The sequence below is a fragment of the Bos indicus genome, chromosome 7 (assembly GCF_029378745.1).
Source record: "Bos indicus isolate NIAB-ARS_2022 breed Sahiwal x Tharparkar chromosome 7, NIAB-ARS_B.indTharparkar_mat_pri_1.0, whole genome shotgun sequence".
Taxonomy (NCBI): Eukaryota; Metazoa; Chordata; class Mammalia; order Artiodactyla; family Bovidae; genus Bos; species Bos indicus.
In genome coordinates, this window is record NC_091766.1 from 69,384,835 (window position 1) to 69,673,192 (window position 288,358).

At 40.8% G+C, this 288,358-nt stretch overlaps 1 pseudogene; it reads right to left on the reverse strand.

Annotated features, from left to right (window-relative positions):
* Positions 1-143,438: 143,438 nt before the first annotated feature.
* On the reverse strand, positions 143,439-144,633 carry LOC109561304 (G2/mitotic-specific cyclin-B2 pseudogene; annotated as a pseudogene).
* Positions 144,634-288,358: the final 143,725 nt, after the last annotated feature.

The window sequence follows — 288,358 nt, forward strand, 5'->3', positions numbered from 1 at the left end:
AGAATATTTTCATCACCCCCCAAAAGTTCCATACTCTTTAGGAGTCATATCTCATCCCTCCCATCTTCCTCAACTCTAGACACCACTATTCCATTTACATTAAAAAAAAAAGGTTCATTTATTTTGGCTGTGCCGCATCTTTGTTGCTATGTGCAGGCTTTCTCTAGCTGTGGTGCCCGGGGACTACTCTCTAGTTGTGATGCGTGGACTTCTCATTGTGGTGGCTTCTCTTGTTGCGGAGCGTGGGCTGTGGGTGTGCCGGCTTCAGCAGTTGTGGCACAAGGTCTTAGATGCCCCACGGTATGTAGAATCTTCCCAGACCTGGGGTAGAACCTATGTCCCAAGCACTGGCAGGCGGGTTCTTAACCACTGAACCACCAGAGAAGTCCTCCATTTATATTTGAAGAACAAAAATACAGCATGATGGAAGGGCTGGATCAAAGTAATAATTTAGGAATTAGAAGTTTTAAGAAGATTTCAAATTTTGACATTGCTTCTTAGAAATTATACAGTTTCTTTGAGCCACATTTTCTTCATGTGTAAAACTGGTATAATGATACCCACATCACAGGTAGTTATTATTAATGTAGTGGTTGTGAAGATTAGCTAAGATAACATATGTGAAAGCACCAACATAAGGCATGTCACATGGTAGGTTCAGGATGTGATTTTCTTCATCTTTTCATCTCTCTTCAAAATGGGCCTCAAGTTCAACTGCTGAAGGATGACTGATCTCTCTCCTCCCTTTATGTGAAGACTGAATCCTCTGTAGGGACCTACTCAGGTTCCCTCCTGGAAATCCCCTTTTGGAAGTGTTTAAGGCCCTAAACTTTTGCTGGGGACACCTCAATTCAGTAGTTGAATTGATAATAAAAAACAGGGGGTCTGGTTTCCATCTTTTAAGAAAAGTCGCATCATCCACTTTATTTAGATATTGAGAAGTCAGTCTAAACTCTCAAAATTACCAACTAAATGGTTCTCAGATGAATACGGAGTCCAAGGAACCAAAGTGGCCAACAAGGGTGGCGGATGTGGAACAAAAGCTATGATCCTCTTAGTACCCCCCTGTGAACCTCCATGCAGTACCAGGAAAAAGAGATGAGGGTCACTGGACTCCAAAAATCTTTTCCATTGGCTTTTGACTCTGGAAAAACCCACTGAGCACAGCCAAGACTATTCTTTGAAAATCTCAGAGAGGTCTGATTCATCTTTAATTATCCATCCTTGAGTAGTAGAGAGGTGAGGGACATTTCTGTCTTAATGTGATGGATGGTGAAATTGAAGTGTTGGGTAATTTCTGTGGTCTGAGGACCTGAAGTCTTCCAAGGAGAACATTTACGATGATCTTCTCATGGTTCTAAACCCTCTGCTCCTGTTTCTGCCAGAATCAGAATGCTCCTGAGAGCTTTGGTTCTTCCTATGTGTCTATTAACTTCTGCCAACACAAGCTCCAGGTTATTAGACTAAAAATAATTTAGTAAAAAATAAGTTGATGCACATAACTATTTTGCAAAAGAAAAAACATAAAACAAATATTCTTCAGATATTATTCTTTGATAATTTTGGTCCATGATTATGGCTACTCTGCACTCTTTATTCACCTTTAAAGATTTTTGCTTATTTAAAATTTAACTTTTTAATTTCTCCCCATATATTTACTATTACTTCAAATTCATTTCAAGTCCATTATTCTTATTCTTTGATGTTTACTGAAGTGGAAAATTGAGATGATAGGATTTAGTTGAAATATTCAGAATATCCAACAATTATGTGGTGATAAAATAAACACACATGTTCAGACACTTTATATATATATATAAAATATATATATGGTATGGAACCTATATTTATACAATAACAGTAATTTATAGAAAAGAATTTGAACAACCATACATCAAGCTTTGAATACTGTTTGCCTGGGTGGAATTATTTTGCTTATTTGTGATTTTTTAATCCATTCAACAAATTTTATTAAGGCCCTACTAAATGTCAGCCATATTCTCTCCATTGGGGAGAAAGCAGTAAAAAAAAAGACAAGAGGAACTTGCACCCCTGAAGGTACATATCAGTTGGGAGAAAGGGTAGCCAAAAAAATTAAGTAAAATAGGTTCAATGGTGAAAAGTACTACAGAGAAAAATGAGTCAGGGAAGAGGCAGAGAGTGTTGGGGAGGGATCTCAATTTTAAAGAAGGCCATCAGGGAAGGTCTGACTGTGGAGGTAAATTTTGAGTAAAAACCTAAAGGAGATAAGGGTATGAGCGAGGTGGATGTCTGGGGAAAACGTATGCTAGCCAAAGGAACAGCAAGTGCAAAAGGCCTGCTGGGGAGTATGCTATGTGTGTATGGGATATGAGATAAAGAAAGTAATCATGAGTCAATCCAGGGTTTTGGCCATGGCAACTGTGAGGATGGAAGTGCATTAATTGAGATGGGGAGACCTGCAGGCCGATGGGGTTTGGGAGGCACCATCAGGAGCTTGGTTTTGGACATGTTAGATTTGATTAACATGATTAGATTAGATTAGTCATCCAAGATGTTTCTCTAATGAAAATGCATTGTTTTTGAAATGTGGAAAACAACAATAAATGACATTTTAAAAGATATTCTACTGTGGGACTAGGTTGTTTCAATGAATTCTTTATTGCTGCTGTAGATTGTTCAGTTAACTAAATTTCTGTGGCCCAATTGTTTTTCAGTCAAACCATCTGGACCTGGTGTATGCAGGAGACAACTCTGGGTAGCCACCAGCATACTTGATCCTAGGGCTACCCTGCTTAGAAGAAAGCTGAAACAGACTCAGCAATGCTTTGCTGTCTTGGCTTTCAGGGTTGTTGACTCAGCTGACTTCCTAGATGCTTGTTTTAACCCACCCTTCCCACCAGGTAAGCTCTGCCTGACTTCCTAGACATTTGACTCTTTCATCAGTTTTTCTTACTTCAGATACTTACTTGAAGTTTCAAGGGTCTGGGTCCTCAGTTCTTCCTGTCATCTGATGGCCTTTGCCTAAACACACTGATCCTGTAACCATCATGCTCTCATAAAGCAATTCACACTACATTTCATGAACACCTGTTTTATACAAAGTACTATACTAAGCATTTTGGGGATGATAAAGAACTTGAGATGTGGCTTTGATAATTAGGAGGTTTCAGTGTTGTGGGGGATGTAAATATATATAATGAGGTGATGATGACAAACATTTATGAGTGTGGAGGGAAATCTGGGGCTCTGATTTTTGTAATAATGACCTACTTAGTCCCACTAGCTCTGGACTAGCATTTTATAGATTTTTTCCTAAAGGTTCTTTTTTGTGCTATTCAATATTTAGCCTTTGTTGTTTCTTCTGATTATGAAGTAATAGATATTCATTGTAGAAAACATGGGAAAAGTAGAAAAAACATAAAGAACAAAAAAAACTACTCATAATCTTATCATCTAGAGATGGAATGTTTCTATTAATGTTTGAGTGTATTTTTTCTTATTCTTTAAAAAAAGTTTTATTGTTGGCATTTCCCCACATCATTAATATTCTTTGGAAGAATGTTTTTAAATAGCTGAATGGAATTGATGTTTCACCGTTTATATACTGGCCCTCTAATGTTGAGTCTTTTCCTATTTTAATAGCTAGATTCTTCCTTGCTTGAGCTTCACAGGCCCAGAGTTGAGACTGTTCTAAGATACCTGGGGTAGAGTAGTGTTTCATAAAAATGGAGCTGTGTCCACATGGGGTACACTTGGGTGAGAGGGGTGCAACCCCCTGAGACATAAATGACAGCATGTAATCTGTGCTCCTTCTCAGCTCGCACATGCATGAGCATAGTAGATACCACACCTAGAAAGTCAAAGAGGCGCTTGTTATATATTTGAAAAGCTGCTTACCATTACTACTAGACCAAGGAACTTTGAAATATAATTTTAATATAGTCAATTTTTTTTAATGATAATTATCACTAGTCGTATTTGTCAGGTGGAGAAGGCAATGGCACCCCACTCCAGTACTCTTGCCTGGAAAATCCCATGGACGGAATAGCCTGGTGGGCTGCAGTCCATGGGGTCGCTAAAGAGTCAGACATGACTGAGGGACTTCACTTTCACTTTTCGCCTTCGTGCATTGGAGAAGGAAATGGCAACCCACTCCAGTGTTCTTGTCTGGAGAATCCCAGGGATGGCGGAGCCTGGTGGGCTGCCGTCTATGGGGTTGCACAGAGTCAGACACGACTGAAACGACTTAGCAGCAGCAGCAGCAGCATATTTGTCAAGAGAGCTGTAAAATAGAAATGACACAGGACCCTTCTTTTAAAAAGTAGAGGATGACCAAAGCAAGATGGAAGAAAGTGGCATCATGGGTCCTCTGCTAAGATGAATATTCCTGCTTCAGTGAGATTCCTTCAGGAGAATGAGCTTAGGAACAGAGAAAAGAAAAAGAAAAGAGTGGAAAGACAATATTGCGTTGTTTTAGATTCTGAAAACTGATAATGCTTTCCAAGTCTGGTATGTGAAATTTGCCATTCTTCTTTGGCTATGCCAGCCACAGATGAGTATTTTCTTGCCAATTAGAACATTTTGAGGTGTTTTCCTTTTCTTCACGTGATATTGGTTGCAATCCCATGCTTGCCATTACTTATAAATTAATTTCTGGAATTGTAGTAAATTCTAGGAAAACCAATAAAACCACAAATGTGCAGTTAAATCCTTCTGTACTTTAGAAAAAGTACTTTATTTATTTTTGTTTATTTTTTTTTCCTGTGGAAAAGACATAAAAGTTAAAAACAAAGTTTCCATAAGTGGATGGCTAGTTTATAGAATACATTTCTAATCTCCTTTATTCTTTAGTCTTTTCATTGCTATAAACTTGTTCTCTCATTTGCTTAAGGCTATTTGATTATCTTTCTTGATAGGAATAGTAAAGAAATTAATTGTGAGGATCTAGGCTGATGGAAAGAAATTGATGGAGTATCTTTTTCTTTTGACAAGAAGTATCAAAGCTGATAATCAGTACTCCTTTAAATATAGCCAAACCAGGAAGTCAAGTAGAGAACTGGTGACATCAGTAAAATAGTGATAAATAAATGGTGTATTGAGATGATATAAAATGTCAGACAGACTCAATTGTTTTTAAAAGTGCACTTTCAGCCTTTTCTGAGGAAGACTTTCTCAAGAATTTTTGGGTAAGTAGTTGTGAATGTTGTAGAATAACATCTCTCCAGGTGAGTTCTGCTGCTGCTGCTGCTGCTAAGTCACTTCAGTTGTGTCCAACTCTGTGTGACCCCATAGACGGCAGCCCACCAGGCTTCCCCCGTCCCTGGGATTCTCCAGGCAAGAACACTGGAGCAGGTTGCCATTTCCTTCTCCAATGCATGCAAGTGAAAAGTGAAAGTGAAATCGCTCAGTTGTGCCCGACTCTTAGCGACCCCATGGACTGAAGCCTACCAGGCTCCTCTGTCCGTGGGATTTTCCAGGCAAGAGTACTGGAGTGGGGTGCCGTTGCCAGGTGAGTTCTACAGAATGTCAAAGAGTGGAATGGACCCCTGCTATGTGCACTCAATATGTCAGCAAATTTGGAAAACTCAGCAGCAGCCACAGGACTGGAAAAGGTCAGTTTTCATTCCAATCCCAAAGAAAGGCAATGCCAAAGAATGCTCAAACTACCACACAATTGCACTCATCTTACACACTAGAAAAGTGATGCTCAAAATTCTCCAAGCCAGGCTTCAGCAATACATGAACCATGAACTTCCAGATATTCAAACTGGTTTTAGAAAAGGCAGAAGAACCAGAGATCAAATTGCCAACATCCACTGGATCATCAAAAAAGCAAGAGACTTCTAGAAAAACATTTATTGACTATGCCAAAGCCTTTGACTGTGTAGATCACAATAAACTGTGGAAAATTCTGAAAGAGATGGGAATACCAGACCACCTGACCAGCCTCTTGAGAAACCTGTACGCAGGTCAGGAAGCAACAGTAAGAACTGGACATGGAACAACAGACTGGTTCCAAATAGGAAAAGGAGTTCGTCAAGGCTGTATATTGTCACCCTGCTTATTTAACATCATGAGAAACGCTGGACTGGAAGAAACACAAGCTGGAATCAAGATTGCCGGGAGAAATATCAATAACCTCAGATTGCAGATGACACCACCCTTATGGCAGAAAGTGAAGAGGAACTAAAAAGCCTCTTGATGAAAGTGAAAGAGGAGAGTGAAGAAGTTGGCTTAAAGCTCAACATTCAGAAAACGAAGATCACGGCATCTGGTCCCATCACTTCATGGGAAATAGATGGGGAAACAGTGGAAACAGTGTCAGACTTTATTTTTCTGGGCTCCAAAATCACTGCAGATGGTGATTACAGTCATGAAATTAAAAGACGCTTACTCCTTGGAAAGAAAGTTATGACCAACCTAGATAGCATATTCAAAAGCAGAGACATTACTTTGCCAACAAAGGTTCATCTAGTCAAGGCTATGGTTTTTCCTGTGGTCAGGTATGGATGTGAGAGTTGGACTGCGACTGAACTGAACTAAAAAGTATGAAGATATGCCCCAAATTTAACTTTTGATTTAGTCCATTTTCTTGAAATAAAGTGGCCTTCTCTGAGTACTTTGTGAAGCAGAGTAGTGTGATGTAGCGGAGCAATGAGATTGGGAATTAGGAAACCTAGATTTGAGCCCTTGTGGGCTTCCCTTGTGGCTCAGCTGGTAAATAATCTGCCTGCAATGTGGGAGACCTGGATTTGATCCCTGGGTTGGGAAGATCCCCTGGAGAAGGGAAAGGCTACCCACTCCAGTATTCTGGCCTGGAAGATTTCATGAACTGTATAGTCCATGGGGTTGTAAAGAGTCGGACACAACTGAGCAACTTTCACTTTCACTTTCAAAATCCTGAGAGATGTTGATCAAGTAACCTAGCTTCTTTTAGCATCAGTTTTCTCTCTCCTAAAAGGGAAAAATATGACATGCTCTATCTGCCTCCTATGTTGTAAGAATCAAATGAGATAATGCAAGTAAAATATATATTTTTTAATAATCTGTAGTACCTGATACAAATATGAGATATTATTAATACAACCTTAACAAAGGCATTAGTTTGCCCATCTGTTAAATGGAGACAGGAATTATGTCTGTCTCACTGGATTATTTTCAGGAGTAAATGGAATAATACGTGTAAAGCCTTTTAGAATAGTTTGTGGGAAATAATACATAGTCAATAAATCTTGAGATTGCAGGATAAATATACTTAAGAAATAAAAAACTCATCTTAAAGCCAAAAAAGGACTTTTGCTTGTAAATATTCATTAGTCAACATTTGCTTTTACCTTCAGTTTTAAAAATGTTATCTTTGCATGAGGTCGATCATTCACAAAATAGTCATTTCCTCTTTTTATCAGTGCTGCTCAGATGGAGGAGGCAAACTAGCCATGTGGTTCTGCCTGGATGGGGCCAGCTGGGAGTGGGAATCAATTATATTAGAGATTCTCAAAGTGTGGTCCAAGGTCTTATCTCTTCTATTATTTATGCTGTAAGATGACAGCATACATACTTAGTTTCTGGCATAAATTAATAATTTGATATTGAATTAATAATTATCTTATTGAATACAAACTAGATGTCACCTCTCTGGTTTCTCACTGAAAGCAGTGAGTATCCCTCCAGGCAATTAGAAGTTTTTCTGAGGATGAAGCGGATGGACTTGGACCATAAGTGGTAAATGCCTCGAAAAGCTGATCCCTGGATCAAAGAGTCTTTATGATCCTTGAATTAGTCTTCCTTGATTGTGGCTTTCTGTGAAGTGACCAATGAAACAGAAATGCTATGGGTCCACAGCAGGGAAAGCTTTTCAGACTCAAGGGGTGGGGTTTTCAGAGGCCTATGTATTTGCTTGTTTGTTGTTCTCAGACTTTTAAGTATCCATGGATATATATTTTTGGGGACCAGAGCAGAAAACTCCTAAGGGGAATTTTTTTTTTTCCTGGAAGGTGTATAATGTTTTTCAAATGAAAGATAATTTTTCCAGAAGAATCTATCATAACTGAGAGTACTAACTTTATCTCATAAAGGTCATACTTCTAATCTGCTAAAGAAGAAAAAAATATTTGTTGATACTTGTTAAAGGTGGTAAGGCAGACTTTGTTTTGTTTTAATTTAATTTTTATTTTATATTGGTCTACAAATGATTTACAATGTTTCATTAGTTTCAGGTATATAGCAAAGTGATTCAGTTATACATATGCATATATCTGTTCTTTTTCAGGTTATTTTCGCATATAGGTTATTACAGAATATTGAGCAGAATTCCCTGTACTATATACTAGGTCCTTGTTTATTATCTGCTTTATATTTAGTAATGTGTATATATTAATCCTAAACTCCTAATTTATCCTTCCCCTACCTTTCTCCTTTGGTAGCTGTAAATTTGTTTTTGAAGTCTATGAGTCTGTTTCCATTCTGTAAACAAGTTAATTTGTATCATCTTTTTAGATTCCACATGTAAGTGATATCATATGATATTTATCTTTCTCTATCTTACTTCACTTAGTATGATAATCTCTAGGTCCATCCATGTTGTTGTAAACGGCATTGTTTCATTCTTTTTTTATGGTTGAGTAATTTTCCACATACCACATCTTTATCCATTCCTCCGTCTGTGGACATTTAGGTTGCTTTCATGCCTTGGATATAAGTGAGTAGTGCTGCAATGAACATTGGGGTGCATCTATTAATATCTTACTTTTCAAATTATGGTTTTCTCTGGATGTATGCCCAGGAGTGGGATTGTTAAATAACATGGTAGTTCTATTTTTAGTTTTTTTAGGGAAACTCCATACTGTCGTCTAGTGGTTGTACCAATGTATATTCCCACCAACAGTGTAGGAGGGTTCCCTTTCTATGCACCCTTTCCAGCATTTATTGTTTGTAGATTTTTTGATGATGGCCTTTCTGACAGGTGTGAAGTGATACTTCAGTGTAGTTTTGATTTGCGTTTCTCTAATAACTAACAATGTTGCATATCTTTTCACATGCTTTTTGTCCATTTGGATGTCTTCTTTGCAGAAATATCTATTTAGATCATCTAAAGATAGTAAGGCAGACTTTATTCAGGACCATTGTGACAGTATAGGGACCACTGAAACAGTATTTTATAGCTGGGAAGAGACATTGGACTCAACTTTGAATACAAATTGGGCAAATGGGAATTGATAGCAAAGGAACAGGGTGGGGATCAGTGGGTGGAAAATGCTAAGAGGAAACATCAGGGATAAGAGGGGTTTTGGCTAAACTGATCTAATAGGATTCTTGCTGAAGACAGGCCAGGGTGATCAGACATCACCTGAGGGACCGTGGAGTATGAGGAACCTGATCCAATATTGAAGGTGATCAGCTATCACAGGTGAGGGTTCTGATTAAACTAACTTAGTGCTCTTGCTAAAACTAGATTTTTCAAGGAAGTGCACCCATGGGCCTTGGAGAAGGTTCAGGAACCTGAATAAAGTTGGGTCAAGCAAAGAACCTTTGTGAAGTCTCAGAAACAGAAACCCATAGGAGAAGCTGTTAGAGACAACTCAAGTCTGGTCAGATGCAGTCATCTGCAGCTGTGGGTCAGTAATAGGCCTGTATGGAGTGAGTGTAGTTATCAGACCTTTAAGTTGTAGGGTGTGGCAGATAGAGTTCACTATACTGTTACTTTGTTATCATGCACACAGCTAAACTACATTATCCAGCCTCCTCTGCAGTTTGATGGGCATGTGACTGAGTTCTGGTCAATGGCATGTGGGTTAAAGTAATGTTGTCATTTCCAAGCGAGGTCCCAAGATCTCTTTTGATTCTGTGTTCCTTCTTCTGTATGCCCCTAGCTCAGAGGTGAAGCCCAGGGAGCTTTGTCAGCTATGGATTACAGATGACAGAACCCCAGATATAAGGATCCTGGGTTTCTGAATTGTCTATTGTAGGCGTGCTGCTCAAATTTTATGTGTAACAACACATTACTATTTTAAGACTTAGGGATTTTAATGTTTCTGTTACTATGGGTTAGTCCACCTTGAATATACAGGGGAAGGTTGTCATTGTTAAGCAGAGCATCTTCTTGCTTCCTTAATGGAAATGAATGTCTAGATGCAATTCAAGAGTGCTTTCTAGAAGTGTCACAGTCCTCAGCTTGTAGCCAACATCAGGTGGGTACTGGGATCTTCTGGAACAGGACTGTTAACGTGTGAGTTGTTTCATAGAAGCATCTCAGGTAACTGTTTGGATGAACTCAGGAAATGCGCGTGAGCATATGCTCAGTCACACAGCTGCATCCGACTCTTTGTGCCCCACAAACTGTAACCCACCAGGATCCTCTGTCCATGGGGTTTCCCAGGCAAGAATACTGGAAGGGGTTGCCATTGCCTTCTTCAGGGGATCTTCCCAACACAGGGATTAAACCTGCATCTCTTGCATCTCCTGGACTGGTAGGCAGATTCTTTACCAGTTCAAGAGATGACCAGCCCTAAGTAAATTCCAGTGACTTGCCGGTATGCTTTTAGGAGTAGACCCCAACTCCCTTCTCAAGTTTCCCAGGGTACTTAAAAATCCTCATTATTAGAATCCTTAACTAGAGGGCTAGAGTATTATCTTGGAAGGTTTATGTAAAAAATGCATCTAGTTTATCTAGGAGAGGTATCAGATTAACCAATTCATACCCACTAAGAGCATCTTGCTTCCCAGATTCTTATATTAAAGGGATGACACACTGATTAAATGAATTTTTGATGAGGGCAGAGTGTGGGGAGAGTGGGGAGAATGAAGGGTGCTTATGAGGGCAAGGAAGGTCTGGTTAGGAGACTACAATTCAGGGACTGCTGAGTGCCTGGGAGGGTTGCAAAAAGAGCAAGGAGGGCTCTGTAAACAGGATGGTGGAGATTGAGAATAGGAAGGAAGTAGGCAGACAAACTTAGTCCCCATCATCAGGTTTGTCTTAGTTAAAAAAAATTAAGTTCAGAACACTATTCATACATCTTTTGGGTTTTTTTTTTACAGAGTAGAGGTGAACTACTAACTTTTCTGTTACTAATAGCAAGGAAGAGTTCTTTTTCTTTTAGATGGGATAAGTAAGGTATATATTTTCTCTATTGATCATACCCTTTACTGAAGAAATTCAAAGATATTTAAATTTCTGTTTGGGGTCAGGCCTAAGACTAACTGATGGCATTGGTTGACTAATAACTCAATCAAAAAATGCTGAATCAGAAAAAATTACCATGTAAGAAGCTTTTCCAAAATAGTCTTTATGCCATAGCCAAATATTCTTCCTCATCTTTCTCCTCATCCTCTGGTGTCTCCAACTTTGGTAGCTTTCAGTTCAGTTCAGTTTAGTCACTCAGTCGTGTCCGACTCTTTGCGACCCCATGAATCGCAGCACTCCAGGCCTCCCTGTCCATCACCAACTCCCGGAGTTCACTCAGACTCACGTCCATCGAGTCAGTGATGCCATCCAGCCATCTCATCCTCTGTCGTCCCCTTCTCCTCCTGACCCCAATCCCTCCCAGCATCAGAGTCTTTTCCAATGAGTCAACTCTTCACATGAGGGGGCCAAAGTACTGGAGTATCAGCTTTAGCATCATTCCTTCCAAAGAAATCCCAGGGCTGATCTCCTTCAGAATGGACTGGTTGGATCTCCTTGCAGTCCAAGGGACTCTCAAGAGTCTTCTCCAACACCACAGTTCAAAAGCATCAATTCTTCGGTGCTTAGCCTTCTTCACAGTCCAACTCTCATATCCATACATGACCACAGGAAAAACCATAGCCTTGACTAGATGAACCTTTGTTGGCAAAGTAATGTCTCTGCTTTTGAATATGCTATCTAGGTTGGACATAACTTTCCTTCCAAGGAGTAAGCGTCTTATAATTTCATGGCTGCAGTCACCATCTGCAGTGATTTTGGAGCCTAAAAAAATAAAGTCTGACACTGTTTCCACTGTTTCCCCATCTATTTCCCATGAAGTGATGGGACCGGATGCCATAATCTTCATTTTCTGAATGTTGAGCTTTAAGCCAACTTCTTCACTCTTCACTTTCACTTTTATCAAGAGACTTTTTAGTTCCTCTTCACTTTCTGCCATAAGGGTGGTGTCATCTGCGTGTCTGAGGTTATTGATATTTCTCCCGGCAATCTTGATTCCAGCTTGTGTTTCTTCCAGTCCAGTGTTTCTCATGATGTACTCTGCATATAAGTTAAATAAACAGGGTGACAATATACAGCCTTGACGTACTCCTTTTCCTATTTGGAACCAGTCTGTTGTTCCATGTCCAGTTCTAACTGTTGCTTCCTGACCTGCATATAAATTTCTCAAGAGGCAGATCAGGTGGTCTGGTATTCCCATCTCTTTCAGAATTTTCCACAGTTTATTGTGATCCACACAGTCAAAGGCTTTGGCATAGTCAATAAAGCAGAAATAGATGTTTTTTCTGGAACTCTCTTGCTTTTTCCATGATCCAGCGGATGTTGGCAATTTGATCTCTGGTTCCTCTGCCTTTTCTAAAACCAGCTTGAACATCAGGAAGTTCATGGTTCACATATTGCTGAAGCCTGGCTTGGAGAATTTTGAGCATTACTTTACTAGCATGTGAGATGAGTGCAATTGTGTGATAGTTTGAGAAGTTCAAAAATCAAGCTTTAGCTAGTGAAAAGCCTCTGTCTCATCTAAAGTAAAAGTAACAACCTATTCCCTTAACATAGAGCTGATGATTTCAGGCACATGTATTGATTGGGGGGCTTGCTTCCCTGGTAGCTCAGCTGGTAAAGAATCTGCCTGCAAGGCAGGAGACCCTAGTTTGATTCCTGGGTTGGGAAGATGCCTGGGGAAGGGATAGGCTACCCACTCCAGTATTCATGGGCTTCCCTGGTGGCTCAGATGGTAAAGAATCTGCCTACAATGTGGGAGACCTGGGTTTGATCCCTGGGTCAGGAAGATCCCCTAGAGGAGGACATGGCAACCCACTCCAGTATTCTTGCCTGGAGAATCCCCATGGACAGAGGAGCCTAGTGGGCTACAGTCCATGGGGCCGCAAAGAGTTGGACAATGACTGAGAGACTAAGCACACACACACATAATGGCTGGGAGCCAGTCAGTGGTATGTTTTGCAGTTTTGACTTTGGCAACTACATGCACGAATCTTTCTCACTTACCTAATGATTGAAGCTTCTATTTTTACATTAACCTCTTCGAGAAACCCACAATCACCTTTCATTAGGAATCTACAGACTGTGAGCTCCTTGAAGATAGAGGCATCTTCAGCTATTCTGTTGTCCTGACAACAGTACTTAAACATGACAGGCAGTGAGTAAATATTTATTTAGTAAAATAATCAGTTACAAAGGCTCATCTTTTATTTTTTTCTTCACCCTGAGAGAGCCAAGCAACCACCTTCACTAAATGCTTTCCCCCCCTCAAACAGATTTCCCTGAAAGCCAAATTTAGTGAATCTGAGAGTCGAGATTGATCATAACACATTATTCCTAACTCAATTTTCATAGAGTATGTGAGGTGATTTTCACTAGCTGCACTCTAATTATTTTTTTCTTTTTTTGAGGGATTTGGCATAGATAAGTGTTTATTTTTCTGGCTAACGTACACAGTCCTTTGGCATTTGCCATGGGAAAGACCCTACCTAATCTTTATGGTACAAGGAATCATTCGTTCAGATGGAACTCACTTAAATGTTCTCTGGGTTTCCTAAACCTTGCATTTAAGCTTCTGTGATGACTTTGTCCTCACTTTCTTCTCTGTGAACCTTTCCTTATCCATGTTTCTTGAGGTGGACTTGAAGAGTGTGTCAGATTGAATGTTGTCAGCTGCAAGGAAAAAGAAAACCAATGAAATGTGCTGTAAACAATTGGGCATTTTTTGTGATGTCAAATAATAAAAAGTTTGAAGACAGGAAAGTTAAAGAGTTGGTTCATTTGGAGGCTCAACCAAGTGAAATCCTCAGTCACTTCCATCTTTCTGCTTTGCCATCCTCGGCATATTTGTTTGTTGGGTTGACATCTTTTTTGTGATCCCAACAAGGTTGCAATAGTTCCCGACATCACCTTCTCACCAGCCATGCTGAGGGGGGAAAATGGACGTCTGTCATTTTGTACATTTGATTTCAGGAGCCAAAAAAAATCCTTTTCCGAAATCCCTCTATAGATCTCCCCTTAGTCTTATTGGCTTGAACTGGGTCACATGCCCATTCTTAAACTAATCATTGGAAGAGAATTGGAATTGCCACCACTAGCTTAGATTAGTTGGAGAGGAGCCTGTTTTCTTTGAAGTATAAAATTAGAGTTATGCCCTTAAGGGAGAAGGGAGAAAAGGGCTCTCACAAATAGTAAAGGGGAGATGATTCCAGTCTCTCTAGGAAAGCTTTGACTTCAAAAATGGAAGTGGTGATTATTCAGCTGGAAACCTCTCTGGGAAGCTCCCAGTGGGATCCCCAAACCTTATCCCTCCATAGTAGCTTCTCTGCCTTGGACTCAGTGATATTGTGCTGTGGTTTGGAGGATGACTTGTCTCACCAGTATATTAACTCTCACTCTGAGCCTCAGGATTTCCCAGTGGGCAATTATAAGATATTTTTTTACCAAACTTTATTAAATATTCAAAAAGAATATTTAAAATTTAAAAAAGAAACAGAAATTCAGAAGTTGGAGATGAAAGAGTCCTGCCTTTTGCCTAGATTAATATCAGTTCTAAGAGGTGCCATTGTTTGTTCTTCGAGACCTTACACTGGCAAATGAAAAAAATATACAGCTGTAACATGTTTAAAGGAAGAAGTGAACAATGTCTTTGTAATTAAAGCTACAGCCTGGGACCTTCTGAGTGATGTTTCTCTGGGTTCACTAATCCCACAGTGTGCAAGTCATCCAGGACCAGCCTATAAGCATTGGGGATGCCTATTGCTGAACCAGAGGGGATCTTTTCCTGGATGTGGCATAATGGCTATTCAACTTCAAAGCACCAGACAATGATGATTTTTTTCCAGGACATTGCACCCACTTTTTTTTTTTAAATAAAACATATTACTGTTGTTATAAATCAGTGAACATGGTTCATAATAGCAGTAATGCCCTTGAAACCTGTTAATCCTGCCATCAGAGAATGGTATGTCAGAGCATTTGCTGCCCTTGGCTTCACCTTGGGCTATTAACTAACAAATCAGTTATTAGCTGGTGGTAATGACCAATTTTCAAGAGATGATTGCTTAAATATTGCCCACCTTGAAAAGAGAATTATTACTCAACCGAGAACTGAACACTTATTTTCAACTCAGTAGAGCTAATGATCTTATCTCACCCTGTAGTGTCTCCATCTCCCAACGCGCCGCCCGCCTCACTCCCCACACTGACCCCCTAGCCTCATCTATGGCTATGAGGTGTGTAGAGATCACATGGTTACATAACTGCTTCCCTCTGGGCCTCAGTGACTTGAATCCAGGAAAAGTTCCATATTTAATATTTATTCACCAAGCAGCAGTGGATGAAGACAGATGGTAATGAAATCAGTCTTGCTGAAAGTGACCACAATGATAATAGATTCTTTATGATGTCCAGGAATTCTGGACTCTCAGTCTCTGCTTAAATGCATGTTGGCGCCAACTCTGTCGTCTTAAGCTTTAGTGTTCTTGTCATCCTCCTGACCTCTCCTTAGACCAGAGCAGGCAGGCTGTGCTAAAGGCATCAATCTGTCTTTCTCCTCATATAAATGCTTTAAACACCTATAGCCACAAATGACTCACCAGCAGAGATTTTTCCAAAGATGGGAAATGAGAAGATAAAGTAAAGGAGCCCCTTCAGAGTTGGTGCAACAGCTGCTTTTGCTAGAACTCGTGTCTGGGCTGGTTTTGCCTGTAGTGCCCTTTGCCTGAAGCTAGTTCTTCTGAACACTCAGGTAACCTAGCTGGGCTTGTTGAGGATTTCAGAATTATCGCAAACTGGGAGAGAGATTGGGGCAAGGAGGATAAAGGGGGAAAAGAAGATATGTAAAACAAAGCTATATTGGGAAAGAATCAGTGCTTCTGTCAAATGAGTAAACCCAGATTGCTGATTATACTGGAGATACCAATATCCTGGGTCAGGCAAAGCTTTTTAAAGCAATCTGGCAGCCCTTTTAGTAGTAAGAGGTAAATCATTCTGACATCCCTTGCTATTCAAAGCATTAATCATGTTGAATTCCTTTGTTATTCTGGGGTCCGGATCAAGTATACTTCCATAGGAATTCCATTGTAATCTAGTATTAATTAATCTCTGTTTTGTGGTGCCAAAAACCTTTCTCTGCATTTGTTTGCTTGTACATCAGTTATTAGCTTTTTTAGTACCTAACTCTAGCTGTGGAACCGTTACTCCCCCGACCCCTGCCCCACTCTCTCATGTTCTTTTTCATCTCAATCTTGGAAATTGTCATTTTCCTTGGGTACTGAAGTGTTTTGAGAGGTGGGAGGTGAGGAGGATGAAAGGGCTGATTGCAGTGTCTTTAAGCCAATAAAAACTGAGGCTCAAACTCTAGCCCTGACACTTACTAGCTGTATTACGCTTTTTTTTTTTTTAAAGATTTATTTATTTTAAGGCTTCACTGGCTCTTTGTTGCTGCGCATGGGCTTTCTCAATATGCTGCGAGCAGGGGCTCCTCTTCATTGTGGTGCACAGGCTTCTCATTGCAGGGGTTTCTCTAGTTGTGGAGCTGGGCTCTAGGGCTCTGACTCAGTGGTGCTCACACATGGACTTAGTTGTCCTCTGTTATGTGGGATCTCCCTGGACCAGGGATCAAATCCGTGTCCCCTGCATTGGCAGGTATGTATTCTTAACCACTAGACCACCAAGAAAGCCCAGCTGTATTGCTTCTGAGCACATTAAATAACCAGTGGACATAAAAATCCTTATTTTCCAGGATTTTTGTGAAAATTAAACAACAACCAGTTCTCTCTCCAGTGATGACAAAGGCAGCTCAGGGAGGGGACAGATTCTCTAAACCCATGATGGGATTGTCTTCAGTCAGTGACAATGCAGCAAGAGTCTTTCTTCCAGGATGTAGGATGTTGGGATAGATCATTGCTAGTGTCAGTTCCAATTTGAGAATTTGGAGTGTCTGCATAGAAACCATGTGTTACTGGCTCCAGGAAACACCTGCCTGCCTCTTGGCCCTTCCCAGAATATGCCTAAGCAACAATGGAGGGTCAGAGGCTGAGATTCTTGGCTTTCCAGTGGTAAATAATGAATGTTGCCCCAGCTGCTAGCAGACTCTGAAACCTGTTTTGAGATGCAGAAGGAGAGAAAAAAATATCCAATATGCAATTTATCTGGCCCATCATCTTTAAATAGCTCTCTTCAGATTTCAAAAGGGGTAACTCTATCCTCTTTCCTGTCTGGCTTTCTGCATCCTGCTGCAAAACAGGACTACTGGCCCTAGATTTTGACCTGGTATAAAAAGCAGTATATTTTTATGACCTGGTAACAGTCACATTTCTACACCATAAAATATTAAAGCAGGCATGACAGTGTCTTTAAGATCTTTGAGGCAGGTGCTATCAAAATGTGCCCCTTTATTATTTATTTATTTGACTCTTTCTGTATAGTGAAACTTAAATGCTTCTCAGGCCAAATAATTAAATTCCATTATGGAAAGTGGGGATTGTTGGTGAAATGAGCTCACTCTGGCTATTAGACCCTTGAGTCCCAAGGGGAACACCATGGAGGGGAGTATAAAATCTGGCTTATGCTTATATTTAAGATAGGCAGTATGACCTATATTGCGCCCATAAGAGTGATGCTACATGAGAAAATAAACAGGGAGGGAGCTGTTAGAGATCCTGCTCTTCTAGCCAGCATCCTCTTAGAGCAGGGATCTGCTGTGGCCCTTGGACCAAACGCTACCTCTTTTTGTATATTCTATGGGCTGAAAATGGTTTTTGCATTTGTAAATTGGTTGAAAAAATCAAAATAAGAATATTTTGTGGCATGGAAAATTATATGAAATTAAAATCTTATTGTCCATAAAATTTTGGGGGAGGACACAGCTATGCCCATTTGCTTCCATATCATTTCTTGCAGTTTTTGCTTTCTACATACAAATTGAGTGGTTGCAACAGACACTGTAGCTGCAAAGCTGAAAATACTCTCTGGCCATTTGAAGGAAAAGTATATAGACTCCTGTCCTGAAGGAATTTGGACTTGGACTCTGAAAAGGATAAAATTGCTGGTACAAGAGTTCAAAGTCCTTTATACTGTTAGCACATTTGGATATTGACTTTCGATGCTCATTAACATATTTTCTGAAATGGACAGATAAGCAAGTTAAGGGAAGAAGATAGGGATTTAAAAAGTAGTTTTTGGATCCCATAACAGTATTCCCTAAAAGCAGCTCCCAGGGTGACATACTAGGTGACATCCTTTCCCTCCCTTTCCAGTGCTTCCTTATGTCTTCTGCTTATCATTTCCAGTGCTGCAGCCTTATCAAAGCCATGACCATCCTCCTTGGTCTTTGACCCCTTAAATGGTCTATTTCCATACTTGTTCAATAACAGTTCACTCTCCACATAACAGCTGTAGTGATTTTTAAAAGACAAAAATCAGATTATTTAACTTCTTTCAGGTTTTTGTATGAATATTCCTTCCTTAATTCAAGTCTCTATTCCAGTGATAATCTCTGAGAAAGGCTTTCCTTATCTGTTCTTTCTAGAGTAGTCGCCATCTCACTCCACTATCATTTATTTTATTACCCCTTTTATTACTCTCTTAGCATTCGTCACTGTCTTACATTATCTGGGTTGGCTTACTGAATTATGTGTGGTTTCTCCCATCAGAATTGAAGCTTCATGAGGGTAGGTATGTTGACTATCTTATTCATTAGAGTATTTCTAATACTCATACATTTTTCACATAAGTACTCAAGAAAAGTTTCTTGTGTGAATAAATGGGTTGGTCCTTCTGGTAGATGCTCCATGCAGCATTGGTATCACACCCTGCCTGTTTGCTTCTCCAGGGGCATGACGATTTTCTTAATTTCATCTTCATCTCTTGCCTATCAGTATATCAGGAAGCAACATATTGACTAGAGAATTGCACCGAGGGTCAATTTATGAGTTTTCCTGTGGTTTGTACCTTAGATCACCTGAACAATCTGATTTCTTTCTGGATCCTTTTCATCATCAGGGACATTATGAAGGTGGTTGGAATGTCCAGATGTTGATATTAGCTTTATTATTAAGAGCTTGGGCCATGGAGTTAGACTGACTAGGCTTAAATCCTTAATTTCTTTGTGACTTTGGACCAGTCATTCAAGCTGTCAGTGCCTCAGTGTCTTCATCTCTGAAGGAGTCTTAATAAAAGTGCTGACATTATAGTTTGTTGTAAAGTTCAAATGACTCGGTAAATATAATACAGGTGCTGAGCATGGTGCCTGCCATATGGCAAATACTTAATAAATGTCATTATTGCCATTATTATTGTCAGCTGAAGATTTCCTACTTAATTATTCTTTCATTTATTTAACAAAAAAATTTTAAGAAGAATTGTTTGCTGGACTTTGTTAGATTCTGAAGATGAAATGGTTAAAACACACATGTCCCATCCTCAAGAAGACAAAAACAAAAACTTACACAAATTTTTGTTTTTTTTTTAGTGTCCAGTTCTGGGATAGTATCTAGAGCTTGAGTGATGCAAGACACATGCATACTTTTTTCCTTTGAGTCACTGCCCTAGACTGAGTGCATGTGTCCCCCACAAATTCATATGTTGAAATCTAATCCCCAGTGTGATGGTAGTTGAAGGTGGGACTCTAGATGATTAGGTTTTAAGAGTGGAATCTTCATGAATGGTATTAATGCCCTTATAAAAGAGACCACAGAGAGCCTTGTGAGGACACAGAGAGAAGACAACTGTCTATGAACTAGGAAGTGGGCTCTTGCTGCTGCTAAGTTGCTTCAGTCATGTCCGACTCTGTGCGACCCCATAGACGGAAGCCCACCAGGCTCCCCCGTCCCTGGGATTCTCCAGGCAAGAACACTGGAGTGGGTTGCCATTTTCTTCTCCAAAGCATGAAAGTGAAAAGTGAAAGTGAAGTCTCTCAGTCATGTCTGACTCTTAGCGACCCCATGGACTGCAGCCTACCAGGCTCCTCCATCCATTGGATTTTCCAGACAAGAGTACCGGAGTGGGTTGCCATTGCCTTCTCCGAAGTGGGCTCTTGCCAGACACCAAATCTGTGGCATTTTGGTCTTGGACTTCCCAGCTTCTCTAACTGTGAAAAGCAAATATTTGTTGTTTAGGCTACCCAGTCTATGGTATTTTTGTTATAGCAGGCTGATTGAACCCAGATAGGCACTTACTGTTTGGACAGGTCAGATCAATACAGGTGGGTAGTACTGACCACAGATTATACAGGAGAGAGTGTGAACATTACAGAGGAATTAGGTTCTAAGCAGAGCCTTAAAGCTTTGGATAGGTGGAGGAAGAGCAAAGGACATTTCTAGAAGCAGTAATGATATGACAGTGGTAAGGAAGAGTCTCTTAGACCTTAGAACAAAGTAGTCTACCAGAAGGGTGAGAGAAAACAGACTCTCAGTAAAAATTGCTCTGATTTCATCTTAAAATAGCATCATTGCTTCCTCATCATGTTGACATAATTCCTCTTGTTGATTCATTGAAGCAATTTTCTCACAAGTCATACAGCTATGTATGGAATTTTATTTTTTGTCTTCAACATTAGCTTCAAATTATTTTAGAACATTTTTTATTTGGAAAACAGTTTATAATTATTTTTGTGAAAGCTTCCAAATATACACGTTGACCAGGACAGTTAGCCTCATTTTATAGATGTATCAAAGGTGAAGTGACAAAAAGACCAAGATTCTCACACGTGAAGAATGACTTGAGAAGGATGAGAAACAAAGACCCCCCCCCCCCCCCCCCCAGAGTTGGGTAATGACAAACACTGGGGCATGACATTAAGCTGCTAAGGCTTTGCACCTGGCTTTAAACTTTACTATGAGCCCAAGGCAACTTAATGAACCTGTCTGAGTCTCAGTTACATCATATGAAAAGTGAAGATAAAAATACTCATCAAGGACCCTATGGAAATCAAATCAAATGGTATTTACAAAGTGCTTGCTGCAGTGCTTGGCATCGGTTAACTGCTTGATACTTGGTAGTTGTAAATGTTATCACTGAGTTTCTTGGTTGCCTTTTGATAGCCATGAGTGTCCCTCAATGGACACATTTTTATTTCACCTAATTTCTGAGTGCAAGAATTGTTAAATTGTGAAATAATAGAATCAACACTTGAGCAAGAAGGAAACTTGATTTCCCAAACATTAGTGTTCTCACAGAAAATTCTAGATATCTGGACCAGAAGAGTCTTATGGTCAAGCAAATGACAGAGTTTAGCAGTTAAGTTTTTAAAGGCAAGGTTTTTAGTTTGTTAATGTGGACTTCCAAGAGGAAACTGCAGTGCTCTCTAAACTTTGTGTCTGCAGAACCCTTTGCCACAAACACCTATCAATAGCTCATTAAATTCTAGTGTTTCTTGCAGTAGGCTTTGGAAAGTCCTAATCTGGTCAACTGCAGATGGTGACTGCAAACATGAAATTAAAAGAAGCTTGCTCCTTGGAAGAAAAGCTATGACCAACCTATATAGTATATTCAAAAGCAGAGACATTACTTTGCCAGCAAAGGTCCATCTAGTCAAAGCTATGGTTTTCCCAGTAGTCATGTATGAATGTGAGAGGAGGGCTATAAAGAAAGCTGAGCGCCGAAGAATCGATGCTTTTGAACTGTGGTGTTGGAGAAGACTCTTGAGAGTCCCTTGGACTGCAAGAAGATCCAACCAGTCAATCCAAAAGGAAATCAGTCCTGAATATTCATTGGAAGGACTGATGCTAAAGCTGAAACTCTAATACTTTGGCTACATGATGCGAAGAACTGACTCATTGGAAAAGACCCTATTGCTGGGAAAGATCAAAGGCAGGAGAATGGGACGACAGAGGGTGAGATGGTTGGATGGCATCACCGACTCGATGGACATGAGTTTGAGTAAGCTCCGGGAGTTTGTAATGGACAGGGAAGCCTGGTGTGCTGCAGTCCATGGGGTCTCAAAAGAGTTGGACATGACTGAGTGACTGAACTGAATCTGGTCAGCCCTCATTTTACCAAAGATAAAGCTGAGATGATGGGAGGGAAAATGGCTTGTCCAGAGTCACAGTGAGGTTGCTGGGGCCGCACTAGACCCCCATTTTGATCTAGTGCCCTTCCTTCTGGTCTTTTCTCCCTCATTTGCACTGCTCAGTAGCTGTTTCCCCAGATGTACAAATGCTATCGGGATAGCACCTTGTTCTTCCACCTCCCTCCCTTATTGAGTCTTCTCCTTTGGCTCCCAGTGTTTTTGACTGCAACCCTGCCCCGTCATACAGCCCTACTTCCTTTTACCCAGTAGTATCCTGTCACTTAACTTTCTTGTCATCTGCACCCTCCCTCCCGGATCCTGTTCTCTTCTAAGGTAGCCATTTTGCCCTAAACCACTGAAGGCTGAGAAAAGCTTCATGCATGTAGCAGATGCTGTCATGCTCTGTCAGATCCCCTTAGACCCTTTTCATGTACCTTTCTCTGGTGGCTTTTTCTTTTACGACCTGTCCTTGTGATTTTGTGTCTCTGAGGGCCACTCTTGTTCTATAGGGGTGGCTTCACTCAAATTCTCAGAGTGGTAGAAGTACTTGGGGTTTATTTGCCCAGGGCTGCTTTTGGCCAATAGCTGATTTGTGTAGGAGTGTGAAAGCCCAACTTTCTTATCTCAAATTGAGACAAGTTCTGAGGTATGTGACTTACATTCCAGGATTCCCTGTGGGATGAATCTACTCTTCATTCGGATTTGCCAGAAAGTGAACCTTGGCATAGCTTCTCCCTCTCCCCACCCTGCTTTTCTCTTGTTGATCTCTGCTGGGAGCATTTCTTTAACAAATCACTTGCCTGTGAACCCTCCTCCCAAGATCTGAGTCTAAGGAATCTCACCTATCACACTATGTTTCCACATCTTAGAGAGATACATACACATTTGATATGAAGGGAGGATATAATGGAAATATCAGCCACTGTGATAAAGCCAGAGTTTAATACATTTTTGGGGTGAATAGGTAGAATGGAGGATAAGTCAGGAGGACTTTAATGAGCCCTGCAAACTGAGCCATAAGGGTGACTTACATTTTGTTGTGTTAGACTTATTCTTTGTAACGGAAGGGGAAGACAAAGCAAGGAATGTCCTTATTTGGGCAAATATATGTAAGCATATATTTGGTTTTATGGATTGAGGCAGGGGTCATGGAGGGAAAATGGATGCTTTTTATTTTGCATTTAGGAAGTTCTATTTCAGGATTGGTTCTCAGATGTGCTAAGTTCTCCTGTAGCCATCACCAACATGCCACCAATTCTTCTTTATCCTGCACATGCTGGCAGAGTATTTAAAATCACCATGCCCAAATGACATGGTTTTTATCCTCCAGCAGATGGTTCAATTAGACAAGATTCTGAAAAAGCCAATTGGAACATTTTTTTGGTCCCATCTATTCAAGTCAGCCAACTCTTCCAAGCTGGGTGGCGATTCTGAGAGCAGCAAATTTACCCAGCTCTAAGGCATTGGGGTTATTACTTTTTGATGGGCTCCTGGAAGCATGGAGTAGGTTGCCAATATGGTTTATATATTGAACAATGCCAACACCAGAAGGAAATGGAAAGGAGAGCTTTCTTTTTCTTGGACTATTTGGAATGAACATGTTAAGGAGCTGTGATGAAAGAACCCATTTCTTGTTCTTCTGCCATGAGACACTCAAAGTCAATGCAATCATGCTGATTTCAATCCTCTAGTATCTTGGTGCTGCCTGGATCCCCTTACTTGAAAGATATAGGGAATCATTATTCCATATTTCTTCTCTCAAGCTTAACATATTAATATGGCAGATTGATAATGCTAGAAGGAGGGATGCTTGAACACACAGACAGACTTCTTCTGAGTGCTCCAACTAGTAGCCTCTTTTTCAGAGTGAATCTCAGTGCATTGGCACCAAGTCACAGGATTTAAAATGTGAAAGGCATCGTCTACTTCAATCTCCTTCTTTTTCCTCGAGGAAAACTAAGTTTTAAATAGATAACAAAATCTGACTCAAGGGAAGTGTGTTGGGCCCATAAACTAGAGACTGTTTGAATGAAACAGTTTTCTATGGCAATCACTTATTTTAAGAAAGCAGCTTGATGGTGTTGGGAGAAATGAGAAGAATCTGTATTGTGTAGTCAGTAGACCTGGATTCAGATCTTGAGTTCACTACTAGATGTAACTTGGATAAAAATGCTTAAAATCCCTGAGTTTTAATTTCTTTACTCTTAAAAACAGAACAGAAATAGCTTCTTGGCAGGGGAATTAAACTGAAAAAATCTTTAGAATGTGTTTAGTCCAGAGTTGGCCTGTAGCAAGAGCTACACAAATATTCTCATGCCTTTCTTTTCCTCCCAAGACACAGAGCTGATGCTTGGCGAATATGGCTTTTCAGTTCTTCTGACTTTTGGTTTGTTATTCCTTCTACCCTACCTTCATTCATCCCTTGACTGTTACTTAGTCTGACAATTTTCTTCTTGTGACTGGGTTGGTGAATAGCTTTGTCTAATTGAACATTTTAGAAAATTAGCAATTGTAAGATGGGAAGTAAAAATAAGACTCACAGAATGGAAGGGTTTATTCTAAATACAGAGTGGCAAGCATGGCTGATAATGGAGGAAGTGATATTGATTGATTAATTCATGAACTCAGTAAATATTTATTGAGCACATGTAATGGTTTATAACTCAGAGGTGAGGGAAGCAGAATAGGTGGTCTCTGCGCTCACCAAGTCACTCAGGGCTGGGTCTTGGAGAATTCGTTCATTAAGGAGATCCTGACTGATCTTTACTCCCTTTGAGCTTGTGAAAGACACAGCAGAATATAGATTGAATAAAAGGACTCCATAGTATGCACAGCTTGTGATCAGAATGTGGAACTCACAGGAGAGAGCAAAAGCAGAAAATGTGGCTTTTAAAAATATTTTGGAAAAAACCGATGAGAGTTGAATAACTTGCTGTAAAGGGAAAGATGGACATTTTGGAGATATTCCAACCTTAGAGATTGATGCAGATAAGACAGAACAGTCTCCATACCTCATTCTTTTAGCAATAAAATACAGTTATTAATATGATAGCTTCCAGCAATGAGCACTTATTAAGCACCAGGCATTGTGCTGTGTGTTTTAAATGTGTTATCTCACATAACCTTCGTAGAATGTGCTAGCAGGTTATAATATTATTCTTGTTTTTATAGATAAGGGATTTGAGATACTAGAAAAGTTTGATGAAATGACTCAGGGTCCGATTGATGGTTCAGATTCAGGCAGTCTGCACACTTGAGCAATTACTGAATATCTCTGCAGTTCCATCTCCTTGTCTGTAAAATGTCCCTATCCCAGGGTTCTGCTGACAATTAAGTGAGATAACATTAATGCAAGTGTGTGACTCATCTGCCAAACAGATAGGTGACCAGCTTTCTTAGTTTTATTGGGATTTTCCCATTTTTAGCAGTCTCCCATTTTAGACTTCCTTGGCAGTCTCTCAGTTCCAGGCAAATCTAGACAGCCTCCATGAAAGTATCATTCTAACCTGAAGACTATTTGGACAGGACAGAGAAGCCTGATGGGCTACAGTCCATGGGGTTGCAAAAAGTTGGACATGACTTAGCTTCTGAACAGGCATGCTTACTAATAGATTGGGGGAACAGGAAGCAGCTCAAGGAGGCAAATGAATTTTCAGCTGATGTTCTAAGCCTCTGTCAACTCGTGGGCTGAAAGACTTCAGGGACAGTCTTGCTGATAAAGCCTATGAGAAAAGTGGGGGAGTTAGAGCAGGGTTTGAGAAACAGGATGCTTGTCAAGTCATGGTGCTAATGCTTCTAATCTGTTAGCCTCCCATGCACAGCCTGTCAAGTGTTTAGAGCCCAGGGGTAAGTTACTGATTACAAAGATTAGAAGGGGTGGTTATGGGGGGGAATTCAGGTGGCAAACTCTGCTACCTTTGGCATCTGTAGGTACAGACTTCTCCCTTCACCCATTCATAGAACATGGATCTTGAATTTGAATTTGATTTTGCCATTGACTAATTATGTGATATTGGACAAGCTATTTCATCTTTTTAATCTTTAATTACTGCATCCATAAAATGGAAATGGTGATTATCCTAACCTCCTGTGATATGGTTAGAATAGAATAAGACATTATGCCTGACATGAAAGAAATACTCAGTGATTGTTAGTTATTGCTATTGTTACTACTCTTCCTATTTAATCTATTATTATTAATTGTTCTATTAGGGTAGGGTTGCCAGACTTTGCATATAAAAACTTAGGATGCTCAGTTAAATCTGAATTTCAGATAGCAACAAATAATTCTCAGGACATACTTATACTAAAAAATTCATTGTCTGAAATTCAAATTTAATTGAACATTCTTAATTTTATCTGGAAACCCTGTATTAGAGTAAACAACAACCCTGGTCTTCTCAGGCCTGAGGGATTTCCCAGGACATAATAATATAACTTTCAATCTAAAATTGGGACTTAGGTTTGATTAGTCTCCCATTAAGAGAGCAATCTGGCTGCTTTTTAGAAGGTCATATTTGAAACTCAAATGGTGGTTACAACCTCTCTTCCTTTAAAACACACACACATCCACATGAATGCAATGTTTTATATATATTTTCAGGAATTTCTTGAATGTTTGAACCCTATTCCTGAATTCCTGGTTAAGAATACAGGCTCTGAAAAATCATTCAGGCTACAAAGTTCTTTCCTTATTCTTTTGGCAAAAATTGTGAAGATCTTTTGAGGAGACTCAGGAAATAGGTATTGAGGGAGCCGTGGCCCTCTAGTCACTCTGAAAATGAATTTTTGGTACACTAGAACATTGATCAATAGAGTAAAAGCTAGTACACATGTGTATATAGCAAAAAAACTGAGGTGGTCTCTCTGTTGAGGTTCATCCACTTAGTTAATCCAAGACTTTAGTCTAAATCCACGTTGAGGTCACACTGATGTATTTTGGTGGCCCATATTGATTGAGTTGATTCAGATTACTTCTTTACTGTTTCATTGTAGGGATGAAGCAGGTTATGGTCCCATCAGAATTGGGAGGTATCATACAGAAGATTTGGGATTCCCTGGTAAAGCGTCTGCCTGGAAATCAGGAGACCCTGGTTTGATCCCCGGGTCGGGAAGATTCCCTGGAGAAGGAAATGGCAACCCACTCCAGTACTCTTGCCTAGAAAATTCCATGGATGGAGGAGCCTGGTGGGCTACAGTCCATGGGGTCACAAAGAGTCAGACAAGACTGAGTGACTTCGTTTTCGCTTTCGCTTTATATAGAAGATATGAAAGAGGCATATGCTCACCTGGCTGTTGATCCTTTTTCTTCGTAGCACTTGTGAGTTTTTTACTCTTTTAGACAATATAGCGAAATATGCACATAAATGGCTGACTATAGCAAGACGGACAGTATAAAGAGTGATGATAAATAACCAACCACATACCAACCATCTAGCCTAAGAAGTAGACATCATCAATGTTTGATGACTCCTGTGTGCCCTTCATTTTCACTGTTGTACAGTGATCCAGTGGATAAATATATTTCAACCTATTTAATCCATGATACTTTTGAGGGGGCATTTGGGTTGTTTCAAGTTTTGTTTTTATTTTTGTTATAGACAATGCTGTCAACATTTTCACACGTCTTCCGAGTACACAAAGATAAGTGTTTCTCTACTGTGTACATTTAAGAATGGAACTGTTGGATTGGAGAATAGATGTATTTTCCACTTTATGCTCATTGTTTTCTCAGATGTTTATAGAAGTTGCTGTCCCACCAGCAATGTGTGGGAATTCCGCCCCTGCAATGCTTGCTATTGTCAGCCTTATTAGTTTTTGCCTAAGATGTGAAATCATATCTTATTGAAATTAATACATTGTTTTCTTATTACTTATAAGACTGAACATCTTGTATGTTTATTGCTATTCATTGTTTCCCTTTATGTGAAATGTCTGTTCATGTCTTTTGCTAATTTTCTATTTTTATTTCTTATATTTGTTGCAAATATCTCTTCCTGGTTGTTTTCTTGCCATTCTCTTTGAAGAATGGTTTGTTATCTTGTCATATGTATAATTGTTTCCCAGGTGGTTCAGTGGTAAAGAATCTGCCTATCAATGCAGGAGACGCAGGTTTGGTACCTGGGTTGGGAAGATCCCCTGGAGAAGGAAATGGCAACCCACTCCAGTATTCTTGCCTGGGAAATCCCATGGATGAGGATCCTGGCAGGCCACAGTCCATGGGGCTGCAGAGTCAGACACAACTGAGCAACTAACACGTTCATGTTCCCCCAAAAAAGACAGTTTAAGAAAACGAACCATGATGGGGGAGGATATTTGAAATTATAGGGACAGCTGGGTATTGGGTAGAAAAAGGACTAGGTAAGGGGACACTCAAAACTTTGAAAATATCCCTGTGAACTGTGAATTTTAAAGACTGGCAGAAGTTCTCTAATCTGATATAACAGGAACAGTCCCACAGTTAATTAAAAAATAGTTGAATCAGGGTATCATTAAAAAACGCATTTATACATTTTATTTTAACTTAAGACCCATAATACATTCATTGACTTATCATTTGATGTCTGGCCAAGGTCTTTGCTTTCTGGCCAAGTGGCTGCTTTTGGAGCTCCTTGCTTTTCTTGCGCCAGGCACTCCAAATGCATCATCTATGAATTCCATTTTTTAAAAATTGTATCTTATCAACTGAAAAGAAACTTGGAAAGTAATCTCAGCATGGAGTCCTTCCAGAGGTTTATTACCATCCCTGTCTTATAGTGATCTTTTTTCTCAAAAATTGAACCTGATAATAATTTCTCTATAAGAACACCTTTATCAAGCCTATACAAAACATTTAACTGTTTTTTAAAAATTTATTTTTAATTTGAGGATAATTGCTTTACAATGTTGTGTCGGCTTGTGCCATATAACAACGTGAATCAGCCATAAGTATACATATATTCCCTCCCTCTTAAGCCTCTTCCCTACCCCCACCCCATGCCACCCCTCTAGGTTGTCACAGACTATGGGTTGAGCTCCATATTTTGTACAGTAAAGGAAACTATAAACAAGATGGAAAGACAGCCTGCAGAATGAGAGAAGATAATTGCAAATGAAACAAATGACAAAGAATGAAATCTCCAAAATATATAAGGAGCTCATGCAGCTCAATACCAGAAAAAACAAACAACCCAATCAAAAAGTGGGTGGAAGACCTAAACAGATGTTTCTCCAAAGAAGACATGCAGATAGCCAAGAAAAACATGAAAAGATGCTCAACATCACTCATTATTAGAGAAACTGAAATCGAAACTACAGTGAGGTATCATCTCACACCATCAGAATGACCATCATCAAAAAATCTACAAACAATAAATGCTGGAGAGGGTGTGGAGAAAAAGGAGCCCGCCTACATTGTTGGTGGGAATGTAAACTGATATAGCCACTATGGAGAACAGTATTGGAGATTCCTTAACGTAGTTTTGATAGAAATGAAAACTGTTTTCATACTTACATTTTGTCTGTTTGTTTATATTGAATTAAATCACTCAATTACAATAGCAGCACAACTGCCACAAAAAACAACAATGTTTGGTATGAGTTATGAGTTGTAAAAAGGTCATGGGAAGCTTGGATCCATCTAATGGACAGTCAGATAGGGATCATTTAATGTGGTTTCTAATGTAGCTCACTGGAGGGTACGTGCTGTCTTTTTTTCTGAAATGTTCTGAAAAATCCTCATTGTTCATATCTAGCTCTCTATGGGTGGATCACTGGAGGTGACCCAAGGAAGGATTGAACTTCACTTTGGAGTTTCTTCAGTGGAAAACAGAGATGGTCCCCTGGACATGGGAGTCAGGGAGAAAGAATTGAGCATTGAAGAAATTACAGGTCTTTTAGCTGTAGAGCTTCCCCCACACTGCAGAATAGGGATTTTGAGGTAATCCTATTTAAGATTTCAAGGGTTTGAGAAGATCCAGATGACATGATAAAGAAATAAATACATTCCAGGAGCTCAAATGTAAATTCAAAACAAAATTCTCCAATATCTTTTCATAGATATTTGTATATTTTGAGAGTACCAGACAGAGGTGATTTTAAAAGTGTCTTTTTCTGTGGGCCATGAATTCTCTCCACAGAAAGATCTGCATATTATGCCACCTTTGCCATCCTCGAAGTCTCTATTTGCCTGGGGCTTAGCCTGGCTGAGAGATTGAGGTGGGAGGAAGGAGGAAGGAAGAAGGAGGCTTTGCCTATATAGGAAGGGGTAGCACCCTACTAGGGGCCTCCCAGGTAGTGATGTCTGTAGAAGAACCTGCCTGCCAGTTCAGGAAACGTAAGACGTGGGTTTGATCTCTCAGTCAGAAAGATCCCCTGGAGAAGGGCATGGCAACCCATTCCAGTAATCTTGTCGGGAGAATCGCCATGGATAGGGGAGCCTGGCAGGCTACAGTCCGTAGAATTGCAAAGAATCACCTTCCTGCCTTGGTTTAAGAAACAGTGCCTAGACGGTAATGCTCATCCCTTGTCTTGCTTATGGAGCACCTTAGAGTTCATAACTGAACTTTAATTCCAGTCCTGGCTGCTCCACACCATGTCTTAGTTATTCTTGGGGGTAGACTTAATGCTTGTCTTGGCATATTTAAGAACATACAAAAATGCAGATTTGATAAAAATGGTAGTGAAGGAAACCTCTATTCTTTCATAATCCTTTTGAATAAATTAGTTTTTTGGATTACTGGAAAGAGAATACTTGTTTCAAGGAAACAAGTTTTTGAGCAGAGGGTATGTTTCCTAAATATTCAGAGTACATAAGAATACTTGAGAAATTTAGCTTACTTGGAGACCCTGGGCATTAAAGGCAACACGAAACATTGGGTTCCTAATTGGAAGGATTCATTCTAATATACCAAAAAGGAGAGTAGTGGATGAACAAAACCTGGCCTTTCTTCACGGTTTTGTCTGATGTCTCTGGTCCTGATTATTTGGCTCCACTGACTAATCTTGGTTCCTTCCTGTTCTCTGGAATAGCTGACAACTGACCTTGTGAAATTCCTTTCTCATATACCTTGTGTGTATCAGCTTCCATTTTCCTTGAGCAGACGGAAGCTCTGGTTCTTCCTCTGTGCATAGTGAGGGGCTGATAAGTATTTATATTGCATTTAGCAGAGGTTGGAGTGGCCATGTGCTGGCACTGTGTCCTACACTTTCTTTAGTGCATATTCAAGAATGAAATCACTGGGCACATGTTGGTTTAGCAGGTTTCACTATCTAGGCTCTGAATTCTCAGAAAACCTGGACTGTTTTTCATCAACAGCAATAATTTTTTAAACTAATTAAAAATTGAGATATAATTGACATACACCATTATGTTAGTTTCATGTGTACAACATAATGATTTGATATTTGTATGTATTATGAGAGGATGACAATAAGTCTAGTTAACATCCATCATCATACATAATTATAGATTTTTTTCTTGTGATGGGAATTTTAAGATCTATTCTCTTCAGTGCAGTTCAGTTCAGTTCAGCCGCTCAGTCATGTCCGACTCTTTGTGACCCCATGAATTGCAGCACGCCAGGCCTCCCTGTCCATCACCAACTCCCGGAGTTCACTCAAACTCACGTCCATTGAGTCAGTGATGCCATCCAGCCATCTCATCCTCTGTCATCACTTTCTCCTCCTGCCCCCAATCTCTCCCAGCATCAGAGTCTTTTCCAATGAGTCTATTCTCTTAGCAGCTTTCAAAGAAGTTACTCTTTTTAATAGCTAATCCTTAGTTGAGTTTTTACTGTGAACAGATATTAAACTAGATACTTTTTATCCATTATCTCATTGAACTTTCCCAACAAAACTGTGGGATGAGTACTGTTGTTTTGAAGAAATTGAGGCTGCCTAAGGAAAAGCCAACCTAGATAGATATACAAAAGCAGAGACATTACCTTGCCAACAAAGGTCCATCTAGTCACGGCTATGGTTTTTCCTGTGGTCATGTATGGATGTGAGAGTTGGACTGTGAAGAAGGCTGAGCACCGAAGAATTGATGCTTTTGAACTGTGGTGTTGGAGAAGACTCTTGAGAGTCCCTTGGACTGCAAGGAGATCCAACCAGTCCATTCTGAAGGAGATCAGCCCTGGGATTTCTTTGGAAGGAATGATGCTAAAGCTGAAACTCCAGTACTTTGGCCCCCTCGTGCGAAGAGTTGACTCATTGGAAAAGACTCTGATGCTGGAAAGGGATTAGGGGCAGGAGGAGAAGGGGACGACAGAGGATGAGATGGCTGGATGGCATCACTGACTTGATGGACGTGAGTCTGAGTGAACTCTGGGAGTTGGTGATGGACAGGGAGGCCTGGCATGCTGCGATTCATGGGGTCGTGAAGAGTTGGACACACTGAGCGGCTGAACTGAACTAAAGGAAAAACAAAAAAGCTGGTGAGTGACAGAGCCATGATTTGAATTTGGTTTCTCTGACTTTAAAGCTGATGCTCTTAAAGGGAAGTGTTACTCGCTCAGTCGTGTCTGACTCTTTGCGACTCCATGGACTGTAGCCATGAGGCTCCACTGCCCACGGGACTTCCAGGTAGGAATACTGGAGTGGGCTGCCATTTTCTTCTCCAGGGATCTTCCCAACCCAGGGACTGAACCCGGGTATCCAGCATTGCAGATGGATTCTTTACCACCCGAGCCACCAGGAAACTGACCCTGTGGAATTATTGCCTCCTGTACAACCAGAGAGGGCTCCACTTTTCTTCTCAGTTTTATAGAGACCACAGGAGTGTCTTATCACCCCATTCTTCAGACTGGCCTGAGCTGAACTTTATTGTTAGGTAAAAAACTATGCATTTGGAATCTTCTAGTATGTGAGGAATCTGGAAATTGCTGCTCAATCTCAGGATCACAGTGTTCAGGTCAGAGCAACAGAAACTTCCAAACATCTTGGGGCTAATGGCATTATAAAACCCAAGTATTTGTAGGCCAAGGCTAGAGGAGCTCTAGGAAGAGGCCATCTGAGAAACCCAGCCAGATGTATGGGAAAAAAAAAAAAACAGGGCAAAACCAAGGGATGAAAGAATTTGGGTGGGTATGTTTGTAACTTTCTGGGACACTCGGAAATTGTAGCAGTTCTCAATCTCATATGCTCAAGAACTATCACACTTATCTTTCCTTGAAAACAAAAGTCCCCAACCTTTTTGGCACCAGAGACCAGTTTCATGGAAGACAATTTTTTCCATAGACTGGGGGTTGGTGGGAGGCATGGTTTTGGGTTGATTCAAGCACATTGCATTTATTGTGCCCTGAAGACTCTTGAGAGTCCCTTGGACTGCAAGGAGATCCAACCAGTCCATTCTGAAGGAGATCAGCCCTGGGATTTCTTTGGAAGGAATGGTGCTAAAGCTGAGACTCCAGTACTTTGGCCACCTCATGTGAAGAGTTGACTCATTGGAAAAGACTCTGATGCTGGGAGGGATTGAGGGCAGGAGGAGAAGGGGACGACGGAGGATGAGATGGCTGGATGGCATCACTGACTCAATGGATGTAAGTCTCAGTGAACTCCGGGAGTTGGTGATGGACAGGGAGGCCTGGCATGCTGCGATTCATGGGGTCACAAAGAGTCGGACACAACTGAGCGACTGATCTGATCTGATCTGATAAATGGCAAACCATTGCAGTATTCTTGCCTGGGAAATCCCATGGGCAGAGGAGCCTGACACAAAAAGTCAGACCCGATTGAAGTGACTTAGCACATATTTCTATTACTATTGGACTTCCCTGGTGGCTCAGATGGTAAAAGCGTCTGCCTACAATGGGGGAGACCCATGTTCAATCCCTGGATCAGGAAAATCCCCTGGAGAAAGAAATGGCAACCCACTCCAGTACTCTTGCCTGGAAAATCCCATGGACGGAGGAGCTTGGTAGGTTACAGTCCATGGGGTTGCAGAGTCAGACACGACTGAGCGACTTCACTTTCACTTTCTTTTACTTTCTATTACTATCAGCTCCACCTCAGATCATCAGGCATAGATCCTAGAGACTGGGGACCCTTATTTGAAAACAACTGAGGTTCTCTCTCCCTGGTGGGTTAGAAATTCAACCTTACTTAGTCCTGGGGACATCTCCTGGGGAGGGTCCTGGGTCATTGGCCCTCAGTGTGCCTTGGTTGCTGAGAATCATGAATCCAGCCCACGTGGTATGATTCTTGCCCTGCTGACTTTAATCCACAAATGGAACAAGATCATCTTTGTTAAAGCAGAGAACTACACAGCCATTCCATGCTGAAATCTTGCTATTTTTCCAGAACATTACTAATCAGCCCCCTCAGGTCTCTGCTGCTCATTGAGAGAATGCAGCTCTTTGTCTTCCTCTTCAACTTTTGAAAATGTCTTTAATTTTTAGAGAAATTATGTTCATCGCAGCACTGTTTATAATTATTTTTATTTTTGCTTTTATAAGCTGCTGCTGCTGCTGCTAAGTCGCTTCAGTCGTGTCTGACTCTGTGCGACCCCAGAGACGGCAGCCCACCAGGCTCCCCCGTCCCTGGGATTCTCCAGGCAAGAACGCTGGAGTGGGTTGCCATTTCCTTCTCCAATGCATGAAAGTGAAAAGTGAAAGTGAAGTCGCTCAGTCGTGTCCAACTCCTAGCGACCCCATGGACTGCAGCCTACTAGGTTACTCTGTCCATGGGGTTTTCCAGGCAAGAGTACTGGAGTGGGTTGCCATTGCCTTCAGAGGAATTCCCTTTAATCTCCAACTCTATTTTCCCATCCCTTTAGGACTATCCTGGCATGCCCTCTTTTGAGATTTAGGCCAGGAATTGCAAACTCAAGTGACTGCAGAGGCTAGATAAGAATAGAGGTGAGTGGAATAGCTTGGCAGGTCTGTCTAGAGGGGCTGCTGCCTAGTTCTGGCTTGCTGTCATCACTCATGTTGCCCTGTGTTGCTGAATCTTGTGATTTTTCAAGAAAATCTAGAAATCTAGACTTTTATGAGCAATCTCTTTCCTGTCAAGTGTTGCCTCAGGCATTTAAAATTATTCTGTGTAGGCCAAAGTAAAATGTCCATGGGCCACCTGGTTGCCATGGCCACTGCAGGCTTTTGAGAACAAAAACCAAGGAAGAAAGGTGTTTTATAGTCACAGACCTTCCCTGGGGCAGGGAAGCACAGACTTTGGTACCTGACTGGATGCAAGGAAAAGGAAGGATGAAAAGATAGAAAGGAAAAGAACATAAATGAATTTCTCAAACGATTGTCCTACTACAAAAAAATGCTGCTTTTACTCACAGTGTCTGTTTTCCTGAAAAGGAAACTTCTTTGGGTTTTAGGCTTTGTTTTTTTCAAATCAGTTATTTGGGAATTATAACTTAACTTACTTTTGGTTCAGCCTAATCTTAACTTACTTGTGGCACACACAGGTCTGGATTCTGAGTGATCTTGCTTTATGAACATAGAGTTTATACTTGTTGGATGGTAAAGCCAATATTATTTTTACATTGTTGGAGTTAAGGTTTAGTGAAATTTATTTGGTTCATTTCTAGTTTTTGAGGCATATTTTGCTCATTTTAGTTTTTCAAAACCATTTCTAACTCTGGAGAGACATTTCACAAGGCTGTGCCAATGGTTCAAAGGATGAGAAGTGTGAAAGAATTAGAGTCAGTTTCTTCTGTTCTACTACTGTTAATGAATGAATCTATATTTATGGAGCCCTCTATTAGTACAGATTAATTTGACTGAAAGTAACAAATATCCAGTTCAAACTGGCTTAAGTACAGAAGGGATTTCCATGGAAGAGTGAAAAATTATTTCTCTCAAGTGGTAATCACATGGCTCAAGGGCGCCACTGATGTCGTGAAGACTTGATTTCTCTCCATTTCTCAGCTCTTCCTCATGTCTTATTCACTTCATTCTGAGGTTCCCTGCAATGGCCATGGAAGCTCCAGACTCAGATTCTCCTTACTGCTAGCAGACCCAGAGGAAAACATGATGCCTTTTTCCCATCAGTCCCATGAAAATCCTCTCTGGCTCTAATTTGGTTACAAGTCAACCTCCACTACAACCCCCAAAGCAATTGCTTGATGGAGAAGTCAGCTTTTTGATCGACTAAGCCTGAGTTAATATCAGTCCCACCACTACCTCCCATCAATGCCAGTTGACTCCTGAAGTGGAATCAGTTCTACCCAAAGCACAAGGACTGAGAGCTGGAGAAGGGGCCTCCAGAGCAAGGTTGGGATGCTGTTACTTGAAGAAGAATCTATGGATGTTAGGAAAAATAATATATGTCTATGCTGAGTACTTGGAATAGTAAATATATGCTTTTCATCATCATATTTCCAATACATCATCTTCAGAATTCCTAACAAATATGCTAATGGTGAATAGTGTTAACTTCATGTAATAGAGATATTATTTGGGGAAGTCAAATATAAGAGGGAATGTTGAATATTGTATGTGGAGGACTCTGGTTATATTTGGAAGAATTCAGAGATGGGGTAATAACTCATCAAGTGTCTGTGTCTTTTTTAAACAATGACTCTAAAAGCTCTTTGAAGATGAGATTCACAACTTGTCCTGCTTGGTCTTTTCTCACAGGCCCTGGCTTCATACAGGTAAGCATATAAGAAATAATGGTTTGAACTATTGAGGAATTGATGACATGAAATAACAGCTACCACTTATGGAATGTTATTTTCTAGGCTGTATAAGACTTGATTTAAAATCCTGACTATGCCAGCAAGTGACTCAATTATCTCAAACATTGTCTATAAGATGGGCTTCCCTGGTGGCTCAGACGGTAAAGAATCTGCTTGCAATGTGGGAGACCTAGGTTCGATCCCTGGGTTGGGAAGATCCCCTGGAGAAGGCATGGCAATCCACTCCAGTGTTCTTGCCTGGAGAATCCCCGTGGACAGAGGTGCTTGGTGGGCTACAGTCCATGGGGTCACAAAGAGTCGGACACGACTGAATGACTAAGCATAGCATAGCACGTCTATAAAATGGGACTAATAGCAATACTTATTCTGGATTCTTTTGAGGCATAAATCTGACATAGAAAGACCTTGGCATGGTTAGCACTCACCAAGTGCTGGCTTTTATTATTTTCATGTTAGTTTTTAATGATTAACACTTGTTAATCATTAAAACATTATCATGCTTTATTCTTCCAAAAAATAGACTTATCAGGAAAATGCTATTTTTTTCTCCCATTTACCTGCAAGAAAATGGGCTCAGAAAGTTGAAGCTACTCAGTCAGGGTCATATGTAAGGAAAGGGTGAAGCTGGGATTGAATACAGGTTTGCCTGCCTCCAGATTCCATGTCCTAAATTACTATTCTATTGTGCCTTCCTATCCTTTAGTACACCAACAGAGAAGTTACTCAATCCCTGAATTCCCGTTTCCTTGTGGGTGGGCGAGGCAAACCACTGGTAATGTGGAAAGAAACCAAATAACTTTTTGCCTTAATTTTTTTTTCCACATAGAGTAGTTCTGTATAGCCCCTACACTTAGGCTTTTGTGTTTGTGACGAGTTCAAATGAATGTGCAATATAAGACCCTTCTTCAGTTAGACCAGAGCCTCTGATGAGTGCTGTGGCCTCAGACACCTACATGGTAACCCACACATGGTTCATCTCAAAGCTGTGATTGTTGCTGCAGGGATGGCATTGGCTGTGAAGCCCCCTTCCTCTTGCTCATGGACAGTCAACAGGAGATTTCGCTGAGCAGCCAAGAAGTACCTACTCAGTTTGGGGCATTGTTCTGAGCACTTAAAAACTATTATCTCATTGAATCTTCTCAAGAACCCTTTGAGGTAAACCATCACCTGTGCTTTCATTCTGAATCCAAAATACAATGCTTACTCCATGCCAGAAACTGTTCTAACTGCTTCGTATATACTGGGTGACCTTGTTTAATCCTCATGAACAACCCTATGAGGTAAGATACTATTATTATCATCCCTATCCAACTGTTAAGGAAATGAAGTCTGGGAAGATGAAACCTGCCCAAGGTCACACATTTGGTAATTGGTGGCTCTTGGGATTTGAGCCCAAGCAATCTGGCCTCAGAAAGCACATTACCTACTAACTACCCTGGGCAGTCACCTCCCATTCCCCCTATAGCTTAAAGGAGTTAACTGTTTTATTTTTTGCTCCTGAAACTTTAATCACATAAACACAGCAGCTCTGCCTAAAGTGACCATTGTTGATCCTCAACATAAACCCAGTGACTGAATTTTCTAGAATATTTAGGTAATTAGAAAAGTAGGAAACAGTGAAGGGTGTTGGCCTTATACTTAGATGTTAGTCATTTATTGGCTGCATGGCCTTGGACAAGTTACTTGCATCTTAGAGCTTCAATTTATTCATCAGTAAAATGGGGTAATAATATGTCTGTGCCATGGGGAGTAGTGAAGATTCCATGAGGAAACCATATGAAGATCTCATATAATGTCTGAAATGAGGAAAGAGTCCAGTAAGTAGTAGATATTTTTTATTGTTATAGACAAATATTTTGCCATTATAGGGACTGACTTTGTGTAGGTACTCTATTAAACCTGCCTTACGAACATCATTTAAAAAAATCTTCTTCATTTTGTAATTAATCACTTGATGGTATTGTCTAATGAATCTAATGAATGTCAGTCTCTCTTCCTGAGCTATAAACTGCACTAGACTGTAACTTTGACGTATTTCTTCATGTTGTCCTCTCTTGGTACATGGCCTTACTGGGGGCCTGGGCATGCAGAAGGAACATCTTGTGTCCAGTGACTTGAACAAGGTTTGGCCATTTGTAGAATAAAGCATTTAAGGACAGCTCTGGATATAGGGACATCAGTTTAGAAAATCCAGTCGAGGATTTATTCTTGGGTCCAGCATCATCTAATGAGCAGTTTTCTGTTCCAAGTACGGTTCAAGACTGACTTCATGCAAGTTTGGGTTTAGGCCAGTGTCCCCTGGAACATACCTTCTATGTATTTGCAGTGACCTTTCCCTTTGTTTCGGAGAAGGCAATGGCACCCCACTCCAGTACTCTCGCCTGGCAAATCCCATGGACGGAGGAGCCTGGAAGGCTGCAGTCCATGGGGTCGCTGCCACTGTTGTGCACCCTACTTAAAATATTCTCCCCCAAAGTGGCCTATCCCTTGTTTCAGTTAGTAATTATCTGTATTTGGAAGGAAAAACATTTACGTGTTGACAGTTGTTCTCTGAGGGTATGAAGTACATAGCAGAGATCTTGGCATAGTTTTTGTCAAAAAAAAAAAAAAAAAAAAAGCAAAAAGAGAAGAAACCTAAAGAAGGAGCTAGACTTTTACTTGAAACTGAAAAGATATCCTCTCCCACTCTTCCCCTCGTAAACATTATATATATATATTATAGTGACATTTTTAGTCCTTTTTGAAATGTATTGATTTGTTTCCTGTGAGTCATTGTCTGTTTCTTCTGTGTTAAAAAACATACTAAATATCAATGTGATGATATAAATATATATGTGTGGGTGGATGGGAGGGTGAAGGGAATTTTCCTTTAGATTCTACGAAGGGAAATAGCTTTCTTCTAGGTTCCCACATCATCAATCAACTCATCACATCCTCAATCTACTTCATTTTCTCCTTCAAAACAAAACCTGACAATCACATCTGGTTTTAAAGCTTGAGAAAAACATTTCAGAAAGTTCTGAGATGGTCCATTATTTGGTGGGATCATAGACATTTTTGTAGCCCAATTCTGGATTGAAGAGATGTCCAGACGCTATTTCCATTTTGGGCAGTAGAGGGCAGACGTCTCCAGTCCTGCCTTCCTTAAGATTACCCTGGCGACATTATGTTTATGCAAACAGCCTTTGACATAATAGCTTTGAAACAGCTGAAAATTGAATTGTGCCTTGAGGCCAAACATCTAGACCACCACTTTTGTTATATTCATCTGCCACAGTAAATTGGGTTCACCATTGGCTCCAGGAGCTGCTTTTTCCTGGATTCCAGTCCCACAATAACTTTGCGTAGGAGAAAGACAAATGCGACTTCCTTACACAAAATGTTGGCTGGATTTCATTTCGCAAATTCTTATCTGAGGGACTGGAGATTGCAGTGTGGATTTCTGCAGCCATCTGAAGAAAAGAAAATAAAAGGAAAACTGGAAACCTAAACCAAATCCATCTAATACTGGAATCTCTCTGTGTGTTTCCATAGTTTTTTAGCTTCCCCGCTTAATCTAATTAGGGCTTTGCCTCCCGAAATAAATACCTAATAAAGAATGAACCTATTAAAAGTCTAAATTTACTACACACCCGTTTGTGCAAATGCTCTGCATGTTTCCTTGAAGCGGTAATGCCGATGAAATTGAACGTTGTTTGACTGGATAATGGTCTCCCGCTGTAAGACGGATTATAGAAAATAAACGTCGAGGGGGGGAAAGCCAGTCACTTTATTGAATTCCATCGATGATAATGCCATCACCTGAAATAGCTGCCTGAAAAGAGTGTAAATGGGAGTGAAGCAGCAGCATCTAGAGCCAATTTGCAACTGGGGAACAGTTCATTTTCTTGGAAGTAATTTTATTTTGTTCACTGCCCTGGTTTGGGGGGAGTTGACAAAAAGATTTTAAAATGAAATCTGTTTGTGGGTATATAAAATGCTTTTCATAGGAGAGCATTTAGACATTGACTAATTGAATCATTCATTCAACAGTAAATATTTCACGAGGACCTATTGTGTGCTGGACACTATTTGGGAGCTGCTGCTGCTGCTAAGTTGCTTCAGTCGTGTCCGACTCTGTGTGACCCCAGAGACGGCAGCCCACCAGGGTCCCCCGTCCCTGGGATTCTCCAGGCAAGAACACTAGAGTGGGTTGCCATTTCCTTCTCCAGTGCATGAAAGTGAAAAGTGAAAGTGAAGTCGCTCAGTCGTGTCTGACTCCTAGCGACCCCATGGACTGCAGCCTACCAGGCTCCTCTGTCCATGGGATTTGCCAGGCAACAGTACTGGAGTGGGGTGCCATTGCTTTTTCCAATTGGGAGCTGAGGGGATGCTAATGACCAAAACAGATGTGTTATTTCTCTCATGAAACTTACAGTCTAGTGGAGGATGTAGAATCCATTAGCAAATATTTATTAAACACCTACTTTGCTGCAAGATCATGATCACAAAATAACTATAAAGTTGCAACCCAGATGAGTATTGTGAAGGCAAAGTAGTGAGGATGCTGGACCAGGATGTATGCCATTCTTTTGAAGAAAAATTTTATGGCTTATCATGTAGTATCAAAGAGACTCCCAGGTCAGTATGAAGATTGGCCTATTAGAGAGTTTATTAATATGCTTGTGAATTTGACTAATGGGTTCATAATCACTCACCAAATTTTCTGGGATTCATGTTTCCTTTTCTTGATAGAAATCTATAATAATTCCCATCTGATTTGCCTTATAGGATGGATATGTGAGTAAAATAAGAGAATATGCCCCAAAGTGCTTTGTAGTTAATGAAAATAACAGATTATTATGGGCTGATGCTTTCCTAGGGCTTACCCATATGGGTCTTGCAGAATTCTTCGGGAATCAAGAGGAATGTAGGTTGATCAACAGTGAGCATTTCAAGCAGTTTATAGATAAGTGATGAAGTATATAGCATAGATGGTAAGATATACTGGGGGAGGTCAGGGAAAAGGTAAACCTTGAAGAATAAGTGGGGTTTAGAGAGAGGAGAGCAGGAATCCCAGGCTAGTCAACGTTTTGGGTTTATGGCATGCTGGCACAGACATTGGCAATAGGAACACAGTGGGTAGGAGTGGGAGGCTGTCCTGGTAGATGCAGCTCAAGTTCTGGGTGGTGCCGCAGGATCCCCACGGACCATTTGTGAGGCTGACACCTGACATTAAGTTAGATGGTACTCCAGAGGCTTTTTGCAAGGTCCTCTTCTGCCCATCGGCATCTACCCTTCTCTTGCTCAGTGTCCTGTTCATGTCTCACCCAGCTATTCCATATTCTCAACCACCCCTCCTCCAGGCCTTCCGTGCTCTTCCAGAACCCTGCTTTCCAAAGGTGTGTCTGGTTGTTAATTGGTGCAAAGACACTGATGGGAGAGCATGGGAACATTCACATTTGATTTCACTTTCCTGAAAAGACAGTGCTGAAAACCACAGTTTCTTAAACATGTGTAATGTATGAACCCCTTTTAAAGGAGAAAAATTCTCTGAACTGTAGAGAAAACAACCCCTATTTGGGAAATTCTGACCTAGTAAACTTTCGACTGCAAATTGTCACTGCAACAGAGAAGTTTTGGTCTTGTAGTTGGTGGACACTTTTTTTTCTTTTGAAATTATCGTTGAAATGAAAATACACGATTGAAAAATGTTTTTGAAACACTTAGGCCCTTGAGAAAATAGGCCTTTCCTTGCCCATTAAATTAAGCACTCCAGGGGACTCCCCATACCACCAGGGTCTCAGTGCCTGTCACTTGTCCCCATGTTTTCATTATATGTCTCATGACAGCCAAGTGGCATTTCTTTGATGATTAATGATGCCGGGGTTTCTTACCAGTCCCCATACTACCTCCTTGCTAGGACCCAAGAAGGACCCGTTCCCTGAACTCCTGTTCAAAAGTACTGTTGCAGTCAGGGTCAGTTCCACAGGCCGGTTCCACATTTAGCTGATGGAGAACTAGCCCTCTCTAGAAGTTTCTTATAAAGTCTCAGAGATTCAGCTTAATCATCTTCCTCAGTGTTCATGTCTTCTTCAGGCCTCATGGAGAAATCTGGCCAGAGGAGACAGGCATTTGGAGAAAATATCTTAGATATTGGGGCATGGTTTTGGTAAGATCAAGAGAGCATCTTCATCTTTGAATGATTCCGATCAAGCCAAATCATTCTTGCTTGTGCCTTTGTTATGTCTACATTTGGGGCAGCAGGAAAGAAAAAAAGAGATTGGAAAAAAGGGCAAAGATAGAGCATAAGAAATAAAGGGGTGGGATTTCCTTGGTGGTTCAGTGGCTAAGACTCTGTGCTCCTAATGCAGGGGGCCTGTTCGATCCCCTGTTGGGGGAACTAGATCCCACATGCCACAACTAAGAGTTTGCATGCCCCAACTAAAGATTCTGCATGCTGCAACGAGGGCCTATCGCAGGCAAATAAATAAATAATTAATTAAAATGTTAAAATAACCAGTGGAGAATTTGAGGGGCAAAAAAAAGAGAAAATAAAGCTGTTTCCTCATAGTAACATCAAAAAGGACATTAGGCAGTGGGACTAATATATTGAATATCTTCTATACACCAGGTGATTTATGCTGCATCCTACTATATAGTGTGGAGGAATCTCCACCCACAAAATCAGATATGTGATGTGTGTGTGTGTGTGTGTGTGTCTGTGTGTGTTAGTTGCTCAGTTGTGTCTGACTCTTTGTGACTCCATGGACTGTAGCCCACTAGGCTCCTGTGTCCATGGAATTCTCCAGGCAAGAATACTGGAGTGGGTAGCCATTCCTTTCTCCTAAAGGATTTTCCTGACCTAGGAATTGAATCTGAGTCTTCTGCATTGCAGGCAGATTCTTTACCATCTGAGCTACCAGCCTTGCATCCTGATGGTTGGAGGGAAATCCAGCTTGAATCACTGTGGGAGTTCCTTTACACCTTTCCTGCTGCTCCCTGACCCCTACCTAGATGTCTATTTGCCAAGGTTCTAGGCTTTTCCTTAATGCAAGATAGGCGTGGTGCAGTAGGTGTGCCTTCAAGACCCGTTTAGAATATTATGAGAGAGTTTGGATAGCTATCTAATTTTCTCGCAGCTTTTAAAAAATATCTTGAATAGGTAGTATTTGCCCATGGTTCAGAATTCAAAAGATATACCTTGAAGAGCCACTCTCCCACCCTTATTCCCCAACCACCCAGTTTTCCCCAGAGGCAACCACTATTAGCTGTTTCTCTTGCTACCTGCTAGAAATATTCTGTGCATGTATAATCATTGTCTTTGTGGTTGTTTGGTCACTAAGTCAGGTCCAGCTCTTTTCGACCCCATGAATGATAGCCCATTAGGCTCCTCTGTCCTTGGGGTTTTCCAGGCAAGAATACCGGAGTGCTTTGCTATTTCTTTCTCTAGGGAATCTTCCTGACTCAGGGATCAAACCCGCATCTCCTGCATTAGCAGGCAGATTCTTTACCACTGAACCACTAGGGAAGCCCTATCATATATGAACACAATATGCTATTTTACACCTTGTTGCTTAGTATATATTTGATCTATTCACATAATTATATAAAGTTACCTCTTTAATTTTAGTCGCTTTATACCATATTCTACTCTATGCATTAACCATAATTCCTTTTACTAGCCCTTTTTTGATGGACATTCAGAATGTTTCCATTTTTTACTAACATAAACAATGATACTATAACAATCATGGGTATTGTGTACAAGTTCAGGTAAATTTCATGATAAATCATTAGACTTTAATTATTAAGTTGAAGGCTGTATGTATTTAAAATTTTGGTAAATATTACCAAATTGCCTTTCTCAGAGGTTAAGTCAGTTTACTTTCCCATCAATAAGGTGTTAAAAGCATCTATTTTCCTACCTTCAATATAAGTAGTGTAGTTTTTTTTATCTTTGTCAATCTGATAGGTAAAAGATGGTTTCTCAATATAGTTTTTAGTGTTCATTTCTCTTATTATGGGGAAGTTGAATATGCTTAAAATTGTTTTAGCTTATTTTCTATGAATTGTATAGTCTTTGCCTATTTTTCCTTTGGTAATTGGATTTTTCTTATTGATTTCTAAAGACTCTTTTTGTATTAATGAAAATAGCTTTTGGCCTATGATATGCATTACAATCTAGTTTTCCTCCAGTTTGCCATTTATTGTTGATTTTTCCCCTTGACATTTTGTTTCATGCAAAATTTGGTAGAGTAAAATTCATCCATACATCTTTTTGGCATCTGAATTGTACATGGAAATTAAAATCATAACATAAATTATAACATTTTCCCAGTGTTTTCTTCTATAATCATTATGGTTTCATATTTTGCACTTTAATCTTTGGTTCATCTGAAATTCATATTGGTGTGAGTTAGGAATCAAAAATCATTTATTTTCCTAGCTGATTATTTTGTTTTCCAATATAGTTGTACTCATTTTGCAGTTCTTTAACAAAACAAATTAGAATTCTTTGAAATATATGCTGTTTCTGAATTCTGCTTGCAGAATCTGAATGGGAATAGTTGGCAGATAGCTTGATACCCCAGGTACACAAGTAATGAATAACTGCCATTGAAAAGTCAGGAAATGAGGCAGGAGTTGGGGAGAAGTCTACCTTCATTCCTTAACTCCTTTCAGGGACATTTATAGCCTTGAGAAGAAAGGGTTAGCTTTAGTGTTAATACTCTTGGGGCCAAACCTTGGCAGCAAGTGAAAACCTACTTAGAATTGATAGTAAATAAGGTATAATGAGCCCATGTTAAAAATATACTTTGCTATCATGTAGGAAGGTTATTTGGTTTATAATGGCTTTTTTCCTACTATAAATTATTTCCCAATATTTCTAAGGAATTTTTTTTCACAAAAATAGAAAGGTGATTTTTATCTCTAGGGCACTGTTTCCTTTTTGTTTTTCCCCATAGAGTGATTTACTGTACTGGTTGCATTTTTTCCATAGTAAACTCTGTTATACTGAATTTCTTTGTCCTATGTCACAGTCACAAATAATTTATCTTGGTTATTTTTGGGTAAAGATACTTTCCAATAAGAGATATAGTCATTCCATCACGTATTCCTCCCCACCACCCCCAACTGTCCTTGCCTCTTTCTGGGCCAATGTCTCCATGAGATTCTTGGATCATCAGTCAATTTTTGACTGGCCAATTCATTGAAGCAAAGTATTATCCAGTACTTTTGGTTGAGTTGACAGGATATTTGGCATAGTATGGGTGCAGTAAAAGTATCTTTCAACAGATAGAACTCAAATCTTGAGAATGCATTGATCTTAACATCTTTCAATGGAAAATACATGAGACAAGGGAGCCATCTGAGGTAAATACTAATCAGGAATTCTCACTTGGGAAAAGATCATATTCTCTAGGTCAGTTCTAAAAATTAGTGGGTGTAAAAAGTACCTGGGGAGTTTGTTAACCATGAAGATTCCTGGATCCCCCTCTCCCCCAAAAGGGTTCATGACTTAAGTCTAAGATGATTCCTGGGAATTTGTTAGCAAACTCCTCAGGTGATTCTGATGTAAGCTGCCTACAGAAAACGTTTTGAAATTCTTAACCAAAATACAACCGACTCTTGAACAACATAGGGGATTATGGGTACTGACATTCCACACAGTCAAAAATCTTTGTATAACTTAAAGTTGCCCTTTGCTATACATGGTTTTCTCCAGCTGTGGTTCCTCTGCATCTGAGGTTCCACATCTGTGGTTTCAACCATCTGTGGATCATGCAGTATTTACTATTGAGAAAATTTCACTTATAAGTAGACCCAACAGATCAAACTTATGTGATTCAAGACCCAACAGATCAAACTTATATTTATTAGGTAGTGCTGGTTTCCAGCACAGTAGGTGGGAGACCAGATTTGACTTTGGACTTCCTCCTTCATGTTCTCTTCATGCTTTTCTCCTCTTGGTCTGCACTCTTCTATAATCTTCAATTCCACCTCACCCAAAGTGCTCTAGGTCACTATACTTGGCAGTATGTCTTTGCGTCTCATCTGCTTGCCAGAGGGTAAAGAATCTGCCTGCAATGCAGGAGACACAGGAGACATGGGTTTGATCCCTGGGTCAGGAAGATTCCCTGGAGAAGGAAATGGCAACTCACTCCAGTATTCTTGCCTGAAAAATCCCATTGACAGAGGAGCCTGGTGGGCTACAGTCCATGGGTTTGCATGAGTCAGACAAGACTGCGTGACTAAGCATGGCATAATGTTGTAATAAAATTTTATTTACAAAAATAGTCTCTGGTCTATAGTATATGGGCAAGCAATCAATGACATGCATTGTGATTTAATACTGAAATAGAGACTAGGGCCAGGGCTAGCAGTTGTGCTTCATCTCAGGAGTCAGCTCTGGTCAGTTGGTAGTGACTGCCTAGAGCATTCTGTTCATTCATTCGTGCACTCAACAAATATTTACTTATTTAGTGCCCTATGCCAGGTTTAGTGGAACAAACTGCTATTATTTATTAACTGTATTTTCCATGGGTAGGGGAGTTGCAGCACTGGGGCTGTGTATTTGCCATCCATGTGCTATGTCTCAAGAATACAGACATGAATAAGAACTATTCCGCATATATAAGCCCATAGATTAAATGAACTCACAGTTGCACTAATGTAGTAAAGTACTATTATACTGCTTTTACAAAGTTAAAGGGATGCTAAGAAATGTACTCAAGATCACCAAGCTAGGGAGCTATGGAAAAGCATTTTAGCCCATGTCTCCTGCTCATAAATCCAAGAACTTTTAAACTACATCCAAGCTGTTTTCAATAACAATGATTTATAGTACAGAGTTCATGGTTTGAACTGTAGTGTAAACCAGAGGTCAGTGACCTTTTAAGAAGTGGCTTGCCAAAATTCCGGTCCCTTTCCTTCTGACGTGCCTAGACAAGGTCACCACTGGAACAGTTCTTGACCACCTTGTTCTCAAGGGGTATGAGAAACAGGGTTGGTGAGCTTTTGCTATTTCTCTGTGTGTGTGTTTGTGGGTGCATGTGTAACCCTACCGAAACCAGGACCCACATAGTCCAGTCTCAGAGTTCTGTTGTAAAGAACTTAATAACAATAACAACAAAACCCCAAACAACTTAAGTTTCTTATTTAAATTGCTCAAACATTAAGAAGGGGATACATATACCACAAAAGCTCTCTTAAAGATACAGTCTTATCTACTCATCTAATTGCCTCAAACCTTTTGACCTCTCCTTTTCTATAATTTTATAAAATTCCCAGAAAAACTTTATCTCCATTTCTAGCCTCTGTGCCCTTTGTCGATCTAGCCTTCCCACTTCTATCACAGAATCTAAAGAACTAGTCTGACGACAGCAGAATGTATCTCAAAGAGCTAGGGAGTAAAAGAAACGAAGTGAGCAAAGCCAGACATTTTTGGGAGCAAAGGGGATGGAAAAGCCTGGAAATATTAGAGCATGCATGTATACCCATATCCAATACTTGTATATATTTCTATTCCTTTCTGCCATCTATCTCTCTACTGATCTCTCTCTACCTTTCTGTGTCTCTGTCTCTACTGAGGGGCTTGAGAATCAAAGGAAAATGGACCTGGAGCCCTAAAGGTGTCATACCCAAGTCCTGCATCACATCTGAATTTCCACTTATGTTAGCCAGTAAAATTTCTTATTGTTCAAGCTTGTTGGAGTTATATGTGTGTTACTTGGGGTTAAAAAGGTTCTAACTATTTTAAACTGTAATGAAATGTCAGGTGTCACATTTTACCTCCCTTCTCTACCCATATTTCTCAGTCTTTTCCCTATTTATAACTCTTCTGTGGTTGTCCCCTTTCTTCTCTCTTTGCGCTATCTTATTTTCTGGATTTGCTTTCTTCCTATTTTTAGAAAGTGCCTTCATCTGAGGGAAAAAAAATGTAATATGCGGATTCAGTGAACATTCCCATGACAGACATGAAATGTCTTTCCTCACATATTTCAGTATGGCTGGTTTACACTCATCAGGCAGGTCCACAGAAAGCCTTCCTGAGCTTCCTCAGTGTAGAGTTGTCCTTCCCCCAAGTCTTCCTATTCCATCGCTTGGTTTTCTTCATAGCCAAATTACATTTTCATCATTAACCAATAATAGCACCAATTAGTTCATTTACAAATCTGTTTTCCATCTCTCTGTCAATGCTTTCCTACACAGTAGACTGTGAGTTTAAAGAAAGCCTTCTTATTTACCCTATTGACTAGAATATAATATATGCTCAATAAATATTTGTTGGAAAAATGAATGAAAAAATGGGAGAAAAAAGGTGTTATAATTCTCAGAGCTGCTTATAGTTTTATAGGTAATAATGCCTTGTTACAAAGAAATTTCTAATCATGAGAGGTCTATGCAGAAGATATTTTTGTCATGAGACCTTCTTGGTGAGCCTTTAATCAAATAGGCAGATGGGTGGAGGATATTGCTAGTGGTATTCTGTGGATATTAATATTACGGTTTGTTGTACCTCTGCAAATCTTAGGAGGCTTTGGACCACCCTGCAGTTGTGTATTAAATACATATGTATTTCACATATGTGCTGTTCCTTGGAGGAAGTTCAGAGGTTTCAGCAGATAGTCAGTGGGATTCATGGTGTTCCATGTGTTCAAAACTGCAGCTGTCCAGAGCCTTATACTTATATCTAGAATCTTTCATTAACATTCTGCAGGATTCTCATCTTTCAGGGTTTTCAGAGGAGTCAGAAAAAGGATAGCTGAAATAGTAGGAGGATGACTCTTTTCTTTCCTCTTTGTTTTTGCAAGTTGTCCATAATGTGCTCACAGTGCTTGCATCTCATTTTTTTCAAAAAAGAAATCTTTAAAAATGTTTACAATAATGATATATATATATATATATAATTAAATAAAACCCTGCAGTGTTGCAAGTATAAATTGAAATTCTCCTAATCCCATACTTCAGAGGTTTACTCCTAGTACTTTGGTATATATCCTTTCCAACACTGACTACAAATGTTAATAAACTTGTATTATAATTTTTATAGTGAAAGATAATAAAAATGGACAAGGGAGAATTTGCCTGTTGAATGAGTGAATGGAATAATGCTTATTTTTGTGGTCACTTCTGGTTTCCAATTCCAAATGCCTTCAGCTAGGATCATGGCAACTACAACTGCAACAATATGTGTCATTGCTTACTGATATTTTACTCAGTGCTTTGCATGCCTTGTTTTAAGCCTCACAAGAATCATGTGATTCTATTATAATTTTAAAAATTTTAATTTTATTGTTAAAATTTTTTATTTTATTATTATTTTTTTTATTGAGGTGAAGTTGATGTTCTAATTTTTTATTAACATATTAGGAAACTGAGGTGCAGAAAAAAGAATGAACCTGCTTGAGTCAAGCCTCAGATTCAAGGCTTGCCAGTGGCAGCATCCACCCTCTTAGTTTTTCATCCCAACTCTTGTACACTATCAAGACGATACAGGAATAGTGTCTGAGAAGAAAAAGGCAATATTTGGCTCTCCCTGAGTTCTTTCCTGGTGTGAGGTCATGAAGTACAGTCCTCTTAACCTCTGCCCTTGTCCCTATGCCCTGTAGTTTGAGGAAGGAATGGATTGAACTTGATGCGAATGATATTAATCCAGCTTCCTCCAAACGATAGTCCAGAAAACCTCGAAGGTATAAAATTGAACTGTGCATCTCTGAAATTCTCATATCAAATTACTTTTAAAATAGCTATGTTAATGCCTTCCACAGCACAGGAACTTTCCAAGCTGAAGTGGGACCTGCAGCTAGGTCAGGGAGAAGGAAGTTAATGATGTGATATGGTAGCCAGTGGAAGCTGGGACTTCTGTTCTGGTTATTCATGATAATAATAATGATGATAAATGAAGGATATTTGTTGGATTTCAGTGAAGTCTTAATTACAGGATGAACATGAAAGAAGACAACTTCTTTCTAACAAAGCCGTTAGTATATGAATGGTGATCACTGAATACCTGTTCATTGACTACACTCTGAACAGGTATTTACTCTGGTCTGAGTAAACAGAGGGAGCTTCTCAGTTATGCTCTGTGAAGGCTGGTGAGCAGGTCAATTCCAGGGTGAGAACCTTTTGGATAAGAGGTACTGTTTAAAAATGCCACTGTTAGGCAGTTAAAGTCCTGGGTGTTCATGTATCAGGAATTTGAGAATTTCATAGCATGTAGGACCCTTTGAAAGTATCTTGTTCAAATCCTTCATTTATAGATAAGTAATCTGAGGTCAAAAGGGGAGATATTACTTGCCCAAGCTCATATAGTTACAGGGTCTATATGCCAAATATCCAGACCTCCATCATGTACCTTTTCATCTATTCTGTGCTGCCTCCCTAGGCTTTGGTCTGTAAATTGTCTTGCTTCAATGGAAAATACATTGTTTATAGTACATCCTTCCTGGCTGATTGATTCTCACCTTTCACTGCTCTGGGAATATTTTATTGCTTTGAAAATTACAGATAACAGGTAGTGAAGCAAAATAATTCATATTTTCTTGATATGCAAATAAATTCTATCCAGTGGAGGGAGAAGCCTTTCCTGTGTGCCTCACCCCATGAAAAAGTCAGTTTTGTATCCATTTCTACATTTACTTTACCATTTTTAAAATAACACAAAATTGTTCTTCTTCAAATTTTCCTTTGAACTGGTTATATCATCTACCTTGTTTGCTCACTTAAGTAATGAGTTAAATAATAAATAAAAATTAACTTGTCTTATTTTATGTGTGCTATGCTATGCTAAGTCACTTTAGTCGTGTCCGACTCTGTGCGACTCCAGAGACGGCAGCCCACCAGGCTACCCCGTCCCTGGGATTCTCCAGGCAAGAATACTGGAGTGGGTTGCCATTTCCTTCTCCAATGCATGAAAGTGAAAAGTGAAAGTGAAGTCGCTCAGTCACGTCCGACTCTTAGCAACCCCATGGACTGCAGCCTAACAGGCTCCTCCGTCCATGGGATTTTCCAAGCAAGAGTACTGGAGTAGGGTGCCATTGCCTTCTCCGATTTTATGTGTACATGGGTCATAATTTTACCTTTTTTGCTGGAAACTATCTGTAAATACAATCTTTATAGTTTGGTACATATCTAAGAAACATCTTTTACTAAATGTCTTTCTTGAAATTAATTCACTTTAAAATAATCTATTTTAGAAGGACATTGGTATTCCTGCTATAAATGGAAACCATTTGACATAAATAGGAGTTAAATATAAAAATGAATACAATGAAAGTGAAGCAATATTTGAGTTCTAATTAGAAACTGTGATTTGTGAAAGACTCTGAACCCAAACCTGTTTTATCTCTGTTATAAAGGGATATTAGTAAGAATTAAGGACACACTAACATGAAAGTGAGTCCTTTCCCTTATGCTGGCTTTGTTAGGAGAATGGAAAGAAAATGAGAATGAAATAAACTTTCTTACAGTGACAGTCAATGTTATTTAGTGCCATGTTTATGTACCATCTAAAATCATCTCCCACATCACCTAAAAGCATTTTGAGTCCACAGGAGGGCTATGTGTTTACATTTTAGGAAACACTGCTTTAGATAATTAGCTTTTTTGCTAATCTTATAGATGGAGACAAAGAATGCTTGTTTTATCCACAGTTGCATATGATAAAAAGAATTGGCTTGTAGTTAAGACCTAGAATGCACTTTATAGTAGCATCCTTTTATGTTAGCTAGCAAGAGCATAGCCATAAATATATACAAGCAATAAATGCTGGAGAGGGTGTGGAGAAAAGGGAACCCTCTTACACTGTTGGTGGGAATGCAAACTAGCACAGCCACTATGGAGAACAGTGTGGAGATTCCTTTAAAAACTGGAAATAGAACTGCCTTATAAGGAGATCAGCCCTGGGATTTCTTTGGAAGGAATGATGCTAAAGCTGAAACTCCAGTACTTTGGCCACCTCATGCGAAGAGTTGACTCATTGGAAAAGACTCTGATGCTGGGAGGGATTGGGGGCAGGAGGAGAAGGGGACGACAGAGGATGAGATGGCTGAATGGCATCACTGACTCGATGGACGTGAGTCTGAGTGAACTCCGGGAGTTGGTGATGGACAGGGAGGCCTGGCGGGCTGCGATTCATGGGGTCGAAAAGAGTCGGACACGACTGAGCGACTGAACTGAACTGATGACCCAGCAATCCCACTGCTGGGCATACACACCGAGGAAACCAGAATTGAAAGAGACACATGTACCCCAATGTTCATCACAGCACTGTTTATAATAATCAGGACATGGAAGCAACCTAGATGTCCATCAGCAGATGAATGGATAAGAAAGCTGTGGTACATAAACACAATGGAGTATTACTCAGCCATTAAAAAGAATACATTTGAATCAGTTCTAATGAGGTGGATGAAACTGGAGCCTATTATACAGAGTGAAGTAAGCCAGAAAGAAAAACACCAATACAGTATACTAACGCATATATATGGAATTTAGAAAGATGGTAATGATAACCCTGTATGTGCGCAAAAGAGACACAGATGTATAGAACAGTTTTTGGACCCTGTGGGAGAGGGCGAGGGTGGGATGATTTGGGAGAATGGCATTGAAACATGTATAATATCATATATGAAACGAATTGCCAGTCCAGGTTCAATGCATGATACAGGATGCTTGGGGCTGGTGCACTGGGATGACCCAGAGGGATGGTACGGGGAGGGAGGTGGGAGGGGGGTTCAGGATGGGGAACATGTGTATACGTGTGGCGGATTCATGTTGATGTATGGCAAAACCAATACAATATTGTAAAGTAAAAAAAAAAAAAAGAGAGAGAGCATAGCCATAAAAATGAAAGTGAAAACGATCTCTAAGTTTCTGTGACAAAGGCTCGTTATTTTATTCTGCAGAACTAGCCACATTCATGCTTTTACACAGATACAGTAAATATGAAATAAAGGCAGATTAAAACAGGCTCCACTGACATCACAGTGACAACAAAAGTCAAATGGACAAGTCCTGTGAGAGCAGAGTGGTCTGGACCATTGAGTGCAAGAGCAGACAACACTACACACATCAACTAATTCCTTACATTGTGTCCATGTTACAGAAGTCTAGAATGTATGGAATTCACACATCTTTAGCTCCAATTCAGAGTTCTTTCCTCAGCTCCTTCTCTACATTTTCCATAACCTGGGAGACAGCCTCATTCTGGGTATCCTACAGATGTCTAAAACCCAAGAGGTTTAGAAACCAGCTATTTACCTTCTATCCCAATCATGTTCTTTTTCTAAATTCCTTAGTGAATGGCATGCCTATCCTTCCTGTTCCTCTAGCCAGGCAACTGAGGTCATATTCTGATCCCTACTCCCCTTTCATCATAGTCAATTGATTATCAGGTTCTTTGGAGCACACTGCTTTAAAATTTTGCATCTTATTTCTTTTCCTATTGCCGTTATTTATGCTGGTAAGTATCTTCTCCTATCTGGACATCTTCAGCATCTTCCTAACTGGTCTCTCTGCCTTTCCGTTCTCTTGTCCACCTCAAATCTGTTCTACATATTCCTGGGAATAAGTTTTATAAAGTGAAAGTCTGCCTAAAGTTTAATATTGCTCTACATTGTACTCAGAATGAGGTCTGGATCACTTATGAAAGTTATATGGTCCTTCATGGTCTGATCTTCCTTCCTTCTCTAGTCTTTATTTATTGACAGCTCCTCTCTCCCCAGCACTTTTATGTTCCCCACCCACCAACATGTGCATTGCTATACTCTGTCTTGAGTCTGTTATGATAAAATGAGCTACTCATGTTTCTATCTTCACTTGTGCCCTCACCCCATCCCTTCTTTTCTACTCAGGGACATTATTTCAGCAATTGCCCCCTCTTTCACCTGCAGCCTCAGTCTCTTTTCCTTGTATTGGGTCATTCCCAGCAGCATTTAACTATGTTGTTATTTTTTTACATCTTAAAAAAAAATCTTTTCTTGATTCCATGTTTCATGCTAATTGTGACTTTCTTTCTTTGCCCTTTTGTGCTTCATTTTCTCTTCTCCCTTTCTCTCTTGCCCCTATATCTCCATCAAAATAATTTTTGTTAAGGTATTCAAGCTACCTCCGTACTGCTTAATTGAGTGGTTATATTTTCAGAGCTTGTGTTACGTGGCCTATCAGCAGCTTTAATGTAGCTAACTGCTTTGACCTCGATATAACTGGATACTTCCCCCTTCTGGATACACTGTCTTCCTTTGGCTTTCAGAACACCAAACACTTGCTTGGTTTTCCTCCTACTTCACTGGTTGCTGAGTCTAAATCTCCTTTTTTATTTCTCCTCTTCCTGACCTCTGAATGTTGGAGTGCTCCCAGGGACTTGTCCTTAGTCTTCCTCTTTTTTCCATCTTCATTTATTCACTTGGAGAGTTTCGCTATTGCGTGGCTTTAAATACCATCTCTATGCTGATGACTTCCCAATGTATATTTTTAGCCAGAGTTCTTCCCTGAACCCCAGATTCATCCATTCTACAGCCTACTTAGTTTTGGTTATATGATGGGCATCTCACACTCAACTTATCCAAAACTGAATTCCTGATTTTCCTTTCTACCTCCACCCCCCAAACCAGCTTTATGTGCTAGCATCCCCATCCTTCCATGTGCTCAAGCCCAAAGCTTGGAGACATACTTGAATACTTTTGTCTCTCACATTCTACAATGAATCTGTCAGGAAATGTTGTAGACTTGGCCTTCCAAATATATTCAGAATTCAGCCACTTGTCCCTGTTCCTGTTGCTGCTGCTCTAGCCACTATTGCCCCTAGTTTGGATACTCAGTAACTTCTTAACAGGTCTCTCTGACCCTTTTCCTTTGGGGCCTTTGCTGCTCACTCTGTCTAGAATACCTGTTCCTCAGATAACTGCATGACAGTGTGCTTTGTCTCCTTTAGGTCTTTGTTCAGATGTCAGAGGCTCACCCTGACCACACTAGGTAAAACTATTTCTTTTTCCCTTCCTTCCTCTTCATAAGGAGCACTCACTATCCCAGTTACTTTACTCTATTTTCCTTTCCTTGACTATATGGACCTTTGTCAGCAAAGTGATATCTCTATTTTTAACACACTATCTAAGTTTGTCAGTTTTCTTTCCAATGTCTTAATTTTATGACTGCAGTCACTGTCCACAGTGATTTTGGAGCTCAAGAAAATAAAATCTGTCACTGCTTTTGAGAGTTCCTTGGAGTGCAAAGATATCAAACAAGTCAACCCTAAAGGAAATCAACTCTGAATATTCATTGATGCTGCAGATGAAGCTTCAGTACTTTTCCACCTCATGTGAAGAGCCGACTCATTGGAAAAGACCCTGATGCTGGGAAAAATTGAAGGCAAAGGGAGAAGAGGGTGGCAGAAGATGAGATGGTTAGATAGCATAACAGACGGACATGAATTTGAGCATACTCTGGAAGATGGTGGGGGACAGAGGAGCCTGGTGTGCTGCAGTTCATGGGGTCACAGAGTCAGACTCAACTTAGCAACCGAACAACAATTTTCTTTCCCTTAGAACTTAGCCCTTTCATACATATTGTACTGCTGCTGCTGCTAAGTCGTGTCAATCATGTCTGACTCTGTGCGACCCCATAGACGGCAGCCCACCAGGCTCCGCCATCCCTGGGATTCTCCAGGCAAGAACAATGGAGTGGGTTGCCATTTCCTTCCCCAGTGCATGAAAGTGAAAAGTGAAACTGAAGTCGCTCAGTCGTGTCTGACTCTTCGCGACCCCATGGACTGTAGCCTGCCAGGCCCCTCCATCCATGGTATTTTCCAGGCAAGAGTACTGGAGTGGGTTGCCGTTGCCTTCTCTGACATATTGTACATTAACAATCTATTATATTTATTTATTTTTCTCAGTCACCCCCCATCGGGAGAATTGCCCATAGTGGAGCACAGTGCAGACTATTTACACTTGTAACTCTGCTTGCCCTGACTCACAGAGGGGATGCCATGCTCATGGACAGTGGATTAGTGGGCTTGGACTTAGGTTTCTCTTACCTTCCAGACCATGGTCCCAGGGTTGTAGGAGTGCTAGACCCCTGAAAATGGGTCAGGGTAGTCAGGATAGGAATCCATGTTCTTGGACTTCTGTCCTTGAACAAATTCTTTGACTTCTTAGTCCTTGTTTTTCCAGCTTAAGAATTCTCTCTTAAACAAATCTCTCTAAAGTTTGCAAGTCTAAATGTTCCTTCAGTTCTTCTGTTAATAAACAAATTGAAGAAGTATATCATAAATAAATATATACAGCATAGCAAATAGAAGTATAAGCTCTGGTATTTGGCTGCTTAGATTCTAATCTGGGTACTACCAGTTGTGTGGCTTTGAATTTCATCCCTCTGTCCCATTGAACTCCATCCTTTCTGTCCCTTCTATAAAATAAGCCCAATAGTGATACCTATTACCAGAGATAGATCTTCTTAATTTGATGTTTAAAGATTGGGAGTGGGAGATATGGGTGGAGACATTGAGGAAAGACCCCAAGAAAGTACTCTTTTCTGACCAGAAGTGTCTGTATCTGTGGGAAAGTAAGAAAAACTGCCATCTATTGATTAAATGAGTTAGCTTGGGATTGACTAATTGGACCCTGCTCAGCAGATGCTACTTCAATAAATAGCTGAATGAGTATATCTAGAAAATAATTCTGTACCTGCATCCTAGGACCCTGTGAAGTTGAATTAGATATCTAGGTAGGAAAGCAATTTGAATTGATATAGCCCTTTCTCTCTAAGTATCTCAAAGTACATACAGTCAGTTCTGGTTTATAAGTGTGTGGTTAGCTATGGTAGGTTTTAAATGTTCTGCTGTCTTTGCAGTGCATGTCAGTTTGGTTTTGGGCTACCCTCTTTGTTCTCAGGTTGGGGGTAGGGGTGAAGACACAGTAAGGCAATGCAAACTCATTTAGTAATAGTTTAGAAATAATGGTGAAGATTATTATTCCTGGTGGCTCAGACGGTAAAGCAACTACCTACAATGCGGGAGACCCGGGTTCAATCTCTGGGTCGGGAAGATCTGGAGAAGGAAATGGTAACCCACTCCAGTATTCTTGCCTGGAAAATCCCATGGACAGAGAAGCCTGGTAGGCTACAGTCCATGGGGTCGCAAAGAGTTGGACACGACTGAGCAGCTTCACTTAATGATGAAGATAAAAAAGATATGAAAATATATCCGGAGTGTTCCAAAGCAAAATGAAAATGAGTTTTGTATTATCTGTTCTTTTACACTGTTTATATACCTTCTTCACCCTTCTCACAGTGTGAATAATTAGTGTGGGGAAGTGGAAGGAACATGGGATTTAGACTTGGGATATATCTAGGTTGGAGCCCAAGTTCCTCTACTTTATAGCTGTGTGCTTTTTGCTTGTGTGCATGCTAAATCGCTTCAGTTGTATCTGACTCTATGCGACCCCATGGACTATCACCTGCTAGGCTCCTCTGTCCATGGGATTCTCCAGGCACTGGAGTGGGTAGCCATGCCCTCCTCCAGGGGGTCTTCCCCATCCAGGGACCGAACCTCTGGCTTCTGTAGCTCCTACAATGCAGGCAGATTCTTTACTCCTGAGCCACTGGGGAAGCCCCTGTGTGCTCTTAGCAAGTCCATTAAATTCTTTGCATCTCAGTTTCCTTATCTTGAAATATAGATGTTATTGACTGAAATTCATAGGTTGAAACTCTAATCTTTAATCAGACTATATTTGAAGATAGGTCCTTTAAATAGGTAATTAAGGATAATTGAAGTCATAAGGATGGGAACCTTATCCAATAGCACTGGTGTCTTTATAAGAAGAGGAAGAGCTATCACGGTGTGCACACTCTGAGGAAAGGCCGTGTGAGGAATTTTACATCTGTCATGTAAAATTGCAGGCCAAAGTAAGAGGCCTCACCAGAAACCAATCTGTCATGTAAAATTGCAGGCCAAAGTAAGAGGCCTCACCAGAAACCAATCTGTCATGTAAAATTGCAGGCCAAAGTAAGAGGCCTCACCAGAAACCAACTCTGCTGGCACCTTGAATCTTGAAGTTGGAGCCTCCAGAACTGTAAGAAAATAAATTTCTGTTGTTTAAGCCAGCAAAGCTGTTTTATTCTGTAATGGCAGCCTGGTCAAGCTAATGCAGTAAATAATAATGCTGCTGCTGCTGCTTGTGGTAAGAGTCATAATGATGCCATCTTTAGCAGAAGAAGCATAGTATGAGGATTGAGTGAGGTTTCTCAAGGCAGGCTTAGATGAACTCATCATCTCTCTGACTCTTACTGCCTCTATAATTAGATTTTCAACCTGTCTGAACCTCAGTTTCCTTGTCCATAAAATAAATGTCATAATAACATTGATCTCAGGTATCATGAGACATCATTAAGTGAATTATTGTATATAAAAGGTTTAGCACATTGTGTATGCCAAGCAGCAGGATATATGCTTCATATATACTAGTATTTAAAAATAACACATGTACTACCCACACTATAGAGTTTTTGAGAGGATGAAGTCAGACATTGCAAGTGAAGGTGCCATGTAAAATCAAGCAGTCTCATTGTTATACTTGAGACATGACAATTTTGGATATATTGTTGTAAAAATAATTATTCATTTAACAAATAATTAACGTGTTTGTATTATATGCACATTTTAATTAACTAACTTTCAATGTAAGGCATTTATCTTCAAGTTTGTCAGATGAGTATAAGTGTATTCCAGAGTTAGGTGACCATGCAGTTGGTCAAACTACAACAACCTCAAAGCCATATCCTTTGACTGACTTTCAGAATTCTATTGTTTTTCATGACCCAAGGCTGGAAAGAACTGGTTGCTAATGAAATAAAATCATTATTTTTGAATATAGAATTCATGAAGAATAAAAATTATGACAGAAGGGAGTTCAAATCCATAACCCCTGCAGAGTATCATGCATTTAAGCTTCAGGTTATTTTATGCTTTTCAATCATGCCTGGGTTTATTGAAAATAGTCTTAAAAATATAGATCTTGATCTTTTTTTGTTGAGTTATTGTTAGGAATTTTATGTTTGTATTTCTATGTAAATGGGATCTTTCTTCAATATGAAAATTTCTGATGGCTGTTAGCAGGTGTATATAAAAGCTACTCATTTCTACCTGTCTTGCATCTTATGTCAACTTGAAGTCCTTTATTAGTTTAGTTTTTCAGTTAATTCCCTTGGATTTTCTAGGAAGATAATCATTATTACAAATAATAATTTTGTCTTTTCCTTTACAGTGTTTATTCAACATTTATTTTTCTTGTCCTACTGCATTTGCTAAGACCTCCAGAACAAATCTCATTAACAGTGATAGTAACATTTTTGCTTGTTCCTGATTTTAATAGAGGCATCCTTAGTATGTCACCATTATGCGTTATGCATGTTTGTTGTAGTGTCTGATATATACTTTATTTTATTTTATTATTTTATTATTAATTTAATAATTTCTAATTGAGGGAAAGTTGCTTTACAGTGTTGTGTTTGTTGGTTTTTGTGGCACAACAGTGCAAGTCAGCTATAACTGGAGATTATATTTATATTCTATTTTAAAATAGAAATATTTAAATATTTTATATATATATATATATATATATATATATATATATAATGGACAGGGAGGCCTGGTGTGCTGCGATTCATGGGGTCACAAAGAGTCGGACACGACTGAGCGACTGAACTGAACTGATATATATATATTTATTTTTATTTTTGGCTGCGCTGGGTCTTCATTGCTGCATGTGAGCTTTCTCTAGTTGTGGCAAGTGGGGGCTACTCTCTAGTTGTGGTGTTCTGGCTTCTCATTACAGTGGCTTCTGACTTGCTGTGGAGCACAGACTCTAGGGTGGATGGTTTCAGTAGCTGTGGTACATGAACTTAGCTGCCCTGTGGCATGTGGGATCTTCCTGGTCCAGGGATTGAACTCATGTCTCCTGCATTGAAAGTGGATACTTAACCACTGGACCACCAGATAAGCCCTGCTATATACTTTAAATATATATTAAGAAAGTTAAAAGTTTATGGTGTGATTTGTTTGTTCCCTTTATTAGAAGTTGGACTTCCCTGATAGCTCAGTTGGTAAAGAATCTTTCTGCAATTCAGGAGACCCTGGTTCAATTCCTGGGTCAGGAAGATCCATCCACTGGAGAAGGGATAAGCTACCCACTCCAGCCCTCTTGGGCTTCCCTTGTGGCTTAATTGGTAAACAATCTGCCTGCAATGCAGGAGACCTGGGTTCAGTTCCTGGGTTGGGAAGACACCCTGGAGAAGGGAAAGGCTACCCACTCCAGTATTCTGGCCTAGAGAATTCCATGGATTGTATAGTCCATGGGATCTCAAAGAGTCGGACACAACTGAGCAACTTTCACTTTCACTTTCACTTTATTAGAAGTCACTGTCTCATTTACTCAGATTGGGGCCATCTTTGCCTTCCCCCTGGCCCCATAAACCCAGGCCTAGAAGGAATAACTGAGAAGTTTCGGTGAATCCTAAGCAACCACAGTACCTCATTGTATAGATTCTTCTGGGTTAGGCCAGTTACAGGAACTTGAACTAATTAACTGAATCACTAAAAAAATGAATACTAATTTTTTGAACTCTCAAACCAAACCCAAATGTTATTTTTTAATTGAGTGATGAGTCAAAGAAAAAGTCTTTTTTCTTTTTTTTAAAACTCCCTAGGAAATTAGTTCAAAGCAGCACCAAAGCTATATATTTTTGAATACTGTTGAAATGGAACAAAGGGAGAACTTCAAATGTCTCTAAATTCAATCTGCTGTGGACAAAGCCTTTATCCACGCATCTGGTAACATAAGGCATAATGCTTGGGGGCCTGGGGTTGGGGTGGGGGTGGCCAGCTCCAGAAATGGCAGCAGGACTTTAGCTCTTGCTTCTAATGTTGTAGTAAGTAACCTGGTGAATCCCTCACCCCAGCATCACCCCAGGACTTAAGCAGAGTATGAATATGAACCTCGGTCAACTTGATACTAGGAATCCAGCTTAAGCCACTTCCCAGGATATATTCACTTCCCAGGATATATTCTCTCAGGAGGAATAAACACATATGTGTAATCCACCCATAATCCCATGTGTCATTATGACAAAGCAAATGGCATTAGCGGCTTTTCCTTTTCCATGTAGGAGCTTCCCTATGGAAAAGTTGTGAAACAGGCAAAATTTGTCTTCAGTTCTAAGTTTTGCATTTCTCTTCCTTTCTTTGTTTTTAATTGAGGGCAGGTCTCATTTACTTACCCCAGAAGGACCCAGCTAAGTAATGAGTACTAAAATGATCCCACAGTTTAAAATTTTTATTTTTCTGGGAAAACTTTGACTGCTGACCTGCCCCAATGTAGGTCAATTTAAATCTTCTAATCTGTTCACATTACATACTGTATTCACATTACTATCACAACTGAAATGAAATCATGTCTATATTTTTGTTCATTTCTTGGCTTAATATCTGTCTTCACGACTGAGGAGTAAATGCCACGAGGGCACTTATTTGGAACATTATTTGCGAAGAGTGTGTGCCTGATATATATTGAATTGATGAATGGCTGGATGGGCGGCCTGGAGGACCTGAGTGTAAGAACTCCAATATTGCCTTTGCTATAGCAATGGTTGCCAGCCTTCTGGAATATGACTGTAACCAGCTCTCTCTTTTTTTTAATATTCCTCAATTTATGATGTCCTCCCATGACTATAATTATAACCATACTGGATGTACTTTTGGGTTACGTCCCCCTTGTGATTAATCTGCAGTGCCAAATGTTGAGATCAATTGGTCTAACAGATGAAATGAAACTCTTTTCAAAAAAATTTTCAATTCAAACTCCATCCAGTCTAGTTTCACTTTTACATCTCACTATTTCCCTGAGGTAAGAAAACACTTTGTACTTCCCACCCAAGTTGCTTTTCTCTAAAAATCTCTATGTTTCCTCAGCTATGTAATGCTAACAATTATTCCAGATCCAGTTTAAATGTCACCTCCTCCAGAAATCCTTCTCTTACTACTCAATCCTTCTCTTTTTCCAAATAGTCCCTTTAGCACTTACTCTCTGGTGTTCTTACTTGGTCAACAGCATGCATAGTGTTGAATTTAGCTCTGTCACAGTTGCATTCTCTGGGAAGCAGACTCTGAGGTGGAGTTGAGTTGGATAGAGTCTTTATTAGGGAGTGCCCTTTTGGAGCAACATCAGTGGAAGGGAGAAAAACAAAGGAGGAGTGGGCAGAGGGAGAAATTGACTTGAGATGTAGACCTTACTAAAACTTCCACTGATGAGGGAAGCTGTTAACCGGTCAGAGTTGTCTGGCATTGACTGAAGTGATCAGGCTGTTACACCCACACGGTGATCAGTCATCAGATGTCACCTCCCTGGGCAGGAAGTGAGCCTGGGTGAAGCAGCTTTCTGCTGTTGATGTAATCCCTGGAGTGGCAGATAGCTGAAGGCTCTCTGCAAACAGCACTCAGCTGGCAGCCAAATTATTTCTCGAAAGGCAATCTGTCTCTACCATAAGCTTATTGAGACACAGACCATAGCTTACTTATCTGTGAAAGCTCCAAAGTGCTCGATCTATAGTCAATAATCAGTACGTCAACAGGTGCTAAATGAATTGCTAGTTGTTTTTAGTCTAAATGCTTATTTCTGACCATTTGAGTTCTCTGAGGTCAAGAACATTTTGCTCCTCCAGAACTTACTACTAGACTTTTCACAAAAAAAGGGATGTTTGATATGGCTGCCCCTTAGAGCTGGCAACCCACTCCAGTATTCTTGCCTGGAGAATTTCATGGACAGAGGAGCCTGGCGGGCTACAGTCCATGGGGTCACAAAGAGTCGGACATGACTGAGCATCTAACACACACACACAGAGCTAATGCACAGGTGCGTGTTTCATAGTTGGATAAGTATTGATTTGGGGTTGGTTTTGTATACCTAGGCACCCATGTCAGGGTAGGTGTATGTGTTGTGGTTAGTGTGGGTTGTGGCTGAGGAATGAGGGTATGTATGTGATAATTATTTCTGTTGCTGTAGCAGATTATGTATGTTGAGTTTTTGTGGTGCCTGTCTTAGTTGGTACATGTCTTGTCATGACTTGGTATACATATACTGTGGTTTAGTATATGTGGATCATGGATTGTATGGATGTGTCTGGTGGTTGAACTTGAGTAAGATGATTGAGGGATATGAATTGCTGTGTGTGTGTGTGTGTATGCATGCACAAGAGTGTGCTTGTCTATGCGTGAGCATGTGGTGGTCAGAGTACATCTGTTGGGATCGCAGACTTAAAGCTATAGGCCCCTCTCCTCTGGCCTTGCAAAGGCTCAGCACACCCCATCTCCAGTCCTAGCAGCATGAAGTCCCTCCACTTTGAATAGACAGCAGTATCAGCCATAATTAAAGCTAATTATTCCATGGTGCTCTGCATGTGTGTTGGCCTCCAAAGTACCCTACAATGAGCAAGGAGGCAGCAGGGCTGTTTTTCTTCATAAAAACTTATGAGGAGCTCTGGGCAGATTAACAGCTTTAATGACAAAAATTACCGCTTACAACACTGACTTCAAATCAAAGAACAATATCCGCAGACAGATATTTTCATGGTTTTCATAACAATTCATTATAGGTGGCACCAAGGGATTACATTTTTATTTCCCCTGTGTCATCTTTCTCAGACTCAGGTTCATTTCTCTTAATGAGGCAGCAGAAGATAAAGGGCAGAGACAGTGCGTCCAAGGTGGCTGCCACGAGAGAGGCATTTAGGGTCACAGAGCTGTCAGAACTTGGAGGGGAGGGGCTGAGGAGGGAGAGTGATGGGAGTAAGAGGCTTTCTGCCATAATGAACTAAAATTAAGACATAAATTCTCCCACCTTTGTTCCGACAGCCCCAACTCAGGGATTCAGCTTTTTAATGAGGAATGGACCAGAAGCAAAAATTATTAGCTAATTAATTGTACAGAGGAAATAAAAACTTGCTAGAAGGATTGGGAATGGGGTGCTGTCCCATTGTCACAGCCCTTCAGAAGCAGACCAAAGGGAAAGTTCTCCTATTGGAGTAGTGGTTCTGGGACATGGGGGCGGGGTGTGTGGGGGGCTGGCTCCTGTTGGTCAGGTCTGGCTTGGTTAGGATGGAACACGGTGAAGAGCCCAAGGGCTTACCGGGAGGAGCCTTTCGTAATCCTACTGACTGCCTTCCTCCAGACTCTTCACTAAATGGCATTCTGATTCAGCCAAACAGGGCAGAATAAGAGTCACCTGGAAGCTTGGGCAAGTGCAGCTTCCTAAGGATTTGCCACGTCCACGTACACACAGACCTAGGAATCTGTGTTTAAAACAAGAGTGCCAGGTGGCTTTCCTGTCCACCAAAGGTTAAGAGCCCCTGGTCTGTGTTCAGAATCAGGAATTCTATTCCCTTTCCTATTCTTCTCAGATTCTGCATGTGACTTAGGACTGTTTACTTCCCCATTCTGTGTCTTGATTTCCTTCTCAGTGCGGCAAGGATGATAATATCAGTTGAGAAATTACTTTGAGATGAATGCCTCATTTGCGTTCACTGCTTGTAAAACCCAAATTAAATCTCGAAATCCTAGCATAGTCTTTACAATCCGTTTGGATCTCTAACAGGTTTATAAATAAAACAATTAAAATAGAAAAATAAATTGCTTGTCATCAGCTTTTCATTTTGGATTTGGTCTCTACTTTCTTGGTTGTTATTTTTCTGGGTATTGGAAGGGTAAAGATTAAAAAAAAAATTTTTTTTTAATTGTGGGACTCCAGAAACAGGGATAACAAAATCATTGTGGCAGGAATATGAGAAAAGGCAGATAGGTCTATGGTGCACTTAGAGTGCAGCAGACAACATCTGAGTGTCTTGATTAAAATTCATCAAACTGTGTATCTCCTACAATTTCAATAGGTCAAGGGACATTAACATTGCAACTATCTGTGAGGGGCTTATTCAGTTGCATGTGATTATCTTCATGTATTAGGCAACAAAGGGATCCTGCATCAAAGAATTCTGATTTCAGCTTGTGTGCTGGACATTGTGCTATGTATCGATAGTATGGAGAAAAATAAGCCACATTCCTTGCCAGTAAGAAGCTCATAGTCTAGAAGAAAATAGGTAGAAGAGCAGATAATTATAACATTGCATGCTCATGCATGTTGTGTACCACGGCAGTACAGAGGAAGGACACATCACTCTTGGTGGGAGGTAGAGAGAGGTGCTATGGCGGCTTGGGAGAATGTCACAGCATTGGAAGGCAATGAAAGGAAGTTCTTACTGGCAGGAACAACACTTGGCGCAATAGTCAAATGGATAAAGACTATCTCTGGAACATCCTCCATCTCTGATTTTAATGATTTTATTTCCACTTCATGTGTCTCTAGACCCCAGGGGGACCCAGTGACTCAGATACCCAGGGATTCTTCTGTGGCCCAATATGACTAGAACATGCCCTTCTCAACACTCTTGTTTGCAATGAACATTTCCTAACCACCAACGCTTCACCTGTGCTGGGTTCTAATCTCTCGTCTTTCCCTCGTGATGCTTTGTAACAACTTTAGCTTTTCTCTTTTTTCTTTTGCTTATGATATTAAACAGTCACTAAGACCCATTGCTTCTATATCTGAAATGTCTCTTGATGCCTTTCTCTTGAATTTTTCATCATCCAACCTTAAATTCTCATCATCTCTCAACCTGGATTACTAACAACAAGCTAAGGTAGCCTTTTTGCCCATGATTTTCCTGCCATTTGGTATATTATCTGCATAGCCACATATAATGCTATTTAAAAATAGAAATATGGAAAGATACTCTTTTTCTTATATTATTGGATAAATGTAGTCACTTCTATGTGGCCTTAAAGGCCCTGCCTATTTTGACTTAATTCCAAACTTTCTAGGGTCATCTTCTGCTAGATTCTGGCTTCAGTCATGTGAAAGGCTGCAGTATCATCTCCAGTGAGCCGTTTGTCATCCTTTGAGCACACACTATATTTCCATGCTTGGCTAACACATTTCCTTCTGCCTGGAGTGCCTTTCAGAGAAATTTATACCCTAACCCCTTCCTAGAACATTTAAGATTGGATAATTGAAATAATAACTAGTATCTCCTCTATCATGAGTTTGTGTGATAGATGAAGGGAAGTCTATATGGCTAGGAATAGTCCTTGGTTTTAATATTTCAACACATCAAGCAGAGTTTCACTGCTTTATTCTAACCATGTTCCCCAGATCCTATGTTCAAATAATATATTGAGAAATGTTGAATATTTATAGTTGATTCTGTGAAGTATTTGATTCCTTGGGGGTCTTTGCTGTCATGTTGTTTGGAATTTAATAAATTTTTAAGACTTTAGTTCTCAGCTTCATTTTTTACCTGTTACAAATTATAATGCTAAACATTTATTGAGTACTGCTAACATGCCGTCTGTGGGGTCGCACAGAGTCGGACACAACTGAAGCGACTTAGCAGCAGCAGCAGCAGCAGCAACATGCCAGTGAAATGTGAAAGTGAAAGTGAAAGTCACTCAGTTGTGTACTACTCTTTGCAACCCCATGGACTATACAGTCCATGGAATTCTCCAGGCCAGAATACTGGAGTGGGTAGCCTTTCCCTTCTCTACGGGGTCTTCCCAATTCAGGGATTGAACCCAGGTCTCCCTCATTGCAGGCAGATTCTTTACTAGCTGAGCCACAGGGAAGCCCAAGAATACTGAAGTGGGTAGCCTATCCCTTCTCCAGCAGATCTTCCCAACCCAGGAATCAAACTGGTGTCTCCTGCATTGTAGGTGGATTCTTTACCAACTGAGCTATCAGGGAAGCCCCAGGCACAGTTCTAAATTACTTACACAAAATTAACTCAAGAAATTCTCACATTAGTCCTATGTGGTAGGTTTTATTAAATCACCATTTTAATGATGGAGAAATTGGACCCATAGAGCGGTTACATAATTTGTCTAGGAAGTAGTGACTCTCTGGCTCCAGAACCTACCTTCATATATGCTGAACTGGTAATTGTGTTCAAGTGGATAGAGAACTATTGAGTGGAGGTGTTCTTAGGTAGGCATCCACGTGCTGTCTCTTCTCAGCTACTCCCTCCTAATCCCAGCAAGTTTCCCAAAAGATACGTGCCCCTAACAAGGCCAGATAAAGGGACACCTAATTACCAGCTGGTGTTTTAAGCTTCTACCTTAATGTAGAACCTCCTGGGTCATATGGAAAACACATTTTTCCTGAAACAGAAGGAGATTCAGTCCTAGATCTAAGACGGCCTAATGGCCTCCTTTGATCCCTTCTCTGATCTCATGATTCTCTTTACCTTATTGCTATTGATGAGGACAGTTAGTTATGGGAGGAACAAGTCAGACAGCAAAAACAGCAAGAACAAGTATTAGTCTTGCTCCGGAGAAGGAAATGGCAACCCACTCTGGTGTTCTTGCCTGGAGAATCCCAGGGACGGGGAAGCCTGGTGGGCTGCCATCTGTGGGGTCATGCAGAGTTGGATATGACTGAAGCAACTTAGTAGCAGTGGCTCCGTTAGTAAAGAATCTGCCCACAATGTAGGAGACCTGGGATCAGTTCCTGGGTCAGGAAAATCCCCTGGAGAAGGAAATGGTAACCCACTCTAGTACTCTTGCTTGGAGAATTCCATGGACGGAAGAGCTGGACAGGCTATAGTCCGTGGGGTTGGATACTGTGCGACCAGCTTTCACTTTGGCTTACTGTATGGGTTTGGGAAGGAGGAGGAAATGGCAACCCACTCCAGTACTCTTGCCTGGAAAATCCCATGGACCGAGGATCCTGGTAGGCTACAGTCCATGGGATCCTGAAGAGTCGGACACGACTGAGTGATTTCACTTTACTAGAGCAGAACTGATTGATACCTCTTGGAGATGTGAACATGCAGAGGGCATTTGTGGGTAGTACAAATGCATATTCTTCTTATTCTTAAAGATATTAATATGTATATCATATCTATCTTTGGTATTAGACTAGAGAGCAATGCTGTATTCATGAAGAGTCTCAATAAATTTTTGTAGAAATGAATTCATGATTCTGTAAGTAGAGAATGCTTTGCACCCATTAAAATGTTTTTTTTTTTTTTTTTAAATTGCAAGTCCTTTTAGAGGCGGTAAGAATTTTGAATGATGTAATATAAGTGAAAAAGCAGGATGCAAGATTATTATACAAAATGGTCTCAGCTATATAAAAATAGTCATTAATAGTCATTAAAAAAGAAGATTATCTATACTTGCTTCTTCAGGATATATTGTTAAATGCTAAAGCAAGAACAGAATAGTCTATAGAGTGATACCATTTTATGTTAAAAAAATGCATATATAAACCTTGAAGTCCACACAAAAAATTGTTACTTTGGGGACTAAATCTGGGGGTGGTAGCAGCTAGAATGGAAAAGTAACTTAATTTTTATTATACCAATTTTTATGCCTTGCATTTTTACTGTGTCCATTCCACACATTTTTAATAATAAAAGTTTCCTTTTTATAATACATATATATGGTGCATGGTACTCAGTCACTCAATTGTGTCTGGCTCTTTGTGACCCCAGGGACTGTAGCCCACCAGGCTCCTCTGTCCATGAGATTTCCCAGGCAAGAATACTGGAATGGGTTGTCATGTCCTTCTCCAGGGGATTTTCCTGACCCAAGGATCACATCTCCTGGGTCTCATACCTTGGCAGGGAGATTCTTTATCACTGAGCCATCTGGGAAGCCATATATTATGTATATATAATAGCTATCTATATCTATATGTTCTAGTTAGCAATGATGGGAGTATGTATGGGCAATATACTTTTTCTTTCATTGAGTTTCTAAATATTCTACAATGAGTATATCTAATTTTTATAATTAGAAAGTATTAAACCTGATTTGCTTTCCTGGTGGCTCAGTGGTAAAGAATTCGTCTGCAATGTAGGAGTTGAAGGAGACATGGGTTCGATTCCTGGGTCGAGAAGATTCCCTGGAGGAGGGCATGGCAACCCACTCCAGTATTCTTGCCTGGAGAATTCCATGGACAGAGGAGCCTGGTGGGCTGCAGTCCATGGGGTTGCAAAGAGTCCAACATGACTCAAGCAACTTAGCAGCAGTAGCAGCAGCAAATCTGATTTGGGACAAGCTAAAAACCTGGAATGGAGATCAGGGACAGAATTATGAGAAGTATCTGTGTTTTCTTATGGGAAACTCAAGAATTTTTTAGGCATCTGCTTAGAGATCATCTCCTCAGAGATACGTTCTCCTGAGTGCTTGATACTAGGTGTTGTTCAGTTGTTCAGTCACTAAGTCATGTCTGACTCTTTGTGACCCCGTGAACTGCAGCATGCCTGGCTCCCCTGTCCTTCACTATTTCCTTGAGTTTGCTCAAACTCATGTCCATTGAATCAGCAATGCCATCCAACCATATTAAGTGAGTCTTCCCTATAATTCTCTCTATAGCACCCCTTTTGGTTTCCTTCATTTTCACCATTCTTTGCATTTTCACCATCATTTATTTGTTGGTGTGCTTGTCAGTTTAATATTTGTGTATCCTTCTGGGCTGTAGACTCACATCTGGTGGTTCACTACACTCCAGAACACAACCCAGTGCCTATTGCATAGTAGTTACTCAATAAATATGTGTTGAGTTACTAAATTTGTTGAGTTACACTGGGTGCATGAGACCTGGTCACACAGCCTTTGGCATAAGCTCTCTTGGAGGAGGTTGCCATTAACCCCACCATAAAGCTGCCGAGCAGATGACCCACAAAATGCAGAACAGTTACACCAGGAAATCCTCACACTGTTAAGAAAGTTCTAGGATCCACAATAGATTTCTCAACCTGGAGATCTGACACAGGGACTGAGAATCCCCAGGGAATTTGACTTTGGAGGCCAGTGGGATTTGATTATAGAACTTACACAGGACTGGGAAACAGACTCTTGGAGGGCACAAACAAAACTTTGTGCACACCAGGACCCAGGAGAAAGGAGCAGTGACCCCCCAAGAGACTGACCCAGACTTTTGTGGGATTGTCCAGGAGTCTCTGGTGGAGGTGTGGGACTGCAATTGCCTGCTGCAGGGTCAGAGGCATTGAGTGTGGTAGTGCATACATGGGACCTTTTGAAGCAGGTTGTCATTATCTTTATCTCCACCATAGTTTGGTCTTAGATCAAACAACAAGGACAGAACACAGCCCTGCCCATCAACAGAAAATTGGATTAAAGATTTACTGAGCATGGCCCCACCTGTCTGAACAAGACCCAGTTTCCCCCATAGTCAGTCTCTCCTAACAGGAAGCTTCCATAAACCTCTTATCCTTATCCACCAGAGGTCAGACAGAATGAAAACCACAATCACAGAAAACTAATCAAACTGATCACAAGGACCACAGCCTCGTGTAACTCTGAAACTATGAGCCGTGCCATGCTGGGCCACCCAAGATGGATGGGTCATGGTGGAGAGGTCTGACAGAATGTGGTCCGCTGGAGAAGGGAATGGCAAACCACTTCGGTATTCTTGCCTTGAGAACCCCATGAACAGTATGAAAGGCAAAAAGATAGGACACTGAAAGATGAACTCACTAGGTCGGTAGGTGCCCAATATGCTACTGGAGAAGAGTGGAGAAATGACTCAAGAAAGAATGAAGAGTCTGAGCCAAAGCGAAAACAATGGCTAGTTGTGGATGTGACTGGTGATGGAAGTAAAGTCCAATGCTGTAAAGGGCAATATTGCATAGGAACCTGGAGTGTTAGGTCCGTGAATTAAGGCAAATTAGATGTGGTCAAACAGGAGATGGCAAGGGTGAACAGCGACATTTTGAGAATCAGTGAACTACAATGGACTGGAATGGGTGAATTTAGTTCAGATGACCATTATATCTACTAGTGTGGGCAAGAATCCCTTAGAAGAAATGGAGTAGCCATCATAGTCAAAAAAAGAGTCCAAAATGCAGTAATTGGGTGCAATCTCAAAAATGATAAAATGATCTCTGTTCATTTCCAAGGCAAGCCATTCAATACCACAGTTATCCAAGTCTATAGCCTGACCAGTAATGCTGAAGAAACTGAAGTTGAATGATTTATATGAAGACCTACAAAATGTTCTAGAACTAACACCCCAAAAAAGATGTCCTTTTAATCATAGGAGACTGGAATGCAAAAGTAGGAAGTCAAGAAATACCTGTAGTAACAGGCAAATTTGGCCTTGGAGTACAAAATGAAGCAGGGCAAAGGCTAACAGACTTTTACCAAGAGAACGCACTAGTCATAGCAAAAACACTCTTCCAACAACACAAGAGAAGACTCTACACACGGACATCACCAGATGGTCAATACCAAAATCAGACTAATAATATTCTTTGCAGCCAAAGATGGAGAAGCTATATACAGTCAGCAAAAACAAGACTGGGAGCTGACTGTGGCTCAGATCATGAACTCCTTATTGCCAAATTCAGACTTGACTTGAGAAGAGTTGACTCATTGGAAAAGACTCTGATGCTGGGAGGGATTGGGGGCAGGAGGAAAAGGGGACGACAGAGGATGAGATGGCTGGATGGCATCACGGACTTGATGGACATGAGTTTGAGTGAACTCCGGGAGATGGTGATGGACAGGGAGGCCTGGCGTGCTGCGATTCATGGGGTTGCAAAGAGTCAGACACGACTGAGCGACTGATCTGATCTGATCTGATCTGAAGGAAAACCACTAGGCCATTCAGGTATGACCTAAATCAAATCCCTTACAATTATACAGTGGAAGTGACAAATAGATTCAAGGGATTAGATCTGATAGACAGAGTGCCTGAAGAATGATGGACAGAAGTGTGTGACATAGTATAGGAGGCGGTGATCAAGACCATCCCCCAAGAAAAGAAATGCAAAAAGGCAAAATGGTTGTCTGAGGAAGCCTCACAAATAGCTGAGAAAAGAAGAGAAGCAAAAGGAAAAGAAGAAAAGGAAATATATACCAATTTGAATGCAGAGTTCCAAAGAATAGCAAGGAGAGATAAGAAAGCCTTTCTCAGTGATCAGTGCAAAGAAATAGAGGAAAACAATAGAATGGGAAAGACTAGAAATCTCTTTAAGAAAATTAGAGATACCAAAGAAACATTTCATGTAAAGATGGGCACAATAAAGGACAGAAATGATATGGACCTAACAGAAGCAGAAGATATTAAGAAGAGGTGGTAAGAATGCACAGAAGAACTATACTAAAAAGATCTTCATGATCCAGATAACCATGATGGTGTGATCACTGGACTAGAGTCAGACATCCTGGAATGTGAAGTCAAGTGGGTCTTAGGAAGCATCACTATGAACAAAGCTAGTAGAGGTGATGGAATTCCAGTTGAGCTATTTCAAATACTAAAAGAGGTTGCTGTGAAAGTGCTGCACTCAATGTGTCAGCAAATTTGGAAAACTTAGCAGTGGCCACAGGGCTGGGAAAGGTCAGTTTCCATTCCAATCCCAAAGAAAGGCAATGCCAAGGAATGTTCAAACTACCACACAATGGCATCATCTCTCATGCTCAAAAATCTCCAAGCCAGGCTTAAACAGTACATGAACCATGAACTTCCAGATGTTCAAGTTGAATTTAGAAAAGGCAGAGGAACCAGAGATCAAATTGCCAACATCTGCTGGATCATAGTGGAGAAGGCAATGGCACCCCACTCCAGTACTCTTGCCTGGAAAATCCCATGGACGGAGGAGCCTGGTAGGCTGCAGTCAATGGGGTCGCTACAAGTCAGGCACGACTGAGTGACTTCACTTTCAGTTTTCACTTTCATGCATTGGAGAAGGAAACGGCAACCACTCCAGTGTTCTTGCCTGGAGAATCCTAGGGACGGCGGAGCCTGGTGGGCTGCTGTCTATGGGGTAGCATAGAGTTGGACACGACTGAAGTGACTTAGCAGCAGCAGCAGCAGCTGGATCATAGAAAAAGCAAAAGAATACCAGAAAAGCATCTACTTCTGCTTTGTTGATTTCACCAAAGCCTTTGACTGTATGGATCACAACAAACTGTGGAAAATGCTTCAAGAGATGGGAATACCAGACCACCTTACCTGCCTCCCAAGAAATCTGTATGCAGATCAAGAAGCAACAGTGAGAGCTGGACATGGAACAAGAAACTGGTTCCAAATCAGGAAAGCACTATGTCAAAGCTGTATATTGTCACCCTGCTTATTTAACTTATATGCAGAATACATCATGCAAAATGCCAGGCTGGATGAAGCACAAGCTGGAATCAAGATTGCAGGGAGAAATATTAATAACCTCAGATACGCAGATGACACCACCCTTATGGCAGAAAAGAATGAAGAATAACTACAGAGCCTCTTGATGAAAGTGAAAGAGGAGAGTGAAAAACTTGGCTTAAAGCTCAACATTCAGAAAATGACGATCATGGCATCTGGTCCCAGCACTTCATGGCAAGTAGATGGGGAAACAGTGACAGACTTTATTTTCTTGGGCTCCAAAATCACTGCAGATGGTGACTGCAGCCATGAAATTAAAAAAAACTCTTGCTCCTTGGAAGAAAAGCTAGGACCAACCTAGGCAGTATATTAAGAAGCAGAGACATTACTTTGCCAACAAAGGTCCATATAGTCAAAGCTATGGTTTTTCCAGTAGTCATGTATGGATGTGAGAGTTGGGCCATAAAGAAAGCTGAGCACTGAGCATTGATGCTTTTGAACTGCAGTATTGAAGAAAACTCTTGAGAGTCCCTTGCACTGCAAAGAGATCAAACCGGTCAATCCTAAAGGAAATCAGTCCTGAATATTCATTGGAAGGACTGATGCTGAAGCTGAAACTCCAATACTTTGGCCATCTGTTGCGATGAACTGACTCCTTGGAAAAGATCCTGATTCTGGGAAAGATTGAATGCAGGAGAAGGGGAAGACAGAGGATGGGATGGTTGGATGGCATCATCGACTCGATGGACATGAGTTTGAGCAAGCTCTGGGAGTTGGTGATAGGGAAGATTTCTGTGTTGCAGTCCATGGGGTTGCAAAGAGTTGCACACAACTGAGGTACTGAACTGAACTGAGTTACTGAATGAATAAATGAACACTCATCCTCTTCGTGGCCCTTATATCACAGAACCTGGTGATATCTATCTTATCTATAGATAAGAGGATAAACATCCACAATGGACTTGTACTTTAGTATGATGATCAAGCATGGTCCCAACAGGGTAACAAGAGGGCAAAGATAAGCTGCAAAAGTAAGGTGGGAGTAACAGAGAGATGCCCTCTGCTTAGGAAAATATGTGATGTTTGAAAATAGGTCTTCTCATGGGTGGCAGTTGTCAGCTTGCTATATTTGTGGTGAAGGCTCCCCTGTGGTCACATGGGCACATACATTGGGAACCAGGGATGGAAGGTGAAATGGTACCATTAACCCTGGTGAAAGCCCACACTTTATTTGAAAGGAAGACTATAACACTAGAAGTGACAGCACAAAATGGTAGCAAAGAATTTGGATAGCTATGTTTTTCTAGGCTTGGCTGGGCTGGGACCTGGTTGTGTGTCTTTTCTATAGTCACTTCACCTCTGAGTCTTGTTTTCTCATTCATAAAAGGAGGCCACTGAGTGATGATCACTGAGGGTCCTTGGGGGTGTACCATTGAATGATTATGTAAAATGAGGGGTTTTCAGGGATTGGGTGGAGAAATTCTTCCGTATGGTTTACAGTCACTTTAGTAGGTCCCAATTGAAGGCATGGTGCAAATATGATATGTGAGCCTGGTCATGGGTTAAGGGCTAATGTAATGTGATAAAAGGTCATTCAGCATCATATCTCTTTATAGAAAAGAACTGAAGTCTTTAGTAACTCAAACCAGTAAGGTGCATGAAATGGATCATGCATGTGCACAGATAAGTTTTGGTTCTGCCATCTACTATCTAAGTTACCTTGGGCAAATTTCTAAGACCCAATTTCCTATAAAAGGAAGATTATAATAACAATACTTATTTTTATAAGGATTTATCTAAGGATTTTTCTAATAAGAGAATGCTTGAAAAACACCTAGAGTGGTTCCTGGACCATGGTATGTCTCAATAACCAAAAGCCTTTATAATTTAATGTATTATTATCTACAGTTGCAAAGTACAGAGCATGTGCAATGGTTACATTGTTTCTCCAAGGCTCTGTTTAAACTGTGAATAAAGAAAACACGGCTTTATTTTTGGGACTGTTTCCTGCTCTAGAGAAAGTCCCCTACTCAAGGATGAACATACTCTTAATAAAAGCCACCACTTTCACCCTCCAGGTGCTTGATCGACGTTCGCTTCTTTTAGTCTTGTGAGATCAGTCTTCTTCTCTCTTGTGCCTGAGTTTCAGCATGGTTACCTATCTGAGTGAGAGTCAGTGCTGAGATGAGAACCAAAGTCTGTCTGACTCCAAAGCCCAGGCAGTGAACTCCTGGGCTACATAGCCTTTGGCCACTCTTTGTGCTTTCTCTGGGCTCTACTTTTCTGCAGTCCAAGGTCCCTCTCACCCCTCCTTTCCTGTAACAGGCTCATGGCTCACATCCTGTGGGAGTCAGTCTTCTGCATTTCCTATGAGTTCCCTGGGCTCATCTTCCATCTGTTCCAGTATTCGCTGTAAACCGTATGCAGGGTCTTCAACCCTAGGTTCGCCTGATGCTTCTAGATGAGAGAAGGTAACCCCGAGCTCAGGCCAGCCAGGGCTGTCTACAAAGCGTGGGAAAATTATCAGCAGGGACAAAAAAAAAATGTTCTCCCTCAAGAGTTGTTTTTGTAGGGCTGCATTTTCTGATGTGAAGAGCACATTTTTTGTTAATCTGCTCTCAGTTGCAGAAACAGGGAGAGTGGGAACAGGGCTATTTTATCTACCCAAAACAATTCATCAAACAAACTCAGGGGTTCTGAGATAGTCTCTGACAAATAAAAGTTAACAGTGTTCCCTTTGTCTCCAGCCACATATACAAACTGCTTCTTTTAAAGGTAGAGGAGGTCATCTTGATGTTCTGTGGATGTCTGCAAGCAACACATGCTTTTCTTTACTCCTTCCTGGTCCCCAGGGTGACTGCAGATCTTAAAGCCTGTTTGGGGAGGACAGTGGGAAATATGTGAATGGCAAGGAAAGGCAGAACTTGGTTGTGGTAGAGAGTTTTGGCTTCTGTGGGGAAGAACTGGCTAAGCCTCTGAGGAGGCACTGAAACGTGGAGACACAGTTGCCTTTGTGGAAGACCCCTCTCCGGAACATGGTAGCTTTCCCTCTGCTTGAGATACTGCTGCTAAGTCACTTCAGTCGTGTCCAACTCTGTGCGACCCCATAGACGGCAGCCCACCAGGCTCCCTGGTCCCTGGGATTCTCCAGGCAAGAGTATTGGAGTAGAGTGCCATTGCCTTCTCCGCTGCTTGAGATAGGAAAGGTGAATATTCCAGCTAATGTTGCCTGAGCACTTTCAGAGTGCTGGGTATGAGACTAAAGACCTTTGCAGACTATCTCATTTCATCTTCACAGCAGTCCAGACAGGGAAAATTATTATTCTGTTTCTGAATTGACAGCTGAAGTTCAGAGAGGTTAAGTCATTTGCCTGAGATCATACAACTTTATGTCAGGGGGCAGAATTTGGACATGGACATTTTGATTCTAGTCCCATACTCTCAGGTCCACAGAAGCTGTGACTTGCTTAAAATCTCAAGCTAGCTAGGGGGTAGAACTAGGATTAGAATTTAGGCCTTCTGATGTTCGGTTTTCTAATCGTATCACTCTTTTTTGATTTGAATTGTTGTAAGAATAATATTTCAAAGGAGCAAATTTAAGATGTTATTCAATTTATTCAAATTAGTCTCACAAATGAGGGGACAAGCTTGGTGGTCTTCCTTGAAGAGTGTTAAAGAGCAATGAAGGTGAATTAAAAAAAATTTAACTCTCTTAAAATTATTTCTTTACTGAGTATAAAAGTAATCAAGCCTGTTGCAGAAAATTGGAAAATATAATAAAGTAAAATTTAAAAAATGGCTTATAATCCAACCACTCAGAGATAACCTTAGAATTTTTGAAAAGCATGATTTATTTCATGATATATGTGTGTATGTATATATAATATATCCAACTTAAGATTGTATTGGTGATGACAATAGGTTTTAAATCTTATGCCCATTAGATTGATTGGTATTTAGAAGGGTTCTGAGTCCTTGATATTGTGATGAACTCATGATGATTGCTATTGGTTCATGTTTGAAGATTGCATCAGGAAAATAATTTCTTTGTTCATACTTTCATCATGGTTGCATCATGACTGCATTGCATTTGAAAACATTTTGATGCCAGTTTTACTTCCAGGAACAATGAGGTTGGGACAACCTAAGGGCTTATTCTTAGATATTAATGAAGTTTGTCTGATGGCCTTGATTAAAGCCAGGATTTCCCTTGCTGTTGAACTTCATGGGATGAAAGAATCTGGGCCATCTCTCTTTTTAAAAAAAATAATTTTTTTATTGAAGGATAATTGCTTTACATAATTTTGCTGTTTTCTGTTAAACCTCAACATGAATCCGGAGAAGGCAATGGCAACCCACTCCAGTATTCTTGCCTGGAGAATCCTGGGGACTGCGGAGCCTGGTGGGCTGCCTTCTATGGGGTCGAACAGAGTTGGACACGACTGAAGCGACTTAGCAGCAGCAGCAGCAACATGAATCAGCCATAGGTATACATATATTCCCTCCCTTTTGAAGCTCTCTCCCATCTCCCTCCCCATCCCACCCGTCTAGGTTGATACAGAGCCCCTGTTTGAGTTTCCTGAGCCATACAGCAAATTCCCATTGGCTATCTATTTTACATATGGTAATGTAAGTTTCCATGTTACTCTTTCCATACATCGCACCCTCTCCTGCCCTCTCCCCATGTCCATAAGTCTATTCTCTATATCTGTCTCTTCACTATTGCCCTGTAAGTAAATTCTTTAGTACCACTTTTCTAGATTCCGTATATATGTGTTAGAATATGATATTTATCTTTCTCTTTCTGGCTCACTTCATTCTGTATAATAGGTTTTATATTCATCAACCTCATTAGAACTGACTCAAATACATTCCTTTTTATGGCTGAGGAATATTTCATCATGTATATATATACCACAACATTATTCATTCATCTGTTGATGGACATCTAGGTTGCTTCCATGTTCTAGCTATTGTAAATAGTGCTGCAATGAACAATTAGATAAATATTTCTCTTTCAATTTTGGTTTTCTCAGGGTATACGCCTAGGAGTGGGATTGCTGGGTCATATGGTGGTTTTATTCCTAGCTTTTTAAGGAATCTCCTTAACCATCTTCCATATTGGCTGTATCAATTTACATTCCCACCAACAGTGCAAGAGCATTCCCTTTTATCCACACTCTTTTCAGCATTTATTGTTTGTAGACTTTTTGATGAGGGCCATTCTGACTGGTGACTCTTTGTAGTTTTGATTTTCATTTCTCTAATAATGAGCAATGTTGAGCTTCTTTTCATGTGTTCGTTAGCCATCTGTATGTCTTCTTTGAAGAAATGTCTGTTTAGGTCTTTTCCCCCACTTTTGATTGGGTTGTTTGTTTTTCTGATATTGAGTTGTATGAGCTGCTTGTATATTTTGAAAATTAATCCTTTGTCAGTTGTTTCATTTGCTATTATTTTCTCCCATTCTGAGGGTTGTCTTTTTACCTTGCTTATAGTTTCCTTTGCTGTGCAAAAGCTTTTAAATTTAATCAGGTCCCACTTGTTTAATTTTGTTTTTATTTCCGCTACTGTAGGAGGTGGGTCATAGAGGATCTTTGATTTATGTCATTGAGTGTTCTGCCTATGTTTTCCTCTAAGAGTTTTATAGTTTCTGGTCTTACATTTAGGTCTTTAATCCATTTTGAGTTTATCTTTGTGTATGGTGTTGGGAAGTGTTCTAATTTCATTATTTTACATGCAACTGTCCAGTTTTCCCAGCACCATTTTTGAAGAGGCGTCTTTGCCCCATTGTATATTCTTGCCTCCTTTGTCAAAAATAAGGTACCCATAGGTGCATGGCTTTATTTCTGGGCTTTCTATCTTGTTCCATTGGTTTATATTTCTGTTTTTGTGCCAGTACCATACTGTCTTGATGACTGTAACTTTGTAGTATAACCTGAAGTCAGGAAGCTTGATTCCAATAGCTCCATTCTTCTTTCTCAAGACTGTTTTGGCTATTCGGGGTCTTTTGTGTTTCCATATGAATTGTAAAATTTTTTGTTCTAGTTCTGTGAAAAATGCCATTAGTAATTTGATAGGGATTGCATTAAATCTGTAGATTGCATTTGGTAGTATATTCATTTTCATAATATTGATTCTTCCTACCCAGGAACATGGAATATCTCTCCATCCGTTTATGTCATCTTTCATTTCTTTCATTAGTGTCTTATAATTTTCTGTGTACAGTTCTTTTGTCTCCATAAGGTAAGTTTATTCCTAGAAATTTAATTCATTTTGTTGCAATGGTGAATGGAGTTGATTCCTTAATTTCTCTTTCTGATTTTTCATTGTTAGTATATAGAAATGCAAGTGATTTCTGTGTATTGATTTTGTATCCTGCAACTTTGCTAAATTCACGGATTAGCTTTGTAATTTTCTGATACTATCTTTAGGGTTTTCTTTGTACAGTATCATGTCATCTGCAAACAGTGAGAGCTTTACTTTTTCTTTTCCGACCTGGATTCCTTTTATTTCTTTTTCTTCTCTGACTGCTGCAGCTAGGACTCCCGGACTATGTGAACAATAGTGGCAAAAGTGAACACCCTGTCTTGCTCCTGATTTAGGGGGATGCTTTCAGTTTCTCACCATGGAGAATAATGTTTGCCGTAGGCTTATCATATATGGGCTTTACTGTGTTGAGGTAGGTTCCTTTTATGCCCATTTTTTTTTAAGAGTTTTAATCATAAATAGTTACTGAATTTTGTCAAAGGCTTTTTCTGCATCGATTGAGATGATCATATGGTTTTTATCTTTTATTGTTAATATGGTGTATCACATTGATTGAGTTCCATATATTGAAGAATCTTTGCATCCCTGGAATAAACCCAACTTGGTTATGGTGTATAAGTTTTTTGATGTGTTGCTGAATTCTGTTTGCTAAAATATTTTTGAGGATTTTTGCATCAATGTTCATCAGTGATATTGGCGTGTAGTTTTCTTTTTTGTGTTGACTTTGGTTTTGGTATCAGGGTGACGGTGGCCTCATAGAATGAGTTTGGAAGTGTTCCTTCCTCCGCAGTTTTCTGAAAGAGTTTTAGAAGGATAGGCATTAGTTTTTCTCTAAATGTTTGATAGAATTCTCCTGTGAAGCCATCTGGTCCTGGGCTTTTGTATTTTAGGAGATTTTTCATCACAGCTTCAATTTCAGTACTTGTAATTGGGTTGTTCATAATTTCTATTTCTTTTTTGTTTAGTCTTGGAAGATTGAACTTTTCTAAGAATCTGTCCATTTCTTCCAGGTTATCCGTTTTATCGCCATATAGTTGTTCATAATACTCTCTTAGAATCCTTTGTATTTCTGCATTGTCTGTTGTAACCTCTCCTTTTTCATTTCTAATTTTGTTGATTTGATTCTTTTCTCTCTCTCTCTCTTTTTTTTTCTTTTTTTTTGATGAGTCTGGCTAAGGGATTTGTCAGTTTTGTTTATCATCTCAAAGAACTAGCTTTTAGTTTTATTAATCTTTACTATTGTATCTTTTATTTTTCATTTATTTCTCCTCAGATCTTAATGATTTCTGGGCCATCTTTTGATTGGCAGGTGAAGGTCCTTATCTCTGGGATAGAGGGACTGGCTATAGGGTTATCTACTGCCTTAATAAACTTAACCCATGACTCTGCCTTCTTGAGAATGAAATAACATGCCTTCCAGAATTTGTCAGCTTCACCCTATTCCACTCCTTGTTTGTCTGGATGCTCGTTTGTCATCTTGCACATGCCTTCTGCAAAGCAAAGAGTGGAAGTGAACAATTGTCTGATGTCAGTCCTTCTCTGTTACTAGTCATGTCTTGTTGAATCACTGAAATAGCTGTCACTAGAAAGGTAGGGGTGGAAGGGACCTTCAGTTGCATTCCAAAGCCCTTATCTTACAGAGGAGACCAACAGATTTCATACAGTGTGACATGGGCCAGCTTGAAGTCAAGTTCTCCTGATGTGTGTTCAGTTCTCTTTCCTTTTAGATTTGCTTTTAAACTTTATGACATTATATTTTTATAAGGAGAAAAAGGCATTGATGAATGGATTTGGAGTCTTATAGAAATGATATGCATATAGAGAAGAGCATTATTGAGTCATTTACATTTTACATCTTCCAGTTATCTGCATGTGTGGTGACTGATTTCCAAACCAAAATTTAGATCATGTGGTCAAAGAATTATGAGTTATTTTACTTGTGTATTTATTAATTAAAAAAAATTTTTTTTGGCTGCATGTAAAACTTCCCCAACAAGGGGGACTAAGGATCAAATCTGTGCCTCCTGCAGTGGAAGCACAGTCTTAACCACTGAACCACCAGGGAAGTCCTTGAATTTATTTTTAACAAAGGTTTAAAAAGAAAATCATACTTAGATATTTAGTGATTTATTTATTGAAGAAATGCTGTTTTAAGGTTTCTACATGACTTTTCTCCTTTAGTTTCCCCCCACAATCTTGTTATGTAAGTATTAAGAATATGTTTATTCTACAGATGAGGAAAACAAGGCTTAGAGAAGTTACTAGACTTAACCATGGTCAAAGCTTATAAACGACATGTCTTTCTGACTCACAAATCTGTTAGTATAGTCACTTATATCATTCTATTTCCCATTCTATTTCATGTTTGTATATACATTAGATATAATTTTGGACTTAGTTGATTTACTGAAAATAATAGGACTACATGAAATCAGTTAAGTCTGGGGTATGAGGTCACCATCCCTATGACTGAAAGTATTTGATTATTTGTCCTGATAACTGGCACCTGGTGGCAGGTCCCCCAAAGTCAAGTTTAGCTACGTTTTAGTGGGAAATCTTGATGTCATTTAGTTCTGTCATAAATTAACTGACTCAGATTGACATTTGAGCTTTCCAGTGTTCAGACTCTCATATCCAAGCCAGAGTCTCCATTGGTGAGCAATGAATTCATGGGAGAGAAAGGGCTTCCCTGGTAGTTCAGCTGGTTAAGAATCTGTCTTCAACGCAGGAGACCCTGGTTTGATTCCTGGGTCAGGAGGATCCCCTGGAGAAAGGATAGGCAACCCACTCCAGTATTCTTGGGCTTCCCTGGTGGCTTAGACTGTAAAGAATCCACCTGCAATGCCGGAGACCTGAATTTGATCCCTGGGTTGGGAAGATACCCTGGAGGAGGGCATGGCAACCTACTCCAGTATTCTTGGCTGAAGAATTCCCATGGACAGATGAGTCTGGCAGGCTACAGTCCATGGGGTCACAAAGAGTCGGACACGATTGAGAGACTAAGCACAGCACACACTGGGGAGAAAAGGTAAAGGAGATGGGTTATAGGGTTAACTTATTTCACAGTTCTGCTTATGAGTTTGGGACTATGTCCCTCTTGAGGTCCTAACTTTCTCTCATCAAAGCCCTGGTAACTTAATTATTAAAATGCACTCACTCACCCTTCAAAAGACAGAAGTTTCATCACATTACTTTTAGGCTGTCTCTACTTGGTGACTGAATGTCTGGGCTGTGTCATAACAAGGCCAATTAAAAAGAAAAAAAGTGCACAAAGTCAAGGCACATCCCCTCCTCTGAATCAGGTTCATATCCCTCTCAGGATTTGTAAATCCTCTGCTCTTCTGGAGCTCACAGCTGCTCCTCTGGAGCCAGTTGTGCAGTTTTATTGCCAGCACTGACCTCATGATGTCACTGGGTCATCAGAGAAGGTGGTATGGGGTTAAGAAAGGCTAGCTCCTAAGAAGCTGGCCCAAGGCTCAGAAGGGTGGAGGGCATCCTAGAAACAGCCCTAAGGAGCCAGGGAAAGGAGCCATGGAGGTATTCTAAGGCAGGATTTCTACCACCTGCAGCGAGAAGACCCATCTTACTTTACTTGGGCAGGTGGACATAGTGGTTATCACTCAGCCAGCTCTTTGCACCTGAGCATGAGATCTGGGTCCAAAGCTATTGGAAAAAAGAGACCCAAACAAACATAGAAGCAGTTCTGCTGGACAGTAGACTGTTAAAACAATACTTAACCAATGTTGACTCCCATTTTGCTGAATGAAGCCTGTAGATCTCCTTGGTATACATATCATGGAGCCTGGACAGATAGTCTGGTTCTAACAATGCTGGGAAATTTATTTGTCTTAGGGCCTTGTTTATCATTATCAAGTCAGCTTTTTTTTTTTTTTTTTTTAAAGATTTCTTTAAAAATAATAAATACTAATACTAGGGAGTTTGAAATTCTGGAGGGCTAGGGAAGAAATGTTTGTCTTGACTAGGAGCACTATTAGTAAAATGATTGTCTATAGAAAAGGCCCTGGATCAAGAGTCTGAACACTGAATTCTCAAGTCTGGCTCAGCATTTATTTGTAGGGGCCACTGGACAGATCTTTTAGCCACTGTGGCTCAATTTCCTTTCCAAAAAGTGAGGTTTAGGCTAGCTAATTCTTTGAGTTACATGTTGCTTGAAGACACCAAGCATCGATTTCTTTAGCCTCTTTATGATGTAATTAAATAACCCTTTCCAGCTCTTGAGACCAGTGGGAAACACTCTTTGAAAATATGTATTTATCCAGCCCCTAACTCACTGAATCATTACAAGCTAGACTCCAGGGGTCACTGGGAGCCACGTTTTCAGATTAGCATTGATATAGAGATCCAGAGGCTGACAGGAATTAGGGTGAGAGTAACAACATATAGTAAATCAGGCTGGAAGCCAGTTTGAATCATTTTTGATAATATCAATAGAAGGACCTTTCCCAAACACCTTAGTTAATCTTCATGATATTTTCATCTATGGATAGTTTTTTATTTATTTAATAAGTGAAACCTGGCTAAAGTTTGTTGAAAACAGAATTTGTTTGAAATATTTTCTATTCTTAATATCATCCCCTAAACAACAACTGAAAATCTACATGTGATATAGACTGAGAAGGGGAGAGCTTTTGGTGACTACTACCTTTATTTGCAAACATATTGGAATGTCTTCAAGTTAGAAAACAAAATCAAAGCAAGATAAGACCAAAGAAAACCAAGTAAAAATAACAACAAAGTACTTTAACTTTGCCTGTTCCCAATACCACTGGTCCCTGGTAGGCTTCTCTGATGGTTCAGATGGTAAAGAGTATGCCTGAAGTGCAAGAGACCTGGGTTCGATCACTGGCTCAGGAAGATCCGCTGGAGAAGGGATAGACTACCCACTTCAGTGTTCTCGAGCTTCACTGGTGGCTCAGATGGTAAAGAGTCTGCCTGCAGTGCAGGAGACCCGGGTTTGATCCTTGGGTTGGGAAGATCCCTTGGAGAAGGGAATGGCAACCGACTCTAGTATTCTTGCCTGGAGAATCCCATGGACAGAAGAGCCTGATGGGCTACAGTCTATGGGATTGGAAAAAGTTGTACACGACTGAGCGACTCATGCATACTGCTGCTCAGTTTCTCGCCTTTGCTTCCACTTGCTCTTTCAGAAGAATAGATGTTAAATGTTACGTTTCTTTCAGTCTTGTGCTTCCAGGGAGATTTCAGGTCTGCCCCCAGGACTGACTGCTGCCACTACCGGGCTATTTCATTTCTGCAGTTCCCTGTCTCTTGTTCACAGTTAGTCCTTGTCCTACTTGCTCTCTCTAAAGCCTCCTACATTATTGAGAAAATTGCCTCTTTAAACCTCTTCCTTTATACAACTTTCAGCTTTAAAACCAGTTATTATTACTAAAAACATAATCTTGTTTCATTTTAGAAAATTTAGTAACTGAAAAACAAGCAAAAAGATATATAGAAATTACCCATAAACCGTGGACCCAAAGAGAGCCGTTATTAAAATGTTAGTGCATTTTCTGGCATTCATGGAGAGAAGAGAGTGAGGAGAAAACAGTGCACAATGAGGCCAGACAGAGGGTTACCAGACACACTAAGACTTGTAGCCAGTGCTAGAGAGTTGAAATTTTATTCTAAGTACAATGAGAAAATGGGGATGAATTTCAGTAGGACGTGTGTTTTAGGAAGAATACTATGATTAGCATGTGAAGACCAGACTAAGGGCAAGAGACAAGTTAAACAACCATGTAGGAAATAGTTTGTGCTGTTCTCAGTACCTCATCTCCGTCTTCTGGAGTACTCTCCTTTCTCCCTACATCTATCCAAACTCTACCTCTCCTTCAAACAACTTGAAGTATCTAGCTATTCAAACCTTTCTTGAGTTCCCTCTCCTTCAAAGTTCTACACAGTTATGTGGCCACATTTTACCAGCTGTGATTACAATCCACAGTTGCTCTGAACCAGGGCAGTCTTCTGGAGCTGGACACAAAGCTTTTCATTCTTCAGTTTCTCATTGTTCTTATTTGTATTATCTCTTGAAGGATTTTTATCAGACCTTATAAACTGATTTAAAATGTACATGAAACAGACCCTAATACCTCTTGCAAGACAATAACTTTTTAAAAACTTCAAACCTGTACAAAAGTGGCAGGAATAGTATACTGAGCTCCTGAATGCCACCAGCCAAACTTTGCAGTGATCAACTTAAGGAAAGTCTTGGTTCTTTTATACTTTCAACTACTGCATCCTACCTCAGCCTCAGACATCTTATGTGGCTCACTGCATTGTAATCAGTTCAGTTCAATTGCTCAGTCATGTACAACTGTTTGTGACCCCAGGGACTGCAGCACTCCAGGCTTTCCTGTCCAACACCAACTCCCAGAACTCACTCAAACTCATGTCTATTGAGACGGTGATGCCATCCAACCATCTTGTCCTCTGTCATCCCCATCTCCTCCTGCCTTCAATCTTTCCCAGCATCAGGGTCTTTTCCAGTGAGTCAGTTCTTCACATCAAGTGGCCAAAGTATTGGAGCTTCAGCTTCAGCATCAGTCCTTCCAATGAATATTCAGGACTGGTTTCCTTTAGGATGGACTAGTTTGATCTCCTTGCAGTCCAAGGGACTCTCAAGAGTCTTCTTCAACACCACAGTTCAAAAGCATTGATTCTTTGGTGCTCAGCGGTCCTTATGGTCCAACTGTCACATCCATACATGACTACTGGAAAAACCATAACTTTGACTATACGGATCTTTGTTGGCAAAGTAATGTCTCTGCATTGTAAGAGACAAAATAAATTAACCCTAAAGGATGCATTTTAAGGAGGAATTACTGGTAATTTATCATATAGTTGGGGAAGAGCAATTTCCACAGGTGCCTTTTGAGCAATCATGTAGCATTAAAGAATTTAGTTCTGGCATTGAGTGTCTAGGACACTCAATGTTTCTACAAACACACACACACACACATAAAGGAAGATGAAACACATAATAGCTTTGGAAAGGAAAATGTTGCCATATAATCTAGCACAATTTTCTGGGGGATTTAAAATAGCATGTTAAATAGAGATCAAACTACTCTTTTAGGAGAGAAGCCTGGTAAAGGAAAGTGTGCCAAGCAGAATGACCTTCCATCATCCACCTTCAAAAACATTTGAAGTCAGGAAATGTGCTGGAAGAATTAGCTTCCTAAAGAACCCCTGAATCCAAAAAACTTAGAGTGATGCTGCACAACTGTACTCGAGAAAATGATCTTTTTTATTTTTTTAGGCAACATAATTAAATGATGACAGTAACCTGGAAAATACCATGGACAGAAGAGCCTGGTGGGCTGCAGTCCATGGGGTCACTAAGAGTCTGGCACAACTGAGAAACTTCACTCTCACTTTTCACTTTCATGCATTGGAGAAAGAAATGGCAACCCACTCCAGTGTTCTTGCCTGGAGAATCCCAGGGACGGGGAAGCCTGGTGGGCTGTTGTCTATGGGGTTGCACAGAGTCAGACACGACTGAAGTGACTTAGCAGCAGCAGCAACATGTAGCAGTTTTATGAAACAATAATCCAGTTCCCAAATGGGTAAACTATACATCTGATGGCCAAGTCATCTATCCCAATGAAGGATCCTGATTATTGATGGGGGATGCCCAGGATTGCCCTTTATAATGATTTTGCTACAAAGGCCCATCTAGTCAAAGCTATGGTTTTTCCAGTAGCCATGTATGGATGTGGAGTTGGACTATAAAGAAAGCTGAGCACTGAAGAATTGATGCTTTTGAACTGTGGTGTTGGAGAAGACTATTGAGGGTCCCTTGGACTGCAAGGAGATCCAACCAGTCCATCCTAAAGGAGATTGGTCCTGGGTGTTCATTGGTAGGACTGATGTTGAAGCTGAAACTCCAATACTTTGGCCACCTGATGTGAAGAGCTGACTCATTTGAAAAGACCCTGCTGCTGGGAAAGATTGAGGGCAGGAGGAGAAGGGGACGACAGAGGATGAGATGGTTGGATGTCATCACTGACTCAATAGACATGGGTTTGGGTGGACTTCAGGAGTTGGTGATGAACAAGAAGGCCTGGCGTGCTGTGGTTCATGGGGTTGCAGAGTCAGACATGACTGAGTGACTGAACTGAACTGAAAAGTGAAAGTGAAGTTGCTCAATCTTGTCCAACTCTTTGCGACCCCATGGACTATAGCCTACCAGGCTCCTCCCTCCATGGGATTCTCCAGGCAAGAGTACTGGAGTGGGTTGCCATTTCCTTCAGTTTAAATAAGTCTAAGACATTCAGTGTAGATTCTTATCCTGAATAGGGAAGCTGAAGCTTTAAATGTGGGAGGAAGATGAAGGTGAGTGGAGGTTGGCTGGGAATGTGTCTGGAGTGAGCATGGTGGGTGGTGAGACTTTGCAGGGGAAGAAGGTGGATGGAGTGGGTGAATTCAGTAAAGTTAGAGCTTCGGGAAAAAAATCAGACCACAGTTCCTTACAATAAACAGTTCTTTGTTCAGAAAACAAGAAACTATTTTCCAAAAAAACAAAGAAGACAAGAAAGAAGTATTAGTTTTGGGTCTCCAACAACCATATACCAGTGTTTTTACAGATCTTAACTCATTTAATCCTCACTGCAACCCTAAGAAGTATGGATTACCCTTCCTATTCTATAATCGAGGAAAATGAGGCTCAGAGAAGATAAGTCATTTGCCTGGTAACACAGAACTCATGGGTTAAAGCCAGGATTCAAGGTTTCTCCTTCCACCACTATAGTTTGTCTCACCAGGAGAATTAGAAGAAAGAGCCACCACTGAAGCCTGACCTGGTACTGGATGAATTAGAAAACTCAGCAGTGGCCACAGGACTGGAAAAGATCAGTTTTCATTCCAATCTCAAAGAAAGGCAATGACAAAAATGTTTAAACTAGTGCACAATTGTACTCATCTCACATGCTAGCAAAGTAATTCTCAATATTCTCCAAGCGAGGCTTCAACAGTACGTGAACCAAGAACTTCCAGATGTTCAAGCTGGTTTTAGAAAAGGCAGAGGAACCAGAGATCAAATTGCCAGCATCCGTTGGATCGTTGGAAAAGCAAAAGAGTTCCAGAAGAACACCTACTTCTGCTTCAATGACTACGCTAAAGCATTTGACTATATGGATCACAATAAACTGTTGAAAATTCTTAAAGAGATAGGAATACCAGATCATCTTACCTGCCTCCTAAGAAATCTGTATGCAGGTCAAGAAGCAATAGGTAGAACTGCACATGGAACAACAGACTTGTTCCAAATTGGGAAAGGAGTATGTCAAGGCTGTATATTGTCACCCTGCTTATTTAACTTATATGCAGAGTACATCATGCGAAATGTTGGACTGAATGAAGCATAAGGCGGAATCAAGATTGCCAGGAGAAATATAAATAATATTAGATATGCAGATGACAACACTCTTAAGGCATAAAGTGAAGAGGAACTAAAGAGCCTCTCAATGAAAGTGAAAGAGGAGAGTGAAAAGGCTGGTTTAAAACTCAACATTCAAAAAATGAAGATCATGGCACTCGATCCCATTACTTCATGGCAAATAGATGGGGAAACAATGGAGGCAGTGACAGACTTTATTTTCTTGGGCTCCAAAATCACTGCAGATGGTGACTGCAGCCATGAAAGTAAAAAATGCTTGCTCCTTGGAAGAAAAGCTATGACCAACCTAGACAGCATATTCAAAAGCAGAGATCTTTGCTGACAAATGTCCGTCTAGTTAAAGCTATGGTTTTTCCAGTAGTCATGTATGGATGTGAGAGTTGGACCATAAAGAGAGTTGAGCACCAAAGAATTGATGCTTTTTAACTGTGGTGTTGGAAAAGACTCTTGAGAGTCCCCTGTAATGCAAGAAGATCCAACCAGTCAATTCTAAAGTAAATCAATCCTGAATATTCATTGTAAGGACTGATGCTGAAGCTGAAGTTCCAATACTTTGGCCACCTGATGCAAAGAACTGACTCATTGGAAAAGACCCTGATGCTGGGTAAGACTGAAGGCAGGAAGAGAAGGGGATGACAGAGGACAAGATGGTTGGATGGCTAACCGACTCTCTAAACATGAGTTTGAGTGAGCTCCGGGATTTGATGATGGACAGGGAAGGCTGGCGTCCTGCAGTCCATGGGGTTGCAAAGTGTCGGACACAACTGAGCAACTGAACTGAACTGACTGGATGGATGCTCTCCAGGGTCCACTTAGTGGTTCCTGAGTACAAAATGTTCTTATACTCTGGGCCATAAAGAAAGAATGCTGAACACATTTTCTCCTAATGGGATCTTTGGAGCCAGGAAGGCAGCCTCCTGTTCTTCACAGAGCTCACATCTGTCCTTTTCCATGGCCATTTGATTTTACTCTACAAAGTGCTTATTTTAGGCTGTCAGACACACAGCAAATTGCCAGACATATGATAAGACATCAATAAATACTGTGCAGTAAATATACAAATGAACAGGAACATCACCTATACATGTATCCCTGCACAACCAGGAATATTTTACTGTATTGCCATATCCCTTTTAGGATTAAGTTCAGATATTCACTCCTCTTTACTTCTCAATTCTTAAGAAAACAGCTTTTTTTTTTTTTTTTTTTTAAATTTCCATCTTCCTAGAGCATTCATGTTGCTGAGAACTCACGTGTTGTAGTTTTTGCTCTTGGTTTGGTATAATATGTGAGAATCTTGCCTCTCCTTGTAGGGTAAAGCAACTTAAGGCTATGGACTGCATCTTTGTATTCTTGTGTCCCGCATGGCACCTACCATGGCATTCCATTAGAAGGTGTCTAGTGAGTCTTAGTTGACTTGACGAGTCTAGACAAAGTTGAGGAATCAGAAGACATAGTAGTTAAGATCATGGGCTTCGGAGGGAAACAAAACTGTACAAGAAATATAAGTCTGCTAGTTGCTAGCCTTGAAAAAAAGTTTTTCTTCTGAATGTCGCCTTCCTCCTCTGTGGATATGCATGCTTATATGCATGCTTATATGTTGGATGTTAAGGTTAAATGAAACAGCATGGCAACTTGGCCTATACTTGATGCACTAATTAGTGGTAGGAAATAGGAAAAGGAGAATGTAGGTGGCAGAGAGCTGGCCCCAGCTTTCTTACAACAGAAAGGGGTATGGCTATGGAGGAGAGGGTATGGGGAGATACTAACTCAGTCCAGTAGTGCTAATGCCCAGATGTGTGGGTCACTTGCAGAGGCAACTGGTCCTAGAGAGTAGAGACAGCCCTTGCAATTGACTCTGCTCCTGTGACTTTGAGATGCTGTTAGGTACCTCTGTCTTCTCTCCCTCATTTGGGGATAACAGGTCAGACATAAACCTGGTACATCTGTGCTGCTTTCAAGTCTCTGAGAAACTACAACTAATTCTTCCTCAAGATTAAGAAATCTCATCTGAAAATATCCATTCACCCCCAAAGAAAGAAGGACACTGGGCAACAGGGAAAAAAAGGAAATCAGTACTTATTGAGTGCCTCCCATATACCAAAAACTTATTGAAAATGTACTGTACTTCATTTTGTGAACAGAAGTGGGATGTTCTAGTCTGAAAAAGCAGGTAATAGAGGTATAAATATTATGTTTAATGCCAGGTAGATAATTACTATGAAGTGGAAAATAAAGTTGGGTTAGGAAATAGTAGGGTCTCTTTCCAGATGGCTCAATGGGTAAAAAATCCACCTGCAATTCAGGAAACCCAGGTTTGATCCCTGTTTTGGGAAGATACCCTGGAGAAGGAAATGGCAACTCTTTCCAGTATTCTTGTCTGGAGAGCCCCATGGACTGAGGAGCCTGGTGGGCTACACCCGAGGGGTTGCAAAGAGTTGGACAGGACTGAAGTGGCTGAGCCCACATGCATGAAAGGGTAAGTGATAAAAGTACTGCTATAGATAACATGGTCTGAGAAGGCCTCTTTGATAAGGTGGCATTTGCGCAGAGACATGAGGTCCTGAGGGAGTGAGTTGCACCAGAGAAAGGACATTCCAGTTGGAGACAGAAAATCCTCTGAAGCATTAAATGTGGATGTTGTAGTCAAGGAACTACAAGAAAGCAAATCTCATTGAATCTGCATGATCGAGGAAGAGAATGACAGGAGATGGGGTGGAAAGGTACCCAGGAACCAGGTCATATAGGACTTAGTATTACCCTCACTCCCAGGTGAAAGCATTAGAGGGTCCTGAACACCACAGTCACAAGTAAGCAAATCATGTTAACAAACACATAGGCCTCTATTCCTTGTGATTCAGTGCTCAGTGTTGACACAGAGCAACTCAGACACTAAACATCCACCCTTGTAACTAACACAATTGAGGCTTGAGAGGAACACTTGCCCTATGTCCTCAAAGCAAAAGGTCACTGCATCCAAAAGCTGTAGAACTTTGATTGAAGGTTGTACTGTTGCTGACCTTGGAAATAGACACTGATTTGGAGTTTGGAAAAGATTTGAGTAAATGAAGTATTTGAATAAAAGACAAATTGATTTGATCAATTCTTCCTCCAAGATATCTCAGATATCAAAATTTTTTGCATAATGAAGTGCAAAATTATTTCCTAGCAGTGTCAAGCATCTATTTTCTTGCTTCATATTCCAAAATGTGCTTCTGAAAGTACTCATGAATACAATTGCATATGATGGCTGAAGAATGTTTTGCAATGTAAAAAATTTCTATAATTCTTACATTGTATATATATATATATTTACAAATATTAGTGGTACAAAGTATGAAATGTGATGTGATACTGAATCTTTACATTGGCAACTAGATGAACCTTCAGTCTAGAATTACAAATAGTTTTGCTTTTATAAAATATTTAATAAGATTTCATTAAATTTTCAAATGTAAATACATTTCAGCCTTATTTAAATAATTTGATTTAAAATATTGACATTTATTAATATAAATAACCTTTGCCTTTTAATGCTAGTAGATGATTTGGAATATTTTAGAATAAAAATAGCATTTTTGTAAACATGAGAATAATTTTAAGCATTTTGATTTTAAGTTTATATTAACTAAAATTTTTCATGAAAGTTTAATGAAATATTATATACTTTGAATAAAATTGTGTTTTAGTACTTAAGATCATTTCTGTTAATAGAACACACGTTTTTGTTAATAGAATGCAAACCATATGAAAATCTTGATTATAATAATACAATTATTAATTTTGCTGAAATTAAGATGAGAAAATATTTATAGATTATAGTTTTTCAATTATTTACATATTTATTTACTATTTGTTCTATATAACAAGTCCATCAAGAAAACACCCAAAATGCACAATAATAGAGTGAACAGTTTCTGATATTTTGCCAATTTTCAGGTATTTAAAAACCATAGATTTATATTTTTAGTCATTTAAAAATAGATTTATACTTTTAGGTTTCATTATTCATATATTTATGAAGTAGATAAGCAGAAAATTTCAGTTTGTTATCTTGATTTAAAATTTAAAAAAGTTAGAACATGGTATGTGAACATTCCTTTGAACTCTTGCCCTGGACCCTGCAAAAGTTAAAAGAGGCAGACCTACAAGCTGTGGTTCAAAATGCATTTTACTGTGTGTGGTGGACGGTCGTTGGAGAGTTTCTGGCAGGGAGGAGATATGACTTGACTTATTTTCTTAAAATGGTTGCTCAGTCTGCTGGTGGAGAACACATGAAACTGAGGGCGGTGGTTACTACAGCCAACTGCAGAGGTTCAGGCACGTTGGTGAGATCAGGGCAGTGGAGACAGAATTGGTGAGAAATGGTCTGAATCTCTTTTTTAAGGTAAAGCCAAGAAGATTTGCTTATGGATTGGTATAGAATGTGAGGGTAAAGATTCAGGAATGACTTTCAGGTTTTTGACCTGAACAGCTGGCAAGTGACAGCACTCTTTACTTCCTGCCTCTGAGGGTTGTTGTGAGGATTATTTAACTGAAATGCCGTATGTAAAATGTCTAGCATGGTGTCTGGTGCATGGTGATTGCTCGATACATGGTAGTTGTGAGTATTTTTTTATTGTGTTCTCATTTGTTTATCCCCAGAGTCAAGTCAGATGCTGATTTTATAATTTTTTGGAGGGGGCAGGAAAAGAAATTGATCAAGAAGTTGAATGACTTGGTCAAGGTCATACAGATAATGAATTAATAAAAGCTAGAAGGAAATGGCAACCCACTCGTGTTCTTGCCTGGAGAATCCCAGGGATGGGGGAGCCTGGTGGGCTGCCGTCTGTAGGGTTGCACAGAGTCGGACACGACTGAAGCGACTTAGCAGCAGCTTAGAACTAGAGATTCTCTCTGAGAGGAGAATGCAGAAAACCTTTGATGGCAGCTAGACCAGGATGAGAATTGGTGTTTGCCAAGTGTGGACTGCGAGTTTGGAACGGAAAAGGAGCATGTAAAAATGCCTTTTCATGGAGGCATGCCCCTTGAACTCTAGTCCAAGCCTCTTCTCCTGTCCCAGGCTAAAAGGAGTTGTTGCTTGTCTATTGGAGGCTTTGGCTTGTGTGAGGAAAAGACCCCAGATCTGGGCATGGTGCCTGATCTTAGCTTGGTGGTTTTGAAATTATGGCTTCTTATATCTTTTCAATCTTATTTTATGAATCCTGTTGAGGGAACTTGTTCACAGTTTTCTGCTTGGTTTCCCTGTGTAATCAACAGCAGACTCATGCAAACAAGTCAGTACCAAAAGTTTTTCTTTAAACACTAGAATGCAGGGGATTTTGATGGAGTTAGGATGCACCTCCCCCTTTTCTTCTTCTCACTATAGAACTAAAAGACAGAGATGACCAGCATTAAGGAGATGGAGTAAGTCCTTTTCAAAATTGTCCCTCAAACTGAACTCCAGAAATGAAAGTCTCACCTCTCAGCCTTGACCTCATGGGCTTGAGAAGATTATTCCAATGCTTAAAGTACAGGAGAACAAGGCAGGAAGATGGCTTGGAAAGAGTAGGAATGGACTGGGACAAAATAGTGAGGGAAACCTCTGATAGATGGTCTCTCACCTTCAGTGAATTTACAAATTCCCTGCCTCGGTTTCTTCACACGGGAAGTTCTTGCAAGAATCAATGAGTTATTTCCTAAATATTATTCTTAAATGATTTATACATTGTTTAGAAGGGAAACAAACCATCCTTGCTTTATCCAACAGCACCCCGCTCCAAACTACTCTAGTTTCTTGGTGAGTCCTTTTGCCATTCTTTGCTTTAATAGTGGTGAGATTCAAGAAACTAATATTTGATGTAGACTCTAAAATATTTTCCATTTGTTTTTGGATTTTTAGAACACCAAATAGAATTAAACACAAAAAGAGTCAATATTTCTGAGAAGGGAATAATTTGCCCTACCAGAGTTTCCAGGAGGTAAGGGGAAAAATGCTTTTTAGCCACTTGCAATGTCTAGCAAAAGGTCTACTCTTAGAGCCTCGCTCTCAATGAGCCAGGTCAAGATGGTGTTGTGTCTTGTCTAGGTAAACGGCAGTCCCTGTCCAGTTAGATTTGTTGTTCAGTCACTCAGTCATGTCTGACTCTTTGTGACCCAGTGGACTGCAGCAGGCTAGGCTTCCCTGTTCTTCATTAGCTCCTGGAGTTTGTTAAAACTCATGTTCATTGAGTCGATGATGCCATCCAACTATCTCATCCTCTGTTGCCGTCTTCTCCTCCTGCCCTTAATCTTTCTCAACATCAGGGTCTTTTCCAATGAGTCAGCTCTTCCCATCAAGTGGCCAAAGTATTGGAGCTTCAGCTTCAAAATCAGTACTTCCAATATTCAGGGTTGATTTCCTTTAGGATTGTCTGGTTTGATCTTGCAGTCTGTGGGACTCTTGAGCGTTTTCTCCAGCACCACAGTTAGAAAGCATCAATTCTTTGGCTCTCAGCCTTCTTTATGGCCCAACTGTCACATTGTACATGACTACTGCAAAAACCATAGCTTTGACCATACAGACTTTTTTTGGCAAAGTGATGTCTCTGCTTTTTAGTACAATTAGATATTTCACTTTAAATAAAAATGCTGGAGCTTCACATTTGCTTTCTAAAGCCCCAGTGAGTGTGATTGCTTTCTGGGGACATAAGATGGGGCTAAAAACTCTCCAAAGCTGCTATTCTAGGTGTCTAAACTCACTAGCTAAGATCACAGCAGGGACCGCAGACATCACACCTGGAATCTGGAATGAGCGTTATAAAATTGGCAAGGCTGAAAAGGCATTAGTAAACATTATTAAGAATTCCTTGCAGGCAATTAGACTCCAACAATATCTTGGAGAGGGTGTTTTTTCTTTTCTTTCTTCCTTTTTTTTTTCATCTTTATTTCTATCTTGCTAATGAGAGAGTAATGAGCCACATACTTGTTACCTAGAAGGAATATCCCAGCAAAGCTTCAGTGAACTTAAAAACAGTATTTACAAACTGATTATTGTTCGCATTCATTATAATTTTCAAATTAGAAGGAATTGTAATAGACAGAGCCAGGAAATGAGTTGTCCCTCATTCAGAGGTTTCATGGGCCCTTAAACAGTGAAAATGCTAAGATTTCTGCCACTGAAGAACTGGCCATGGGAGATACTCTTGGCCTCTGTAAAAGAATGTGTTCCACAGCTCTGGGTTTGTTTATTCTCCTTGTTTGTTCTCTACGATGTGGTTGTCTTAAGTCACATTCAAGGAAGTGATATCTAGTATGTAGGCTCAAAGATTTGTTTTCTATTGAAAGCACACTCAGATATTTCACCTACTCTTCACAAACTTACACCACATCATCCTTACTTCTGTTTACTTATTCATTTCTTTCTTTAACTCCTTCCACCAAAGAGGAAGAAATTTCCATTAAGAGGACCAAGCTCTTGACCTTAGCTGAAACTCCCCAACTTGCCTGCAGGTCTTATGCTTCCCATTGACTTGCAGGGACGGGGAGATAAACATGCCAACCTAGAGATCTGGCCTCTCTGCAGAGGCTCTGTCTCAAGTCCCAGTATCATTTAGAAGGGCTAGGAAAAGATGAGCTTCATGTCCTTTTATTCTTCCATGCTCTTTAATTTCACATATGTAGTTTTTCCTTTGGCTGTTATAGCTAAGTTAGAGAACTACAGCTTTGCCATCCATGATCACTCTCCCCTGCACTTTGGCTTGATTTATGTATGCTTACTCTTTTTGTTTTGATTTAGCATCTCTGTGTACTTCCTAACTACCTGTAATGGTCAGTCTGGGCTAAGTAATTTACTTTCATTATTTTATTTGATATTCATGACAACTTAAGAAATAGATGCTTAGGTCAAAAAAAATTGATGAAGCAAGTATTTTTAACCTAGGAGATCAGACTTCAGCAGAACACTTGCTTGTGTCAATTGAATTGAAGTAAACACTCTTAAATGCAAATACTGTATGTCATTCCTTTAACATGAGTGACTTTGTTATCTTCCAACACTTAAGGAATGTACTGATGGGCAGAAGGAGTTCTGAAATGGGCATTAGGGTCTAAAATGGAAGACACTGGTTTCTAAATATCTGGAAGGAAGGTCAGCCCTGTTGAGCGAAAATAAATGACAATGGGTTTCTCTTTTATGTGGAAGACCAAGTTGCATTCAGTTGCCTTTTTCAGGTGTACTAAGGTGCCTTCTTGTTCTATGATCTTTGATAGTAGCTGTGCTTCCTGCATTGGAGATCAGGAAACTGATATTTCATAGGACCTTCAACCAAGTCACCAGCTGACACAGAGACTGTGCATAGGTTGTTCTATATGTGGTTCCCCACTGAAAATATGCTTGACCTGGGAGTCAGGACAGGACACTGTTGGAGATTACAGGAAACTCCTGGTGAATCCAGAAGAATTGGAAAGCCTTCTTTTATTTCAGAGCATAAAAATTCTCTCATACTGTGGAGAATAGCATACTGCTGCTGCTGCTAAACCGCTCCAGTTGTGTCCGACTCTTAGCGACCCCATGGACTGCAGCCTACCAGGTTCCTCCATCCATGGGATTTGCCAGGCAAGAGTACTGGAGTGGGTTGCCATTGCCTCCTCTAGCATACTAACTAAGAACATGATGTTTTGGAAACATATATAAGATCTGATTTAAACCTTTACTTTGCCCCTTAATGTATGATTTTAGGCACATTCTTGACCTTGGTTCATCCACCCATTAAATGGAAACAAAAATTACAGAAATCTCACAGAAATATTGTGAGGATTAAATGAGATACTACATGTAAGATGTTTAACTCAGTGCAATAAATATGGTAAATGTTCAAGTAGTATAGCTATGACTATGTGACTGTTTCCCATGGACATAATAGAAATTTTTTGTTGCTGATACAGGAATATGATAGGAAAGGCAATTTCAAGTTTCAAAAGAGTGCATATGAGGCCAATCTGAAAGGCAGCGGGACTCAATGGGAGGGACATAGGGATAAATGAGGGACTTAGAGGATGCTGGGAGAGAGGATGCTTCATAAAGAATTTCTGTCAGCAAGATAGTACCTCACCTCTGGCTCTAGCACAGAAATGGCCTCAAGTCATTTCCAAATTTGAAAGGAGCTGGGAGTGGGGGCACCAGGCATATCTACAGTATTTTATAAACCACAACAAACTATACAAAATGTGAAGTCTTACTTTACTGTGCATGTGTGTGTAATGCCTACCTCTATTTAGGAAGTCTGAAATTCAGGTGACTATAAGTAACAAGTCAGAAATCAGACAGAAGCAGAGATTAATACATCACACACACACACACACACACACACACACACACGCACACACAGAGTAAAATAATACTTCATATTTGTGTGGTTTGTAGGTGATATTCATTACCAGTCTGCAGAGTGTGTCAGTTCATGAGTCATTATTTGGGTAAGTAGACACCTGGCAGGCTGGAGAGAAATCCAGGCCTTTTTGGTACTAGTTGTTCAGTCGCTCAGTTGTGTCTGACTCTTTGCGTCCCCATGGACTGCAACATGCCAAGCTTCCCTGTCTTCCACCATCTCTTGGAGCTTGCTCAAACTCATATCCATTGAGCCAATGATGCCATATAACCATCTTGTCCTCTGTCATCCCCTTCTCCTCCTGCCCTTAATCTTTCCCAACAACAGGGTCTTTTCTAATGAGTCACATCAGGTAGCCAAAGTACTGGGGCTTCAGCTTCAGCATCAGTCCTTCCAATGAATATTCAGGATTGATTTCCTTTAGGATTGATTGGTTTGATCTCCATGCAGTCCAAGGGACTCTCAAGAGTCTTCTCCAACACCACAGTTTAAAAGCATCAATTCTTTGGTGCTCAGCCTTCTTTATAGTCCAACTCTTACATCCATACATGACTATTGGAAAAACCATAGCTTTGACTAGACAGATTTTGTTGGCAAAGTAATGTCTCTGCTTTTGAATGTGCTGTCTAGGTTGGTCAGAGCTTTTATCCCAAGGAGCAAGTGTCTTTTGATTTCATGGCTGCAGGCACTATCTGCAGTGATTTTCACTTCAGTTCAGTTCAGTTAGTTGCTCATGCGTGTCTGACTCTGCTACCCCATGGGCTACAGCAGCCAGGCTTCCCTGTCCATCACCAACTCCCGGAGCTTACTCAAACTCATGTCCATTGAGTTGGTGATGCCATCCAACCATCTCATCCTCTGTTGTCCCCTTCTCCTCTCACCTTCAATCTTTCCCAGCATCAGGGTCTTTTCAAATGAGTCAGTTCTTCACATCAGATGGCAAAGGATTGAAGTTTCATCTTCAGCATCAGTTCTTCGAATGAATATTCAGGACTGATTTCCTTTAGGATGGACTGGTTGGATCTCCTTGCTGTCCAAGGGACTCTCAAGAGTCTTCTCCAACACCACAGTTCAAAAGAATCAATTCTTCAGTGCTCAGCTTTCTTTATAGTCACCCTACTAAATTAAATTATATGCAGAGTACATCATGCGAAATGCCAGACTGGATGATGCACAGGCTGGAATCAAGATTGCTGGGAAAAATATCAGTAACCTCAGATATGCAGATGACACCACCCTTAATGGCAGAAAGCAAAGAGGAACTAAAGAGCCTCTTGATGAAAGTGAAAGAGGAGAGTGAAAAAGCTGGCTTAAATCTCAACATTCAAAAAACGAAGATCATGGCATTCCGTCCCATCACTTCATGGCAAATACATGGGGAAACAATGGCAACAGTAACAAACTACCTTCTTGCAGTGATTTTAGAGCCCAAGAAAGTAGTCTGTCACTGTTTCCATTGTTTCCCCATCTATTTGCCATGTTTTTATGGAATTCTCTCACTTTTTCTATGATCCAACAGATGTTGGCAATTTGATCCCTGGTTCCTCTGCCTTTTCTAAATCCAGTTTAAACATCTGGAAGTTCTTGGTTCATGTACTGTTGAAGCCTTGCTTGGAGAAATTTGAGCATTGCTTTGTTACAGTGTGATCCGTAAAACAAGAGACAAGCAAGGAAGGTGGTGGACCAAATGTGAAACCTCAAGCATCAACAAGGTTATCTCTAATCAAATGATGTAATTTTGCTGAGCCTCATTTGCTTTATCTGCTAAATGGGAATAATTATGGTGTTGGCCTTACTAGGTTGCCATTAATGTTGGATGAAGCAATAAATGCAAAATGCTTAATGCTCTTAAGTACTTACATGGTCATGAACTGGTCAAAGGTGAGGAATGTCTGGGATGTTTAGTGAGGAAATGTGCCTGGAAACAGATTCTGAACACAGTGAAGAGAAGAGAAAGTGGGGAAAGGAAGTGACATAAAGAATTGTCCTACTTGGTATTTTGGGTCTGATATTGGAGTTAGCAAAGCTAGAAGCAAGAATCCCCACCCAGTGTTCTTTCTCCTGTATTAGACCCAATTTCTAATTACTGGGCCTAAATAAGAGACCTCTGCCCTCCCATAGACTGTACCCAGCACACTAGTCATCCATCTGGCCTCATTTTGTCTCAGTGTGTTCCTAATCAAGACACCATGTTCTTGGTGTGAGATCTCAGGTCTCCAGAGAGGATTAAGCTGAAACATCCTGTCCCTCCAGTTCAGAAAGCAGGACATCTTTCAACACATTTCTAAAGAAGTTGGCAGTGCTTCTTGGAAATATTGATGAGTGGTCAAAGCTTTGGCCAGGCCTAGGAGTACTCTCTGTAAATTCACTTGGGGAATAAGAGCTTGTCCATGCTTCTAGGTCTTACCAGGTCTAGTAAAGTAGCCGGAGAAGGCAATGGCACCCCACTGCAGTACTTTTGCCTAGAAAATCCCATGGACAGAGGAGCCTGGTAGGCTGCAGTCCATGGGGTCGATGGGAGTTGGACACGACTGAGCGACTTCACTTTCACTTTTCACTTTCATGCATTGGAGAAGGAAATGGCAACCCACTCCAGTGTTCTTGCCTGGAGAATCCCAGGGACTGGGAAGCCTGGTGGGCTGCCGTCTATGGGGTCGCACAGAGTCGGATATGACTGAAGTGACTTAGCAGCAGCAGCAGTAAAGTATCTCTGTGCCTTAGTTCAAATCAGATCAGTGACTCAGTCATGTCCGACTCTTTGCGACCCCATGAATCTCACCACGCCAGGCCTCCCTGTCCATCACCAACTCCCGGAGTTAACTGAGACTCACGTCCATCAAGTCAGTGATGCCATCCAGCCATCTCATCCTCTGTCGTCCCCTTCTCCTCTTGCCCCCAATCCCTCCCAGCATCAGAGTCTATTCCAATGAGTCAACTCTTCGCATGAGGGGGCTAAAGTACTGGAGTTTCAGCTTTAGTATCATTCCTTCCAAAGAACACCTAGGGCTGATCTCCTTCAGAATGGACTGGTTAGATCTCCTTGCAGTCCAAGGGACTCTCAAGAGTCTTCTCCAACACCACAGTTCAAAAGCATCAATTCTTTGGTGCTCAGCCTTCTTCACAGTCCAACTCTCACATCCATACATGACCACAGGAAAAACCATAGCCTTGACTAGATGAACCTTTGTTGGCAAAGTAATGTCTCTGCCTTAGTTAGGAGATAACATTTGTTAGCAGTGCTTGTGATCGTCATCAGGGTGCCCAGGCTACCACTGTTCCACTTCCATCTCTAGGACTCGCCTCCTTGAGATCAGATCTCATCAACCGTCTTCTTCTTGTCTTTCCATCTATCTCTCCATCCATCCATCCATTTAACCTCAGTGCTTACTTCATACTAGACTTTGTGCCTGGCTCTAAAAAACTCTTACCTGTGGCTTCCATTGCTAAGCTACAGACTTACCATCTTCTCTGTTCTTTTGATATCTTCCAACCTTTGTCAATTTAGCAGATTTCTGGATCTCATCTGGAGAAGGCAATGACACCCCACTCCAGTACTCTTGCCTAGAAAATCCCATGGACAGAGGAGCCTGGTGGGCTGCAGTCCATGGAGTCGCTAAGAGTCAGACACGACTGAGCAACTTCACTTTTACTTCTCACTTTCATGCATTGGAAAAGGAAATGGCAACCCACTCCAGTGTTCTTGCCTGGAGAATCCCAGGGATGGGGGAGCCTGGTGGGCTGCTGTCTATGGGGTTGCACAGAGTCGGACACGACTGAGGCGACTTAGCAGTGGCAGCAGCAGCAGCAGCTGGATCTCATCAATGTATCTTCTCGTGTCTCATGATTATATAAGCTGATAGTCTAACCCCAGCACCCTTAATTTTCAGAGGGGAGGTTTCTTGAGGCTTCAATGAAATACTGAGTTTTGGAGATATATTGAATTTTTTCTTAATTTTAAGTGAAGGAATTGAGGGGTTAGTTGTCTAGTCTTGAGGATGGGATCCAGCAATTGGGGCTTGGATGGCTTAGTATTTGTTATTAATTGGCAGGTAAGGAAAAAAAAATATACCAGAAACTTCTTCCTAATGGCACATTTCTGAGCCCTTTCCTATAATCACCAAATTATAATACCCTCTTTAAAGAGGTTAGTTTCTTTTGTTTCAAAAACAAAGTAATCAAAATGCTGAAAAATTCAGTCATTCTAGTTAATTCATTAAAAATTTTTAAATGTCTGTAGAGTTGGTGCTAAAGAGTTTTCATATCCATGACTCTTCAAATCAATGATGCTGTCATGAGGGACCAGGGAAAAATTTTGATCTCTTGATGTACAAATCACTTTTTGTATAGGTGAACTGTAAGAGTCAACCTTTATTTGTATGCAGGTACCTGTTAATATGTAGGTAGAAATAAGATTGTTAGCCATCTCTCCTTGTCTCATCCCTAGTGCCCTATACTAAAAAATCGCTACTATATGGTCACATTAAGGAGATGTCTAATTTGGGAAAACTTCATTTTGATGTATATTTGGCACCACCACTGAGTCTTAGCAACATCTAGACTTTTGTAGAACATAAAGTCTCTTATGATACAAAGTGATCCAGTTCTGGTCTGATCACCACCTCTTGACGGGGCTTGCACCCAAACCCCTGTGTAGCCTTCCCACCTGTTCCCTGGTTTTCCTGCTCCATTTGTGGTTCTCATAAAGACGGTAAGCAATTAGGCTGTTCTGTTGCGGCACATGGTAGTGTAAAATTATGGAATTTAGGATTTTAATGAGTTCAGGTGCCATACAAAAGAACCCCCCCTACTTTACCCGCACCCCTTGTCCATAAAATTATATGACCTTAGAATTGGGGCTTTATGTGGCCTGGACTAAGCCATTTTATTTAAAGAAAAAAATTGACCATGAAAAAAAAGAACCAACACAATTATATGCAGATTTGTTCATAAATCAGGCACTGCAGCAGCTGTGCAGCACATGTTGGCAATCCTGAGTTTGTTGCTGGAACTTGAAAGATAAACATGAACCTGTTTCAACAGAAGAAAATCTGTTCACAGCAAGGAGCTGACCGTGTTCTTTAAACAAGGAGGATAGTGTGGCAGCCTGCTGTGCCCTGCTCTGTGTGGCTGTTTGGTTGTGAGGGCCACATAAAGAAGAGACCAAAGAATGAGAAGAGATTTACCTAGGGCAAAAGGGATCAGCAACAGACCCCAAACAGTAGGCAGAACTTAGCTCTTCCACCCAACATTCTTGGGCCCAATTAGCTAGGTCACTGGAGCAGGTCAGATTTCTTGTATGAATTTTCAGAGGTGAAAGCTCTTTTGCCCTAGAACTAAATAATGTAGGGGAAAAAGTATGCAATTTATTATAAGAGTAGTTCTGAGACTTATGTCCTTTTAAATATATGTGTGTGTCCCTAGAGCTCCTGCCAAGCCCTGTGTTTGCCCTAGGTGTATGGAGAAGGGGAGAACAAACAGAGGGGATCCATCTGTTTTGGGAGTCACTGGAAGGCTGATTGCTTTTGCTCTGGCCTAGTGCCAATAGGAACTCATTGCAAGGTCCAGCTGTTTCCAGCCATTTCCTTGGTCCAGGTATTCCTTGGGGGCTGGACTGTAGCATAAAATATCTTTTAGCTAGCTTTTTGTGGGAATGGGTATCCTGGGTTGACCTGCCTGAGTCTGCTTCAAATGGAAGCAGGCAATGGTGACAGCCACTTTGTGACAGTATAGCAGAGACTGATACTAAACATCTGTGGGGTCAGTTAATTACTGAGACTAATGATGATGTAAACTGCCCAGAGTAGACATGACTAGCCTCCTTCCTCCTTCTACTAAATAAGAGAATTTTGGAGTGAATCTGATTGTCTTCTTTCCCCTCTGTTTCTTCCCTAGAACTCCCTGTCTTGGTGCTTCACTGACAAGAGTTAATAGTAAGGAAGACCCCCTTAATTAAATCATATAAAGGCATTGAGTGGTTCTATGCCTTTCAAGAACTTCATCTCAAGACAGTTCCCTGTATCAGGTGGCCAAGTGAAAAGATACATCAGCACTAGACGATTTTCTTAACTTGGAAAAATGTTAATTATCTCAGAGGCATGATTTTCTTTTGTCTTTTCAGATGACTACTGTTCAATCTGTCACCCCAAGAGTCTAAAAAAAACTCATATCCTGAACACACACACACACACGTGATGATGCATCATTATTAATAAATGAATGGAGCTATTTGTTATTTATTATTTAAACCTTCAATACTGGCTGGCCTGAGTGATACATGAAATATAGGCAAGTAATTTATTTATTAGAGAAAATAATGATTTTTTTCCCCACAGCATAACCCCCTGTGACCCCAAACAGCAAGAGCTTTATCAAATACAAATACGATGGCTTGTAATTTTAGAGTCTTCCAGAACATTGTAACTGACAACCTTTTTAACATAAGTACATTGAACAAATAATTTATAGACATATTCTGGGAATATTTTAGGGTATTTTATTGCTACTTCTGAAAGCTATGGCATGTTATCGATTTTGGTATATTAATATAACCTAAAAGGGAGGGCACACTCTCAGCTTCTAATCCACATCAGCTTTGATGGCAAGCGATATATTTTACTGAAGGGAGCCCTGAGCCAAAGCAGCAGAGGTTAACAATTACACCTCATAGCCAAAAGTTTAAGATAATGAATTTCACTCATTACAGAACTTCCACTTTGGGGACTGAATCAAATTTTTTCTACTTAGTATTTCATCCCAATTTCTCACCTACCATTTGTCAGCATGATTTCTCTTTCCTTCAGCCCCTTCCTCTCTTGCCACTTCCTTGGGGTTCAGCCTTCTGCTGAAAGGATCACCCTTTCCCAAAACTTATTTTCAGATTTATTTTTGAGGGTTTGTTTAAAAGAGGCGATTATGATCCTTCTTGCATTACTTGCTTCTCTTAGGTGGTTTCTAGATAATTAATGCTTGTGACATCAATATCTTGTTAATAGTTGATATTTTAAAATAACTCTTCTCTTTGTTATATTTAGACCCAGAGCTTTAATTACACAGACATTATTGCCCAAATTTCTGACCCCAGCATTTAGGCTTCTCCTTAAATTATTCTGTCTTCAGCCCTCAGTACGAAGTCAGTGCTTAAGCCAAGCTGGTCTCTTACTGCTTCTGAAACTCACATCATCATTCCTGCCTTTATGCCTTTGATGTTGCTGCTCCTTTCTCTCTCTCTCTCCTTTTTTTTTTTTTTTTTAACCATCCCATCTTTTTTTGTGTGGAAGATTTTCCTGACACCTCCAATTTGTAATTATCTTCTTTAAACCTCAGTACAATCCAGCATCTCTGCCTTGTTATTTAGTACTTCATCATGTGTGGCCTTGAATTTGTCCTAATTTCTCTTTCACATATATCATTTATCCTGGATTCAGTCAGTTCAGTTGCTCAGTCATGTCCGACTCCAACCCCATGGACTGCAGCACCCCAGGCTTCCCTGTCCATCACCAACTCTTGGAGTTTGCTCAAACTCATGTCCATCAAGTCGGTAATGCCATCCAACCATCTCATCCTCTGTCGTCCCCTTCTCCTCCTGCCTTCAATCTTTCCCAGCATCAGGGTCTTTTCTAATGAGTCAGTTCTTTGCATCAGGTGGCCAAAGTACTGGAGCTTCAGCTTCAGCCTCAGTCCTTCCAATAATTATTCAGGATTGATTTCCTTTAGGATTGACTGGTTTATCCTGGATTGACTGTGAGTAATTTGATGAAAGGAGTCTCATCTCACTTAGGATATAGCTGAACAGATAATGGCAATTTAGTAAATTCAGTATACACCCAGTATTAGTTATAATGAAATCTAAGGAGAATCAGCAACAGTTTTCAAAGTATGGGTTAGCTTGGATCCTTCTAATGATTTAAAAATTGCAGTATGATCAGAAATTCTATGAAATTCTGTTTTGGCTGTAACTGTTGGGGATGAGGTTTATTTCCCTTTATTATTATTTTTACATGTAAAAAATTAACATTATAAATGTGAGATAGGCTCCTTTTAGAAAGACCTGAAAATCTGCAAAAACAAAAATAAGAAAATAAAATAGTCCCCCAAAGTCCCTCCCCAATAGTGAGCACCCATAATCCCTTAGTATATACCCTTCCAGACTATTTTGTGTGCATTTGTGTCAGTTTATATATGCATACACTTTTACATATGTCACCATTTCTGCCTTCATTAATTCCTTAGGATAAATTGTCAGAAAGGATTTGCTGGGACAGAAGGGCATATATAACATAAACAGATGAGGATGTGTGCACAAGTATGTGTGTGTTTTAAAAATATTTTACAGTATGCCCTCTTTTGTAACCTGTTTTTCACATGCCAATAATATGCCTTTAATGGTTGCATAGTAAGTCATCATACCTTAATTTATGTAACCAGCTAATTATTTTTTAACATTTGAGGTTTTCAACTTTTCACTCCTACAAACAGTGCCAAAAAGTGAGCTTTCCTGTAGGTAAATATTTGTGCACATTTTTCATGACTTCCTCAGGATAGAGTCCTAGAAGTGGAATTTCCAGGGCAAAAGGGCATGCATATTTTAAGGCACTTAAGGCATATTGCCAAACTACTTTAGAAAGGTGGCATGCATTTATAGTACTACAAGTGGTGAATGAGATTGCCGTTTCCCCACCCTACCCCTGTCACTCCAGAATTATTCCACTGGAACTTAAAGAACCAGGGTTGGGAGAGCATAATTGAGTTTACAGTGAGGGAAAGGAACAATCACTAATGTGCTGCCATAGCAACTTCCGAAAAGACAGACCTGATATGTCGCTCGCTGCTTACAGTCCCTGTTTGCCTCTGATGGCCAGGGAACTGATTTTCCTACTCCTTGGCTGGGCCTTTTGTAATCTGTCCTCTATGTATGGCTGAATTCCACTGACCTTAATTCCCCTCCAACCATGCACTTTAAGCTCCTCCTAGGCCAAGAATGTCACCTTGTCCAGAACATGCCCTGTACTCTTATCCTTTTCAGTTTTGCACCCAGGGACAATGCTCATCTATATAAAAGCGTTTGTTAGAACCATGGATTAATCAAATAATTATAGCCATTGAATTGTCACAAAAAAGAACTTAATCAGTGAGAAACACTATGTTCTCAAGTCTCAACTGCTTATTGTGACATAAACTAGCAGCTAATACCCACCCTGTGCCAAGTAATGTGTCATGTACTTTCCTTGGATTGTCATTTGCAGCTATGTTATTGTCCCCACATTATAGGTGAGGAACGTGAGATTCAGAAAGTTTAAGTGACTTGTCCAAGAACATGACTAGAAAGTGGTAGACTTGGGATTTAAAATATAGGAAATATAGACAATAATACTCTAACCACAGCACACCATGTTGTCTACCAGAGGTCCGTCACTGGGGATCTTGGAAGCCTTCAGGCACTCTCCACAGGATGAAGGAGTTTCTGCTGATTTAAAGAAGCAAGGGGCCCAGTGTATTTTTGAAATCCAAGATTAACATGCATAGCTCAGGCACAAAGTGAAAAGTTGAAACGTCTAGTTGTGACATTAAGCCTGCCTCACCCATGCGGTTCGGGGTTTCTTAACCATGGCACCGTATGTGGCCTAGAGCATTCCTGGTTGCAGTGCACTGTGCTGTGTGTCCCCTGCCCCTACTTGTAACAACCAGAAATGTCTCTGGACATTGTAAATGTTTCTGTTTGTGGGCAGGCAAAATCATTCCCAGAGAACCAGTAGTCTAACTGAAAAGATGCAGTGGACTTCTGTCATTGTTTTTGGCTGGTAGCAGCTGAACACTTTTCCTGTTATTTTGGAATCCTCACTGAAAGACATTTCTGATTGTCACAATGGGGCAGTGAGTTCTACTGGCATCCAGCGGGTTGAGGCCAGGAATGATGCTACACATCCTATAATGCTCATGACAGTCCCCCATGACAAAGAATGCTCCAGTCCCACATGTCAGCAGTTCTGGTAGCTTTCTGAGCTATTCCAGTGCCTTAATGACAAATCCCGTTATTCTTGACTTAGGCTAGTTCAGTAACTGGAAACTGACAAAGAATCTCATGGCATGGACTTTTCAGAGTCTGATAATATCCAGAAGCCCTCTAAGAATGGCTTTGCACCTGGCAATGTTTGTTTAATCATGCAATAAATAGTTATTAAGCCTCTGCTGTGTGCCAGGCACTGTGCTAAGTGCTGGGGATCCCTGCTCCTCTGGTAATTTCAGCCTGACAGGACAGACAGCTGAGTGTGAGAGGGAAAGCATGGTGTAAGGGGTCAGAATCCCCAGAGGAAAAGATATTTAAGCCAAAGCCTGAAAAAGGAGTAGGAATCACATAGGAAAGAGAATGAGAAAGGATGTTGTTGTGTGCAGAGAGAACAAAACTGGGGGGAGAGAGGAGTAGAAAGGAGGGAAGATCAGGAGAGCTTTGAGGGTTAGACAGAAAGAGAGAGAGAGAGAGACCCAAGAGGAAAGAAGGGGTGAGAGGAGGAGAAGGTAGGGAGAAACAGAGATAGAAAGAGGAAGAGGGAGAGAAAAGAGGGAGAGAGGCAGAAACAGACTTCCAAGGAAAGAACTGAAGTCAGGCGTGTCTGGAGCTGAATTTCAGTGCATTTTCTCTACAGCTCCTGAACCAGACAGGGGAGGTCTCTGAGTTACAATTCCCACAGACTATTCTTAGGACCCTCCAGCAACCTGCCTTTGGAGCCACCAGTCCCCTGCTGTGACACTGCAATTTGGGAATAAGGTCTGGAGCTCAGGATTGAGAAGGGAGGGGGGAGATTAAAATAGACATTTATTTATTTTTTTCATTTTGTATTTAGCTTGGTGTGGTCTGACTGCTTTTCAGGATCTGATTATTCCCTCCCTGAGGGTCCTGTGGTCAGACACCAGCTGTGAGGATCTGTTACCATGGGTGACATTTTCATCCAATGAGGGCCCACACTGCTTGTTTGCAGAGTGGCAGATGGAGCAGCTAATCAATACAGTCTGGGAGGTGGGCGTCCCCACCCTCAGTGGCCCCACCACACAATGACTGCTGAGCCCCAGGGACTTGTGGAACACAGGCGAGTGACTAGGTCTTTGATTGAAAAAGACCTCACTCACTAGGGGTTCTGGCCCTAAACAATGCCCTGTTCTTTACTAAGGTGGCCTTGGCACTTCCAGGATTTTTATAGCTCTTGCCTCAGGCAACACTCCTGGGAAAATCTGCTGCCAACCCTTTTCAGCTCTATGTGGATGATACTGAGTATTCTCTTCTAGTAAGACTCAGCAGGCATTTTTTTTTTTTTTTTTTAGCATCATCTGTGTGCAAGCAATACACTGAGTGGGGGAAAAGAACAAGGTAATATCCTGCCCTCCAGTACCTTATGATGTAATTATGAGCTTTCTGTCTGGTCACGGACCAGCCAGAGCCACTCAGTCATACTTCCTAAATCTCCATTGTATTCTGAGTTGGGGATACAGAGATGGCTAAGGTGTGGTTGTTGTTGTTCAGTCTTTAAGTTGTATCTGACTCTTCTGTGAGTCCACAGACTGTAGCCCATCAAGCTCTGATGCTGAAGCTGAAGCTCCAATACTCTGGCCACCTGATGGGAAGAGCCGACTCATTGAAAAAGACCTGATGCTGGGAAAGATTGATGGCAGAAAGAGAAGGGGGTGGCAGAGAATGAGATGGTTGGATGGCATCACTGACTCAACGGACATGAATTTGAGCAAACTCTGGGAGGTAGTGAAGGACAGGGAAGCCTGGCGTGCTGCAATCCATGGGGTTGCAAAGAGTCAGTCATGACTGAGTGACTAAACACAACAAAAGACGTGGTTGGTGCTCCCAGTATCATATCTAACTTTATATGCCACTGAACATAGGAATAGCTAGGACTTCCTGACTTCTCTTTGCACTATCTCATTCAATGTTTGCAACTTTAAAAGATGGATACCAATACTGTCTCCATTTTTGAATGAGGAAACAAGTATAGATTAGAGCAGTGACTTGTACTGATCTACAGTTCAGTACTATTTCCGCCCACTGATATCTCAAGCATTTTAGTCTTTCACACATACCACAGCATACATGTGTATATATCCAAATACACTGAATGCCAAATAACACATTTATTGTTATAAAACAAAATTGAGCTCAGTAAAATTTGAAGATCTTATTGGCTTACTTAAACAATTCTTTAGCAGATAGAAAGGAACTCTGAGGAACTATGAAAAATGAAAGACTTTTATAAGGAGAAGGGAGCAGGAACAAGGGAGTTATATTAGGCAAAAAATCAGATTGGTTATTGCAGTTACTTTCTTTTAGGGGATGACAGAGGTCTGGCAGGTAGATTAACTGACTAATGCTGATCATGTGATTCCTGTTGACAGGTTAAAGATTCCATTTCTGAGCAAGCCAAAACCATCATTAAGTTAAATCTCAGTTTGGTGACCTGGGGTTTAACATAAACAACTCTATTTGGGACTGTTATCTTGCTTTTAGGGCTTCTCTCATAGCTCAGTTGGTAAATCATCTGCCTGCAATGCAGGAGACCTGGGTTTGATTCCTAGGTCGGGAAGATCCCCTGGAGAAGGAAATGGCAACCCACTCCAGTATTCTTGCCTGGAGAATCCTTGCCAGAGGAGCCTGGCAGGCTACAGTCCACAGGATCACAAGAGTCAGACATGGCTTAGTGACTAAACCATCACCAGGTGGCACTAGTGGTAAAGAACCTGCCTGCCAGTGCAGGAGACGTAAGAGGTGTGGGTATGATCCCTCGGTTGGGAAGATCCCCTTGAGTAGGAAACGACAACCCACTCCAGTCAGTATTCTTGCCTGGAGAGTCCCATGGACAGAGGAGCCTGGTGGGCTAAGATCCATAGGGTCGCAAAGAATTGGACACAACACAAGCAACTTAGCATACACGTATGCATCTTGTTTTTAACAGTTATTTTGGATTGCTTAAGATCAGAGGGTGAGAAAAAATTCATTCCTTGATGCCTTAATCCCAGTGGATTAAGAGTCAGGAAACCTGGAACCTCATTCTTTCCAGTGATGTGGGACTAGGCTGTTCATCAAACTAAACCTCAACTTTCTCTTCCTTAAGGTGGAATATTAAGGTTGACTGTGTCCACATTATGGGAGTTTTATGATAACCAAATGGAAATCATGTAAACATGTAGTTCATGAATTCAATATGATAGTACATATAAAAATCAGTTATCTTCTGGGCTTTATGGAATTGTGGTGTATTTCCCTGGCTATCATTGCTGTTGTTATTTCTGCTGTTTCAGTTGGGGAGGCTAGTAGATAAGTTTTCCTAGAATTGGGAGGATAGTTCACTAAATAAACAAGGAGATGGCTCTTCCCCTTTCTTGCTTTTGCCATAAAAACATGCTAAAACACAGCCAAGTTTTCATCATCTCCCTTCTTCCTCTGTTCTTTCTCTCCCTTCTTCCTCAAATTGGTAATTTATTTCTTAAGCTACTACTCATATAAGCATCACTATTTTAATTAGAGAGAAGCAAACAGAAGAAAGAAGCTAGAAGGTACAGCAAGAGAGACCGCCACGTCCATGCTTTAATTATTCATCGAGGTAAATAAAATTAAATATTTTCCCAGCAATCCAGAGCAGGATCTGAAGTAATTACACTGTCAAATTCATCAAAAATTCTCTCATCAAAATAAAAACCTTGATGTCATTTAATAATTTATAATACAAACACACAGAAATTGTACAATATTATAAATAGAAAACTGCAGGGTAAGTGAGCATGAATTAGTTAGGGGCTATGTTCTAGAAAGAGGCTGTCATGCGCTGTATAAATTTTTAATCAGAAATATTTTTGAGGTCTAATTTAGAGTATGGAATATACCAAGAACTTTAGAATACAAAGAACACAACAAAACAGCAACACAAATTCCTACTGCCTGGAGATTTATAAACGCTCCTTTTTGAGAAAAACAGGACTCAGAATGATTTCAGGCAGAAAGAAAGAATGTTGTCTTTGATGTTATATATGTTCCAGATCATCTGTGACACCTTACATGTTGTCCATGCAGGTTACAAATGAATTAATTAGCCTCCATGTAAAGACCCCAAGTAACAAATGGGAAAAGTCTGGTTCATTTCTACTAACAGAGTAAGGTGGTTTTAGTCACTGAACCTTGTAAAACAATGTGTGATTCTGGAAACCATATGGTTTCATCCCAGTTTGAAATGGTTTTGATGCTGAGTTTCAGTATGGAAAAAGCCTAAAGCAAAAAGAGGAAACCCGATTTTTCTTTTCTTCACTCTCTGAGAAGTGTTCTCATACATACATGTCATGCTTTGCCTTAGGAAGCATCTCTGGGTCTCCCTCTCCCAAGTGATGGACAGGTAAAGAGTGAGCAAAGTTTTGTTTTGCAAGGATGAGTCAGGGGGCAGAAGCTCCATTGGCCAGGAAGGGAGTTCAGAAATGAAACGTGGGCTTTCAAGATGACTAATTAGAAAAGAAGCAGGGATGACTTTTTTTTTTTTTTTTGATTTATTGTGTCATTTCAAGGATCTAAGAGGTTAGCAGGGATGGTGATATGGTAATTTTTTACAAAAAGAAAGGTAAGGCAGATTGTGTTTACACTTAAAACCTTTCAAAAGCTTCCTCTTCTGCTTAGGATGAAGTCAAAGATCCTTCATACATAAGTTTTTCAAGGCCTTGCGGATTCAGGCTGTTTTCCAGGCTAACAACTCACCCCTCTCCCCCTTGCCCTCTGTGCTATGAGGGTGAAGCCCTTCTCTCAGTTCCTCCAACCTTCTTGGACACATACTTTCCTCTCTGTTTGGTACTTTCTTCTATCCTTTGTTGGGCAAACTCTTCGTATCCTACAGGGCTCAGCTTAGATGGTCTCTCTTCTAGGAAACATTCCCAGATTATCAGATGCCATTGAGTTTTCCTCTTGTATTTCCCATGGCACCTTGTTCCCCGCCTCCTTATATATATACACCACATTTGTTACATTCAGAATAAATTACTTGTAACAATTTACAAGTAAATTATTTTTGACCCAGATAACCACGATGGTGTAATCACTCACCTAGAGCCAGATATCTCGGAGTGCAAAGTCAAGAGGGCCTTAGGAAGCATCACTACAAACAAAGCTAATGGAGGTGATAGAATTCCAGTTGAGCTATTTCAAGTCCTAAAAGATGATTTTGTGAAAGTGCTGCATTCAATATGTCAGTATGGAAAACTCAGCAGTGGCCACAGGACTGGAAAGGGTCAGTTTTCATTCCAATCAGAAGGGCAATGTCAAAGAATGCTCAAACCACTGCATAATTGCACTCATCTCACATGCTAGCAAAGTAATGCTCAAAATTCTCCAAGCTAGGCTTCAATAGCACATGAACCAAGAACTCTCAGATGTTCAAGCTGGTTTTAGAAAAAGCAGAGGAACCAGAGATCAAATTACCAACATTAATTGGATCACAGAAAAAGCAAGAGAATTCCAGAAAACCATCTACTTCTGCTTCATTGACTATGCTAAAGCATTTGATTGTGTGGATCACAACAAACTTGAAAATTCTTAAAGAGATGGAAACACCAGACCACCTAACCTGCCTCCTGAGATATCTGTATGCAGGTCAAGAAGCAACAGTTAGAACTGGACATGGAACAACAAACTGGTTTCAAATTGGGAAAGGAGTACGTCAAGGCTGTATATTGTCACCCTGCTTATTTAACTTGTATGCAGAGTACATCATGTGAAATGCCAGACTGGATGAAGCACAAGCTGGAATCAAGATTGTCAGGAGAAATATCAGTAACCTCAGATATGCAGATGATACCACCCTTATGGCAGAAAGCGAAGAAGAACTAAAGAGCCTCTAGATGAAAGTGAAAGAGGAGAGTGAAAAAGCTGGCTTAAAACTAAGCTGTGGCGGATTCATTTTGATATTTGGCAAAACTAATACAATTATGTAAAGTTTAAAAATAAAATAAAATTAGAAAAAAAAGGAAAAACAAACAAACAAACAAAATGCAGATCATATCATCTGGTCCCATCAATTCATGGCAAATAGATGGGGAAACAATGGAAGCAGTGACAGACTTTATATTCTTGGGTTCCAAAATCACTGCAGATGGTGACTGCAGCCATGAAATTAAAAGATGTTTGCTTCTTGGAAGAAAAGCTATGACCAACCTAGACAGCATATGCAAAAGCAGAGACATTACTTTGCTGACAAAGGTCTGTATAGTCAATGTAATTGTTTTCCAGTAGTCTTGTATGGATGTGAGAATTAGACCATAAGAAGACTGAGAGCTGAAGAACTGATGCTTTTGAACTGTGGTGTTGGAGAAAACTCTTGGGAGTCCCTTGGACTGTAAGGAGATCAAACCAGTCAATCCTAAAGGAAATCAGTCCTGAATATGCTGAAGCCTCAGTACTTTGGCCACCTGATGTGAAGAGCCGACTCATTAGAAGAGACCCTGATGTTGGGAAAGATTGAAGGCAGGAGGAGAAGGGGATGAGATGGTTGGATGTCATCCCCGACTCAATGAACATGAGTTTGAGCAAGCTCCAGGAGATGGTGATGGAGAGGGAAGCCTGGCGTGCGGCAGTCCATGGTCGCAAAGAGTCGGACATGACTGAGCGACTGAACAACAATGAGACCCTTTACTATCTGTAACCCCCAGCCCATCCCCATGTCAATCCTCTTCCTCTACTGTTGACATCTGCTCCTGTATTTTCCAGTGTGTCCACTTAGATCTACCTCTTCACAGCTCTTGACCTGCTCCCGCCCCAGGACCTCTCTCAGGAAGGTGCTTCGTCATGACATGCTTCTTTACCTTCTTCAGGTCTTTGTCACATGTCAACTCCCAAGTAGTTTTCCCTTTTTGAGTTTTCCCTTTTAAAAATTTCTATCCACCCCACATCTTCCAATACTCTCCATTCCCCTTTCCTGCTTTTTGGGATCTTCTTAGCATTTAGCAGTTGGCCCTCTATGCACTTACCTATTTGTCTTGCTTCTTGTCTGTGTCATTCCCTCAAAATCAGGCAGAGATTTTGCCTATATTCTTCAGTGTTGTATCCTGAGTCATTAAAACATGACATGACACATACTGGACACTCACTAAATATTTGTTGAAATAATGAATGAAGTCACTACCTCTAGGTGGGAGGAGAACAGATTGAGAGCTAATATTTTCATGGGAAACCCTTTAATAAGAATGTGGGGGCTTGGAGGAGTGGATGCTGTTGTGGGGTAGGTGTAAGGGCATGAGAAGAGGTGAATTAGCCTTCCCCCCACTTCCCAGTGTGGACTATTCAGGTCTGTATGAGGTCCCGATGTCCATAGCTTCTTCTGAGAAAAGCTATAGTTGCTGAAGTAATTGGTGGGAGGGAATGTCTGATGAGGGGATGGCTAATTTGTTGTTGTGAATCAGAAATGATGGATGGGCTTCGATGCCAGTGCCAGTTCCATTTGATTGGTAGTGAGTGCTTGGAAGGCTGTGTTGAAAAGCATTCTGAGGCTGTTTCTAGGTCTGACAGAAAAGGATGTTGTGAACAGATGTGTCTTGGCCTTGGGAAGGGGGATGTGCAGCATTTTTATCCTTTATTTGTATCCTGACCCCTAAGCTTGGAGTTAGTTCTGTTTTTTCCATGGAAATCCAGGCTTATAGAGGAATGGATGATATCCACATTAGTTTATTTGATTTAAGATTCTATGCAAGCTAAAGTTAAGGTACTTCAGTTCAGTTCAGTCGCTTAATCATGTCCGACTCTTTGTGACCCCACGAATTGCAGCACGCCAGGCCTCCCTGTCAATCACCAACTCTTGGAGTTCACTCAATCTCACGTCCATCAAGTCGGTGATGCCATCCAGCCATCTCATCCTCTGTCGTCCCTTTCTCCTCCTGCTCCCAATCCCTCCCAGCATCAGAGTCTTTTCCAATGAGTCAACTCTTCACGTGAGGTAGCCAAAGTACTGGAGTTTCAGCTCTAGCATCATTCCTTCCAAAGAACACCCAGGACTGATCTCCTTTAGGATGGACTGGTTGGATCTCCTTGCAGTCCAAGGGACTCTCAAGAGTCTTCTCCAACACCACAGTTCAAAAGCATCAATTCTTCAGTGCTCAGCTTTCTTCACAGTTCAACTCTCACATCCATACATGACCACTGGAAAAACCATAGCCTTGACTAGACGAACCTTTGTTGGAAAAGTAATGTCTCTGCTTTTGAATATGCTATCTAGGTTGTCATAACTTTCCTTCCAAGGAGTAAGCATCTTTTAATTTCATGGCTGCAGTCACCATCTGCAGTGATTTTGGAGCCCCAAAAAATAAAGTCTGACACTGTTTCCACTGTTTCCCCATCTATTTCCCATGAAGTGATGGGACCAGATGCCATGATCTTCGTTTTCTGAATGTTGAGCTTTAAGACAACGTTTTCACTCTCCTCTTTCACTTTCATCCAGAGGCTTTATAGTTCCTCTTCACTTTCTGCCATAAGGGTGGTGTCATCTGCATATCTGAGGTTATTGATATTTCTCCCGGCAATCTCGATTCCAGCTTGTGCTTCTTCCAGCCCAGCGTTTCTCATGATGTACTCTGTATACAAGGTAAATAAGCAGGGTGACAATATACAGCCTTGACGTACTCCTTTTCCTATTTGGAACCAGTCTGTTGTTCCATGTCCAGTTCTAACTGTTGCTTCCTGACCTGCATATAGGTTTCTCAAGAGGCAGGTCAGGTGGTCTGGTATTCCCATCTCTTTCAGAATTTTCCACAGTTTGTGGTGATCCACACAGTCAAAGGCTTTGGCATAGTCAATAAAACAGAAATAGATGTTTTTCTGGAACTCTCTTGCTTTCCTTAGGAGGGACATAAGAATCCAGACCCTTTAGGGAATTGGATATATCCTTTGGGTTGGTTTTTTTCCTCCCGAGGATGAAATGGTTAAGCTATATTGATAGTTAGGGACTCTAATATGCAGGGCAGAACTCTTCTAGTCTCACTTAGATAGACTGGCCATTCATTCAGAAAGTGAAAGTGAAAGTGTTAATTGCTCAGTCATGTCCAATTCTTTGCAACCTTATGGACTTTAGCCTGCCAGGCTCCTCTGTCCACAGAATCCCCAGTTGCTAAGACAGTCTGCAGAAAATGACCCAAGGCAGACTGTTCTGTAAAATCTTGGCCTGAAGGAGAGACTGACCCTAATGTGACTGGCTCAGCACACCGACTCTGTGAGCTCACTGGCCCATAAATGCCATCACTTGTGCTTCTAGTGCTGCCATCAGCCTGATCTCAGATCCCTCTTCTACCAATTGTAATTAATGATTTTGCTCCTTTTCAGCAAGGCTTCCCAGTCCCTACACTGATATCCTTCCTTTCTCTGAGCATTCCCTTTGCCGAGCTTCTTCCTGCAGCTATCTCAGCATGCACCTGATCCAGTTTCTTATGCTAAGCGTTTATGTATTTTTAGTATTTTGATGTCTCTTCTCTCTCCCTCACTAGTTTTATGCTTGTTAAGAGGGCCCATTATGAATATGTTCAGTATTTTTTTTACTGACTACATATCAGGATCTCAGCACATATTTTTGTCTAAAAGGATCACTGTCCAATCCACTGTTGACTAGATTCAGTGGGTCACCAGTGCAATGGTATAATTGGTATAATCTTTTTTTAGGGCTGCTGCTGCTGCTAAGTTGCTTAAGTTGTGTCCAACTCTGCGCGGCCCCATAGACAGCAGTCCATCAGGCTCCCCCATCCCTGGGATTCTCTAGGCAAGAATACTGGAGTAGGTTGTCATTTCCTGCTCCAATGTGTTAAAGTGAAAAGTGAAAGTGAAGTCGCTCAGTCGTGTCCGACTCCTAGTGACCCCATGGACTGCAGCCCACCAGGCTTCTCCATCCATGGGATTTTCCAGGCAAGAATACTGGAGTGGATTGCCATTGCCTTCTCTGTTTTTAGGGCTATATGGCATTATCTATGAAATATTTGAATATGTATGCCTTTTCCCCTAGCAATTCTACTTCTTTGAATTTATCCTACAGAAATACTATAGGAGTTTGCAGCTATATATATCTATATGTAAAAGAATGATCAGTACAGAATCATTTGCGATGGTGAAAATGAGAATAACTTAAATGTCCATCCTGGGAGAAATTGTGATATAAATTATTTAATATACACATAATGGGATACTGTGTAATTATCAACAAGAAAAGTACTATATATTTGCAGGCAAAAAAATGTCCAAAATACTATGTATAATTGTGTAAAACGGTGTTTTTCCAATAAACCGTAACTACATGTACAAATGCGCATGTGTGTGTAGACATGTGAATATATATAGTACATAGGAAAGGACTGGAGGACATACACCAAATTATTAGTGATTTATATATGGTGGGTAAGACTGGGAAAGTTAGGTTTTTTTAACTTGTACTAATTTGGAAATAAAAAATGCTTTTTATTCCGCCCACTTTATTGAGGTATTGGTGGTGTTGTATAGTCGCTAAGTCATGTCTGACACTTTGTGACCCCATAAACTGCAGCACATCAGATTTCTTTGTCCTTCACTATGTCCAGAGTTTGCTCAAACTCATATTCATTGACTCAGTGATGCCATCCAACCATCTAATCCTCTATCACACCCTTCTCCTCTTGCCCTCAATCTTTTCCAGCATCAGAGTCTTTTCCAATGAATCAGCTCTTCGCATCAGGTGGCCAAAGTATTGGAGTGTCAGCTTCAGCATCAGTTCTTCCAATGACTATTTAGGGTTAGATATCCTTTAAGGTTGACCTGGTTTCATCTCCTTGCAGTCCAAGGGACTCTTAAAGAGTTTTCTCCAGCACCACAATTCAAAAGCATCAATTCTTTGGCTCTCAGTCTTCTTTATGTCTAACTATCACATCCATACATGACTACTGGAAAAACCATAGCTTTGACTATATGTACCTTTATTGGCAAAGTGAAAGTGAAAGTGAAAGTGAAGTCGCTCAGTCGTGTCCAACTCTTTGCGACCCCATGGATGGTAACCTACAAGGCTCCGTGGTCCATGGGATTTTCCAGGCAAGAATACTGGAGTGGGATGCCATTTCCATCTCCAGAGGATCTTCCCAACCCAGGGATCGAACCCGGGTCTCCTGCATTGCAGACAGATGCTTTACCATCTGAGCCACTAGGGAAGCCCACAAAGTGGGCAAAGTGAAGTCTCTGCTTTTTCATATGCTGTCTAGGTTTGTCGTAGCTTTTCTTCCAAGAAGCAAGTGTCTTATTGAGGTATAATTGGCATATAATAACAATATTTTGTAAATGTAAGGTGCATGATGATAGATACATTTATATATTGCAAAAAGATTACCACTATGACATTAGCTAATACCTCCATCCCATCACAAAATTACCATTTGATTTTTATGGTGAGAATATTTAAGGTCTACTCATGTAGAAACATTCAAATATGTAACACAGTTTGGAAAAAAAATTTAATGGACATGTGACATGTGATCATTCTAAGATGAAAATATATTTTAAAGAAGAGTTTATTATAAACAAGAAATGGTCAATGTGTTTTCTAAAATATCCTAAAATTTAGAGATGTTTTCAAATCAATTTAGTAGGGAATTCCCTGGTGGTCCAGTGGTTTGGACTCAGTGGTCTCACTGCCTTGGCCAGGTTCGATCCCTGGTTGGGGAAGTGAGACCCTGCAAGCTACCTTGTGGCCTCAGGTTAAAACAAACAAACAAACAAACAATTCAGCAGCCACCTTAGTAATCCAGGATGGTTAAATATTTCTTAGAAGCATTAAATACAGATTAAATGTGGTGTTTTGTAAATAAATTTTCCTTTTCTCCCTTCTCACTGATACCAGGCTAGACTATATAACTTGCTCTGGTTAATGAAATGTGAGTGAAATTGATATGTGTAATTTCTGAACAGAAGTTTTAAAAGCCAGTTCAGGGTTTGCCATGCTCTCCTTTGTTCTTTGTCACAAGACCAGCAATATTCCAGAAAAGAATTTCTCCATTAGTCTTGGAGCAGAACTTCAGCCAACCTTGATGGACATGTTACAAAACAAGAAAGAGAAATTTGCTGTTGTACGCCACTGAGATTTGGGGGTTTTTTCTTACTGCGACATAACCTAGACTGATACATCTATTCACACACTTCATCAGTTTCTTAAGGAGAGAACCTCCACTGGCCTGGAAATCATGACCACTGGTTCTAATCCTAGTTCTGCCATAAACTTTCTGTGATTGTATTAGCTAGGATGCTTCAGACTGCAAGAAATTGAGAGTACAGTAAGAAAAAAAAAGAGTAGCTTCAATGGGGATTCTTACCATCGTGCATAACAGGAAGTCCAGAGTGGCAGTTCATGACATCATTGAGGATGTAGAGTCGGCCATCTTTGTGCTTGCCCTTCCTGTCATGGTGTACAGTGGCTATAGAAGTTTCAGGTGTCATATGCAGACATTATAGTATCCCATGAAGAAGAAAGGAGTATTTTTCTTTTTCTTCTTACTTGTTTTTACTTGAGGAATGTATTTCTTAGGAATTCCTCAGTAGACTGTCTCAAGATTCTATTGGTCAGGTTTGGTCTTACAACTGTGCCGTACCTGTCACTGCTAAGGGCAATGAGAGGCTATGATTGGCTTTGACCAGGCATAGCTCATGACCCCTCAGGAGTCAGCAGTGGCCCCTTTTCTGAGCACATGGAATTATGGCAAATAATTACCCAAACAAAATTGGGAAGAAGGGGAGGATATAATTAACGTTTACTTTGGTGACCTTAAGCAAGTATCCCTCCTTAGACTTTAGTTCCTCCATCAATAAACTGAGGCTATTGGACAAACTGGCTTCTAATTCAAGGATTGTTATCACAGAGTCCATAGAGTGACCACTGAAGAAATGGAGTCCAAACTTCCTTACAGGGGCTTGGGTGTGGCAGAGCTATTGTCCCTGGTTCCAGGGTGCCTCTGACTAAGGCCATCAAAAGTCTTGTTTCATCAGCTTCCTAATAAGCAGACGCAGCATGACTTTCAGCTCCCATAAAACGTTGCATTTTGGATTTTACATGCTCTGTGTGAATGCAGTCTAGGTATGGGATATACATGTGCAGTTTTGTTAGTTTTCAGTTACATATCAGATTGACTTTAAAAGCACTTTGAAAGCTTATAAAGTGCTTTGTGCTTAGAGATTGCTTTCCAATAGCTCCCTCTTCTCCCATGTCCCATACTCTCAAATCTCTGCATTCCCTTACAATTTGCCTTGACTCAAGACACTTTATTGGTCAATTTAATATAAGCCAGTCTCAACTGTTCTTGAGCCATGAACTTCAAAAATAATTTATCATCATCATTATTAAAAATAACAGTCAGAAATGATTTGGGAGCAGGGAGCTACAAAACCAAGTGGGTAGACCTCATGATATTGAAGCTGAGGTCTTCACTTCTGCTTTCAAGGCACTGGTTTTCTTGTATCTAGGCATTGGCTGCAAACTGCCTAAGAATGGGCTCGTCTAAAGAAAATGCCAGAGCTCTTTTTGGTCAAGTAGACACATATGCAGCCAAGGCCTGCTTGGGCAGTGGAAGGGGGTTAGGATCTGTAAAAACTGATACAGTTGAAGTCATCCTATCTTCTCTGTTCTTTAGGATACTTTTAGCAACTACCTCCCCAACCCTACTGCATGCCCTGGAAAGCTTTTATGAACTGTTTGTAGCTTTGCTACTTTTTACTGAAAGTAGGAATCCTAAATGGTGTATAATTTCTTGACTAGCTTTGAGGAGATCATTTTTTTTCATCTTGGTAATGTACTAGGATGCTGATGTCACTGTCCTTTTCCCAACAGACACACTGCCACCACACTCTGGTCCACAGGAAGGAAGACTGTTAAAGACAGTAACTTCAGCCATCTCAAACTCTTATTTGTCACCACTAAGATACAAAGCCTAGTATGTCTCCTGGGGTGGCTTTGTATTCCTGGAGGACCTCTAAGAAATGTTGCTTTTGGGCCATAAGAGAGTAACCATAAGAGCTGTCAGTCAAGGACATACCCAAGTCAGCAAATTAGAATGGACATAGCCCATCATGTAGTAGTTCCAAACTATTTGACACTGGGCAGTGATTGATGGCTGAGTTTCTTATGGAGGGTTAGATGCTTTCCTGAGGCTCAAGTACCCATAAAACAAAACCAAAGAGAAAGAGGAAGAGTAAATTACTCATTCTGCAAGTCTTTTATTGTTAAAGCAAACAGATAAAAAGAAACACAAAATAGGTATATAGTTTAATGAGTTAGAAGGAGCACCCTTCTAACCACCACTGAGATCAAGAGATAAAAGTGTGTTATTTATCGCAGAAAGTGCTCTGTGTGCCCCATCTGATCTTACCCCTTTCCCCAAGATAACTACTATCCTGAACTTTTATAGTAATCTCTTCCTTGTGTCCGTTATAGTTTTACCATGAAAGTGAGCATCCTTAGACACTCTAGTTTTTCTGATTAAAAAAGAATCGATGTCTTTCAAGCCTCTTCTAATCTACAGATTTCTCATACATCCCTTTCTTTTTATTCCAATTTACCTTTTCATCTGTAGAGTTTTCCTAAAATACTAATGTTGCTGATTATATATTCATTGTACAATTCCTAGGTTTTCTGTATTTTCTAAAGTTGGGAACTATATTCAGAGACCCCCCACTAGATTCAGGTTCAATCCATTTGGTAGGTGTCACTGAGTTCTTTCACCAGGAGGCACATGAAGTCTGATACATGCATGTTTTTAGATGTTAACATTAGCCAATGCTCAATGCCTGGGAATTGCTAAATGGGGATGTCTAATTCTATCATTTCCTTTTCATTTATTAGCTAGAAAATTTATAAACAGATGCTTCCCCTCATCTATTCTTTGACTACCAAATGGCAGGGTTCGTATAGGAGATGCTTGATTCTTTCTCTTTATTTACCATAAAGATAATGAATTGGTTCATAACATCCTCTGAATGTAACTAACTTGCTTTTTAAAAAGTATCATTATTAATTCAAGAACTTGAGCACTAGATTGCACCTTTAATCTGTATCTCTTGTATCTGCTGGAGAAAGGATAGGCAACCCACTCCAGTATTCTTGGGCTTCCTTTGTGGCTCAACTGGTAAAGAATCCACGTGCAATGCAGGACATCTGGGTTTGATCCCTGGGTTGGAACCATCTCATGGAGAAGAGAAAGGCTACCCAATCCAGTATTCCGGCCTGGAGAATTCCATGGACTGTATAGTCCATGGGGTCACAAATAGTTGGACACGACTGAATGACTTTCACTCTCACTACTCTCTTGTGTCTTTAATATTCTGAATACATGGATTTGTGCTTATGCTTGTGAGACTTGGTTATTTTCTTGGTTCTAGTGGCTCGAGCTCATGTGAAGATGAATGTAAGGAGTTTGAGCTGAAGGACTTTGACAAGGTATGATCCATTTGGCAAGATCTTTGTCACTGTCAGATGGAGGTCATTAAAGATCCCATTTATGCAGCCTTATGATTTCATGAGCTTCAAGTCCCCTTCTGATCCTCAAGTTTGACTTTGCATGTGGCTTGACAGCAGAAAGAGAGTACCCAATCATACTGGCACAAAGATTTTCTTTTTGCTCACTAGTCAAGTTTTTCATAAGAAATGGATAAATTGGCATTTTGTTGTCAAAGTTATGTTTATATTTTTCTCCAAGGAAATGTGAGCCCTGAAAATACTTTCCTTATAATCTTGCTTCTTTCCAATTGACTTTGTCTAGTTTTCGAGGGTAATCCTGTACTAGATTGTTCTTTATTTTCAGGTTTTGTTCAAGGCGAAGACATATTTATTCTAGGTAACTTGAAGAAAAGCACATCCTTTTCAAGCTGAGTCCACTCACCCACATGGCCCTGAGGCAGGCCATTGATTTCTCTCTTTCTCTCTTTCTTACCAGCAATGAGGTACCACTGTTAGAAACCAGGTACCTTTCCTTGGCAATAGCAGCTGCTAACTAACAAGTAGGTCATTAACTAAGGGTAATGATGGATACAACCAGATTGCCTTGCTGGTCTTTAAAACCGTTTTCCCTTCAGAATGAAAGAATGTCGTTTTGATACTTGAGTCTGTAAATCAGCATTTAGAATCAACAGATGAACTAAAACACATTCTTATTCTATCTCTCCATGCATGGAAAAAGACAAAATCTGTCTTTCACCTTCTTGCTCTTCTTTGTTTGCTTGTGGCATACCTAGGCCCAGTTGATGACATTGCTCACTCCTGAAAATGAATCGAATGTTTCTGTTATCAATGGAGAATTGGTTTGTAAAATTTCAAAGCCCTATTCTTGATTATCTGAGTCATATGGAAAATAAAAAATTAACAAAAAATAGTAATTAATACCGATTTTCTATAGCCTACTAGGCAAAGTCTAAATCAGATGACTTCACTTAAAGCTTTGGTGGCAGAGACCTAATTAATGAAAAACACCAGGCTTAAACAATTGGCTATCCATCTTTAAGCATAAGCAAAGGACAGAATCCATATGACACTTCACTGTGGATAAAAAATGAACAATTGCATGAGTCCTGGATAATCCTGATTTGACAGGGCACCCTGGAGACTTTTAAATACCCCCCTTTTCCTGTGACATATGGATTCTACACCATTGTCATATTTAATCTGAGAAACTGGGTTCCCATGCATTCTGTTTGTTTGTTTCCTTGCTTGAGGCCTGTGGCTGGGGCTGCATGAATTTGTTGCAACTGGAATGAGCTTTTTTGTTCAGCCTGTAAGATGAAAACCATAAACATGCTACAAAACACCAGAATATAAAGGGGATTATTGGTGCCATAATTAGAGAACTAGGAGGTTGTTATTCTAGTTGTCCCTCCACCCTCCCAACCATACACATGTTTGCTAGACCAGGAACAAAAGAGATTTAAAAATCAGACAGCCTTGAGTTTATTTTAATGGGAGCCCTCTTAAGTTGGGGCATAGTTGGAGGCCATTTAGTTGACAAATAAAGAATGCTTGCTCTGTCTTGGTGCCTCAGAAATTAGAGAATCATCAAAATAAATCAACGCCAGATAACCAAAGAATCTGAGCCTCTTGTTGTGCAAACTTGTAGGTTATGTGAGAAAACATAACCACCTATGTGCATATTTCCCCAGTTATTTGAATGTTTAGGTCCCCCTTCAACTCTCATTTCAAAAGAATGACAGTTGGAGGGAACTGCTTTCTCCAGATCAAGTGAGTTGTCCTTCACAGGAGGTGTTTAACCAGAGATCCAAGGTCCATCTCTCAGGCCCAGTACACTGAGGATTCACTCATAAAAGAGGGTAGATGTTTGAACAAGATAGTTGAAGACATTTTCCAATTCTGAGAAGGTATGTGTTAGAATGCAAATTTAAAGGGAAATTAACTTTTGAAAACCATAGCAAAGAAATATTTTCCCAAAGGGGTGAGTGCTTTTGGAGATTAGGACAAAACAGCAAGTATGGTCTTAATGGGAATCAGTTGCCCATTGAATTAAATTTTAATGTTTCTGCGTACCTCTTGTTCCTACAAGTTTCTCTTCCTGTACATTGTGGCCATTTGATGGAGCAACCTCATATGACCTTCAGTGCAAATGAAATATGTGTATAAAATATGTATATACACACACACACACATATATACATACATATAGAGATATACACAAACCTATATTATCTAATCTTGACTCCTAGGGAAGAGGGAGACAGGAAATGCAAGTGTGCACTACATAGACAAATGTTTTTCTACCCTTTCTAAGCCCCTTTACTTAGTCAATTAGTTATTCAGAGAGATGTGATATCTTTTTGAGACATCTCAAATTCTTTCAGGACACTGCAGTATGTCATAAACTGCTTTATATGGTACCCTGGAAACTGGTTTAAAACTATCCAACTAAGGTATATAATTTAGTTAAACACCCTTTTATACCCAAGAACATCTGGATGTTGAGAAACCGAAAGTTTATTGGAATAATATAAAATTAACTGTTAGTGAGTGCCTCAAATGGATGATAGCACAAAAAGGTATATAGAAAATATGGAATGAGTCACTATATATCCTGGAACAGAATAGTAAATATGTGGCATAAATACCACAGTTTTCCTATCCTGTAGTCATGGCAGACACTGCTAATTGAATACAGCAGTCCTTGAAGTTGGGCTTAACTTCAGAGTCTTAGACCAGAACTCCAGATAATTCTATTATTCAGAATTACCCAGAACTCCAGATAATTCTGTTATTCAACTGGAGTTCCCTTCTGCCATTCTTTTGTGAACTCTTCCAAAGGCTCTTGTCCTCAGCACTGACAAACAGTTCTTATCAAAGTTTCCAGTAATTAAAGTCCATGTTGCCAAGTCCAAATGTCAATTCTTAGGATGCATCTTGCTCAATCTATTAGCAGTTGATTGCTCCCTTTTTCATAATATACTTCCTTTACCTGGCTTCCAGGACACCATACTTGATTTTTTCCTACCTCTTTATTGTTCCTTCTCAGTATCCTTTCCTGGTTCCTTCTTACCACCTAGATTTGTAAATACTGGAGTATTCTTGGGCCCTGAATTCTCTTGATGACCTCATCAGGTTCACAGCTTTAAATACCATGTATGCCGATAACAACCAAATTCATATCTATAGCTTGGATCTTTCTTTTTAACTTCAGAGTCCCAATTCCTTATTCAAAGCTTCATTTAAGTATCTAAAGGTGACTCAAACTTAACAGGCTTAAAATTTAACAATTTCGTTTTATCTTTTATCTTAGTTGCTCAGACTAAATCTCAAAAGTTATTGTTTACTCTCTCCCTCCCTCCCTCTTTCTCTCCCCCTTTCCTGCCCCCCTTCCTCCTTCTTTCTTTCCTTTTTTCTGTCCATCATTTTTTCCTTTCCAAAACCATATCTAATTCATCAGCAAATCTACCTTAAATATTTTGTATATCTGGAGTCAGATTACTTCTTAGCACCTTTGTAACTATTATGTCCTCGGGTCTCCTGTTAAATACCTGCTGTGATGGATAACTCATTTCTGGAGAAAGTAGTTTCCTCTGACCGTCTTTTGAAATGAGGGTTGTAGGGTGTAATATTGTTATTTATAATAAAAAATATATATTTGGTCTTTGTCCCCATTTCTGTCACAGAGCTTCTAAACCCTTGGAATTTCCTGTGTGAAAAGAACATAAAGTTGTCTTTTGTTAGGCTAATGAGGTGACTTTTGGAATCCAGTTAAGAATGGGGGCTGGTTGCTAATGAAGTCAAACATATGATTAGAGAATTGAAACTTTCATTCCCTCTCCTTCCTTCCCCATCCCTGTCCCCTGACCTCTGGGGATAGAAGAGGGGCTTGAAATGGAGTTCAACACCAATCACCATTGACTTAATTAATCATGCCTAATGATCAAGCCCTATAAAACCCCAAAGGACAGGGTTCAGAGAGCTTATGGGTTGGTGAACACACGGATATTTGGGGAGAGTGGCATGGATGTTCCATGACCTTTCCACATACCTTGTCTTACGCATCTCTTCCATCTGGGCATTCATTTGTATTCTGAATTATATTCTTTTTAAAGTAAACTGGTAATCTAGTAAGCAAAATGTTTCTCTGAGTTCTCTGAGCCATTCTAGTGAATTAATTGAACCCAAAGAAGGGCATCACTGGAACCTCAGATTTATAACCAGTTTGTCAAAAGCACAGGTCAGTCAGAAACATCTGGGCTTGTGAATAGTCTCTAAAGAGGTGGGCAGCCCTGTGGGCCTGAGCTGGTAACCTAAAGAATCTGATGCTAAATTCAGATAGATAGTATCAGGATTGAATTGAATTGTAGAATACCTAAGTGGTGCTAGAGAATTGCTTGGATGTATGGAGGACTACCTGACGGCTTTACGGCGGCTCTACCTGCATCCCTGTGTGAGGCTGACAGGGGAGTTGGGGTCTCAAATTGGCCAGCGACTCCTTTTCAGGGAGCACTGGCCATGCCCCCAGGCCACCTGGAACTGCAGCATTGCCATTTTCCACCATATTTTCGTATTTTTGCAGAGTAAAGCCAGCGGGGTCTGGCCCACCCCTCCGCCCCATCTCCCCAAGCCCTGACCCAGCGGCCTTGTCCCCCACCAGGCACGGGATCACTTCCTTGACCCCACGTCCAAGGAGTGGTGGCTGCACGGGCGCAGGAGGGCTGAGAGGAGCTACTCCACATTCAAGGTCAGGAGGGGTGGCTGTGAGGAGATACCCCTCATCCAAGGTAAGGAGCAGTGGCTGCACTTTACTGGAGCAGCCGTGAAGAGATAGCCCACGTCCAAGGTAAGAGAAACCCAAGTAAGACAGTAGGTGTTGTGAGAGGCGTCAGAGGGCAGACACACAAACCATAATCACAAAAAACTAGTCAATCTAATCACATGGACCACAGCCTTGTCTAACTCAATGAAACTAAGCCATGCCGTGTGGGGCCACCCAAGATGGGCAGATCATGGTGGAGAGGTCTGACAGAATGTGGTCCATTGGAGAAGGGAATGGCAAACCACTTCAGTATTCTTGCCTTGAGAACCCCATGAACAGTATGAAAAGGCAAAATGATAGGATACTGAAGGAGGAACTCCCCAGGTTGGTAGGTGCCCATATGCTACTGGAGATCAGTGAAGAAATAACTCCAGAAAGAATGAAGGGATGGGGCCAAAGCAAAAACAATACCCAGCTGTGGATGTGACTGGTGATAGAAGCAAGGTCCAATGCTGTAAAGAGCAATATTGCATAGGATCCTGGAATGTCAGGTCCATGAATCAAGGCAAATTGAAAGTGGTCAAACAGTGAAGTGTCAAAGAGTGAACGTCGACAATCTAGGAATCAGCGAACTGAAATGGACTGGAATGGGTGAATTTAACTCAAATGACCATTATATCTACTACTGTGGGCAGGAATCCCTTAGAAGAAATGCAGTGGCCATCATGGTCAACAAAAGAGTCCGAAATACAGTACTTGGATGCAATCTCAAAAATGACAAAATGATCTCTGTTCATTTCCAAGGCAAACTATTCAATATCACAGTAATCCAAGTCTATGCCCCAACCAGTAATGCTGAAGAAGTTGAAGTTGAATGGTTCTCTGAAGATCTACAAGACCTTTTAGAGCTAACACCTCAAAAAGATGTCCTTTTCATTATGGGGGACTGGAATGCAAAAGCAGGAAGTCAACAAACACCTGGAGTAACAGGCAAATGTGGCCTTGGAATACAGAATGAAGCAGGGCAAAGGCTAATAGAGTTTTGTCAAGAGAATGCACTGGTCATAGCAAACATCCTCTTTCAACAACACAAAAGAAGACTCTACACATGGACATCACCAGATGGTCAACACCGAAACCAGATTGATTATATTCTTTGCAGCCAAAGATAGAGAAGCTCTATACAGTCAGCAAAAACAAGACCAGGAGCTGACTGTGGTTCAGATCATGAACTCCTTATTGCCAAATTCAGACTTAAATTGAAGAAAGTAGGGAAAACCACTAGACCATTCAGGTATGACCTAAATCAAATCCCTTATGATTATACAGTGGAAGTGAGAAATAGATTTAAGGGCCTAGATCTGATAGATAGAGTGCCTGATGAACTATGGAATGAGGTTTGTGACATTGTACAGGAGACAGGAATCAAGACCATCCCTGTGGAAAAGAAATGCAAAAAAGCAAAATGGCTGTCTGGGGAGGCCTTACAAATAGCTGTGAAAAGAAGAGAAGCAAAAAGCAAAGGAGAAAAGGAAAGATATAAACATCTAAATGCAGAGTTCCAAAGAATAGCAAGGAGAGATAAGAAAGCCTTCCTCAGCGATCAATGAAAAGAAATAGAGGACAACAATAGAATGGGAAAGACTAGAGATCTCTTCAAGAAAACCGGAGATACCAAAGGAATGTTTCATGCAAAGATGGGCTCGATAAAGGACAAAATGGTATGGACCTAACAGAAGCAGAAGATATTAAGAAGAGATGGCAAGAATACGCAGAAGAACTGTACAAAAAAGAACTTCACGACCCAGATAATCACGATGGTGTGATCACTCACCTATGGCCAGATATCCTGGAATGTGAAGTCAAGTGGGCCTTTGAAAGCATCACTAGGAACAAAGCTAGTGGAGGTGATGGAATTCCAGTTGACCTATTCCAAATCCTGAAAGATGATGCTGTGAAAGTGCTATACTCAATATGCTGACAAATTTGGAAGACTCAGCAGTGGCCACAGGACTGGAAAAGGTCAGTTTGCATTCCAATCCCAAAGAAAGGCAATGCCAAAGAATGCTCAAACTACCACACAATTGCACTCATCTCACACGCTAGTAAAGTAATGCTCAAAATTCTCCAAGCCAGGCTTCAGCAATACGTGAACCATGAACTTCCTGATGTTCAAGCTGGTTTTAGAAAAGGCAGAGGAACCATAGATCAAATTGCCAACATCTGCTGGATCATGGAAAAAGCAAGAGAGTTCCAGAAAAACATCTATCCCTGCTTTATTGACTATGCCAAAGCCTTTGACTACGTGAATCACAATAAACTGTGGAAAATTCTGGAAGAGATGGGAATACCAGATCACCTGACCTGCCTCTTGAGAAACCTATATGCAGGTCAGGAAGCAACAGTTAGAACTGGACATGGAACAACAGACTGGTTCCAAATAGGAAAAGGAGTTCGTCAAGGCTCCTGCTTATTTACCTTATATGCAGAGTACATCATGAGAAACGCGGGCTGGAGGAAGCACAAGCTAGAATCAAGATTGCGAGGAGAAATATCAATAATCTCATATATGCAGATGACACCACCCTTATGGGGAAAGTGAAGAGGAACTAAAAAGCCTCTTGATGAAAGTGAAAGAGGAGAGTGAAAAAGTTGGCTTAAAGCTCAACATTCAGAAAACGAAGATCATGGCATCTGGTCCCATCACTTCATGGGAAATAGATGGGAAACAGTGGAAACAGTGTCAGACTATTTTTTGGGGGCTCCAAAATTACTGCAGATGGTGAGTGCAGCCATGAAATTAAAAGACGTGTACTCCTTGGAAGGAAAGTTATGACCCACCTAGATAGCATATTCAAAAGCAGAGACATTACTTTGCCTACAAAGGTCCGTCTAGTCAAGGCTATGGTTTTTCCACTGGTCATGTATGGATGTGAGAGTTGGACTGTGAAGAAGGCTGAGCGCTGAAGAATTGATGCTTTTGAACTGTGGTGTTGGAGAAGACTCTTGAGAGTCCCTTGGACTGCAAGAAGCTCCAACCAGTCCATTCTGAAGGAGATCAGCCCTGGGATTTCTTTGGAAGGAATTATGCTAAGGCTGAAACTCCAGTACTTTGGCCACCTCATGCGAAGAGTTGACTCATTGGAAAAGACTCTGATGCTGGAAGGAATTGGGGGCAGGAGGAGAAGGGGACGACAGAGGATGAGATGGCTGGATTTCATCACCAACTCGATGGACTTGAGTTTGGGTGAACTGCGGGAGTTGGTGATGGACAGGGAGGCCTGGTGTGCTGCCATTCATGGGGTTGCAAAGAGTCGAACACGACTGAGTGACTGAACTGAACTGATGGAGGACTCTCCCTCCCCGTTCCAATCTAATACACACACTAAAACACAGGTTAGAATTGGTGACTAGAACCTTTAAAAGGGACCTTGAACTTTTAACTAATTTGGGGGGCATATACACAGGTGGGTGTATTTTCTAACATAAGTCACAGATTTGCATGTAAGAAGATGCTCATATTCTTTGATTATTGGGGCTGGCTATCTCTTGTTTGAGTATTATATTATCTTCCAAACTGGTCTTTCTGATGTCACCTTTGCCACCTGTCCCAATCTCATTTTCACATAGCAGCCAGAAGAATTACTTAAAAATGTAAAATACCACTTGTTCTCCCCTTCTTTTACTCTGTCCAGCCACTCAGGTTTTCTCACTATTCTGCAAACACACTAAACACATCTCCCCAGGCCCTTTGCACTTGCCCTTGCCTTGCCTGAAATATTCTTTCAGATTCTGACACGCTTCACTCATTTCATTCAGGCCTCTGCTCAAATGCCCCTTATCAGGAAGGAGTACTCTAATGAGACTATTGAAAACAGCATCCACTTCATTTTTCATTCTCCTTACTTTGTTTCATTTGTTTTCATAATATTTATCCCTGTTTGATATATTATATTTTTATTTATTTCCTTTTCTCATTCTTTCCCCCTTCCTTCCCTCCAGTATTAAGTCTATGAGAATTCTGGGCTATTCTTTGCTGTATCTCTGACACTTAAAACAATTCTATTTTAAGTCAGACTTCCTGGAACTGAACTCTGTGACTAGTGCACAGGAGATTTCCTAGGGCTTGTTCATAGGAGTAGCAAGTGAAACGAAGTGTGATGGGATAGAGGTAGATGTAGAACTGATTGGTAATTGCAGCAACGTCATGGCCTCAGATCTGGGATGGCCCTTGGGTTGCCCTGAATTAAGGCAAGGAGGTTAAACTTCAGAAATGAGCAGTCATTGGAGGTGGGTTGCTACTGGAGAAGGAACAGAATTCTGGGCAAGGCCTCTTCCTTCTGTGAAATTCTCTGAGCAATTCTCATAAAGGGACTCCGCTTAAAGCTCTAAGTAGCCAGTATTCTCAAGCAGCTCGTGGTCCTGAAGAAGGAGGAGAGCTGGTATCCCACAGCACCCTCTCCACGTGCTGAATACCTGGGTATTGAAAGCTTGGCTGTGACACTACTCTCCATCTGAGGTGTCTTCTGTTCTGTTCCAGTGCTGTCAACCCTGAGAACTCGGTGCATGCTGTGACTCCCTGCTTACTACCAAGCAGCCACTTGCAGCAGCTTCCCAAGGTCAGGAGATGGAGAGGGTCCGCTGAGGCCTTGTCTCAGAAGTCAGAGCTGGCCTTCAGCTTTGGGAAGCTGATATCAGGCCTGAAAGTGAGAGGTATTTCTACTCTGTGTCCTTGGGGACAAAAGCAAGAAAAGAATATTTACTAAGAAAGACAATCCATGTCTTTGGGGCAAATCTTTCCCAAATTTGTAAGAATGAATAAGAAATCATTACATTTGATATAAAACAACTGAAAAGTCTATGATTTTAAGTCATATCACACCATAAACTGATTTTCAGTGTCTCAAATCTCAAAAATTTATGCCTCCTGGAATACTCAAAGCAACAAAGTTGTTATTCATCCATTCATTCACTAAGTCATCTATCTGTTCAGTCACTCATTGACTCAACAATCTTTTTTTAAATGTCAAAATGAATTCTAGGTGGATGGTGAATATACAAAACTAAAATATTAACTTCTTTAAAAATGCTTACATTTTGTGCTAAGATAAGTTTGTTTATCACATGGATTATCTCAGTTTATTGTACAATAATTCATAAAGTAGATATTATGGCACATATTATTTTTCTCACCTTTTTGAATTAGAGTGATTAATCACTTGCTCAAGATCATACAACTAGTAAGTGGCAGTGGCATCCAATCAAGATGTTTGAGTTTGTAAAAGTCTCAATAAGTAGTATACTCTCTCTCCAAACAGGGAATTAGACTCTTAAGAAGCTTACAGTTCAATAGAGAGATAAAACAATAAATGAAGTTGCGCCACTGAGGGAGTTAAGATGTGCCTCCAAGATCCAAGTATCAGGTCCATGTCCATTCTTCTCTACTTGTTTATATACTTCGAGAATGGAAGATTGTAGTATTCCTAGCAATTTAATCACGATGCTTCGGCTGCATGTAACAGAATATCTAATGAAAATGGGTTTAAATGATAGAGTAATTGCACACAGGAAGAATTCTGGAAGTAGGTAATGCCCAGGTTGATTGATTTGGTAGCTCAGTGAGGTCAGGCTCTGGGTCAACTTTGCCATGATGACACTTGGCCCAGCTCTATACTAAGCCATTATGAAGAATAGAGCTCTGGGCCCCATAGACTTTGGTGAGGTGCACGAAGGGCAGCAGAAAGGACCCCACACCAAAGATCTTATATACACACAGGAACTGAGTGGGGTCAGTTGCCTCAGTAAATTCTACATTTTACCTGAAACCTCCTCTCTTCAAAAATATTACCTGAACTTTAGACAGTTGGAGTCTTAAGGCCACTGGACCTAGACTCAGATTCCCTGGGATGGGTTGGGAGTGACCCAAGGGCTGCAGAGCAATCCTAAGTTGAATATCTGAGGTAAAGCCAGACTGAGAGTCAAGCAGAGAATCTGACCAGAGCCACAACCTAGGGAGCCAAGGAATAATGATAAGGAGAGAAATTAGAGAGACTGAAGCTGAGCAAGCAAATGTGGAGTGGAGTCAGAAAGTAGTGCCTGAGGTCATTCCTGAAAGTGGGATCTCTTTGAGGCAGCTCCCTTCAACATCTCGGGAAAAGAGCTGCACTAGTTCAGACACAAATAAGTAATAAGTAAATAGAACAAATGACAAAGATGTCTTCACTTCCTATTTCTAAACAGCTGGTCTTGAGGACCAAAGCAGGAGAGATGAGGCTACCTGGGTTTGGCTTTTTAAAATGTTCAGAAAGGTAACAGACTGTGCACTGGTGAGACATACTATTTTTATTTATTTATTTATTTGCCCACCACACAGACTGTGGGATCCTAGTTCCCAACCAGAGATCGAACCTGCACACACAGGCAGTGAAACCACAGAGTCTTAACCACTGGACCGCCAGGGAATTCCGACACACTACTTTAAATAAGAAAATATTTTTGGTTGAAATCTAGGGTGATATGTAGTATTAAAACAATCTCTTTTGTTTATGAGGGTCTTGATGGAGTATGCAAAGCATTCACCCATTAGTCCTGTAGTTGCTGACATGCTGTTTCTAGTACATACTGAAGGAAGTTGCCCCTGTTTCTTTTTCCTGGAATAAAATGTTACTTACCACTGTGAACATTTTTCACTATGTTCATGAACAATGTAGCGGAAATGAGTAATAAACAGAACGCTGTCAAATATATATCTTCCCATAATAGATCCTATACCTTAAAATGCCTACAGGGAATCACTTTTTAAAGTCTGTAACATGCAGTAGTTTTGATACGACTGGTTGAGCCATGCAGAAATGATTAAAAAAAAGAGTAATAAATTCAGATTTTATACCAGGCACTGAGCATTAAGCCAAAATGAAACTACCATACTCAAATCTTCTGCAGCTTAGAGCTAATTAGACCTACATTTCTGGATGGCATGAGCATCATGCAATGCAGCAATTGTTATAATAACTATATTCTCCTTGAGTGCTGTGTGGTGATTTACACCAGTGATGCCTGTCAGGGCTAATGGACTTTCTAGGAGGAAGTCTCTGGGTGCTCTGGAGCAGAAATGGGAGCTTTGCCCCGGGGCATCTCTCCCTATTGGATTCCTGATGATTGTGCCGAGTGTTTGGCAGGGCAGAGGTATAGCCCAGGGGGCAGTAATGTCCATGTACATTTTAGTTACCAGTGAAACACACTATTTCAGATAATGACAGGGTTTTATATAGATTTGAAGAGAAGCGATAGTTTGTACTACTACTGAGGGTTGTTGGGAGGATAAAGTATTACTGTGTCTATTAAGTTCTTAGCATACTGCCTAGCACACAGTAAGCACTCAATAAATAGATGTTCTTTTAAAAAGTAAATGTTCCATCTATGGCTTGGAATATATGGTTTATCACAGATTGACTTTTAGTGCTAAAATCAGGTACTGTGTCAACTGATGCTGCGTGGTTAGTGATTTTAATGCCCTGGATTTCCCCAGAAAATTACATAAGCAAGGGTAATCCAGGGTCTCTGTTGATCCTGACTCATGTTTCACACATATAAGTGTGCTAAACTCCAAGCTTAGAAATACAGGCTTGATTCAGTGGAAAGCATGTCTGAACTCTCCAGCCCCCGCACCTATTTTGTGAAGAGAGCCTATTGTGATGGTAGGGAGATTTCCAAATTACCAGCCAAGAGGGTGGTGAAAGGGCAGAGCATTTTCTGGGAGGTCATGCTAGGGGCCAAGTGGGAAGGGAAGAGGGGATTCCTTGCAAAAGCTACACAGGCATGATCCAAGGAGGATTGGTATGGACTGTCTTCCAGGGAAACCAGATTGCCACACGGTGATGACAAGTTCTCAAGGCAAGAATACTGAAGTGGTTTGCCATTCCCTTAAAGGCAAAATGATAGGATACTGAAAGAGAAACTCCCCAGGTCAGTAGGTGCCCAATATGCTACTGGAGATCAGTGGAGAAATAACTCCAGAAAGAATGAAGGGATGGAGCCAAAACAAAAAGAATACCCAGCTGTGGATATGACTGGTGATAGAAGCAAGGTCCGATGCTGTAAACAGCAATATTGCATAGGAACCTGGAATGTCAGGTCCATGAATCAAGGCAAATTGGAAGTGTCAAACAGGAGATGGGAAGAGTGAATGTCGACATTCTAGGAATCAGCGAACCAAAATGGACTGGAATGGGTGAATTTAACCCAGATGACCATTATATCTACTACTGCGGGCAGGAATCCCTCAGAAGAAATGGAGTAGCCATCATGGTCAACAAAAGAGTCCAAAATGCAGTACTTGGATGCAATCTCAAAAATGACAGAATGATTTCTGTTCGTTTCCAAGGTAAAACATTCAATATCACAGTAATCCAAGTCTATGCCCCAACCAGTAACACTGAAGAAGCTGAAGTTGAATGGTTCTATGAAGACCTACAAGACCTTTTAGAACTAACACCCCAAAAAGATGTCCTTTTCATTATAGGGGACTGGAATGCAAAAGTAGGAAGTCAAGAAACACCTGGAATAACAGGCAAATTTGGCCTTGGAATATGGAATGTAGCAGGGCAAAGACTAATCGAGTTTTGCCAAGAAAATGCACTGGTCATAACAAACACCCTCTTCCAACAACACAAAAGAAGACTCTATACATGAACATCACCAGATGGTCAGCACTGAAATCAGATTGATTATATTCTTTTCAGCCAAAGATGGAGAAGCTCTCTACAGTCAGCAAAAACAAGACCAGGAGCTGCCTGTGGCTTAGACCATGAACTCCTTATTGCCGAATTCAGACTTAAATTGAAGAAAGTAGGGAAAACCACTAGACCATTCAGGTATGACCTAAATAAAATCCCTTATGATTATACAGTGGAAGTGAGAAATAGATTTAAGGGCCTAGATCTGATAGATAGAGTGCCTGATGAACTATGGAATGAGGTTCATGACATTGTACAGGAGACAGGATCAAGACCATCCCCATGGAAAAGAAATGCAAAAAATTAAAATGGCTGTCTGGAGAGGCCTTACAAATAGCTGTGAAAAGAAGCGAAGCAAAAAGCAAAGGAGAAAAGGAAAGATATAAACATCTGAATGCAGAGTTCCAAAGAATAGCAAGAAGAGATAAGGAAGCCTTCTTCAGCGATCAATGCAAAGAAATAGAGGAAAACCACAGAATGGGAAAGAATAGAGAGCTCTTCAAGAAAATTAGAGGTACCAAAGGAACATTTCATGCAAAGATGAGCTCGATAAAGGACAGAAATGGTATGGACCTAACAGAAGCAGAAGATATTAAGAAGAGATGGCAAGAATACACAGAAGAACTGTACAAAAAAGATCTTCACGACCCAGATAATCACTATGGTGTGATCACTGACCTAGAGCCAGACATCCTGGAATGTGAAGTCAAGTGGGCCTTAGAAAGCATCACTAGGAACAAAGCTAGTGGAGGTGATGGAATTCCAGTTGAGCTCTTTCAAATCCTGAAAGATGATGCTGTGAAAGTGCTGCACTCAATATTCCAGCAAATTTGGAAAACTCAGTGGTGGCCACAGGACTGGAAAAGGTCAGTTTTCATTCCAATCCCAAAGAAAGGCAATGCCAAAGAATGCTCAAACTACCGCACAATTGCACTCATCTCACATGCTAGTAAAGTCATGCTCAAAATTCTCCAAGCCAGGCTTCAGCAATATGTGAACCGTGAACTTCCTGATGTTCAAGCTGGTTTTAGAAAAGGCAGAGGAACCAGAGATCAAATTGCCAATATCCGCTGGATCATGGAAAAAGCAAGAGAGTTCCAGAAAAACATCTATTTCTGCTTTATTGACTATGCCAAAGCCTTTGACTGTGTGGATCACAATAAACTGGAAATTTCTGAAAGAGATGGGAATACCAGACCACCTGACCTGCCTCTTGAGAAATTTGTATGCAGGTCAGGAAGCAACAGTTAGAACTGGACATGGAACAACAGACTGGTTCCAAATAGGAAAAGGAGTACATCAAGGCTGTATATTGTCACCCTGTTTATTTAACTTATATGCAGAGTACATCATGAGAAACGCTGGACTGGAAGAAGCACAAGCTGGATTCAAGATTGCCAGGAGAAATATCAATCACCTCAGATATGCAGATGACACCACCCTTATGGCAGAAAGTGAAGAGGAACTCAAAAGCCTCTTGATGAAAGTGAAAGTGGAGAGTGAAAAAGTTGTCTTAAAGCTCAACATTCAGAAAACAAAGATCATGGCATCCGGTCCCATCACTTCATGGGAAATAGATGGGGAAACAGTGGAAACAGTGTCAGACTTCATTTTTCTGGGCTCCAAATCACTGCAGATGGTGACTGCAGCCATGAAATTAAAAGACGCTTACTTCTTGGAAGGAAAGTTATGACCCACCTAGATAGCATATTGAAAAGCAGAGACATTACTTTGCCAACAAAGGTCTGTCTAGTCAAGGCTATGGTTTTTCCTCTGGTCATGTATGGATGTGAGAGTTGGACTGTGAAGAAGGCTGAGTGCCGAAGAATTGATGCTTTTGAACTGTGGTGTTGGAGAAGACTCTTGAGAGTCCCTTGGACTGCAAGGAGATCCAACCAGTACATTCTGAAGGAGATCAGCCCTAGGATTTCTTTGGAAGGAATTATGCTAAAGCTGAAACTCCAGTACTTTGGCCCCCTCATGCGAAGAGTTGACTCATTGGAAAAGACTCTGATGCTGGGAGGGATTGGGGGCAAGAGGAGAAGGGGACGACAGAGGATGAGATGGCTGGATGGCATCACTAACTCCATGGTCGTGAGTCTCAGTGAACTGCTGGAGTTGGTGATGGACAGGGGGGCCTGGCGTGCTGCGATTCATGGGGTCGCAAAGAGTCGGATACAACTGAGCGACTGATCTGATTGGATCTGATCTAATGACAAGGAAATGATAATGTTGTTATTACTTCCTGAACTCTTTTCAAATCCTTCATTCATATCTTAAAATGAAACTCAGATATACTGAATGCTTCATCTCTTTCCAGATTTGGACCAAATCTTTTATATGTTTGATTTTTTTCTAATCCTCTCAATGACTTGTAACGTGGATATTGTTAGTGCCTTTCCTTTTGGACAGGGAAACTGAAATTTGGTGTGGTTATATGACTTGGCCATAACATGAGCCAATTAATAGGTATATGGGAGTTTAACCCAGTTTAGTCTAACTCAGAAAGTCATGATCCTGCCCCTGTCCCCATGTTCCCTGCTGAGAAGGTTGTGGGATTGCATTTGTTCATTGTCCCCAGATGCTCTCAGTTTGTAGTACATGACCTCATGCTTTTTGGCTACCAGTAAAGGAATGAATTCAGCCTCCTACCAGCCTTGATTGATCCCCTGGCTCATGCTCAGCACCACACTAGAGTGGGATAGAAATAAAAAATATGAGGTGGGATTCTTGGTTTCAAGGGAAGAGCACACATGGGGCATTTAGTGAGCAGTCCAACACATTGTACAACCAAAGACTAGCATGGCAGGCATCACAACCACCTGCCAAATATGTCACAGCACTTACTTCGTGCTCCCCATGCCATAAACTCTAATTCTTGTGGCACTCTTTCCTGCTGATTCTGGACCTGGTCTTGGTTTCAGAATCCCTTTCAATGCAGGACCCCCAGTGGATATAACCATTGGATCTAGCCACCATCTCCCTGTAAGTGTTGTTGTCACTCAGAGGAGCAGGAGATTGGAGATCCGGAGGGTCTCGACAAAGGCTTAACTGGGGGTCGTGTGTGGAAATGCAGTCCTGAAGGGGTTAGGATTTGGGACTGGGATTACAAGAAAAGAGAGTATTCCAGGTGGAAAGAAGCACATTAGCAAAGCCTCTGAGTTGAGAGTGGGGGAGTAGCCTCCTGGGGATGGGGACAGAGTGACTTTCCCAATGTGGATGCTCTTGGGGCAGAAAGAATGAGATTGAATAGAACTTTTTTTGACTTGATTTTGACCTATTTACGAACATCCTAGCCTATCTCAGAGATAATAAGATAGTAAGAATATTAACTCCTATTTATTGAGGTTATTGTGCCAGTTTTACTGCTATTGCATACATGCGTTGTCTTTCTTTCTTTTTTTCATCCTTAGAACAAAGTAAATATTGGCATTCCCATTTTATAAACGAGAGTAACTAAAAAATAGACATAATAGGTTATATAGCTAGTTACCTAGCTGGTAGGGCAGGTTACTGAAATTCAAGAACATCTTAAAGACTTTACCAAAAAGTACCTGATCCTGTGAACTGTATCTTCCCAGCATGTTCTTCTGCTGCACATGTGCACCTGTACATATAAAAAGACAATGCACACCCATGTCCACAATCCCACACATACACTCATACACAAATACAGATACAGATGTAGCTACACACATGCACAGACATGCACAGACATGCATGTGCCGTGCACTCATGTGTGTACTTATATACTACATACATACATATACACACATATGCATAGACTGTATGCACGCCGTTCTTCTGGAAAGAGTCACTGCTCTTTGATCCCAGGGGTAAGTATAATGACCCAAAACAGGCCAATCAGCTTTTTTTCCCCCAGCATTTGAATCTCAGGCAGAGACACATAGAGACAGAAGAAAGCTGAGCCATCTGATAACAATGCTCTGGAGAATGCATCCTGAGTGACTGATATGCCTGAGCTGCTGGGTCCTTGTTCTTCTTGTGCTTGGTTAACCAACTCTTCGTTTTATTCAGCAAAGCTGCACAGTAGACTTGCAATTACTTTTTTCTCCCCTTAAGTCAATTTCTATTGCTTTCTACCAAAGAGCTCTAATTGATACAAATTATCTCTTCAGTTTAGCTAGTGCCAGTGATGGGGGTCCATTCTAATGACAATGGTGGTCAGTGCAATGCTGAAAGTAAGGAAGGGGCTTTTCATCGTTGTGTTACAAAACTGTCCATGGGGTAGGGCCATGATATAAAGGAGACTGTTATAAGAGGGCCTTCTGGAATTTACAGTAATAAACCAGTTACAAATGGGAGCCAGGACAGAGAGCCCTTATTCTGAATCCATGAATTATAACATCATGGCCTGATGTTAATTTTCTTGGTTGTAGCTTGCCTATGTTTTCCCCATTACTTTTTTTCTGGTATGGATATGATGGCTAGATAATATTTTGCCTCTTCACCCTTCAATCCTTCAGTGGATATTTACTGAAACACTCCATATGATGGTAGATAATTGGGAATACAGGAGTAGTTAAAACTACAGAAACAGAAATTTAGAGCCAGAAGACATATTTGAAATGGTATAGTCCAACCCTTCTTCTCATAGAAAATAGAGGTTTAGAACAGTTTAGTGACTTAAGTAGGATCACAGAGCTTAGTGTTAAGTGTACATTTTGGGACTTGTGATGTAGGTCTTGTCTCCTAGGTCTGTGATATTAATGGTTCCTGATCAGGCTCCTAGAATTTAGATGGAGTGCTGGGACATGCAGACAGGAAGCGACTGGTAAACTCAGCCCTGCATCAGGTAACCTTCCTCTTTCTTGACTGAATAGCTCTGCAGTAAACAAATATCCCAAAACACAAAATTAACAGTGGTTTCCAGTCTAAGCTGAAAACTTAGTTTGGAGACTTAGTATGGAAGTATTCATACTTGATACTTGAAGGAAGTGATCCTTCAATAGGATCATTAGTTATCTGTATCTTTCATTCCCAAATTGGGCTTTTGAAGGTGAGATCACCCAAAGGGAGAATAGTATCTGTTGTGCCAGTGTTATCCCAATGAGCCACATGAAGTATAGAGCTCTGCTTTTACTCTGTAGGCACAGAGAACCCCAATAGCTGAGAAAAAGAGATAGGTGTCTTATAAAGCAAGATGAAATCTCCTTATTCAGTGACTTTAGATACATTAAATCTAAATAGAGAAATGTGGACCAGTGGATATCAGAATCTTGCCATCTTATCAATCAAGTAAAGACCCTAGCTTTTTTTTTTTTTTACCTTAAGAAAATCAATAGCTTTATTTTTCTTCAATATACATATAGAAAACCAGTCTGAGAAGAAGTTTCACGAGATAGACCAGAGGATTATATACAAACTCAGGAATTCCAGATCAGCAAGACAAAGTGCACAGACGACACACTCTTCCACAGGGCCCTGGAGCTTAGGACTGTCCCAACAGAGGTGAGGCAAGCTCCTGGATGGCTTTTGAGTTCAGCTGAGGAATTGTGCTGATCTTCAGGAGTTTGCCACTTGCATACTTATTCTTGATGGTGGTGAGCTTGGTCATGTTCTTGTTGACGCGCCCAATGTTTTTGGCCTTGTGCCGCATGACCTTCAGCACCTCTCTCTCTATATAGCCAGTGTAATACTGCTGCTTTAAGTTCCATTTTTCTTGGTTAGAACCTTCTGGGACAGGCAGGAAGTGCCTGCCGCCACCTTAAAATGGTGATAGTGCACCATGTCATAGTCAACGAGAGTCAGCTCCATCAAGTATTTGGCTGAAGTGTACTATTCAACATCCATATTCCCGGCTTTCGATGCCTGCCTTAGAAATGTAGCGGCAACGGTTGACTCAGCTCAAATTTCAATTCTTTCAAAATCAGAGTGTACATTTCTCAAATTTGAGAACTGGTGTAAGCATTGTTGGTGATGTAAACAAAGCCTTCAATGTTTGGAGAAAACATTTCCTCATACTTGGAAGCCAAGAGCAGTGCCATAATGCCAACCAGCGGAAGCTTCTTCGGAGAGACTGGCTGAGCCTGTAAATATCGGCCCATGATGGCAACACACATGTACAGCGTTTCCTGCAGCAGCCTGAACTTGGAGTGCACTGGCACCAGCCAGTCCACCAGGATGGCACACATGCAGCCATTTATATCTCTCCCATCTAAGAAATGTGGGTTTATGGACTGTAGCACCTCAAGCTGCCTTAGATACTGGTAGATATCCTTCACGTAGTCACTGCAGAGCTGAGGGTTCTCCCAGTCTTCAATATCAATATCCTCAATTTTGTAGAGCAAGGCATCAGAGAAAGCTTGGCAGAGGTTCTCTTCCTTCATGGAGACGTCCTGAGGTGTGGGAGAAGGACCCTTTGGAGCCAACACTTCCATCTGCACTGGTTTCACAGAAGCAGTAGGTTTCAGGTGCTTGTTGACATTTGTTGTTTTGGTGGGTGGAAAAAGTGCTTTAGTGTTCTGGATTTTCTGAGCTGCTTGTGTGGCTCGGGTTGTAACCCAATTTCCAATTTCTTCTAAAACTTCCCACCTGATAGTCACATGACTTTTAGGTTTAGAATTAACTCCTGTGTCATTATTCTCTAAATCGGTGGATGCTGTCGGGCGTTGGAACAGCACCATGAGGAAACGGACAGGCAAGAGTGGCAGCCCCGCCTAGGGGAAGACGCAGGCTGGACACGGAGAACACTGTGCCATTAGGACTGCCAAGACCCTAGTTTTTAATGACTATCTTAGGCTACATTGATCTCTGCAGAGTAAGGTAGAATGGACCATTTATTCCTCCTTGAAATTCAATTTTTCCTTGACTTCTGTAACACCATAGACTTGCTTTTATTATTTCTGGTTGCCTCTTCTCACTACGTTCTTTGTGGCTTCCTCTTCTTCCACCTCTCCTTTTAATGTTGGGTATTACAAGATTTTGTCTTGATATATCCCTCTGCTTGTTTTATAAACTCTTCCTAGTCAACTTTACTATGGCAGTCATCAGCTGTTCCCCCAGTATCCATCCACCCTTCCTTTAGTAAAAGCAAATTGATTTCTTTTGATAGGATGAATAAAACCTCTACGTCTCTCAGCATATGTGATTCTGATGTACCGGTAAATAACAACCAGAATTCAGGGTGGGAGGAAGCCATAATTTGTAATATTTCTTTGGTGTAAATACTCTCACCACCATCAAAGCCTACTAATTCAGGACATAGTAAATGAACACCTAATATGTGCCAGAAGGTGCTGTTTAGAGATTGGCAATCCACAATGTGAAAAGGACCAAATTATCTCTTAGCTCATGGAGTTTATATTCTAGTTATACAGACAGGTAATAAATAATTAAATACCTAAATTACATAACAAGATAATATCATGTAGTGATAAAGTAGAATAAAGGTGAGATGAGTGACTCAGGTGGGGAGCTATCTTAGACAGTGTGGTCAGAAAATCTTCTCTGGAAACTGATGGTTGAGTTGAGACCTGAATGAGGAGACATAAACCATGAAAGACCTGGGGGAACAGCCCAAACTTTCAGCCATGGAACTTTTGCTTGAACTGTTTGGAAAGAGATGGTCTTTTTTTGTGTGGTTAGTAAACTTGTAGGATGTCAACCAGGAGGCGCTGGTATCCATTTCCTCACCTAGACAGGATAGAAGCAGAGATAAAAGATGGAGATGGAGAGAGACAGATTCCTGGTGGTAATATTTGGATGTGAACATTTGGACATCTTTACCCAGCTGTATCTAAAGCCAGCATATCTTGGTACTTTTAAAGCATATGAGCCAATAAATACCCTCCACACAATTTGTGTCTTTACTAATATACATATCTCTCCCATCTCTTCAAATACTATTTATAGATATACAACATGAATAAATACTATTTATTCATATACAATATTGAATGACTCCAAAATCTCTATCTAGATTGGGCCTGATTCTAAAATCCAGACACGTGTGCATACATAGAGCTGAATAGATGCCTACTAGGTATCTTTACATGCAGAGTTTTGCAAGATCACAGATGTAATATGTATAAATTTCAATTCATCATCTTTCCTCCACAAACTGCTCACTCTGTTTAGTATTTCTACTCAACAAGTCAAAACTATGGGTGTAGTTTTATACTCCTTCTTCTCCTTCAACCTCTGTAACAAATAGACAGTTAATTCCCATGGAATAAAGCTCATAAATGCCTTGGGAACACACCCTCTTATCTCTCCATTCCCACTCCCCAAGCTCAGGGGCTTGTTTCTCAGCTAGATTACAGATCTATTACTGGGTCTCTGAATCCATTCTTCCTTCCCTTTAGTTTCAATTTCTAATTGTCACCAGAGTATAAATACTTTCTTTTTCACATTAAGTTTAATAGTAAATGTGACTTTAGATTTTATATCAGTCAGGATTCTCCAGAGAAACCAAACCTCTAGGAGGAACCAATAAGAGTTTTACGTATATATGCTTATATATATATATATACACACACACACATACATACACACACACATGCATATATGAACAAATAAATACATATATTAATATATAAATATATATACATATACATTCACACACATACAATATATAAAAAGATTTATTTTAAGGAACTGGCTCATGAGATTATGAGGGCTGGTAAGTCTGTAATATGTAGGGCAGGCTAGCAGCTCAGGCAGGATTTCTGTTAGTCTTGAGTCAGAATTTCTTTTTCCAAAAATCTCAGACTTCTCAATCTTTGCTCTTAAGGCCCTCAACTGATTGGATGAGTTCCACTCATGAGTTCTGGCTTTACTTAAAGCCAACTGATTGTAATAGTTAATCACATCTACAAAATGCCTACCCAGCAGCATCTAGATTAGTGCTTGACCAAACAACTGGATACCATAACCTAGCCAAGTTGCCACATAAAATTAATCATCATGGACCAAGACTAGGCATTATGAAACTAGCCACCTCCAGACTTTGAGAATTCCTGGATGATTTCAATAGTTTTTTTTTTTTTTCTCTTTAATTGAATTGTCTTTATTTTCTTAGTTAATTTTTTATTAGAGTATAGATGATTTACAATGTTGTGTGAATTTCTGCTGTATAGCAAAGTGAGTCAGTTATACATATACATATATCCACTCTTTCTTAGATTCTACTTCCATATAGATCGCTACAGAGTATTGAAAAGAGTTCCCTGTGCTATACAGTAGGTTCTTATTAGTTATCTATTTTATATATAGTTGTTTCTTGAGAAGGCAAGTTGAGGCAGCTGAGTGTCGAAGGCATGATCTTGTGTGCAAGAGAACCATTGGAGTGCTTGTCAAAACTGTTGGTTCCCTGACTTCATTCTGAGAGGATTCTTACTTCCAAGGTCTAAGGTGGGTATGAAGTTAATTGTGTGGGTCTTCACCAAGATTTTTTAAAAAAGAGGTAATTATAAGATAGAAAATATCAGAGGACATCCTGTGTGGTAAAAGTGAGTATTGATTCAAGTGAAAAGTTTTCATTTTTTTTGCACACACACTTATGAGTGTGTGCATGGAGGTCTGAGGCATATTGCAAAATGTATTTCTAACTCTGAGGCACAGTCAAGGTCAAAAAAAGTTCGAACACCCCCAGTGAGGGATATGGTCAATATTCACCCTTGTGACATGATGTGGCAAATAAGTCTTTCTCTTTCCTTATTCCATGAACTTTTATGGCTCCATCCATCCTTCCTTGGGCAATTTCTTCATCTTCAGGTCTTGTTGAGTCCAGTGGTTATGGAGTAATGAAAGGTAAAGGCAGAGAGGGTACAAAACAAGGGCACAAAATCACCATTTCCACCAGCCCCGCATCTTCTTCTTTCTCGCCAGTTCCTCACAGTTCATCCCTAGCGTCCCTCTTTGCAATTTGTAAGACTTTCTGTTGCCTGTGCTGCAGGGACAGCAGAAGCCTGAAGTCAGATGTAGGGTCAAGCACCCCACAGAGCTGATAGCAATAGCAAAGTGTACTTTAATAACTCTCAGTTCCCAAGCAGCTCTGGGAACCAAGCGCGGGATTTTCTCTGCCTTTGCTCCTCGGCTTCCTGGCCTGAGGGAAGACCTGACTGATGGCTTTGAATATCCATCAACAAATAATAAATAATAATAATAACCTGCCTGCCGCAGGCTTGTCGGAGTCAGGGAGGCTGGGTTTGCTGACGCTTTCTGGCTACTTAATACAACTTCAGAGTCAATTTTAAGCAGCAACCATAGCAGCTTTGCACCAGGGACTTGTCCTTGCTGCTGTCCTTAGGTCTGATTCCCAGGGTTGGGGCCCATCTGGGGGAAATTGTGAAATGGGTGGTATGCCCATGGTGACGTTGGAATTCAAGATCTGCAAGTTTATTCTTTCCTCAGATTTGCCTCTCAGGCACCACGGTGTTCTCAAATGTCCCCACTTCCCCCTTTTCTTCCAGTTTATGGGCTGGAAAAGACCCAGATTGAAGAAATAAGTCCTGGGTTATAAGGAGGCATCCTTTCAGAAACACTTGTTCTCTGTAATGATTAAGCTCTTGGGCTTTGGGGTCAGAATTCCTGGGTTTGAATTTGAGTTTCTGTTCTTCCATCTAAGTGTGTGTGTATGTGTGTGTGTGTGTATGAGAGAGAGAGAGAGAGACAGAGAGACAGACCCTGAACATATTACTCAACTTCTCTGAGCTTCAATTCCTCATCTGCAAAACACACATCATATTCATAGTAATAATTATAATTGGTAACATTTCTTTAGTGCTTGTTATGTTCCCAGCAGTGTTCTAAGTGTTTTACCTGAATTATTGCCTTGAAGCCTCCTAAGAATCCCATGAGAAAGGTTATGTAATTGTCTTTGGCTTACAGATGGGGACACTGAGGCAGAGAGTGGATAAGGAACGTGCCCCAGGCCACACAGCTGCTAAATGGTGGGCCAAGATTGCTCACACAGCTGGGCCTCTGCTCCGCGTCTCCCAGATGCTAAGTGGCAGCAAGCATGGCTAGGCTTAGTTAAAATCCAGGCTCTGGGACAGGGGAAGTTTCCCTTTAGGATTTTGACTAGTCCAAAGTAAACATTTTTAATTCCAAATTTTCAGGTCCAGGGAAATCGTTGGTGTAGATAATTACCCTAACACCATACAAAGTTGCTATAGCAACTGTTCTCAACTCCACTCACCCTCCAGACCAGCCCTGAGAGCCAGGGGTGGGCTTTGCCTCTCCAAAATATCAGCTCATTAACAAGAGACACCTTGTGCTCTGAGGTTCTTTATAGCACCCAGCACCCAGCACATTGAAAAGCTTATCCTGGTTGTCCAGAGAGTTTTAAAGTCCATTCAGCATGGTAAATGGGCTCTTGTGTGAGGGCCCTGGCTCCCCAAGCCTTCCTTCTCTCATCTCTCTAAAGAATGGCCTACCCATGGCCATTCTTTTTGAAACTGCAGATACTCTTGGTTGGAGGAAATTTTCAGACATCAATTTCTTAGAGTGGCTTTCTTGATCAGATTACTTTCCTTCCAGTGAGGAGCCAGGAACTCCTGCACCCACGAGGAGGGGAAGTTGGAGTCAGATATTGATGGTTTGAGTTTGCCCTGGGTGGTTACCCTGGGCTAGACTAGATCATGGACTCCATGTGGAATACTGCTCTGGGCTGTAGCAGAAGATGATATTTCTTTGTTGCTCATGGTCAAAGACTGAGGGGGCCGTTCTGTGTTTTCTATAAGCTGGGATCCAGCCTGGGAATCTTGCATTTGCAATTTTCCACAAATGTCTGCTACCCTATTGCTTGCTTCTGAACCTCCCAGAGATGAATAATTTAGTTGGCACAGAAATTAAAGTCCCAACACTCTCATCTCATTTCATTTTGGATTCATGGTTAGCAGCTAGAGGTAGAAGGAGACAGTAGAGTGATTAAAAGAGACTGTAAACTCACGATATATCACAGCCAAATGGCCTCCTTCATGAAGAAAGCTTGTAGTGCCAGGCATGCAATGGTCAAAGCCCTACATGGTGAGAGGCACGTTTCACTGGACTCTTGGAAAATGATTCAGCCACATTCACTTCTAATCCGATTTAATGATCCTATTTTGATAGCTTTACGTATTTGCTGATTAGGAGAAAAACCACCACCTCACAAGGTCTCCCTGCAGGTGCTCTAAAAAGAGGGCTACTGAAGGAGCCGCTGTCCTTGCTCCATTCTGGGGGCCTTGGTGTGAGAATGTGGCCTTCAGACGGGCTGGGATGTTTGAAAGGGCAGGGACCAGGGACAGAGGGTGAGGGCGGTGCTAAATGTTCTGAACAAGCCAGCTGGGGTGGGAGCGTGGTCGTGAGGGAACATAATCTGGTGTGATTCTTTGTTTTCATGGCATCACCTCCTATTCCTCAGACCAACAGAATCACCAAGCTGTAAACGGCACACCTTACAAATCAGGGTTCCCTGGCGTGGCTGGAGCATTCATTACCAGCTGTAAAGGCACACCAGCAAGTGAGGTTGCTGTTCTGTAGCCCAATTTTCCATCGCAATAACCCAATTAACTGGTGTGTGTGTTTGTTTTACAAAGCTCCAAGCTACAATAAACCATACAGATACGCAGGCTGCAGAAAGCTCTGTAATTAGGACAAGGTGTACAAATTAAACTACTCTTTTTAAACTTCAAACCAGCTAACTTCTGACATACTGTACTGCTGGGGCTTCTGGGACTGAACCCAATTAACATCTTAGTATTTTATAAGCATCGTTTTAATTGCATTTGTATGCAATCTTCTCTCCAAGTGCCTTTCAAGGTGCTAGTCCTTGTTCGGCTTTTATTACTTTGGTGATTTAAATCTTCTCTCTCAGAGGTTCCCGTTAATAATGACTACTGCTACTTCAAATGCTGGTCCAACATAAAACTCGTCTCTCAGAAGAATTATGTTTTAAAACAGTTACATTTAACTTTATTATTACATTTTTAATTTTTTTCACTGTTTGAACATTATGCCTTTAAATGTTTTATCAATCTGTCAGCTCTTGTAATGGCTAGGAAAGAGATTCTTTTCAGAAGATGAGATGGTGGTTCCCCCACCTACCTCTCCTGCTCATCCATTGTGTGGAGTAAAAGTGTTTGGTGCCACGGGATGCCATGAGAAGAGGAGGTAACTGAATAAGTAAATTTGGAGTTTTTAAATTTCCTTATGGGTTTCAGCATCGTTGTCTACATATTGAGGCTGGACCAGAAAACTAAGTCGTTTTCTTCCTGTCGATATTTAAAAAGGCACCAAAATATGCAGGGATCAAGATAAATAATATCTTAAAGTGATATTAAAAATAAAAACAACAAAATATGACTTGCAAACCAGGCATGATTTTTTATAAATAAATCTTTTAGTGGCCAGGGCTGGGGTTAGGGTGAGGTATGTGAGGCAGTGTTGCACAAGTGCACACTTGGTATCTTGTTTTATTTGAAATTCTGATCTTTTATTTTCCATGGATTTTTTTGGCTTTCATTTGTATCATCAAAAGTGTTGCATTAAAATATTACTTATTTTGATCCCTGGGTTTTTGGTGCCTCCTTAAATTTTACACCTGGGTGAGTGAGTGTCTCACTCACCTCCCCGTTCCAGACCCTGCTATAAATCTAAGTGCAAGGAGTACTTTAAAAGGGATTGAAACATGTGGAGAAGTCCCAAAGGAAAGTTTTCACCCAGTGAGTAAAAAATATAGGGGAAAATTCAGCCCAGGGTTTGGTTCTTTCTGAGTATGATGGCCACAGAAGTCCTCACTTTCTGCTTAGAAGCACCCAAATGAAGGGTGATGCCTGAGTTTATGGGAATCATGGCATGGCAAACTCTTCCTATTCAAAATCCTAGCCCATGAAAGCAAAACGTTTTTGTAATTTTCTTTTGGCATGTGCTATTGCAAGAAGGAGTTAGGAAAAATGAGTACTAATGTTGTGCTCAATTAGGATTTCTGTTATCTGGATAAAAATATAGTCTTGAGCAGGCAATGGGATCCTCCTGGAATATTTTAAATCTTTTTGCTTGATTGAGTGTCTTGTCAAACAAAACTGGCAGGCTCTCTCCCAGAGCTGCCTGAATCTATGCAGATATGATTTCTATCATGCCTTTATTATGTGTAGTCTGTAATAAGGATGAGCACATATAAATCATCTCTAGATGGCAGTTAGGATGCAATACTCAAAGGAGAAAGACATTTCTGCTTTCAAATGTCTAGTGATTTCAGATATTATATAGCAAGTCTCTGCTGAACTGCACAATCTTCAATTCTACTCAAGCCCTTCTGTGGAAGAATGAGACTTTCATATCTTTTCTTTGCAAGGATCGCTAGTGTGGTAAGAATCATGTCACCAAGACCAGAGCACTGTATCTTTTTGGCTAGTCTGATGTCAAAGTTGCATTTGAAAAGAGAATACTTCTGTGATTTGATTTAAGAAGTTGGTCTTGAGAGATGATGGGGGAGACCTCAGATTTGGGGTCTGCTTTTCTCTAAACAGGGCATGAGTCTTAGAGTGGGGAAGTATCAAAATTGTGTTCATCTGAGTCTGCAGCAAGAACAAAGTGCATTTCTGGTGACATTTCAAAATATCTTTCTTTCCTCTGGATCAGGAAGTGAGTCATAAATATCTCAACCTCTTCCCAATGACACAAAGGGTAATTTGGTAAGGAAAAGCAAACCAAAACAAAAGACAAGAGCTCCAGACTTGGCTACTAATATTGTTGAGCAATTACTATGTTTCAGCTACTGAGCATCTCCGTGTATTATCTGATTTACTCTTTGGTAGACTGAAACAATACAAGGACTATTCAGATATACATTGTACAGACAAGGAAAGGTAGGCAATGGTCTACCTATGGTTACAGGTTTGGTAGGTTTGGTAGGTGATGGGCCAGGATTCAAATCCAGACACCTTGGTTCCTGGTGTGATTTCTCATCCACTCTGTTTTCATATACTGTGTGGTCTTGGGCCACCTCACCTCCCACATCTCAAGAGGACCAGGACAAAAGTGAAATAGCTGGCTAGGAAATTGAAGTAGGTAGGTGGTCATAAGGTCTCTGAATCCTACTTCAGTTGCCATTACAAGGCAGTTTATAGAAATTCTTTGGTTGGGTTGAGGTGAGTGTGTCTATGTACTAGGGTGGCAGTTGTGACAGTGAATGGGGTAAACTCCAGACATATTGTGAAGTAACTTTGGTCTCCAAGGCTTCCATTTCTCTAATCTGAGGTCTTCTTCCCCTTTCAATGCCTTTCTTTCCTCCCTCAGGAGTCTTGGATTTGACTGCTGTAGGTCCACCAGACCAATGCTCACACACTGCAGCACACATAGAAAATGACAAGCGAGAATGTCATTGGCAGGTCAGGCTGCAGAGTTGGAAACCCTGTACCAGATCACCAATACCATGAAGCCTGGGGCTACATATCTCTATGACTAGACACATCACTCCTGGTGCAAAGGGAGACTTTGTGGTAAAATAATTCCCACCAAGTCACTAGAGATTTGACCAGCCAATATACAGATAAGACTACTCTTCCTTTTGGGAACATTAGCTCTTGAAAGTGGGAGACTGGGGGGACACGGGCTTTCCCCACTGCCTGTCATCGTGCCAAGTGGTTTCTTTGCCCTGCAGTGAAAGGTGAGAGGTGAGGACTGTCAAGTCTCAGGCAGAGGGAGTAATCAGATCAGGAAGGAGGCTTAGGGAGAGAGCAAAGAACAGAAGGCAACAGAAAGGAAGAGAGGAGCATTTCATGACTGGAGTCTTTTTTAATGGGACTGAGGGGGAACAGTTGTCTGAACACAAACCCAGGAAGTTGCTGTGACGTGCACTATTTTCTACCTTATCTACAGGCAGCTCTGGCCAGATAAGGGGTGTCACTGTGATTTCTCACTCTTGGCTGCTCTGGCTGTGCAGTTGTCCAACTCCAATCCTAGAGTGTCTGTGTAAGGGCTTCCCTGGGCTTTCTCAATGATTGGCACAAAGATTCAGACCTCGTCAATTGAGCTGCTTAGAGCTGAGATTCCAGCTGGTTAAGATGCATGGTTCTCCATAGCTTGCTCTGTAAGGTTCTCATTCTTCATCTATAAACTGGAGATGGTAATTGCCTCCCAGACTACCTTCCAGAATTGTCAAATATAAGACATTACTATGATTTAAGGTAGCAACATAATTTCCAATAGGGAAGGGAGATCTATGTAGAGGTCAACTGGGCTACACCTTTAACTCAGTGCGAGGTGATTTGCCCTTAACTGATTTGATACTAGGGATTGCAAATGCCACTCTGAAACTCTCAGGGTGGAGAGTGGGGTGAGGGAGGGTGGGTATTCTGTACTCTCATTCACTCCTGCAGTTGTGACGTCCTTATTCACACTTTACCTAAAATTTGCCTGATATAAGGGAGCTCTTACCTTTCTTTACCTATGATACAGATGGGAAAATATGAGTGTAAATCATCCATAGTAGCACATCTCTTTATGTGCTTAAAGATTACTCAGAGTGCCTTCCACAGACTTCTTTTCCTTTAAGTAGGGGCCCCAGCTCTGAGAAGGCAATGGCACCCCACTCCAGCACTCTTGCCTGGAGAATCCCAGGGACGGGGGAGCCTGGTGGGCTGCTGTCTATGGGGTCGCACAGAGTCGGACACGACTGAAGCGACTTAGCAGCAGCAGCAGCAGCAGCAGCAGCCAGCTCTGAGAGGTCCTTTGAATTCATTTCCCAATCTCATTTTCTTTCTGTCAATAATCTAAACGGTTCTTTGTGGAATTTGACGTTCCAAGCCTTCCACTCCTGTCCTGCCTTGTGGCCCAGGAGTAAGGACTCGGCTCACCCACCTTTGGGAAAGAGGTGCGGCCGAGATGTGCCAGTGGCCAGCATTTGGGGGAGGGCTGGCCATTTTGGACCACTGTGTTTGCTGACTGTTGACCTAGGAGAGATCTAGTGGCAGTCCCTGGCTACATTTAGCCTGATCTCTGGGAGCTGGACGCCTGTGGCAGGTAGTACCTGCTGAGCAGATGAGATTTTATAGCTTGGTTGCAGACAGACTCTGGGGCATGGCCCAGATAGGTTAAACTTCAGAGTGCGCTGACATCTGCATATGGAAGACGTTTAATGTAGGATTCAGTAATTGTTTATATTGCAGTGTGAGGTTAGCTAAAGAATGCTGGAGAAACAGAATTCCAGGGTGCTAATCTGACCTTTGACAAACAGTGTGACTTGGGCAAGTAACCTGGCCTTTCTGAGCCTCAGCTTCCTGATCTAGAAAATGAAGGGAGTGTATATTTTCACTGGATAATGTATGAAGACTAGGGGAGCTTATACATATCAAAATGTGGAGGACAATTTAATTTGAACATTATAATAAGGGATTATTATTCATATTATCAACATTATTCACCTCACTAAATAGACTATCTTCTTGGGCAGAAAAGAAGGGAAACATAAAGTCTTAGGACTCAAAATAGCCAGAAAAGTCATTGTGTAAGATTTCCCCTTCAGTGCCTAAAAACTCCATTGAGCAGGGACATTGTCTTTTCATGGTGGGACCTCTGGAGCTTGGTGAAGTTTCCTTCTCTGGCTGAGCCTGGAAGGACCAGGCTCTTTGAGGGGCCACTGTCTTGGAAGCTCTCTGAGACTGCAGAAATGTTCTGACACTTTCCCTTCACTCAACAACCTTCCAGGGTTCAATCATTTCTTCCTTCAATATGCATTTATTATGCTACTCTGTGTCAGGCACTATGCTAATTTAGGGGATGCCCTGATAAACAAGGCAGATATTATCTTTGGTCCCCTGGTAGCTCCCTTCTAAATGGCTGTGGATGATTTTTGAGGTATCCACGAATTTTGGGAAATTGGAGAAAAAATTACATGTGTTTGTGCAGTTGTTTTTCCCAAAAGTGTTTATATCTTTGATAGGATTTTAGAAGTGGCTCAGAACTTCTCCAAAAAGGTTAAGAATCATAGCCTGGTGGGAAAGATCAGCTATTCACATGAAACAGTAACTACCAGGCAGGAAGTGTCTTGTAGAGAATCTTACAGAGAGTACACTGTGGGTACAGAACAGGGAGTGCTTCTTGTCAGCTGAGTTGCTTGGGGAAGACTGGGTGGAAAAGGTTGTATGTGACCTGACTTTAAAAAATGGAAGAGTGCAATTCAGTGTCTTTTTATTGCATAACACCTAGAGAAACTGTTCATATCATAGCCTGTGTGAATAGTACCTCTTGGAGTTGAGCAGTGCACAACCTGTGCATCTATACGTGGCGACCCTGACTTGGTTGGGGGAAAGAAACCATTCTTGTTGGTGAGTTATGGATTTCCTGATAAAGTTGTGATAACCACGCTTTTGTCACATCACGCCACACCAACAGGTTAGAAAGAGCAGTAGGAGAAACACTAAAGAAAAAGTCAGAAATACCACTGCCTGTGGAACAACCTCAGTGTGCAAGAAGGGTTGGTTTTCTTATTTTTCCATTTAATTTCTTGAAATCCTCACACGCCTTATTGAGGAAGCTCAGTGTTTCCTACCACTCCTTGAATTATCCAAACCCCCAGAGCTTGCTTAAGTAGCCCACAGGGTGGTCAGTCTTTATTGGACACTCACTGAGGAAGGAAGTGGAATATGAGCAATCTTCTAGTGATGTGGTTTCTCACTGGCCCATGTATGACTCGGAAAACATCATTCTGCACCTCTCTTGGGCAAGGCTTCAGTTCAGGTCCCATCATGGTTGCCCTAGGACCTCGTGGGCTCTTGGCATATCCTTACTTGTTCAAATGTCTTCCAAGGATAAATAGAGTCATTGCTAAGGGGTGGCTTCAAGTCCACACCTTCACTAGCCTAGAACATTGATCCAGCTTCTTCCCCCTGATCCCCTCCTCATCCCTCAAAAGGTAGAAGGTTTTATTACATCACTATTTGAGAACAGTCTAGTACTCTCACAATATCTCATTTTTTTCCCTTTAATTTTTATTGGAGTATAGTTGTTTACAATCTGAGTAGTGCTATTCAGTAAGTTCTCATTGGTTGCCTATTTTATACATAGTGTTCTTGCCTGGAGAATCCCAGGGACGGGGAGCCTGGTGGGCTGCTGTCTATGGGGTCACACAGAGTCGGACATGACTGAGTGACTTAGCAGCAGCAGCAGCAGTGTATATTTGTTAATCCCAACCTCCCAATCCATCCCACCTCCCTTTCCCCTCCTGATATACATATGTCTGTTCTCTACGTCTGTGAGTCTATTTCTGCTTTGCAAATAAGATCATCTATATAATTTTTCTAGATTCCACATATATATGTTAATAAACAATATTTATTTTTCTCTTTCTGACTTCACTCTCTATGACAGTCTCTAGGTCTATCCACATTTCTATAAATGAATCAATTTTATTTCATTTTATGGCTGAGTAATATTCCACCATATATATGTACCACATCTTCTTTATCCATTCCTCTTTTGATGGAATTTAGGTTGCTTCCATGTTCTGGCTATTGTAAATAATGCTTCAGTCAACATTAGGGTATATGTATCTTTTTGAATTATGATTTTCTCTGTGTATTTGCTTAGTAGGGGAATTGCTAGCTACATCTCCCTTTTGAAGAAAGTTCTTTTTAGGAATTTATACAGTGACACATCTGGTAATTTCTGCTGAGAAAAAAGAAAATTATTTAGCCCAAGCTGAGTCTCTGGTAGGCAGTGTTCTGATGGGCTCCCTCTCCACGAACAGGTTTTGTGGGTGAGGTAATACAACAGGCAGATCACAAGATCACAAAAGTAAGAATTTGGATTTGGATGCTGCATCAGATCTGTGACTTTGGGCAGTTTATTTAATCCTCTCTGAACTTTAGTTTCTTCCTCTCTGAAATCTTTACATATCGCTTACCTCAGAGGGTTGTTTTCCAGATTAAACAAGATGATGCATGTGAAGCACTTAGCACTGTGCCTTGTATAGGGGTTAGGACTCAGAAAACTTCATCTAGAGCTAGTAGTGAGAAATAAGAAAGAAGATGAGAAAGAGAAGGAGGAAAAAAAATTGGACATGGTGCTAGAAGGGAGAAGCAGGAGCAGATAGGCAGCCAGCACCCACGATCACCCTACTGTACTCATGTTTTATGCACCGGAAGCCACCCCCAGCGATGTTCCTCTCTTCTTCAGATGCAAAAGACATTGTACCCAGGGCTTTCCCCCAGTCAGCCCATAGGCTGTCCCAGCCAGCCTCCATTCAGCTTCTCACAGCTGGTCCTGCCTGCCTGCCTGTGCCTTGGAGACATTGCTGACCTTGGGGCCACTTTTTCTTAACCCTCCAGTGGGGTGTCCTGTGAGACTGGAGCCTCTGGCCAAGGAATGGCCTCAGAAACTTAGCAACAAGAGTCAGGCATGTGTTCTGTGCCCTCTAATCTAGAAAGGTTCTGGGGATGTGTGTCAATGACACTCGTCATTTGCATATTGAGCTCTTCTTGGCCTGCACTGGACAAGGAAAGAGTGATGTGCTATGGCTATGATCTCTCAGCAAAAGACCAAGAGACCCAGAATGCTTTGTGCCTGTCTAGGGGTTGGCAAGCTGAATTTAAGTAGGGTGCTAGGCTGCAACCTTAGTCTAGTTCTGGGCATGGCATTTCTTGTGCTTCCATTTCTCATGAGTCTATCCAGACCCCCAGATCATTAGAAACAGTTCTAGCACGTGTAGTGGTAGGGATGAGAACTGTCCTTTTCCCTCATTTACATATCAACATTAATTGTGTTACCTTGAGCAAGTTACCTCTTTTCCCAGTAGGTTTCCTCATATGCAAAGTGGCAATAGTAATGGGTAGTATGATGGGGGCTTCCCAGGTGGTGCTAGTGATGAAGAACCTATCTGCCAGTGCCGCAGATGTAAGATACACAGGTTTGATCCCTGAGTCAGGAAGATCCCCTGGAGTAGGAAGTGGCAACCCACTCCAGTATTTTTGCCAGGAGAATCCCTTTGCAAATGTTTTCAACTCCCCTTGCAACTGCTTCCTCTCCCTGAGCAACCGCATGGATCAGCCTCATATAAAACTGTGGCATGTTGGAAAGCCTTTGAAAAATGGTACCTAGTCTCTTGCAGTTGACCTCTTCCAGAGCCCATGAGGCAGAGACCTATGCATGTTCCCTGGCCTGCAATAGCAGAGTGATAACTCTACGTAACACTTCTTGCCTATTACTGCATCATGTAAATGGAAGTTACCAGTGTTCATCCAGAACTCAGAGCTGAGTCTCACCAAATGACTCTGGGGGGAAATTTTGACATGGAGAAACACCCATGATAACTTCAGTGGGACTGAATGATGGATGGGTATATAATGGATAGTTGGAGCTTCTGGGTCAGGAAACTATAAAGAAGAGTCCTGTGCTAAACGCCCTTGGAGCAGGTCACATAACTGTGTTTGGACATTGGGTTCATCATGGTCTGTCTCTTAACAGTTTTCTAGTTAAGTTCAAGGAAGGAGCCAATGACTTCTGCCCAAGGCTCTCATCAGAGTCTCAGGATTGGAAGGCACTTTCAGTTCAGTTCAGTTCAGTCACTCAGTCATGTCCAACTCTTTGTGACCCCATGAATTGCAGCACACCAGGCCTCCCTGTCCATCACCAACTCCCAGAGTTCACTCAATCTCACATCCATCGAGTCGATGATGCCATCCAGCCATCTCATCCTCTGTCGTCCCCTTTTCCTCCTGCCCCCAATCCCTCCCAGCATCAGAGTCTTTTCCAATGAGTCAGCTCTTAGCATGAGGTGGCCAAAGCACTGGAGTTTCAGCTTTAGCATCATTCCTTTCAAAGAACACCCAGGACTGATCTCCTTTAGAATGGACTGACTGGATCTCTTTGCAGTCTTTTAGAGATTATCTAACACAGTAAATATATAATATTCATCTCCCCACTCCTCAACCCTGTGTCCATAACAATGGCAGACATCACTAATTGATGGTGGTATTCTCTCTGGAAAAGCCTAAATGCAACTTCAGAATCCTTTAACACTTAGTCGTCTAGGCAGTATGGCATTGACCATAGACTCCAACCAGAACCTCTAATTCTTAGTTTAGATCTCTTCACATGGTTCCTTCCCAGGTCTGAGGGAACGGGGGATTTGAAGAATCCTGCTTGGAAAATACAAGCGTTTCTGTCTTTATTGGATGTTAATAGGGGCAACCAAGGTCTTGGAAAGGACATCAGATTAAAGATATGAAGTTAAGTTCTGGTCTTGATGTTGTCCCAGAGGAGCTGAGTGATCTTAGGCAAAGTGTTACCTCCTTGGATCTCAGTTTGTCTCATCTGTAAAATAAAGGGCTTGAGAGGACCACATGATTGCCATGGACCTTCTTTCAGAAATATGCTTTGATGGCTTTGAAATGTTTGGGTACATCAAGATGCCTCGTGGAGATACATGTTTCTTGCTCCTAGGAGTCTGTCTGTATGCCACATATCACCAATGACAGACGTGTGACAACCATGCTGCCACTTCCCACTTTCCTGCCTGTAGCTTATATGGGCAATGGGGACTCCATGTGGACTCAGTCTAGAGTCTTTTTATCCTTTTTAGCAGGAGGGGAGGGTGTCTAGGCAGCCACTACCAGTTGATTAAAATTTGCAAGGCAAATAAAAACTATTTGCCATATGTTACGAGCTGAATCTTGTCCCTTCAAATATTCATGTTGAAGTCCCAACCCCTAGAATGTATTTGGAGAAAGGGTCTTTACAGAAGTAGTTAAGTTAAAATGAGGTCATTGGGAAAAGTCCTAATCCAATATGACTGGTATCCTTATAAGAAGTGGTAACTTGGACAGAAGGAAGATGGAGAAGATGCAGGGAAAAGATGGTCATCTACAAGCCAAGGAGAGAGACCTGGGACAGATCCTTCCCTTATGGGCTTCAGAAGAAAGTTACCTCCTTGATCTTGGACTTCTAGCCTCCAGAAGAGCAAGAAGATAAATCTCTGTTGCTCAAATCACCCACCCTGGAGTATTCTTTTATGGCATCCCTAATAGACTCATATACCATCCCTTGCTTACCTCCACCCCCTGGACCCTTAGAACAGCTAGGATTATAAAGACCCCCTCCCAGATCAGACATTCTGCAAACCCAAGAGCCTGACAACTGCATTCATTGATTGTGGGTTCCTGGAGAGAGGAACTATTTCTTAATTAGCATACATCCAGGCATACAGGAGGCACTCAATACATGTGAAAAGAAGGGAGAAGATGAAATGTTAGAAAAACAAAAAAGAAGAAAATATTGCTACAGAGTTCCAGAGAGGGCGTGTGCCATTTGGATATCTTTGCTGCTGCTGAGTCACTTCAGTCATGTCCGACTCTGTGCAACTCCGTAGACGGCAGCCCACCAGGCTCCCCCGTCCCTGGGATTCTCCAGGCAAGAACACTGGAGTGGGTTGCCATTTCCTTCTCCAATGCATGAAAGTGAAAAGTGAAAGTGAAGTTGCTCAGTAGTGTCTGACCCTCAGCGACCCCATACACTGCAGCCTACCAGGCTCCTCCGTCCATGGGATTTTCCAGGCAAGAGTACTGGAGTGGGGTGCCATTGCCTTCTCCGTTGGATATCTTTAGGATGTTCTTTTTTGTTTTGCTTTGAAAAAGTTACCTGGAGCTCCCTGGCATCAGGCAGAGCCTGTTGGCTCACCTATAACTTTTTTGCCTTTTCTAGAAACTAAGATTACAAACTGAAACTCAAACAGGCACTAGAGAAGTAGAGGTGACTGAAAATGAACTGAAATCTCCAACAAGGCCAACAGGTTAAATCGCTGTTTCAGACCAGTTGGAATTTGGCTGAGGGTTAAAAAGGGAAGTTGGGAACCGGTTGGGAGCTGGGGAAGCCGCTTTTCTTCTGGGCTCCTCACTCTGGGTTTGGCATTTCACCTGCTAGATGGCGCTGTCCTCTAAGGAAAGACGCCAGCTCAGCTTTAAGGGTCAAGGAAACAGGAACAACTGAAGTTGGTTGGAAAGAATTGATGGGCAAGAGGCAGAGGGGATGGAGGCCAGTCCTTTCCCCAGCAGCAGCATCTCCTTTTGTGGTGGTTCTGGTTCCTTTTAGAGATCTCATTTTACAGTGTGGGTGTTTCATAACATCACATCTGAAAAGTCACAGGGCCTTTTTCTCTGAACAGAGTGAATATGAGGTGTGTGTGTGTGTGTGTGTGTGTGTGTGTGTGTGTGTGTGTTGTGAGGAAGGGGCAGGGAAGATCATTGAGGTCCCACCACAAGGCTGTAACTTACAAATGACATGTCCCAGTACTGGTCTTTGGCCTTGACTTAAATGAGATCAGTGGGAAAAAGAAACAGCCAGGCCTTTCTCCGTGCTGCCTGCCAAGGTGGACGCCTCACACTCCTCGAGCTTTACTCCAAAGCCTCTAGCTCAGCTTCAAACTGTGGGGGGAAACTGCTTGTGGGGGACGAGACTCCCTTTCCTTGGGCAATGTTAGTGTGAGACCGACGTGCTGAATCTGGGTCTGCATGTGAAATCAGGGATGCAGTCTGTAACTACTCCCCCTCTATCAGCAGCCAGAAGGAAGGAAAACAAAGATAAGGGTGGGGGTGGGGGGGCTGGAAACCAGGAGGGGACAGAAGAGGAGAGATGGGAGGGTTGAGGAAAGACAGGAGACAAGGGAACAAAGAATAGCGGTGAGGGGTGAAGGGGATGAGGAGGGGCGAGAGGGACACACAGGACTAGGGGGCCAGAAAGAAAGGAAAGGGCCATGCAAGGGAGCCACAGTGGAAGAGAAAGGATGGACCAGTAGGGGAAGTGAGAAGACCAGGAAGCCAGAGTGGAGCTTTCAAATCGGTGCTAAAGTCAGGAAACTTAAAAGGCAGGGGAAGGAGGCTCTGCCAGGCAAACAGGAAAACAGAGGAAGAGGAAGTCTAGTAATTAGAGAAAACCTGACCAAGGGCCCAAAAGGAGGGGAAAACCACTGTGATGGGCAGGTTGCAGAAAGGCAAGGCAGCAAAGAGTGGCAAGCAAGCTCTGAAGCAGGAGGGCGGAAGCAAGGAAGGCAGAGAGCAGAGCTGGGAAGAAGGGGAAAAACACGGAGATGGAATGAGCAAAACAAAACCCAGTAGAGACTGAAGGAACAAGGAAAGAACCATTAAAAGAATGCTTACCTTATAGTCGTAAAAACTGGAATGTGTGTATTTTGGCCTCTGGCCATGGTCCAGGAAACACAGTGTGGCTTTTAAGCAAATTGTGGAGTGGTGGTGTCCACACGTTAGTAGCTTGCCCTGGTCTGCTGCTTTGAAATGTAGCTGCTCTGGGCTGCCCCCCTGTTGGCTGGCAGCCGGCTACTGGGGACATTAGATAGAACCCACTCTCCATACCTAAGGTCATCCCTGTTCAATTTATGGTGCTGTAAGTTCACAGGCACAGGCTTCTCTTCCAAGGCGGTCACTGCCCTTTGCAGGCCAAGAGTTGAGATGTGAATCCTGTGGGGTGACCGGCTCACTGTGTCTTGAATCAGTGGTCCCTTGGAGGATGTTTCTCGGTGGGACAGGGTGCAGAGGCTCTGGAAGGGCAGAGCAGGAGGTATGTTAAAAGTAATGCAGGGAGATTAAGGGAAGGGAGTCTGAAGTCTTATAGCCACAATTTGGTTCTGAGTTTTACTATTTTATTCTGTAAAAACTAGCATGTGTTTCTTAACCTTTCTGAGCCTCAGCTACTCATCTGTAAAATTGGATTCATAATCCTGCCTATCTCATAGTGTTCTGATGAAGCTTGAATGAGATGATCCATGGGGCTGAGTGGCTAGATTGTACTGATGCTCGTTGAATGTTAGTTGTTTTATCATCTAAAGACCAAATAACTCTGTGTGTGTGTTTGTATTTGGGGGGAATCAGTCCTTGAATGCAGAGTAAGGGGCTTAGTTTTGAAGGTATTTTAACAAGAGAATGGTCTTTGCAAATGATTGCAGAAATAGATCCAGTGGTGACACTTGGCTGTTTTGGAGAACGGGAGAGTATGCATGAGGTAGTGTGGTCCTGGATTAGGGTTGGGGGGATGAAAAAACGTAAAAAGAAAGTAAAGAAAGAAAGTGAAGTCACTCAGTCGTGTCCGACTCTTTGCGACCCCATGAACTGTAGCCCACCAGGCTCCTCTGTCTATGGGATTCTCCAGGCAAGAATACTGGAGTGGGTTGCCATTTCCTTCTCCAGGGGATCTTCCCGACCCAGGGATCGAACCCAGGTCTCCCGCGTTGCAGGCAGATGCTTCAACCTCTGAGCCACCAACTGCTGCTAAAAAAACGTAAAGAGTATTTTGAGAGACACTCCAAACCCAAAAATCTTTATGATTGGATAGATAGATGGTGACAGAGGGACAGTTTTAAAAATTTATTTATTTTTAATTGGAGGATAATTGCTTTACAATGTTGTGCTGTTTCTGCCATACATCAACATGAATCAGTCATAGGTATACATATGTTCCCTCCCTCCTGAACCTCCCTTCTACCTCCCACCTCATCCCACCCCTCTAGGTTGTTACAGAGCACTAGGTTGAGCTCCCTGTGTCATATAGCAACTTCCCGTTAGCTACCTACTTTTACATATAGTAATGCATATATTTCAATGCTACTGACAGAGGGACATTTTAAGCACCACTCCAAGGTTTGGGGGCCTAGAACAGAGCAGAGGGAGCCCTCAAGCTAAGAATGATTTTTCACATTTTTAAAAGACTGTTAAAAAACAAAGAACATGTGACGGAGAAAATATGTTGTCTGCAAACCCTCCTATTTAGCCCTTTACAAAAAGAATTACCCTACCTCTGGCCCAGCCTATTGTATCAGAAGATGACTCTGCCCCAGAAATCAGGAAACCTAGAGAGGTGCAATGTCCCCCAGAAAACTAGAGCATTGGACTAAAGCAGGAGCAAGGTCTGTGTGAAAAATACACAGATTTAAGTCATGTATTCATTCCACAAATATTTTTTGAATGTGGCTCAGGAGATAGACAGACCTGGTTGATTCCTGGCTCCATCTTCCTACTTGTCACCTTCAACAAATTATCAAGCTCTGTGTATCTCACTGTTTTTCCACTTGTAAAATGTAGATGATAATTATACTTACCTCCTGGAAACATTTTGGAGGATTAAATATGATAAGACATGTAAAGCATTTAGGCCATGTCTGGCACACACCACATAATAAATAATTAGCTTTTATTGTTGTTGGAAACCCAGAGATAGAAATGAACATGGCATGTGCTACATGACAGTAAGAGGGTGAATAGACTTGATAAATAACAGTAAGCCAATATCACTTGCCATTATTATTATCATCAATATCATCATCTTTTACTGCTATTATAACTTGAAGTCTGATCCTGGGACCCCAGTGTTCTCATTCGTAAAGCATGAGGTTTGCTAGGATTCCTTCCAACTCCATCTTTTTAACTTTTTGTCAATTTCTTCCTCCTTCCCCATTTCCCTCCCTTCCCTCTATGCAGTTACAAACACGCTTAATACTCCTTGACATTTCTGACAGGCAGGTCATCTCTTCCCCATCCTCTTTAAAAATCCCGATCATGTAAGAACTGATTCTATTTTCCCTCCATTCCCAGTGATCTCTCTTCCTTTTGCAGCCCCTCCCCCTCCAGGCGTTTGCAACAAAAGAGTCAGGTCATTTTTCATGCAGTATCAGCCAAATGTCAGCCTCCGAAGCATTTGTCCTTGTTTCTCTGAGTGTCGGAAGTTCTCCGTCTTCCCACTAGGACTTTCTGAGAGCGTGGAGTGGATCCCAGAATCTTTAATTCTCCTTTTGCAACTGAGCCTCTTCCTATACTCTGAGTAAAGGAGTGGGGGGAAAAGGGCCGGCAGAGGAGCCAGGCTTCCAGGCCGGTGGCTCGCTGCTGTGGGGGTTTGTGCTGCACCCTGCCTGGTTACTTACTGCTGCTGTGAGAGGCCAGTCAGGGGAGAGAGATTAGGGTCATCAAGATAAGGCAGAGAATATTCAAACTGGAAGCAAAAAGGGGCTGTTTTTCCAATAGTAAGTAATCAGGGAACAGGAGGATGTAATTTGCAGATTAGGAAAGTGAACAAAGAACATAAAATTAACTTTATAGCAAAGAGGAGCGCAGTCTGTTTGAAGAAATAAACCTCCATAAAGCATTATTGTTGATAAAATCAGATTGTTGATTTAAACTAAATAGGAAATATGACCAAATCAGGGTGAGGAGGTGGTGCTCAGTGAAGCTGGGGCTAAAACTTCAGGAGGGGATGGAAGGTTGGTTTGGGCCTAAGAGACCTGATGTGGCGTGGTGTGTGCGTGTGCGTGTGTGTTGAGAGACATCAAAGCAAGGATGCCTGTGCTAAAGGCATAGATAATAGGAGTGTGCCTTTCTGAGATGCTTAACATGCCTTCATTTAGTGATTGCTTTTATTTAAATTGATAAGATACTTGATCTTAGCCAAAAGGCTGAGAAGTAATAAGACTGTCTTTATTTTTAAAGTGGCATTGACTTCCAAGCACTGGTAATTAGCACATATGTTCCTGCCTCCTATTTTGAATACTCAAATGCCTACATAAGCTCACCTGAAACACCAATTACTTTCCCAGTGAATACCAGGACCGACCTGGGTACCAAAGCCTGGGTACCAAGTCCCAAGGTCATGCCTTTGGTCCCAAGAAGGTTAGAGCAGGGCTTCTGTCCCCTTCATCACAGGCAAGTTGGCCAGATTAGGATAACACTCCTGTAGTGGGCAGTGACAGACCCAACTCTGTGCTGTTAGCTGCCCTATATTTCCCCATGTCAAGCCTTCCTGGTCCTACATTGACTAGGAGGGGACACTTACATGGTTTTGTTGACTTTGAGCTGCTGAGACAGAACTCTTTCCAAGGACCAAAATGCAGAGAAGCATCCTGCAATGCAGGAGACCCTGATTCAATTCCTGGGTTGGGAAGATCCCCTGGAGAAGGGAAAGGCTAACCACTCCAGTATTCTGGCCTGGAGAATTCCATGGATTGAATAGTCCATGGGGTTGCAGAGTCGGACACGACAGAGTGACTTTCACTTTCACTTTCATCCTTACGTAGCAGTGTGTTCAGAAGTCTTCATTCCCTGTCTAGGTCCATTATCCTCCCTTCTCTGTCTTGCTCTGACCCTTGGAAGCCACATCCTGGGAATTTCTTATTTTCTGGTTTTCTGTATGGTTCAGCTTATGAAAGGCACCAGCAGGCTGGAGAAGAGACAGGGCATGCTACAGGTGGGCAGGGGCTTTCTCTACTGAAGTTCAGAGCCCTCTACAGCTATAGCTTCAGCCTCAGCTACAGGTTTCTCTGGGTTCGGGGCCTTAACCTAATCCTTTCAGCACAGGGGTTGGTCCTAGTCCCCATGTAGCTGCTACACCTGGAATGTCTCACCAGCCTTTGTTAGCTTCCTTTAAATGTGCCCTTGCATTTAACTATACCTTCATTATGTTACTTGAGTCTGCCATTCTTGTAGGACCCTGGTGGGTACAAGTGATTGCGAGTTCCTATGGAAACGCGGAGAAGGCAGTGGCAACCCACTCCAGTACTGTTGCCTGGAAAATCCCATGGAAGGAGGAGCCTGGTAGGCTGCAGTCCATGGGGTCGCTAAGTTGGACACGACTGAGTGACTTCACTTTCACTTTTTGCTTTCATGCATTGGAGAAGGAAATGGCAACCCACTCCAGTGTTCTTGCCTGGAGGATCTCAGGGACAGGGGAGCCTGGTGGGCTGCTGTCTATGGGGTCACACAGAGTCGGACATGACTGAAGTGACTTATCAATCTGGAAACAAGAAAGCCTGGGTTATTGAAGGTCATCAGGCAAGTTGCTTCTACTTAATAGCTTCACGTTCTTCATCTGTGAAACTGGCATGACAGTACGGTCATCCCTCAGCTAAAACATGCTAAGATTCTGTTTCTGCTAGAGATGTAATGGGCAGGGCATTGGAGGAAAAAGAAACAGGAGTTTGAATCCTGGTTTTGACACTTACTAGGTATGTGGCCTTGGTCAAGTCTTAATCTCTTTGAATCTTTGTTTTCATTATCAGTAAAATAGGGAAGATAATCCTTTCCTTGCAAGTTGAGGGGTAGGGTTAGATATTAAAATTACACATATGGAAGCAGTTAAAAGTAGTTCTCATGACACAGGAGGTATCCAATCCACGGACACTCTTTCTCTTGTTTCCAGGCTACCTTGGAGGGAAAATGCCTGAGCATGAGGGGAAAGGAAAGTTCCCATTCTTTTCACCTCGAATTCAGTTTACTTATATCTGCTGACAGTTCAGCTCACAGATTCCCATTCATTTATTCTTTCTAATCGATCTAGTCCTTGAAGATTTCTCCCTGGAACCATTCCTTCAAAAGGAAGGCAGGCCTGTGGTTAGTTGGAAGGAGGGAACCAGAAGAAGCAGGTCCTGGGCACCAGGCTACTCACTAGCCTGGTGTTTTGACCAGAACAGGGATTTCTTTGAGCTCAGAGTTCTCTGGTATAGCTGACACATTTCAGGGACTTTCTCTTTCTTTCTTTATGCACATGTCGCCTTTGTAACTGAAGAGCTGGGCCTCTGATTTTTCACAGTAATTGCTCATACCTAGATTTTAAGACAAAAGGAGCTCTCAGCCAACACAATTCATAGTCCTGCCCAGTCCCAAGCTTGCCATAAGTGATTTTTGCACAGAGATTAAAAAAAAAAAGTATAGAATGGGATTTTTGAAATTTTTGCTTGAAATTTCAGTATTTAAATGTGTGATTCATCACTAATAGATCCAGATGTGGAAAAGCTGTGAGTGAAAGGGAGTTCATCTGTAATTTCCTTCAGTCCTTCTCAATGTTCTCTTTTTTCATTTCAGCATCTCATTCTCCAGATGCTCCACATCTTTAACTGCCCACAGTTGACCAGAGATCCTCTGACCAGAATCTTTTTCAGGATCAAACAGACCCTTGTTTTTTTGCCCTTATTGAATATAAACTTGCATATCTTTTGTCTGTCAGTAGCCATCGAATGCTCTCAAATTTATGATAATTTGACTCATTCTTCTATCCATCCATACATTTCATCCGCCTACCCTCCTAACCGCCAAATGACAAATACTGGTTGGGAGCATTTTATGTGTAAAATGTGATGGTAGGGTTTCTACAACAATTTTTAAAAGCATCAGCCACTGTTCCAGACTTAAGAAATAAAGAGGATATTTGCAGACCCCAAACAAACAAAGGAAAAATGTTTTCTCATAATAGTGCAAGCAAGGACTAGGTGTCTAGTAGTGATAATATAATAGGTATAGTTAAAGAGCAAAAGAAAGAGAAAGCAAAATGGGGAAGAGTAATAAGAACTGACTTCAGAGAAGAAATGGGAATAGAGCCACCCCGTAAGTGGCTCTAAGATGAGTAGAATTTATGCAAGTACAGAGAAAGGTGAAAGCTACCAGAGAAGGCATGAGGGTGGGGAAATGGAAAAAATAGGAGCTAGAATCCAGAAAGTAGACCTGTTTGGCTGGACTGCAGCATTTGAGTTAGTAACAGTGGTAAGATTGGAAAGATTGATTGGAACTGGTTTCTGGAAAAGAGGCTGGAATGTGAAGCTGAAAAGTATAAGCATTTCCTACATGTAATAGAGAGCTCCTGAAGATTTTTCTAGCCTGGAGAGCCATCTAGTAGAAAGGTACAGAACATTGTAAAGTATGGAGTGTTTGTATTGTCTATAGACTGACTAATTCATAGATTCATGCAGCAGGAATTTAATGAGCTCTGTGTGTGTATGCTCAGTTATGTCCAACTCTCTGTGACCCCATGGACTGTAGCCCACCAGACTCCTTGGTCCATGGAATTCTCCAGGCAAGAAAGAATAGTATAGCAAGTTGCCATTTTTTTTACTGCAAAGGATCTTCCTGACCCAGAGATTGAACGCATGTATCTTGAGTCTCCTGAATTGGCAGGCAGATTCTTTATCACTGTGCCATGTGCTAAATTCAGTGTTCATGGCTGGACACTAGTTATTACGTCTTAGTCCTGGAGATACCCAAGAAGCCCTTGCTTTGGGGAGAGTTTCTTATTTATTAAGACCAAATAATTAACATAGAGAACAAAACCATTGCAATTAACTCTTTTAAAAAATATTTTTAGTGTAAAATTAAGCACAGATATAGGTGGCTGCCGAGAGGAGCTACCCCAACCTGAGGCCAGGGGCCGCGGCCGGAAGGTGCAACCCCAGGCCCGAGGCCAGGGGCGGCGGCCGGGAGGAGCAACCCCACATCCAAGGAGCGGTGGCTGTGCGGGCACAGGAGGGCCGAGAGGAGCCACTCCACGTTCAAGGTCAGGAGGGGCAGCAGTGAGGAGATACCCCTCGTCCAAGGTAAGGAGTAGCGGCTGCGCTTTGCTGGAACAGCGTGAAGAGATACCCCACATCCAGGGTAAGAGAAACCAAAGTAAGACGGTAGGTGTTGCAAGAGGGCATCAGAGGACAGACACATTGAAACCATAATCACAGAAAACTAGTCAATCTAATCACACAGACCACAGCCTTGTCTAACTCAATGAAACTAAGCCTTGCCATGTGTGGCCACCCAAGATGGGTGGGTCATGGTGGAGAGGTCTGACAGAATGTGGTCCACTGGAGAAGGGAATGGCAAACCACTTCAGTATTCTTGCCTTGAGAACCCCATGAACAGTATGAAAAGGCAAAATGATAGGATACTGACAGAGGAACTCCCCAGGTCGGTAAGTGCCCAATATGCTACTGGAGATCAGTGGAGAAATAACTCCAGAAAGAATGAAGGGATAGAGCCAAAGCAAAAACAATACCCAGTTGTGGATTTGACTGGTGATAGAAGCAAGGTCCAATGCTGTAAAAGCAATATTGCATAGGAACCTGGAATGTCAGGTCCATGAATCAAGACTGGAAATGGTCAAACAGGAGATGGCAAGAGTGAATGTCGACATTCTAGGAATCAGCAAACTAAAATAGACTGGAATGGGTGAATTTAACTTAAATGACCATTATATCTACTACTGTGGGCAGGAATCCCTCAGAAGAAATGGAGTAGCCATCATGGTCAACAAAAGAGTCTGAAATGCAGTACTTGGATGCAATCTTAAAAACAACAGAATGATCTCTGTTCGTTTCCAAGGCAAACCATTCAATATCACAGTAATCCAAGTCTATGCCCCAATCAGTAATGTTGAAGAAGCTGAAGTTGAACGGTTCTATGAAGACCTATAACACCTTTTAGAACTAACACCCAAAAAAGATGTCTTTTATTATAGGGGACTGGAATGCAAAAGTAGGAAGTTAAGAAACACCTGGAGTAACAGGCAAATGTGGCCTTGGAATACGGAATGAAGCAGGGCAAAGGCTAATAGGGTTTTGCCAAGAGAACGCACTGGTCATAGCAAACACCCTCTTCCAACAATACAAAAGAAGACTCTACACATGGATATCACCAGATGGTCAACACCAAAATCAAGATTGATTATATTCTTTGCAGCCAAAGATAGAGAAGCTCTATACAGTCAGCAAAAATAAGACCGGGAGCTGACTGTGGCTCAGATCATGAACTCCTTATTGTCAAATTTAGACTTAAATTGAAGAAAGTAGGGAAAACCACTAGACCATTCAGGTATGACCTAAATCAAATCCCTTGTGATTATACAGTGGAAGTGAGAAATAGATTTAAGGGACTAGATCTGATAGATAGAGTGCCTGATGAACTATGGATGGAGGTTTGTGACATTGTACAGGAGACAGGGATCAAGACCATCACCATGGAAAAGAAATGCAAAAAAGCAAAATGGCTATCTGGGGAGGCCTTACAAATAGCTGTGAAAAGAAGAGAAGTGAAAAGCAAAGGAGAAAAGGAAAGATATAAATATCTGAATGCAGAGTTCCAAAGAACAGCAAGAAGAGATAAGAAAGCCTTCTTTAGCGATCAGTGCAAAGAAATAGAAGAAAACAACAGAATGGGAAAGACGAGAGATCTCTTCAAGAAAATTAGAGATACCAAGGGAACGTTTCACGCAAAGATGGGCTTGATAAAGGACAGAAATGGTATGGACCTAACAGAAGCAAAAGATATTAAGAGATGGCAAGAATACACAGAAGAACTGTACAAAAAAGATCTTCATGACTAAGATAATCACAATGGTGTGATCACTCACCTAGAGCCAGACATCCTGGAATGTGAAGTCAGGTGGGCCTTAGAAAGCATCACTAGGAACAAAGCTAGTGGAGGTGATGGAATTCCAGTTGAGCTATTTCAAATCCTGGAAGATGATGCTGTGAAAGTGCTGCACTCAATATGCCAGCAAATTTGGAAAACTCAGCAGTGGCCACAGGACTGGAAAAGGTCAGTTTTCATTCCAATCCCAAAGAAAGGCAATGCCAAAGAATGCTCAAACTACCACACAATTGCACTCATGTCACACGCTAGTAAAGTAATGCTCAAAATTCTCCAAGCCAGGCTTCAGCAATACATGAACCGTGAACTTCCAGATGTTCAAGCTGGTTTTAGAAAAGGCAGAGGAACCAGAGATCAAATTGCCAACATCCACTGGATCATCGAAAAAGCAAAAGAGTTCTAGAAAAACATCTATTTCTGCTTTATTGACTATGCCAAAGCCTTTGACTGTGTGGATCACAATAAACTGTGGAAAATTCTGAAAGAGATGGGAATATCAGACCACCTGACCTGCCTCTTGAGAAACCTATATGCAGGTCAGGAAGCAACAGTTAGAACTGGACATGGAACAACAGACTGGTTCCAAATAGGTAAAGAAATATGTCAAGGCTGTATATTGTCACTCTGCTTATTTAACTTCTATGCAGAGTACATCATGAGAAACACTGGGCTGGAAGAAGCACAAGCTGGAATCAAGATTGCCTGGAGAAATATCAATAACCTCAAATATGCAAATGACACCACCCTTATGGAAGAAAGTGAAGGGGAACTAAAAAGCCTCTTGATGAAAGTGAAAGTGGAGACTGAAAAAGTTGTCTTAAAGCTCAACATTCAGAAAATGAAGATAGTTCATGGCATCTGGTCCCATCACTTCATGGGAAATAGATTGGGAAATAGTGGAAGCTGTGTCAGTTTTTTTGAGGGGGCTCCAAAATCACTGCAGAAGGTGATTGCAGCCATGAAATTAAAAGATGCTTACTCCTTGGAAGGAAAGTTATGACCAACCTAGATAGCATATTCAAAAGCAGAGACATTACTTTGCCAACAAAGGTCCATCTAGTCAAGGCTTTGGTTTTTCCAGTGGTCATGTATGGATGTGAGAGTTGGACTCTGAAGAAGGCTGAGCGCCGAAGAATTGATGCTTTTGAACTGTGGTGTTGGAGAAGACTCTTGAGAGTCCCTTGGTCTGCAAGGAGTTCCAACCAGTCCATTCTGAAGGAGATCAGTCCTGGGTGTTCTTTGGAAGGAATGATTCTAAAGCTGAAACTCCAGTACTTTGGCCACCTCACAGGAAGAGTTGACTCATTGGAAAAGACTCTGATGCTAGGAGGGATTGGGGGCAGGAGGAGAAGGGGTCGACAGAGGATGAGATGGCTGGATGGCATCACCGACTTGATAGACATGAGTTTGAGTAAACTCCGGGAGTTGGTGATGGACAGGAAGGCCTGGCGTGCTGCAATTCATAGGGTCTCAAAGAAGTCAGACATAACTGAGCGACTGAACTGAACTGAACTGATAGAAAAAAAAAAATCCCCAAATATAAGACTTAGTGAATTATTATCCAGTGAGTACCCTTATAAATATTACTCAAATCAAGAAATAGAATCTCCAGCCACCCCTGTAAGTTCTCCATGTACCTCAATTTCTCCTTACCTCCAGAAGTAACCACTATCCTAACTTTTTTAGTAATGATGTCCTTGCATTTATTTGTGGTTTTATCATTCAAGTGTGTATCCCTGAACTGTAGTTTATTCTTTCCCTTATGTTTTTAAGCTTGATATACCTTTTTGGTCTTTTTAATCTATGATTTTCCCCTCTATCTCTTTCCCTTTCTTACAATTTTTTCGTGGACAAGTCTGGGCCATTTGGCTTGTTAAGTTTCCTACAGTCAGATTTGCTGACTGCTCCCTCATGATTCTTCCCTGGTGGCTCAGATAGTAAAGCATCTGCCTGCAATGCGGGAGACCCAGGTTCCATCCCTGGGTCAGGAAGAGTGCCTAGAAAAAGAAATGGCAACCCACTCCAGTACTCTTGCCTAGAAAATCCCACGGATGGAGGAGCCAGGTAGGCTACCGTCCATTGAGTTGCAAAGAGTCCGACATGACTCCACTTTCACTCATTATGCATTTCAGTGTGTTTCCTTTGTCTTTTGTATTTCCTGCAGATTGGAAGCTAAATCGAGAGGCTTGATCTGACACAGATTTGATCTCTTTAATAAAGTTATAGGTGATGTTATGTCTTGTGTCTGGTTTATGCTGTTTTTTGATATTAATTAAAGCAGATACTCCATGTTGACATTCATTAATTTATTGGGAGTTGAAAAATAGTAATAATTTAATTTATAGTATATTTTTATTTGTTACTTAGGGTACATTTAAAAAATATAAAGGGATAATATCTCTCATCTGCTGCTTTGTCACACCATACTACAATTCATATAGGATAGGTAGGACAAGGTTTGATTACCCTTTTGTTTGCCTAGTTTTCAAGATCACAACTGGATCATTGTTTTGTCTGAAGTTAACCAATTATTATTTTTAAAATGCATGTCATTAATTCATTCATGGGTTTGTATGTATTTGATGAGCTTCAATCTTCTACATAGCTCAAATCTTTGGCTGTGGAAAATTCTTCAAGGTGCTTCCTGAATTCTTTTGACATGTTCTTAGTGGTTTTTTACAACTTCCTTCTAACTTCATGTTAAGATGTTCCAAACTCATGAATATTTCCTGCTGCAGACCTGAAATTAGCCATTTGTCCAAGAAATCCTGGTTTCGCTCAATGGGATATGTCACTTGAAAGTCAAATCTGAGTGCTGGAGATGCTTACAGCTATCAGGTTAATTTTTGTTTCTAAATCCTTTTAATGGAAAAAATTGGAATAAACAAATATCTTGAGTTCATACTGATATTTCTAATTCAGATTTAAATCTGATAGGATGTTAAGTAAAATAAGATGTTTACTTAACATTGCCTTAGTAACTCCTTTCTTTCACCAGAGAATTCTTGAAGGTGCAAGGGATAGTAGAATTAAAAATATTCCATTATTAGCATTTGCTTTTTTCTGCTTCACATATACAACATCATCAGAATAATAATAGCTGTACTATCACTGACATTATTATTACTGAAAGCAGATAAAACATTTCTTTGCATATGCTAATCATTTCCCCATTTTTTTATAGTCATATATTTGCATTTTAAATCATATAGCCATTACATACTGGAATCTCTACCTTTTAACCCTCATTTAGTCTTTTAGCTACAAGAAACTATATATCTAATATTCACCAGCAATACCTGTCTGAAACTTGTTCTTTAGTAGACTCCTTAAGAAGGACTCATGGGAATAATATTCTCTGAATCTTTGCATGTCATTAGCAGTTTGTGATTTCCTGGATAAAATATCCTTAGTTCACATTTTCTCTCCTTGAATATCTTAAATACATTACTGTAATTTCTTCTGGCAAAAAGCTTTGCTGTCAAAAAAAAAATCAGAAGATAATTTAATTTGATTTCTCTTATATGTTCTTTTTGCCTAGATACCCAGATTCTTTTTTCTTTTAAATGCAATAATTTTTCTAGACCATGTCTTGATTTTGGTCATTATGGGTCAATGTTCTCAAATATAGGCTATGTTCTTTCAATATATAGTTCAAATAATTTTTTATATTGGGAAAACTTTGCTGAATTATAGTTCTTGGGTTTTTTTTTGGTTATTATTCTCTTGTGATTCCTATTTTTATTTGCTTTCTTCTTTGAAGTCTCCTATTAGTTGAGCACTGGATCCTCTTTGCCTATCTTCCAGTTAACTCTTTTAAATGTAAGTTTCAATTGTTTGGTTTGTGTGATAATTCATAAGACGTCTGGGCAAATATGTGTCTATTTAAAAGCTGACTTATGATTTGGGGTAATGACTGACTATTTAAAAATTTTGTTTTCATTTTATTGCGGGAATTGGAGAAACTGGATCATAGTCTCCAATGAACAGTATACATTTACAGTACAACAGCAGGCTGGTAGAAATGACAGTTTGGTACCCTGAGACTTCTTGTATTATACAGTCTAAAAATCTGAGCCTGGCACTGGAGCTAAGACCTTACTACCTTTGTAGGATTAGAAATCTTTCTTTGCCTTTTCCAATTATTAAAGCCTATTTGGAAGCCTGGTGTGTTTGTAGCCATGGGGTCGCAAAGAGTCAGACATGACTGACTGACTGAACTGAACTGATTTGGAACCAAAGGTGGAATCCCTGGTGGCTGAGTGGTAAAGAACCTGCCTGCCAATGCAAGAGATATGGGTTCAATCCCTGGGTTGGGAAGATCCCTTTGAGAAGGAACTGACAACCCACTCCAGTATTCTTGCCTGGGAAATCCTATGGACAGAGGAGCCTGGTGGGCTGTAGTCCATGGGGTCGCAAAAGAGTCAAAACATGACTTAGTGACTAAATAACAATTTGGAACCAAAAACCTCACTTCCATCAAAAACATAAGTTTAAGGAGATTTCATTTAATTATTTCACAATAGAATCTAAAGTAGGATAGATGAGGGTGGCTCTCAAGGCAGGAACAAATGCATGGAAGCCAGTCTGAACTGAACATATTTTGTGGCTTAATATAATAGCTTCTAATGGAGAAGGGATACAATAAATATCCCTCAACATCCTATGTTCTCTGGTTTGAAGTAACATAATTCACTATAATAGTGTGAAGTTGCTGATCCACCTGACTTGGACTTTTATATTAGTTTCCTGTTGCTGCTGGAATGAACTAATTACAAATCTAGTGGCTTAAAACAATACAAATTTGTTATCTTACAGTTCTAGAGATCTGAAGTGCAAATTGGGTTAAAACCACATGTTGACAAGATTTCTTCTGAAACTCTGGGGGCAGATAACTTGTTTCCTTGCCCTTTTTAGCATCTCAGTTCAGTTTAGTTCAGTTCATTTCAGTCGCTCAGTCGTGTCCGACTCTTTGCCACCCCATGAATCACAGCACGCCAGGCCTCCCTGTCCATCACCAACTCCGGGAGTTCACTCAGACTCATGTCCATCGAGTCAGTGATGCCATCCAGCCATCTCATCCTCTGTCGTCCCCTTCTCCTCCTGCCCCCAATCCCTCCCAGCATCAGAGTCTTTTCCAATGAGTCAACTCTTCGCATGAGGTGGCCAAAGTACTGGAGTTTCAGCTTTAGCATCATTCCATCAAAAAACACTCAGGGTTGATCTTCTTTAGAATAGACTGGTTGGATCTGCTTGCAGTCCAAGGGACTCTCAAGAGTTTTCTCCAACACCACATTTCAAAAGCATCAATTCTTCGGCGCTCAGCCTTCTTCACAGTCCAACTCTCACATCCATACATGACCAATGGAAAAACAATAGCCTTGACTAGATGGACCTTTGTTGGCAAAGTAATGTCTCTGCTTTGTAATATGCTATCTAGGTTGGTCATAACTTTCCTTCCAAGGAGTAAGCATCATTTAATTTCATGGCTGCAGTCACCATCTGCAGTGATTTTGGAGCCCCCCAAAATAAAATCTGACACTGTTTCCACTGTTTCCCCATCTATTTCCCATGAAGGGATGAGACTGGATGCCATGATCTTCGTTTTCTGAATGTTGAGCTTTAAGCCAACTTTTTCACTCTCCACTTTCACTTTCATCAAGAGGCTTTTGAGTTCCCCTTCACTTTCTGCCATAAGGGTGGTGTCATCTGCATATCTGAGGTGATTGATATTTCTCCCGGCAAGCTTGATTTTTAGCATCTAGTCATCAGTATTTCTTTGCTTATGGTCCTTTCTTCCATCTTCAACTCCTATCACTCCAGTCTCTGTCTCCATCATCATGTAGCCAAGTCTGTCTCTGCATTCCTCTTATAAATACACATTTGATTACATGAAGGCCCACCTAGATAACACAGGATAATCTCTCCATCTCAAGATCCTTCACTTAATCACACTGGCAAAATCCCTTTTGCCATTAAGGTAAAATTCATAGAAAGGAACTGGGGATTAGAACATGGATATTTTAGAGGGAGCCACAATCTAACATACCACATTGGTAAGGTTTTTGCACAAAAGAATTCTTAATAACAGAGAAAGTAAACTCATTTACAGGTTGGTGATGAGACTGTAGCTCAGAATAGTCTCCTGGAAGCCTGCAATTTCATTGAGGGCTAATGTTTTTTTGCTGTTCAGTTGCTAAGTCAAGTCTGACTCTTTTCAACCCCACGGACTGCAGCATGCCATGATTCCCTGTCCTTCACTATCTCCCAGAGTTTGTTCAAACTGATGTCCATTGAGTTGGTGATACGATCCAACCATCTTATTCTCTATCATCTCCTTCTCCTCCTGTGCTCAATCTTTCCCAGCATCAGTGTCTTTTCCAGTGAGTCAGCTCTTTGCAGCAGGTGGCCAAAGTATAGGAGCTTCAGCATCAATGTTTGAATTTTGTAGTTTACATTTATGCTTACTAACTAATAATAAGAAGAATCTCCCTAGCCTACTTTCCTGTACCAAAAGGAAAACTGAACTGAGAAGATATGTCCTGATTCTTCCATGGCTGTAAGGAATATGGAATACTGCATATATCCTAGTAGTAACTGTCTAATTTGGATGGCATGACATCACATCATAGGAAAGTGTGCGTATTGAGGTGTCATTAGTCCCAATTATAGCTGAGTCAGGCCTTGCCCAGTAATCTCAGTTCAGTTCAGTCGCTCAGTCGTGTCCGACTCTTTGCTACCCCATGAATCGCAGCATGCCAGGCCTCCATGTCCATCACCAACTCCTGGAGTTCACTCAGACTCATGTCCATCAAGTCGGTGATGCCATCCAGCCATCTCATCCCCTGTCATCCCCTTCTTCTCTTGCCCCCAATCCCTCCCAGCATCAGGATCTTTTCCAATGAGTCAACTCTTCCCGTGAGGTGGCCAAAGTATTGGAGTTTCAGCTTTAGCATCATTCCTTCCAAAGAACACCCAGGACTGATTTCCTTTAGAATGGACTGGTTGGATCTCCCTTGCAGTCCAAGGGACTCTCAAGAGTCTTCTCCAACACCACAGTTCAAAAGCATCAATTCTTCAGCACTCAGCTTTCTTCAGAGTCCAACTCTCACATCCATACATGACCACTGGAAAAACCAAAGCCTTGACTGGATGGACCTTTGTTGGCAAAGTAATGTTTCTGCTTTTGAATATGCTATCTAGGTTGGTCATAGTTTTTCTTCCAAGTAGTAAGCATCTTTTAATTTCATGGATGCAGTCACTCACCATCTGCAGTGATTTTGGAGCCCAGAAAAATAAAGTCTGACACTGTTTCCACAGTTTGTCCATCTATTTCCCATGAAGTGATGGGACAAATCCCATGATCTTTGTTTTCTGAATGTTGAGCTTTAAGCCAACTTTTTCACTCTCCTCTTTCACTTTCATCAAGAGGCTTTTTAGTTCCTCTTCACTTTCTGGGGAGGCCTTACAAATAGCTGTGAAAAGAAGAGAAGCGAAAAGCAAAGGAGAAAAGGAAAGATATAAACATCTGAATGCAGAGTTCCAAAGAATAGCAAGGAGAGATAAGAAAGCCTTCCTCAGCAATCAATGCAAAGAAATAGAGGACAACAACAGAATGGGAAAGACTAGAGATCTCTTCAAGAAAATTAGAGATACCAAGGGAACATTTCATGCAAAGATGGGCTCGATAAAGGACAGAAATGGTATGGACCTAACAGAAGCAGAAGATATTAAGAAGAGGTGGCAAGAATACACAGAAGAACTGTACAAAAAAGATCTTCATGACCAAAATAATCATGATGGTGTGATCACTGACCTAGAGCCAGACATCCTGGAATGTGAAGTCAAGTGGGCCTTAGAAAGCATCACTAGGAACAAAGCTAGTGGAGGTGATGGAATTCCAGTTGAGCTCTTTCAAATCCTGAAAGATGATGCTGTGAAAGTGCTGCACTCAATATGCCAGCAAATTTGGAAAACCCAGCAGTGGCTACACGACTGGAAAAGGTCAATTTTCATCCCAATCCCAAGGAAAGGCAATGCCAAAGAATGCTCAAACTACTGCACAATTGCACTCATCTCACATGCTAGTAAAGTAATGCTCAAAATTCTCCAAGCCAGGCTTCAGCCCAGTAATCTAGAGGGAAACTGTCACTCATACATTCTGACTGTCTTTTGCCCAGAATTACCATTCATGCCTGAGTCCCTTGAATAAGGCAGTAAGTCTCCATTGGGCATGAGGTAAAGAAAACCAGTAGGACTTGCTCTTCAATTAGAAAGTGAGTCCCTGGACCTCATGGGTATCCCCTCCTCCAGGGTTGAATCAATAGCTGATCCTCATGGAATGCTCATTTGCAAGTTGATTCTCAGAATGAATTTTTCTTGCTTTTCTGACCCAGGGTTCATTCATGGGCTCTCTTTCTCATTGGAGAGCTTGTTGTGCACAGAATCAGCATCCTGGTCATGGTTTCTACTGAAGAAAGAGTGAGGCACCTTCTTTTGACAGATCTTTGCATGCGTAGTTATTATTCAGACTTTCTTTCCTCCTCCTCCACCTCCTGCCCCTTTGGCTCTGTAACTGCTCAGGGTCCCAGGACATTTGAAATCTGTCCAGCTGTGTGCTACTTTTAACTTCTCCACACATCACAGCTGAGGCCTTGGCCCCCATACACATGTATCCATACCCACTGTTTCTTTTTGTTGGAGCATGCCGATACAAAACCTATGCCCATGCTTGGAGTGGAGGAGGCAAGGGAGGCAGGAGGTCCAGTTGTCTTCTCCCAACCTCCTGGACCACCCAGCTCTGCTCATTGCAATAGCATGCAGTACAGTACTTCGAAAATGTGGTGTTCATGGGTGCCGCATGATAAAGAGTATGTTAGGTCCTATCTGCTCAAGTTTGGGCCAACATGAGAATTATATTGTCCAGAATTTCTCTCCCCTCCCATTTGACTAAGAGCCAGCTGAGGGTCTTCTCTCAGGGGAGGTAGCAAGTAGACAGAAACACATGATGGGTAGCCCAGTATTAGGAAAAGAATGGATCAGTTTCTAGTTATTTCTCTCTTTAAGGGACCTGTGCTAGTATGTTAGAGAATTTAGTTAGAATTAAAAAAACTAATATATCATAATATATATATAAAATATACATACACATATATATGTACATTGTATATATGCTACAATATATATTATATATTACAATATTACTTATACATATGTTTAATACATATATATATATGTATTAAAATTTTTTTTTAAACTGACTTTAGTTTGAAACTTTTCACCAGGCATTTTTGTTTCAGTTAATCACGTTTCTATTGCAGCCTGGGGACTTTCAAAAACATTTCTAGAACCCCCTATCTTGCTCCCAAAGGCTTAAGCATTATTTGATAATTAGCCTTCACAATTATGTTATACATTTCAGAGAGAAGAAATGTGGGCTGGAGGAGGGTGGGAGGAAGAAAGTTGTGTGTGTTAGTTAATGTGGGAGGAATGAGGGGTATTATCTGGGGATTGGAGGAATGCTTCTACGAGAAAGGAGTTCACTTTGTCAAAATTGTGTTGGTTGCCAGTTCTCTGTGAAACCCTCACTTAGACACCGGGAAGGACAGTGGGGGAGCATCGATAATATTCTCGCTTTTCCTAATTAAAATGATGCCAGAAAACAGGATACATATAGAGGCCAGCTACGTGCCGCTTAAAAAGAAATATACTTCATTACATTTTCTCTCCATTTCCCGGAGCTCACAATGGAAACAAGAGAAAGGAAGAAGACCTGTTAAAATCTGGCATAGTATTTTGTTATTTACCCAACTGTTAGCACAGTATCACAATAAAATAACTCTTGCTAAAATGACGGCTTTTCTCCCTTTCTTTCTGTCCATACACAGGAAGTGTATGTGTTCATATACCTTCTGCCTCTCAAAGTCGTCACCCTCACATAAAAGCAAGGCAGTATCCTCTGCTTCCAGAGTCTGTTCCTTTGGTTCTTGCTCTCTCTGATTTTCTAGAGGAAACCGTCACATTTGCATCTTCGAAGAGGTCAATTTGCTCTATTTTTATTTTATGAAAATTGTTTTCTTTTTTAAAGGGAAATTTGTGTGTTTTTGATTGAGTCCGATTTCAACAAGGTTGGGTATTTGACTGATTTCAAGAGAGAGAGAAAGCTAGCAAGGACACTGTGTTATGCTATGTATTGTGTGTGTGTGTGTGGTGTGTGTTTGTGTGTGTGCATGTGTGTACGCACACAACCCAGTGGGACTGATAGTTTTTATAGTTGAGAATGGCCCTCAGCCAAAATATCAAAACAGATGAGATGTGTGCTAGGGGCCACTCCTTTCTTCATCATTTCTCTTTCAAATCCAAAATGCAGAGGATCACAATACTTAATCCAGTCTACAGTGGAATTCCTGGCAGTACCAGACAAAGGGAAAGGTTTGTTTGCCTGAAATTTATTAGTTTTTGGTGAGGAGAGGAATTAATGAGTTTCTTGGTTCTTCTAGAATCACATCATATATAGAACTTCTTGAAGCTAGTTATGCTAAAAGTTTTTTCTTGGCTAGAGCAGGAAGCTTGCCTTAGAGCAGGGCTTACCAGTTTAAAAGCCTGTAGTGGCCATGACCATGATGGTGATGCAGGGACCCAGCTGAGTGTGACAACTGGGAGCGAAGGGGACTGTGTAAACAGGGAGCCGTGACCACCCAGCTCCAGCCACTGCTGCTGGTCAGGAATGTGAGCCCAGTGTTGGCAGACCATTGACTTTTTTTCTGGATGATTATGTGAAATTTCATGGTTGTAAAACGTTCATCATTCATTCAACTTAAGAGGCAGAAAAAAAAAAAAAAACCACCTCTCCACAGATCAGATAAAGCATATCAGAGGTCTGGCTTTCTCTGCCACAGAAAAAAGAGGGTTGAGTACATTATGGTCCATTAACATGGTGCACAACCTTGGATAGGTCTGTTTACTCCTTTATGAACCAGAGAAACTAGGTAGACGAGCTCTAAAACTTCTTTTTGCTTGGACCTTTTAGGAATGTATGATTCCTGAGTCCTATGTTCAGCCCTTCAAAATCCCCTTCATCTCCTTGTTTTTCATGAAGAGTTGTCCCAAAACAAGAAAAGAGAATAAGCATATATACACGGGGTTCAGAAATGACTAGGTAACAGGAGAGTTGGGCAGCTCATGTACCAACACATGCTTAGGCAGAAAAGCCTTTCTTCTTTGAATTCTTTATGAGAGCAATCTTTTCCTGCCCTGAATACCCACAGACCTTTTCCAACCCTCTCCTTCAAATATGTTCACCCATTATATTTATTGACTGCCTGCCTGGGGCCAGGCATACTCTTTCGACTTCCTTCACTTTCCTACTTTGTTGTTCAGTCACTAAATTTTGTCCGACTCTTTGTGACCCAATGGACTGCAGCACACCAGGCTTCCCTGTCCTTCACTATCTCCTGGAGTTTGCTCAAACACATGTCCATTGAGTTGGTGATGCCATCCAACCATCTCATCCTATTTCATCCCCTTCTCCTGCCCTCAACCTTTCCCAGCATCAGGGTCTTTTTCCAATGAGTTGACTCTTCGCATCAAGTGGCCAAAGTATTGGAGCTTCAGCTTCAGCATCAGTCCTTCCAATGAATATTCAGGGTTGATTTCCTTTAGGATTGACTGGTTTGATCTATTTGCTAGCCAAAGATTACTACTTTAAATATTTGAATAAAAGGAGAGGGAAAACTTTATTCTGCACATTTTGAGAATATCAAGGAGGGAAGACTGGTCTGTGGGATGTGCACACTGAGAAAAGCAGGATGAGCTCACCCTTCACTGAGGAATGCACACAGTGAGACAGGTCACCCTTTGAGAGCCCTGACTTTGGGAGCCTATGGAGAATGAGGCAGAAGGGCCCCCGAGGTGGCAGAAGACCATGTGGTGCATGATGACGCTCCCTCCCACTCCTCTCAGTTCTTCCACTAAGTTACCAAAGCCAGGAGGTGCTTGTGCCCAGTCACGGCAACAGGCTCAGGTGCACAGAAGAGAAGGAAGGCCAGGAATTTGCAGATGTCTTGGGACCAAGTGTGGGTTGCAACAAGCCATAATGATGTCCAAGCCAATTTCTGAGATGCAGTGAGGTCCCCAAGTAAGATCTCAGATCAGCTGGGAGCAGTCTGAGAACAAGAATCATGTCAAAGTTATCTCTGTAGGTGACATGCTGTCATCATAGGGCTTTCGCACAGAGCCAATGCTCAGTAAATGCTTGCTTGCTGAATGAATGAATGAACAAATGAATGAGAAAGCTGTCAACTGCCAGGCCTAGAACATGGAATGCAGGCATTGTATGGATACACAGACTAGAAATAAACCAGTCTGGAGAGAGTTAATTTCTGCCTTCATCATTCACAGGAAGGATAATGTATGCTGCGGAGGGAAAGCATTAGTCTTTCCCTTTTGAAACCCCCAAAAAGATTTGTCTGAAGCATGTATTTAAATGGGCAGCATACAGGTGTTTCCAGAGTTGCTCCAGCCCCAGAGAAGGCCTCAGGGCAAACCAGAGAAGACGGTACTTGGTAACGAGAAACACTCCTCAGCTACTCTGCATGCTTCAGTGGGAAAATGCAAATCAACTCATTTCCGCTTTTGAAGACAACTTCAGATAAAGGGGTCCCCAGGCAAAGTAACCCCTTCAATGTGCCTAGCTGTCTTTCCCCATTGCTATCTTTTCCTGTGCTACCTGCCGCGAGAGCTGTGGGAGGTGGGGAGAGGGCTGTGGATTGGCTGCAGGAGATGAGAGAAGAGATGCATAGTAATGAGGATCCGGGGAGCTGTGGGAAGAGAGAGCAGGATGGGGGCATCTGTGTGGGGAGACAACTTTGTGGAAAAGGCCTTGAACTAGGAGAAGGAATCACCTCCAGTTCTGACTCTGTGGCCCCCAGCTGTTGGTGACCTTGGATAAAAGGTGGGGTTCACACACACTCAAAGCTAAATCGAATGTAGGAAACCATGCTAATCCCACCATTTAGGGTATTTTTTTTTTTTTTTTTTTTACATTGGGATACTGAGACCTGAACAAAGTATCAATGGTAAGTGGAAGGTAAAGGTGGAAAACAGGTCTCTGACTGCTGGAACAGAGCCTTCCCATCATCCAGAGTCATGCTTAAGGGTACGTGTAAAAACAGGCCTAAGTATCCACGTTTTACAGTTTGGATGTGAATATTTGAATGTGCCTCAGGGCTCAGTAAAGATTTTCAAAGGTCTTCCTTGGTGGTCCACTGGTTAGGACTCTGCACTATCATTGCAGGGGACATGGATTCAAGCCCAAATCAGGGAATAAGATCCCACATGCCACACTGCCAAAAAAAGAAAAGAAAAAAAAGATTTTCAAGACTTGAAAAATTAATAATATGTTGACCTCTGCTGACCCAACATAGGTAACAGTAAATAAAAACAATGAAAAATTGTAATGGAAGTGTAAAGAATAAGAAAGAATTAATTTTTCCTTTTAATTTCACTCTGATGATTTTTAAGTAGTAAATTCCTTATAAAATTTTTTTTGAGGACTCCTATTTTACCAGTGTATCTTGGCACAGGAATTTTCTGCTTATTGGGAAATCCAGTCTATGACTTTGAATGTCATCAAGTACTTATATTTGAATCAGTGTGTGAGAGGGTTGTGTGAACACGTTTGGGCAATTGTCTGTTGTTATTTTTGTGTTTATGTGGTTTTCTATGGTATTAAGTGCATGTGTCTGGGGAGGTGTGAATACATATGTATAACAAATGCAGGTTTTTATTTCCTTTTTCTACAGAGTGAGGCAATCAAGTGATGGCTAAAATTGGCAGGCTGGAGTTTGCTAAATGAGATAACATGTAAACAGAGCCTTTCATATGGTGGCCTAAACTCAGTGTAGAAAGTTACTTTTTCTCACTGCATAAAAGATAGAACGACTCCAAACCTGAAGTAGCCTGGATTAGAAAAGCATCTAGGACTTGAATTTTTAGAGAAAGTCATATGTCATAGGAATCAAAGATAGGCAAGTTGGTTTTAGGCTTTATTGATTCACATACTTTGCTTTTTATAGATAAGGGTTAAGTAACTTTCAATTTTCCCTCAATCAACAGACTTTACTGTAGTTCTGTGCTTCTGTATCAGAGACTTATGTGTGTGATATAGCTATTTATTTATAACTACAGCTATATGCATATGTGTGTTTATACTTGATATTGGTGTCCTTTGGTTTTAGATTGGCTTGGCTTTCTGGGAGCTGGGCCTGAGATGGTTCCCACACATCCTGGTATGTAATACATAACCTGGAGTCAGTTTATGGCATATTCTCCCTTCCTCTCAGGAAATTTTGTCCTCCTCTGGAAAGAAGTTTCTTCATGTCAATGGGAGACACTCAACTCAAACTGAAGTCTGAGATTATTCCCAGTAATCATGACAGGAGTTGAAGGAATTCACTGTAGAACACTCTACGTGTTTTTCCTCAAGTGGTTTTCTCATCTATTCTGCTAGTTGATTCTCAGAAAAGATCATCCCAATATTAAGCTAGTGCTCATTGAGTCTTTAGTGTTGGCCAGTAGTTCTCAGTATCCTTTCCTTCCAAAGGGTATTTGAGAACGTTGTTGTTGTTCAGTCACTCAGTAATGTCTGACTCTCTGCAATCCCATGGACTGAAGCACGCTAGGCTTCCTTGCCTTTCACTATCTCCCACAGTTTGCTCAAATTCATGTCCATTGGGTCGGTGAGGCTCTCTAACTGTATCATCCTCTGTTGCTTCCTTCTCCTTTTGCCCTCAGTCTTTCCCAGCATCAGGGTCTTTTCCAATGAGTCAGCTCCTTGGCCATCATGTGGCCAAAGTATTGGAGCTTCAGCTTCAGCATCAGTCCTTCCAATGAATATTCAGGGTTGATTTCCTTTAGGATTGATTTATTTGATCTCCTGTATTTGAGAATATTTGGATACAATTTTGATTGCCACAACTGAGGAAAGAGGAGTGCTTTTGGCACCCACTGGCTAGAAGCAGAGATGCCACTGTATAAAATACAATGCAACTCCCACCCCGCCCCCAGCCCTGCCGTCAACAGAGAATTATTGGACCCCTATGTCAGTCTTATTGAGGTTGAGAAACCCTAGTGAATACCAAGCTCTGTTTGCCTTCATTACAGACATGTCTCCATCAGTCTTATGGATCTGATGGGAGTAGTACAGTGGTCCACTCCCCATCTTGAAGATGAAAGATAATATGGTGAAGACAGAAGAAATTACATGACTGAGGCTACCAAGTCCCAGGTGCAGAACTCACGTGAGCCAGATCTGTCTCCTTCCAGACACGCAGTGTGAAGCACCACTCTCTTGCACACACATCCTTTGTCCTGTCTGACCAGCATCCCAGAGAATGAGCTCCTCTGTACATGGCCCATCTCACAGGTCTAGGTGAATTGCTCCTGACAAGGGGAGATCAGTCTGGATTTTTGTCATCCTCTCTCACTGTGTGATGTGTTCTATGTTGAAAATCTCCTGTAGTCAAAAGATTGTCCTTGTTTAGCCCCTTTTCTTTCTCCTCTTCATCTCACCCTTTTGGTTTTGTTTTTCTTGCATCACAATAATCTTACTCTCCTCCTGAATGATAGTCTTATTCTTACAGAGCTATCTGATAGCTGGAGGGCCAACTCTATTCATGGTTAACATGGTGGTCACTGAGGGAGAGGGTGTTGATTATACAACCAGGCTAGAGAAGGGGAGAGTTTTCTCTGAAACTGGATCGTCTTTGACTTTCACTTTTAAATCCTTTTGATGGGATTCTTTAGCTTTCAGAGGCTAGGAAAAGAAATGAGTACCTCTGAATTTAGGTTTCAGATTTTGCCAAGATTTCCCAGGAAAGCTTTTTCTTTCACAAAAGCCTTTGGAGGAATTCCTTTTTCAGGAGAGAAAAGCATTCCTGGAGATCTCATTAGGTAAATTACTCTCAGATTAACATATTTTATTAATTACCTATTATGAGACTCCAAAGCTAAATAATCATAAAAACAACAAAAAGAAGTAAATATAGTTCCCGGTGACTAATAGATGCCATGAAAGACATAATCAGTAAAATCAATTATATGCATTATTATAATGAAAGGTACAGTTAGTGCTTTAAAAAAATAATTAGGTTATTGGCTAAGAGGAAACTAGCCCCTCTCCATTACCCCTGGAGCAAGCCCTGGAGGCTTCACTCAAAGGCTTTTAGTACAGAAATCATTGGTTTTATTGGCCAGGCAAATTAGTGACTCCATTAGCTTCGCCAGTGGGGGACCCTGGTTTTCCTAAGTCACCAGGTGCTTTTGATCTGGTTGTGCATTTTTTCGAGTGGAAAAAAAATATAGGGCTGAAACAATGCATCAAGATGTGTACAAAAATATCTGCCAGTCTAAATGTGTGCTGTGTCCAGGAACCAAGGAACAAGAGGTAAAAGACAGGTGATGGTTTGTGTTGTGTGTGGTTTGTGCACTCTGTATGCACACATATGTACCTCTTGAGAGCTGATTAACATTTCCTAAACCTCTGTCCAGAGCTCCACTTGTCCATCTTGTTTTGTATGTAAAAATATTACACTTAAACCACTAGCATAGCTACTTTCAAAGTACCAACAAATAATATATGCAACCCTTTATTTTTTCTTATCAATATAAAGAAATGTAGAGTGCAAGGCTGGTGAAAGCTCGCATTAGACAATGTAATGAAGCAGGAATTAGAACAGCGTAGTTCCTCTGGCCATTATAAATGAGGACGGCAGCTACCTGGAGAACAGGAAAACTGATGAGTACAGTCTGTTGGGGAGAGCAGTAGGAAAATTTCCCCCAGGAACACATTTCAAATTACTTATTTATGAACTGATGAACTGGGAGACCACCTATCGAGACAACGGCGTAAGCAGTCCGCTGCAGACAGCTACAGAACTCCAGCTAATTGTGCGGCTGTTTTCTGTTAGAACTCCTGCTATCCAGCTGGGCTTTGGAGGCAGGAAATTTAGGCTCTAACTAGAAGTTACGCTTTCTGTCTTTCTTGTCTGCATAAATATATACATACATATTTTAATCCACTTGAATTGTTTGGTGAGAGCTTGCAAAAAAGCTGTTACATTTGGCCCAGGAGGGCCTGGGGAGGAGAAGAGGTTTTGATGTTGAAAGGTTTGCAGGTTATGCCCCAGGGTCTGGGAGGGAGACTGAGTTTGGGGTTTCTACAGCTCACAAAAGGCTACTGGGTCAGACCATGGAGAGCCACATCTTCCTCCTCCTCTTCTTGGTCAGCATTCTCTTCCCCTTCTCAACACTATCATTGCCATGGTGACAGGGTATCCTGTACTTCCTCTGTGCCGGGCTTTCTGTTGTGCTTCACATGAGAGATCTCACTTTATCCTAAGAGCCCGACGAAGTAGGCACCATTGTTATCCCCATCGCAGACGTGGATAAACTGATGGATGAGAGAAGTGCAGTGACTTTTTGAAGGCCATGAGTTCAAGTCTGAGCCCAGGGCTCAGACCCCAGTCACCTCCTGGAGGATTATAGATGTTCACAGGAAGGAAATAGCATCTTCCATTGGGGAATGCTATGAACTTATTGTTTCTGCTGCAGACAGTATGGTGAGGGGAAAAAATCAGACAGGAAACTGGGGGGCATGGGTGTTGTTGAGAGACAGTGTAGCTTAATGGTTAGGAGCTTACTCTCTTAGAGGTTTTTAATTACTATCTCCATTTTAGAGATGAGATAATAAAGACTCTTGCAAATGTGGCCAAGTTGCCTTAAGTCACTCTTGGAAGTGGGAGAGCTAGAATTTGAACCAGATCTGGATTGTGAGCTTCCCGCTTGGTAGGGAGCTCCTTGAGAGTGGGGTTTAAATCTTATTCAATCTGTAATTCCCAGTAGTTGGCAAAATATCTGTTGAGATGGACATTCAATACCTATTTGCTGAATTGAATTTTCAACTCAAAATTTGGTAAGCTAATGGGGCTCTTACAAAGATCTCTATTCCTTGGTTGATGCTGTAAATAATAACAGCATGTAATATTTATTGATCATCTAACTGTGTGCCAGGCCCTATGCCACACCAGTATACGAGCATCTCATCAACCCTCAGAGCCTGATGAAGTAGACATCTTTATCATTATCATCTTAAGGTTATAGTTGAGGGCATTGAAGCTCAGAGAGGCTAAGTCAGTGATTCTCATCTGAGAGTGATTTTGTCCCACAGCTCCCAAAGAGGGCAATTGGTAGTCTGAAGACAGTTTTGGTTGTCACAGCTGGGAGTAGGGCTTGGGTGTGCTACTGGCATCTAGTAGGTAGAGGCTAGTTTTGCTGCAAAATATCCTATAATACACAGGTCATCTCCTCATAGCAAAGAAATTTCTATCCCAAAGTGTCAGTATTACCCTACTTGTCAATATTGAAACTATCCAGGTTAAGAGGTTGCCCACACTGTTACTGGTAGAGCCAGGATTCAAATTTCCATGTCTCACTCCAGGGTATATGTGCGAATCATCCACTGGATGAGTCTCCCTGTCTCTTCTTTCTTGGGAAGCCTATAGTTTGCTCACAACACATGGTTACATTCTAGTACGAGTCACGGGGTGTTAGGTGACTCCACAGAATGAATTGGGGGCCTCTGGTGTGTATCTCTATCCAAAGAACGTCCTTAATCGAAGCCTGAGATAAGTAAATGCTGTCCACATGGCAATTTTGTCAGGGCCAGGTGTAGTTTGGAGCCAGGAGGACTTGGAGGAAAGATGACAGGGCTGGGGGGTATCCCTGATTCTGGACTGACTTTATCCCTTCCTAGTGTGTAGCCTCTGGAAATTCCCACTCTCTGAGCTTCTGTTTCTTTAGCTGTGAAACAGGGAAGATTCCCCTCTGCCTGCTTCTCAGAACTATTTACAAAAATCATGTGAGCAAATGGTCTTCCAAGAATTTTGAAAAAGTCAAAGGGGTACACATTTGTGGGATTCCCTTCATTACTTCGGTGAACATGTAATATTAACTATCACAGTTTACACCATTACTGTTGAGTATTCACTCTTTGCCAGACATCACAAGGACTGGAAATGCTCTGCTCATTTATTCCTCAAAATAATCCCATGAAGAAGGTGCTAACTTAGAAGGACCTCACGCTTAGTTAAATAAGCAGAGTGGTTTGACACCTTCCTTCAGTTGTGAATCTGTCAGAGATGGCCAATACCTGCTCTGGGTTCAGACGGATAAAGGTTATTAAAGTTGATCGTTTCCCTATGAAAAGAAGGAGTGACATTTACCAGGCTTATCAGTCAGTCCTATCTATATACTGTTTGGGCAGAAAGGACAGGAAACTAGACCAGAGGCAATCCAATGATAGAGAACTGCTTAAAGAGGCTCTGGGTTCTGACACTATCATAGCAACAACAGCCAGGATAATAATGACAACAGAAATAGTGTTATCCATGACAAGACCTTCTTGAGTTTCCTATGTACAGAGCCCTCTGCTAAGCTCTTTGACATGCACGATCTCACATAATCCTTACAGTAATTCTTGTGGTATGCGTTCTCATTATTCTCACCTTTCAGATAATTATTCACCTTATCCACCACATCATAGAGCTTGAAATGGAATCCTGGCTCTATTTGCCAGTTGTAATTTCTTGGGTGGGTTTCCCTGGTGGCTCAGTAATAAAGAACCCACCTGCCAATGCAGGAGATGAGGTTTCAATCCCTGGGTCGGAAAGATCCCCTGGAGAAGGAAATGGTAACCCACTCTAGTCATCTTGCCTGGAAAAACCCATGGACAGAGGAGCCTGGAACGCTACAGTCCATGGAATCAGAAGAGAGTTGGACATGATTTAGTGACTAAACGACAATACCTTGGGCAAGTAATGCAGTCATTTTATGCCTTGCTCTCCTCATGTGTAAATGGGACTATAGCTTACTTTATAAAGTTATTATACATTTTGAATTAGGCAACATAGTCTAGAATGCAAGGAGGGCCTTATCCATTTTATCTTATATACCATGTTTTAGATTAGTGCTCAGTGCATAGTTGGTGTATAAGCTATCTATTGCCATAATGCCATGTAACAGCTATTTACAAAACTTTTTTTTTTTTACAAAACTTTTATGGTATACAATAGCAAGCAGTAATGTGTGAGCTGATTGTTCACATGTCAAGCATTAGTTGGATGTTGGCTAGGTAGGTCTGCTGGTCTTGTCTTGGGCTTGCTCATGGTCTGAGAGTCAGCTCACTGTTGGGTCTGAGAGTCAGCTCACTGTTGTCTATGGTGCCTGGGTCGACTTGGTTCTATTCCACAGAGCCCTCCTCCTGTAGAATGCTAGTCCAAGCTCATTTTCACAGTAATGGCAGAGGTACCAGAATGCAGGTGGAAATGCTTTTTGAAGTCTCTACTTGTTTCATATCTGCTAATATCCCACTGACCAAAGTGAGTTGCCTGCCAAAGCCTAGGGTCATGATCAGGTCACTTTGCTCAAGGTGGGAGGATGAAGAATTAGGGCCAATTTTGCAATCAAACTACCAGAGTGGACTCTCAATAAATATTCAAAAAAAGAATTTAAAAGTACTTAGCACACAATAAAGGACCAGAAAATGATAGGTCACAACTATCACAATAGTTATCTCATCAACTATGGATTTCATCAAAGGGTTAACCCAGAAGAGGTGCTTGACCAATCGTGCTTTTCTATTGTTGTTGTTTTCCTGTCCTTTAGGTTTCCAAAATATTTTGGGGTATCAGATGAATCTAATTTCACTTTTTGTTTTGAAAGGGTCTAGAATTTCATAGGTCACAAAAGTAACTGATAAAACAGTTTCTCCAGAACCAAGGTAACCACAGGGCTCTTTGAATTTGTCAAAATAAATCCCATTCTCAGCAAACTTCCCCTGATACCTTTTTATTTCAAGGTTCCATTCCTTTGTTTTAATCCGATGGGGCATGGACCTGAGTTTTGAGAGTAGTGATTGTTTAAACATTCCTTTTGAAGACTCCTGACAGCTCCTAGGATGGAAGCAGCCTTCCTCAAGCCTGAATTTGGCCCAGTGCCTCTTGGCATGCCCTGTCTGTCTGTTCCTGAGTGCTTATTGTGGATCAACAGGCCCCCCAGATTCTAGTTTTTTTCTTAACGGTTTGTACAGTCTGCTTTGAGTGAGTGTGCGTCTTTCTCTGAGCTGCCACTGTGTATGGCGATGACGATGACAGGTTGGTTTAATGCAGCTCTTGCCAAGATTAAGGGGTTGTCAGACAAGTATCATGGGAGACTGAGGGATTGCTCTGAAAAGTCATTCTAAATTGCTAACTAACAGAACTAGCACTCAGGTTAGGGTGGGCTTCCTGGTATTTGAGCAACTGCAGGGAGGCCCTTGGCAGAACTGACCTCTCTCTTCACTCTGGGGACTGATTAGGTGGGCCACTGAGATACCTCCAGCCTGGGGTTATGGGCCCCAGGAGGGCTCAGGATTAGACATCAGAGAATTCATCAACCTTATAAAATTGCATGCAAAATATATCCTCGTAAATGAACATATGACTGGTTGTTGTTGTTTTTTTTTTTTTTCCCTAGGAGAAGGGGGCCATAGCTCCCATCAGAATCTCAAGGTTTGTGACTCACAGATACTGGCCTGTCCTGGTTAGGGCTCCAAGCAGGCTCTGGGGGGGAGGTAATTTTAAGGAGTTTTGTCTGGACACTAAAAGCAAAATAAGCAGCCAGAAAAGAGTTTAAAGAAGGTGATACAAGTAGGGCTGACTTATGAAAAGCTTACTCTAAGTGTAAAACCTAGCTATAGAAATTGTTAAAAAAATTGCTATAGCTATTTTTCTCTCACTTATGTTTCCACACATATGCATGCTGAGTATCTTCACCGTGCCAGAAACTGTGCTGTAGGGACTATACTCATGGAGATTCTGGCAGTTGGAATACTTGCCCTCATAAAGATTAAAATCTAGGGAGAGAGCTGAATAATTCTAGTTCAGATAGAAATTCTAGAACCATAGAAGAAATGTTATTTGATCATCCATTCATTCGTTAATTCAATAAATATTTATTGAATGCCTACTGTGTGTCAGGTCCTATGCTACGTCTTGGCTGGCGTCAGTGAGTTTTAGACAGGCATCATTTCTGCCATCACAGATAGGGGGATGCAGACAGCTGAATGAGCCATCACAGCACTCTGTGACAAATACTAACAGAGGGATTTACATGGGCAGGAAGGACACAGGGGTAATATACACAGCTCAGCTCCCAGGACTCAGGGACAGTGAAAGCTCACATACTATTTCAAATAAGGAAAGAAGGAACACAGTCACAGACTCTGTGACACGCACCTTAGTTTTAAATTCTGTAGTCAACTCCTGATCTTGTACCCCAGATAGACTCCTGGGACTCATTAGTCCAGTTTGGGTGCAGACCCCTGGGCTCCTGCTTGTCTGGTAAGGGGAGCTGATGGAACAAATAAAAGGAGATGTGGAAATTCCAGCACATTCCTGGCTAAGTAGAAACTTGAATATCTTGGATCAGTTGCCTCCTTTTCTTGCTTATGAACAGGCACATGGATTTGCTGAGGGCAGAGAGAGTGGAAAGGCCTGAATGGGTTTAATAGTCCAACTCCTGCATCATGAATTGAACGTTAGAGACTTGGTTTCAATCTTATTTTTACAGTTTACCAGCTGCATGACCTTGGGCAAATCCCTCACCTCTCTGAGCCTTACCATCAAACAGGATTAGGAATATCCACCCTGCCTATGTCAAGAATATACTATGAATACCCACGCTCTTCTGCTTGGTGGAAGCTTCTTGCCCTTTAGAAGAAGAGACCATGTCTGTTTTCATAGCTGATGAATTCCTACAGACTATACCTCCAAGCCTCCACTTTGTTTTTTCTGATCAGGATCTGCTTTCTCTGGATCCATCCTATGAACTTGTACTTGATTTCTTTTACCTCCCTCTGACTTCTTTAGATTGGCAGGTTACTTTTAGTTTCACTCTGGGATGTTGCCACTCACTAACCTTAGTTTTAAATTCTGTAATCAACTCCATCTTGTACCTCAGATAGACTCCTGGGACCCATTAATCCAATTTGGGTCCAGACCCCTGGGTTCTTGTCTGGTAAGGGAGAGCTAATGGAACAAATGAAAGGAGATGTGGCAAACATAATGTCACACTCACCATGCTATATCTTCTTTGTGAGCCTATAGGAAGATTACACTTCCCAGCCTCTCTTGCAGTTAAGTTGGAGCCATGTGACTGAGTCTGGCCAATAGAATGTGGACAGGAGTGATGTACGCTATTTGCATGACTGGTTTTATATGACCTCATGTGTGATCCTCCAGTGGTCTCCTTCCCTGCCATGAGGACCATGTGTTCCAGAATGTGTAACAACAAGGTGGAAAAGGGCTATCTATTATGCCTAGGTCTTATGGACTATGATGAGAATGAGAAATAAACCTTTTTGTGCTAAACTTTTAAAGTTTATCTGTTGTATCAGCTTATGTTAATAATCCAATGTATGTGGTAACATATGAATGTACTCTGTAAATTTTAAAACAATTGTAAATTTTATACTTTAGTTATTATTCATATGTTCTCACTTATAAAAGATGGCTGTTAATTATTAGATTCTCCTAATAGCTCTCTCTTTCTCTTTTTTTTTTTAACCTTTTTTATGTTGAAAATGAAAAAATCCCATACAAATAAGCTCTAGAGAAGAGTGGAAATTTTTTAGGGGAGAGGGAAATTCTTCAGGCCCAGAGTTCTAAATATTATTTTGGGGTCTTGTTCTCTCTTCATCTCTTAGAATTTCTTTCCTTTCTGTTGACTTTATCTGTATGTTCACCCTCACCACAGGTTGATCCTTGACTGCTCTAAGCTTATTTCTACCAGCTAGGAAGATAACAGAAATCCTAGGCCACTTTTCTTTCATTGGTTTCAGCAGATCTCCAGAGGGTGCTTTTGTGGCTTGGCATGGATCACCTACCAATCCCTGAACTGGTCAGTCACTCACCATTTGATCAAGTTTAGCATGGGTTCACCCTTGGAGACTGGAGATCATGATAGTTCTCCACTGACAACTACATAGGTTAATATTAGTGTAGAAATGTTTCTCAAAAGAAAACTGAAGTGTTAGTATCCAAAAGGGTTATATATGTCCACTATATAGCCTAATTATAATAATTAAAGCTGATATTAATAAGTGCTTATTATGTATTAGAGACTGTGCTAAGTGCTTTTTATATATTATTTATATCTCACAACAATTCTAGCAAATAGATTCTGTTCTCTACAGAGTAATAGCAATGGAATCATTGATCACTTTTCATAATGTAAATTTTACACAGTTTTTAGTGTTAACATGATTACAGAGGTGAGTGTATGTATTGATAATCTAATTCCTCTTGCAGTAAAGGAACAGTGAAATTACTAGGGAAGAACTGTCTGGCATAGGAATATTCCTGCTTTAGTGATTCAGGCCATTCTAATAAACAACAAGAAATATATGGCTTACATTGTATTTATTCATGGAAAGATACTCATATAACACTGTTCCAGTGTCATCAATACAACTGTAATTCATGATCCTGACAACAGAGCAATGCATTCTATGTGGTCTCACCATTGAGGAAACCTCTGAAGCTGAAGCTGCCAAAACAAAAATAAAAGCCATGAATCACAAATATTCAAACTTTCCCTCCTGTTCTGACATGTACAGCTTTAGCATTTCAGGGCTAAGAAGGTGAAACATTTGTTTCACACTTCCTAAATTCTCTCCTCCAATTGGACTCCAGCTATCCAAAGGTCTGGCACTTTTGAAGCTGATCATGGAGAGTGGAGAGGGGATGGGGAAAAATCACAACTGGGCCCATCAGCACACTTTCTGGTAAATGAGGATAGTTGAAAGTCTAGTATGAGAAGAACCAGTGAAAATAAGGAAGCTTTCTCTCATTCACAAGAAAGGAGACATTCTCTGCTTGGCTATGAAGGGCATTTTGTCCATAGATGTTTGCCACAAATTTACTCTCTGAATTCCCGTTTGGAAGATTGAGTTTGGTGACACTTTTATTAATACCATTCCTGTTTTCACTGACAGAGCAGTAGCTTTTACCTGGGGCCATGTGTTAGGTGCTTTCCCCAGCTCAATTCCAGAATCCCAGCAGAGGGCTAGTGCTGGTTGTTACGAGGATGGATGCCTGTCCACCAGAAATTTGCTATCCTCTGTCTACAGATTGCAGCTATCATTGGGAGGCAGTTGCCTACATACTTCCCAGCTTCCTTTGAGTCCAAATGTGGCCACATGACTATTTCTTCAATGGAATGGGAGAGAAACCCTTTCTATCTGGGTTTTTCAAGAAGTCAGTGTGCCTTTTCTGCTTCCTATCTTCCTATCTACAGCTTACATATAGAGGCCTCTGAGGCCCTTGGGGATGATATGGAGCTATAAGATGAAAGGTGCCTGGGTCATGAACCACAGCATGGAGAAAAAATGTCCTCCAAGTAGAAAAGTCCAAGCAAACTTCTAGGAAAATGGCAACATTTTTGGCAAGTCAGCCATGGGAATTAGCAGAACTATATGCTCATGGGAACTATATCTTCACAGAATCTGGATTCTAAGAGCTCATATCAAGACTTTCTCATCCTGGCAACATGCATAATTCTAGACTTGAACTGTCCCAATATGGTAGCCACTAGCTCCATATAGTTACTTAGACTTAAATTTAAGTTAATTAAAATAAAATAGAACATTCAGTTCCTTGGTTGCACTTGTCACAGTTCAACTCAAAATGTGGCAAGTGGCTACTACTATATTTGACAGCATACATTTAGAATGTTTCCATCACTGTAGAAAATTCTACTGGATGGCACTTCTCTGGACCAGTGGAAATCTAGATGGTGAGTTTATTTAGAAGGAATAGCAGGGAAATCTGAGTAATAATAGGGCTTCAGCATCTGGGCTATAATTCATTTTTCACTTGTCTCTCTTCTTGCTAGAGGCTGTAAAGTCTTTAGAGTAGGGATTATCTCATGCATCTTTGTATCTCTCACCTTTAATCCATAACAGACACTCAAGAATATTTTTTGAGCAATTGAGGGGAGCTCAGGGTAATTTGAGGAGTTCTCAAGAGTTGGATACTGGCATTGCTTAAAACCTTTCCATCCATGAATGGTGAGAACTGACTGGTCCTACAGATGAAGTGGTACCAAATGATTTCAGGGACAGGGAGGGGAGATGCAGAGAGACCAGAAACTGTACAGGGCTTGATACTATCTGAACTTCTTTGAGGTTGTTAGTGACTGGCTGACTAATCTGACAAATTAAACTATTCTAATAACTTTCTTTTTGGGGCTCCAAAATCACTGCAGATGGTGATTGCAGCCATGAAATGAAAAGACACTTACTCCTTGGAAGGAAAGTTATTACCAACCTAGATAGCATATTCAAAAGCAGAAACATTACTTTGCCAACAAAGGTCTGTCTAGTCAAGGCTATGGTTTTTCCAATGGTCATGTATGGATGTGAGAGTTGGACTGGGAAGAAAGCTGAGTGCTGAAGAATTGATGCTTTTGAACTGTGGTATTGGAGAAGACTCTTGAGAATCCCTTGAACTGCAAGGAGATCCAATCAGTCCATTCTAAAGGAGATCAGTCCTGGGTGTTTACTGGAAGGACTGATGCTGAGGCTGAAACTCCAATACTTTGGCCACCTCATGCGAAGAGTTGACTCATTGGAAAAGACTCTGATGCTGGGAGGGATTGGAGGCAGGAGGAGAAGGGGACGACGAGGATGAGATGGCTGGATGGCATCACCGACTCGATAGACATGAATTTGAGTGAACTCCGGGAATTGGTGATGGACAAGGATGCCTGGTGTGCTGCAGTTCGTGGGATCACAAAGAGTTGGACATGACTGAGCGACTGAACTGAACTGAATAACTTTCTGTGTAAACTCTCTCAAGACCTATGATAACTTTGCACATAGTTGAAGTGAGGTTGAAGTGAAGTTGCTCAGTCGTGTCCGACTCTTTGCAACCCCGTGGCCTGTAGCCTACCAGGCTCCTCAGTCCATGGAATTTTCCAGGGAAGAGTACTGGAGTGGGTTGCCATTTCCTTCTCCAGGGGATCTTCCCAACCCAGGGATTGAACCCGGGTCTCCTGCACTGCAGGCAGATGCTTTACCGTCTGAGCCACTAGGGAATAGTAGGCACTGTAATTGATATTTGTTTAATGGAAACATTTTAACAATATTCTATTTATTTACTTATTTCCTGTCTCCCAACCCTGCCTTTTATCTACCCTTCCATCCCTCAATGGCATAAATGGTCCATGAGGGTAAGATCTTTGTCTTGCTTACAGCTGTATCTTCAACACCTAGAACAGTATCTGAGATGTCATTATGCAACAGATATTTTTGGAATAATGAAGGAAGGACCTTTAATAACTTGGTCCAAAGAATTGCATAAAGGTAGAAGAAATTTTAGAGACTGTCAAGATAGTGAGAGAAAATATTTTGGGGACAGGAGAGACATTTTTAAGGGTTCTCAAATAACACTTTAAAGGGACCTATTGACTTTGCCTATGTGCTGGGCTAGGCCAGCTCTCATAAATGATGTGCCTCAATTTGAAATTTAAATCCCCCCCAGGACTCCAGGTGCATATAAGGCATAATACTAAATGGCTGATAACTTATGACATTTATTTCCCCACATGAGGAACCACAGGGCAGCATCTCTTGTCAGGAAGGAAACAGATTTGTCAGAAAGGAAACCAGTCATCATATGCTTTTTGTATTTTTATGATTTATGTGTTTATTGGATGCACCCACCACTTAACAACCTCTGGGTGCTTTTATATGTTTCATAGACAAAAGGCAGACACTACCATGGTAGATTATGAGGTGGAGAGGTACCAACAAAATAATATCCATAAATCGCAAAGCACATCATAAAATCATCAAATGCTACAGAAGCTGTACTTAGGCTCCCTCAAGTAATCAGACACCTAAATGGAAAATTCTGAAGACCTGAGCTTTAGTCTGGTCTCTGGCACTTATTAGATTTCAAACCCTTGAATAAATTTCTTAATCTCTCTTAGCCTCATTTGTTTATCTCTAAAATGGGCACAGTAATGACAGTAATTGCCTAGTTTATCTTGCAGGGATGGGGAATCAAATACTCATAGCTGTGCTTTGTGAATCATGGAAAAATCCCCAGATGTGATAGACTAGCATTTTCCAAAAAATTAAACTTCTTATCTACGTGAACTTGAATTTCCTTTTTTCTAGCTATGATTTAAGCCCATAAATAAAGTTTTGTCATTGTTTTCTGTTTTACTCTTCCTCAAATATGACCCACACCACCATCTTGATGACTTTGGTCATAATCTTTTCTCTCCTTGGGCTATCGCTTCCTAATCATTCTCAATTATTAAGATTCTCCACAAGGATTTGAGTTTGGCTTCTGGATTTATATCTGAATTACTAGAGATAATAAGACAAAGAGTCATGCCAATACCTATCTTCATGAAATCCTTGCTGCATGTCTGGCATTATGACTTTATGAACATCAGTTCGGTTCATCCTCATAAAAACCCTATGAAGCAGGTATGATTATTATCCTACTTTATAAATGCAAAACCTGAGGTTTAGAGGAGGCAAGTAAATTGGCCAAGGTGAGGTAGATAATAATTGGCCAAGTGTGAACTGGAGCTTAAAGCTCATATTCTTAACCTTTACTTTAAAATGTCTGCCTCCATGAAGCAAAAATTTCTCCCTCTTGACTTTGGTTGAATGGAGTTTTGATGTGCTGTAGTTTCCTACGTGAGGGATCTTGTGCTGTGAGGAGAGAGTACTAAACAGGGCATTCCAGTTTCTAATTTTGTTTCTACACAGATAAATCCCATCCTTGGACACATAATTTCATCTCTGTAGCCTTAGTTTCTTCACATGGAAAATGGTAGTTGACTGACAATTATGGTTGATTAGATAATGTGAGGTTCTCCTTATTTCTAGTACTTTTAATTCTGTCTTTTAAAAAAGCAAACGTTATGCCCTCATCTCCTCAATTTTGCCAAAATGTTGGCAGCAAAGATACTTTACTTTTTTAGGTTTTAGTGGAATTGGATAACCATCTTATACCTGAGAGGTCACCATGTCTTATCACTTAGACAATTTTAATAACCTCCAAATGGTCTTCCTGCTTTGACTTTTGCCCTTTTGTGGACAATTACTGCAGATGGTGATTGCAGCCATGAAATTAAAAGACGCTTACTCCTTGGAAGGAAAGTTATGACCAACCTAGATAGCATATTCAAAAGCAGGGATATTACTTTGCCAATAAAGGTCCATCTAGTCAAGGCTATGGTTTTTCCAGTGGTCATGTATGGATGTGAGAGTTGGACTGGGAAGAAAGCTGAGTGCTGAAGAATTGATGCTTTTGAACTGTGGTGATGGAGAAGACTCTTGCTAGTCCCTTGGACTGCAAGGATATGCAACCAGTCCATCCTAAAGGAGACCAGTCCTGGGTGTTCATTGGAAGGACTGATGTTGAGGCTGAAACTCCAAAACTTTGGCCACCTCATGCAAAGAGCTGACTCATTGGAAAAGACTGATGCTGGGAGGGATTGGGGGCAGGAGAAGGGGATGACAGAGGGTGAGATGGCTGGATGGCATCACTGATTCAATGCACATGAGTTTGGGTGAACTCCGGGAGCTGGTGATGGACAGGGAGGTCTGGCATGCTGCAATTCATGAGGTCAGCCCTCTTTTTTTTTTCCTCTCTCCATCTTTACTCCTTAGGTAACCTGATCCAGTACCATAGCTCTGAATATCATCTCTAGAGTAATAACTCACAAATTTATATTTCAAACTTTGATATTTCTCCTCACTTGCCTTCACATTGGTCCATTTGGATGTCTGATAGGCACCTCTAATTTAATGTGGCCGAAACTCTTGATTTCCTATCACTCCCAAGAAATTTCCCATATCTCCCTCAGTGTCTCTTATATCAGAAAGAGCCCACTGTTCACTCAGTGGTTTAATCTCCAAACCTAGGAATCATCCTCAGTTGCTCCTTTCTTCAAACCCTGAAATGAATTCAGCAACTAGTCCTACTGACTCTGTTTCATTGCTTTATTCTCCAGCAGAGATTTTAAAAATTCTCATTTTAATAACCTACAATTTTGCCATATCTGGATCAGTAGCTACAGTGATTGTGAAGCAGACATTTGCTATTAGTATAAAAACTTTATTACAGGGAATTTTGAGGTGAAATGCCTCTGAACTTTTGAGCAATGAGAAGCATCCATGTCATATCATCCAGTTCCAGATACTGATCATGATGGGAGGAGGAAAAGTAGACATCACTCTTTCTCGTTGCCACTTTCGGGTTGCTGTGCTAGTGAATAACAATATTATTTTCACTGTGACCATCTGGACAGTTTTGGAATATCTACCAATTCACAGGTTAGATTACAGATGAATAGGAGTTCATTCTATACTTGGGATGGTCAGAGAAGGCTTTGCTGGAAAAGTAAAACTTGAATTAAGCCTTCATATATGGATTTAATCAATTAAATGCAGAGGAAAAAGAAGAATATACCAGTGAGAAAGGAGTTCTCGGGACACAAGTAGAAAATGTAAGGATATACAAGTTATATTTAGATAGCCCATGGTAGGAAAGAGAAAACTAAAGTGAAGGATTTAAACAAGTTATAGGTGAAAGTTTTTATTTGTAGATTTTGTTTTTAAGCTTATACTTATGGAATATATGTTATATAAACAAGTACTGTATTAAGTGTTTTACATGCATTACTTTAATTACTACAACTACTACAATCTACTGTCATATAGATAATAATCTCATTTTGCATAAGAGGAGTCAGTGGCTCAGGGAGGTAAAGAGACCTGCCTAAAATCGCTTAGCAAAGGCTAGAACGGGGATTCAAATTAGCCATTTAGAGTCCCGAGGCCCTGCTTATCCTTTGTCTGCTATGCTTTCTCAACAACAGTATCATCCCATGTTGGTAAGCTTTGAGATATGCAGAAGGCATATATTTTTGTCTTTAATATTACTAAAAAGAGATAAACTTGGATTATCTTCAGAAATAGGAATTTATTGAGAAGTTTAGTGACCCTCATTGAGCAAGGATTCTGATACTTTTAATACTTGGATGTACAACAGGCCTCATGGAAAATTGACAGCTAGCTCAGGCTACATCATAGATGAGTCACACTTTTCAAGAGAGAATATCTAAATGAGCCAATTTGTCACCACCCAGCACGAGGCTTCTTTTGGATGAGGGCTCATGTCAAGCCAATTGGAGATGAATTTTTATTTATATTCAGTCCATAACATATATCCTTATTCAGGTCCAGAGGATCAGAATTGGTTTCTGTATTGACGTCTATACAGGCATCAGAGCAACTTCATGATGACAGTTGCAAAGTCAGTGTCTTGAAAGCCATGCTAACACACGTGTGTCAAGGAGGTCAGGTGGGGACCATGGCGACTGTAGGAAGAGGTAACTGCTGCTCAGCTGCAGCTGACTCTCTCCATGTAGAAACAAAGGATCAGATGATCTTCAAGAGATGAAAAATTCCAAAATATCCTGATTTTTAAATACTGACAACTATTTAAAAACAAAACACTATTTGGGTCAAAGAAAGCAAGCCAGTTTGCTAATGCTGACTTTAGTATGCCTCTTTAGTATTGAAAGATACCTGTTTTTTCCAGAAGTGGCTTCTCCAAAAGTCTTCTAAGTGAAAATTTGAAGAATGACTTAGAGATCAAGTTCGCTTGCCCTTGGTGATTAGATCTGATTCTTCCAAAGCTTTCTCATTTTTATAGGCCACAGTTCTCCTGTATTCTTCATCCCAGCTGAATTCCTGAATATCCTCCTGTGTCTGTGGAATTTGGGGGAGTCAGGAACCCATGACCCAGCAGTGTGCTTTAGGAGCACCACGTCTGGAATGAATAGCCCTTCATTTCCTTTAACAGATCAATCATCAGGGGAAGCTGATTGCTCCACTATCCATAGCATACTTTGATTCATTTACACTTAAGTGATGAAAGTGGTCTTTTTTTTCTCTTTCTTTAAATGGATACTAACCCGGGAGGGGCTTAGGGAGTTGTAAAGGGGAGTGCTGACTCCTTGGACACGCTCTCGGTTGCATTCTCAAATGGCCCACTCAATTAAGGGTAATATTTCATTGACTTGTGTGTATGATGGCTCCCTAGCCAGCAGTGTTTTCTAAATGGTCCTGAGGCAAGACTTTGGGCTTTGAAAACAGCTCTTCATCACCTTTATGTCTGGGGCTGCATTGGCACAGCCTGGATTGAAGCAGTTTTTTCCATCAGAGGGAGCAGCCACAGTTTCTGGCTGGAATGTCTTGACTTGGCTGATTTCACTTGTCAAAAGAATGGGTGGTCTGACACTTTCTGGGGCTGGGTCATGCAGCTTTGTTATCTGCATGTTGAATCTGACTGTTCAGATACCTGTCTGGATTTTCTTAATAGCAAAAAAAAAAAAAAAAGATTGGATTATAAAAGAATTAGCCTTTTTATATTTCTTCTTGGCCCTGCACAGATAGTATAGATGTGTTCAGATAATCACTGTTATTCCTACAGAAGTCTCCATGCTCCAAATTGGCCTGAGGTTCATGTGCAAAGCATGTTGTTGCTTTGTTTGATATTTACATGAATAGCACAACTTTCAATAAGGAAGTTTCCCACAATAGGAGGTGTGTGTGTGTGCCTGTGTGTGTGTCTGTGTGTGTGTATGTTTGCATGCTTTAGTATTTAAGTATAGCAGATGATGGTGGAAATTTTCCTAGTGACTGGGATAATACACAGTACAGGTGACCTTTTCCAATTATAAAACTGGCTTCATCTGAATCTGTATGAAGTAATTGGTTGAGCTCAGTGGCAAAATGTTCTCAGTAGATAAAGCTCAAACATTCTTACATGGCTACACCTTTGTTCCTTGAGTATAATTTGCGGCGAATGCAAAGTTTGGAAAGCAGCTGCCCATTTTAAGGAATGTGGAAGACTATATGATAGCCTTGTGAGGTCAAGCAACTACAACAATAAAAGCTAAAGCAAACGGACTGTATTATGTGTAGGTACATTTCTGATAATGTTGATATACTTTATACACCTAGACTCATTTAATCCTCACAACAACCTACAAAGGTGGTTATTATAATTATTCCTACTTTATCGATGAGAAAAACTGAAGCGTGGAAAGGTAAGTGACTTGCCTAAGGCCACACAACTAGAGGTAGCAAAGCTTGAACTTGATAATAGGCAACTTGATTCTAGAGTCTGTGTCTCTACCATGCCTACCCTGAAGTCATAAGTTTCTCATTCTAGGGTTGAATCCCTGAGTTTTACACAGTACTTGGCACCTAGGAGATGAGTTAGGGCTTCCCCGGTGGCTCAGACGGTAAAGTGTCTGCCTGCAATGTGGGGGACCTGGGTTCGTTTCCTGAGTCAGGAATGCTAATGGCTGGATAAAAGCCATTTAAAAGATATGAATTTCCATACAAATGTCAATTTTTATTGTTACTGTTGATGCTACTATTATTATTAAAATTAACAGCTACTATACATTGGGTTCTTTCTATGTGCCAGGCACCAAGCTAGTACTTTGCAAGTAATATTATTTTTTAAATATTTATTTATCTGGCTGCATTGAGTTTTAGTTGCAGCATGTGGGCTCTCTAGTTGTGGCACTCAGGCTTAGTTAGTTGTCCTGTGACATGTGGGATCTTAGGTTCTCCTATCAGGGATAGAACCCATGTCCCCTGCATAGGAAGGTGGATTCTTAACCACTGGACCACCAGGGAAGTCCCTCAAGCATTATTTAATTTCTTCTCATAACACTTTAACTGAGGCACTGAGTACGTAATTATATACATTTAGAAGTTCAGCTAGAAAACAATAGTGCCAGAACTTGAAGAGGTCTGCTCTTACTCCAGAGTTCATTGCCTTGACTATCAAAGCAATAAAATGTCATTGCTCTGAAAGCTTCTATTTCTTTATTCTTGAGATATTTTTTCAGGCTAAAAAATACTATGATAATAATACACAAAAAACAGTATTTGGGATACACTCAACTGACAAATTGGAGAAGGAAATGGCACCCCACTCCAGTACTCCTGCCTGGAAAATCCCATGGATGGAGGAGCCTGGTATGCTGCAGTCCATAGGGTCACTGAGGGTCGGACACGACTGAGCAACTTCACTTTCACTTTTCACTTTCATGCATTGGAGAAGGAAATGGCAACCCACTCCAGTGTACTTGCCTGGTGAATCCCAGGGACGGGGGAGCCTGGTGGGCTGTTGTCTGTGGGGTAGCACAGAGTCGGACACGACTGAAGTGACTTAGCAGCAGCAGCAGCAACTGACAAATAATTTTTAGACAATTAAAAAAGAGTAAATGGCATAGGTCAGTGTTTTCTAACACTTTAGCTTTGGTACATCAATCATCTTCATGATTTTTTTCCATATCTAAATTTTCATGTGAACTTTTGTTAATACAAAACTAATATATATTTATTATATTTCATAGTCATGATATTTTGAGAGTTTCTTAATATGAATATTTTTAGGATACCAAACAGTTTCATTGATACTAAATAGAAAATGCTTTCTATGTAGGCTATAGTAATGCTTACTATTTGTAATGTTTTCTCTTTAGAGAATATCTGTGTGCTACCACCTGAAGTCATCTTTCACATTTCCTTTAGCAGTTACCACTCCGTGGAAACACAGAGGATATAAATATGCCTAAGTATTTGCTCCACCTACAATCAAGCCAACCTCAGGCTAATCTAGGAAGCAGGTAATAGTTTGGGTGCAGGGAAAGGGATCACACATGCTCCTAATGGTTGCCACCCCATAGCCCCTTAAGGAACTCTTGCTATCTTTTTCATCCTTTCTTTTATTTTACCTTATTTACTTATTTAAATTAATTTTTATTGGAGTATAGCTGTTTTGCAATGTTGTGTTAGTTTCTACTGTACAACAAAGTCAATCAGCTGTATGTATACATATACCCCCTCTCTTTTGTATTTCCTTCCCATTTAGGTCACCACAGAGCACTGAGTAAGCAGGATCCATGACACAGGGTGTGGTCCTGTTAACAACAAAGTTCAGAGGAGGCAAAATTCACTGGACTGGGGAGTGGAGTTCTTACAGGGGCTTTCTCGGGAAGGAGGAGAGGTGAAGTTGGGAGGAGAGGTCAAGTGGGCACATCCAAGTGCCTGTGGGAGCCCAGCCCCCTGCTCCTTTGATTTCCAATTTACACCTCGCTCCTTCAGGGACTGCAGCTCCAACCAAGGTCACAAACCAGATCTGAATTCAGGTTTTAAGGTCAGAGGGGTCATATTTCAGGTCATCTTCCTTCCCTGTTTCCCTGCAGCTGAACTTTTCCACTTTCTCTCTTTTTTTAAGTCTACAGTCACACCATCTGTTTTCAATTTTGTGAAGAGTAGTGAAAAAAATCTAATCCAGTTTTTCCAAACACTTAATTTTTTAAGGAAAAACAGTCTCTTTTTTCATTTTAATACTTCAGTGCTTAACAAATGGTATTTACTTACCAACAAAATCTATGCAATTTCCCACCAAGATAATGCATGTTTTCTCTCTTCCATTCTCACACTTACTGTCTTTCTTGTGCTAGCTATTAAAGACTGAGAGGCATTAAAGATGTAAGCCAAAGCAGGTAATTTCCTGAAGAGAAGAAATGTACCTTAAATGATTTCTCTTTGTTAGATCTTTTTATTCTCCTTTCGTTTGGCTCTTTACAGAAAACAAAAAAAGGGGAAAAAATGGGTGACAAATGTCTTTTGGCTCCAAAGAGGTGACAAGAAACCTCTGAAAGCAGAAATTTTTTTAAAAATTAATTTCTTTGAACCAGAGTTGGAGCTGGCCTTTTAGCACTGTTGCACATTAATGCTGCTTCCCCTCCCACTGGGAAGTTAAGGCCCGAGTGGCAGTCATTATTGCCAATAGCACAGCTACCCAATGGATTCCTGGAAGGGCTCACTTCAAAGATTCAGCCAGGTCCTCTCCAGGGGCTTCCAGTTCCCATCATCCCAGGGATGAAATATTTAGTATCATCTTTCTGCACCTGAGGCTGCCATGGATTAAATTCTTGCTGCCTCCATTACTGGGGCAGCCAAGAACTCAGGCTGTAGTGATTGGATGTGAAGTGCTTAATGGCTGCACTTGGCTGAGAAAGGGAGGGGGAAAGAACAGGCCAGAACCACAATCACCAGTGGTGATCATAGCCTAGAGAACAGACTTTCCAGAGATGCTGTTGCTCAAGAAGAATCTACTTGGATTCCTCCCTAATACCACCAATAGACAGTATATTTTGAAATCACATTCCACATATATGTGTGTGTGCTAAGTCGCTTCAGTTGTGTCCGACTGCAATCCTATGGACCACAGCCTATCAGGCTCCTCTGTCCATGGGATTCTTCAGGCAAAAATACTAGAGTGGGTTTCCAGGCCCTCCTCTAGGGGATCTTCCTGCCACAGGGATGGAAGCCATGTCTTCTGTGTCTCCTACATTGTAGGCAGATAGATTCTTCACCACTGAGCCACTGGAAAAGCCTATATATATATATGATCACCTATAGTCACTCATATAATACAAATAAATCCCTATAAATGGTGCTGCATGTCTTAACCTGGACAAATTCACATTGGTTCTCCCTTTCCTGTCTGTTCCATAAATGTGTAGATTTCCCCAAAATGTTTTCTTCAGTTCTTTAATTTTCACTCTCTACATACCCATCACCTATGAGCTATGAGGATGAGTTCTGAATCAAGTTGTTGGGTGTGATTATCTTCTGGACACAGTATAAGCTGCTTAATAAATGATTATTGAATGAATTAATGTCTATTATTTCAACATCTCTTCCTGAATAATAGCAGTAGCAGGCGGAATAATGGCTTCCTGAAATATGTCCATGTCCCAGTCCCTGGAACCTATCAATGTTACCTTGTTGCTGTTGTTGTTCAGTCACTAAGTCATGTCCGACTCTTTGTGACCCCATGAACTATCTTCCGGAGTTTGCTCAAACTCATGTCCATTGAGTTGATGATACCATCCAACCATCTCATCTTTTGTCACCCTCTTCTCCTCTTGCTCTCAATCTTTCACTCATCAGGGTCTCTTCCAGTGAGTCGGCTTTTTGCATCACGTAGCCAAAGGATTTGAGTTTCAGTTTCAGCACCAGTGCTTCCAATGAATATTCAGGCTTGATTTCCTTTAGGTTTGACTGGTTTGGTCTCCTGGGTCTCCAAAGGACTCTCAAAGGTCTTCTCCAGCACTACAGATTGAAAGCATCAGTTCTTTGGTGCTCAGTCTTCTTTACAGTCCAACTCTCACATTTGTTCATGACTACTGGAAAAACCATAACTTTGAGTATACAGACCTTTGTCTAAAAAGTGATGTCTCTGTTTTTTAATACACTGTCTAGGTTTGTCATAGCTATTCTTCCAAGAAGAAAGCGTCTTTTAATTTCATGGCTGCAGTGATTTTTGAGCCCAAGAAAATGAAATCTGATACTCTTTTCACATTTCCCCCATCTATTTGCCATGAAGTTGGGACCGGATGCCATGATCTTCATTTTCGAATGTTGAGTTTTAAGCCAGCTTTTTCACTCCTCTTTCACCTTCATCAAGAGGCTCTTTAGTTCCTCTTCATTTTCTGCCATTAAAGTGATATCATTTGCATATCTGAAGTTGTTGATGTTTTTGCCAGCAATCTTGATTCCGGCTTGTGCTTCATCCTGCCTGGTAATTCACATAATATACTCTGCATATAAATTAAATAAGCAAGATGACAATAAATAGTCTTGACATATCCCTTTCCTAATTTTGAACCAGTCTGTGGTTCCATGTCCAGTTCTAATTGTTATTTCTTGTCCTGCATACAGGTTTCTCAAGAGGCAGGTAATTGGTCTGGTATTCCCATCTCATTAAGAATATTTCATGTGCTTTGCTCATGTGATTTAGTTAAGGCTCTTGAGATGGAAAAGTTCTCCTGGATTATTCCATTTGGAATGATGTGATTACAGCAGTGGTTAGAATAGGGACACAGGAGGACAGAGAAGAACTATGTGTTGATGGAAGCAGAGATATGGCCAGGAGCCAGGAAATGCCAGCAGATTCTGAAATCTAGAAGAGGCAAGGAGTGGATTCTCCCCTGAACCCTCCAAAAGGAACCAGCCCTGTAAACACCTTGATTTTTGTTCTCTTGAGGCTCATCTTAGAGTTCTGATCTAAAAAGTTAAACTTGTGTTGTTTAAAGCCACTAAATTCATGGCAGTTTGTTACAGCAGCAATAGGAGACTAATACAATGTCTCATGGCAAATCTATCTTAACATACCTGGAAATAAAGTCACTTCTTCCCCAAATCCCACCTTCGAACCTCAGCTACTCTCTTTTGAATTTATTTTTTTTATTGAAGTATAATTGCTTTACAGAATTTGTTGTCTCTCTTGGTCTAGGTAAGCAGAGTCCTCTTTGCTTTCTCTCCATTTCTTACAGTAGCAGTGAAGACTGGCAAGTTGTTATATACCTGCAAAGTTTCTCAAATCCATTGCCTTTACTTGTGGCCATGGCAATATCCCCCCATAGATAGAACACTGCATGGAGTATAGTTGAGGGTTAGTTGTTCAGCTGTGTCTGACTCTTTGCAACCCCATGGACTATAGCCTACCAGGCTCCTCTGTCCATGGGATTCTCCAGGCAAGAACACTAGAGTAAGTAGCCATTCCCCTATCCAGGGGGTCTTCCTGACCCGGGTCTCCTGTATTGCAGGCAGATTCTTTACCCTCTGAGTCACCAGGAAAGTCCCCTGGAGTACAGTAGCTTCTCACTAAATGTTTGTTGAATGATAGTTATGACTTTTCTTTCCTGAGTCCTTTAAAATGTTCTTTCCATTGTATATAATTTCCATTATGAAATCTCTGCGAGTAGGGGCACTGTCTTTTACCAGCACTTCACATATGTTTGGAATATGTCACCTAGTCTTGGTAAACTAATAAATGGACTCACTCCCTGTGACCACCCCATTATTGAAAGAAATGTTAAGTGGTGGTGAAGACCAGCAGTTTGGGAGTTATATGGAATAAAGTTTATGTCCATGCTCTGTAATTATTTAGTTGTACAATTCTTTCAAGCAAGATACTAACCTTTCCAAACTACATTTTCCTTAACTGTGTGATGGGGCTAACGAGAGTGCTTTACCTTTTGAGTTGTTCTCAGGGATGCACTGGGCTCTGGCTCATGGTAATAAATGGTCAGTAAGCATGTACTCCTATCATCATTTCACTGTAGACAAGGGAGCACCCTCATTACATCTTTTTGTTAACCAGCGGCTGAAGTGCAAACTGCATATGCATGTGTGGGGATACAGGGGCACGGGCAGAAGAGGAGGGCAAAGCCTGGGGATAGGGAAGGCAGCGAGGCAGGCTTTTTGCATTCAACAATGGAGTGCAATTTGGAAACACTTGCCTTGTGTAGCCCTCAGCTGCCTGTGAAATTCATCTGAATCTTGTTCCGTTGGCCTATGGGGTATTTTCAAATACAAATTAGGTTGGCCAGAATTCCTTTTCTGCACCAACTCTCCTGGGTGCAACTTAGAGGTTATTAAGATGCCTAATAAAAGGAGAGAGCACATTTAATAACATTACCATCAGCTCGACGGAGCTGAGCTATGTGGGCCCACGGTGCCCCAGAGCCCACAGCCTCCTGCCACTGGTGCACTTGCTTAGAAGAGGGCCCATAATTATCCACATTTAAAAAGCACCATTAAATCCATTGAGGCAGTCATGTCCCATTTGCAGGGCCTTTCTGCCCACATTACTCTGGAGACCCATGGCCTAGCTTCTTAGGGTGAGGGGAGAGGAGGAGAGGGAATAGATGGAAATTCCTGGGCTAAAGTGATGGCTGGTTAAATTCACAAAATGGCAGATCTTCTCAGTGCCATTTTCATCCCTATAGGAGCTTTTCATCCCTTTGTTTTATGTGTTTATTTAGCAAACGTTTATCGAGCACTGTGCCTCCACTTCTCACGCAGGATTCTATTTAATCCTCACAATGACTCATTCAGTGGATCAGTGGTTCGAAGTGGGCAGTGATTTTGCACCCCGGGAGACATTTGGTGATGTCTGGAGACATTCGTGGTTGTCACAGCCCGGGTGAGGGGTGCTCCTGGCATCTGATCAGTAAAGACTTGAGATGCTGCTCCTGCAGTGCACAAAGCAGACCCTCCCAACAGAGAATTGTCTGGCCTGCGTGTCTGCAGTGTTGCAGCCGGGACATTCTATCATAGGTGCTGCTCCTTCCCTCATTTACCAATGAGTTAACTGAGACTCAGTGGTTATGTGATTGTCCGGCGTCACACAGCTGGTAAGTAGTGGAGCTGCCAGGGCCTGAGTGCTCACCACTGTGCTAGACGGCCTCCTAACATCCCCCTTTGTGCCCATCCTTTGCCTCTGAGCTCCTCTCCTGCCCCTGCACCCGACCACCTACCTGTCCTCACCACAGCCAATTGTCCTTACACTTATTGGGAGTAACATGATGTTTGCTTTGCTGTAAGCTGTCTCCTTAAAGAATATTCATTTGCACACATAAAAAATTGCTGCACATTTTGAATGAATCAGGAGCCTATGCAAGAGTAGAATCTATATTTAGCTTTAAGATACAGGAAATATGAACATAGTACTCTTTCCCAAGTCCTTAATATCTGTGGGTGGTTTCAGAGATGTTTCATACCAAATAAAGAATGTCTAATGGTTTTATAAGCAGTGATCTATAGAATATTTGGCCTGGAGAAGAGAAGGTGCAGTGCATTGGAAATGATATTAATCTGGATCCAGGCGGTCTCTGGGCCTTTGAACAGCCATTCCCTCTGTTAACACTCTTCTTTCCTCTCTTTTCTTATCACATTTCTCCTCTTCCTTTAGGTTTCACATTAGAAATTGTCACTTAGGAAGCTTTCCCCAGATCTTGGTTAGGTATCCCTGCTTCCTGTGCACTCTAAATCTTTTGTTTTTTTAAACATTTTAATTTATCTAAAAATTTTTATTAATTTACTTTTGACTGTACTAGGTCTTTGTTGTTGTGTGCAAGCTTTCTTTACTTGTGGCAAGTTGGGGCTACTCTCTAGCTGCAGTGGGCAGGCTTCTCAATGTGGTGGCTTCTCTTGTGGAGCATGGGCTCTAGGGCATGTAGGTTCCAGTAGTTGCCACACGGGGACTCAGTAGTTGTGGCTCATGGGCTTCGTTGCCTTGTGGCATATGGAATTTCCCCAGACCAGGGATGGGATCTGGGACCCCTGCATTGGCCGGCAGATTCTTAACCACTAGACCACCAGGAAAGTCCTAAATCTTTTAGATCAGCTTTGTGCAAAAGGAATATAATGAACCATGTATGTATTTTCAAGTTTTCTAATAGCCATGTTAAAAAATTAGAGACAGATGATATTAATTTTAACATTTTTTCTTATTTAGCCACAAATATTAATATTGATATTTCAGCACATAGTCAATACAAAATTATTAATAAGATAGTCTACAGTTTTGGGAGCTGTCCTTGAAATCTTGTGTGCATTTTACACTCACAGAAGCTCAACTCAGTTTAGATGCTGAATTTTCACCAGTTAAGGTGAAATATAGTCCTGCCAGGTCCTCCGTGGTGGCTCAGACGGTAAAGAATCGGCCTGCAATGCAGGAGACCTGGATCGATCCCTGAGTTGGAAAAATCCCCTGGAGGAGGGCATGGCAACCCACTCCAGTATTCTTGTTTGGAGAATCCCCATGGACAGAGGAGCCTGGTGGGCTACAGTCTATGGGATCCCAAAGAATCGGACATGACTGAGCAACTAAGCACAGCACAGCATACTCTCGCCAAAACAACAGAGGTACAATTAATAGAAAAATATTTTACACTGCTTTAATTTTTTAATTGAGATTTATTAAAATTAAATTAAAAATTCAGTTCTTCAGTTTCAGAAGCCACACATTCCATAGCACAGGGTACGTGTTCAATATCCACATGTTCTAGATTATTACAAGTTGAAACTGCCTGTTGATTTCTTTTTTCCTCCCACTAGAGCATAACGGCTTTGAGATCAAGGATTAGACCTTGGTCACCATATGCCAGTGCCTGGCATGCATTTTGGCCCACAGCAGGTTCTCAATAAACACCTGCTGAATGGCTTGAGATAATAGTTCTAATCCTGTATCACCTTTGTAATCTAGGTTCTTCTCTAAGAAAATGAGAGTTTTGGGCATTTTTGAAAGTCTGTCCCCCTGGATGGTTAATAAATGTTATATGATCAAAGAGATTTGTGGCCAAACGAGTGTGAGAGACATAGGGTTCAGTGAAGAAGCAGGTTTCTTTCCCACAAGACTTTTCAGTGCCTTGAAGGTTTCAGTGCACAATGGCTTGCCAGGAGAACTGAAAGTTTTACTTTTAATAAATTAAAAACTTTAAGATGTCCTATTTCCCCAACATATCTGACTATAAACCTTTTTCTTCTCAGACCGTTTGCAGGATTTGTGCTCCCTGGAACACAATCCAGGAATGGTTGGGTTACTGTAAGGCTCTTTAGGGTTAGTCTCTGTTTAGAGACGTGGTCTCAAGAATGTATGACAATGCACACCAATTTCTTTTCAGTTTTACTGAAATTATCCTTCGACAAAAATGAGGTGGTAGAGGAACAATCCACTCTGCTCAAAATCAATGCCTTACCTTACTTAAGAACAGACTGTTTTCAGATTGGAAAATAGTTCTTCAAATAATTGCTCGTTTTCAGAGGAGCCATGGTAATAGTCTCCATTTATTCCATCCTCACGTCCTACCTAAAAAGGTGCACAAAGCAAATCTGTGAATTGTCCCTTTCTGAATGGTCAACACGGTGCTTAAAATGGAAAAGCAAAACCTGGTTCATGTTAGGGATGAATGATTAGATTGAACTATATGAATTTACCACTTTTCAAACACTTTTGATTTACAAATATGACAATTTTGTATGGTTCAACCAACTAGTTACAATAAGTCACTCTACTCTTATACTTGTCCATAGGAATCTAAGGTTCCTAAGGAACTATCTTTCTGGAGAAAAACAGTTTGAAAATATATAACACAGCTTTTATTTTTAAAATTAAAAGAAAATTTAGATGTGAATGTATTTTATTTGAACCCTCTCAAGGGTAAATGTTGAGAGTTGTGTGTAAGGTAACATATCAAGCCATGTACATATCATAGATTCAGAGGCAGTCTGAGAAAATAAATCTTCACATATTCATTATTGAGTTACTGTGGAGTCCTGTTTTCTTCATGCTATGAAAAGTCTAAGTTGTTCATCTCTTCACCATAGGTCTGATATCCATACTCCAGAGCTTTTTCAAGTTCTTAGCATCACACTGCCATGTTCCTCTGTTCAAACTTATACCTAGTTTCTTACAGGTTCTTATTTGGTATATTTAGTCTGCTGGCTTCATCACTGCTAACAATGTTGCTGTAATCATGTCAGTTAAGAATCGTTCAGTCTTTGACTTGTTCAACTGGCCACAGTCTTCTCATTGTGCAGTTTCTTCTCAACATGCCAAGTGCCAGAACCTGAATCTTAGACCAACAAGTCGTGAGCAAGCCCAGCAAGAGCAAAAAGAACGTGAGTTTTGGTGTCCAATAGACTTGTTTTTGGGAGAAGGCAATGGCACCCCACTCCAGTACTCTTGCCTGGAGAATCCTATGGACAGAGGAGCCTGGTAGGCTGCAGCCCATGGGGTTGCTAAGAGTCGGACCTGACTGGGCAACTTCACTTTCACTTTTCACTTTTCTCTTTTATGCACTGGAGAAGGAAATGGCAACCGACTCCAGTGTTCTTGCCTGGAGAATCCCAGGGACGGCGGAGCCTGCTGGGCTGCCGTCTATGGGGTCGCACAGAGTCGGACATGACTGAAGCGATTTAGCAGCAGCAGCGGCAGCAGCACTTGATCAGTGGCAGATCTTACATTCTGTTTCTTAGCCCCTTGTTTACCAGGTTATTACAAAGGATATTATAAAGGGTACAGATCAATAGCCAGATGAAGAGTTACATGGGGCAGAGTCCAGAGAGGTCCTTAGAGGAAGAGCTTCTGTCCCAGTGGAACTGGGGTGCATCCCTCTCAGCGTCTGAATACATTTCCCAACCTGAAAACTCCAATAGCAAAGTCTTAAATGTGTGTATCTTTGACCTTGCAAATCCATATCTAGGAATTTATCCTAAGACATTAAAAGATAAGCACACAGAATTACATCACAGAGTTATTTGTCTCAGTGTTGTTGATAATAGCAAAAATTGAAAGCCATTTAAATTTCCAATTGTTTGATTTTAGTATATCTATATAAGTAAAGTATTTAGAAGGCATTAAATGATGATGGGTATCTGTATTCATTGGTATAGAATGACATATTTTTAATTAAAAAAGTTATTTCTATGTTAGCATGTATAATATAATCTCCTTAAAGTAAATATTTATTTATGAGTGTACATGTGTATATAGAAATACATCTAAAAGTATATCCATCAGCATTTTAAATAGAAATTCTTTCTGATGATAAGTATAAAAAACATTAGCTTCCTCATGGGTTAATACTCAAATTGCCTTCATATGTAATGCCTTGACATATAATAGAGATTTCCTGTTGTAGGAATTTCAAGACTTTTGACCCATGGGTGGAAGATGGCTATGAATTTGTTGCTTATTTGTTTTAGCTTCTGTAGAGTTTTGACTCATGCTTTCTGTGAGTTCAACTTATGGAAGAAAACTCTGAGTTGACTTTATAATCTGGGAAGGAGCTCTATGTTATTCTAATTTATAATGATACTTTATATGAATGATAATATTTTACCTTCGTTGCCTTTGAGCATATTGCCACACATTATATCACTTGCGTGTACTGAGTGCTTGCTATGTGGTGATGCATATATTGATATTTTTACATGCTGTCTCCAAGGTAGGGTTGCTTTCCTCCATTTTACTGATGGGAAGTATTTTCCCACTACTAGTGAGGACACACCTAGGTTGGGGTTCTTTCCATTGCACCATGTTATTATCTTGCATTTTTATCCTAAATCACCCTCCACATCTGATTCCTCCAATATACTCTAGGAGCCCTCTCTCTACCTGATACATCAAACTTTTCAACCAGGTGTGGAGAACACTGCGAACATAGCAATACAATGAAATAGTTCAGTATCAGTTCAGTGGCTCAGTCATGTCCGACTCTGCAATCCCATGGACTGCAGCACGCCAGGCCTCCCTGTCTATCACCAACTCCCGGAGTTTACTCAAACTCATATCCATTGAGTCGATGATGCCATCCAACCATCTCATCCTCCGTTGTCCCCTTCTCCTCCCACCTTGAAATAGTTATGGGCCAAGAAATGGAGGCAGAGGTGACGTACCTTGTCTAAGGCCGCATAGCTGATAAAAGATAGAATAGTTATTTTTCTATCTTCCCATTCAGCAAAGGGCATATAAGGGTTGTTCTCGGTAAAGAACAAAAGATGTGGCAGGGGGCTCAGGGAAGAGTGGTGTTTCCCCTGGTGTTACATGCAGTCGGTAAGTGGAATGAAACAGCAACTAATCCAATCCAGCCCCAAACCACAAATGTCAACAGATATTTTATGGCAGGGAAGGTGCCAACGAACATGTCACATGCTCTTTTGAAAATAAATGAAGCCACATAGGGACTCTAAAGTAAAAAAATAAGAACTGGGCTGTTTATGGATCTCCTCTGGCTTTAGTTTATGGTGTTTCAAATATCACGGCAGGAAGAGGCACCATAGGAAGAGCCTTCCAATATGACAGAGGTCACTGGGCTCTGCTGTCATCTAATTGCATCGCACTGGGCCAGCCATTCAGAGCCTCACCTGCTGCATCATAACCAGTGGGGTAATCAACTCCTGTTCATGGATATGTTAGGAAGATGATTTCAGGGTTGAAATCTTGCTTTTGTTTCTCTAAGCTCAAGTTCAAGTGAAAATAAATGCAGTGGTCAGTTCCCCAAAGGGTTAGACACCCGCTTCCCTTCGGAATCCATGCAGGAGTTGCCTCATGGGATCAGAACAGTCAGGTTTCTTGGAAATCATCTAGTGATCTTAGTTCAGTGATATCAATTATTTTTCTGTCAGCAGTAGATCCCTTTTCACAGAGGAAATTTAATGAAGAATCTGAATATATAAAACATAATAGAAGAGCTGCCTTAGTTGAAACAAGACGGCCACCTTCGTCATCTTTTCTTTCACTCAAAAGCTGTCACTGTGGGTCCTTCCCAGAACTGAGGATACTGGCGAGTATAATTTGAAAATGAGCTCTTAAATCTTGATAGGCACCATGGCTGGCTGCCAAGTACATGTCTGCCCCACCCCAAAATGATGAAATCAGAATCTAAATTTTCAAAAAGATCCCCAGATGATTCGTACAGTTCCTAATTTTTAAGAACCATTGGCTTTTTTTGAGTGCTTTCATTTTGCAGGTGAGGAAACTGACACCTGCGAGTAGGGAAATCACTTGTCCATGGTCACAAAGCTGATGATGAGACCAAGCCCTGAGCTCCTGGCCCCAGGGGTACATTTAGATTGGCTTCTTAGTTGCAAGCAACAAACACACTGGCTAATGTAAGCCAAAGTCATTGGAAGGCTATATCATGGTTCATAAAATGGAAGAGAAAGCACAAGACCCAGGCGTGTGGGCAGCTCCACTGGAGTAGACGGTAGGAACTAACAGTCTCTTCAGGGCACCACTACCAGGAAGAGCTGGCTTCACCATTTCTCCCCCTTGTGGCACTTTATCAGTAGTTGAAATCTGAGGAAGATAGTCTGATTGGCTCAGCTTAGACAAGGAGGCCTCTGGCTGGGGACCACAGAGAACCTTGACCAAAAGTCTCAGGAAGACCTCACTCCGTGGGTGTAGCAGAGATGATGCTTCCAGTAGAAAGTGGAAATGTCCTTAGGAGGCAAACATGAACATATGCTCATACCCTCAGCCACCTTTCCCACCACATTGTGCTGTCTCCCTGTTAGGGTCAATGCTTCACAGAAAACAATCCAGTTTAAATGAAGGGGTTAAGATAAATTCTGTGGCTTAACTATCAGCCAAATGACATTTTAACAACCTTTTTAGCATATCCTGGCTGGGCTGAGACCTTCCCTGCAAAATGCCTTAATCCTTGGTCTCTAAATAGAGAGTTATTTTCAATTTCTCCAGTTCCTAATGTTTTAAATGGAACTACTGTTCCCCTTAGAGCACCCAGTGGCTGGCTGGAGACCTTTATTGATATATATATAAATTACCTCAATCCCCTCTGCTGCCTACAGATCCAATCATATTGAACTAATGCGCATATAAATAAAAACCTGGAAGTGTGGTTTATGGCAATAAGTAGTGCAGCCGAAGTTTATACCATTCTGCAAAGACACCTTGATACATTGCTGGTAATCTTCATAATATGTTTAAGGAAGCAGTGTGTCAGCTCAGGCCAGAGCACCCTGGGAACCAAATGGGAAATCTGATTCCCCAGCTTCTGACTGACCAAGAGAAGAATCTGTCCTGCCAGGAGGAGACCCAGCCCAGGCTGTCAAGGGCCAGTGGCCGGAAATCTTTTCCTGAAGTCACCAGGCAGTAGAGATGGGTTGATGTACAAAATGTGCAGGGCTTGGAGTAGGAGATCTCCTGCCTTTTTTTATTTGTATTTTTGGCAGTCTGGGCTTTGTGGTTAATTCTGATGGAAGATGGGTTCCTGAGTAGCTGAGGAATAGGCTAGGCTAAGAACATTCTTCAGAGCAGTCTTTTACCCTGCCAGAATGTTCCAAGGGATACCTGGGGTGATGCACTCATTTCCAGAGGAAAGTGTTAGGGTGATGTGCCCTCCTTTACCTGCCTTCTGTCTACTCTGTACACTGCAGTGGGAGCAGCATTTCTTGAGGTAAATCTGATTTTGGCTGCTCTGCATACTTTGCCTTCAAGGAATTAATTCAGCCTGTGAGCCTTTTGGGGTTTGAGCCATGGCCATCGATCAGCTCCATCAAGTTCTGCACTCTCTAGATTGGTTGCTCTAGCCCCTCTGTTCTTTTCTTTCTGTTTGAACATTGTTGTCGTGCCATATATCATGGAATCAACTCTTGCCCACATCTTTTGTTTTACTTAGAAAGTTACCCCACTTCTTTTCCATTCCTCCTCATTGGCTCCTGATCCTGAAGGGAACTTCCTACCATTTCTGAATCCCACCGACTCATGTTCACAGTCTCCTTATTCACACACATTCCATGGATCCTTTCATGAGAAGTCATTTTTCCCCTGTCTCTCTTAGTGAACTTACCACTTTCAACTTAGTATCATATCAAGTTATTTGTGTACACTAATTCCTATTCTGGTCCAGGTATGCCTGGAACTGGTTCAGCTTTGGATTTCCCAGGTTCTTACAGTGCTTGCCTATAACAGGTGATCAGTAAGTGTTTTAACGAATGAATGTATAAATGTGTGGTTCACTCTTGATGAAAGTGAAAGAGGAGAGTGAAAAAGTTGGCTTAAAGCTCAACATTCAGAAAACGAAGATCATGGCATCTGGTCCCATCACTTTATGGGACATAGATGGGGAAACAGTGGAAACAGTGTCAGACTTTATTTTTGGGGGCTCCAAAATCACTGCAGATGATGATTGCAGCTATGAAATTAAAAGATGCTTACTTCTTGGAAGGAAAGTTATTACCAACCTATACAGCATATTAAAAAGCAGAGACATTAATTTACCAACAAAGGTCTGTCTAGTCAAGGCTATGGTTTTTCCAGTGGTCATGTATGGATGTGAGAGTTGGACTGTGAAGAAAGCTGAGCGCTGAATTGATGCTTTTGAACTGTGGTGTTGGAAAAGACTCTCAAGAGTCCCTTGGACTGCAAGGAGATCCAACCAGTCCATCCTAAAATAGATCAGTCCTGGGTGTTCATTGGAAGGACTGATGCTAAAGCTGAAACTCCAATATTTTGGCCACCTCATGCGAAGAGTTGATTCATTGGAAAAGACCCTGATGCTGGGAAAGATTGAGGGCAGGAGGAGAAGGGAACGACAGAGGATGAGATGGCTGGATGACATCACTGACTCAATGGACTGAGTCTCAGTGAACTCCGTGAGTTGGTGATGGACCGGGAGGCCTGGCGTGCTGCGATTCATGGAGTCACAAAGAGTCAGACACGACTGAGTGACTGAACTGAGCTGGCCATAGCAGGAGGTCCCAGCCCCGGACAAGGACTCAAAGGGGAGACTTTGAGCAGTGGATATGAAAAGCTTGAAGATGCTTGGGTGCCTGGGAACCTGGGAAAGAGTATGGGGATGAAGTGTGGGGATGGGAGCAAAGGTAATTAAGGGAGGGTAGGGAGAGGAAGTGATCCTTTTTTGCCCAGGTCAAGCCCTGAACTTGAGCCCAAAGAGGAAACAAACAGAGGTATAATAAAGAAAACACATCATTCTTGCTCTGTGTAACAGAAAGTGGCTGTGTGTACCCTGAGACTGGGCACACTAATCCCTTTGGGGTTTGGGTAGAAAATGTTAAAATTTGTATTTGTGTAGGCTTCTCAGTTTAAAATGTTCTATTTTTGATGTGTTTTAATATGTATTAATACATTAGCATTGTGATATATGCCTGCAATTTGAAAATAAATACCTTCATATATAAGTAGATATCTATGCTTAATTGGATGACACAATTTTTAACTAATGGAGTGTGCAATAAAAGAAGTTTACAGACTTCTGCTTCACTCCCTGTACTAATCCAGATTCTGCCAATAATCTCCCAACCTTGAGCTGATACTAGCAACTTCATCCATTATTCAGGAAAAGCATAAGGAAGCCTCTTTGGTTTAGCTCCTTGTATGCTGTCTTAAGATCCTAGCTAAAGTTCAGTGTGATGTTATAATAAAGTACATTGGCCTTGGGATTGCTCAGCCTAAGTTTCTAATTTTGGCTCATACCAGCAGTGTGGTCTTAGTCAGCTTTTTGGGTCTCAGTTTCCTCATTTGTAAAATGATTAACATTAGTACCTACTCCAAAAATGAAATCATTTTTGTAAAACCCTTAGTAAAATCCCAGGCACATAATTGATGCTTGTACATTCCAGCTACAAAAGGACCTAATCTAAGAATATCAATCAGCTGGAGACCACTTCTCCATCCCATGCCCATAGCAGACATCACTAATTGAGCACAGCCTTGTTCCTTCAGGACTTAGACTAGACCTCAGGATTAGGTCACCTGATAATTTCTGCCCCCCTCCTGTGGGCAGTTAGTCTCTGAAAAGCATTTGCTGTGAGAAGCTGCTAATGTACAGAAACAACCTTGTGGACTTCCCAGCAGCAGGAGCGATCTTGAGGAAGAGCTTTTCTTATTTAGGATCCCAGTGGGATGTTATCAAGCAGGTCTTTGAAAAGTTTTCTCTAGGGATTTTTGGGGCTATGGCAACAACAATGAGGATAATGCCTCACATTTTGATTTGTGCTTTATAGTTTTCAAAGCACTTTCATGCACATTTTCTAACTTCATCTTCATAGAAACCCTGCCTGGCAAAGCAGAGAAGACATTAGAATCAGAAAAATAGCAATCTTTTTTTAAAATGAAAAGGACCCTAGAGACTTTGTCCAACCTTCTCATTTTATAGACTAAGACTAAGGAAGGAAATACCACCATTTAAAAAAAAAGTGTAGGTAGAGAGTCCTAAAACTCCATAATGTTTTGAGTCCAGGATGGAAAAGGAGCATTTGTTGGCAATGATTTTGAAATGTTAGGTTCCTTAAGATTTAATAACCCCACGATACATATTATTTGCTTTACAGAACTTTGTAGCAATACTGGGCCTTCCTGTATGAGGCTCAGGTCTTCTTCTACCTCTAGATCCAAGGAGACTCCACCCCATCATCTTGGGTGTTTTTGTTAGTCTTCCTTTGTGAGGAAGGGGACCAATATATGGCTGATCTTGCAGGAAAGTCTAATTTGGGTCAACTCTATGATATGAGAGGGTCACGTGGAAATAATGAGAATGTGGTTCCTTGGTGTTTGGGGAGACTAGACTAGCAGCATGAATTTTTTTTCCTAGGGGCTAATGTGAATTAATTACTTTTTTAATTCTTTTTTGAATTGAATGCTTACTCTTTCCTAGGTACTCTAAGGAAGTACAGAATTTAAAGACTGTCAGGAAACAACAATTGGGAGAAAAGATGAAACGTCTGCAGATGAGGTAATTCAGGGATAATTTGTAGCTCTGACCAGGGTTAAAATGGGTCACAATTACAACATTAGCAGTTTAGTGAAGGGGAGTTCACTATGGGCTATAGTATGGAAGTATAGACAGGCAATGCCAAAGAATGCTCAAACCACCGCACAACTGCACTCATCTCACACGCTAGTAAAGTAATGCTCAAAATTCTCCAAGCCAGGCTTCAGCAATATGTGAACCGTGAACTTCCTGATGTTCAAGCTGGTTTTAGAAAAGGCAGAGGAACCAGAGATCAAATTGCCAACATCCGCTGGATCATGGAAAAAGCAAGAGACTTCCAGAAAAACATATATTTCTGCTTTATTGACTATGCCAAAGCCTTTGACTGTGTGGATCACAATAAACTGTGGAAAAGTCTGAAAGAGATGGGAATACCAGACCACCTGATCTGCCTCTTGAGAAATCTGTATGCAGGTCAGGAAGCAACAGTTAGAACTGGACATGGAACAACAGACTGGTTCCAGATAGGAAAAGGAGTATGTCAAGGCTGTATATTGTCACCCTGTTTATTTAACTTATATGCAGAGTACATCATGAGAAACGCTGGACTGGAAGAAACACAAGCTGGAATCAAGATTGCCGGGAGAAATATCAATAACCTCAGATATGCAGATGACACCACCCTTATGGCAGAAAGTGAAGAGGAACTCAAAAGCCTCTTGATGAAAGTGCAAGTGGAGAGTGAAAAAGTTGGCTTAAAGCTCAACATTCAGAAAACGAAGATCATGGCATCTGGTCCCATCACTTCATGGGAAATAGATGGGGAAACAGTGGAAACAGTGTCTTTATTTTTCTGGGCTCCAAAATCACTGCAGATGTTGACTGCAGCCATGAAATTAAAAGACGCTTACTCCTTGGAAGGAAAGTTATGACCAACCTAGATAGCATGTTCAAAAGCAGAGACATTACTTTGCCAACAAAGGTTCGTTTAGTCAAGGCTATGGTTTTTCCAGTGGTCATGTATGGATGTGAGAGTTGGACTGTGAAGAAGGCTGAGCACCAAAGAATTGATGCTTTTGACCTGTGGTGTTGGAGAAGACTCTTGAGAGTCCCTTGGACTGCAAGGAGATCCAACCAGTCCATTCTGAAGGAGATCAGCCCTGGGATTTCTTTGGAAGGACTGATGCTAAAGCTGAAACTCCAGTACTTTGGCCACCTCATGCAAAGAGTTGACTCATTGGAAAAGACTCTGATGCTGGGAGGGATTGGGGGCAGAAGGAGAAGGGGATGACAGAGGATGAGATGGCTGGATGGCATCACTGACTCGATGGACGTGAGTCTGAGTGAACTCTGAGAGTTGGTGATGGATAGGGAGGCCTGGCATGCTGCGATTCATGGGGTCGCAAAGAGTCGGATACAACTGAGCGACTGATCTGATCTGATCTGATGGAAGTATAGAACTTGAACTTGAAGAAAAACAATATATTATTTAACAGATCCTATAATAGAACTTATTACATGGCAAGCACTCTTCTTAGTAATTTATAAATATTGATTCATTTCATCATCATGACAGCTTATATAGAGTAGATTATTTTATAGCTGAGGAAATCAAGGTAGGCAGAGCTAAAGTAACTTGCCAAAAGTAGAGGTGGAATTTGAGTCCAGGATCTTAGTCACTATGCTTCCACCAATGCCATGTGAGTGAGCCTTCTTGGAAGTATATCCTCCAGCGTTGATTAGGCCTACAGGTGACTGTTGTGGTTGTTCAGCTGCTAAGTCATGTCTGATTCTTTGAGACTCCATGAACTAGTAAGCTAGACTTCCCTGTCCTTCACTATCTCCTGGAGCTTGCTGAAACTCATGTCCATTGAGTCGGTAATGCCATCTAACCATCTGGTCCTTTGTCGCTTCCTTATCGTCCTGTCCTCAATCTTTCCCAGCATCAGGGTCTTTTCCAATGAGTCAGTTCTTTGAATCAGTTGTCCAAAGTATTGAAGCTTCAACTTCAGCACCAGTCCTTCTAATGAACATTCAGGGTTGATTTCCTTCAGGATTGACTGGTTTGATATCCTTGCTATCCAAAGAACTTTCATGAGTCTTTTCCAGCAACAGAATTTGAAAACAGGACTGTAGCCCTGGCTGACAACTTGACTGTAATCTCAGTTTAATTGCTAAGCTTCTCCTGGCTACCTGACCCACACAAACTGGAAGATAATACTCATTTGTTGTTTTAAGCATCCACGTTTCAGAGTAACTTGCTATATAGCAATAAATAACCAATATACCCCTCAGTGTGTGTTGGGGAGTACAGACTTTATCTTAGCCTTATGCCTAATACAGAGTACCTGATTGATAACTTTCAAGTCGCTCAGTCACGTCTGACTCTTTGCAACCCCATGGACTATACAGTCCATGGAATTCTCCAGACCAGAAACTGGAGTGGGTAGCCTTTCCCTTCTCCATGGGATCTTCCCAACTCAGGGATCGAACTCAGGTCTCCTGCATTGCAGGCAGATTCTCTACCGGCTGAGCCACAAGGGAAGCCCAAGGGAACCACGAGGGACGATTGATAACTGGATCTTACAGTGAATTATGGACTCTCCAGGTGGCTCAGTGGTAACAAATCTGCCTGCCAATGCAGGAAATGAAACAGATACAAGTTCAGTCTCTGGGTGGGGAAGATCCCCTGGAATAGGAAATGGCAACCCACTCCAGTATTCTTGCCTGGAAAATTTCATGAACTAGAGGAGCCTGGCGTGCTGCAGTCCATGGGGTTGCAAAGAGTTGGACACAACTGAGCGACTGAGCATGCAAAGTGAATCACAGATGATAGGGAACCACTGGAGATTTTGGAGTAGGTGAACAACATGATGACAATCTTTTAGAAAAATTAGATGGGAAAGATGAATTAGGGGTGGAGGACATTTGTGTTAGGGAAGCAATTCAGGCTGTTGAAATAGTTAACGCATGTCATGGTTTGGCCCAGGCTTAGGTTTAGGGCAAAGAGGAGGAACAAAGCAAATATAAGTTTCCTGAGAACTGGTCCCTTACTTGTCTTTATCACTAGTGTCTGAGAGCCTAACACAGTGCCTGACACATAATGGGCACTCAGTAACATTTATTGAAGGAGTATTGAATACATGAGTTTGTAGGTAAGTGAATACGAAAGATAGAAATGGGGTGCCCCAGAAACTTTGTTTCCACTTTTCTTTAAAAAGGAAAACTCTCCAAAGATTCTATAGGTAATGTCTGGAGTAGATCTCAGTGACCTCAAACTCCATTTTCTATTTCTGTGATCCTGATTGGGGCCAGCCTGTTTTCAAAGCCCATTCCCATTCTGAGGTTGATTTTAAAACGTTCCTTTTCTTTTCATATCATTCGTGCCACAAACATTTATTGGGCATCTATAATATGCTTGGCATCATGATGGGCCCCGGGGGGAGAGGATGAGTGAAGGCTGGTCCTGCGGTGCTTCAGTATTTCTTTCTCTGCTTTCATCTCTAGTCATCTCAGAAGTTTATTTTTGAAATAAAGATTCATTTTCTTAGTGGAATTCTTAAGTGGGGAGTGATGAGATGAATTCGGGCTTTTAGGAACTGCTTTTAGAACTTGTGGATGACTTCTACTGTTTGCTGCTCACCCTTGCTGATATGCCCTATTAATATTCAAAAGCTGTCACTTTATTTTATCTTTGTTCTTTCGTAGACTAGACTGCTGGCTGGGAGAACCTGGTTTGTCTGGTTTAGTCTTGTCACACTGTGGAGCAGGACAAAAAGAAACATGGCCCAAGGTTGTTAGTTTAAAACAGGAAGTTTCTGCATATTTCTCTTGGTATCACACTCTATTTAATTGACTTCTGTCCCTTTGCCTTGTAAATAAATTTCAACAATGTTAGGAGCAATCCCAGGCTATTGACATTTGCTAGAGGACACACAGTCTGGGATATAAGGCTAAGGAAAAGGCCTAGAGATGGCACTTGTATGTTAAGGGCATTGTCCTTTTAAACAGCAGTGGCTGTCAGCAAGCTGTGTTGAAAGGATTTTGATGCGCACTTGGACATATAATGGGAGTGATGACTGCCCAGGGGCTTGGAATGGGCAGCTATGTGTGGAGCAATTGCTAGAAGGCTTAGATGTTCAGGGTAAGAAACCAGATGAGCAGAAGTGAAGAAAATATATATTTCCTTGACTAATCTTTTCTCCACCTCTTCCGCATCTTCTCTTTCATCATTGCTTTCTTGCTCCCCTCTCTACTTGCCTGCTGCTTCTCCCCATGCTCTATTGTTTTTCGTTTCCTTTCTCCTCTGCCTCCATATACCTCTCTTTCAGGTGATTTAAAGGGTGCCTCTGCACACGCACCCTGGCTGCACACATGTGACATAACCAAGGCTCTTTTCAGCTTGTCTGGATACAGTTCAGAACCCCCTAGAGGTTAGGGTGATGGAGGTCAATGGCTTTACAAAGCCCCAGACTCTACTGTACCTCTGATCCTTCTGGCCCTCTTGATATGCTGGAAGAGGCACTAAAGAGGCCGTAAGATCTGCAAGGTCACAGCTCAATGCATGGCCAAGAAGGAGCTCTCACCCTGAGGAGGATGCACGTACTCGTGGCCCCCTGCTTCTCCTCTCCACACTGCACAGACAGACGTGACTCCCAGAGCACTCTCTCTGATTCTTCTCATCAGAATTAAATTCACTTAACATTTTAAAAGAAAAAAAAAAATCTGAGAATATTCACACAGTTGAGTCTAAAGGACTCAAAGAACTGGGGTTCATTTACATTTGCTCTCCATTTAAGTCAGTGCGGGCACTCTCAAAGCTGCTTCCTCTAGCAGACTCAACTATTACCATAATGCTTCCCTTTTCTCCCTGATCCCCATTTCATAATCACATTTTATTCTTAAATATTTAGTTTTCTTTTATTCAATCTTTTAGGTTACTATATTGATACAGAAGTGGGGTGGGGGGAGACAGTCTTTTTCTCATCCCAGTTAATATTCATCTGGCTGCCTAAAATTTTTTTCCTGTTTTTTTCTTTTCTTTTCTTTCTTTTTTCTTTTTGTCATTTACTACCATTTTGGCTGGCGGGTATAGAGTTTGTTTTTTTTTTTTTTAACCTCTAAGCACACCAAATGTCTTTAGACTTGCATGTTAGACAGGAGACTGATAGCATAATGATGATGGAATGTTAAATGCTATCTATGTAAATCAGCTCCATCAATGGGTACAAGATTCAGCTACTTTAGGCCTCTTTTTTTTAACATACATTTTCATTTTTTTAAAGGAGAATAATATTGGATTGTTATTAACCTACTTTAGAAGAATCTTTGCATTACTAGACACATTACTATTTTGCATAAAGCCACATTAGATTTTGGTATGATGTACAACATTATTTCTCCTAAATGCTGCTTTTAACGTCCAAGTAGTTTCTTTTGTATTTTTGGCAGAAGATTGGTTTCTGATAGCCAGATACCAAAGAAATAAGGATCTTTACATGCTCTCTTCAGGCAGAGGAAAGGAAATTATCTTTTCTCCACTTATTTGAAGTGTGGATAGATTCTAAGAGTGATTATGCTTTGTGGTGATTGGTGAAACCTCCAGTTCATCTTGGAGTTCTAGAACAAAGCTGTGAGAGCGAGGCTTGTAAATAGGTTTGGATTTAATAAAGGGCATCAGAGTGGTTACCACTCTTGGTTGCAAGTGTTAGGATCAATTCAAACCTGGTTGTAAACTCATGTACACAAGGGTGCCAGGGGCCTCAAGGGTAGCCTGGAAGGAGGACTCCAAGCAAAGCCACTGGGTTTCTGTCTTCTCTCCTTTGTCTCTTATTTCTCCTTCACCTCTTCCCATCTCTCTTCCAATCTGCCTTTCCCTATATCTTTCTCTCTCATCCCAATTTTTATTTCCCTCTCTCCTTCGTTTCTCTCCCTCCTCCACCCCTCTTCCCAACTTTCTCTTTCCCCCACCACTCTATTATCTCATCTCTCTCTCCCCCATTTTCCCTCTCCCATCTCTCTCCATTTTCTCTCTCTTCATCTTTCTCTCACCCCATTTCTACCCACGTTTGCACCATGTTCTGTCTCCAATTTTTGTCTTTCTTCTTTCTCTCCCCCCATCTTTCTCTGTTCTTCCATCTCTCTTCCCTCATTATCCTCCCCAACTTCTCTCCCATCTTTCTTTTATCTCTTGTCAACTCATTTCCCTCTGTGCCATCTTTCTCTCTCCTACATATCCATCCCATTTACGGCCTCTTCATACAGACTGTGTCATGGCTTCCTCCACATAGTGGAGGATGTGGCATAGGCAGCTCCGGCTTTACCTAGTCCCAGCTTGGTGACGCCAGAGGAAAAAGAATGCTTTAGACTCCAGTTTTATGTAAATATCAGAGAAGGTTTTCATTGACCTAGTTTGGGTTACATGCCCACTTCTTGGGATTAATTCATTTATGCCAACAAAATGAAAAAGCTGCCTCACCTACTTGGATTGAATGCTTATCCCTGTGGCCAGCGGTGATGGGATGGGGGCGAGGTATTAAGCTTGGCACCTTCATCACAATTGGTTAGAGTAAGAAAGAAGTCTTCCATTAAGAGAACAGGAGGGTTATTAACAGAAGATACAGGAAATAGACTGTGGGTGAGCAGAAAGAGCAGATGTCTACTACAGCCACCAAGATGGGCATGGAAAGCAAAGAACAGTCCTCCCATTCACTGTCTTATTCTGACCAGACAGTATACATCGGAAGCGGGTAGGAGGAGTATATTCCTTACTAGTGGATGTAGCTGGTCTTTTCTCTTTTGATCTTAGGGATCCTTCTGCTGCTGCTGCTGCTGCTGCTGCTAAGTCGCTTCAGTCATGTCTGACTCTGTGCAACCCCATAGACGGCAACCCACCAGGCTCCCCTGTCCCTGGGATTTTCCAGGCAAGAGTGCTGGAGTGGGGTGCCATTGCCTTCTCCTAAGGATCTTTCTAGTTGGTTGAAAAAGACCTATTTTTAAATCCCTTCAGTGACCTGTCCTCCTTGCCACTAATATCTTCCACATCTCAGCTTGTTGTGAAGGGATGGCCCAGGTGAGCCAAACAGCTATGCATCTGCCACTCAGGCTCTTTCCCTAGGCTGCTTCTCATTCTAACTGTACCAACTCCACCCAGTTCCTTAGGGTTTCTTAACTCCCTTCAGCAGACGTCAGCTACATACTCTTGACTCATGATTCAGCTTGAACTGGGTAGGTACATTTTTTTTTTTTTTTTTAAAGCAAAAAAGAGGGATACCAATCAAAAGAAAAAAGAAATAATAAGAGTTTGGGGACATTCAGTATTGCAATGGGAAATTGGGGAACTGGGCTGTGGAGGGGCATATTCTCCCTCAGTGCATTTTGAATTGATTTTCAGAGATAGAGATGGGCTCTACAATAAGGGCTGAGTATTACCAAACAAGGACTCCCTGCCCTATGAACAGAGAAGCCCATACTATGGCAGTGGCTTTCAAGAAAAGAAAGAGCTTTACTGTGAGGTTGACAGGCAAAAAAGGCATGAGGCAAAGCTCTCAAATTTGTCTCCCTGATCCAGGGTTAAGGTGAAATTTAAAGGGCTAGAGGAATTTCAAATGTGGAAGCTGATTGGCTAGTCTTAGAATTAGTCCATATAGGCTACTAGTCCTGCTGGAAGCCAAGTTTTCCTAATTGAAAATTTTCTTGCTTGGTAAAGAGCTCCAGTGGCAACATTTTCACTCTTTTGAGTTTTGTAGACTGAAGATTCTTGATTCCAGGGTCATCTTGGGGATGTGGGTTCCTGTTTTGCACATGTCTAGTGCTGTGTCTCTGTAAAGTAACTTAAGATCTGATTAATCAACAACCTGTGCAGCAAAACCCTTTTCAGCTGGTGCTGTTTCACTTAATTGACAAGCTATTTAAGGAGGCAAAACCGGTTCAAACTGGTGCACTTTCAAGAGAGAACAGAGAAGGGATGCAGCGCTGCTGCTGACTCTCCACTTTGCTTTTTTTGTCCTACATTGGAGGTGAATGTCCTTTACTAGGTACAGACAAGCCAGGATTTGGGAGCTGGGGGTGGGGGGTGGGGAAAATGATAAACACAAGTTTAATTGGGTTGGAAAGCATTTGTGTGGATTAATTTGCTTCAAAATGCCTTAAGAGAGCCAACCCTGAAGATGAGTTGAAACTATCTTAATTTCTTCCTAATAAATAGAGCCAGGGGTGTAGACAGATACATGTCAACAGAGAAACCAACCTTCATGGGTCCTTCTTAAGAGACTTACGGGAAAGTTGTGGGGCAGAAGGAGAAACGGGGCTCAGAGGTGGTGCTGAGAGCTCCATTTCCTCCTCCAGGCTGTTATAGTAGTTTCTGGCCGAGCCTGTGGCTCTTGCTGCCTATTTTGGATTTGGCCGAGACTCCTCCGGGCAGGCTTTGTGCCGCCTCTGCCTGTTTGTGTAAGAATGTGACACATGGACCCAGCAGTCAGCCAGGTGCCAACCATGTAATCCGACACCATATGTTCCCAAGTCAGGAGCGTATAGAGCAGATTTTTTTTTTTATACTTTTGCAAGTAGGTTAATTACATTTGTCTATATTTTAAGGTTTAAGGGTCACAGATTCGAAATTATTCCTGACATACTTAGGTGGCCATTTATGACCAAAATTACTAAATGTGAACTGTTGCATCTTGAAGATGGTGCAAAGAGCATATTCTCAGAATGAGACCACAGCTCAAAAAAAATGCTCTCTTAGTAAGACTGTTCTTCATTGGCAGTACTTATAAAAACTGATTTAAAGTGTTGTTTTGAGGCAAAATCAGTGTTGCTCATCTTTTAGGCATCCTTCTTTGCCCAGATGTTTGTTTGTGATATTTAACCAGTTTTCCAGGGGATATTGGTGGATGGAACCAGCTGTGTCTTTTTCTCGGCTGCTCTTTGTTCTTAAAGTTTAAAAATGATGCTAAGGCTGAAACTCCAGTACTTTGGCCACCTCATGCGAAGAGTTGACTCATTGGAAAAGACTCTGATGCTGGGAGGGATTGGGGGCAGAGGGAGAAGGGGACGACAGAGGATGAGATGGCTGGATGGCATTGCTGATTCGATGGACGTGAGTCTCAGTGAACTCCGGGAGTTGGTGATGGATAGGGAGGCCTGGCGTGCTGCTATTCATGAGGTCGCAAAGAGTCGGACACGACTGAGTGACTGATCTGATCTGATAAAAGCTAAATTTTGAAAATGAAGTTTATATAATTCAGGTTATGTTACCAATACCAGTCAATCCAACCAGTCCATCCTGGAGGAAATCAGTCCTGAATATTCATTGGAAGGACTGATGCTGAAGCTGAAACTCCAATAATTTGGCTACCTGATGTGAAGAACTGACTCATTTGAAAAGACCCTGATGCTGGGAAAGATTGAAGGTGGGAGGAGAAGGGGACCACAGAGGATGAGACGGTTGGATGGCATCATTGACTCAATGGAGTTTCAGTAAACTCTGGGAGTTGGCAACGGACAGGGAGGCCTGGTGTGCTGCAGTCCATGGGGTCGCAAAGAGTCGAACACGACTGAGCAACTGGACTGAACTGAACCAATACACATTAATGACATAGCTAATATTTGTTGAGAGTTCTATCAGTGCCAAAAAGTTGCTGAGATATTTGCATGCAGCGTCTTAATCTTTGAACAACTTATGTAGCAGGGACTCTCTTATTCTTAATGTTAACAAGTGGGATATGGCTGTTATCTGGCATTGGCCCCTCTGGGTGTGTACCTTACTCTTTCACTCTGTTCTGAGCCTAGGAGGCTGACAGATACCAGTCACATCCACCACTCCTTCCCCTGCCCTCTGGCTTACTTTTGGATTTGGCCAGTCAAGATCCCTGATGAGACAATTAAAGGGATGACTAAGTCTAAAAGAGTTTTAGAAACCCAGTCTCTGAGTACACTACTAAGCATCTGTGCTCCTCGAATTTTTGTCTATGAAATAGAGATGAATCTACCTTTTTCTTGGGTGGTGGTGAGGAGGATTAAATTAGATGACTCACATAAAAAATACCTAGCTAGATTTCTCCATTCTAAAGGTCTGTTTTCTGTTGCATTTTGTAACGTAGTAGTCTATGAAAGTGATGGTTTACAATCACAGTTTGTTCTCTAACATGGCAGGGGCAGGAGGCAAAGTGCCATATCCTGCCCAGACACCCTGGACCCACCTGGGAGTGGCCTACATGCAGTGCGTTGACTGCCACGGCTACTTTTGTCTGCCTGAGTCAGTGTGCTTTGTCCTCAAGCAATCAGAAATGCCAGTGTTTCCTCTGGCTCCTGGACTGATTCTTTTAATATTCACATTCTTACAAATTTCACAAAAATTTGAATTTTGTCAAATGCTTTCCCAGTGTACATGGTTTGTATGATCTCCTTTGATTTATTAGCACAGTGAATTGTATTAATAAATCTCCATAGATTGAGCACTCCCTGCATGGCTGGAACATTATTCTAATTGGCTAATTGATTGTTTGCTAATATTATATTTATTTTTGCTTCCATGTTTATAAGTGAAATTGGTCTGTAGTTTTTTTGGCTTCCCTTGTAGCTCAGTCGGTAAAGAATCTGCCTGCAGTGCAGGAGACCCGGGTTCAATCCCTGGGTTGGGAAGATCCCCTGGAGAAAGAAATGGCAACCCACTCCAGTATCCTTGCCTGGAAAATCTCATGGACAGAGGAGCCTGGTGGGCTGCAGTCCATGGGGTCGCAAAGGGTCGGGCATGACTGAGCAACTAACACTTATTTACTTACCAGATTCAGGTATCAGTGTTATACTTACAAAGGGAATTGGGAAGGTTTCCTTCTTTTTCTACTCTCTGGAACAGGTTGGGTAGCCCTGGGATTGTATCTTCTTTGAAGGTCTGGTTTCTGCATGAAATCTTTTAGGCCTGACACTTTGTTTGCTGTTTCGTAGTAGGTCTTTGATAACTTACTTTTTGTCTCGTAGGAAACTGGTGTGTTCAAACTTTGGTCTACTGGAATCAGTTTGGTGAGTGGTATTAAAAGTATTCATTATTTAGGTTTTCAAATTTATTACACAGAATTATACCAAGTATTTTCTAATGGTGTATTTCAGTTTACTGTTTACCTTTTCTTATTTTGGATGTTTGTGCTTTCTCCTTCTTTTTTGTTTTTTGTTTTTTATTTTAAATTAAGTAAGCTAGTGGTTTGTTGATTTCTTCAAAGACCAGATTTTATTTGTTTATTGGTTTGTCCTCTCTTCTAAAGCATTAGATTTTACTATTTACTTCCTTCCTTCTGTGAGTATATTTTTTATTTTAGGAAGAACAATTTCAAGTTACAATAGCTTTATGATACATAAGACAAATCATTCCTCGTTAATATTTTTCCCCAGATTTTTCTGGGATGTTTTCATTTGTTTGTGAATAGTCTCCCAGAGGTGACTTTTATAATTATTGGTCAAATTTCACTGGAATTACATTGATTATTTTTAGATTTTTGGAGGAGAATGGGTATTTCTATAATACTGAATCTTCTTATCCAGGAACAAGTTATGTCTCTTCATTATTTATTTGTACCTCTCAGTAATTTTATTTTTTATATATATTACACTCAATTTTTGTTAAATTTATTTAAAGTTTTAGCCTTAATTGTTTTTTACTTGCGTGAATGGAATTTTTTCCTTCTATAATCTGTAAGTTGTAAGAAAAGTATTGATTTTTGTGTGTTTGTAACTGCCCATTTCATGAATGCTTGTTTCTACTTTTTTGTTCTTCCGTGTTTCCCAAGTGTATAATCATATCATATGCAAATAATTGTAAATTCATTTTCTAATAGTTGTATCACTTATTGTTGATTTTTATATGCACTAATTGGTACTTTCAGAACAGTGTTAAATAACAAATGTAAAAGAAAAACCTCAAGTCATATTGTTGACTTTAGTGAGGATGCTTCTAGTGTTTCAATAGTTAGCATAATTTTTAATTTTGAGGGAGGATACATATGTCCTTTTTCAAGAAGTAAATTTTTTTTAAAGCAAGACATATATTTGAATATTATTAAAAACTTTTGACAGTTTTCTTGGTAATCATATTTTTCTCCTTTGACCTATTTATTTGATGAATTTCATTAATGGATTTTCTAAGATTGAAATACTTTTGAATTCCTGGAATGAATCAATTTGCATAATGTACTGCTGGATTCTCATTGTTAAGATTTTTAGGGTTTTTCATGCTACTATTTTTAAAGTTAGGTTGGTTTGCATGTTTCATCTTTTATCAAAAATTTAGTTCTTAATGGTTTCCAAGTAGTCTATCATGTGGCTATACCACAAATTAATGCCATTTTCACTTTCATGCATTGGAGAAGGAAATGGAAACCCACTCCAGTGTTCTTGCCTGGAGAATCCCAGGGACGGGGGAGCCGGGTGGGCTGCCATCCCTGGGGTCGCACAGAGTCGGACACGACTGAAGCGACTTAGCAGCAGCATTGTTCCCTTATAGAGCCATTGATTTGTCATTTCCATTTTTCAACATTGTAAGTAACAATGAATATGCTTGTCCACCCCTTTTCCTTGTTTCTTAGCTTATTTACCACTTCTTAAGAGAGCCCCTTCCTGACCCTCTGACTACACTAAATCCTCTAATTACATGGAACTGTCTTATCTTCCCAGTGCTTTGTTAGGTCTGTAATTTACATTGACTATGTGTAGTTAATGTCATCTTCTTCTCTACTATTTGGTAAGTGGCATGAAGTCATGGACCATGTCTGATATTACACATCACTGCATCCTTCCAGGAGCTCAGTGCCTGACCTATAGTATGAGTTCAGTAAGTACTTTCTGAATAATGATTATCATCTATGTACATATATTTTCTTCTAAGGAGGGTAGGCCTGTTACATAAAAAGAAATTTTAAATTTTATTTTCTGTGTACATTGAGATAGTAAATTAATTGATTGGAACTGGAGGTGAACTAAATTATTTTCATAAGAAAGGAGAGAGGAATTTGGGATGGTGGAGAAGGAGCAGGTGAACAGAAAGGTTGGAGTCTGAGACACAGACCCTAAAGCTAGTGGTAAAGGGACTAAGGAGCTTCAGAGAAAGGATTTTTAGTTACAGTAGAATCCTATTCAACTCAAGTGCTAAGTCTTGATAGATTCTTAGGAAAATCATTTTTGTGAAGCTAAGACAGTTATTCAACAAAGATGTCAATGTCATCTGAGTTTCACCAAGAAGGTAAATTAAGTTTAAAAAGGGCAACGGTAAAGTCCTGCATGTAGATTAAAAAATATATCTGTTGCCTGAAGTAGTAGAGGTTTGGAGGGGACCTGACTTTGATAGCTTTCTCTTTAAAAATGTGGGCAATTACCTGAGTACAACGTGTGACAATTTGTGTGATCAGTATTAAAACAGTGAATGCAGGAATTAATAGGAGAACAACATCCTATCCAAGGTAGACCATAGTTCTACTTCACCCTATTGGTCAGGTTACATTTAAAGTATTCATTTCAGTTTTTTTTTAACCTGAACCATTGGCAACCTTGATAGCACCCAGCGTGCTACCTAGTAGGGAAGAGTTTGGAAGGCCATGGCCTAAGAATCATGTTTGAGGGGAAGAGAAACCGTTTAGTCTCAAAAAGAGGAAAAGTTCAGGCCACTTGATAACTGTCCTCAAATCTGTTGAAGGACTGATGTGTTGAAAAGGGTTAGATCCTGTTCTATGGGCTGCAGAAGACAGTATTTGGAACAACAGTGTATATTATGGGGCCTAAGATAGACTCAGTACAAAAACTTTAGGATTAAATTAGAATGTGCTGCTGTTGGAAGTGGGAGCTTTCTGGCGTTGAGTATTCTAGCAGAGGCTGTGTGACCATCTATAGAGGAGACTTCTGCTTTGAATGGGTCAGACTACATGACTTCTTCAGTCTTCTTCTATGGAGAATCTATGAAAAAGACTGGCTGCCTCATTGCTTTCACTCTTCATTGTTACTAGTTTAGTATCTGCTTTACTCTTCAGGCTGAAAGCTCTGTGAGGATGAGGACCGTGTCTATTTTGTTCACACTGAAGTAGGAGGGGCTGGCATAGAGCTTTGTGGTCAGTAATTACTTGGTGAAGTGAAATGAATGGTTGTCACCCACGATAAACAATGTCGATGGAGCAGTTTAGCCATTAGAATAGAGGAAATTAATTAAGGGGACTGGGTTCAGTTGATGTCTCTACTTTGGCCCCATCCTTAATATGTCAAGTCTTGAGCCAATAGGAGACCTGGTCTTATTGCCAACTTTATCTTTTAGAGGTAGACTTCCATTTCTCCACTCATGAAATAATAGGGAAAAACCGTATGGCAGAGTGTGTAAGAGCACAGTTCCTGGAGTCAGACTCCCTTGTATTACTTTCACAGGGTTACTGTGAGAATTGAATTTGTGTGTTTGTATGTATGTGTATTGGAGAAGGCAATGGCACCCCACTCCAGTACTCTTGCCTGGAAAATCCCATGGACGGAGGAGCCTGGTGGGCTGCAGTCTATGGGGTTGCTAAGAGTCGGACACGACTGAGCGACTTCACTTTCATGCATTGGAGAAGGAAATGGCAACCCACTCCAGTGTTCTTGCCTGGAGAATCCCAGGGACAGCGGAGCCTGGTAGGCTGCCATCTGTGGGGTCACACAGAGTCGGACACGACTGAAGCGACTTAGCAGCAGCATGTATGTGTATGTGAGCTACTATTATAAATTGGTATAAATTCTTTTTTAAAACGTAAGCATTTGGAAAAGACAGGACACATGGTAGGGCTTTGAATAATGTGCATAATGATGAATTCTCTCTATATATACAGAAGCTTACGAAGAAGCCTTCTAAAAGTTGTACATACACTAGAGAGATAGAAGGCTGAATTTGAATCCCAGTTTTGCCATAAGCCATTCTCCTCTCTGGAATATCAGTAACATGGAGCTGAAAATACCAGTATTGACTACCTTGAGAGTGAAGTGAGCTGAACTATGTGGTAGAATTTTGATAACTGTAGATTAAAATGCATAACTTGAGTTCTATTACTGCTTATGTCTTTATCACTACCACTGCTCTCCCTACCACACACACTGTAGTGAGGCCCTGGCTCAGCTGCTACTTTGCAGGATTCTTCTCTTCTACCAGCTTTAGCTCCTTTCCTTCTCATCATCCCTTCCTGGGAGGAGGAAGGGAGGGAGTACTTCCTCTTTGCTTTTAGAGCTATCAGGATCTCAGGTTTAAGGGCTTAGATTAGAAAGAAAAATGGCTGTTTTGATTTCCACCCTGTTCTTCTATGCCATTTCTTTCTTGGTCCCTCTCAAAATTTTCCCAGCTCTCCTGTGGCATAAAGTGAGTCAGAATAGCAAATGAAACATGCAGAAGACATAAATTCCAGGCATAAAATATATATCAAATATACATCTATCAATTGGCTTTATGCTATCTGAGCTGCCCCCAGGGTGTCAGTGGATCAGGTGAATGGATTTCTGCCACTGTGGGTAATTCCGTAAGGTAATAGGGCCGGCCTTAATGCAGTGGAGAGGCAATATTCTCCCAGTTATAGATCAAGGTTTAAAGGGGGATTTGTATATTTTGATTTTGTGAGTCAATGAAGTTGAGTCCCTAAGGCACTCTCGGAACTCAGGCTTTCTGAGGCTGTGGAGAGGAACTGACTAAAAGCCAGGAATGCAGCTTGAAGGGGATGAAGCCACCCTTGGCTCCAAAGGACTGGTCCAGAAAGGTTCAGTCTTAGGATGTCTGAGGAAGCTCAAGAGTAAAGATAATTATTGTATAAATATTGCTTTATTTTTTTCATTTACTTGATCAAGTTAACTATTATACCAAATAGTGAATTTGTCTAATCAAATGGAGAAAAAATTCAAGCTATTTGATTGACTGACAACACCCAACCAGAAAGGTTCATCAGTTAGCTTTAATTGTGATGTTACACCTCTATGATGATGCACTAAGAGGGAAGACTTGGAGATGGAGAAACACAAGGAACACTTATTAAGATGACATTTTATTTTACAGGTACTGTGCTTAGCATTTCCATGCACTGACTAATGCTTTCTGCACCCCTATGATTTTGGAACTATGGTTATCATTTACATTTTATGGTTGAGGAAATCAAGACATTGAGAAGTTAAGTAACTTGCTCAAGGACCACCTAGTTGGTGGATCAGGGATCTGAATCCATTCTTAACCACTACAAATACTGCCCCAAAGAGAGAAGCTCTTTCCAATTTGGGGAATGGTTTTCTAGGCTCCTGGAAGTCTGAGAACTTAGATTCAGAAAAATTTGATCAGAAATGAGAATATTAGAAATGTGCCTGGGAGTAAGTTAATATTCCTGATATACACCAGTGTGCCTAAGAATGGTTTCTACAGCTCCACACAACTAGTGGGAGGTAGGGAGAAACCTACTCCAACCTTTCTTTAGATGAAATCTGTTAGCAAATTCCACATTTGGACCTGAGCCCTAGCAGAGTTGTTAGAGATCTGATGACTTGGCTGAGATTTAAAAGATTTTCCAAACACAGGGGTCTCAAGAAAGATGCAGACTTTGATTACTGAAGTACAGCTGTGCTAAACATTTCCGATTATTGGGGAGTCCCAAGTCTAGTACATGTCATGCATATGGTAGTAAGCAGGATACTGAAGATTAATATCTATTAGCCGACCTCTTCTTCCCAACAGAACTCAGTTCTATTCCTGCAGTCACCCTGCCCCATGTGGCCAATTAAACACAGCTGATCCCAATTCCAGATCCCAAGGGTGGGCCTGATTAGGTTTAGCAATCCAATTTTTCTATCCTGGGATTGGTTCAACAGTGGGCATATGATCTGATACTGGCCAATTAGAATTGAGAGGATGTCGGGGGAGGAAGAGAAGTTAGGTATCTGCGTCAGTTTTCTTCTATTTTAAGGGAAATTCTCAGAGAGTATCTTTTTCTTTCCTTTAGAAGTAGCTATGTTTGTGTTGTGATAACTATGCATGTCTCACAGTGTTTTATAACTTTCTCAAAGACCCAACTAAAATCAGCTTAAAGAATACATGTTTATTTTATAACCATTCACATAAGAGTTTCAGAGGTAGGATGGTTACAGGGCTGGTTAATCCCAGGGGTGCAAGATTCCTTGCATCATTCTCTACTGTGTGTTGGTAGCTTTCTTTGTGCTGACAAGATGATAGTAGCAGCTCCAGGAATCCTCACATGGGAGAGGCAAGAGTGTCCAGAGGCAGGAAAGGTGGCAAGTTCCTGACTTGTGTGGGAAACATTCCTAGAAGGGCCAAAGCTGACTTCCTCTTATGTTGCCAAGAATTGTTGCACGTACATTCTTCAAACAGTTGTGGGTAGATGAAAGAAATGACCATAATTGGCTTAGATAATTAACATCTACACTTCAGTTCAGTTCAGTCACTCAGTCGTGTCCAGCTCTTTGAGAACCCATGAATCGCAGCATGCCAGGCCTCCCTGTCCATCACCAACTCCTGGAGTTCACCCAGACTCACATCCATCGAGTCAGTGATGCCATCCAGCCATCTCATCCTCTGTCATTCCCTTCTCCTCCTGCCCCCAATCCCTCCCAGCATCAGGGTCTTTTCCAGTGAGTCAACTCTTTGCATGAGGTGGCCAAAGTACTGGAGTTTCAGCTTCAGCATCATTCCTTCCAAAGAAATCCCAGGGCTGATCTCCTTCAAAATGGACTGGTTGGATCTCCTTGCAGTCCAAGGGACTCTCAAGAGTCTTCTCCAACACCACAGTGCAAAAGCATCAATTCTTCGGCACTCAGCCTTCTTCACAGTCCAACTCTCACATCCATACATGACCACAGGAAAAACGATAGCCTTGACTAGACGGACCTTTGTTGGCAAAGTAATATCTCTGCTTTTCAATATGCTATTTAGGTTGGTCATAAGGAAGATGAAATATACTATTTGATACTTGAATAAAACTGGGCTTCTCTTGGAGAGAGAAGTGGGAGAGAGTATGACTGTTGGATAGATAACCAATAGGGTTGGCCATACCCTACAACAACTGTAGTTGTCAGACTACCAGTTTGAGTGAAGCCAGCATCAAAGATGACAAGGTAGACAGATGCAAGTATCTGGGTCCTTAATGACATAATGAGCCGCTGAATCAAACCAAATAAGAAACCTGCACAGCTTCCTGTGGACTTCTATTATGTGCCATAAGTTCCCTTCTTATTAAAGCTGTTTGAGTTTTCTATAATTTGCAACTGAGATTACTAAAGACAGATACAAGGTGCTTAATGTACACTTGGTGAATAAATGAATGAACAGATGAATAGATTTGAGGTTTATGTACTAAGGATGAAAGTCTCTTACTGTATCATATGAGGATGAGCAATTTTTGAAAAGCAGGCAGGGGTAAGTCAGATTTTGATATACTGAAAATACATAGTAAGTTCTTCTGAAAAGACATATTTATCTTATAAAATAGTTCCTTTTAAAAAACATTAGAGCATATCTGTGGTTATTACTGTTAACAGAAAATTACTGAAAACAACTGGCTCTCTTCTGGATGAGTACAAAGTGGGGAGATAAAGTAGGTATACTATGGAAGTATTTAATAAACCATTTATCAAATATTTCTGGGGTGCTTATGATATGCCAGGCATTGTGGTTGGTCTCAGGGATACAAAAGTGAGCAAGAACAATGTGATCTTACTTTCAAAAATTTGGAGTATTTCTTCTATATTTCAGGGATCTAGACTAAAATATCCCCAATAGATCCTAAACTAGTAGAGAAGCATTACTGTTAATTTGGTTTACTAAAAATTAGGCTAATTGAATATGTAATATTTGGTGGTTGTACAGCACTCCTGTAAAGTATATACATGTATATAATAAAATAAATATTAATAAATACCTGCCATTGATAACTTACTCTGTGCTATGCATGGTTGGTTCTAAATGTCATGTACTTCTCATAATGATCATGTGAAGTAGATACTATCAGCAATCTCATTTTCTAGATGAGAAACCTGAAGCAGAGAACAGTTAAATATTTTATTAAGGTTACACACCTAGCAAGTTGCTCAGTTTGGTTTTCTACCCTGCGAAACTTTTTCCAGAACTTATTCTCATAACCACTCCTATATGGGCATTGTATTTTATTCCCAATTGTATAGATTAGAATCTGAGTTTCAGACAGTGAAAATGACTCACCCTGTCTATAGTAGAAGGGAATCTGTGCTGGTCTCAAAGAGGTTTTTTGAGTATTAAATGAAACAATATGTAAAAAGTACATAAACCAAGGGCCTGGTGTATAGGAGGCCTTCAGAAACTGGAGGGCTTTAAACAAATTTAGGGTTTAGTTTTCTGGTCTTATTCTAGGAATTGTCAGAAATTTCTGAATTTCCAAAACCCACAGCATTTCTTTACCATATCCATTTCTTCTACCCCCCCTTGACTTACAGGAGGCCCCTACTTGCTTTTCAAGTGTTGCAGGAGGAAATTATAAGAGGTGATGCAGACTCCTGAATGTAAGTCAGAAGGAGTTCTCCTCTAACTGTCTCATTTCCCTCTTCTGAGAATGTCCAAGGTTAGCACAAGAAATCCATGGGCATTGAATTCTCCATCAATTTTCAAAAGGTTACTTATCGTAGAACTTTAGGATTGGAAGGGACCCTAAAGAACTTGTAATTTTAATCCTGTATTTGAAACAATATCTCCTTCTTTGGAATCCCACCAAGAGATAGTTTCTGAAATTTGGATCTGGGCCTGGGGTATTCATGAAGATGTTTATCACTCTTCTATCACACAGAGAAAAAATTAACTTGTTTTTTAAAAATTAATTTTGGTTGAACTATCATCTGTTATAGGAAAGGACAGTAAATCATATAGCTCTATTTATTATCCCCAAGTGAGGCAACAGAAAAGGTTACGAATTTTCACAAAGTGAACTTACTGTGTAACCAGCACTCAGAGGCCTCCTTCATGCCGTTTCCCACATACTAAGCCTTCAAAGGCAATCATTGTCCTAACTTCTGATGCCACAAATCAGTTTTGCCTGGTTTTGAACTTCGTATAAATAGAATCATGCAGCATGTAGTTCCTTGTGTCTGGTTTCATTCTATCAGCATAGAGGTGTGAAATTTATCCATGTTGTTGAATGAGGCTGTAGTTTGTTCATCCTCACTGTTGTGTAGTTTTCACTGTATGACCAGACCGTGACTTATTTATTCATTTTCTGTTGATGAATAGTCGACTGTTTCTAGTTTAGGCTATTAATTACAGTGCTTCTGTGAACATTCCTGTACATGTCTTTTGAACATTTGTTCACATTTCTGTTGTACATACTCAGGATTAGAATTGCCGGGTTATAGGAATGCATGTTTTGTCTTTAGTCAATGCTGTCAAACAATTTTCCAGCGTGTTCTCCAGTCTAAAAAGATTGAGTTGGACTTTTTAAAGGATAGGACCCAAGGGGAACATAAGAAGCTCCATTATAAGTGATGCTACATCTGTACTCAAAGAATCAGAAGCATCTACTTAAAACTTCATTTGTTCAACATACATTGATTGAGCACCTACTGTGTGCTACAGGCTCTTAAGTTTTGGGGATCTAAGAGATTAAAAGAGAATTTAAGCATATAATCCAATGATAACTATTTACCAACTGTGGTAAAAGCAATGAAGGAAAAGTACAGAATGCCATAAACCCAAAAGACTAATGCCTTCCCTTTTTTATTCCTTAAGGGAAGGGGAAAAATAAATAAATAAACAACCAACCTCTAACTGTAATAGTGTTAATTGTGAACCAGCTTCCAGGCTGTCAGGTTGCAACCTAATTAATCACTGAGGGTGGTATGGAATTGACGAATTGCTTTGGTGCTCTTTTACTAGTATAAATCTTTGATTTAATGATTGCTGCTCTCTGATTCATACCGTACTACCTTGGTGATCAATATGCATGATGAATGGCTGATTTTCAAGAACCACCCACTTGGTAATGCTCCTTTACATACACAGCGTGTGTATATATAAATTAGCACGCAAGACAGATTTCTAACAAAGCAGCAGACGGTGAGGTAATATTATGGGTTGAGAAGGAGGGGCAGAAATGGAGGAGATGAATGGAATTTGCTGATAGAAGCTGGGAGGAAATTTTCAGGAAGGGCAAAATAAAACACTCATTGAGAGAATTCTCTTTTCTGTTTACTGTTTGATCAGTTTCCCTTGGCTTAAGTCCTTCAGTTCAAGGATCTGACACTGCTTTGAAGGAGACTTACTATTCACAGCTCCTTCAGAACATGAAATTCGTTGTAAGATAAAAGCTATATGTAATTATCAGCTATGGATTCCTTTGCTTTATTTCACAGTTTCTATCACCAGGTGGGCATGAGGGTAGGAAGTTGACTATGGTTTGCAGTGGTCCTGGAAGACCTGTTTTGTGTTTTGTTCATTAAATCCAGAACTGTTTATTGAGTACCTACCGTATCTCAAGCTGCAAGCTAGGTTCTGGAAGTACACTGATGAGTAAGACAGGATAATGTCCACCCTCAAGGATCCTTTATCTGGAAGGGTCTGTGAGGCTACTAGAGCCTTCTTTGGTATATTGGACACACATGTGCTATACTTCACTCTGGTGTTGAGATACTTGGTTTCTAGTTTCAGAGAATTGTCTTTAGGTGTCTCTCACCCTCCTGTTCACACACACATATATTTTGTGATTCAGTTTCCTCATCTGTCAAAACCTTACTCTCTCAGATTTATTAGGGAAAACCAGAAGTATGTGATGTAACTGTGAAATAGTGAGACCAATTCTGATGTGAGTTTTACAGAAACCAGTCTCTTTATTGCCATGTTGTAAATATGACAGCAACTTGAGTAGTGAAGAATTATATGAATGTAAGCTGTTTTGAATTTTCAGGGAATTTTATTTTATCTGAAAGACAGAATCAAAGAAACACTGAAAGAATTCTTGTTGCATTATTTTTGATAGCAAGAAGTTGGAAAACCTTAAAGACCCATCCCTGGAATTTTGGTGAAACATGATGAAATGATTCAAAATGATTACACAGATCTCTATTGACATAAAAAATAAGTTCTCATCATATTATTGAATAATAAAAAAGGTTTAGAAAAGCACATGTAGTTATGATCCTGGGCACAGAGTGGGTATTTGGTAAATATCTTTTTAATAAACAAATAACTGGTTATTTGTAGCTCTTCCCTACCTCCCTATCAGCAAAAAGAAATGTATGGAATGATGCTCCCTAAATTGTTAAACGTTGCTGTCTTGGTAGTGGAGTTTCATGTAAATAGAAAAAATTTTTGAAAAATATGTTCTAAATGGTTTATTTTTTATAATGAATGTTATTTATTTATATACCTAGAAAATACGAGCTATTTTCATTTTTTTAAAGAACAGTACTCTGAATAAGAATACATTCCATCTGTTAAAAGGAGGCTTGAAGCCTCTCTTCTCTGGGATTTGATCTTCCTCAGTATGCAAGAGAATTAAGAAAAGCGACTCCTGGGCAAGTGGTAGTCTCTTTTTACAAGACCTGGAGGGCTGATTTCATCAAGTCCCCCCTGGAGAAATCTGAATGGTTCCGCATCTCTCCTCCTGGGAGCTGGTTTGCTCTCCCTCTCCTGAAGCCAGGGGATTCTCACTTTTATTACTATTGTGGCTTCTCTTCCCCTCTACCCATCTCACCCGGGCAGATTTCTTGTTTCATCTAGCACCCAGTAGAGCTCTGCTGAGCTGGGGCCTGTCTTTCCCACCAATCCTCATCCAATTAATTGATAAAAAAATTAATAATTTAATTGTAGTGATGGGAATTATACACCATTCTCTGAGCTCCCTCTTTGTGAAGCATCCCAGAGATGCCTCATACAGACAAGCACCTGAAGCAAGAGGAAGGAACATTTTCTATATTTTAAGTGGATCTGGCCACTTGAGCATCTTTGATTGGAAGGCAGGCAAAAGAACAGGAGTCTGAGAGCAAAAACGGTCCCACTAGAAATCAGAAGGTTGAAAGGAAATTGGTAGGGAAAAAATCACACTTGTTCCCTCTGTGCTGGTGGATATTTCTGGGACTTGTGCCAACCTACTTACTTATTTTAACCCTGAATGGCATAGGTGTGACACAAGTTCATTGATTTTTGGATTCATTTAAAATTCCCTGATAGCTCAGTTGGTAAAGAATCTGCCCACAATTCAGGAGACCCTAGTTCGATTCCTGGGTTGGGAAGATCCGCTGGAGAAGAGATAGGCTACCCACTCCAGTATTCTTAGGTTTCCCTGGTGGCTCAGCTGGTAAAGAATCTGCCTGCAATGCGGGAGACCTGGGTTCAATCCCTGGGTTGGGAAGATCCCCTGGAGAAGGGAATGGCTACCCACTCCAGTATTCTGGCCTGGAGAATTCCAGGGACTGTATAGAACATGGGGTCACAAAGAGTCAGATACGACTGAACAACTTTCACTTTCAAAAGTATGAACTCTGAATTCAGTCTTCACAAGCTGTGGGACCTTTGGCTTCAATTTTTCATCTGTAAATAGAACTAATAAGACAACTTATCTAACAGAGTTGTTGTGATGGTCAGTGATACGATGTCCTTATAGCACTTATAGCCCAATATCTGAGACTTTCTGCAAGGGCTCAAAAGTTTTAGATATAATAGTGAATATTATTTCTGCAAGTCAGTATTAGGGATTATGTAACTAGAGGCCAAGCTAAAGTTTATTAAAGTATTGAAGGGGTTATTTCTTTGTAAATTTAATCTAGGAAGGAAGAGTTTCTTGAAACAATGTGCTGTTTAAGGCAGTGATGTAACATGATTGCAATGGTTAATCAACTCAGAACAGTTTTCAAGTCCCCTCAGGTGTCTTAGAAACCTTGAAATCACATTATTTCTAGTTAGTTATCCAAGTGTACCTTCTGCTAAACATTCTGCTAACAGTATTTTGAATTACTGCAAGTTTTAAAATACCAGTTTATTAAGTATTGTCTAAAGCAGATGTGTGCTTAAATGGACCTTTACATATTTTAAACAAATTGTGGTTTCAGTGTACAGTAGAATTGGTAGCTTAGACTGTATTAAAATGATGAAGATTTGAATTAAACTCTTCTGGGTTTTATTCATGTAAATGCCATAGTATGAAGAGCCATGGAATTATTTGTAAGTATCTTATATCTCCTTTATTCTACAGTAAACCCATAGAGATAAGTGATTGCTCACTTATCTTTTTGTCACGCACATACTATTTATAGCTTGGTATATAGTATAGAGTAAATGCTCAATAAATGTTGAATGAATTATGGCCCAGAGTTTGTGTGAACAAGTATTTGTTAGTCTGGTCAAGGGGAAGATGGTGAAACAGAGCATTTAACCTCAGCCTACTTTTATCTCCTGCAAAGATGAAAAGATCCTTGGGTTCACTGTGTGTTATGTATTTCTTTTGTGTTTTTCTGACAACACATAGGATGGTAAGTATTCAGTATACACTTAATTGGATCAAAGTAAATAGAAGGAGGGAAAAGTAAACAGAGGGAAAAGTAAAATGGGCTACTATTGTTCTTAAATGAGGAAAACAATTTCCCTGGTTTTAGCCTCTCAATAAAATTTTTTGAGCCTTCCCAACTTTGTAGCTCAGCTGCTAAAGAATCCGCCTGCCATGCAGGAGACCTGGGTTCGATCCCTGCGTTGGGAAGATCCCTTGGAGCAGGGAATTGATGCCCACTCCAATATTTTGGCCTGGAGAATTCCATGGTCTGCATAGTCTATGGGGTTGCAAAGAGTCGGACATGACTGAGTGACTTTCTATATATACTATAGATTTTGGTGCATGGTAACACAAGTTGATTGCCCATGGAAAACTGGTCATGAAGGGTTTCATCTCTCCTTTTCCACAAAGAATATTTAATAAGGTCACCTTTTGACACACAGTTTGAATTTTATAGCTAGCCAGACCATTTTCTCAGTCCTTGCACTCCGCTAAGGAAGGACCCTAGAGCAGTTACCTGGGTAATCGTACCAAGCTTCTCCTCAAATGCAGATAGGGAAGAGCTTTGAGGGAAACATTTGCCACCCTTCTAAACACAGGTTCCTCTGCCTGTAAAGCATAATGAAGCTATAAGCTCAGCTTCAGAGGCCAGGCTGGCACTAACTCTGGAACACCTAACTTCATTGTCCATCTCTAGGTAATGTGTTGGTTTGCCCAGGCATCGCAAAGCTTTGTAGCTAGGGATCTGAGGAACTGATAGAAGAAGGACTTAAAGAAGAATTAATGAGAGAGAAGGGTGATTCATGGAGTGGAGTTGTTTTTGCTGATTAGAACGGTTGATTTTCAGTGGTTGTAAGGAGGGATACCAGACTATTTCCACAAGAAAAACCATAGTCGGTGTAAAAGACAGGCCATTTCGTTCATTAAAAAAAAAAAAAAAAAAAAAAACCAGTAGAAGCAGAGAACCTTAGAAGTCAGGCTTTTAGGATGTTAGTGTCTCCCACCAACAATTAGGTGAGCATAAAGACGCTCCCAAATTGGGTACCAACAGCTGAGAGTATCCAGCCTCTTGAGCAGGACAAAGCTCACCAGCCAGTGTAGGCTTCATGACAGCTGCAAAAGCAATGGCTACATAAACTTTCTCAAGGGTGGGGGGGCGGGGAGAAAGCGGAATGTGAGAGACGTTTTTGCAGTAAGAAAAACATAATAAATCCAAGAGCTACACATTGCCTGGGGATTTTTATGACCATAGCCAGGCATGAAGGAATGACTGAACTTAACTAAAGCTGTTAATTACCTGGGTGAGATCAAAAGCCCAAGTAAGGGAATATATTTATGATGCACCTTACAGGATATGCTTCAACTTTTTACTTTTTTTCATTAATTGGTTTGATTAAATAGATTTAAAGAGCCTGGGCAGAGCCCTTTAAATCATATTCCATATTGATCTAATGAAATAGTCAATAAATTTACTAACATAGCTCCTTTCCTTTACAGTCTGAAGGGAAATGCTTCACTGAATGGTTATAACTCAGCTCCAAACCTCACTGCCATTCCCACAGTGACTCATCGAGAGCAGGAGGATGCTGGGAAAATCTTTTAGGCCATTTGGAGGAGTGCTTGAATAAGTGGTTTAACACCTGTTCACAGACTACTCACCACCCTCTGACCCTCATCCACCAAGCCCTTTGGTATTTCATGGAGGACTTTATTGGAGCTGGCCAGTGTTGGGTGCCTTGTGAATTCTATGCATAATTTAGCAAATTTACCAATGTTTGCCACCATGTGTTCTAGCCCTGACTCTGGGACTTCAAGACTCCAGCCATATTTTAGAGCCTTTGACTTTCATTTGTCCATCCAGTTCTGTAAATATTGACAAAATGAGGCTCTTAAATACAGTAAAATGGGCTCAGATGAATAACAAATCTATAGTGAAGATGCCTAAGTCTCTCAGTAAACCTCAAACAAATCCTGGGAAAGTTTCCTAAAGTAGTTTCTTTGTGTCCCTTTCCCACCTCCTAGGGCAGGGCAGAGAACCTGGATGAGAGACATGGATAAAGGGATATTTTATGAAATCTTTTAGACACTGACATTTCATGAATTTCTTCTTTTGAGTGAGGAATGGAGCAAGATTTTGCACTTGCCTTATTGTTATTAATCCCAAAGTTAGGCCTACAAGCAGTGTCCTTGGGGACACAGTTTCCCTGGGCTTGGGGTGTCAAGTCAGCACAGAGGTGACAAAATTAACTTTGGAAGTCCCTTAATGCACCCATACAGGACAGTGTTACTAGTTTTTGTGCCTAAAATCCTGCAAGTAATTTTTGTGTACCTTCAAGTATGAGAACCACTGTGAGGAGGAACAGAGTAGGTGTGCAGCTCTGAGGAATTCAAACCAACCTGTCTTTAAAATCACCATCAAAACCTTAGTATGACTGGGGGATGAGCTGGCATTCCCAAAATGACCCTGACAGCCTACAGGCTTTAGTCAACCCTGTTTTTATATTGAGCCTTTCTAACCTTAATGCAGTGTTACAGATTGATTATGATTGCTAAGCTTAAACTAGGAAGCGGAGTCACATCTCGGAGGACGGGGGCAGGGGAGAGTGGGTGGGTTTAGTCTCCCAAACTTGCAAGCCTGCGCTAAATTAGACCTTGATGCAGCTTCACTGTACTCAAGAAAGCAATGGAATTCTTGGGCAAACCAGGGCAGTTTGTGGATATAAAATGACTTTAAAAATTAAATGCTGTAGTGAATTCAAATGTTCAAACTCAGAGTTCCTCAGAGTGGAGGAGAAATCCCTATAATAGAGGCCTTTCTCTCTCCTTTCACTTCTCCCCCTCCATCTTATTGTATCTTCAATTATCTGGGTAATTTGGTCCTGAGGGCATAAATTCCTTTATAACTCAAATCCATTATGCAGAGAAGAGTCATCAGGAAATTACTCAGATTGCATCCCTGATGGTGTGAAGGTTTTGGAGCAGATCCGGCATCCCATTAGCAAAGCACTGCTCTCGAATTTAGATTTGAGCCTGGAGGCTGGACATCCATGCTCTTGCCTTCGCCCCTCTTTGTTTCAGCAAGGGCCGCCTGTAGGGAAGTCCCGTGCTGGTGCTGGCTGGCGGCAGCTTCTCTCCATCCGAGGCCACGGCTGCTGCCAGCTTCCCTTGGCTGGCGTAGACACCTTCTCTCCAGGCCAGGGACAGCCGCTGCCAGGCGGGCAGACGTATGCTTTCATCATGTCTCACCATCTCCTGGAGCCAGGCACCCAGGCCTTTTAATTCCTGTAAAACTCAGGTCTTTCTGGTGGAGAGCTGGTTTTCATATCTGTGGCCTGACGGGGATCGTCCTTGTGCTGCTGCTGGTGGTCTGTGAGCAGCCTGCCTTTGAGCTGACAGGCCCTCAACCAAAATGCAAACATATTCAAGTTCAATTTTGGAAGAGGACATTCTAAGTCTGGCAACCTCTCTCATCTGGCTTCATTCTTTCTAGATTTCTGGTTTACTAGGGATATTCAGTTTGGTTTTATTATTTGTGTATACAGGTTTTCCCTCTCCCCCCGCCCCCACCCCTGCTCACCCCTGCAAAGTGACGACTTTGAGGAAGGCAGCATGTAGAAGGATCTTAGATTATGGTTCAGGCAGACCTGTGTCTATTGCTCTTTGTGTCTTCCCTCACAATTAAGTAAATACTGTGAGAAGAGAGAATTTTGTGTATTTCAATCTCTGCTGTGTCCCCAGTGTCTGGCATTGTGCCAGGCACATAGTAGGTGATCCATGAGGAATTAAAGTGCATGAGGAAAAGAATGGGCTAGCATGCTGTGCTCTAATTAGCAGCTTTGTGATTTTAGGAAGAATTCTTTTAAATGCCATTTTTCATTTTGTCACCTGCAAAATGGTCATGAAATGTGTAAGACCATAGAGAAAGTACCTGGCTAGTGCTGTGTTCAACAAATGGTAGGGTCTCCCTCTTCCATTTGTCAACCGTAGAGTGAACTCTTCAAGGACAAACACCTCGTTTGATTCTCCATTTCCCAGGCCTAGCACTGCTCCTGCACAGAGTGGGTGTTCCATAACGACTTGTTGAATGAATCTAGTCCTCCATGGGAAGCGGGTGCTTGGGGATCAGTGAAGTTGACTACTGAGGACAGGCCTAGAAAAGTTACCTTTCTATTGTGTCTCATTCTGGTATCTGTTTCTATGTGAGGGAAATGAATAGAGAATTCTCTCCAGATCATCTGGATCTATGGATTATGTGATGATTTGAAAAGGAATTTTTTACTGAAATTTCTTCTTTTCAGTCAAAAAAGACCACTCATAGGATAAAAGGCCAGGCCTTGCAGTGATTTGCTGACCACACTCTACATATTTTGGAAGTTTGATACTTTATGTGTAATTTCTTGCACATTTGTAATGTTAGGTCATGTGACCCATTCCGTGAGTTAACACACCTGCTACTGTTACACCCATTTGACAAGGAAGAAAAGTAGAGGCAGGACATGGAGATTTGCCAAAGTCAGACACTTATTTAGTGGTGCATTTCCTCACCCCAAACTTGCCTCACTAGAGCATGTAGCTTCTGTGAGTATTGAGCTGAAAGGAGGATACAGGTGTTTTGCACTCCTGTTCCCTTTGTCAATGTTACTTATTTGCAAAATCTTGTCTTTTTTTCTGTTACTTGACCCAAGGTCTGTATCTGCCACACCACTTACAAATTGCTCCAATCTCTATTTTTGTTGTTATGCCTGACATATAGTCACTTTCTTAGCTTGCAGCTCAATTAATCATGCTCGTGTAATTTTGAAGGGAACTTTTGTGTTCGTTTAAATTTGGAAGGTGTTGAAGAATCACTTACAGCTTTCAGCACTACTTTCTCCAGATATGACCCAGCTGAGAATGTCTATTTGATTTACTGTGTTAAGTTGTGTCTATTTCGTTTTTCAAGAGGGCTAGCATTATTAATTTTATTCTATTTGGGGGAATAATTAATTTTATTCTATTTTATGGAATCTATATTATTTATAATTTATTTATATTTATAATTCATTTATTTATAATTTTATTCTATTTGGGGGAATAATTAATTTTACTCTATTTTGGGCTTCCCTTGTGGCTCAGCTGGTAAAGAATCCACTTGCAATGCAGGAGACCTGGGTTCGATCCCTGGGTTGGGAAGATCCCCTGGAGAAGAGAAAGGGTACTCACTCCTGTATTCTTACCTGGAGAATTCCATGGACTGACTCATGGGTTGCAAAGAGTTGGAAACAACTGAATGACTTTCATTTTCAATTTTGGGAAAAAAGAGAAGAATATATTTATTCCTATATCAGAAGATATTCCTATGCTGGTAATTCAAGGCCAAATTTTTTTTGTTAACCTCTGATAAAATAACATGTAAACTGAATGCAAATCAAGTGTGACCTAAGACTTATTATATTATTGACAATTCTGGTCCCATCCAAAGCCACAGAAGATAATAAATTAAGTACTTCTTCACGTAGTATTGGTGATGTTCAATGCAAACTCTTTTGAAGATGAAATGGAACATTTTTATGAAGAGGGATGAATGAAATACAATAAGCTACTGTGGAGATAATTACTAGAATGGAGGTAAAATAGGTACCTCGGTGATTCTTCTCTAGTGTTGCCATAGGTATGGTCATTTAGATGCAGCATGAAGCCTCAAGCTATAGAATGCTAGCTCAAGGGTACCAAAGTGTAGACAATTCTATACTCAGTTCATATGTTTATTCTTCATTCCATTGGACTAACAACTTCCACATCAAGAATGTGTTTTCATGACTTAGTATAGACCCTACAGTGGTGTTTGAGGTCCTCGCTTTAACTAGTGCCCTCCCAACCTCATCTTGCTTTGCCCACTGCACTCTCTCTCCAGTGGCTTTCTTTCTTCTTACTTCAGCACATCAAGCTTGTTTTCATCATAGGGTTTGTCTGTGCCAGTCCTTCTCTATGGAATAATTTTAATCCAGATCTTCACAAAGTTCAGTGGTTCTTGAACAGAGGTAGGGCTTATTTTGTTTCCTAGGGGAAATTTGGCAGTGTCTGGAGAGGTATTTTATAGTTCTGACTTGGATGTAGGGTTGCTACTGGTATCTAGTGGACAGACACCAGGGATACTGATGAACATCTTACAATGCACAGGATAATCCCTCACAACAAAGAATTATCTAGTCCAAAATGTCACCAATGCTGAGGCTGAGAAACCCTGAGTTATAGCTAATCTTTCTCAACATTCAAATGTCACTTCTGTCTCAGACAGGGGTCTTCCCCATCACCTTCTCTAAAGCAACCACACTCTCTCCCATTACTTTTTTTCCCCCTCAGCTCCAGGCTTTATCTGAAATTTTCTTTGTGTGTATTTTTACTTGATTCTTATCTGCTTTTTCTCTTTAAACTATTAATATACACTACTCTGGAGTGAGGCCCTTGTGCTTCTTGTATACCACTGTCTCCTCAAAGCTCAGAATAGTGTCTGTCATTTAGCTGATGCTCAGTACACGTTCCTTGGAAAGAGGGAGGGAAGAAGGGAGGTAAGGATGAAGGAGGAAAGAGGAAGGAAGGGAGGTTGGTTGGATGGATGGAAGGATGGATGGATTATGATTATGAATAAATACTGAAAAAACTCAAGGACATAAAAATCACTCCCCATTGTAATGATATATACCAAAAATTCCTAATTGACAAACTGACTGTCACATGTCATGAGTACTGGTGATAATAGTTCCTGGTGAATTGTGTAAGTATGTACTATTAATGGTCATTAGTGTAACACTTAATTTTCGGAAGAAGCTCACCAGGTCCATAACCCCAGTTTCCAGTCTGAAGGAATCATGGGCTTCATTAGTTTGTTAGCAGCACAGGTGGAATCTTGGGGACTGATTCTGGGATCTAACGTTAATATGAGTATTAAAGTTTGTCACTGGGACAATCTGAGATTCTTTTCTGTGTATTTTTTCTGAGGATTTCAGGGCTTTTCTCCATTTATTTTTCTCAGTACGTTCTTAATTTTCACTGCTTTGTTTTCACTCTTGCTGGACTTTTCTTCCTGATCTCTTTTCATGATTACATGCTGACACTACACTTCTGACTCTGGCTATGTCATCTATAGGAACCTCCATGTTCTTTGGCATCATTTATGGGTAATTCAAGCATATTGTATAATCATATGTGTAATTATTTTTAAGAGAAGTATCATAAAAAGTCACTTGGATTATCAATCGTGAAATAAAGTTAGTGCAATGAAATGCATTTAGTGCTGATATTAGAATGAAGGTAACTGGTTGTAACTGAGTAAGAAGGCAACTCAGGATAACAACGGTGTCATAATCATCATGATGGATTTGCCATTTCCTACTGCAGAGGATCTTCCCAGCCCAGGGATCAAGCCCATGTCTCCTGCATTGCAGGCAGGTTCTTTACCTCTGTGCCACCTGGGAAGGCCCCCATCATGATGAATTTGAATTGTCCTTGTCCCAGAGGTAGGTGTGAGTGCCAAGTTGCAGAGAGATTCCCTGAGTGAAATGGAAAATACGTTTACTCTACCATGGAAAACACATGTTTCATAAAGACATGACTTTATCAGACTTTTCCTCTGGCTTCCTACTGAGACTTTAAACTCTGGAACTTTCATCATGCTTCCATCCCCCCTCACAGCCTCCGTCTTTATCCCCTAATTACATGAGCTTAACTTCCCCTGACCCACAGAGAGTCAAGAAAAATTGGCATATAAAGCCCTGTTGTGTTTTGGTCTGACCTTTGGGTCTTTTAAATGAAGCCAGGATACAGTGTAGGGGTTTGAACTGCTAATGTCTGGACGCCCTTAAGAAGCATAAATCTCTCCAAATCCAAGGGGGACTTGAATGTGGTGATTTCCAACCTTCTTGGATTTGTGACACCTAATGGTTTGATTTGCTAACACCTCTCCCCCCACCCTTTTAAAAGTAACAGGTGTGTCATATGTTTATTTTAAAAATTGAATTATTTATATACTATTATTATTTAGCTTATTTTTGAGGGGGGAGACAGGGAAATCCTTTGGAGAATTTTTAATGGCCATTATGGCTGGCTCCTAAAGGCTAGCTCAGATTTAATCCTCTCTTTATCACTGATCTCATTATCATGATTCTAGTTCATTTAACCTTGCCTGACTTGGTCTGTCATCTGTACTCTCCTGTGTGATACCTGACCACACACTGTCCTCTGTTCTTTAATTGCTCTGGTGTGTTCTGTGTTTCCATCAATATCATTCTCAAATCTGACCCAATTCTAAGCACAGGGTCAGATCAGATCAGATCAGTCGCTCAGTCGTGTCCGACTCTTTGCGACCCCATGAATCACAGCACGCCAGGTCTCCCTGTCCATCACCAACTCCCGGAGTTCACTCAGACCCACGTCCATCGAGTCAGTGATGCCATCCAGCCATCTCATCCTCTGTCGTCCCCTTCTCCTCTTGCCCCCAATCCTTCCCAGCATCAGAGTCTTTTCCAATGAGTCAACTCTTCGCATGAGGTGGCCAAAGTACTGGAGTTCCAGCTTTAGCATCATTCCTTCCAAAGAAACCCCAGGGCTGATCTCCTTCAGAATGGACTGGTTGGATCTCCTTGCAGTCCAAGGGACTCTCAGGAGTCTTCTCCAACACCACAGTTCAAAAGCATCAATTCTTCGGCCCTCAGCCTTCTTCACAGTCCAACTCTCACATCCATACATGACCACAGGAAAAACCATAGCCTTGTCTAGATGAACCTTTGTTGGCAAAGTAATGTCTCTGCTTTTGAATATGCTATCTAGGTTGGTCATAACCTTCCTTCCAAGGAGTAAGCGTCTTTTAATTTCATGGCTGCAGTCACCATCTGCAGTGATTTTGGAGCCCAGAAAAATAAAGTCTGACACTGTTTCCACTGTTTCCCCATCTATTTCCCATGAAGTGGTGGGACCGGATGCCATGATCTTCGTTTTCTGAATGTTGAGCTTTAAGCCAACTTTTTCACTCTCCACTTGCACTTTCATCAAGAGGCTTTTGAGTTCCTCTTCACTTTCTGCCATAAGGGTGGTGTCATCTGCACATCTGAGGTTATTGATATTTCTCCCAGCAATCTTGATTCCAGCTTGTGTTTCTTCCAGTCCAGCGTTTCTCATGATGTACTCTGCGTATAGATTAAATAAACAGGGTGACAATATACAGCCTTGACGTACTCCTTTTCCTATTTGGAACCAGTCTGTTGTTCCATGTCCAGTTCTAACTGTTGCTTCCTGACCTGCGTACAAATTTCTCAAGAGGCAGATCTGGTGGTCTGGTATTCCCATCTCTTTCAGAATTTTCCACAGTTTATTGTGACCCACACAGTCAAAGGCTTTGGCATAGTCAATAAAGCAGAAATAGATGTTTTCTGGAACTCTCTTGCTTTTTCCATGATCCAGCTGATGTTGGCAATTTGATCTCTGGTTCCTCTGCCTTTTCTAAAACCAACTTGAACATCAGGAAATTCACGGTTCACATATTGCTGAAGCCTGGCTTGGAGAATTTTGAGCATTACTTTACTAGCGTGTGAGATGAGTGCAATTGTGTGGTAGTTTGAGCATTCTTTGGCATTGCCTTTCTTTGGGATTTGAATGAAAACTGACCTTTTCCAGTCCTATGGCCACTGCTGAGTTTTCCAAATTTGCTGGAATATTGAGTGCAGCACTTTCACAGCATCATCTTTCAGGATTTGAAAGAGCTCAACTGGAATTCCATCACCTCCACTAGCTTTGTTCCAAGTGATGCTTTCTAAGGCCCACTTGACTTCACATTCCAGGATGTCTGGCTCTAGGTCAGTGATCACACCATCGTGATTATCTGGGTCGTGAAGATCTTTTCTGTACAGTTCTTCTGTGTATTCTTGCCATCTCTTCTTAGTATCTTCTGCTTCTGTTAGGTCCATACCATTTCTGTCCTTTATCGAGCCCATCTTTGCATGAAATGTTCCTTTGGTATCTCTGATTTTCTTGAAGAGATCTCTAGTCTTTCCCATTCTGTTGTTTTCCTCTATTTCTTTGCATTGATTGCTGAAGAAGGCTTTCTTATCTCTTCTTGCTGTTCTTTGGAACTCTGCATTCAGATGTTTATATCTTTCCTTTTCTCCTTTGCTTTTTGCTTCTCTTCTTTTCACAGCTATTTGTAAGGCCTCCCCAGACAGCCATTTTGCTTTTTTGTATTTCTTTTCCATGGGGATGGTCTTGATCCCTGTCTCCTGTACAATGTCACGAACCTCTGTCCATAGTTCATCAGGCAGTCTATCTATCAGATCTAGGCCCTTAAATCTATTTCTCACTTCCACTGTATAATCATAAGGGATTTGATTTAGGTCATACCTGAATGGTCTAGTGGTTTTCCCTACTTCTTCAATTTAAGTCTGAATTTGGCAATAAGGAGTTCATGGTCTGAGCCACAGTCAGCTCCTGGTCTTGTTTTTGCTGACTGTATAGAGCTTCTCCATCTTTTGCTGCAACGCCAAGGCCAGGGGCGGCGGCCGGGAGGAGCAACCCCACGCCCGAGGCCAGGGGCGGTGGCCGGGAGGACCAACCCCATGTCCAAGGAGCTGTGGGTGCGCGGGCGCAGGAGGGCCTAGAGGAGCTATCCCATGTTGAAGGTCAGGAAGGGCGGCGGTGAGGAGATACTCCTCGTCCAAGGTAAGGAGCAATGGCTGCACTTTGCTGGAGCAGCCGTGAAGAGATACCCCACGCCCAAGGTAAGAGAAACCCAAGTAAGATGGTAGGTGTTGCAAGAGGGCATCAGAGGGCAAACACACTGAAACCATACTCACAGAAAACTAGTCAATCTAATCACACTAGGACCACAGCCTTGTCTAACTCAATGAAACTAAGCCACGCCCGTGGGGCAACCCAAGCACAGAGAAGATGCACAATAAAATAAATAATTGAGTGCTTGGAGACATCCTTGGTTGGTAGTTGGGCACAGTCCATGTTTGGAAGACAAACTCTCAGTGCTCATTGGACAACTTCTCAGAAGAGAGAAGCAAATCTGCTCCAAGATTTACTAAAGATGCATGTTTTCTTTCCATGGAAAGAACAATGATAGCTGTACCATTAGGCACTCTTCTATTCTTTGTGTGCCTGGGTGGAAATAAAATCTCACAGAAATCAAAGGGCATCAGTTGATGCCTTTTAAGGAATGCCATGATATAACCAGGACCTCTTGGCTTATTATCCTGGGTGTTTGCTTCTACTCTTTGTTAGCGTAGGAAGGACAATCATGGCCATCCTGGCTGTCTTGATCTTTCACCAGCCATCGTACATGGCCAGGCCGTCTGTCCCTCCTCTTTCTCTGCCAACATCTCATTCTTTTGATGAGGATTCCAAACAGCATGGCTTAGTTTTTCTAACTTCTCTTCTGATATTCAACTTATTTGTTTAGCTCTTATCTCCAGGGTCTTGGAACAAGTTCCTATAAAGGAAGTCGGATTGAGAGCTATATGAGAGATATTCCACTATGTAATATGCTAAATCTCCTTTTACATCTAGGTCAGTAACCTAGGGTTTAGTCATAGTATCTCCAACCCTTCTTCCTTCCGGAAGAACTTTCTGCCTGGGTACTTTCCAAATAGAGGGTGTGCGTGTATGCTAAGTCACTTCAGTCATGTCTGACTCTCTGCGACCCTGTGGCCTGTAGCCCACCATGCTCCTCTGTCCATGGGATTCTTCAATCAAGTGTACTGGTGTGGGTTGCTGTGTCCTCCTCCAGAGGATCTTCCTGACTCAGGGATCGAACCTGTCTCTTGTGTCTCCTGCATTGGCCAGTGGGTTCTTTACCACTAGCACCACTGGGGAAGCCCAAAATAGAGGGTAGGCATTCTATGTACCTATTTTATTCCTAACTCCAATGGTCTGGGAAACTCCTTGTACTTAAAAATTCAGCATGTACTTTCCTACCCACAGTACTTGCTAAGGGAAACTCCCTTACTCTTTGTACCTCCCTGCAGCTGGTCACAAATAGATTAGGGATGACTCTCTGACTCAAGAGTGACCAATTAATAAGCTTTCAGTTTACACAGCCATAAAAGTAAAAGACACTTGTTCCTTGGAAGAAAAGCTATGACAAACCTAGACAGCATACTAAAAAGCAGAGACATTACTTTGCCAACAAAGGTCCATCTAGTCAAAGCTATGGTTTTTTCAGTGGTCATGTATGGATGTGAGAGTTGGACCATAAAGAAAACAGAGCACTGAAGAATTGATGCTTTTGAACTGTGATGTTGGAAAAGACTCTTGAGAGTCCCTTGGACTGCAAGGAGATCAAACCAGTCAATTCTAAAAGAGATCAGTCCTGAATATTCATTGGAGGGACTAATGCTGAAGCCGAAGCTCTAATACTTTGGCCACCTGATATGAAGAACTGACTCATTGGAAAAAACCCTGATGCTGGGAAAGGTTGAGGGCAGGAGGAGAAGGAGTCGACAGAGGATGAAATGGTTGGATGGCATCACCAACTCGATGGACATGAGTTTGAGCAAGCTCCGGGAGTTGGTGATGGACAGGGAAGCCTGGTGTGCTGCAGTCCATGGAGTAGCAGAGAGTCAGACATGACTGAACTACTGAACTGAACTTAACACAGCTTAGGGTGAGAAGTGAGCTGAACAAATCTGAATCTCACCCTTAGGAGTTTGAACTGGGAAACTTGGAGAGCCCATGGCAGCTAGCAAAAGGGGCAGAAAAATGCCCTAAATTAAAGTCATGGCCAGTAGTTTTTATGATGGAGCAGAAACTAAGACAAGGCATGAAGGAAGTGGATAAGCCAACTGTGTCAAGAGGTAAGTGAGATAGGGAGAGGGAAAGAGCGGCCCGGGCAGAAGGAAATGCATGGGGCAGGGTCTGAAAGCAAGTGCTTGATGGACGTAGAGAACCAGTCCAGATCAGATCAGATCAGTCGCTCAGTTGTATCCGACTCTTTGCGACCTCATGAATCGCAGCACGTCAGGCCTCCCTGTCCATCACCAACTCCCGGAGTTCACTCAGACTCACGTCCATCGAGTCAGTGATGCCATCCAGCCATCTCATCCTCTGTCGTCCCTTTCTCCTCCTGCCCCCAATCCCTCCCAGCATCAGAGTCTTTTCCAATGAGTCAACTCTTCGCATGAGGTGGCCAAAGTACTGGAGTTTCAGCTTTAGCATCATTCCTTCCAAAGAAATCCCGGGGCTGATCTCCTTCAGAATAGCGTAAAGAGCAGTGGTGCTGACTGCAGCTGAGACCACACTGGGTCTTATGAGCTGGATGAAGAAGTTGGGACTCTATTAAAGCAGCAACTGACAGGGAACATTAAAATGTTGATTGAGCAAAATAAGCTCTATAATGACGCAGAAAAATATTTATTTTGGGGATTCTTAGAACAGACTTGATTATATCTTTAGGTTTGTAGTTTTTTGTTTTTTTTTTTTAAGGTTCACAGTAAAATTACTCTAAAATGAATTTTTATTGATGCTCAGAGCACAAAGGTGAAAGAAACCTCCAGAGGTCATTGAGATTTTAGCCCTGTCTTTAGGCAGAAACATACATAAATCTTTCTAGACAGATGGGTGTTTGTTGGCAAAGGTATTCAGCCGCAAAGAAGTAATTGCTGCTTTTGTTGACAGATTTAGAGATGTTTCACCAAACACTATCTTAAAATACTATGATTAGATGTAATTTTGCAAAAATGAGTCTATAATGGAGGTGATTCACTTGCCGTATCAACTAAGGAGTATCTTCTATTTACAGTTTATTTAATTTACGTTTGATTAATTTACACTGAGTGCAAGCAGTTATTCTATAATTATCTCTTTGCCTGCATCAGATACATACAACATTATGTTTGGAAAATTGTGAAGTCAGATGTTAACATAGAAAACATGCATTAAGTAATCTCTTTCACCTATTTACCGTCAAAGCAAACCTTTTATGACTTTATATTCATGAGTTTTTAAAATCTGTATTTCCCACATATCGTAACACCAAATACTATTTACCTTCCATTTTTCACAATTTAATATCTAAGCTGTCACAAAACACAATTCTTTTGTTTGTTTAGTCCTAGTATCTCCACCATTAGTAGGAAAAGCAGTAATTTTAAACACATCTTTCAGGAAAACCATATACATGTATATTCTCTGAACTTCACTCAGGCAAGAATTGTGTTCTCTGTGATTATTAATTTTTAAAATACTGATGATGCACTTTGGAAATTGTGGTAAATAGGACTTAAAATGAACAATTGACTCCAAGTAATGTAAGCCAAGGGTTCATAAACTATAGCCCTTGGGCCAAACCTAACGTGCTACCTGTTTTCCTGTGGCCTTGGAACAAAGAATCGTTTCTACATTTTTTAAAGGATTGGACAACGTTCAGAAGAAGAATATTTCATGATATGCAAATATTATATGGAATTTGAATTTTAGTGTCTGTAAATAGTTTTATTGGAAAATAACTGTTCTCATTCATGTACGCATTGTTTATGGGTGCCTTTGTGTTACAGAAGCACCTTGAGGAGTTGCAATGGACACGTATGATTTGCCAAATCTAAGATATTTACAATCTGGTTTTTTACAGAAAAAGTTTGCTGATTTCCTGTCCAGCAGTAATCATGGTAATCTCATTTCCCCTGTGGATGAATGGTTTGGGAATGAACATAAAACCTAATCCTGGGAAATGGAATATCAGAACTATGCCAAGGGCTTCTGGGAAAGGTTTCTAGCTCTTCTAAAAAAGGCACAGGACAGTATAATTCCTTTCTTCTTTTGTCATTGTTGCACCTGGATGAGGAGCGATGGCATCTATCTTATGCCCATGAGGACTCCCACTTGAAGGTAACACCTGCCTCACTGAGATGGCAGCAGGGAGATGGGAAGGGAAAGGGTGTTTTTTTTTTGTTTTTTTTTTTTAGCTTATAAACAACAAAAATTTACTTCTCAAGTGCTTCTGGAGGCTAGAAGTCTGAGACTAGGGCAACAGTATGAGTGGATGAGGGGTGTGATATTGAATCATTGAATGAGCCCTCAACATCACCCTGTCTTTGTACTTCATGTTGTATTGGATAACACACTTGCTTAATGCTCAGTTTGAGATGAGGTTTTCTGGTCCTTGGAGCCAAAGCTTCCTACATAGGCCTCTACAATTTACTACCCTCTATACCAGTTGAGTAAACTCCAGGAGTTGGTGATGGACAGGGAGGCCTGGTGTGCTGCGATTCATGGGGTCGCAAAGAGTCGGACACAACTGAGCGACTGAACTGAACTGAACCGATACGAGTTGTTGGGAATATAACACCAAAATAAAACATAGTACTTTTCTCTACCAGCTCAATCTAATAGGGAGATACTTCTATTAAAAATGGGATCAGATCAGATCAGTCGCTCAGTCGTGTCCGACTCTTTGCGACCCCATGAAGGAATGTTTAAGGCTATTTTGGAGAGTAAGAGTGAACTTCACAGAAGTGCTAGTATTTGATCTGAGAGCTGTATTTTATCAGGCCAATTTATAGGGTCTTTTCTAGGGAAAGAGAAGAATATATAGAAAGGTGTTTGGGGGTAAACATAAGAAATTTGATATGGCTGAAGATACTGCTGAAGAGGGAAGGAATAGTCAGAATTTTTGTAGCACAGAACTTGGATATGTTCTTGCAGCAATCACTACAACCACTACTGCTAGTATTAAAACAACTATGAAAGAATTGGTATTAACAACAGGCATCATTTACTGAGTACATATGAGATTGGGCACTTGAAATGTATTATCTCATTTGATTCTCATCAGAATTCTACGTGGAAGGTCCTCTAAGTCTATTTATGTTTTAAAGGTAATTTACCAAGGCTCAGCCAAGTTAAAGACTTGTCCAAAGTCACTTAGCTAATAAGCAGAGAAGTGGGAATAAAACCTTGATATTTCTGATTCAAAGTTGGTGTCCTGACCAGGATGCCTAAAGCCTTTCAGGTCCTGTGGATCAGAGTTGGTTTGAATCTTGTTGCATTCTGCATACCAATGGATTTAATGACTCTTGCACATCTTGTAGAGCCATTGTTATAGCTTCAGGAACTGTAGCACAGTTGAATTTCAGAGGTTTTAAAAAAATCTTTTTACAAGTACAGTTTTAGAAGTGAGTATGGACATTTCAGATATGAATTTGGACTCACAGCTTCAGGTGCTTTTCACAGCTGTGCCAGTGGGTACTCAGGAAAGCATAGTTTGTACAGTAGAGAATTTCTATTTTTGAAAGCAATGCCCATGTCTGTGTATTCTAATTCAGTTGCGGTATAAATACATACCATCTAGTTGCATTTGGTGTATACATGTCCTTCCTAAAATGCAAGTTTCTAATACCCTGCTTGAAGAAGCAACACTTGAAGGTGTGAGCAGTAGAGGACCATGTTAGAATCCAGATGCAGTGATAACTAGCTGGAGCAAATGAAAAGCAGAGCAAAAGCTGAGTTGCCAAATGCCCGGGTGCCAGAGCCAATTAAGAGAAGTAGTTTCAAATGAGTAGAGCTGATGGGAAAGTGAAAAGGAAACAGGAGGGCTCTGGGGTCACATGGGAGAAAGTGACAAAGAAAAGGTCAGGGAAAGAGGTGGTAGAAAATGCAGGAGGTCACTTGTGGCTGGATCGAAAAAGAATGGGAAAAGTTTCCAGATGGAATACGGTCCAAGTAGGAGTGAAGGCAAGTTTCTGCGGCTGTGTAGAGCCATTATGAGACAGCTGGGCCATGGGGTCAGGTGGCTGCATTCCAACCCCAGTACTGCCACTGTGCCACCTAGAGAGGTTAACTAAATCACTTAAGCCTTTGTTTCCTCATCTGTAAAATGGGGATAATCATAGTACTTGACTTGTAAGGTTGTTAGGATTAAATGAAATCATCTATGTTAAGTACTTAGTACAGTGCCAGACTCATAGTAAAATATTCAATAAATGTCAGCCACATTGATACTATCATAATATCTGGCACAGTAAATCTCATTGTTCTTCCAAACTCCAGGCAGAATCTTTCTCAGAAGGTGGAATGGCTGTCCAGGACAGGCATTTAAAGCCATCTGTTAAATGAATGAATGGCTCTTACCCCCTTGAATTGTTATCATTATTATTTTTTGGTTGGACCACTTCTGCAGTTGATTTACCCGTCCTCGCACAAGGGTATACAGTGGTGAGAATTTTAATGCATGAGTGGTTTGGGCAACAGCCTCAAAATGTCTTATTTTTACTACGTATTATTATAGCATTACATTCATAGTTAGGGGTCAGCTGCCATTTCCTGAGGTTTATAACATGCCTGTTTTAATTAACATCAAGCTAAATTTTGGCATACAGGTGGTCAGCCCAGATGTGAATGTTATTTTTAAAAGTGCCTTATGGCTGTTAAATCTCTTTCTTTAAAATAGCAAAACATATATGAGTGTGTGTGCATGGTTGGGGGGGTGCGTGGTGGAGAGCAGTAAAAATCTGAAATACTGATTATTTCAGGCCTTCTTTAGGCAAACTTCAATGATGAAAAGATTCCTTCAAAATTATTAAAATATGCTCACATAAGCCACAAACTAATATATTGAATAGAATCCAGAATAACAATAAAAATGAGGTGACCACACAGTGGAGAGATGAAAAAAAAAGTATATAGAGCGTTGCATATACACTCCAGTTTAGAAAAATAAGCACAGAGAATGAATAATATGTCAAAGGGATGCACTTAATAGAGGTGTGAGATGGGCACAAGGGTTCTAACTTTTATTTAGGAATATAAAACTATTGTATGTGAACACACAGTATATAGGAAAACATCCTTTCTCTCTCATACACATCATGTGCATGCATGCATGCACACTATATATACATACACATGTCATGAGCTCAGTCATTAATAGATGTGGGTTGATTTCTAGAAAATTAATTTACTTTTCTGGCCTAATTTCTAAACAAGGATACTGGACCTGATGATTCATGCAACTCATTGATACCTCCTTCTTCTTTATCCCCATATCCATATCGAATCTATTACCAAGTCTAATGAATTTCACCTCCTAGATATTTACCAAACCTTTCCATATTTTATCTACCTCTGCCTCATCTAAGCTACTGCCATCTTGATCTGGGCCACTGCAGTAGCTTCCAGCCTGGTCAGGCTGTAGCTACTCTTGCCCACTTCCAAATCTCATTTCCATACTACTTTCAGAGTTATCTCTTTGAAATAAAATCTAAATGTATTATGGTCCTGGTTGGGACACTTGGCCTTCCCTCATTGCTCTTCAGATAAAGACAAAACTCTTCACCATGGCATTCTGAGGTCTGCAAAATCTTGACTCTGCCTATTATCTTACCATAATCTTCTGAATTTCTATGCTCAAGACAAGCTGGATTTCTTTCAGGCCTTGTACTTTCCATACTCCTCACTAACACAGAGCCTTTGCAAAGCTTTGCACATTTTTCCTAAAATGGCCTTCTTTCTTTTCTCTCATTACATTCTCAGTTGGACCTAAATTGGGGACAAAGTCTTTCCTCAGTGAAAAGGCATGGACTAATACAAAGATGATGCTGTGAAAGTGCTGCACTCAGTATGCCAGCAAATTTGGAAAACTCAGTAGTGGACAAGGACTGGAAAAGGTCAGTTTTCATTCCAATCCCAAAGAAAGGCAATGCCAAAGAATGTTCAAACTACTACACAATTGCACTCATCTCACACACTAGCAAAATAATGCTCAAAATTCTCCAAGCCAGGCTTCAACAGTATGTGAACCGTGAACTTCCAGATGTTCAAGCTGGATTTAGAAAAGGCAGAGGAATCAGAGATCAAATTGCCAACATCCGCTGGATCATCAAAAAAGCAAGAAAGTTCCAGAAAAACATCTACTTCTGCTTTATTGACTATGCCAATGCCTTTATCTGTGTGGATCACAAGAAACTGTGGAAAATTCTGAAAGAGATGGGCATACCAGACCACCTGACGAAATCTGTATACAGGTCAAGAAGCAACAGTTAGAACTGGACATGGAACAACAGACTGTTCCAAATATGGAAAGCATTACATCAAGGCTGTATATTGTCACCCTGCTTATCTAACTTATATGCAGAGTACATCATAAGAAATGCTGGGCTGGATGAAGCACAAGCTGGAATCAAGATTGCCAGGAGAAATATCAATAACCTCAGATATGCAACTGACACCACACTTATGACAGAAAGCAAAGTAGAATTAAAGAGCCTCTTGATGAAAGTGAAAGAGAAGAGTGAAAAAGTTGGCTTAAAACTCAACATTCAGAAAACTAAGATCATGGCATCCAATCCCATCATTTCATGGCAAATAGATGGGAAAAAAATGCAAACAGTGAGAGATTTTATTTTGGGGGGCAGATGGTGACAGCAGCCATGAAATTTAGACATTTGCTCCTTGGAAGAAAAGCTAGGACCAACCTAGACTGAATATTCAAAAGCAGAGACATTACTTTGCCAACTAAGGTCCATCTAAGCAAAGCTATGGTTTTTCCAGTAGTCATGTGTGGATGTGAGAGTTGGACTATAAAGAAAGCAGAGCACTGAAGAATTGATGCTTTTGAACTGTGGAGGTGGAGAAGACTCTTGAGAGTCCCTTGGACTGCAAGGAGATCCAACCAGTCCATCCTAAAGGAAATCAGTCCTGAATACTCATTGAAGAAACTGATGCTGAAGCTGAAACTCCAATACTTTGGCCATCTGATGCAAAGAACTGACTCATTTGAAAAGACCCTGACGCTGGGAAAGATTGAAGGCAGGAGGAGAAAGGGACAACAGAAGATGAGATGGTTGGATGGCAACTTTGATAGACATGGGTTTGAGTAAGCTCTGGAAATTGGTGATGGAAAGGGAAGCCTAGCATGCTGCAGTCCATGGGGTCGCAAAGAGTCAGACATGACTGAGCAGCTGAACTGACTGTGAATGCAAATAGCTTTGGGAGAAGGAGTCTATTGAAGGGATGAAGGTGTAAATGACATATCCTGCTTTTCTTACAGATTGTATGTCTTGATGGAGAGGAAAAGCATCAGAATTAATGACTGAATTACTAACCATTTTTCAAGGAAATTGACTTTATAAAAATTCTAAGTTATACATATCACTCCCTTTACAGAATCCCATCTATAGTATGAGGTAAATACTAATAATATTCCTACTCTATGAATGAGGAAATTGAGGATAGGAGAAGTTGAATAACTAACCTAAAAGCACCTACTTAGTAACTAACTGGTCTGGGATTCCAACATAAGCTCTATTTAATTCTAGAATTATAGCTCTTTCTTTTATTACTTAGCTATCTCCATATGGAAGAATAAAAAGGCACAAGTGTAGGTTTTAGATGCTAATGGTAACAGCTATCAAAATTCAATACAACTTCTAGTGTTCAGCTGTGTAAGTTAATTGTTTATCCAGTGATAAAGAAAAGTGATCCAATAAAAAGAAAAATCTGACCCGGTGTCAGTGTATCACCATTAGTCTCAAGTCGTTTGTGTAACTGGGAATTGCTCATTTCCCAGTGTAACTTCCCAATGAGTTTCCCAATCCTTGGGTGATACCTTGGAAATAGCAGAATGAACAAATCCCACCCATAGAGAGGTCAGCGATGGCTTTCTTGCCATGTTTATGGCAAACATTCAATGAGCCTGCTAGAATTAAATGGCAAAATTCATCACAACTAATTTCTATTTGTCATCTATTAAGCTACATTGTTTTGTCTTCAACATCAAGTTAAATAATGAACCTCTCACAATGGAGTGAATTAACTTCCACTTTATGTTCATGTCATTGTCAAATGGAAACATCACTTGCACAAATGAAAAAGATTCATTAGTAACACGAATGCACAAGCTTCACTCTAGTAAAAGATAAGAGGGACTTAGACCTTGTCATAGTGTGTCGGTGCAGAACTCCCAGTTATTTATGATGCCAGCTATAATCTTCAGAGATTATTTTCAGCAATGGCAATTAGCCACAGTGTGTTGGGGCAATTATGGGCCAGAGTGTCTGCCTTTGACAGGTATGCCTCCATGGCTCTAAGAGCCATGATCCTTGAGAAATGTAATCCCATGGCATACTGCCAGGCGTTCATCTGGCTTTCCCATGGGTGAAGCCTGGGAAAGTAAGCTGTGCCCGGCCAGCTCCTTCTAAGTGCTCAGTTGGCTGGCATGAAGAAAACTTCTAGTTTACATTGCTGCCTGATTCTGGAAGGTCATAGCCCTTGCTCAGAGACAAGATCCAGCCTTCTTTTTCATTTTGCCTGATTTCATTCATACCTTGTCAGTATAAACAGCTCTTAGTTGTTCAGATTCTAATTGTCTAAGCAGTAATATATTTGGGTCCTTTTCTGTTTCACCAGTTTCTTTGGACCATTTTACTGCATGTTCACCATTTCCTTAAAAAGTCGATAAGAGAATAGTGATAATGCATTTACATATTATATGGGCATATAAATTTGTACCCCCTTTTTGAAAAGCAGATCAACAAAAAGGATCAATATCTTCAAAAAATGAGTACCATTTGACTTGGGTGTGCCACTTGTAAGAATTTACCCTAAGGAATCAAATGTGTACATACACAAAAACTTAGCTGCATGTCGTCTTCATATTCGGGCATCCCTACTGTCTCAGACAGTAAAGCACCCACCTGCCAAGGCAGGAGACATAAGAGACCCGGGTAGAGTGCTTGAGGCAGGGAGAGGATAAGAGGTGTGTATTTTGCTGAGGTAGATTTCTTGAAGAACAATTTAAAGTGGTTGCAGTTCTCCTGCTGGTTATGTCTTGGTTAATTCTCCTTTTTGTGTAGTATTCCCTGTCCCCATCGGCCACAAGGTAACCCATGTGATTTGCGGTATCCATCTCTGTGGTCCTCAGCAGTTGGTCCAGGTGTGGGTATGCAGATCCAAACCACTCAGTCAAAACTCTTCCTTGAGACTTTTAGAAAAATGAAGCTCTGATGAATGTACTTTCATTCCGCTTTTGTTTGTAGAATTTCAAGGATGGGAGCTATCAGTTGCTTGTGTCTCTCTTAGCTTGTGGTGAAGCATACTGGCCAGTGAAACTTACACCTTAAATTAAATATGTGCAACAGAAATATGCCTGATATGATGTCTCAGGCTGAGGCATTTACCAAGCCTTGGTCTGAATGAGCCACACTACTCCTTAATTCTTCTTAAGGTGGAAAATTGGAAGCAGTGACATTCTCATCTTTCTTCAGAAAGGCCTCGGTTTCTCCATATGGTAAGATGAGCTCAACAATACTGATCTATTCCCACTAAGGGGTGAGGCGAGGTTGTGTGAAACGAGCGTTCATCAAGTACTTTGAGATCCTGGACTGAAAAGCCCCTGAAGCTCTAAAGTGCAATTAGCACTTTCCTTTTTCTTTTTGGCATAGAGTTTTGAAAAAGTTACTTTAAAATATTCTATTAAATCAGTTTTCAGGATCATGAATGCTGGAAGATTGACAGCTCTGGGAAGAGCGCCATCTCTCAAGTGCACATTTTAGGAGATGCAGTAGTTGAAATTGCACCTCTCCAGTACCTTATGAGGCCTCTGCTGACATGACGTGACGTGCCCAGCACTCAGCACGGGTGGGAGAGATTTCCATGATTCTTTCGGTTCTCCCTAGTTTTGCCATTTCCTCCAATCTACTATGACTTTGTGGCATGTCTTTGTGGGTGTGAATCAAAGCACCTCTAAATTGTGCCATCTGGGTCATGCAATATAGTAACTGGGGAGAACTGGGAAGCAGGTACAGATTGTCTTCAACCCCCACTGTCTGACTTAGGGATGGATTGGCTCCAGAAACAAAGCCCAGTTTGCAAAAGTAAAGTTGCGAGTGGAGTTTTTATAATTGCAGTTGGCCATCACATGTTACACAGGAAGAAAAGCACAATTAGGCCCCTCAGAGAAAGGGAGGACCTGAGGGGCCTTTCTGTTTCTCAGGAGTCACAGAATCTCTCTCGTCCTTGCTTGTTGCTCTTCTCCAGCTCTCCCTGCTTGCAGACCCATTCACCTGTCCTCAGCCTCCACCTTCCTCTACCTCTGCAAGTCCACTACACCCTACTCTACCTCTCAGATATCTACAGTCTGCGTGTGTGTGTCCTGGTGCAAACGAGAGAGGGGGAGAGGGAGAAAGGGGTGAGTTTTTAGTCCTATCATGTGTACCTAGAGATGACCATGGCCTTGTGGGGTTGAAGAGGGGGGCAGAGTAGAAGGGGTGCTGGTAAGTAGGCAAAAGCTGGCCTTACAAGTCTACCCTCTGGTTGATAGATGTGATGTGATATAATATCTAGGCTGAAGCCCACTTCCTGGTGTATTTCCAGTGAGGGTGGGCTGCAGAGAAAGTCCGTGTGTGAAATTTGGAGGCTGGAAGGGAAGTAGGAGTCATTTTGTAGTTCACACACAGTGTGCCTTATCTGAAGGCTCACCTCCTTGGCATCTGGCTGCAGCCAGGCAGATCTGCAACTATTTTTCCTTCCTCAGGACCCTCCTTCAGCTTCTCTCTGACTCTTGGGCAATGTGCATGCTCAGCTCCATGGTGAAAGGCTCTGACTTCCGCAGGAAATCCACACCATCGGGTCAGAGGTAATGAGAACTGACAGAGGCTCCAGTTGATGGGAACTCCAGCTCATACAGTGGCTGCCAGCTTGTCTTTGCTGTTTCTCACTTTTCATCCATCTTTCCTTTTTTTGCTGCCTGCCCTGCAGGCTTTAAGAACCAGCATAAGATGCAAAGACAACAGCCTTAAAGATACAGCTTTACTAGTTCCTACGGTTGTGCAAAGTCAGATCCCTGTAACAAATCCTGTAACATGCACATGTACACATACAGCTGCCTCCTAGGGGTCCTGCTTCTGACTGAATCCAGACTCGTGTAGTTTGTCAGTACCCTCGCAGAGTTGAGCTGACAGTGATTTCTTACTTTCTACCAAGATACCCAGTGTTTCTGTTTATTTTTTCGTATTTAGGTCCTCTACACAAAACTATTCCTTGGGGGTCGTCTTTGTCTTTTCCCCCTTATACCAATGTTTCTTTATTTAAGTTTGTTAGAGTGTAGTTGACTTACAATGTTGTGTTTCGGGTGTATGGCACAGTGATTCAGTTATACATATACATATATTCATTCTTTTTTAGACTTCTTTTCTTATATAGGTTATCGCAGAATATTGACTAGAATTCCCTGTACTATATTGTAAGTCCTTGTTGGTTATCTATATTTAATCTTATATATAGTAGTATGTATATGTTCATTCCAAGCTCCTGATTTATCCGTTCCCCCATGTTTCCCCTTTGGTAACCATAAGTTTGTTCTCCATATCTGTAAGTCTGTTTCAATCTTGTAAATAAGTTCATTTGTTTCATTTTAAAAAAAATTAGGTTTCACATATGAGTGATAGTTGTTTTACTCTGGCTCACTTCACTTAGTGTGATAATCTCTAGGTCCATTCATGTTACTTCAAATGACTTTCTATTCTTTTTTATGGCTGAGTAATATTTCATTGTATCTATCACATTTTCTTCATCCATTCCGCTGTTGATGGACATTTAGGTCACTCCTGTGTCCTAGCTATTGTAAATAGTGCTGCAATGAACATTGGGATGCATGTATCCTTTCTGATTATGGTTTTCTCTGGATGTGTGCCCAGGAGTGAAATGGCTGCATCATATGGTATGTCTAGTTTTAGTTTTTAAAGGAACTTCCATACTGTTCTCCATAGATGGCTATACCAATTTACCTGCCCACCATAGTGTAGGAGGGTTTCCTTTTCTCCATACCCTCTGCAGCACTTATTGTTTGTAGATATTTTGATGATAGCCATTCTGGCTGGCATTTCTCTGATAATTAGTGATGTTGAACATCTTTTCATGTGCTTTTTGACCATCTGTGTGTATTCTTTGGAGAAATGTTTATTTAGATCTTCTGCCCATTTTTTGATTGGATTGTTTTTTTTTTTGACAGAGAACTGCATGAATTGTTTGTGTATTTTAGAGAATGAATCCCTTATTGGTTGCTTCATTTGCAAATGTTTTCACCCATTATGTGGGTGTCTTTTCATTTTGTTTATGGTTTCCTTTGCTGTGCAGAAACTTTGTGTTCTTGGTATTAACCTTACCTATCAAATTAAATCACACTAAATTAACACTCAGGTGTTAGGAGGCCATTGTGCTTTGGGGACAATCCCCTGAACTCCCACCTAACCCATCTTTATCTCCTGCTCCTCTTGGCTCACTGCAAGGCAACCACAATTATCTCTTCCAGATCCTTGGATATGTCAATATCATTTCCTATCTGGCACTTTTCGTATGTTGTTCCCTTCCGCCTAGAATGCTCTTCCCCTGAATCTTTACATGTCTGTCTTCGTCTCATCTTTAATCCCCTCTGAACTGGATCCTGCTTGAAGAGGCCTTTCTGAATCAGTACATGTTGAACTTGACGAGTAATAGATGTTTGGATTATCATCTTAAGAATTCTGAGACTGAATCCAAGTTTCCAATAAAAAGAGTGCTGTGCTTGATTAGTGTTGCCTGGCACTGACATCACAAAAATAAAGAGCTGAAAGATAATTTCTGTGTATTTTCCTTCTTTGGTTTAAATGATTTTGCCATTAACTAGAACCCTAAATTCTGGCCTTGCTGCTGACTTAATGTATGAGTTTCATTTAGTCATGTGACTACTTTACTTGAGCTTTCTCACCAACAAGGACCCTTAGTGAATTCACAGATCACTGACACATGTGAATGGTGGTGGGGAGGCAATGGGGGTGGGTGTTCAGTAGATAAATGTGAATATTCAGTGACATTTGGAGTTCTGGAGGATGCAAGAAAATTTTAATATCTTATTTTTTAGAAATAATGGCTTCTCACCTAAATTTATAAGCAGATATATGAAGAAACAATTAAACTTGTCTTTTAGAAAGCTAAAGAAAAAGAAAGCCTATGTGGGAACACCTTTTGGGTGCCTCATTCTCTGAGGATGCTAGAAAGAAGCAAAAACCTGGATCTCTGTCTTTGTTGTGCTGTATTAACCAGTATTATGACCTTTGAATATGTCTGTTAACCTCTCAGGACACTGGCTTTCTAATCGGTAGCAGACATATTGCACTTCTGCTAAGATTCAGTGTCAAACTTCCTATAATAAAAATGTTGGCAAGATGGAAGGACTCTAGAAAGTGGTGAAATTAAAGGGTAGGAGAGAGATTCTCTGGGGAAAACAATGGGTTTGCTGGCTGCTGATGCAAGGTTGTAGTGTTGCTTTAGGGAAGGCAGGGAATCTTCAAATCTCTTTTCCCTGGTGTGTCTATCCAGTTTTGATCTGTGACTTCAAATTAGTGTGTGAATGACAAGACACTGCAAAGAAGCATTAGGTGTTTTGTGGGCAGCCTTCATGTGTCCGGGGTGGGAGAGAGGGCAGAGCTGGGGGTCACTCTTGGTCCAGACAGATGCCGCTGCTGCCAACTGCCCCTTGCGGAGCCCAGTGGCAGCCTAGGGAGTTACATGACTCCAGGCTAGTCTGATCAATAAAGGGCATCCTTACTATAGCAACGCAGCGTGATGGCAGGGCTGTCCATGGATCACGTGCCCCCCTCCCCAGACACTGTGGAGTTTGCAGCAGGCAATTAGAACTTGAGGGCAGCTTCTCTCAGAGGTCGATGAGCTGACAGATGAGCAAAGAGCTTTCCTGCTCTTCCGTCCCTGTATGGGCATGGAAGAGTTTTAGCCCACTCACCTTTGGTATTAGCCCTTCTTGGGTTGTAATGGGAAAATCACAGCAAGGCTTAGAAGTAGAAGCATGGGGAAATCCAGAGAAATCTCTTATTAATAATAACAATAACAATAGCTAATTTTTATTGTTCATGTGACTCTGATTAATATCTCCTCTCTAGATTGTAGCTCTCTGAGCACAGAAACAGTAAGTGTTTTCACAAACCTCTATGTCCATAGCATCTTGGGCTCGATAAATGTTGAATTAATGAATTAATGAATGAATTAATGAATTAATCAATTAATGAATTGATTGAATGAATTACTGAATGAATTAATCAATTGCTGATTGCAAAACAGGCACCATATTGAAGGTTTAACATAGATTGTCTTGTTGTATCCAGTTAAAATTCTATTATTACCCTCATTTTATTGACAAATCCAAAAGAGGCTGCTAGAGTCAAAGAAGTTTGCCTCGGGTCAGCCAGGAAATGTCTGTGCTATTATAGGAGGCACCTTAGTTTTCTAGTTACTAGAGCAGGGTTTCTTAACTATGACAATATTGGCATTTTGGGTCAGATAATTCTTTGTTGTAGGAGGCTGTCTTGTACATATTAGCAGCACCCTTAGCCTCTACCCACTAAAAGCCAGTAGCACACCCTCTCCTTGCCATTTGTAACAATCAAGAATGTCTCAAGATACTGCCAATGTCTCCTTGGAGGAAAATCACCCTAGTTGAGAGCTGTTGTACTAAAGGAAAGCCCAGGCTGAGCTGAACTCTGAAAGAGGGTTTATTTTGCCTTCCTTTCACAATGTGTATAAATGATGTGTATGTGTTACACTATTGAAGGTGAAAAGGTTGCAAAGCAAAGCTTTAAAGGGCTTTTGAAAACCATGTGGGTTTATGTATGTGTGAGCAAGGGGACCTCAACCAGGAGTTACATCTTTGGGCTTCAGGCTTGTGACCCCTTTGGTTATAAACTGAGCAGTTCAGCTTAGACTCTAGAAGAAGGGAGAGGACCCCAAAGTGTCTGGGAAGTTCCTTCTAAGAACCACATTAGCTCTGAGAGAAAATTACATTGTCCTGGAATGATGGTTGAGGGCAGCCTAATATATGGAAAGAGCAAAGGCCTGTAAGTGTTCATTATTTCCTCTAAGCTTGTTTCTTCATCTGTAAAACTAGAGATTCTAGGAAGATGGACTTAGATGACCATCAGTTCTGAGGCACCGGGCTGACAATGACAGCGGCTCCTACCTGGAGCTACTGGTGTGTGCATGTGCAGAGACAAGAGGGATGGACACTTTTCTGAAAGTTTGATATGTATTAACCCACGTAATCTTCACAATTCCTCATAAACACAGCCATATAAGAATGCCTGGTCAGCTGATCACAGAACTGGATTCCAATATATTTCCATTGTCGACATTAAACCCAGTTAAAGTTCTTATTGATGAATTCCAAAAATACTTTTTTATTCATATTGGTTATATGTGGAATTTTGAGACTAAAGTTTTTTTTTTTTTCATTCCACAAAGCATATATGATAGGATTGTTTCACAATTATTCTTATAGCAAATTGGGACCTACATGCTGATGAGAGAATTAAAGTAATTTTATGTGATACTTCCAGAATATAATACATATTGCATAATTTTCCTATTGAGAAGAATGATGTTTTCCAGATGCAATCATATATAAACCTAATAATGAAATGTCCACTAGGGTATAATTTAAATTAATCTATTCTGCTTTTTAAAAAATGCATTCCTTCCGTACTGAGATATTTTATTTCTTGTTTAGAAAACTATATAATTTGAACTTTTAACTATCATGCTTAATTTCTCAAAGCAAGGCAGTTAGTCTTGGAACTTCTATTATTTGTTGTAGTAAATCTCCTGTTCATTTAAAACTTTTCCTCAATTCTTCCTTTTCTTTGGGTTTGGATGTCCTATAGTCCAGGTAGGGATATATATTCATAGATCTGTATTCTAATCTTGTACCTTCTACTATATTGCTTAGAGCAATTGCTTATAAACTTAATGTCATTAAACTTTTTAATGTCACATCACTATCAATAAAATATTTTTGAGCGTGCATCTCTGTGTGCACAGTTGTTATAAATTATATATATTACTTTCTTGCTGTATATTGGTAAGGTTCCACTTATTTGCTTTTTTAGGCAAAAGCATAAATACAACATGTGTATTAATGTATTTAAAGATAGGTGTATTAATGTATTAATGTATTTAAAGATAAAATAATATGTAATGTATTTGAAGATAAATAATATATAATGTTTTCACATCCATATTAATCATTTCACATGTCACGTTTGAGAGTTCATTGTGATAGAGAAGTAATATGGCCTATTTTCTTCCCTGATAAATGAGGGATATTATCCATCCTGCTTATCTCAAGGTTGGAAGAGACTCAAATGAAATGAAATAATAGTGATTATAATTGTATTAGTAAATTTAGCTATCACTATCTAACAATATTATTTTAATGATTATTTTATTATTTTAATGATTCCTCCAAATAAACTTAAATTATATTGGTATATTAAGATGTTCTCTGGATTGAAAGACTTCATTTGGAGGAATTACCATGAGTTTTCAGCTATGTTTTGCTGCAAGTTCCATTTTTCTTTATGCCACACTATTAAAAATTTTAAAACTGTAAATATCATTTGACCAATGATGAGACTGAAGCCTCAGGACATTTGTTATTATGATTATACCTCACGTACTACCTCAAGGATCTGAGTATGCTTATAATAGAGAATACATATTAAAATAGAAATGAGTACATGGATATTAGCTTTTTGTTTTTTTAAAGGAAGGATGGAAATGATTTTTTAAGGATTTTTTAAGGAATGATTGAATCCAAAAAGTTAGGCTGAGAAAATCTGTTGCAGTTGGGCATAAATATAAGTTCCAGGTTTTTGAGCTATTAGGGCAAAAGGAAAATATCTGCATACTCTTGTTATCCAATAAAAGATAGCATTATACGAGACAACCTCTTTTATTCTCGAAATTTAAACTAAGGGAGAAATTTGCATTGAAGTTATTTATGTTAGTAGCATCATCAAGTCTTGATTGCTATTGTTAAGAGATTTTTTCCTTTTAGGTGCTCTTTATACTGACCTTCCATGAGAGAATTATGCTGAGAGTAATAAATAAGAATCAATAAAACTCTTGGGCAGATTTTAAAAATACAGCATATAAAATTTAAAAAATAGTGTTATTGAGATAAATAGATGGATCATATTGCATATTCAGTTCGTTCAGTTGCTCAGTCGTGTCCAACTCTTTGAGACCCCAAGGACTGCAGCACACCAGGCTTGCCCGTCCATCACCAACTCCCAGAGCTTACTCAAACTCATGTCCATTGAGTCAGTGGACATATTGCAGATTATATACAATTAAAAAGGAAATTATTAGATTGGAAGATAAATCAGAGGAAATTACAGATTGCAACACAGAGAAACAAAGAAATAGAAAATGTTAGGAGCTAAGGAGGACAGAGTGAAGTGAAATGAAAGTTGCTCAGTTGTGTCTGAGTCTTTGCAACACCATGGAACACAGTCCATGGAATTCTCCTGGCCAGAATACTGGAATGGGTAGCCTTTCCCTTCTCCAAGGGATCTTCCCAATCCCCTGGAGAAGGGAAGGGATCAAACCCAGGTCTCCCTCATTGCAGGTGGATTCTTTACCAGCTGAGCCACAGGAGAAACCCAAGAATACTAGAATGGGTAGCCTATCCCCTCTCCAGCAGATCTTCCCAACCCAGGAGTCAAACTGGGGTCTCCTGCATTGCAGGTGGATTGTTTACCAAATGAGCTATCAGGGAAGCCTGGAAGATAGAGTAAAAGACTCTAAACTGTCTAAACAGTTGTGGAAGAAGAGAATAGAAGAGGAGGCAATATTTGAGGAGATAATGACTGATAAATTTCTAGAGTTAATGAGAGACATGAATTCTCAGATTAAAATCATATCAAACAGGACAAAACAAATTTATGAACAAAGCCTCATAAATAGCAAACTGAAGAAATTTTCAAAACAAACAGAAAAATATCCTTCCCCCATGTTACCTATACATTTAATTGCAAGCAGAAGATAATTAAACAATGAGAACTGAATTTCAGTAGCAGCAATGGAATCCAGAATGATTGCTTCAAAAATCAAAGGAAGGAATCGGTCAACCTAGAATAATATATCCAATTAATGCATCTTTCAAAAATAGTTGAAAAAAACTTGCAGACAAATAAAAACAGTGTTCATAGGCTACCAACAATTCTTAACAAAATCACTTCTAAAGGATAGACTTCAGAAGGGAGTGAAATAATCTCAGAAAAAAAATAGAATGAAATAAACGCGCACTTCAAAAGAAAGCAAGAAAGGAAACCCACACAAATGCAAATAGGACAAATAGACAGTACAAAGTAAGATGGTAGAAATAATATAAATGTAACTGTAGTTTATTATAAATAGGAAAAATGATATATTTAAATGACAAATGTTTTAGGATTTGATTAAAGAAAAATAGCACTAAAAAGAAAGCAAAGCCCAGTTTTATGTTAAGAGACTGGTCTAAAATTATGAGGACACACAAACCTAAAGAACAGATCTGTGGTGGTCAATGTGGTGTAGAGTAGTGAGGGGGCAGGGATGGATTGGGAGTTTGGGATTAGCAAATGCAAACTAGTATATGTAGAATAAATGAAAAACAAGATCCTATTGTTTAGCACAAGGAAGTATATTCAGTATCCTGTAGTAAACCATAATGGAAAATAATAGGAAAAAATGTATATGAAATATATATATATATATTTCTAAGAATATATATATATATAATCTGAATTATTTTGCTGTATGCCAGAAACTAGAACAACATTGTAAATCAATTATACTTTAATTAAAAAACTTAAACTTTTCTGAGGGAAGCAAAATTAAAAATAAGTAGGACATAGGTTAAAAATAAAAGAATAGAAAAAGATATACCAGGCAACCAAAAGAAAGATTGTGTAGCTGTGCTAATTAATAACAAGCAAAGTAGATTTTAAAGGCAAAAGCATGACTGAAGATAAAGAGGGTTCCCATTTGGATGAAAATATTTCAACTCCTCAGAGATAGGTAATATTTTAAAATTGGTGTACACCTTCAAATTATATAAAATAAAAACTGCAAGAATTGCAAAGAGAAACTGACAAATGAACATTGTAAACTTTAACATAACCTCTCTTTCTCAAAAACTGACTGCTCAAACAGATAAAATGTTAGTAAGAATAAGGAATATTTAAGTGAAACAACATTAATCTAAGTATCATATATAATAACAATCGCCTGACAGAAGACCCTCAGTTTTAAGGATTATATAACAGTTAACAAAAATTGACTCTTTACTTGGCTATAAAGCAACTCTGAACAAATTTTAAAAATCAGCATTAAAAAAAGTCAGCATCATATGAATACTGAACACACTATTCTCTTCCCATAGTAAGAGATTACAAACTGAATCCCCTACAAAGTACCTTATTTTTAGATAAACTAAAAGAAATGATAATAATTCTAAATAAGTCACGCATCCAATGCAAATTATAGTGGAAATTAGGAAATTCTTGAATCTGAAGAATAAATAAAACAGGGCATATTAAAATTTGTGAGATATAAGAAAGGAAGTGCTAGAGGAAAATTCAAAGCTGTATAATAGAAAAGAAGAAAGGCTAAATTAATAAGCAAACACTCTAAGTTGGAAAAGCAATACCAATAAAAATAAAAAGCAAGAAACTAGTAAAGATAAAAAAATTAATGGAGGAGGAAACTGAACTTTTTCAAATGCTAACTGGGGTTGTCCTTAATCTGTTCACGAAATATTTCTACTTACAAGCAAATGGGATGGCATTTCTCTGATCCTTACGGTTGTGTACGGTCGTTGTGATTTGCTTTGGCTGATGAACTGTGAGTGAAAGGAAGTATGCATCATCTTTAGATGGATGTTATGTTTGTCAGTACATGGCTTACAAAAGTCTGTGTTTTTGTGTCATGCTTAACAGCAGTGCTTCAGATGGTGGCTCCTCAATTAGTCTGATCCTGGAGCTGAGTCGTCAGCCTAACTAAGCTGTTCCACAACAGCTTGTAGTGGAAGCAAGAAATAAAGATCACTGGTTGTGATTCGGTGATTTTCCTAACAGTATAATCTAGTGCAGTGATTCTCAACCTGTTGGTGATTTTGCCCTTGAGGAAACATTTGACAATGTCAGGAGACATCTTGGTTGTCACAACTGGGGCAAGGTGTAGGGGTTCCACTGGCATGTCAGCAGAGATCAGGGATGTTGCTAAACTTCCTACAATGGACAGGACAGCCCCACACAACAAAGAACGCAGAGCAAAATATCTAGTACAAAATATCAATAGTGCCAACATTGAGAAACTCTGATTTTGTGTATGTGGCTTGAAAGAGTTAAGAAGCAAATGTGAAGTGGAATCACACCGATTTTTTTCTTTTGCTTCTATTCCAGTGAATTCTTTATTCAGTCTCCCTGACACTGAATATGTTCAGTCCCATTTTTTTTAGTCTTCCCTCTGATAAGGCTTGGTGAAGCTCAAGCACTCAAGCACAATGATTGGACCGAAAATGTGAGTGTGGAGTCGAGTCATTATGTAAGTGCTGATGTAGGCAAGGTCACGTACTAGTGGAGGAATTCTCTGTCTCTAGATTTCTGGATAATTCTCTTCCTGGGATCATAAGTACATCGTCAAATGGTTGGTGTCTGTATTTGCTTCTCTCTGTCTCTCCCATTTACCTTTCCTCTTTTCTGTTTCTTCCTTCCATGCAGCCTAAGTAGTGGCATGGGCAGGATCCTTACTTCAGGAGCAAGCTGAGCTATCTCTTTGCTCTTTCTTTTCTCATGTGGCAGTTAGGTCTACAGCTACTGCATGGACCACAGCCGGGGCAGTTTGATGCCAAGTGCTGCAGCATGCTCATTTGTAGTCTGTGGATGTTTGGGTTTATTCATTTTGGAGCTGGCAGGTGTGATCGATTGATTGTCTACCTAGGCAAAAACAGTATTCCATATGGTTCTGTCCAGTCCACTAAAACTCTTTGCACTGAGGTTTAGAGCCAACACCTGTGCTAAAAATGTTACTTTGATTTCCACCTAACATTATTACTTGCTCACATATAACCCCTGAGCTCTTACCTGAAAGAATGGCTGTCGTCTGTATTTTCATACACCTGGCCATTGTTGTTGTCTAGTTGCTAAGTTGTGTCTGACTCTCTTGCAATCCCAGGGACTGTAGCCTGCCAGGCTCTTCTGTCCATGGGATTTCCCAGGCAGAAGACTGAAGTAGGTTGCCGTTTGCTTCTCTAGGAGATCTTCTGACCAAGGATTGAATCCATGTCTCCTGCATTGGCACACTAATTCTTTACCAGTGAGCCACTAGGAAAGCCCACCATCTGGTCCTAATATTATATAATTGCAGGGCAAATAAACCTCACTGCTACTTCTTCTGCAATTTAATTCTCTCCATTTAGCTAGACTAAGCTCATGATTCATCTCAATAGAGAACTTTTAACCTCTTGCTGAATGATGAGTTACTTATCAGCCAACGTATTTTAAACACTCAGTATTTACTAGGCAATCATATAAACATTTTAATGAATTACATCATTCAAGTCTCAGTAACCCAATTTTAAGCAGACATTATCATTATATCCTTACTTAGCATATGAGGACAGTGGACAGTAGAGAGTTTAAGGAACTTGTTGGTAGTGTAACACGCCACTCTTGGACTTCAGAGACTATGCTGTGAACCCCTATGCCATCTTGCTTGCCCTGTGACTGAGATTGTAATCATCCCATTTTTCTTTCAGTTCAGAAGGTGGTGGTCTTGGTCGAGTAGGACAGTTGGCAAAGTAGAGACCCATCATAGGTAGAACTTGGTGTTCTCCGTTCATCCTAGCTTGTGCTGCCTGGGTCTTAGGAACATTAATTTGAAGCATTTGGTCTCAGTATGTACTGTCCACCCTTGGAAATCAAATGAAAAGCTGCTCTGGTGCCATTGCAGGGCTTGCTTCTCTTACATTGACTAGAAAGCCTTTGGTAGAACCTCAGGGGACATCAGCTAGAAAAGCGAGTATGTCAAGTTGATTTGGGAAATTGGTACTGTAAGCTCCTCAGAATCACAAACCTAGTGTTCCCTTAATTAGAGAGGTGGCCCTCCAATCAATATTCTTGCTATTCCTTGCTGAGCCATTTTCCTTGCTTCCCAGCCAGCCACTCTGGGGATTTTCAGCTGACGATGGTACAATCCTCCTGGGGCTGTACAAAGCACAGAAGGAGAGAAGGAGCATAATTTGTTGGCCTGTTACATGGGGTTGGTAAAGCACAGGACTGCATTCATCAAAGCCAGCATAGTTCTTCCCGGTTTTATATTCGGAATGCATGTCCCATGGTTCACAAGTGATGGCAGGATGCAGCAGGTACACTAAAGCATAGTCTGGAAGTGTTTAAGCATTTTAATATTTTTGTTGAAAAAAGAAAATACCCAAAGCTCCATATAAGAAATCACACTGTCCCAAGAACTGAACTCTGCCCAGATGTCTGTTATAGCTAGTTTGAACTTTGCATGAGTATCTTCTCATGTAATAAAAGAAACGGAGGTGATAAGAGAGAAAACAAACACAGTCATCAATTCTCATTGTTACTGATTCAGTATCGTATCAGGCACTAAATGACTGATTCATTATCTCATTCAATGTTCACAACCATCCTACAAGGTAGAGCTCTAACGTCCATATCATACATATGAAGAACTGGGGATTAGAGTGCCAGAGTAAATTGTCTACAATCCCACAGGATTTGAATTCTGGTCTCACTCACTCTGAAGCCCCTTATCTGAACCACTGGTTTGAATTTGATTTATTTGTTCAAATGAAATTAGAAATTCCCACTCCAGATTTGATTAATCAGGATTCTCTCATAATCCTTGGTGACGGTATGAAATAAACTGATTAGTCTTAAAGCATGGCTGAAACAGGTCACCTCGGCTATGTTTATAGGGATAATATAATTACAGCAGTTTTCAGGAGTTTTCAGACTCCCCCAAAATAAACATTAGTGAAGAAAGATAAGTTAGGGACCCCAATTAGCCAGTTTGGATCAATTTCACTAGCTGGATGTATAACTTCCCAGTTCACTTTCCTTGTATAAACACAGCTGTGATGTACCAACACATGCCTTGGCATGCTGGGATCCAGAGGTAAGATGGAAGTTCTTAAAGAGAATTCTGAAAACTGTTTATCATCTTGTCCTGTGCTGTCTTGCCTTAGGGCCAGATATTTATTTGGCATAAAATTGAGAAAGAAAACACAAGCTCATCTAAATGGTTCCTTTATAACCTGAGGAAAAGACCTTGAGTTATGACCTCAAAAGAGTTATATCAATAAAAGAGTCCCTTAAAACACTTATTCTTCTGTAATTTGAGCTAGTTTGCTATTGTTGTTGTTAAAGAACAATTGGCATATTATTTCACTTACTCCTCAGGTTGGGACAGTGAATAGTCTAAGTGTCAGCTTGTTCTCAAACGGGCTTTGTCCAACATTAGAAGACATATACAATTCCTGAAACTTAGACTTCATTTGGGAAGTTAGCTAATGACAATCAAAGAGGATGTCTAGAGAAACAGTGAAGAGAAAGGAAAACAAAGGGAATTACATGTTAACAGGGATAAATTTATGCATTTCAGTTTTAGGGTTTGAAACAGTGTGAAATCCAACGTTTATTCATTGAGGATTCTCTTCAGTGTAGGGGATTAAAGCTCTTCATTGAGGATAAAAACATGAGTTTGTTAGCTCTGCGTTGGTACTCAGTGATTTTATACCCTAAGATTAAATAGAGGCTTATAACTGAGTAGTTTAGCCTGATGCCTTACTTTAAAGAAATTTTTATGCAACTGTTTAATTAAAGAGTGTTCTTTTTTGGACTGATGTTAGCACAAGCAAAGGAGGGAGCCAACTAAGTATGGAGTGGCAAGTAGATTTTCTTTCCTGTGACAATACTGATGGATAGAGTCAGCTTTGAGATGACTGAGGTCAAATCTGGGTTTGATTAGTGATGTCTGTCATAGACATTGCAGGGGTGGGGGAGGGGAAGAATGTTGGTAGGATGTGTATAGTTAATATTGGTGATAGAAATTCTGCAGTTTGAACTGTAGCAAATGCTGTGTCCGTTCCCTAAGAAGCTTCTCCACTACTATAATACTGAAAACATGGTCTCTAATTTGCTGCTTTGGCTTACATTATTATTAAAAAATAAAAGCTAACATGTATTGGGTTCTTATTACATGTCAGGCAGTACTTGCACTTTGCACATATTATCTTATTTACTCCTATTTCACAGATGAGGACCGTGAGATTCACTCTCTAGAAATTGAATCAACGTCTTTTGGGCATCGGAGTTTATGCCTCTAACCATTGCAATTTTGGAAAAACTTTTTATTTTATATTGGAGTGTAGCTAATTAACAATGTTGTGATAGTTTCAGGCGGACAGCAAAGGAATTCAGCCATACATATATGTATATCCGTTCTCCCCCAAACTCCTATTCCATCCAGTCTGCCACATAACATTAAGCAGTGTTCCCTGTGCTATATAGTAGGTCCTTGTCTGTTTTCCATTTTAAATATAGCATTGAACACTGCACTTTTAAGGCACATTCTTTTGAGGCTTCTGGTGAGGCTTTTTATCCCCCTCTCTATTTTGGGAGAACATCTCTCCTGAGAAACCAGAGGAATATTGAACAAGAGCATAAAGAACAGAAAACAGAAAGCACAGATGTGGAACAACTTTGTAACACACGACTAGCCCTGATTTCCCAGGTCACGTAAGCCATTGGTTCTTTAATAGGCATTGGCCTATTTTGTGAAGGGCCTTCTTTGGGATCCAATGTGTTTCCTAAGATGAGGAAGTTGTAAGTTTTGCTTCTATTGGGCAATAACTTAAAATTGCAGGGGGTACAGAATGGGGATATACTGATAAAAAGGAATGCTCTGGTGGGTCCAGGGCATGAGATACTGCAGTGGAGACAAGTTGGAAAGGTCCTTGCATAGGAAAACAGCATTCATTCACTTATTTATTCAATTGTTCATTTATCCAACAGACTTACTGAGTACCTGCTTTCTCTGGGCATTGTGCCAAATGCTAGAGATAAGGGTTCCTGTTAACAAGGAGTTTCAGAAGAGAGGAGACTAGCTCTGGAAATAAATGATACACTTACAGAGTTTGTCTAAGTTTGCACTGGCTTCCCATCTTTTCCACTTGGAGAGCCTGTTTACTCCAGGTTGGATATCACTATTATTACAACACTCAACAATCTAATTCTAAACAACATAGATGAGATGTGAAAATTCACATGCATCATGTTAAGTAAAGAAAGGTCAAATATAATATTTTATCCACAATATGATCATAGCCATGTCAAAATTATATGAGTGCAACAAGATGACCTAACTGAAAATGTGTCTGAAGATTTTGAAACATTTACGAGAAGCTGAAAAAAATCCTGTCTTTTAAGAGCTGCAAAGATTTTCTGTCTCGTAAGAAAATCAGCCTTCTTTACTTCTCTGGGTCAGACTAGTTCTTTGTTCTAGAAAAATGACTGAATTGTCTTTATGTTACTGAAATGTAAAGCAAGAAGCTGGCTATTATTTGGGAGGCTTGTGAACTCATCGAGACACCTTTGACTGAGAAACCAAATGCTCTGTGTGGTCGTGTTCTTTTGTTGCCTGCGTATGAGCAGGGCATCCTGTGTTTCTTTTATCTGTGTGGGCTGAGACTGCACTGTGCCCTAACTATGGTCACCTGTGTCTGGGGTGGTCTGTAGATTATTATTTGAGCTTTTGTCTTCCAGGGAAGTGATTTCCAGAAGGATAAGTAGACACAGTTTTTATCTCATGTGGGGAGTATCAGGCTGACCTAGGGTTTGGGGTTGGACTGGGCTTTCAATGACCTATTTGATCTGGTCATCCAGATTTTGAGAAGTGCCCTGATTCTGGATTATTATTTTCTTAAGTATAAACTTATATTATTAAATTTATACTGGGACCAAAGAGTGGGGCCGCATTCTTGTGAGTGAGGGTAGGGCTTGCTCTGGGAAGGAATGGTATTGCCTTTCCTTAAGATTGGTATTGCCTTAAGATTCCATAACATCTTATGGAAAAACCCAAAGAAATTTTTGGCTGACTCAAAAGTTTCCTTCTGTTCTTCTTGAATTGTAAGTAAAGTCCTATTAGAAGTTGGAGTCCCGTCTCACTACTGCTGTGGAAAATCAATAGAAAATCTTCTTTCACTTTGGGGGTTCCAAACAAGAGGAGGTTCAATTTGCTCTCCCTCTGAGGCCTGGGTGATGGACCCCAGACTTTGGTCCTCAGAACTGCAGCAGAGGCAGGCTGCAGCAAAAGTAATGTAACTGCCACCTTCCCTTTCCAGCCTCTGTCCATCCCCTATTCTCCTAGATGACAAATGGGAGGGGATTTTGCAAGGACAGTATCCCCTAAGATCTAGCCAGTCAAGTTGATAAGGCTTGGAGACCTGGGCAGGCAAACACATTTGGTAAACAACAGAAAAGAAAGGATGGTAAATGGGAGGGGAAAAAAGAGAAAAGAGGAAATTCTAGAGAATTATTTCCATTATTTAATTTCTATAGTTATATTTTTTGTAATAAATCAAGACTCATAGTGATATGATTATTGTGACCACCATTGACAAACCAAGTCCCTGTTCAACAAAGGATTAATACCTGACATTAACTCCGTCAACTAACATCCAATGTAAAAATTGGAGGTGTGTCATCTGCAAAGATATCTTTCCCATAAACCTGCTGATTGATTTTTGTTTTCATGTCCCAGGCGGGGTTTCTCGTGTTTTGATTTACACTAGGTCCATTTGTGCAGTGCTGTTGGTTTCAGCAGGACAGCATGTTGGTTGGTGAAGGCAGCCAGTCCTGAGAGCTAAAATCACCTAATTCTTATTTTTGTAAAATGATGTAAGTCCTACTTATGTTTTTAGTGTACGAAAGACATGTTCATGTATCTAAATTAAAGACAGTAGCCCACCAGGCTCCGCCATCCCTGGGATTCTCCAGGCAAGAACACTGGAGTGGCTTGCCATTTCCTTCTCCAATGCATGAAAGTGAAAAGTGAAAGTCAAGTCGCTCAGTCGTGTCCAACTCTTAGCGACCCCATGGACTACAGCCTACCAGGCTCCTCCATCCATGGGATTTTCCAGGCAAGAGTACTAGAGTGGGGTGCCATTGCCTTCTCCGAAATTAAAAGGTACCAAAGTTAAAAAAAAAAAAAGTATCAAAGTAAACATCAAAATGTTCCTTCCTGTTGCTCTTCAGAGATGATTATTTACCAATTCCTTGAGTAATTTTTCCAGAGATAATTTATGCATATATGAGCAAATACTTGTGTCTGTGATGTTTTTAAATGCACATTTAAATGCTCATCTTGAGGCTGACACTCTGTTGAGTGTTTTACATGCATTGATCCTTCAACTGTCACAATATACCTATGAATAGGGACTTGGGTTTTTTGGGAGGGGCAGGGGGACTTAAGTATTGTTAACATCCCCATTCTGTAGAGGAGGAAACTGAGGCTCAGAGACCAGGGTGTGCTGAGCTGTCTTATTATACCAGTGTGGGAGAACCCTTTGTTAAATAGTTAGAAATTTTGTGATCTGGTTGACCACAGATTGAGCTTGAAATTGAAACCATTGG